Below are 288,358 nucleotides of genomic sequence, written 5' to 3'. Positions count from 1 at the left end.
AGATCTATTTCAAGCTATTTAGCTCTCATCAGCTAGCCATACCCTATGTTGGGAATCGAACCTGTGCTCTATTGCCTCTCAGGCAGATGTGTTAACCATTGAGCTACAAGGCTCGACTCCTTATCATATATATATGATTTTTTTTACAACCCCGGTATGCCCAAATATGGGAGGAAGATCACTACCTCCATTCTCTGTCCTTCGGCTCGTCACAAGAGACAATCCAGGCAGAAACCCAATATTTTTACTGTTGCCTTTTTTTGTTACATTTTGTTGTATTTGTGCTGATAAATAAATAAAGGGAGACTAGTATAGATCTATTTCAAGCTATTTAGCTCTCATCAGCTAGCCATACCCTGGCATCCCAGTAAATAAAGCTTTATTTATTTATCAGCACAAATACATACACACACACACACACACACACACACACACACACACACACACACACACACACACATATATATATATATATATATATATATATATATATATATATATATATTCGTGTTTTATTTGTGCTGATAAATAAATAAAGGGAGACTAGTATAGATCTATTTCAAGCTATTTAGCTCTCATCAGCTAGCCATACCCTTACTGGGATTTGAACCTGTGCTGTATTGCATCTTAGGCAAACGTCTTAGCCATTATGCCACAGGTCTCCTCCTTATCAGCTGAAGCCAGGGAAGAAGGTATATATTTAGTGTCACAACCCCTGGTAAGCCCCAATTATGGGAGGAAGCTAACTGCTTCCATCATCTGTCAATCGGCTCGTCACAAGAGTCCATCACGACAGAAACCCAATTTTTTTTACTGTTGCCTTTGTTATATTTGTGTTTTATTTGTGCTGATAAATAAATAAAGGGAGACTAGTATAGATCTATTTCAAGCTATTTAGCTCTCATCAGCTAGCCGACGTCTTAGCTGATAAGGAGGAGACCTGTGGCATAATGGCTAAGACGTTTGCCTAAGATGCAATACAGCACAGGTTCAAATCCCAGTAAGGGTATGGCTAGCTGATGAGAGCTAAATAGCTTGAAATAAATCTATACTAGTCTCCCTTTATTTATTTATCAGCACAAATAAAACACAAATATAACAAAGGCAACAGTAAAAAAAAATGGGTTTCTGTCGTGATGGACTCTTGTGACGAGCCGATTGACAGATGATGGAAGCAGTTAGCTTCCTCCCATAATTGGGGCTTACCAGGGGTTGTGACACTAAATATATATATATTCATATATATATGAAACAAAAAAGAGAAAAAATTAAAGTGAAGAAATACATGTCTTCCAATCTTTCCAACATAATTACAAACTTATTGTTCCTCCTTCTTAGATATAGCATGTCCCTTTAGCGCTTTATTTAATCCATATCTTAATCTTCAAATATATAAATCATATTTTTTTTCTTTCAGCAAAAGTCCCTATAAGCTTTCCAGTCTTTCAGAAAAGTTTGGTTGTTTTTTCCTCTGACCAAATATCAATTCTGATATTTTTACAATCATTCCACTGTGGAGATTTCATTATTCTTCCATAGTTGTACATTTTAGTATATAATTTGTTTGACATACAGCTTTTGTATATTGTCAACATCTTCACTGAGGTATCCCCTATGACACTTAAGCTATTTTTTCTGATTAATTATAGACAGCAACCTTCCCCATCAGCTTTGTTTAGCTCATTATGCATCACTTTAGACTTTCTTAAACAACCTCATCTGCATTTTTTTAAAAATACCCAGTTTACAGAGATCTTTTTGGAGCCCCTTGACTTTGGTTTTTGAAAAGCAAACAGTTGTATGCAATCTGCAACCATGGCCACCTGCTAACCTTTTGGTTAGGATCATTTATATGTGTTAAAAAGCATTTTGCCTAACACAAATGACAGAATCTGCTTCCTTCCTCTTTCTACTGAAAAAGAAGTCTTTTATTCCTGCTGCCTGTCAACAAATTATCAATCCATTGGAGAAAGGGTCTGAAGATGACAAATATAATAGACCAATTTATCTAGACACTAAAAAAAAATATCAATTCTAGACAGGCCTTGATTTCAGTGCCATGACTCTCCAAGGAGATCATTCTGGGGTGAAGAGGCCAAGATTTTGAAAGTGGCATTTCGCAAATGGTATTCTCAAGCCATTTAAAAGGGAACCTTAGTACTATGTTGTACTGAATTCAGTCTGAACGTAACGGTGGAAAATACCCTTTTAGTGATATGATTTTCATTATAAAGTGTCAAGTTCTAAGTGACAAGTCTCTTAGTCTGAGCAATGACAAGGAATAACCTAAGATCAAAAGAAGACAAATTGAAGCCAGTAGTGGATATCTACCTTAAGCAGCACCTTTTTATGTCTGTTTCCCTCCAGAAATTTTAACCCATCATCTCATAATTTCTTATACGTTTCTCTACTGGCCTACAATATTAAACAAAATATCTGGGCAGAACCTATATTGGAAAAGGTTGACCCAAACAAAGGATAATGAAATCTGTCCTAATAGAATGGCCAAGATGACAAAGTTACAGAACCACACTGTTGACAGATGCAGGAAGACAATGGGGTAGCGTTTGGGTTATGAGAACTGAGTTACTGTACTTTACAAACCATAATTTATGGTTTAGTGCAGTAGGTGAACACAGCCAATTTGGGTTTATTTATTAGACCTTGACTAAGCAAACCTTGAGTTTGTGTGATGTATGAACCAAGTGGTATCTAAGGTAGCAATGAATCAGGTAAGGGTCAGCAGAAGCCAACTGTCCACCTTGCAGCTGACTCCTATTAATGATTTCCCCTCCTTTATTTATACATGAATGCTATTAATTTCCATGCTAGAAACTCTAGGTTGCACAGATTAGAACATATCCCATGTCAAAATGTATTCAAACAAATTAAAATGCCAGGCATCTGGATCAGATGTCTTCAAGCTAATGGCATCCTAAGCCATAAAGCTTTCCATGGCTTTCTAGTAACATAAGCTATTCTTGTCATGAAACCTTGTCTTGAAATTGGAGATCAACAGAGAGAAATTAATCTCTGAATAAGTTGTCCCTTCAGAATAATAACCTAGTTCATTAACATATGTACTGTACACACCCAATAAAATATGCTAGTGTATAGACTAGTTTTTAAAAAGTGCTTTGGTATTTTGATCTTCTGAAATTCTAGTTGGCAGAATATAGAAAAGTTCAGATGTAAGGAACCTCTGTACAAACATCTCCCCCTTTTTAACTACCCTGCAATCCAGAGGTGGGTTGCTGCTGGCGTTACTGATGGTTCGCAACCCACGTGCAATGAGCACATGCGCGCAGTTTGATGTAAAATGTTTTGCATGCATGCAAGAACAATTTACAGTGAACTGTGCATGTGCAGTCACTAAAATAAAAAATGGTGGCTCCCAAGTGGCAGTGAGAGAAATGGTTCGGGGGTTTGACAGGCCTGGGTCACTGCCAGTTCTGCGACCCAGGCCTGAATTCCACTACTGGTTTGGTCGAACCGGGCTGAACCAGCAGCAACCCACCACTGTTAAAATCCCTTAATTTGGGGTAGAATTGGTGTGACTGGATGGAGCTGAGCATTTACTGGATGGATGCCCTTCCTGACGCCAACATGGAGTTTGCAGCAAATATTTTTTTGTTTTCAACCCAGGAGAGAAACACCTGCCACTATCTAGAATTGAAGTCTCAACCTCCTGAGTGGGAAGCGAGTGTTACCATCACATCACTCAAAATCTCCGTAGAAACATCAAAAGGCAGGAAACAGAAACAGGAAGGATGAGAACAGTCATTGCTGATATCAAAGCAATGTTGTTTTATGAAAAGAATCAATATAAAAATGATAAATATTACATTAATTGTGTTGCATGGAATTCTAGCAGGTGACTTGCTTCTAAAAAAGCAATCTAGCTCTTGCAAGCAGCTACTTGTGCAATAAGTAGTTCTTATTGATTTAGCAAAGCATTTTTAAAAGGCAGGCCACTTAATTAACATAACCCCAATGATGGGATTCAGCCTGTTCAGTCTGGTTCGGGTGAACCAGTTGTTAAATTGCTGGCTGGCCCCACCCTTCCTGCCCCACCTCTTTCTGGAGTACCCACACGGCCCATTTTGGCCCCCAGGTAAATGCAGGGAAGCCTACTAGGCCCAAAGTGGGGCATGGGGGGTGGTGCGGCACAGGCCCCTCTCCATCCCATTTTTGCTCCCAGGAGGCTGCAGAGAGGCCTACTAGGCCCAAAATGGGGCACAGTGAGTGCAAGGCAACCTCCCCCCAGCCCATTTTGGCTCCCAGGAGGCTGCTGGGGGCCTACTAGACCTAAAATGGGGTCCAAGGGGTGCAGCACGTGCCCCCCAGCCCATTTCTGCTTCAGGGTGGTGGTGCAAGAGGCCGAATGCTACATGTCACACCTGCCCAGCCAGTCATTAGGGCAGAGAACCGGTTGTTAAATTATTTGAATCCCACCACTGCATAACCCTGACCATGGATATGCATACACATATTGTATGTGTGTGTGCACATTCCAACCCACACACAGGAGTTTAATTACTAAGAAGCTATCATGCATTGGAAATGTGTGCTTCTGGGTCTAGCCTCCAAAAATAGACAAATGGACAAAGGGGGATGAAAAATAAAAGGATAATTTAAGGATGATATCATTCAGGTAGATGTTCTACTACATACATTGCATATCAGACTTCCATCTGGAAGAATCTATAGCTAAATGCAGGTGTCACAGTTTCAACATTCACAAATATTTTTTTCCACTTCTTTTGTTCTTTCTTAAACTATTTTTTCTGACTAAACATTTTGTTTTTAATATTTGATTTGAACTTGGACTCAGCATCTCTTTTGTGATCTTAAGATGTGGCATTACTATAACAAAGTTTTGGAACCAACAAAAACAATCTTCATCATCCATCTGCAGTTAGGGAAAGATATAGAGAGAATATGATAATGGGAGTTTTCTGAATCTTTCAGAAATTAAATAATCTTGATGTCATGACATAACAGGGACCTCTGAAAAAGACCATAAATTATGGAGGAGGAGGATTAGATTAGAAAACCTCCAAAGTCCCTTCCAACTGTTGTTAAAATTGTTCTCACACCTCTGCTCTTGTACTTGGGATGGGATTTTGACTACTGACATTGCCCCAACTCTGGGGAGAAACAATGAGGTCAAACACAAGTTCCAAGTATTAATGTATGAATTCAAGAAAGTTTGAAGACTACTCCTTGTCATGTTTTCATAAATAAAATTTGTAAATGACACCATTTACAAATTTTGCGCAATTTTAATCAGGTATGTTGAGTGTATGGGATTGAATGTGTTAGTATGAAAGACCCACTTTTAGTATTATTATTGCTGTATTTTTTCTGTGTTTTTAACTATATTGTGGGGACTGTTTGTGTGAGTGTCTGAGTATGTCTGATTCGGAGGACCTGGCGGGGCATGCGGGGGTCATTGGGGTGGTTGGGGGAATTACATCCACGGGAGAGAGTCGGAGCATTGCGGTCATAACAGGGAGAGGCAGATACGGCGGGGACTTTAGGGCTGGCCATTACCGGGGAAGGAGGGTTCGCTATATCGCAGAGATCCCTCCTTCCGGCCCTATGAGTCCCACTCCAAGGTCAGATGGCGCGAGCAATCAGGACCCTGGTCTCAGGCTGCTGTCGCTAAATGCCAGGTCTGTTGTTCATAAGGCTCCCCTCGTCCGGGACTTGATTGTAGACGAGGGGGCAGACCTGGCATGTATTACTGAGACATGGCTGGGCACGGAGGGAGGAGTCCCCCTCGTAGAGATGTGCCCAGACGGATTTCAGGTGCTTCATCAGCCGAGAGCCCAGGGAAGGGGTGGCGGTGTGGCTATTGTAGTCCGGGAGTCTTTAGCACCTCGTAGGATCCCTGCTCCGGAGCTTGCCGGGTGTGAGTCCCTACTAGTGAAGTTGGACCTCAAGGGTCAAGTGGGCCTGCTGCTAACGTACCTGCCTCCCAACTGCGTTGCAGCAGCCCTCCCCTCGCTCCTCGAGTCAGTAGCCGAGCTAGCAATTGAGTTCCCTAGGCTAATGGTTCTGGGGGACTTCAATTTGCCTTCGCTCGGTGAACACTCTGATGGAGCGCAGGAGTTCATGGCTTCCATGACAGCCATGGGCTTGACCCAGGTAATCCGAGGCCCTACCCACTCAGCGGGGCACACACTCGACCTCGTATTCCTCTCGGAGCAGTGGAGTTATGATCTTGGTCTGAGGGGAAATGAGACCATTCCCCTGTCGTGGTCAGACCACTACCTACTGAGGCTAGACTTCCGGAGGCCAAACCCCCACCGTAGGGAGGAGGAACCGACCAGGTGGTTCCGCCCCAGGCGACTTATGGACCCTGTTAGGTTCCAGACGGAGCTTGGGGTTATTCCAGATGCTCTCGCCCACAGTTCGGCGGAGACTCTTGCTGCGGCCTGGCACTCGGCAGCATCAGGGTCTCTGGACCGGATTGCGCCACTACGGCCCCTCCGGGTCAGCGGCTCACGGAGGCCTCCTTGGTTCACCGAGGAGCTCCGGGAGATAAAGCGCCGGAGGAGACGCCTAGAGCACCTGTGGAGGTCCGATAGGTCCGAGTCGAACCGAGCACTGTTGACAGCATGCACCAAGGAGTACATTCGGGCGTTAAGAACAGCCAAAAGATCACACATTGCCTCCTTGGTAGCGTCCGCCGAGTCCCGCCCAGCCGCCCTGTTTAGGATAACCCGCTCCCTCCTAAATAGGAGGGAGACGGGGAACCCCCTACAGGGTAAGGCTGAGGAGTATGTTCAGTTCTTGGCGGACAAAGTTGCTCGGTTTCGATCGGACCTGGACTCCACTCTTGCAGATCCAGCCGAGACACAAGGGAATGATTTGGCAGACCATCTCTGGGTTGAGTTTCAGGATGTTGCCTCCGGGGATGTGGACAAGACTATGCGAGCTGTGAGCGCCTCCACCTGTATACTGGACCCGTGTCCCTCCTGGCTGGTTGCCAACAGCAGTGAGGTGACACGAGGCTGGATCCAGGTGGTTGTTACCGCCTCTCTTCGGGAGGGGTACTTCCCCACCGCGCTTAAGGCAGCGGTGGTGAGGCCCCTCCTGAAGAAACCGTCTTTGGATCCAGCAGTTCTTAATAACTACCGTCCAGTCTCCAACCTCCCCTTTGTGGGGAAGGTTGTTGAGAAGGTGGTGGCCTTCCAGCTTCAGCGTACCTTGGAGGAAGCTAACTATCTTGACCCCTTCCAGTCTGGCTTCAGGCCCGGTTACAGCACAGAAACCGCTTTGGTCGCATTGACCGATGATCTCTGGAGAGCCAGAGATGGAGGCCATGCGTCCATCCTGGTTCTCCTTGACCTCTCAGCGGCTTTCAATACCATCGACCATGGTATCCTTCTGCGACGACTGCGGGAGGTGGGGGTGGGCGGCACTGTTCTGCAGTGGTTCTCCTCCTACCTCTCGGACAGGTCGCAGTCGGTGTTGGTGGGGGGGAGAGATCATCCCCGAGGCCCCTAACTTATGGGGTGCCGCAGGGTTCGGTCTTATCCCCCCTGCTATTCAACATATACATGAAACCGCTGGGCGAGATCATTCGGAGGCACGGAATTAAATACCATCAATACGCGGACGATACACAGTTGTATCTGTCCGCCCCGTGCCAACTCAATGAAGCGGTGGACGCGATGAACCGGGGCCTCGAGGCTGTTAAAGACTGGATGAGAGCTAACAAACTGGTACTCAACCCGGAAAAGACCGAGTGGCTGTTGTGTTTTCCTCCCAACAATTTGGCTAATGTTCCATCAATCAGGCTGGGGGGGCAAAATTTATACCCCTCAGACAGGGTCCGCAACTTGGGAGTCCTCCTGGACCCACAGCTGAGTTTCGACCACCACTTGTCAGCTGTGATCAGGGGGGCATTTGCCCAGGTTCGCCTGGTGCGCCAGTTGCGGCCCTACCTGAACCGGGAGGCCCACACAACAGTCACTCGAGCCCTTGTGATCTCTAGGCTGGAATACTGCAATGTGCTCTACATGGGGCTGCCCTTGAAGAGCATCCGGCGACTTCAGCTAGTCCAGAATGCGGCCGCGCGAGTGATCGTGGGCGCACCGCGGTTAGCCCACATAACACCGATCCTCCGTGAGCTGCGCTGGCTACCTGTTGATCGCCGGGTGCACTTCAAGGTCCTACTTACCATCCATAAAGCGCTCCATGGTAGTGGATCTGGCTATTTGAGAGACCGCCTTCTGCCAATTACCTCCCTGCGTCCCATCAGATCGCACAGGGTAGGCCTCCTCCGAATCCCATCCGCCAGTCAGTGCCGACTGGCGACTACCCGGAGGAGAGCCTTCTCAGTTGCAGCTCCGACGCTATGGAACAATCTCCCCGTGGAGATCCGTACCCTCACCACCGTCCAGGCCTTCCGCACGGCCCTCAAGATCTGGCTATCCCGTCAGGCCTGGGGATAGGACTTTACTCTCTCCCCGCCCGAATGCTGAGTGAATGTTGTGCTTTTATGGTTAATTATTTTTTTACTCACGTTTTCTTTTATGTCTCGTCTTGCACCCCCTTCCCTCATTATTGTAAGCCGCCCTGAGTCCCCTCAGGGAAAAGGGCGGCCTATAAGTGTTCAATAAACTAAACTAAACTAAACTAAACCATCACCTAACTGGATGCACCTTGATGCTGCTATATTGGTGGGGGGGGGATGGGGGGGATGAACGGACAGGGGACACCAGTCTGTTTATATTCAGATTCCTCTGGAAAGAGGCAGATTTTTACACAGTCACACCTCAAGTTAGTTAGGGGTGTGTAAATAAAGAGTACCTGGATTAAACCCAGAAATGTTTCCTCAGAGAAAGGGCAATCCTTTTCACTAGACTACAAATTAACTGATTAACAAGGATACTGCCTTGATAGGGCTGAACTCAATTCTCAGTTGGCATCAGGGGTGGGTTTCAACCGGTTCGCGGCGGTCCCTGCGAACCGGTTGGTCGGCGAACCCGGAAGTAAGTAACTTCCGGGAACGGCGACTGGCCCAGCCGCCCGCCCTCCTTACCCGGTTTTGATGAGTTCTGCACTTCCACGCATGCGCAGGACGCATACAGCGCCTGCGCGATCCTCCAGGAGCAGCTGGAGCATCGCACAGATGCTAGTACGCATGTGTGCGCCGCGTGCGTGCACGAGGATGCCGCCGGCCCCGTTCCAACCGAACCGGTTGGAACGGGGCGAGAAACCCACCCCTGGTTGGCATCGAAGTCTTTAGTATAGCCAAGTAATATTCCAAGCTACCAACTATATTGTGACAGATTTGTCTATGGGGATTCTCGATCATGTGGGCCATGGTTGTCCCAAAGGTACTTTTTCAAGAGGCAACTGGACTTTCTGGTGTTTCTTTGAAAGCATTTCACTTCTCATCCAAGAAGCTTCTTCAGCTCTGACTGGATGATGGGGAGTGGAAGGGCTTATACTCTTTGTAGACAGCTGATCATTTGCATTCTTTTATAGAGTCATTGAGGCCGCCTGGAGGTTTATCTGTGTCATCAGGGTCACCTGAGTGGTGCAAATGAGTGTGGAGCCTTCTTGGAACTGTTGAAAGGACTGTGTTGTAGACTGAGGATAGGTGATGTCATATCCCTCCCCCTCTGTTGAGAGAGGGTTGTTCAATTATGAGAGATCCCTAGTTATATTGGCTCCAAACTGTGCAATATAGGTAGGTATGTGATTTCCATACCAAACCTAGCTTTAATCCTTTGGAAGTAAGTGTTATATTCTATTTCTTGATATTCTGTTTTATGTATCTGTTGAAATTCAGGAATATTTCAGGTATATGTGAAGTGAAATGAATCCCAATATTGACAACCCACAGCCTTTCCCTCTCATTTCTCTTTAACTTTAGTGCTTCTGGGCCTTTATAACTGGTCTTCCAATATTTATTAACCTAAGCCTTTACATTCCACAGAATATATCTGAACAGTGTATTCACACATACAAAGTGGCTCATCTGAGCTATACATTTATTGATCAAGGACAGCCCCATCCATTTTTAGAGCTTAAGAATTATATTGATTTTTAAAACTCTCATTGACTATGTTTTTTCCAAATATTAAAACCCAATTTTATGATACAATTCTGAACTCAGTGAGCATATTTTTATGGCTCACTCAAGCAGGAAATCAGAATCTTCAATTTCCATGTTAAGTTGCAGTATGCTTGAACTATAAGCGGTGATGACTCTTTATAACCCTAATTAAAATTAATTTGAGTTTGTTTGGAAAGGTAATACAGCAAACATGCTGAAATGCCAAAAGAGAAAGGTACGGAATCATGCAAATCAGTTATTCCCAGGTTTTAGGAAACGTAGAACATAGAAAAAAATCACTTTGGATGACCTTGAACCAGTCATTCTATCTCAATCCTAGGGAAGCAGGTAATAGCAAAGCCCGTCTGCAATCTAGTCAAGAAAGCTGCAGGGACTTCTCCAAGTAGTTGCCAGAAATCAACACTGATCTGAGATACAGAACATAGAGCATTACAATCTCTCCATCACCGGCCTTCATTCAGTCAGATAGTTCCTCTTGAACCTCTTTTAGGCCTAAATCAAATAACAGCTATCCAGCCAGACTCATAAAATCAATTTCCTGTCCCCAGGTACTGTTTCCCATCAGATAACTCTAGGCAGGATAGCCCCCACCCAACCTATTTAAAGTGAATTTCACCTTCCACAATGGTATTGGATCTGTTTATGTGATTCTGCCAATAGCTGCAGTCAAACGGTAAAGAATAGGGAATCTGTATGCAAAATCTCCAAATATTCCTCACCATCAGTTATGCTGGCTGTGATTTCTGGGAGTTATAGTTCAGCATGAAGGGTTAAGAGTTCCTTAGTTCTGTTCCATGTTTAAAAAAAAACAAAACCTTCTTATAAGCTCTTTAATTTAGGAGCCATTCTAGTGCAATGTGATGACAGCTGCAGTAGCAAGCAGCTCAGCAGACAAGTGTTTATCTATCCTTTTTGGAACTGTCAATAATCCATTAGAATTTGCAGGTAGAATTAAAAGAGGGAAGGATTGGATAAGCATTGCAATATTAATATGACAGGGCCTCCATTTCCACTTCAGTCATATACACATAAGTCAATATCCATATCTTCTCCATATCCCTCTCTTCCCCTAGCCAATTGCACAAGAGATATGGATATGCATTTGTATGAATTGCACACATTTCTCTGTTGGAGATCTTCTTTATTGGACTGGGAGATGGAGGATTTTCAGCACATATCTATTCCCATTGACACCTATTTACTTGCTCCATTCATTTTATACATTTACTTCTGGGGAGCTATAGAAATGGCATCTGCAGTATGTCTCTGGCCAATGGATCAGATTTAGTAATTTGTTTCATCCGCTGGGGGACTCTTAGGAGCAGAACTGTGATAAGAACCATTTTTTCCAGAGCAAGTTAATTTAATTCTTCTTAAGATGTATCTAATTACACACACACTCATGTACAGATGGGAAGAAAGCCCTTCAGTGTTTCTGAAAACCAGTTTCTTCTTTAAATAGAAGTAGAGGAGGAAAATAAATATATGTTTTGCTGAATAACAATACACATTAATAACTTTTAAAAGTAGATAGATTGCCAGAAGGGTGAGGAAAAAAATAAGAAATACTAAGGGACCTGACATCTGATGATAATCATCATTGTCAGACAGACTGTGATTGCAGACTGGAATGATGGAAACAATATCTAAAATGCTTAATATTGATACTAATTTATCATATGCAAGCTGAAGGGTTTGAAAATGAAGCCTCATCATCAGCTCCCGGGGACAATCTTTTACTATTTGCTAACAGCGAGACAGTGCCTGGACTATCTCTTGTCAAAATACATTCACATACAACTGCCAGCTTCCAGAAGATGGCATCTTAGTGCACAACTTGCGTGCCACAGAACCTGCAGGCTGAAATACTTCCTGCTCAAAAAAGAAAAGGCTCTGCCTTCTTAAACTCAACTCTCCTCTTAACAGAGGGGGCGGCAAAGGCTGACGAGATGCAGAGGAAAGGAAGAAGAGGACTTGACAGCATTCTTGCTCCTGCCTTTTATCTTTCTACTGCACAATGCGTGTAGAGCACAAATTGACTGTGATATTTTAGCACTTCATGGAAGATCTATATTTAAAAATCCTGTCTCAAGGCCAGCCCAAATGACTGTGCTGCCTGAGGCAAAGAAACAAGATGGCTTCCCCGCCTGGTCTTTCTGTACAAAAAAGCCAAAGGGTTTGGCAATGTCATACTTCTTCAGCACTGACAGAGAGCTCTCCTCCAGACTCATTTAGAGAGTCCAGAGGCCAGGTGACGCACAACTGTCTTCACTGCTCAGTATTTGTCACCTGAGGCAACCGCCTCATTCTTAGCAGCACTCTTCCATTTCCACAAAGACATTTCTAATAAGCTGGGCTCTAACTTACAAAAACTATTAGAATACAAGTTCAAACCTTTTTTATATAGCTAGTTCTTAATCTTTGATAACAATCCTTTGATGTTTAAATTTATTTCATGCTTTTCTCCTCTATTGGTTGAGTGACATCAGGAACAGAGTATCACAGTGATGTCATTCTGTCTGTATTATTCTGTCTTCTGACATCACTTTGAAGTCCTAAATATGTCAGGTGGGGAGGCAATGTTACAAATCTTATCCTGCATAGTTGGCTTTTCCCTTTTCAGAACAGAATTGACTCCAACTGAAGTGCCACAGGATGCTCTCTTTCCCACATATTTTTTTTCTAATTAAATTATGAGAATTTTTTATCTAATTGCTTTGTACATTTCCCAGGAATAAAGCGCACATTAAGATTTAATAAGACTCTGCTCCACTCACCACAGAGCAGCTATCCAAGATGATTGCCTCTCTTAATGTTCTTGCCTGTTTCCTCAAGAGCCAACCAAAATGATCATTAAGAAATAAAGGCCCTTCCACGGGTATTAAATATACCTTTGTGCACCTGGTTCCTTGCAAATGATCTACAACTGTGCTACACCCAAGGAATAATAATAACAAGGATGCTAATTACCCTGTGGCTGGTCCTGCATCCAGACAAATTGTGCCATCATTTCTTGTGGGAGGAAGATCCAACTGTGTCCTTTGAAAGAAAGGAGCCACTATCAAATGTTGGTGCTGGTGTCAGCAGCTTCCCAATTAACTCGAATGCTTATATTGTCTAGTTCTATTTGAACTGGTTCCCTGTGGCCTCCATTCCTGCTCTGCATCATATGTACATGTCGCAGTCTAATTCTTCCTGTCCTTGCCTGAGCTAAACATGACACATAACTTATAGGGACCTTGGCAGGAACACGTGGGCTTTTAAAGGAGATCTTAGACAAATGTGTTTTGCGCATAAAGAGACATATTGGATCAGGAATCCTGGAGACTAATGTTCCTGGAAAAATCAAGGGATTTGGGAAGTTCTATAAATCCTGGGCACCTAATAATGTAATTGCTGCCCTATTAGCAACCTGTCAGATACACTATAAAAGGAGGCACCTTCTTATAAGCTGCACATTTGTTAGGGATCCAACATGGAAAGCTTTGAGACAAGTCACAAGGGTCCCAGGGGTAGCATTCCTTCCTGTTTAGTAACAGCTGAATCCAAGCTTGACATGATCTCCCAGCACTTAGTTAAAATCTGAGGTGGTATTCAGCAGGTTCTGACCAGTTCTTCAGAACTGGTAGTGGAAATTTTGAGTAGTTTGGAGAAAGGGTAAATGCCACCTTTGACTGACGCCACCCCATCGATTCTCTGCCTCCTAAGTCCCAGCTGATCGGGAGGGAATGGGGATTTTGCAGTAACCTTCCCCTGGAGTGGGGAGATAATGGAATATCCTTTCCCTGCCATGCCCACCAAGCCATGCCCATTGAACTGGTAGTAAAAATGTTTTGAATCCCACCACTGGAAATGGATAAAAGGGAATTTAGCTAACTGCAACTAGGGATGTTATCTGCCTGAATCACACAATAATACTGGTAAAGCAAAATATTAAAACCTAAGAGTAGTCATAATTTCTGAACGGCAGATTCTTTCACTACAGGAATTAGCAACATAGTCATCCCTTGGAAAGTTATTCCAGCCAAAGGTTTAGTTGACCATTTTTCTATCCATTTGCTTATGTTTCTTTGGGCTCCAAATTCAGAACACTTCTCAACGTGTCCCTTGCTGATTTCAGCATTTTTAAATGGGACAAATGCCACATTATGAAAGCTGAAAGATGACACAGTTTCATTTCCTTCCATCCAGCTGATTCATCCTTTGCCATTGAACTCTGCTGAACTGTATGTAGGTGGGGAAGGCAAGTGAGAAACACATGATTGGGTGAGGTGGAACACTGCAAATATTCAGGTTCATCAAGACCGTGATGTGGTTTTCACCTTTTCCCGTTTCCAGACAAGCATGATTGTAGGTGTGGTAATAATTGTTGTTGTTGCTGTTGCTTGTTTGTGTATCAGCTGCACCAATCACAACAACCTTAAAGATGAGAATTGAGACTAAAAAAATATATGTTTATTTTATTTATGTTTCACCCTTTGGAGAGGGAAACTTGAAAGCTAAGAGCACGATGGAGATGAAATAAACGCATTAGTGGAGGTTGGAGGATGGCCTTTGGGCTGCGTGGCTGATGGGCCAGGAACAAGGAGAGAGACCTTGGGATCTCAAAGGCAAACCTGTATCACCCAGACCGCAAAAATACGAATGGCCACTTGATGGCAACAAGGACTTGACTTGTCGCTTCTCACAGGAAGGAGAAAAGGGGGGGGGGGCAGCCTACCGGACAGGAGAGACTGCCAGGGACTGTCCACTTCCAGCCCACGTTGCTGAGGCGAAGCGTCCCGGGCAGCACACCGGTTCTCTTGCCTCGCTCGCTCCGTCGCTCCTCATGACTACTGTCTTGGGGCTGCAAAAAATCTCAGTGATCGCTGGAGCGGGTAGCAAAGAGACACAGAAAACCTCGTCTCTCTGCTGACCTTGAGCGGCTCTCCAAATGTTTGCAGCGGGGAACGGTAGCTTCGCAGCCCCGCGCGACCCGTTGTTTTGAAGCCTTTAGGGGAAAGGGAATGGGCGCTATGAAGATCCCCGGGCGGCCTCCTCCGCTCTATCAATGCCCCTGCAGCGGGCTCTTTTCGTAGGCAGAGCTTGGGATGTGTGTGTGTGTGTGTGTGTTTCGTGGGGGGGGGGGGAAGGGCAGGGAGTGTGTCGGAGCCCGGTCGGGAGAAGCGTTGCAGCGATGATTCACGCGCTTCCCTGGGAAGGGGACGCGCGAGCTTCTGCGGCGAGAAATCGGCTCTCCCGCTCCGCTTCCGCTATTCCCATTCTCCCATTCTCTCTCCCCCTCCCCCGTAATGAACTTATTCCGCCGTTTGCCTTCTGCAGGCAGATAACGGGGGCGGGGACGCTCGGGGAGGCTCGGAAATGGAAGATCGGAGCAAGCATTGATCAGCAGGAAAGGGGATTTGTCTCTTTCTCGCGTTTCCCTCAGCCACCGTGATTTAGTTGCTGGGTATAATGGCCTTTCGCCCTCCTCCGCCCCTCCCCGTTGGTCAGCTGTATTTATTTATTAGTTCAGTCCTGAAGCAATATTACCACCGGCTCCAACCCCTTGGTGCCCATTTCGTTGCTAAGTCTACGGTATGTCGGAGCTTGCCTCCCCTACCTGCGAAAATCTGTGCTGTGCACAGCCAGCAGATTGGAAGAATCCCCAAGTGGCAACAGCCTATCAAAGCAAAAGGATAAGTGAGTTGGTTAAATCTAAGAAGGCATCCTGCTTATTATGGAATTGCACTAATAATAACCCTTGCCTGAAGTCTGTGTGCATTCTTGAAGATACTCCTAGTGAAGGGGAGAACCATGCCCAGGAGGCTGATTAACAAAATGGAATAAGAAGTTGCCTTATTCCGTTTTACAATTGCACGCTGAGGGCTATTGCTCATAGCCAGGCTGAAGTTCTGTCTACCAATCCTTTTTTGTTTCCTGGGTCTTCAGGTCAGTCATGTCTAATTCTCTGAGACTACCTGGACAAAAGTCCCCACTGTTTTCATGGCAAGGTGGTTCCCCCCCCCCCAAGTTGTTTGCCATTGCTTCATTCCCAGGGCCATGAGAAAGTGCCTGGCCCAAGGTCACCCACCTGGCTTTGTGCTTTAGGTGGGACTAGAAATCATGGTTTCCTGGTTTCTAACCTGATGCCTTATCCACCACAGCAGACTGGGTCTCACCAATCTTTTAGCTGGCAAAAAAAAACCACCCCAAACTACACCAATGTTTCTACTCCTATCTTGCTACAGGCTTATGCTGGCTTGTATACTTTATCCCTACTAGTGCTGGTCAGCTACTGTTCAGGACATTAGTCTCTCTTTCAGAACACATGATTCTGGACTTCAGAAATCCAGATGACTATTAGAAGTTAGCAAAGTGTACTGGATCTCTCTGGTGCCATCAAACCCAAATCTGGAGCTAAATTTCATGTTTTGGAGGCCCCCCCCCAAAAAATGTTTTCTTTATAGGAGATCAAGCAATGGTAAAATAAATTGTCTCTTCCCTGAAGTGGTTTCCACTGGGTGTGGTAAAAAAAATGTCAAGAGGTGGCACAATAATGCGATCAAAACTCCACCTGTTTTTTATTGCACCTGTAACACAAATAAAAACCAAACACAGCTTCTGTTTACGCCATCATAGCAACCATCTTGACTTTTCTGTCCATATCCTGTTTTCTGGTTGACTGTCACTCAGAAAAGAAGAGAGGTGTCCAAGAATGGGTACTGCTGCCCACTTCTGATTCAAGCCCCACCACTGTTACTTCTGCCTCACAGTTATGCCTAAGGAAAAACAGCTTCTTGCAGGAAAGAAAAAAAAATCCCTGCCCACTTTTATGGAACCATAATGCTGCAATTGCAACTGAGAATGCTGTACAAAGTTTAGAGAAATGCTGTACAAAGTTTAGAGAGAATGAGCCTGCTGAGAGAGCAACCAAGAAGGGTTAACAGGAATTTCATAGTAGGGTTCAAGGAGGAAGAGATAAGAAAGAAACTAACAGAGAAGTGGTTTGTTTTGAGAGCTGTATGCTCAGCTGGTAGAACTATCACTTGAATAACTTCTGATTGCAAAGGATATGCCCAGAAAGTTTGCTGATTGCTTTTGAAGGGTTAGCACCTCCTACTACAAAAGCTGTGAAGGAATACAATGCAGTTTCCAGGCAGCAAGTTCACTGAGCAAGTGAATAGGGGAAAAAAGGCAGGAGTTTGAAAGGAAAATTCAAGGTGTGTATGCGTGTGTCAGTAACAAATGTTCTTTCCATGGATGCTATGCATTTAGCTAACCCAAATGTCTAAAGGGGAACAGAAAGAAATCAAAGCTTTTTTTCTTGATAGTCCTACATATTAAAAGTGAAGACAAATGATACAACTCTCAGATCATGACTTTCAGTGCTTGTGGCATGTTTGTGTTCCTCTTGAAAACATCTTAGCAAAGTAAAAACAATATTACAATAATAGACTGGGCTCAGTAAAATAAATTACTGAGGCAAGCATGGTGTCTTCTTCTTAAATACCCAGTAGCTATCAGTATAGCCACATTGGTCACCTTGTCCCATAATTATGTTCTGATATATCATTGTAACTGGTGGCAAAATCTGACAACTAAGATAATATTGGAATCTGTGTCAGCTTATAAAGTTACTTATATAAACCTGCTATGTTTGACCAGGCAGTTTTTTAAAAAGCAGCTGCAATAGCCTTTGTGTCAGGTCAGGATAAAATATATAGCATTAACACACACACACACACACAAACACATACACACACACACACACACACACACACAGATTCATTTCACCTGAACTGCATGGGTAAAACCCCTGTCATAATGGAGTTTTGCTTAATTTGCAATCCAAAATAGCTGAGGGAGAAATTAAAATGAGCTCTAGAGAAAGCCCATTGTTAATTACAAGAGGTAAGAAGAGAGATATTGTCTGCTCATCTGCAGGGATGAGTCTTTGAGTTTCTCTCAGTGGTCAGTTGATTTTTAAAGTTTGGCTCAGCTTATTTTAAAGATCAGTACTGCTGATGCAGTGTCTAATTATAATTGGCCTTATCCATCCTGCTCTTAGCAAATACTCAAATGCAAAGCCACAAGTACACAGCTTGTCCACCATTATGATCTGCAATTGTCCTGTGTGATAAATGAAAGCAGTCTCATAAGAGCTTGACCGAGCTTTTGCTAAGTGAATAGAATAGATTGCCGAACACGTAACTCCTGTATACCAGTTATAAGTTTTGGTACTACAGGAATTTACGATGAACTTCCCTGGGAGTACTTGAGACAGGTTCTGAAGCTGGACCCCCTTGCATATCAGATACTCGACAGCTGGCATGCATGTACGATTATTTGCAGCATCTGATGGTCATGTGACTGTGTTTTATGAGAGTTTTGCTGAAAACGTGCCTTTACTTTTGGTTCTCGGAAAAACTGACTCATAGAGGTTCACTTAATGACCTTGGTGGTCAATTAATGACCATGCAAAAAAAGTCATAAAATTGAATCATTACCCATGGGTAACCTGATTTACAATTGTCACAATTTATGGACCGTGATGGGCAGGCTCCATTACAGTTGTAAGTTGAGGATTACCTGAATTATAAAATATCCCTACAATGTTCACTTTTTGTGGATTATTCCTCTTTAGAATATTAAAGCAACACTCCTCAGACTGATTTGTTCAATAGGAGGATCATGTCACTTACATAAAGTAGAATCCATAGACATCCAGCCACAATGTTTTCCTCATTTCTTTTTTCTGAAATGATGCTGGAATAACTTTTAGCAAGTTCTGCACAAACTCTTTGCATTTTTGGGGGATTTGTTATTGCTTCTTCTTGTCAAATTTTATTTTTAACATTTCACTTATTTCATCAACTTAAGTTTTCAATCTGTACCTTTAAGTTCTTGGCACTATGGATACCAAAAAGAGATACCAAACCAGCCCTGGAACAATTAAAGATGAATGACCTCTTCACCTCAGACATTTCAATGGAGAATTTCATCTAGAATTCTGTAATTCTGTAAATTCTGTAAGTTGTTGGAATGTTGTTTTGGAAATTAGATCATATGCCACCTTCTCCAGTTGTCGTTTGAAAAACACTTTGCGGACAACCATAACCTGGATGATTGAGAATCTCCATAAATAACTTCTCCCCTTGCTAACCAAGGTAATGGATTCTTATAGAGTGAAAACTTTCAGGAAAAGACTGCTTCTGATAAGTCTACTTGTTCATTTGGAAAGTAGCATTTGTATTTGTGCCTCCAATGATGTTCCAGCTGATGAGTAAAATTACCTTCTAACAGCAAAACATCCTCTGGATTTTTAACCAAGTATTTCATTTTAACCACTCAGACTGTACTAGCCGTGTTTGATAAGTCAACAATTATTTCTATACAAACTGACAATCTGAAGACATTTGACACCCATATAAGATCCTGCCTAGAGATGCAGAAAGCATATCATCCTCAGAAAGCTCCTTATTACTAACTAATAAGCAACTTGAGATGTGGGGGAAGTTGCAAATAACTATGCTTGAAGAAGAAGAAAAGCGGTGGCTGTCCTACTTCAGTTCATCACAGAAGACAGAGATTGATTAGACCAAACAAAAGAAATGCTACCCCAGAAGATGACAGAGGAAGTAATTCTCCAAGAAAGACAATCAGCAAAAAACCCCAAGTTCAGTGGATGAGAAAGAACAACAGAAACAAGAACTAGTGCTGGAATTCAGTAGTAGCTTTCAGGCCTTTGCAGAAGACAATGATCTTCAGAGCAGAAATAACAAAAGTTTACATTACCCAGAAGATAAGAGGCTAGAGTCTTGAAAAGCAGAGGCCATAGGATTGCACCTACAAGATAATAATTGTAATAGAACCCTGGTGGCACAGAGGTTAGGATGCAGTACTGCAGGCTACATCTGTTGATTGTCGGCTGCCAGCAATCCACCAGTTCGATTCTTACCAGCTTTAAGGTTGACTCAGCCTTCCATCCTTCCAAGGTCGGTAAAATGAGAACCCAGATTGTTGGGTGCAATATGCTGACATTGTAAACTGCTTAGAGAGGGCTGTAAAGCACTGTAAAGTGGTATATAAGTCTAAGTGCTATTGCTATTGCTCTGTATTAATTATAATATGCCTGCTGGGCTTAGAACATGTGGAGTATACTGACTGACAATAGCATGGTCAGGAATATACCAAAGCAGCTATAGAAACCCATAACATTTATTCCCAACACATCTTCATGGAGACAGATGTACCAACAAAAGCAGCTATAACCACTATGCCTGGGACTTCAAAACCCTAGAAAGAAAACTGAAGCATCTGAGGGTTAAAGAGAGACAACTGGAGAAAGAAAGATACTTGAAGTGAATGACGGGCTATAAAAGCTGTGTCAATGGAAGAGGTTTCATTTCTTGGGCCAAAGTCTATTTTATCTGCCTGACGGGCTGCTGGCACTACATGGATACAAAGAATATATGTGGCCAAAGCATACTAAGCTTAATTAGGAGGACTTTATTAGGACTACCAATTCTGAAAAAATCTCAAATGTTCCTTAGATGGCAGCAAAGAGATATAGAAGATTCGTCTAGATTTTTGTAGCCTCTTTTTTCTCTTGTTAAACTGACTCCCATGAATTAAAGACAGAATCCTCCAGCTCTTATAATGATTTTTGTACTTAAAGAAATAAATGCAAGAGCAACCAAACTGATCTTTACTAGACCACTCCACTGAAGAAAAAGAAATCAGGAAATTTGACACATAAGGTTCATAGCATTTGCTGAGATTGCTATTATGCTAAGTGTATGGAAACTTAACCAATTGAGCTGGAACATTTAGTGCAGGAAGTTTAATATGATTGAATCAGAATAACAGACAAGTGGTATATTTCCCATGGTTAGAAAATAGAAGTTCAAGGATACAATTTGTTCAAAGGAAACAAAGAATTTTCTGTGTTTTATAGGGAGTGCTCATCCTCGTTCAAAAGGAAAAGAAACAATAGGAAAGGAAGGATAGTACCACTATTTGCTAAAATTACCCATGCTTGCTAAGAAATCCAAGTGAATGAACATGAAGATAACATCTGGGTTAAATTAAGCAAAGAAAGAAAAGAAAGTACTGATGTTGGAATCCACTGTTGAACGAAAGAAAAGATGTGAACGTTTTCTAAAAGCACATATATAATCTTTCAATGGTACTCAGAACAATAGGAATGGACAAGTTTAATTACTCCAAAATCTCCTGGAAAACGAATAATGTGAAGTACTCTCTCCAGATCCAAGTCCAGGATCTCAAATTTTATATTAAAGAAGAACGTTGTTTGATGGAGAAGAGCATTTCCTATAAAACATAGAAAAGATTTCACTTTGTGATGAAGTAGCTTAACAGATTATGAGAATGTTATGGGCATAATATATCTTGTTTTTATCAAAGCATTTGACAATATCATTCTAATTAACTGGTCAGGTAAACGTAACCCAGGTAGGTTAGAGAAATGGTGGCAGGGTAGAAAAATGGCCTGAAATTAATGGAATACCATTTAAAACTTGTCATTTAGGGGGAAAAGAGTTAAATAAAGAGATTGGCGAAGTTGTGGGTTGTCTCATCTATCTTTGCTGCCTTCCCTCCAAAGGTGGTGAGGAAAATATCCCCTAATCAGAGCTCTGCAACAGGAATGGCACAGATTTGCCTGGATTTTTTTCTGCCCTTTCTTTCAATGGGCAACGATTGCTGACTTGCAGATTCCTTCATGCTCTATTCAGGAGACAGAGTGAGAGTGGGAAATGTTACTCCCCTGATTCCTACTGTTTGGCTCTTTCAATGTTGTATTAAATCTGTAAAGATCATCAAGTTAAACATCTTACAGTCTGGCCAGTGTTATTCCCCAAGTCTGAGTTCCATTGGCAGAGCATTGCTCCAGCTAAGTCTTTAGCAGCCTTTATTTATTTGTTAATTGCATTGATATCCCATCGCAATCATAAATAAACTCTTGGCAGCTCACAAAATGAAACAATGAATGCATAAGTAATTGAAACAACAAAAACATACAACCCCAAACAATATCTGGTGTTGATTTCCAAATGCCCTCCAGAAAAGCTCTGCTTTCAAGGTATCTAATACTGGAGTGTTTGAACTTGAAATACACATGAAGCATATGGTTTTGTAATTGTATATTGAAAATAAAAGGAAGATAAATGGGGAGAATAAAGTCTGCCTTTAAATCCTTGTGCTTTGTCCATGAAAATAATAGTATGTCTCTTTCAAATGAATGGCCTGAGAAGACCTGAATAGGATTGAATTTGATGGATGGCGTGGGGCATAAAAATAGACATTTTAACTGTTCTTGACTGCTGAAATATCCACTCCATTGCTCTCAAAATATGTCAACAACCATTAGAGAATAATGAGAGGAAGAAATAACTAGAAGCTATTTAGAAATTGTGAGGAACTATGGGAGAGGCACAAATGGCATAACAGGCAGAAATGGACAATACATAGCTGTGATTACATGCCGTGTTGGTCAATTTGGCATCCCATGTTGTAGAACGTAGATGATGACAAACCTTAAGTTGGGTGGTTTTGGCTTAGGAATGGAAACATTACTTTAATTGTGGTACAGAAAGGTATGACTTAAACCTGTCACTTGAGGTAGAGATAAGTTAAAAAGGATTGTCACAGGGGCACCATAGAAAGAAAAAGGTTTGCATTTTGGTGAGGTCTTGTGGTTAGGCACAAGTGGGGAAAGGAAGTTGGGAATAGCAAGTGTTGAAGAATACCGTAGCTGAAATTGTACTTGATCAGAACTGAATATCATTCAGCAGTGTAAGATAGCTGATAAAAAGACAAATGCAATTTTTGACTGCACTAATAGAATAAGGTGACCAGATTTTAACATTGGTAAAGAGGGACAACATTGACTGGGGTGGGGGGTGGGGGGTGATTAATTTTTTTTTTAAAAATCGGGACTTTTTAAAAATGCCGCGGGACACGGGACAAAATCGGGACTGTCCCACTAAAAGCGGGATGTCCGGTCACCTTACTTATATTGCTTAATTAATATTAATTTGGTATGTGTTAAACAATAACTCGACATAGTGAACTAAAACTATCTTTCAGTACATAGGAATAGTTTCCAAATGTACATATTCACCACCTGATAATTGCCTCTATCCAGGAATCATAATTCCAATAAATAGAAAAGTTTTATTTTGTTTTTATTTTCAATGTGATTATGGCTAGAATATTTGATATTTGAATAAACACTGATGAGAGATTCTTTACAGGTAGCCCACAGTTAACGCTGGCACTTGGGACTGGCATTTCCGTTACTAAGCAATGCAATCATAAAGCACGACTTCATATAGCAACAGCAGTCCTGATTGCTGTCATTAACTGAATCCCACCCAGTTGTTTGGTGACGACATACTCCAATCCAAGTCATTTGCAGCTTGCTCTGTCCAAGTTCTAAGTGTGAGTAAGGGATAAGGACTGTCCTCTCTTTATCCACCTGCCTTCCTTTCCATCTCTCTTTTGGCCACCCTGCAACTCTCAATTATCTCCACTGTCTTCTTCCTGTAATGCTTCTTCCCACCTTGTCTAAATTGTGAGTGGACTTCCTGACACTTTGAAGTTTCGCAAGAAAGGCTAGGTAAGTGCCTGAATTTTTAATGCATGATCATGAGGGCACTGCAATGGTCATAACTTCCACAACTGGGCCTAACTACCATTCATTCAGTGCCACCATAACTTCTAATGCTCACTGAACATAGTTAACTGAGGACTAGTTATATGATGAACTCATCGTAGCTATGACAAGCTAAATACATTTTCTTAAATCAGGATTCACACAACACACTAACTTAAAATTAAACCATGGTTTAATACAGTATATGAAATTATTATGTTTGCTACAAAAAGTAATGGAAGAAAACATTAGCTGAATGAAAATGTCCCTGCTATACCGGATGTATAAGCTTCCTTGTCTATGTCCCGGAGATAATTACTCGTGATTTACATCAATATTTTAGTTACACCTTTGTGACTCTGTGCATAAATCCCCATGGTCGAAGTATATAGGTAGGAAACTCTTGGCATAAGGTTCTCCCCCCAAAAAAGTAAAAACACCTATTCCAGGGAGCTGGTGCTTGCAAAAATCCTTCCGCATCCTGCCATAGGCCACTTCCCAGATTTAAAGTTAGTAGAAACTCAACCAATGAGGTTTTCTCTCCCCCTCAACAACAAAAAAACAAAAACAAAAAACAAACAAAACCAATGTAGAATTATCCTGTTCCTGTCTAAGGTTACTCGCTCACAGAACTATATATGGCGACTCAAATAGCTTTAGCTTCTGCAAGGGATGAGAACCCAGCCGGTTTTTTTCGCTGCCGGCAAGGAAAAACGGAAGGAGAAAGTGGTGCGTTAGAGTACCAGGAAAGAGGCTCAGCCAATACCTGCACAGAAAATGTTCGCACACGCCTCTGAGGTGCTTCTTGCTGACAATGTAAGCGAAGGGCACCACACGATACAGCAACTCTCCTGGTTTCACTGCTTTCAAGAGGCGCAAGCCGTTGCCTTTGCCCGGGCTTGCAAACTTTTCCATTGCCGCTCCAAAGAGCAGGGAATAAACAAAAAGGCCTGTAGACCAGCTTCCTGCCTCGATTCCTCATGTGACGCTGCTCTGCCCGCCACCGTAATCCTCTTTCCTTCGAGCAAAAAAAAGAAAAAAAAGAGCCTGCTTTTGTTACATTCCCCGGTGTAGCCTTTCCTCACCCCATTATTAAAAACACAGAAAATAGTATTTAAATAGTTGTATATGGAGTGTACAGGATTGCGGATATCAAACTGTTAAGGATGACAGATTTATGTATTAAGTGTTCTATGTCATGCATTCTTTCCAAAAATCGGGACATTTTTAAAATGCTGCGGGACGTGGAACAAATTGGTAAAAAGCGGGACTGTCCTACCAAAAGCGGGACGTCTGGTCACCTTATAATAGAAGTACAATTTACCAAACACAAAAAAGAATAGCTCTGTTGTATTCTACATCTATATGTAGATGTAGTACTATACTATATAAGTAGTATATTCAGTGTTGGATACCCCATTTAAGAAAGATCCAAAGAAACTGGAGAAGTTGTAAAGAACATATTGGGGTGCAAATGAAAGCATTGTACATACCTTTGATAAATAACATAAAGGTACTAGTTAATAGTATCTTTGTACTTCAGAAAAGAATACATCTTTTCAGGTTAACCGTGCTTAACTCCTGGCAAAGGCAAAAAAACCCATCACGATACGTCGCAATACATCACATGATGCGATCGAGTTTGACACCCGTGGCTAAAAATGGGTCCCAAAATGTATTCTCTGTACTTGCTGAAATCATGTGTTACATCCAGAAAAGCTCCAAGGAATACATCATAATTCCATAATTCATACTTTATTCTTGTTGACATCTGATCTGACATGTTGTGGCTTTCTCCAACATTGCACAGGGACCATTTGAGTGAATCAATAGGCAGGCTACTGATAATCATATATTGCTGTGCAGGGTCAATTTTGGGGAAGAGAATTCTTAGGGCTACAGTTTAACACTTCAGTACATTCCTAATCATATAGTGCGATAAAATAATAATTTTAAGGTGAATATCAGCAAATGTCATATATAAAACGTAACATCAATTCCTGACTCCAGTAATTCCAAAACGGAGACTGTGGGTTGTGATGTCATGAGATAAACTTCACCCTTTCACACTTGCTGTGCATTGTTGTATGCAAGGAGTGGGGTTTGTGTTGAAATTGTGCATGCTCTTTTGCTACTTGCTCTTCCAGTGGATGCCGATTGTTTAAAATAAAAGTCTCCCTGGTATTGAGATTAATCCAGTACAGTTATGTTTCAGTTGTTTACTTCTTTTTCTTTTCACAATTTAATTGTCACTTAAGAAAAGGATTTAGTTTCATCTTTTGCAATGTTTGTTCCCATCTCTGAGCACAGGGAATTCTTTTGTGTTTGTGTCCTTGGAAACATTTTTTTTCCATTGAAGTGCAGCAATACCTGAGCTCAACCTCCTGTATCTAAGCTCAAGTGCTAAACATGATACAATCAAGAAGCCCAAAATGAACCCAGTATTGTTTGGCAGGGAAGGAAAAATTGGAAATGCTAGAAAGAGCACTGCAGTCAATATACTTATTAATCCTGAGAAAGAGAGAGAGGGGGGGGGAGGGAGGGAGGGAGGGGGAGGGGGAGGGGTATGCAAAGGAAAATATTACATTTTCTTCAGAGTTATTTTTACTGATCCCTAAGTTCTAAGTTTATCCATCCAAATCTAAAACTAGATTTTTTGGAGCAGGTGATACAGGTAGTCCTCGACCTATGATCACAACCGAGTCCAAAATTTCTGTTGCTAAGTGAGACATTTGTTAAGTGAGTTTTGCCCCATTTTACAACCTTTCTTGCCACAGTTATTAAGTGAAGCACCGCAGTTCTTAAGGTAGAAACATGGTAGCTGTGAATCTGGCTTTCCCATTGACTTTGGTTGTCACAAAAGGTGTCCACATCATTGCGGAATACTGCAACCGTCATAAATATGAGTCAGTTGCCAAGCATCTGAATTTTGATTACATGACAATGGAGATACCACAATGGTCATAAGTGTCAAATACAGTTGGTTGTAAATTGAGGACTACCTGTACTTGGTCAGAGTCATAATACTATCAGAATGGGGGGGGGGGGGGGAGAACCAGAAACATTTAGCTCATTAAAATATTTGTCCACCTGTTTCATTATATTTTTATAATGGATAGATAAATTAGTCTTTGGAGAAACTTTGAAGCAATTCTAGAGAGATCTCTTTCACATCTCTCTAAACCAGGGAGGACCAATCTTGCTAACTTTGAGACTTGAGGACTTCTTCAACTCCCCAAATCCCCCAGCCAGCCAACCATATTGCCTTCATACCCAGCCTGCAGCCAAAAAAAAAAGTGGCTTAAAGTCATCTTTAATTGTTCCAGCTTTAAAATTTTCCCTCTTCTCCTGGCCCCATCATCACTATGGACGTGATGTAACAATTCTTATTGCCTTTCTGTTTGCAAACATACCCTTCCCTTTAGCTGCTGGGATCTGCCCTCTGTTGCCTTTTTAGCTTAGGACACAGATGAGACCAGACTTCTGGCTTTTGGTTTCAGCACAATTCCAAGGTAATGGAAAGAGTGCATAGAAGAGCAACAAAGATGATTAGAAACTGGAGGATAAAACATAATGAACAGTTGCAGAAACTGGGTATGTCTAGTCTAATGAAGAGATGGATGAGGGGGTGACATGATAGCAGTCTTCCAATATTTGTTGGGCTGGTGTCTCTCTCTCTCTCTGTGTGTGTATACTTAGTCTCCAAAGCACCTCAGAGCAAAAGAAGTAACAGATGGAAGCTTAACAAAGAGATCCAGCAAAGAATTAAGCAGAGACTTCTGATCAGTCAGAACAGCTAAATATTGGAACAGCTTGCCTCCAGAGGTTGTGGAAGCTCCATCATTGGGATTTTTAAAAAAGAGACCAGACAGCGATTTGTCCAGAAAGGTAGGATCTCCTGCTTGAGCTGGCAGTTGGACTGGAAGATATCCAAAGTCCCTTCTAACTCTGTTATTCTGTAACATCTATAAACAATCAACTACTTATACAATGCAAACTAACCTTTATTATGACTGCTGACCAGAGGTTGTGGGAAGAAAAGTCCTACTGCCATAAAGTCTTTTCCCACTGTCTGTCAGGGCAAAAGGTTAAACATTACAATCAGGAACTGGAACCAAAAATGAGAAATTACAAGTAGAAAGGGCAAAGATTAAAATGCAGAAGGAGGTCCTGGTCTATCTGGGTCTAAGCTGAGTTTACCTGGATATCTTAAATAAGGAAAGATCCTTTCCTAGAAAGAAAATGACCCTTCCATCCTTAATGCTAAATAAATGGAAACCACAATTCAGCAGAGTGCCTGGCTACAAAGTTCTCCTTGGATAGGCCACCTAAATACACTTTTTAAAAAGAAAAAAAAAATCCCAGAGTGCACACACTTTTGTACAATTTTGAGGAACAAAAGCTAAAGCACTTTCAAGGAGGACTTGGCACAGCAGCCTCTAATAGCTGATTCTATACAATGTGCTTTCAGGAAATAAACCTCACCTTTGGTCCAACCAGTTGCTGTTGTTTTTTTTTATTATTATTATTCTTGGCTCAGAAACAACCCTGGAGAGATTTCTCTCTAAAAAGTATACCCACTTCTATAATTTACAGAGCTTGGGTGATGATGATGTTATCCATTCAACCGTGCTCAGTTCCTGGCAATTCTATGGATCAGGTCTCTCCACAGTTTGGGTGAAGAAACATAAATTTTAAATAAATTGGGATAAATAATCTGAAGCAAGCTCAAGTATCTTATATGTACCAGAAGTAGAATTGTAACATATTTTAATATCCTAAAGCTGAAACACTTAATAACTTGATAAACAAAATGCTGAATACTGAGTTGCAAAGCTACTAAGTGAATGGGATATACTGTATTAGTGCACTGCTTGATAGTAAAATATTGGTTTAATCTACTAAAATATTAAAAGACTTTAGTTATGGCTCCATTAGTCTATTAACCAATCAGTTCATTACACATCAATTACAGGATTTAAATTCCATATAATTAACATAATATACTAAATCCATTCACCCTTATCTCGCTAAATGTTAGCTCCTCCACAGAATAGTAAGATATTCCACATGCTGCTCGACACAGTCTATGCAAATATAAGCTTTTTATTTGCAAGTAAGTATTTTACATAGGTTGTCTCTGGAGCTTTCAAACATTTTTTCCTGGAGGTTCTGGGAATATTTCTATCCAGGCAACAACAACAACAACAACAACAACAACAACAACAACAACAACAACAAAGGACATAGCCCAGTGCTTCTAATTCATCCTTCCCACAAAGGCAGTCTTTTACTGTGTAAAGCATTTTATATTTATCTTCAGAGATTGCCGAATTGAAAGTTGCAGGCACGAGTCCAGGCTGAAGAGGAGAGTTCCTGTCCATTTCACCCTGTGCCTTTTTTCTCATGCTTGGAACCCCACAGCCAAGTTATTTTCAGACTTAGATTTAGTGCTCTTTCAAAAGAGTACTAGGCTTGTATTTTGAGATAACCTGACAAGACAGGCTTGTGCCTTGTCACTCAATCAACTTTAAAAGATCTAAACCAACTTTGACCCACTACATGCCAATGAGAACCGTTGGTAGTAATTTCCCTATCAACAAGTGAAGAAGTGCAGTAGAAGAAGAAACAGGGAATCCACCATTCTCTTTCTTTCCAATTGGTATTGGAGGCTGAAAATCTCTCTCTCTCTCTCTCTCTCTCTCTCTCTCTCTCTCTCTCTCTCTCTCTCTCTCTCTCTCTCCCTCCCTCCCTCCCTCCCTCCCTCCCTCCCTCTCTCCCTCTCCCTCCCTCTCCCCTCTGTGTGTGTGTGGTTGTATGAAAATGAAGGAGGCCTTTCTTGATATAGGAAGAAATATCCATCTGGTTCAGTTCCATGAGAAAGGCATTGGAGACAAAATGGAGCCTGGAGGCTAATTGGAAAGAGGGTCCATTTATTGATGAACAGGACCACATGGGTTGTGGTTCTGGTGCAGCTGACCACATGGAGTTGAGAGTGGGGGCTATTGATACCTTGTCTTGGACTTTGTACTTGAACTTCATATTCTTGTTCAAGCACATGTATTCTATTGGCTGTTGTCAGGCTCCCAGGGGTCCATTTGCAAATCCCAGGAGTTTGTCTGACTAAGTTTGGTTGAAATTTGAACTGCAGTAAGGGGGCGTTGGGCAATTCCTATTGTGGCAGAGGGGTAATCCTACCTTTGTTGGATCTTGGTTGAGAGTATTTGCTTATGAATAGAACTATCTATCTCTTTATCTCTTAAGTGCTGATATCTGCTGTGGGCCATTAAAGAAGGTGGGTCTGCTTTCTCCTTCCAGGGAAATATAATATTTGCTTTTTAAATATTTCCTAAATTTTTCATTCTTCTAGGAGAGGGGTGGGTGTTAACTTTCTACAGTGACATTGAATCTAATTCGAGGGACAATTAGTGAAGCAAATTTTATAATTAACAGAATAGAGATTTATTTACAGGAAATGCATTATAATGATCCACCACTAGCTATTTGCATATTACCAGGAAGATGTGCTCTGGACATATGTACCTAAGAAAAAAAGGCAAATAGCAATATAGCAGTAGACTTATATACCGCTTCATAGGCCTTTCAGGCCTCTCTAAGCGGTTTACAGAGAGTCAGCATATTGCCCCCAACAATCTGGGTCCTCATTTTACCCACCTCGGAAGGATGGAAGGCTGAGTCAACCCTGAGCCGGTGAGATTTGAACCGCTCAACTGCTGATCTAGCAGTAGCCTGCAGTGCTGCATTTAACCACTGCGCCACCTTTACGCTAATTTGTGATCAGCAATCTTGTAGCCAAAGAACAGACAGGTCCATAGCCAATTTTTAACTTTTTGTTTTTACTCCACTTTCCCCCCATAATCAGTTGGTCATGAAGTGCTAAAGGATAAATACCAATGGATCCTCACCTTCAGCCCATTTTTCTGGAATTCAGAAGAAAAGGATCACATAGTAATCGGGTCTCAAGGCAGAGTCCTATCTTTTCCTGGTTGAGGACAACCAGACTTGGCAGGCAAACATTGGATAGGCATTAGGAAAAGGTAAAGGTTCCCCCGCACATGTGTGCTAGTTGTTTTCGGCTCTAGAGTTGGTGCTCATCTCTGTTTCTAAACCAAAGAGTCAGTGCTGCCTGAAGACATCTCCATGGTCACGTGGCTGTCATGACTAAATGCTGAAGGTGCACGGAGCGCTGTTACCTTCCCACCAAAGGTGGTCCCTATTTTTCTACTTGCATTTTTACATGCTTTTGGACTGCTAGGTTGGCAGAAGCTGGGACAAGGAACGGGAGCTCACCCCCTTATGCAGTGCTAGGGATTCGAACCACTGAACTGCCGACCTTCTGATCGACAAGCTCAGCGTCTTAGCCACTGAGCCACCACTTCCCTGGATAGCCACTAGATGGCAGCAAAAAGATATGGAAAACTCTTAACTCTTTACTGCCCCCTAGGTAATGGTCGTGATTTCTGCAGCCAAGATTTGTGATCCGTGCAGCAGGAAAATCACCTCAAATCTTTAAAAGGCAGAGGCCTTTGTTGCTAAAGAGATAAAGACAAACTGGTCTTTTATGAAGGTAAATTGTCATGTGGTGACTTGTGGTGAGGAAAGGTGGTACCGAGTTCTTTGGATTTAAAAATGAGCACGCATACCTCCCATTGGCTATGCCGTGGAAGGCTTTGCAGGGCAAGGTGATCATCGCCTAGGGTGGTCAAATGTCAATGCTGACTTTACTGCGGTGGCCTTGATGGCGGGTTCTCTTTGGCAGTGGGAAGCCCCTTGGCACTGCCAGGCTCTGATGAGTCTTCAAGGAGCTGGCATGTTTGCAGAGCTATTTGCTGCTGACTCATGTGCAGAAATGGACTGTCAGCAGCTGCCAGAAAATTGTTTTCCAGACCAATTTTCTCTCTGCATGTTGCTTATAAAACTTTACCTTTTAAGGATGAGAAAGAAAGCCCCCCCACCTTCTCGCTCTGTTTAAAAGCCTGACAAGCAGGAAAGGACAAGCAAGAAGGAAAGAGTTTTCAAAAACACAATCCACAGCAGCCTAATTGCATTTCCAGCATGAGAACTATAAATATCCAGACTTCAGAGGCAAGCTTCTTTCTATGCAGCCTCCTGACACATGTTGCATGCTTGCATCGATGGACTTTTGCCCGTTGAACCAGTACCTTATTAGGTGGTGGTATCTGGGGTGTGTGAATATAAATGATTATAAGGCGATTTCTGTGTAAATTGCAATCACTGTTGCTCATTCAGATCAAAGCTAATATGGACCTGTTATCTGGGACTTCAAAATTATGATTATTATTTGCTACATTAATACTGAATACATAACATAGCAGAGCTTGGTATATGTATGTATCTCTATACTCCTTGCTCTGGAGTATACATCATTTTCTTTTATTATTTTGATGGCTTGCTTTGGTTTGCTTAACATTTCTAACCTGACTTTGTCATGCTGACTTCCAGGATGATAAAGTAACAATCCACTTTGGTGCCCAACAAGGTCATTTAAGCCCCTAAGCCAATGTTTTGATCCAAAATATGCTAAGGCTAAAACCTGGATCATTTATGTGAGAAAGAAACAGAGCTAGACAATGTTGGGTTCCAACCAGATCTTTTGAACTTATATCTTCCATCAGGCTACAACAGATCGATAAATATAAGAAAGGGGTGAAATCCAGCAGGTTCTGACAGGTTCTGGAGAACCGGTAGTGGAAATTCTGAGTAGTTCAGAGAACCGGCAAATGCCACCTCTGGCTGGTCCCAGAGTAGGGTGGGAATGGCGATCTTGCAGTATCCTTCCCCTGCCACGCCCACCAAGCCACACCATGGCCACCAAGTACGCCTACAGAACGGTAATAAAAGAAAAAAATTGAATTTCACCACTGCTATAAAAGTTCTATAACCTAAATATCTGGACAGCAGCAAATTGCCCACCACCACAAATATATTGGTTCATCTAGATTATCCAGACAAGAAACATCACTTCTTTTTTGTTCTTCTGCCTTGTCTGGATCGAACTCAGACTTTGTAGCTAAGTCCCAAGTCTTTTGCCTTTCCTCTGACACATGAAAGAGAAATAGAAGTAACACACCCAAAGTCTATAATTGTAAACTATATTTTACTCAGTTCATTCAAATGTAGATATAGAACACAGAGTCCGATTTGCTCTGCCTGAAGACTATACTTTTAAAAAGAAGAAAAAAATGAAAGCTCATCCAAGGACACAGGGAGTGTGGCCAAGATGTTCAGTCCACTTTAAGAGATTAAGAAACAAAATGGGTGCCGTAACACTTGCAGAGGTTTAAGATAGCAATTTCATCCCTTAGACTCCTTCTAACATAAAAGGTAGTGAGGAGATTATAGTGAAATTATCTATTTTACTTTAGTATCATTCTTACTCTGAAAGGAAATAAAACTTTCAACAGGGCTATCAAATTTGGGCTGTAAAACATTGAATAAACATTAGATGGCAGCAAAGGATTAGCATTTTCTACATCCTTGCTGCCACCTAATGATTATCTGGATATCTACTGTACAGTTCAGATGTGGTAATATTAATAAGACCACTTCTCTTTTCCAAATAGGCAAACAAACAAACCCAATTCTTGCTTACTTCAGAGGTGCCATAAAAAAAGATATCAGGCATAGAAGAATGTAGGAGTTAAGATACAATCTTTTGGAAACAAGGAGTCAGAATCGAGGTTAAAAAAAGCAAATAGAGGTTTCTACCACATTTAAGTTTATACATTCCTGTGGAACTACAAATAAATAGACAAAATTTCAAATTACATTGCCAATATCAAAATGTGTTATATGACTTTCTGTAACATGGCGGTTATTCAGAAAAAAAATCTGAGTGAAACTAAATAACCTTTATGGAAGACTTATTTGTCTTTGTGGTGGTGATGGAAACAAAGGAAAATATTGTAGCTTTCTTAGAACTGTTTAGAATTGTGGTGTGGTTCTGTCATATTGAATAGTGTGAGAAGGGACGCCCCCCCCCAAAGAATGAAATATTTTGGGGAATATTAAAAGAGGGGGAATATTATATTTTCCCAAAGGAGAAATGGAGAAAAATCTTAACAAAGGCAGAAAGCAGCCACAATCTTCGTGCGATAGGAAAACAGTTTCAAACTAAGAAACTTGATGCGGCTGTCCTTTAGGAATGCACATTTTGTATCTGTTCAGAAGGACCGGACCAATTTACTCATAAACAAAACATCTTCAGCCACAGTCCCAGCTGACGGGATTAAGAATTTACATTCCCCCTCCCAAATTCTAAGATCTTTAGGACATAATAGGATTTACCCACCACAATTAGAATAGCACAGTGGTGGGTTTCAAATTTTTTTAGAACCTCTTTGTAGATGTGTCCTGCTTTGAGGGAATGCGTGGCCGGCCATGTGACTGGGTGGGAGTGGCTTGCTGGCCATGTGACTGGGTGGGTGTGGCTTGCCAGCCATGTGACCGAGTGGGAGTGGCTTGGCAGTCATGTGACTGAGTGGGCCAACTTGTAAAATGTGATGAAACTCACTTAACAGCACTCTTGCTTAGCAACCAAAATGTTGGCTCAGAAAGTCTGGCATTTGAATCACGCAAGTCTTAAAGCTGTCAAGTTACAAGACCCTTGCACCCCTAACCCTACCATATTTTTTGGAGTATGAGATGCACTGGAGTATAAGATGCACCAGAGTATAAGACACACCGGAGTATAAGACGCACCAAGATTTTGAAGAGGCAAATTAAAAAAAACGTTTTTGCACTCTGCAGACCTCCCAAAAATGGCCCGTTTTTTGTTAAAAAGAGGGTATGCATAGCCTTTAGGAGGCTTGTAGAGTGCTCCTGGGGGGGGGCAAAATTGAGCAAAAAATGCTCCGTTTCTCGCTCATTTCCGCCCTCCCCAGCCCCCAGGAGCACTCTGGAAGCCTCCTAAAGACTATGCACGGCCATTTTGGTGAAGGGGCAGGGTTTTGGGAGGCCAAAAATGCTATATTCAGTGTATAAGATGCACCCAGATATTCACCTATTTTTTTTTAAAAGGTGCGCCTTATACTCTGAAAAATACAGTAATTTATTTTTCTTTAGGGAAGCCAGTTTACTGAGCAATCTCTTTGAATGTCATTAATTTAAGTCTACTGTAAACCACATGTGAAAGAGTGCACGCTTACCATTATTTTATAGTAGACATATCTAACAGAAGTTGCTAGGAAGCTTAAGAATTGACATTCTTCTCAATTTTTCATTATAAACTATGAAATGAAATTTTTAAATGTCAAATCCATTTTTCTTTCCCTGAGCTACCCACTATTTTATTGTTTTTAAATGTAGCAGTTTTTAAGTGTAGCAGTGAATTTCTTCAGTCCTTTTAGGCATTTTGATTACCTACATACTTTTGGCACACCATTAAGCTCAAGCTCTTTTTACTGCAAATGTGTGAAGTTTCCTATTCTAAAAGCTAACATTTCTTTCTGGAAGAGTGAAGCAAAATTGCACCTTCAGTTTGAATTCAGAAAAATATTTGTCTCGATTATCAAAAGTATTGCAGAAATTCCCTGTCTGTCACTTAACTTTTTGGGATTTTAACTGACAAACTAAACTAAAGTCTACTAAACTAGAATTTGTTCTCCTCACTTGCCTATCTTTTTTTTGGGGGGGGGGAGGAATTCGTATTGACTCTTGACAACTGACTGGACTAGTTTCTGAAGTTTTCTTACTTTCTTGTCTGCTTCCTAGAGCTGAAAGAGAGTGATTGGCCCAAAATGGCTTAGGGTCTACAGCAGGGTTAGAATTCCAAACCTCTGAGTCTCTAGCCTGGATTGGCTGTTTCACCTATCATAGTTTCACCTATCATAATTCTCCAATACAGGTATTGCCAAATCTGGAGTTTAAGCAGTGACGTGCGGTGAGGTTTATGGCTGGTGAGGCAAGCGGGCAAAAGCCGCCCTATGTTGGACACAGTGATGGGGTGTCCGAAAGCCCCGCCACTGTGTCCGACATAGAGGCGTCCCGCTATGTCCAAAAGCCCGGCCGCTATGTCCAAAGGCCCTGCCGCTATGTCTGACATAAAAAAAGTGCCAGCCCACATGCCATCAGAGGCGGGTAAAATATACACACACACACACACACACACACACACACAAATACTTACAATAATACAATTACTTACAAATTACATTAATTTTGAATTCCTCCCCCTCCCTCCAACCCACATACCTTTTCCAGATGTTTCACAGAGGATTTCAACTCTGCTCTTACCTGCCATCATGAAAATGTAAAAATATAAAAGGAAAAAGGCAAGAGCTGCTGAGGTCAGGCTGGGCTAGCCCAATGGATGACTCTGCTTAACTGTTTAAAAAAGCCTCTAAAAAAAATGCCCTCTACAGGAGGAGGCGAGAGAACCAAGTGCCTCATCTACATAAGGATTTTTTTGGCTTTTAACCCTTGCTTAACTCTGCTCGAGTGATCATAAAGATAGACTAAATGAGGCACATGGTTCTCCCGCTTCCTCCTGTAGAGGGCACCTTTTTAGAGGCTTTTTTAAACAGTTAAGCACTAAGCAGAGTCATCCACTGTGACTCTGGCAGCAACTAGCTCAGCCTTTTTCCTTTTCCTTTTTTTTCTTTTCATGATGACAGTGGTGAGGCCCTGCCTCCCCTTCCTCCCCTGACTGCACGTCACTGAGTTTAAGACAGCATTTCTGAGCCAGAAGCATTACATACATGTTTAGAAACAATTCTCATGGTCTTCTATTTTTTTTAAAAAAATATTTTTATCGACGAATTGTTTACAGAATAAAAGCAGTATAATTTTAAAGAAAAAGGAAAGTGAAAGTAAAAAAGTAAGACAAAAATGACAAGTAAATTAAAAAGAAAACAGAAAACAGAAAAGAATGTCTGTGGAGATTCAGTTAATCAAAGTCATGTTTGTTCCAAAGATGTTCAAAAGGCAACTGGACTTTCTTGGTTTTTTTCCCCTTGAAAACATTTCCCTTGTGGATACTTTGGAGCTTGCTGATGCATGGAGATATAAAAACGATTATTTATGTTTCTAAAAACCATAGAAGTTTTTCAAGAAGAGATAGATCGATAGTATTTGTATTTCCAAGACTTTGGCTATTAATGTAGAGTAAAGTAGAGACATTGTCAAAGGCTTTTCAGGTCACAGCCCAATGACTTTAACTTTAAAGGGATGTGATCCATTTAAATGGATGAGATGTCCCAAAAACCTTTTTGGATGAGAAGTGAAATGTTTTCAAGGGAAAAAAAAACTAAAGAAATCCAGCTGCCTTTTGAACAACACCTTTGGGACAGACAGAAAAAAAGAGAGGAAAGAAAAGCTATAAAGAAGTGGCTTCCATTCTTTTTGCAACAGTTATAAATGCATTTCCTCCCAAGGATAGTCTGGATTTTCCATCTATTAGCCTGGGGGGTGAAAGCTTACACCCTTCAGAGAGGGCCCGCAACTTGGGTGTCCTCCTGGATCCGCAGCTGACTTTAGAACATCATTTGTCGGCTGTGACCAGGGGGGCTTTTGCCCGGGTTCGCCTGGTGCACCAATTGCGACCCTATCTGGACCAGGAGGCACTTTAAATGGTCACTCATGCCCTCGTCACTTCAAGGCTCGATTACTGCAACGCACTCTACATGGGGCTGCCTTTGAAGAGTGTTCGGAGACTGCAGTTGGTCCAGAATGCAGCCGCGCGAGCGATATCAGGTGTACCTCGGTACACACATGTTACACCTATCCTCCGTGAGCTGCACTGGCTCCCCATTAGTCTCCAGACGTGCTACAAAGTGCTGGTGATTACCTTTAAAGCCCTACATGGCATTGGACCTGGATATCTGAGAGACCATCTCCTGCTACACACCTCCCAACGTCCGATAAGAACCCACAGGCTAGGCCTCCTCTGGGTGCCGTCGACCGGACAATGCTGACTGGCGACCACTCGGGGGAGAGCCTTTTCTGTAGCTGCTCCGGCTCTGTGGAATGAGCTACCAGCAGAGATCTGGACCCTTCCCACCCTCGTGGCCTTCCAAAAAGCCACCAAAACCTGGCTGTTCCGACAGGCCTGGGGTTGCTGATTTTCAAATCAGGTTCAACCCCCAGTTAAACCGAATGTATGTTGTGTTTTTTAAATTGTTTGTATTGTTTGTATTCTCCCTCTGTGTGTTATTTTATTTCATTTCGTATTTGTAAGCCGCCCGGAGTCCCCCAGGGTTGGGCGGCATATAAACTCATTAAATTGCGAAAATTGCGAATTTCATTTTATCTTCTTTCTCTAAGGTTACATGGTGGCTGGCTTCTTTCCATATTCTACAGTTTCTAGTCATCAAACTCACAGATGAATCACAGGTTCATTTGTTTCAGAGGCGGGTTTCAAATCCCGGAGCTACCGGTTTGCTTGTGTCCAGGCGGGTGGGTGTAGCCTCCCGCCACCACCATTAATGGTTCGGCTGATGCGGGCCGAACCAGGAGCAACCCACCTCTGATTTGTTTCCATTTTAAAGCAAAAAGTCCATAAAGGGCTACCGATCACTAGCAGATATAGCTATTGTCTTTTTCCTAATCTAACAAGTCAATTTTGCCATCTCTGCAATTTCTGTCATTCCTCCATTGTGGATATTTCATAGTCTCACCTAGATATTTTTATTCTCACTGAATTTTGTGGTATTAATACAAAGATCATTGCTTCAGAATTGGTATGAGACAGCCTAATTATGAATTTTAAATGTTTAATATGGAATATAAATGGAGAAAAAATAATAATGAGAAAATGTTAAAATACGATGTGATTTGCTTACAATGAACACATATTAGAAAAGATATAACATATTTGTGACATAAAAATCTGGGTAAAGAATTTTTTTCAGGAGCAACGGAAAAAAAGAGCTATCTTTATGAATCCTCAACTATATACAAATCTGACATTGTTTGATGATTGTGGCAGATATGTTGATGTGGAGGTTAATCTATAGTGGGCTAAAACTTTGATATTGGGAATTTATGCCACAGATGAATATAAAATAGCATTTTATGTAGGACCTATGGACAAATTATTGGATTTTTAAATATGAAAATTGGTGTCTTCTGGGAAATTGGATAGAAATGGTATTCCCACAAAAAGTCAGAGCTTCTGAAAAAAGTTTTAAATTTACAAGGTAAACTACCAAAGATTTTTTAAAAATGTAATGGATAATTTGGAGCTTGCTGATGCATGGAGATATAAAAATAATTATTCAAAAATATATATTTATATTTCTGAAAATTGTAGATGTTTTTCAAGAATAGCTAGTATTTTTATTTCTAAGACTTCAACTATTAATGTTTATAAAGTGGAGACATTGCCGAAGACTTTTTCAGATCACAATCCAATGACTTTAACTTTAAAAGGAAAAAAAAGTGTTCTTTTAGATGGATATTGAATGAGATGTTGTTGTCAAATGTAATGGTAGTGGAATATTATAAAAATAAGTTAAAGTAATTTTTGAGAATAATCTTAATAAAGACACAAAAATAAGAACGGTTTAGGATGCAAGTAAAGCTTCTGTAACAGGATATCTTACATAACATAACAGCAGACTTAAAAAGACAAGACAAGAGAAAATACAAATATATTTGATTAAAAAAGGAAGAGAAATTTAAAAAAAAAACAGGGATGATCATGACAACTATTACTTACCAAATTAAACTTTTACACAGGCAACTGTCTATGTTAATAGTGAGAGAGTTGGAAATAAAGATGAACTCTGCAAAACAAATAATTTTTGAATTTGCAAATAAACCAGAGAAATGATTGCCACATAAGCTACATAAGAAGAAAAAGTAAAGAAAGTGATATTAAAGTTACAAGACGGAAATATTGTAATAATAGACAATGCAAATATATGAAAAAGGGTTCAATTGGTATTAAATTACTTTACAGAAAGGTCAAGAAATTCCTTGGAAAAAATGGATGAAAATTTATATAAACAGAATTAACTGAAGGTTACAGAGAATCATAGACAAATTTTGAATTGACCTATAACAGTAAGGAAACTGTGTGAAGCTATTAGAAAGACTAAAACAGGAAAGGCACTTGTTCCAAATGGGGTTGCCAGCTCCTTACTATAAATGTTTTAAGAATGAACTTTTACAACCTTTGTAACAAACAATGAATATTATTCTACAAAACGAAAACCTTAGGAAGATTTTCCTAAGTTTCAAGTAAAAACTTTTTCTTTTATATTAATATAATATAAATTCATGTTTGATTCCATCCATTTGTATCAAATGTCAGTAGTTCACATATCCAAAGGTGCTTGTTTCAAGAGGCAACTGGACTTTCTGGTTTTTCTTTGAAGACATTTCGCTTCTCACCCAAGAAGCTTCTTCAGCTCTGAAATGTCTTCATGGACTTCAAAAAGTCCACTTGCCTCTTGAAAAAGCACCTTTGGGACAACCATGACTTGGATGGCTGAGAACCTTCATAGACATTCAGTATTTCACATGATAACTGGTTTGCAACATTCATCTGCCAATTCTATAAAGGAATTCAGAATCACTTTCATTTCCCTTTTTAAAATAATAGCAATTATCTATTTACGGGAGGAACAGTAGAATAGGTCCACTGGTAGGTTTAAGTTATGTTGCTGGTTGACTGTTGCACCCTTCCAAAGTTTATGTTATGCTCAGTATTGGAAAGACACAGAGAGTATCATTAGCACCAAAGACCCTACTGAAGTTGTGTAATGAGTAAGTTAATGTACAATAACAAAGTAATTGTATATAGGCAGTATAAATTATCTGTACACTTCATATATGAGGTCACCACTGAGCAGCTACTGAAGGTCAACATATATATTTATTCTGTGAGATTCTGGTGACTTTTGAGCTGTTTATGCCAATAAATATTCTATTAAATCTTAAAATAGTATGTTGAAGGCTTTTATGCACATTTTTATTTCCCAGCCCATATTCCACCTACTCATGAGAGAGAGAAATCTGAATGCCAACTTTGTATTATAAGCAATCTGTTTTATAAACACCCAGTGTTTTTTTTCTTTTTAAATCATAGTCAGTTCCTTCTTAATCTTCCTTCAAAGCCTCATAATGTCATTGGGTATAGGGTGTAAAACTTAACTCCTATCCCGCTTTTAGTTACCATATTGCTCTAAGGGAATAGCTCCTTCAAGTTTAGGATTTAGCTGTTGCACATGTGAAAACGTAATAACAATTATGCGCCATACATCACATGTAAGTGCGGAGTTTAGCCTTGTATGCCAATGTTAATAGTGAGGAGAAATGAGAACCAAAAGACATGATGTATTTTGCTGTGGAATTGATTATTAAAGAGGTGTGTCATTCTCTCCATCAGTAGAGTATAGAAATTACACTGATATGTTAATCTTCCCTAATATCAATTCTCAGAATTTCACTGTCAACAAGGCCAATGAAAATTCTTGGAGTTGAATCTATACATCTGGTCGTTATCTAGAAAAGACCAATACATGTGCATAGATAGATTGTAATAGGGTGAGAGAGTTAATTAATTCCTTCAGTATGAAATTGATACATTTCCAGTTGTTGCTTGGAACTAAACTTCTCTCTGGAAGAATTTAATTTTGCCTGCCTCTTTACCTGCAGGTGAGACCCTGTGTACCTGCCAAGGCTCTAGCTTCCCTTCCCCTGAAAAGCCAGCCAACGTCTCAAGATTCCCCACCTGGGATTGCAGCTCCCCGAAATTTCTTGGGGAGGGGAAAAAGGATGAAAAGGGAGACTGTCATGCCATCAACTAGGAAAAAAATATATATCGGAGGGGGAGCAGGGCGATTTTCCTCGAGTAAAAACGGCAATCTTTGCCCACTTCACACATAACCCAGCATGAAACCAGCCCTTGGATATTTGCTCTCTTAGAAGTGTAAAAGAAAAAAAGTCATAAGTTATAGATATTTGTTAGTGTGTTTCTCTCCATAAAGCAGGCATTAAAATCCCTTCTAATTATTGGCTATGGGGTTTGGTTTTTTTTGCATCATTTTCATAATTGAAGAGGTTCACCCACTCTTAAGGCTAAACTGAAAGAAAAAAAAAAGTAAAAAGTTACTGTAAACGTTTCTTCACAAAACGTGTCTTCCGTTCTCCAGTTTGGGTTAATTTGTGACATCATGGCTGGTTTAAGAGGATGAGATAACTTCTGTGATCTCTGGTGGGGTGACAGAATACCCCAATTCTCGTGTGGCTGGTGAGGAGATGTTCCTGTCTGGATGGTGTGTCCATTTTGGGTGGGACAGCCACGGGGCGGCTCAGCCACCCCTTCAGGGTACCATTCCAGGTACATTTTATCATATTTAATGTGTTTGTTTATAATTTATTTCTTTGGTTGCTTTTGTTAAGTTTTATATGCTGCCTTAAAAAACAACAACTTGAAGTGGCTTTCGTGGAAATCCCCCTTCATTTTATCTCCCATTTTATCTCTTTGAGATAAGTCAGGTTCAGAAACTTATTGGTCTGAAATCACCTGCTGAGTTTCCATAGTTTGAGGGTAAATCTGAAGCTGGGTCTCCCCAGTTTGAACCCATCATCTTAACCACTGCACTGCATTGCTATGCAATTATTTTCATGAATCTGAATCTCAGTTGAATTACATTTTCCCTCTTACCATCTTATGTCTGGGGTAGCAAATATCTAGACAGATTGGAGATTTTTTTTTCTACACACATTCAGGGACATACATAGAAGTCTTACTCTGGTCACTGATCAAAATTAATCTAATCTAATCTAATCATACAACAGTCCATTTTTAAAGGTCTTCATTTTCTCAAATGTCTCCAAATCAGAAGACCCTTCTGAGCTTATGATATTTATTAAGAGAAGAAATGGACTAATTGGGGATTATTTTGTTACCGCCTTAATAAATGAGTTCTGTAAAGACTTGCCCATGGTTTTGCCAATGTTTTACCAGTCAGATGCCAAAGTTGAGCAGCTTCACAATCTTGGAGATATCTGCATGTTCACTATCTTCTAGACATTTTTCTAAAAAATGGTTGATAGAGTCTTTTGGTTAGTGAAAGTTCTGGAATTACTGGCTCATTTTTCATTAGGACCATGCTCCGTGATTCATGTCGGCAAAACAATCCTTGGATATCTATGGCTGTCTTTGATTTCCTGTCCTCCTGTATTACAAATAATGTATAAAAGAGGCAAGTAAAGTGAAACAAATCACAGCTGGGACCCCACGGTAGCATACTGTAGTCATTCATCCAGATGAAAGCAACGTGCCAATTGAAGTGCTTGTCACAGTACAGTGCAGTTCTCTCCACCTCCACTCCCATGCTGTTTGGTATGAGAAGGGAGGGCTGCCTGTGGATGAGCACATCTCTGAAGAAGATGCACTTTGGTAAAAAGCAAAACATTAAAAAAGGAAGGTAACTCTGCATTTTCAGGTCAAAACAATTCCTCAGCTAACTTATCGATTCTTGAGGGCAGCAGACTGGGCAAGGCTTGAGGCTATAACGAATATTGAATGTCAGTTGATCTTACCTGAACTGCATGTCTCGAGGGTGGTGTGGGAGCAGTCACTGATGGGTATTGTTACGGCCCAATTGCCTGGAGACTGAGATAAATCTGAGGACATTCCCTCTGCTCCTCCTTCTGACTCCCCAGATTAACTGAGGTACGGATGAGAAGAGGAACCTGGAAAGGAAGGGACAGAGACCACCCAACTCCCTCCCAGGTCCCTGCCTGACTATTAGCTATCCTACTCAGGCCCTGGCGCAGAGCGCCTGAAGGGTGGGAAGTGACTACTCCCATGCCACCATCGAGACATGCAGTTCAGGTAAGACTAACTGACAGTCTCCGAGATGGGGCGTGGGAGAAGTCACTGATGGGACATACTAAAGCTAGATGTCCATGGGAGGGATCATAGGGCATGAGTCTCTCAAATGTCCAGGACACCCTGAAGGACCCTCCTCCTGAAGGATGCCTCGGCTGAGGCATAAGTATCTAGCCGATAGTGTCTGATGAAAGGTGAAGGTGAGGACCAGGCGGCAGCCCTGCAGATGTCCTCGATGGGAGCCTGGGTGGCCCAGGCCGCCGAGGTAGCAGCACTCCCAGTGGAATGAGCTGTGATGCCCTGCTGCCCTGGTAGCCCTTGAACCTCGTAGGCCTTGGAGATGGCTAACCTGATCCATCTGCTGATGGTGGTCAAAGAGACCTTAGCTCCCCGAGCTGAGGAATGGAAGGAGACAAAGAGAGCCTCCGAACGTCTGAAGGAGGCTGTGCACTTGAGGTAAATGCGCAGAGCCCTTCTCATGTCCAGGCAGTGCCAGGACCGCTCTCTCTCCATTGCGGGGGAAGGACAGAAAACTGGGAGGATTACCCCCTGGCCCCTATGGAAGGGAGAGTTAACCATGAGCATGAAGGTTGGATCGAGCCTAAGCACAACCCTGCTGCTGTGAAAGGTGCAGAGGTCCGCCCTGGTAGAAAGAGCGTTAAGCTTGGACACCTGCCTGGCGGAGATGATTGCCACGAGGAAGACCACCTTGAGGGTAAGGAATTGAAGGCTAACCTCTCTAAGGGGCTCAAAGGGTGCCTCCAGGAGTGCCTGGAGTACTGTGGGTAGATTCCAGGAGAGGAAACAGTGGATCACCGGCCAAAGGTTAGCCTCCCCTCGGAGGAACCTCTTAATGACCGCGTTCTGTGACAGGGACTGGGAGCTCCCCCCCCCCCCAAGGATAGCGGCTAGAGTGGAGACCTGCCTGCAGAGGATGCTATGGGCCAGCCCCTTCTCCAGACCATCCTGAAGAAATTCCAGTACCTGAGGCTGATGATGGATCTATCTGTGCAGACTGACACCATGCTGCGAAGGAAGCCCAGGTCGCATCATAGATGCGGGTGGTGGATCTCCTTCTAGAGGCCTCTAGATGACTCTAGAGGAGATCTGGGCATCCCTCAGTTGTTCCCACTCAAGCACCATGCAGTCAGATGGAGCCACTCTGGATCTGGATGCTCCAGGCTCCCCTGGCACAGGATCCCCTCCCCCTGTGGAATTCTCCAATGGGGCAGAATTGACAACTCCACCAGGTCCGCGAACCAGGGGCACATGGCCAGTGAGGGGCCACTAGAATGATCTCTGCCCTCTCTACCACTAGTTTCCTCAAGATCCCGGGGATGACGGGGAGGGGAGGAAAGGCATAAAGCAGGCCTGCTGCCCATCTGCAGCATAGGGAGTCGATGTCAATGGCTTCACGCGTTGGGAATCGCGAGATGAATCTCGGAAGCTGGGTGTTCAATGATGAGGCAAAGAGATCTGCAGTTGGACGACCGAACCTTGGCAGATCTGGTTGAAGATGCTGGGGTAAAGTTGCCACTCCCCCTGGTCTACTGTCTCCCTACTGAGCCAGTCTGCCTGCTGGTTCTCCATTCTGGAGATGTGTTCTGCTCGGATCGACAGGAGTTCCGCTCCTCCCAGTATCCTAAACGTCTTGCCTTGTTGCGCAGTACCATGGAGTGGGTGCCTCCCTGCTTATTTACATGGGCCTTGGCTGCCACGTTGTCCGTCAGCACCAGAATGTGGTTCCCGGCGACCATCTGCTTGCTGTCGAAAAGCTAGGTGAATCGCTCTGAGCTCCAGCCTGTTGATGTTGAACAAGTCCATTGGTGTCCACCAGCCCTGGGCCCACTGTGACTGCAGGTCAGCCCTCCCCAACCGAACAGACTTGCATCTGTTGTTAGGACCAGCCTGTCTGGCTTCCTGATTAGGGAACCCCTGGCTAGAGCTGGGGACATCCACCAGAGAAGGGAGAGAAGCACCTGGGGGGGGGGGTCACAAGGACCTTGAAGCTTGCATCGCTTGTCCCGTTGCTCTGGTGGGGAAGGAGGAACCACTGCAACTCTCTGGCATGGAGACAAGCCCAAGGAACGATCCCGATGCAGGAAACGAACTTCCCGATAAGAGAAGAGCTATGGGAACAGATCGAATCCTGTGAATCTCTTGAATCAATTCCACAATACTGTCCCTACGCTCCTGGGTGAGGAAAACCTCGCCCTCCACTGAATCGATAATGGTACGCAAATGCTGAAGTCTGGTGGAAGGGACTAGATGGCTCTTCTCGAGATTAATCAAGAACCCCAGGGCCCGTAGGATGCTAATGGTGGAACTGAGATCCCCTTCTTCCCAAGCAGCCGAGGGGGCTAGTACCAGGATGTCATCAAGGTAACAGTGTAAGCGAATGGGGAAGGAACGAAGGTGGGCCACAGCCACAGCCAGCACCTTGGTAAAGGTCCTGGGGGAGAGGCCTACCCAAAGGGAAGAGCCCTGTATTGGTAGAGTGCACCCCGGTAGGAGAACTTGAGGAACCTGCGGTGCTCAAGGGCAATCATGATGTGGAGATACGCCTCCGTGAGATCGATGGAGGCTAGGAGGTCCCCCTCTTTGATCCCCTCCAGGATTGACTTGAGGGAAGCCATTTTAAATTTACAGTATATAATCCTGGAATTTAACCGTTTGAGATTTAGTGTGGCTCTCCACCTGCTCTTGGGGACCAGGAACAGGTGGGAATAGAACCCTGACTCTTTCTCCCCCTCCAGAACTGGTTCTACCACATTGATTTCTAGAAGATGGCGGATGGCTTTGGCATGAGAGAGCGCTTGACCGGGTTCTTGGAGGAGGGAATGGTACGGAATCTATTCGGGGGTTGAGAATGGAACTCCAGGTGGAGCCCCGACTTGACTGTCTGGAGGACCCAGGCGTCTGTGGTGATGCCCTCCCAGCAGTCCTTGAAGAAGAAAATGTGACCGCTGATGGGGTGATCCGGTCCTGAATCACTTAGCTCTGCAGAAGGGGCGGCCGCCCCCCACCTCGAAAGGGCCACTTGCTGGGCTGCTGGAATCTATACCTGACCCTGGAAAATTGCCTATCCCCCTGTCTGGGATACCTGGGAGCAGGGTACGTCTGCTGTTGGAAGTCCTGTTCAGGAGGATGATAGGATGGTCTTCTGGGATAAGGCGCTACGCAGTGGGCTGAGTATCTGGACGTGGACAGGAAGACTTTCCTCTTGTTCTTGTCCTCGACAAGGATGGGATCCAGGGCAGGCCCCAAAATCCTGTCCCCTGTGTACTCTGCTTCTGCCAGATGCCACTTCACCCATAACTCAGCCTGCCAATGGCATAGCCATAGGAGGTGTCTGGAAGCCACTGAGGATGACAAGACCCTGGAAGACTACTTTACAACATCCAAGGTGGCATCCGCGAGAACTGGGTAGCCGCCATCAACTTCGTAATGTCCTGCAGTAGCCTCACATCTGATGCTGGTGTCCTGTCTCAGATCTGCTACAGCCATAGGAGGGTGGATCTGTTGAAGAAAGAGGCCACCGCCGCTGCCCTGATTGCCCATGAGACAGCTTGGAAGGTCTTACGCATGACCAGCTCCGCTCTCCTGTCCTCTGCCCCCCCGGCAGTTAGATATATCCCCTGTCACCACGGCAGAGGAGGAGGCCAAGGCTGCTACTGGGGCATTCATGGAAGGAACCTGTAAGGCTTGGGTGAAAGAAGAATTCAGGTTTTAAAATCTGCGATCATTGCTCCCTGGAGTGGGGAAGGAACCAGGCTTGGACCACTGGGGCTTGAGAACCTCTAAGAAGAGGTCTGGGGTGGGGATCTCCTCCTTCTCAACCTGGGGCCTGTGAATGGGGCCCTTATTTTCCCCACTATGAGTGGGATTAGTGGGGTTCTGGTTTGGGGTAGAGTCCAAGTCTGCTGTGGCTTTGGCCTTGCGTAGCAAGGAACTAAATAAGGCAGGAGAAAATAGGCCCATGATGGTTGCGGCCTCTGGGGTTGTGGCCTCCTCGTCCTCTGAGAACCCAAGATCCTTCTGCTCCTCCCCCTCTGACTCTGAGCCCTCGCTAACAGTGGAAGGCGAGGAAGCTCTGAAATCCCTGGAGTCGGGCTGGACTGCTTGCTCTCGTGGAGCCCCATGAGTAGACCTATGCCTGGCTCCCTGAAATTGATGTTGCATGCCTGATGCAATGCCATCTGCGATAGCCATGGCTAACACATTTTGGAAGCTTTCAGAGAGTTCTGGGTAGGCAGGAGAGAGGCTTGGGGGTTCCCTGTTACCTCTGGAGCCAGGAGATTGAGGGGCCAAGCACTGCCTGGGGAAACTCGCTGCCCTGTGGCCAAAGGGATCACCCCTTGCCCTAGGGGAGTGGGATGGTGACAAGGAAGGAGACAAGGGGCTGCCCTCCCTGGGATCTCTCTCTGGGCCTGGAGATCCAGGCTCCTCAGCCAAGGGAGAAGGCCCGTGAGGGGAACGTGATCTGGCTGGGGAAGGGCTGATGACATTCCTGGTCCTCCTGCCAGCTGCTCTAGTTAAGAGGGCCTCCTGCCTGGCCCCTCCCTCCTGGAAGACTTGGAGGAGCACTTCCTGGGAAGGGATCTCCCCTCGACTCAGAGTATACCTCCCGAGAGGTTCCCTCGCCCGGGTCTGAGCCTCCTGGGGAGCTTGGAGCAGCCACTTCTCTGCTCCTGGTGGCCTCCACCATCGCAGTTACTCATAGTTCATAGCCTCTCTCTCTACCTCCTCTCCGGTCTCTCTTCTATCACACGGATTTGGCACTCCTTCGAATCTGAGCTCTTCACAGCCACCCACCGATCTGCGGGTCGAAAAGGAGACCGGTGCACCGCTGGTAAGAGGGACCTCCCCGGATTACCGGCGGAGCACAGGCCCAACGAACTCTCCTGGGCAAAGCGGTGTTGAAGCACTGTGGCGGCTACGACCAGCATGCCTCTCAACGCCTCATGCATGCGCTCTTGATTTAAAATGGCAACCACCAACCACACGGTCCGAAAGCCCGATGTGACTCCGATCGAGCCACTCTTCCTGTGCCACGATGCCTCAAGGGATAATCCACACTGTCTTTGCTGGATCGCTGCTTCTGTGAGGTTGGTGGCAGCATGCGAGCTCTGAGCCCCCCTCCCCACTGAGTGCCGGTGGCTCGGGGCCTGCAAAACTGCAGCGAGAGTAGCTCGTGTGCAGGCAGGAAGAGTGCGCAGGAGAGAGAAGTAGGAGGATAGGAAGAAAGGTAGTGAAAGACTTTAGAACTTTAAAGAGATTTAAGGAAATTTAAAGAAATCCGGAGAGTTACGAAATAGCTCCTTTTAGGCTGAAGACTGAGGTTAATTTGGGGAGTCAGAAGGAGGAGCAGAGGGAGTGTCCTCAGATTTACCTCAGTCTCCAGGCAATTGGGCCGTAACAATACCCATGAGTGATTCCTCCCACGCCCCACCTTGGAGACTGACTGAGGTCACTAGCCAGTCCCTAGCACTGGCCATAGGAAGTCTTCTTGTCCCAAAGTACCAAAATAATTACCCTGAGCTTTATAAAAGCTTTCAGCTTAAGATGCCAATTATAGGAAGGGTGTTCGCAGGGGCTCCCAATCCCTTTTGACTTCATGCAGCCCTCGGCCAGAAAGGAAATGGAGCTGATAAAAGAGCGCTGTGGGCTAAGCTACTTTTCCGTGCACCGTATAAATATAGAGACGGAAAAAGCTTTACTGTACCATAAAATCCAGCTAAGCTGGGAGAGAGAGATCCTGATCGACACCTATCCAATTTATTGTTAACTCTTTATATTTGAATTTAAATTTTTCTTCCTGAGGGGTCTCAAAGGGGTTTAGGTTTAGACAGTGAAATGTGGAGCTGAGAACAAATGGCCTTTTGAATATACTATGGCCACATTTTCAAGTAGAGGGACTGGGTGGATAATTTATCCAAAGTCCTTGAGGGAAGGAGAGATTTCGGCACAATTTCTTAGGAGCTAGACTTGCCTGGCCGTTAGCGGTGACAACCCTGATGCTAAACAGCTCATGGGAGGATCCCCCTAGGATTCAGGCCAAGTGTGGGAAGTCAGGAGAGATTACTGCATGATGAAAGATGAGACCTCAACACACATTGTTTACTCACATCATAATTTAATCCATGCCAGTTACTCTACCCTTGAGAAATCCTCCCATATGTTCTTTTTCACTGAAGTAATTTCTAAAGCAAATTTGCAGTTTACTAAATTGATTGACAACTTAGAGAGAGAAAAAACTACCAGTCACTTTCACTGTTTCAACAGTAACTAAAACAGTTATGGCCAATCTATAGAACGTGTGTCAAAAGTGACACGCTCTGACATTTTGCATGACACATCAGCATTCACCAACACGCAACAACTATTCCCAAAAGGATACCCTGTTGATTTTTGGAGGCTGTGGAGGTGTGTGCCAGAGGTGGGTTTCTGCCAGTTTGCCTCGGATTGGGCAAACTGATAGTGACGGCGGCGGGAGACTTCGCCCACCTGCCCAGATGTTTCTGTGCATGCGCAGAAGCGCCACACGAGCAAATTGGTAGTAAAATAAATTGAAACCCACCACTGGGGTGTGCTCTCACACGAGCTCTGGAAATTGTGCAAAGGGCCATGCTCTTTCGCAGCCTCTGGAGCCTCCTAAAATGGGGCATGCATTTGTGTGGTTTTCAGAGGCTGTAGTAGTTGTGGAAGCTGCTTCAAGAACAAATGTTTGGACTATTCATTTTTAAAAAAAATAAATGAGTAGGCAAGTAATTGTTTGTGTTTTGTTTGCAGGGGGGAATGTGGGGAGAGAAAGAGAGACCGGAAGAGTCAAGTTAGGCACTTGAGTCCCCTTCGGGGAAAAGGGCGGCATATAAATGAAATAAATTCAATTCAATTCATATGAATGAAATAAATTCAATTTCTGAATTTTTGACATCCTAAAGTTTGTCAGCACTAAACTAAAACCATTTTTTAAAAAAATCATAAAACTGGATTGTAATTTGAACCATAACAGCTCTTCAGAGCCAGTCCAGGAAAAAATGAAAAATAAATCTATTGAAGACATTCAGTCACTAATTAATTCATTTAATCAGTTAAGAATCGTGGGACATGAAAAATCAGCAAATATGTAAACTTGCTAGTTTTAAGGCATCATAGATAGGGCTTTTGTTGCAACAGACTAATAAGGTTACCACATTGAGAGGATGTTTTCCAAGTGATGCAAACCAGCAAACATTTAGACAGACTGCTATGTATGTGAACATTGACGATTTAGAAGAGGAGGCTTTCAGAACATTAGCTAATTTCTCAAAAGCTAATAAAATAGCTTCCAGCCAATTAATCTCTACTAACCTAAAATGGACCTAAACCTCTCGTCAACCATCGAACTGCTCTCTGGAAATTACAACTCAAAGGGAAATATTGATTTTTCTCTGATTGCTTGTTGCTTTAAACACAACAACCACTACAGATCTGAATATTTGGATTTTTGCTATAATGAAGTCATTCCTAAGTGGAATAGCTTTAAGCTTGTCTTGCTGTTCCCTTCCCCATTCTTTTAAATACTTTTGTTTGACTAATATGGGCTGGCATTTATTGCTCTATTTATAGCTCAGTGTTGATATGCAAAGAGTAGGGATGCTTTTATTCTTTGCTTTGGAACTTGAAGTGCCTCATGTGGTACTGTGATGGTCGGAAAGGGAGTTGTTTAACTCATCTTTAGTCCAACTGAACTGGTTAGGCAGGTGCAACCTGACATCACATGGGATTAATGATGTTTGATATATACTGGAATTGGATAACTTAGCAAGCACCACACCAGTAGATTTGTTTAAGTCTGTGCAGGCAAATGAGTCCTGATAAAGATGGGAAATTTGGAAAAGATTAATCAAAACTATATCAGGGTAAAGAGAAATTAGTTTGATGTTCTTTCTCGATGCATTATCTGTAAAGAAGTCTGATAGCAGACAGGAAAATGCACTATTTCTGTTTGACTCTATTTTCAAAGGAACCTCTCTAGATGTTTCTCTCTTTTGGCTTTGGACTAAATTTTAGTTCAAGTGGACCTGATCGAAGTGAATGATGGCCCAACTCATAGTGGGGGTTACATATTAGAGTTAGTTTTTTCCTCAGGGTGGAGCCAATATGATCTGGTCTTGCGGGAACTGTTCATGGGACCCCTTTTGGAGTATTTGAATGCTTCAGCTGGTCTAAAATGTAGCAGTACATGCAGCATTGGGTGCATCTTGATATGCTTATGCAATACCATTGTTACGTTGTCTGAAGTGGCTCTCAATAGGCTTCCAGTTACAATTCAAGGTGCTGGTTGTCATCTATAAAGTCCTACATCCTGTTAAATCTGGCATAGCAAACATGCTCTAGATTGGCTCAGAGAAGCAGTGTCACCTGAGAGTCCCTGCTTTCTATGTCATGTCACCAGAGTGGTGGAACAGGTCCCTCTGGAGATTCATTTGGGCCCAACTGTGCTGGCCTTCTGTTGAGACTTGGTTTTCACCCAGAAATTGAGGCTGGGGTGATAAATACAGCTTGGTTTGTCCCGATAGGATGCGGAGTTCTTGGTGCTCACTGAGCTTGATTGTTTGCTTGAAGATGTTTCATTGCCCAATTAGATAACATCATAAAATTCTAATGAATGGGATTTGCTGTTTATACAGTAGTTTGCGCTGTCAGGGTTGATGGGATTGTGTTTTTCTCCTTGGTAGTTCCTTGATTAGGGTATTACTTTCTGCTTGATTGTTGGTCTCATATTAATGCCTGCTTATCTGGGTTTTGGCTGATGGAGAGGATGTATTATTATTTGTTTTTAATTTTCTCTTTTGAATGTAAATATGGTTTACTTCTATGTGTCTATTTATGGCTGGTTTGCTGAATGTCAAGCTTCCAGGAATTCCTCAACGTTTTCAGATTTACCTTGGTCTTGGTGCTCAGTTTCCTAGATGAAACTGTGGTTGAGTCTGCCCATGTGTTGTGAGATTAAGGAATTGCTGTGGTGTCTTCTGACTGCTAGCTGATGTTCATGAATACTCTCTGCTAGTTTTCTGCCTATCTGTCCTACAAAGTGACTGTTATAGTCTATAGTGACTTTATAGCAATAGCAATAGCAATAGCAGTTAGACTTATATACCGCTTCATAGGGCTTTCAGCCCTCTCTAAGCGGTTTACAGAGTCAGCATATTGCCCCCATCAACAATCCGGGTCCTCATTTTACCCACCTCGGAAGGATGGAAGGCTGAGTCAACCCTGAGCCGGTGAGATTTGAACAGCCGAACTGCAGAACTGCAGTCAGCTGAAGTAGCCTGCAGTGCTGCATTTAACCACTGCGCCACCTCGGCTCTGTAGTCTCTACATCTGATGTAGATGACTGGTTTTTATTCTTGGGGTACTGGGTCTTAGAATTTACTTAAGATGCTTTGGAAGGCTGTAGTTCATTTGTGTGCTATAGTGATGCCATGTGTTTGTAATACTCTACTGGTCTTGCCTTGCTTGCATCAGCTGTGAAGTGGCGTTGCTACCAAGCTGGTTTTAATGTGTGGTAATGTTACTTGTTGCTTGTGATGTAGTGGGTTGAATGTCACATTCTTTGGATAAAGTTGTGTGGATTTACATTTTGTTGGAAGATGTTGTATAGACAGTCTATTTCTTTTGTCTGATGTTCTGGGTTGCTGTAGCACATTTAGACTCATCTGAATAATGTCATTACAGAGTTTCTCTTGTAGCAAGTTGGATTGTTACTTTGGCAATTGATGTGTGGGAATCGGCAAGATATCTAAATGACCTGAGCTTCCCAAAACAAAGAACAGCTTTCTTCAGAGCCAGATTTAACATTCTTCCTTCAGTACTCCTCCAGGGAAGGTATAAGAGAACACCTATTGCAGAACGGGTTTGTATATGTGGTAAAGAAAAAGTGGAAGATAATTCACATGTTCTATTACACTGTGAGCTATACAGAGCTTGTAGGTCTGCACATATTCTCCCCTTATTAGAGAGATTGCCAGGGAGGGCAGACAATTTTTATCTAGGCTTTCTCCTTCAGGACACTAACCCGGTTACCACGTATGCAGTGGCAAAGTTCTGTGCGGCTGCAATGTCCATAAGAAAAAAATTGGTTACAGAAGTATAGTTGTCATCTGGTACCAATTATCTGGACATATCTCTAGCAATCTTTGGACCATTGTATTTACTCCTCTACTTAACAGCGTTGCACCCAGGTAAACCAGGGAGTGACCCGAACAATCTGAGGACATGTATGTTATTTTCCACTTTTAACGTCAATACGAGGTGGCGCAGTGGTTAGGGTGCAATACTGCAGGCCACTTCAGCTGACTGTTATCTGCAGTTCAGTGGTTCTAATCTCACCGGCTCAAGGTTGACTCAGCTTTCCATCCTTCCGAGGTGGGTGAAATGAGGACCCAGACTGTGGGGGCGATATGCTGACTCTGTAAAACGCTTAGAGAGGGCTGAAAGCCCTATGAAGCGGTATATAAGTCTAACTGCTATTGCTATTGCTACTTTTTAATTATATCTTAATGTCAGTACTTTTTAACATATTGTAAAAACTAAGGTGTATTGCTGGTCTTTGACCGTAATAAAGATTTACTTACTTGGCAATGGAGCACTTAGTTAGTATGTTTTTTTATAGACTTGTATTTCTATTTGTTTCTGCTGCATTTCCTCTACTGATCAAGATACCCTGGAAAGCTAGTGTATTATTAATTTCTTCTTCCCTTGTGAATTTTATTTCGTTGAAGATGTTGGGTTGTTTCATGTATCTTCACTAGTTGCTGTTGTTGTTGATGATGATGATGGCATAATCTACACACCAGATCCATATTTGATTTTATGTGTGGGAGTGCTCTAGTTTTTTTTAGACACTGTATTAGGGTCTCTGCTATGAGTCCTGAGTCTTTTGGTTACTCAGGTATTTTGGATACTCAAAAGTCATTTGGATACTCATGGAGACCATAATGAAATGTGGGATGTATTGTTATGATGTTTCTACAGTGGTCTCAACTTGGTTCTTTTAATTGATTTGATTGTATATTATGTTTTACTTCTTGTTCACTACTTAATGTTCCATTGGTGGATGGCTGGCTATATAAATTTATCTGTATTTGCATGTATCTTCAGTGTGTTGGTTTTTTTTAAAAATAGCATCCGCTTGCTAAATCTTTTCAGACAATTGGATAGCATCAGATTTACATGACAGGCCTGAGCGTCCTTGAGTATTTGTGTCTAAAGAAATGTGACACATATAAAGGGGGAAAAAGAGTGTTAGATGCCTGAGTCAGTTTCAGTGCTTGCAAGGAAGAAGCTTAAAAACATGAGAGAGGCAAAGCAATAAGGAGAAGAGGGAAATGTGGAGCAGAGGTTGAGCGTGTGGTTCCTGGGGCACCAACAGGGAAGGAGTTCAGCCTTGATTCCTGCTGAACAGGACCCCAGTTTTAGACCCTGGATTGGCTTCCCCATGGACACTTTCTTCCCTTTATTTACCATTATTCAGTCCTACTTTTCAAGCCTGCCTTATCTACGTTTTCTTCTAGACTACATTGGGAAATCCTAATTGTGTAACATCCGCTTAGGTTTAGGTTTAGCTCACCATGAATTGGGAGAGCAAACTGGACATCACCGATGGATTCAGAGCCCATGGGTATGGTTAGGAGGGTGCATAGTTTTTGAGCCTGCCTTATCTCCATTTCCTGGGAAAATACAGGGGAAAATCCCATTTGTGAAAAATCCACTAAGGGTTAGGGTTAGGTCTCCCTGAATTCAGAGATGGGAGAGCATGAATTGGGAGAGCAAAATGGACATCGCCAATGAATTTGGAGCCCCTGGGTATGGTTAGGAGGGTGCATAGTTTTTGAGACTACCGTATCTCCATTTCTTGCAGAAATGCACAAGAAAATCCCATTTGCAGAAAATCCACTTAGGTAGGTGAAGAAATTGTGAGCAAATCAATGGACGGTGAGCAAAGAAGGGAGACAGACTGCATAATCTCTGTCCAGCCCAAGCCACCAATTCATTCACTGGCTTTATAGCCTTCTTTTTCTTCCCTCTGAAACTCCAGCAGCTGGGAGGACAGTGTGCTGGAGAGCTCTTAACAAGGGATAATGAATTGTTGCATACATTTGGGTAAGTGCCTCATTTATGGCCTGATGGATTTGCTGAGGGAGGTTTGAAAGCCGTTATCCTGTGTATCTTTTTGGCAGGAGTTGCCACGTTACACACATGTATTGTTTTGTCACTTAACTTGACTGCCTTTCAGGGAAAATTCCATTTTATTGAACCAACAATTTCCCCCTCAAGTATGAAACTGCTAATTGGCCAGTCTGCACAAGCACTCTTTTAACCTCAATCTTTTTGGGTTATTTGTTTCCCTGTTAAATGGCAGCAGCATAACTCACCCTTTCAAAACAATAGCATCTCTGGTTCCCCATTATTTCATCAGTCAAAGGCTTTGTAAAAGGAATAGTGATGCTCTTTTAAAAACAGAACCTGCATCCTTTTTTAAATATGATCTTTTGCTGAATTATCAATACTGGAGTCAATGCAGTTTTTAAAAAAAACATATAAACCTTATTGATACATAGTTATCCTGTACTTGGATAGGATTTTTCTTAATGCTTAACACTTTTCATGTGTTGTATATTGCATTAATAATAATTTTTTCAGTTTGGTACTTGAATATTTTATAGTGTTTTAACATTGAAGCTTCTATTTAGAGGAAATAAATACAGCACAATGTTTCATTTCATTTCTTAGTCTGTGGGTTCACTTTTTGTTAGGCCATATTTCAGAAGATCTCCTCCTGATATTTCCTATGAACCATTTTCAAATACCCCATTTTTGGCTTCTGTGCATCTCATTTTCCACCCCTTCCAGTCGGGATCAGAATGGGTGGAAAATGGGGTGCATGGAGGCCGAAAAAGGGATACACAGAGACAAAAATGGGATGCAGAGTCGAGAATGGGGTGCACAGACATGGCAATAGGCAATGGAAATCCCTGCAGCCAGAAACAGCTGATGTTTGTGAGGCTGATCCAACTATCCGACTATCAGCTGCTTGTGCTAATCAGGCTGTGCTGAAGCAGAAACTGAAACAGGCTGTTGCTGTTTGCTGCAAGGAGGCAAATTGCTGGGAGGCAGAGGCCAAAGGGTGGGGGCTGGCAGGTGGGCAGGGCTACATTCGGTGTCTAAGACACACCCAAATTTTTACCCTCTTTTAGGGGGAGTGCGTCTTATACTCCAAAAAATACAGTACATTTCCTTTTGGATCTCTGGAGGCATGGCATACTGAAAGTACATAGTGAAAACAGAGCGGATGACTGTTGTTCTGATCAAGGATCCAATGGGTAGGCCAGTTTCTTGAACCTCTCTAGATAAGAAGAGGACAGGAAATCATCCGCATGTGCTCCAGATCACTGTGTCAGCTGACACCTCACACCTGCTTGTGTTTCACCACCATGTTGTGACAGTCTTCCATGAACTCTGGGGAAAGGGGATGCTTGTGGGACAGTGAAAGTAACTGCTATATCTCCCCAAGAGACTGCTTCAAGGTCACTTATTGGGGGAAGAACTCAGCTGCATACCAACCTACATTTGAAGTAACTGTTCTGAAAACATCTTGCTTAAACCTGATTGGTCAAGAGGGGGATTAGTGATGGGAGGCCATTAAGGGAGGAAAAAATGAATTTAGGCATTTTGGCACACAATTCACAGTTCTGGTTATGTTCTACTGCAACATATTTGACTTCTATTCAAACTATACCTTGCAAATGGAACCAAAGATTGTTTCTAATTAGAGGTTTAAGTGGTGGCAGGTCTGACAAGCTGCCCCTCATGAGAACAGGACAGCAGTTTTCTGTGTGTTTGAGCCCTGGGAGCTGATGAGATCAGCCATCATGCTTGCAACTTCAGTGGAACTTTTTAAAGGACGTTCAATTCACAAGCTTCACTTTTTAATCACTTTTGGAAATTTCCCACAGGCCAAGAGAATGATTTGAAAAAACTGGTTGAAATTTAAAAATAAAAATATACAAATGATAAACCAAGAGAATGACCCAGAAAATGTTTTCTTATTGGATCTATGCCTACCCAGCTGGTCATTAGGGGCAGAGAACTGGTTTTTAAATTATTTGAGTCCCACCACTGGTTTCCCTCCTTATGGAGCTGTGATTCACCAGCATCCTAGGACAACTGTTATATACCTTCCCTTTCTATCGCTTCAGATTTTGATGAGCTATTCATTTTCTATTGTGTCCCTATCCCCAAACACTGTATAAAAATTGTCCAAGAGTGTCAGCCTTAGTTTTGTGAAACGTATAAGGATAATCAGATTCAGAAGGAAATGTGGCTTTTTGATTTGGCATTCCAATTTCCAGCCTTCAGTGAGCCAAGATTGCAGGATGAAGAAACTGTTATCAAGGAAGACTACAAGGTACTCACCTGCATATACAAGAGACTACCTGATGCATTCATTTTGCCTCTTTATGGATTTTTGTTTTGGTTTTCTACCTTGGAGTCAGTTTTTAAATTCTGGCTACTGCCTGGACAATTTCTTGCAGTTTTCTTGTCAAGACTTCAGAAGTGGTTTGCCATTGCCTGGTTCTTATGACTGAGATAAGTGACTGGGCCAAGGTCACCTAGCTTAATTGTGCTTAAAGTGGGACTAGAACTTACAGTCTCCTTGTTTCTAATCTGTTACCTTATCCATGACATCAAACCAGATCTCATTACAGTTACTTGATAATACATCCATCTTATTTCTCAGTAACCCCATTTTTGCTACAAATCTGAAATCATACTCATCATTCTACTATTGTTTTGGAAACCTTAATTTATAAAATGGGGAGAACCACCTAGCTTCTCTGGCTGAAGTCAATGGCAGTACTACGGCTCCAATTAATTGGCAATATTCCTTGCCTCAGCTCCTTTGTCATGAACGGGAAATTGCACAAAACTTCTCCACAGGGGTACAACTAATTTCACAATAGATTTTTTTGGGTCATCATAAGGTGCCTTAGGTGCCCCTAAGAAGGGCTATGAAATATGTAGGCTTCTGATTCTCTTGCCAAGCCTTAGTGGAGGGCTAGAGGTGAAATGAAGCGTCACTCACCCAAAAAATGGAGGACATGCAGCTCCTTGACACAGGGAGAAATCATCTAGTTGGCCGAATTCGAGCCAGTCACTTTCAGCCCAATCTACCTCAAAGGGTGGTTGCTGTGGGGCAAATAGGAGGAGGAAGGAATATAAAGTATGTTCACCTCCTTGTGTTACTTATAAAGTAAAAAAGGTGGGATAATAATCTAATAAACAAACAAACAAATAAATAAAATTCATGCTACTCTCTGGGCTGATGTTTCCAGCTGTGCCACATTATTAAGCTGCAAACAATCTGTCTTGCATTGCGGTGTCTGACTGAGTCTTTTATTTCATCCTATTTATAATTCCCCTGACTCTGAAAGATCTCTTGAGGGGCTAACAACAAAAATAAAACTGAAAAGCAGAAAATAGAACCAATATAAGGTACGGCTCCTGTGTTCTTTCCCCCAGGCCTAATTCCTTCTCCTCGTCCCTCGCGGGAAGTAAAAACTAATCCCACTTGAGGGCCCTGTACGCGCCTTCCCCCCTCGCTTGCCCGATCTGTCTGGATGAGAAATGCTGGCAGTTGCTTTGTCCAAAGAGCAGCAAAAGGCTGCTGATTTTCATTTCAGGATTAGTACAGTTCCAAACATAGCCATTGGCAGGCTTCCCTAACATATTTCTGCTGCAGATAACCTTTGCCTTTTTTCCCCCCTTCCCTGAAACAAACGAGCAGGGGAATGAAGAAATCCAGCACTGTGGCAACAAATAAGGACGTTCCTCCTGAGGGTTCATTTATTATTTGTTCTCCTCATTCCATTCCCATCCGATGATATCAGCATGCGTTTATTAAAGTGCTCCAAAGTGTGCACTTAGGCTTCTTTCTGAAATGCTACCCTCCACCGATAAACCAGCCGAGACATAGGGATGAGAAGGACTCTGGTCAAACTGGAGCAAGAGAAGACTTGCGTGTTGTCAGAACGCAATTCCTTCCTGTTGGCACCTGGTAGATGTTACCGACTCCACCAGAGATGACATTGTAACACATTTGTATGAGCCAGTCTTCCCGTTCCTGGAAATGTTTCCCTAAATCCTGGGGTGGTAAATAGTAGATTTGTTTTCCAAACATCTCTCCGAAATTGCAGCAGGTGCATATCATTTTAGAGCCCTATATGGACATCCAAGAGAAAGATGCTATTTTAGTGCCCAGCATGGCTGCTCTGAATGGATTAACTGGGGAGGACTAAATTTTAAATACAGACTCATCAAATTAGGCACATTTATGCACAAGTACAGCAGCATCTTTTCCACATTTAGGGATCATGTTGCTATCAAGCAAGCATTTAATCAAGCATGAGATAAAATATTCTTTGCCGCTCCTTGTAGGGTATGGTGAGGGCAAATTAATTAACACTCACATTTAGTAACTTGATGAGACCCAATCATGTTCACCTACTTTAATGTTTATTTTAACATTTCCTTTCCAAAACCAGCTGGTTGGTTTGCTTGTTTTCCTGGAAACTCCTAAGTTAGTAAACCATAACAGCAGAATAACACAAGAGAGTGTCTATACCAAAAGTTCATAGCAGAATCTCCTATTATCAGGCGTGGCAACTCTTCCTCCAATTCCGTGGACTTTTCTAAGTACGAAGAGAAAAATATTGTATAACAGTGTGAATCATACAGGTTGAGAGACTTACTGTTTTTGGCACTAAAATGCTTATTGGTGTTAGAAGCTAGGATTTTTTAAAATTGTATTGTCTTTTTGTGGACCTGTTTGAGGAGAATTATCTACAAGTTTGTAGTAAATTTGTATCAAGTACCAGCTGCTTGTTTCTAGATCAGGGGCTATGTTCCAAATCCCTCATGCCCTACTCACCTCCCAATTGGAATGCTGTAATGTGATTTACATGAAGCAGCCCTTGAAGAGTATCCGGAAGCCTCCATTGGTCCAAAATGCTTCTAGAACAGCAAGTGTCACACCTCTGCTCTGCAGACTGCATTGGCTGCTAGCTTGCTTCTGGGTCCAATTCAAGGTACTGATCTTGACCTTTAAAACCTTTCATGGCATGGGACTGGGTTATCTGAGGAACTGCCTCTCCCCGATCATATCAGCTTACCCCTCAGATCTGGCAGAGAACACATTTTGTTGTAGGTACTTATATTTGATGAGTTCCCAAACAGCAATAGCACTTAGACTTATATACTGCTTCACAGTGTTTTACAGCCCTCTCTAAGCGATTTACAGAGTCAGCATATTGCCTCCAATAATCTGAGTCCTCATTTTACCCGACCTCAGAGGGATGGAAGGCTGATTGAGCCAGTGAGAATCGAACTGCCAAACTGCTGGCAGCCAGCAGTCAGCAGAAGTAACCTACAATATTGCATTCTAATCACTGCACCACCATGGCTCATAAAGATGGGCCTCCTGTGCTGGGGTGTCTACCTTATGAAACATTCACCCCCCACACCTCAAAGTCAGGTTAGCTTCATCTCTGTTAATGTTCCGGAAGTCCCTTAAAACTTATGTCATCAGGTCTGGGGCCCCAGAGCATTAGTGAAAATTGATGTAACTGCATTAGTGTGGTTAACATTTATTTTTGCCTTACTTTTTCACATGTTTAAAATAATGACTGTTTTTATATATTTATTGTTTCTTTAATTAATTGTTCCCTACCCAGAGTAACATTTTGTGAGATGGGCATCCATATTCATTTATCTCCAACTATCATTTCTCCCTCCCTCTCTATATTCTACTATCTGTCTGTCTGTCCGTCCATGTTTCTGTCCATCCGTCCATCCGTCCATCCATCCATCCATCCATCCATCCATCCATCCATCCATCCATCCATCCATCTATCTATCTATCTATCTATCTATCTATCTATCTATCTATCTATGTCAGGGTTCCAAATAGCATCAAAAAGTAAATCAGAGTCCGAGGCAAAAGATTCCTCAAATGTCCAAATTATTAAGAGAGCCATGTTGGCACATCTGGGAAAACCCGAATCTGAAAGCTTCCAGGTTTCCCCACCCAGTTGAAAGTTCAAGATCCTGCCCTCACAATGATAGGTTCATAACATAGTCCAATCTTTCACTGCCACACTGGCAGCTTCCACCCATCCAGTTCCGGCCAGGTGCTGGGACAACAGAAGACCTTGGCTTTCTAGAAAGAATTTTGTTATGGCTACATACCACCCAGTGACGTGCGGTGAGGATTACTGTCGGTGAGGCAAGAGCGCGGCAGCAGTGAGAAGCAACGTCCCTGCCGCTGTGTCCGACAGGTGTCTCGCGTTTATGTCCGCCATAGATGTGAGATGCCTCTGTCGGACACAGCGGCGGGGACGGAGGAGGCGGGGGGGTGATGCGGCCGAGCGCAGTGGTGGCAAGAAGCAACAAGAAGGGAGCAGGTAGGAGACGTGGTCAGCAGCCGCCGATGCCAGAGACACTGCTGTGACTCTGCCAGACGTGGCTGCCACTGTCACCACTCGGTGGCCCTCAGGGACAGTGATAGAAGGGGCTCCGGCTGCCTGCGCCATCTCCCGCCCATCTTCTGGGACTCGCCCAGCCCGGAGCCCGGCGGCTGGCACTTTAAAGTGCATGCTGCCACCCCGGCCATACAGCAGGTCTCGCTGAATGGCCGGGGCGACTGCATGCACTTTAAAGTGCCAGCGCGCCTCCCGGCCATAAAGCAGGATGTGTTTTGCTCTATGGTTGGGGGGCAGCGGCATGCACTTTAAAGTGCCTTCTGGCCATTCAGCAGGTCCTGTTTTATGGCCGGGAGGCGCGCTGGCACTTTAAAGTGCATGCCACCGCCCCCCGCCATAGGCTGAAACACGTTCTGCTTTATGGCCAGGAGGTGCACTGGCACTTTAAAGTGCATACCTCTACCCCAACCATTCAGTGGGACCTGCTGAATGGCCAGAAGGCACGCCGGCACTTTAAAGTGTATGCTGCCGCCCCCCCCCCCGCCATAGAGCAAAACACACCGGCTTCTGGCCATACAGCGGGTCCCATTGTATGGCCGGGGCGGTGGCATGGCTTTAAAAAATAAAAATAAAAAAGTGCCATCCCACGTGCCTGCATAGGCGGGTAAAACACACACACACACACACACACACACACACACACACACACAAATTACTTATAATAAAACAAACTACAATTACTTACAAATAATTTTGAATTCCTCCCCCTTGCCCCCTCCCTCGGACCCACATACCTTTTCCAGCTGTGTCAGAGGATTTCATCTCTCCTCTTCTCCGCCACGATGAAAATGTAAAAAGAAAAAGGCAAGAGCTGCTCTAGCCAGGCTAGGATAGTTGCTGCTAGAGTCACCACGGGGATGACTCTGCTTAACTGTTAAAAAAAAAGCCACTAAACCAAGTGCCCTCTGCAGGAGGAGGCGAGAGAACCACATGCCTCCTTTGCATAAGGAATTTTCCGCTTTTTAACCCTTGCTTAACTCTGCTCAAGTAATCATAAAGCTAGAGTAAAGGAGGCCCATGATTCTCTTGCCTCCCCCTGCAGTTAAACCCTAACCATTGACATCCACTGTGACTCTGGCAGCAACTACCTCTGCCTTTTTCCTTTTAATTTTGTTTTTCTTTTCATCATGACAGTGGTGAGGCCCTGCCTCCCCTGACTGCATGTCCCTGATACCACCTAACTCTTCATAATTCCGCCCCCCCCCATTTTCTCACAAATGAAAATGAATAGTAGAATAGTAGAAAATGTGGCAGGCCTGAAGCCCAAAAAGAAAAGATGGCTTGTAGGTCTGCCATCCATCCATCCATCCATTTATTATCTATCTATCTATCTATCTATCTATCTATCTATCTATCTATCTATCTATCTATCTATCTATCTCTATCTATCTATCTATCTATCTATCTATCTATCTATCTATCTATCTATCTATCGATCTCTATCTATCGATCTATCTATCTATCATCATCATCTATCTCAATCATCTATCATCATATATTCAGTCATCCATCTATCTATCTATCTATCTCTATCTATCTATCTATCTATCTATCTATCTATCTATCTATCTATCATCTATCATCTATCTATCTATCATCTATCATCTATCTATCATCTATCATCATCTATCTATCTCAAAACCTGCGGTAACTGCTGTATTTCCTGCCTACCATGGTAACTTACTTTTCTTGGAATATGGTGCTTAGAAGAGGTTTTCATAATATGTGTTCATTTCTGAAGATTGTTTTTATGTTCATTTTAATTGGTGTAAATAAATGTTATCTGTAAACATTAATAGGCAATAAAACACCATGTGTGTTTGTTTGTACATTTATATGAAAATATATTTTCCAAGGGTTTAGAACAATATCCAAGTGATGATGGATTTTTAAAAGGTAAAAAAAAATAATCTTATTTCTGGGGACTCAGGGAATGAATCATTCAAGCCAAGGAGTTTTAATGGAAGGATTTGTGTGAATTTAGAAAGCCTAACAAGGTTTTAGGCCACAGTCTTTAAAATCTTGCCTCTTCTGCAATATCCCACCCTGAAGCCCACACAAATCCTCAGGAGTTCTGTCCTTGGGAGAGTTTCTGTGGAGATTTTCAGTAGCAATTCTTGACTACATTCTCTTAAAAGAATGTTTACCCAGTTCTTCCAAACGCATAATTCTTTCTTCTAAGAATCTCCTGGGGATCATTTCAAATTCATAAAAACTTTATGGATAGGCTGGGTTCACCAAATGAACTATATAGTGAGCAGGGACTTAAAACCAGGCCTCCCTTATTTTTAGTCCAATATTTTACTACTGTGCTGTTCTGAAGTGGCTTTATATAACTAGACAAAGTATTCCATTTTGTTCGTTTTTCTTTCAGATGTTGGATTTCTTTTTGTCCTTGAATTGTGACAGATGGTGAAAAACTGGATAATTATAGATGTCTAGTTTCCATAGGCTTTTCTGTTAAAATAGTGGCACGGTCATCATAATGCAGCATTTACCGGTAGTCCTCAGGACCATTTGTTGAGCAACCATTTGAACTCAGACTAACTTTATTGTCACTTTGAATGTACACTAATCGGCATACATTAAAATGAAATTTTGTTACATCAGCGCTGAACGAATGGACTTAAGATCTGTGTCCAAAGTTATGGCCATTGGAGTGCTCCCATGGTCAACTGATCATAATTTGGGCATTTGGCAGCCTGCCACATTTCGACTGCAGCGGCACTGCAACTCCCATCACCCAGCTATTTCTGCCCTTGTCCCATTTTTCACAGCGCAAAGCCAGCCATTCAGCCCATTGTGTGGCACAAAGGAGCATTTTGCCATGTTGCAGCTCCTTTAAGTTGCTTTGCGCTTTTTTCTTTTTTTGCCATTCAAAGCCAGCCTCAAAGGTCCAGCAGCCAGTTCGGGCACGCGTTGTTACCATCAGGAGCAGGAAATTGCCAGTAAAGAACAGCAGGGTGAGAGGGGTCTTGGAGGGCAGGGTGAATGGGGCAGGACTGGGGGGGGGGGGACTTCAGCTTTCCATGGCAGGGCAATCAGCTCCAGAGCCAGATGATTATGGTGCTGCTTGACACCCCTCAGTGCAGGGTGCAGGATAGCCAAAAAGCAGCAATGTAGAGGAGATAGGCAGGCACAGTTAGAAGTAATCCCTCTCTTATCTTACTGAGGTTTGGAGCTGGGATGGATGCAATGGTGGGTTTCAAAAATTGTTTGAACCTACTCTGTGGGTGTGGCCTCCTTTGTGGGAGTGGCTTGCTGCCCATGTGACCGGATGGGAGTGGCTTGCCACCCATGTGACTGGATATGAAGATGCCGACGACACTTGTCAGAACCACCTTAAATCACCTCACACACAGCACTGGCATGCATAAGAATATGATGTAAACTTGTTTTTTAAAAGGCATCTTTGGTTTGCGTTAAAACAACTTCAACACACGCAATGTTCTGATTGCACCACAAATGCAGTAGTCATCCTTACCTTTCACAGAGGCACTGAGTTTTATAAATATGAGCATGATAGTGTAGAATAATCATATCCAAGGACCAGTGGTGGGTTTCAAAAATTTTTGGAACCTCTTCTGTAGGTGTGGCCTGCTTTCCGGGTCCACTGGTGGAATCTCTTCTAACCGGTTCGGTAGATTTGACGAACCGGTTCTACCGAATAGGTGTGAACTGGAGGCATGACTCCCGGAATGGCTTGGCTTGGCTTGGGCTGGGCCCTCAGCTAACGACTGGTAAAATGTACTTAATGATAGCGGCATTGCAGTCGCTAAGTGATTGCAGTCATTTAAAACCACATTCTTTAGTGACCAAAATTCCAGCCCCGATTGCAGTCGTAAATTGTGGACTATCTTTATGCAGTTTATCCAATCTTCTTTTCTACAGACAAAGAAGGTAGTCTAGAAAAGCACGTTTCAGATTTTCTCCACAGCAGGAAAATGATATCCCATGAACCATGTTTATCAGCTGGGTGGCGTATTTCCTAAATGCTGAGACAATCAAACCCAGATGACTTGCTTATGATTTGAGGCAACGGTCATGAATCTGGCAGATTCTCATTCACAACTACGGCCCCTTATGAGTGGAAACTATATAACTGCCACTAGGTGGCCATTTATCCCAAAAAAGTAGAATATTCATCTTTAAATGGCATTCATTATAGTCATTATTCCTGGTAAAAATGTCCACTATTTCATCTCCAGAATGAAAGAATGCTATCTGATTATTATTTTCTTTGGCTTCAGACCAACACTGACAACAGTTTGTAGTTTACAGCTATTTACTTTGGATATGAAATCAGCAGAAAGTTCTTTTTTTTTGTTTGTTAGAGGTTTTGTTCCATTTCTTTTGGTATATTGTTTATATTTACGACAGGCGAGTTTCTGCCAGGTTAAGCCACATTATGCAAAGCACAGAAAGGATGTAAAAATAGCAAGCAGAAGAGATGAAAGGTCTGCAATGGAATAAAGGAAGCAAAGTGAGATTTTGTTCGCACCCACACACTTCAATCTGCAGCGCCATAGCTTTTTGACTTTGGTAGTCATCCTTTGTTGTACAATGTTCTCATGCCAATTCATACACAACCATTCCTTCTTGAAACACTTAAGGATCTCAGCTCCATCCAACCATCATGTTTTGACTGACTCATATCTTTGTTTTTGCACTTCAAAACATAATTACATAAATACAGATGTATTATAAATATTGTAATTGTGCACAAAAAAAGCTTTATATAATCAAATCATCTCAACATATTTCTTGTGGACTAGTCATACACATTAAGATTCAATTCACTTTTTTTGCCAGCATGCTTTTATTCTTGACTCTTGTTTCATCGCATACATTTTTCAAGTACCCCATTTCCACTTATTCAAGTTGCTTTTCCTTTCTTTGCAACAGAAGTGCCATCTTTTTTTCTTCTGTTGACAAACATTTACAGCATTTCTCCTAACCAGGGGCATCTCCAAGGGACTCAGAAAAGCCATAATGGCAGGCGTGATTGTGGCATTGAAACCCCTCCTCTTTAATGTAAGTCTCGACATGTGAAAAAGGAAAACGTCTCCTTTTTCCTCTTGCAGGCCACCAATCTGAATCTTTCCAAGCACCTTCCCAAGCTGACAGAAGAAATGAATGAACCTGGAGTTTTTGCATTCACTCTTGTTATGTTTTCCTTTGCAGAGGGAAACAATAATCTAATTCTTCCAATTGTGAGGTAGCAGATATACCATCTTCACCCTGATGTTAAGCAAGCAATGTAGCCATTTATTAGCAAGCCATATTTATGCTTTAATATTTTGCCTTAATATTTTGCCAGTTACATCATTTTCACCTATAGCCTTACTATTTCTGAAAATTTATGAGTTTTTTGTTTCTCAGTTTTTTTCCTGGCAGAAACATGTTTCTTGGCATAATTCCACTTTGTTGCTATTTAAATCTCTAAAATAACGCTTAGAGTGTTCCCTCCTGTAAATTCCATTCCAAATAATTTCCTCAAATTTATTTTTAATTCCAGTCATTCTGCTGGAAATACCTTGTTTATGACTTTACAGCTTTACAGCTATTTCTCAAGCAACTTGTTTACTTTTATGAAAATTGCTGCACATTTTTTCTGCCTTTTAAAAATCTTAGCTGTTCCTTATTCTCTGTAGGTTGCTGCAACTTGTTTTAAAATTAAAGTAAAATTAAAGATCTTTGTAAGGGTCTTTGATCAGATTTTATGGTAAAAAGAAATATAGGTTGACATAACAGTTGGGTATTGTTATTGGGAAAGGGGAAAAAAGGACAATAAAATGGCATATATAAATAAATTGTGCAGTTGTATAACATGGTAAAGATCAGAGGTGGCATTCAGCTGGTTTGCACCAGTTTGCCTGAACCGGTAGCGGAAATCATGGGTGGGCCTGCCCTCTGCCCCAGCTCTATCCCATCCTATTTTTGAGGTTGGGCGCATACATGGAAGGTGTGTGTGTGAGCAAAGCACATGCACGGAAGGCCAGGCGCATGCCTGGAAGGGGCGAGTGTGTGGCAAAGAAAGCGGGCAGCACGCATGAGGCAAATTGGTGGCAACAAAATGTGAAACCCACTGCTGGTGAAGATATTTGGCCACCCACTGTAGGAGTATAGGGTTAGCATCCCTTAAAAATAATAAACATAAAATTTATCAGTGTGGGTCTTGTATCTGGAAATAATTGGGATGATCAGAGTATATCTTGAGACACTATATGAGAATATGAGAAAGAATTTCTATCTCCCTGCAGCAGCAAAAGCAAACTCTCTGCAAATAAGCTTATTAAATTTTCCTCCTAGTAGAATTAATGGGAGGGCATCAAAACAGGTTCTGGAAAAGGGCCGCCCATAATAGTTTAGATTGTGTAGATACCTTGCAGTAGAAGACATATTGTCAGCACTTCTTCATTGGATAATCAGGAAAGAAAACCACAAGACTCCATTGATAGAAATCAAGTGTACTTTTACTAATTATAAATGATCAGAAGCGAAGCAAAGCGAAGTCTGATTATTTAGGCGCGAAAGCGAATAATATATTGTATAATTCATTCCCCTCCCCTTGGCATCCCAATTACAGTCCAATCATAATTCTCCCAAGTGTCAGGTGTGAGATAACTTCAAAAGGCATCACCAGGATGGAATGCCGGTGCCGTTAGCCTTGGCGGGAACCCTCCTCCGCATGCGCAGTAAGTTCAAACTCCAGAATCTTCCTCCAGCACAACAGTTAGTCCACTCCCAAATACCATGCCCCCCCTCCCCGTTTCAATGGCAGCCGAAGCAGCAGCAAAGCAAAGGCTGACACATATGTCTAACATGTGGCAATAGCATTCAGTGGCAGCGGTGATGTCATTTTGACAAAGTCCTCATATTCTCTCTTTTACTATTGATTTGGCTTCTCCAAGGTTAATTGGCCAAATATTCAGGAAGGAGACAAAGACTGCAAAATTCGGCTATACAGATACGATGCCAATAACAGGTTCAGATTATTAAGTCTTGACAGCAGCAGAGGCATGAGGACTGTAAGGTCAAACAGGTTTTTCTGAATTCTGAGATTAAAATCCTAGTCTAGGCCTGAGCCTTAATACTTGTCACAGTGGCTTCAAACCTCAATATTGCATTGGGGATGCATTTTGGGGTACTGAACAAAGTCCTAAGGAACTTTGATTGAACGGCTTCAGAGGCCCCCGTGGTTGTGTATGGGTCCTATTGTATCCCATATAATAGGTTGGCAACTGTTTTAGCCATAAACAATTTAAATGCTGCTGGTATCTAATTTGCCCCCCGTTGCCTATGAACTTTAATTATTGCTTGTGTGCTCTTTTGGCCAATAGAAGGGGCATAATATACCTAGGCTGTTACTTTCCTGGAGCTCTGAAATACATTATGCCCAAGTCTTTAAAACATTTGACCTGCTCTAATTCAGGGGACTCAATTGTCCATTTCTGCTTTTGCCTTTTGTTTGACAAAACTAAAACTTTAGATTTATCATAATTGATTATTACGGTAATTGTTCATTAGAGTAGGATGCCAGGGTTCTTAGTGCCTGCTTGATACCTACAAAAGATGGAGAAAAGAAATATATCATCAGTGCAAAGTAAAATTGGGAGATATCCAGTGGTCGGTTTCAAAAAATTTTAGAACCTCTTCTGTAGGTTGGCCTGCTTTGAGGGAGTGGCTTGCTGGCCATGTGACTGAGTGGGAGTGGCTTGCCAGCCACGTGACTGGGTGGGCGTGGCCAACTTGTAAAATGTGGTGAAACTCACTTAACAACGCTCTTGCTTAGCAACCAAAATGTTGGCTCAGAAACTCTGGCATTTGAAGCACGCAAGTCTTAAAGCTGTCAAGTTACAAGACCCTTGCACCCCTAATCCTTTAAAAAAAAAACCCCAGGGGTGTTCAAACTTGACAGCTTTAAGACTTGTGGACTTCAACTCCCAGAATTCCTCCTCTCGCTCTTCATCTTGATGATGTGCGGACGGGCGGGGGGAGGGAGCTGGAACCGGTTTTAAACAGCACTGTAGATTTGTGGGACCTCTTCTATAGAAGAGATTAGAACTGGCAGGAACCCACTCCTGGAGATATCTATGGGCTAATTTAGACCCATGGATATTTCTGAAGAATTTTGATCAGAGAGAGATATATATGTTAAAAAGCAATGATAGAATGCATCCTTGTTTCTCATTTGTGTTTGATAGATTGAATAAAATCAGAAAGGTCCCCTTTCCAGTTACCTCAGCTCCATTTTAACAGGAGTCTTTATCTGTAGAGGATCGACTTATTCTTGAGATGTTATCAAAAGTTGCCTTGAAATCAATAAATGCTGCATATAAATCCAGGTCAGTGGTTTGTATATTTATCTGCCAGATGTTGAAGCACTAGGCAATGGTGTATGGTAGAACATACTGTTCGAAACCTTGCTTGCTCCGCATCAATTATTCTGTCCTCTTATTATCCAGGTTTGGAGACTGATAAATAAGTATGTGGCATATGCTAATGTTCAATAGACTAATTGGCCTATAATTAGCCAGATCATCCCTATCATCCTTTTTACATAAGGGGTCAATTATAGCTTCCACCCTATCCTCTGGAATTTTGGTTGTGTGGTTAAGATATGAAAATAAATAGGCCAATATAGGGTCCTACAAATTTGTATTAGATTTAATTAACTCAATGGGGATACAGTCATCCTCTGGGGGCTTTACCATGCTTGAGCTGATTAATGAATTTTTGTACTTCCTTGCATTTGATTGGAGGCTACAGTGGCAATGAGGATAAAGTCTCTGGAAATTCCTTTCATCCAAGTCATGGTCCCAAAGGTGTTTTTTTCAGGAGGCAACTGGACTTTCTGCATTTTCTTTGAAGATGTCTCACTTCTCATCCAAGAAGCTTCTTCAATGTTGAGCTGACAGTGAGGATAATGGTATATCCCTACATAGGGGATAGCATGTGGGTCACAATAAGGGCCTTGGAAGTGGTGTACTTGAGGGATACCATAATGGAGTTGTAATAGTGTTGTTATAGTTTGCCAAATTGAGGAGTGATTTTTGGACTGTGTGGCTTCGATTATCTATGACCATTTTTTTCTCTGTGATCTTGAATGGTTTTCTTTCTGATAAGGGTCTTTAGACGTCTATTACAGGGTTGAGAACTATCAGTGCTTGACCAGAATATGGAGATCTGTTGTGGCTCAGCAGGAGCCATTGGAGCTGCACCAGACTCCGACAGCGAGGGGCCCTGAGTTGGCTCTGGAGGATGTGGAGGACCCTGAACAGGGTTCCGACTCCAAGTAGGGCGCAGAGAGGCTGGTTGGACACCAGGAGGTGCCTGAGCCTTGGAGCAGTGGGGAGGAGACAAGGGAGTGTGATCCTGACGTCATGCATTGGAGCAGTGGGGAGGAGACAAGGGAGTTGGTCCTGAATGCCCGGCAACGGAGGGCTAATAGCAGGGGTGGGTTTCAACCGGTTCGCGGCGGTCCCTGCGAACCGATTGGTTGGCAAACCCGGAAGTAACTTCCGGGTTCGCTTCCAACCGATTGGCGAACCCGGAAGTAACTTCCAACCGATTGGTTGGCGAACCCGGAAGTAACTTCCGGGAACGGTGAAGAGCCCACCCACCCGCCCGTGCTCCTTACCCGGTTTTGATGAGTTCTGCGCTTCCACGCATGCACAGGACACATACAGCGCCTGCGCAATCCTCCAGGAGCAGCTGGAGCATCGCACAGACACTAGTACGCATGCGTGCACTGCGCGCGTGCCCAAGGACGCCGCCGGCCCCGTTCCAACCGAACCGGTTGGAACGGGGTGAGAAACCCACCCCTGGCTAATAGGTGTAAAGAACAGTTGCGCAGTTACAGGAGATAATTGAACTCAGCTGGTGGTAATTAGGCTCCTCTCAAGACTATAAAAGGAATAACTTTCCACACGCTTGTGGCAGGAATCAATGTATTTACTGGAGCTGGAGAACTCTCGTGGCTAGCTTGGCAAACTGGATTGCTGCCAAGGCTGGTTTGTGCTGGATTGCTGCCAAGGTCTGGTCTGTGCTGGATTGCTGCCAAGGTCTGGTCTGTGCTGGATTGCTGCCAAGGCCTAGTCTGTGTGTTAATAAATCCTTGAAGTATCTTTGTCTCGGCGTGCTTTGGTGTGTGAAGAGGGGGCGTCAGAACAGAGACCCAGGGAGGAAAAGATTTCTAAGTGGGCTTTCCTTTCCCTCAAACCCACTCCAGGTAGTTTGGTGCAAGGCTTCTACTAATGTCCTAAGCTGTTTTGACTTTATTTACAGCACATTTAGAAATCCCAGTCTGGGAGAGGGAATCTCAATTATTTAAAGTCAGCAGGACCGCCATTCCAAAATATACTATTAATGAAAAGCAAGAACACTTGCAATATTTTTCTAATCTCTTCTGGTTCGTAGGTTCATTGTTCCAGCAGGAAATAATCAGATTCATCATAGGTTTTATTGTAAACTGCCCAGAATCACTTAGATGAGACGGGTGGTGTAGAAATGTGATGAATGAATGAATAAATAAATAAAATTTCCATTTCCAGTACATTTGGTCAGCCAGATCACATAGAGGATAAAGAATGCAGAATTTGGAGGCTAGTATTGCTTACTCATCAGTGATGATCAATGAAATGTAATTCAAAGTACATTGTTTTAGAAGATGCAGCAGCAGCAGCAGCTTCTTATGCCTGGAAAAAAGCTTAAACGGCTTTTAGATTTCTCTGATGTCTTAACTACCTTCTAATCCTTCAAAAATCTAAACAGCTGATAACGTGGTGGGTAGCTGCTACAAATACCTGCTCTATCCTCCCCAATTGCTTAGGTCAGCAAAGATAGCAACAAGTTGGTAAAACTTTCCAAAAATGTTCATTACATTTAAGAAACTTGACAGAAGAAAGTTGTTTAGAGAATAACCTCATTTGTTATATTTAAATTAACTTCAGAATGCAACTAAAATATCTTATTGGTATCTCACTTTGTGTGTCTGATTATAAATGAATTCAGAATTAATTACACTTAGAAACTCAGGACTTGAAAGAACTGTGTTGGATTTTGACCCCTATGTTTTATAACTTGAATTCTAAACACATTTACCTGTCTACTTAAATGAACTTTAGAATGGGACACTTTTTATTTGCCTTTATGCGTTTGACGTATCTGCTGTTATTTGTATAGTCAGTGTTTTGGCATTTGGAGATCCAAGGTCATTTGTCTTTTTCATAGGATGCGTTTACTATCTTATAGAAACTTTTTGGGTGACCATACAAAGTTGTAACAGCACTGGAGGTGTCTTACACTGGATCCTTGTAATTGCAGCCACTGCAGCATCCATGCTGTCATGATTGTCCTACAGGTGCTTGGCAATTATGATGTTGCAGTGTCTTGTGATCAGTATTTGTGACCTTCATTGCTGGCTTCCAACAAGCAAAGTCAATGGGGAAGCCAGCAATGAAGGTCACAAATACTGCCAGAAATTGGAAATGGTGATTACATGACCATGGGATGCTGTAATTGTGCAGGATTCGCCTAACAAGTGGAGCTGCTGGAATGGCTTGTCCCTGTTACCCACTGTTAAGCAAGGAGTATCTGGTATTGTTCACTTATTTAACTTGAAAGCCTGATGACATTAAAAGAAACATATGCAATCAGTTTGGTTCTACAGAACTATGATTTTGCACCTGGTTGTTTAGTGTTAATAACAAAGTTTGTCATATAAAGCTGATCATTTTGTTTTCTCCATCCTCCTCTTCATGAGGTTTCAATATTTAAAGTCTTGCAAGTTAAACATTAAAAACACATAATCCATCCAATTTTATTTCTTGCTCTCTGGGTTGTGTGTAGGAGTATAAGCAGTCACTGGAGTGTTTAGTGAACTAGAAAATAGATGAAAACAAGCACTTTCCTCTGCTTAAAAATCTTGTTTTTGTGCTCACTGTTCTGTCTTTCGAGACATTCGTTTCTGTTCCTAAACTATTGAAAAGTAGCTCATATCAAATTCTGCAGCTTTTTTGTCCTTTAATTGAACTATGGAACACTCACGGCCACACAATTAAGAAACTAACATTGAACAATATCATCCATGCTGATAGAAATAATTCATATTGCATATATTCATCTTAAAGTCTTGTGGACACTTGAGGACATATTAAAGGATGGTTTCCTCTAATACTGAGTTAACCTGGGCTGCTAAATATTTAACATTCAGATCAAGATACACAGAAAACACATCTTTATTGACTGCATTTGCTAACACATTGAAGAATGCAAAGGTATTTCTTTTTCCATAAGCAAATGGGCCATGGTCCCAATGTGTATTAAAGCATACACTAAATCGAAACATGATGAAAATTATGGCAGACAGACCTATTCCAAGGCAACACAAACAGCATGCATAATACAGCTTTCACACAGAACAACCTTGATACATTATATTGCTTTAAGGATTAACTAACATGGAAAATGTACAAAAAGGAGAAATAGGTTTTGCATTAATGAAAAATACATTTTTTTCTCTACAAAGGAATTTCTAATACAAGAAAATAAATATTGCAACATAAGCCAAAAATAATTTAAAATTGCTCTTTTCAATATATTTTCAATATTTCTCTTTTATATTAACAAATGGCACATCACTTTCTTTGAAACAAAGAAAACAGGTGGCTTTTGCCTCCTGTGACATTCATATTGTTTCCTGTAACTGATACAGAGTGGGCCTGTATTATGTCAGTGTGGAATGGACCAAAGTGTGCAAGAGATTCCTTAAAGAACAACCAAATTGCCACACCCATTTAGTAACAGGAAAGTGAGCCTTGTGACAGGTTGCAACAGGCAGGAATGAATTTTACCCTTTCCCCCCACACTTTTTGGGGAGAAATGGCTAAACCTCCACTGTGCTTTGAGGAAAAGCACTGCCAAACCTTTGTTTTTTAATAATGCTGACAAAATAACTATCAACAAAAGATTGAAAATAGACCACAAAATTCCTGTTTCCAAAAACTGAAGGTGAAATTTGAGTGTATTTGAGCATTTCCTAAAACTGGACTCTAAGACATTCCATTTAAATCTAAGGTTTCAAAAACAACGTTTGATCCTTATTAATGAACACAAAAATGAGCTTTACTATAGCCATGTTAATACATAATCATGATGCTAACAGGATTCACCCTTTACAGTGCAAATGTCAATGCCTGAAGTTCACACATTATTGGATTAAAGACCTTTATGTAATAAAATAGACCATTTATGCTCCCCCCGTTCATTTCAAAATACATTTATAATGCATCAAAAATATTTTTCACATACAATTCCTTTTTCCTTTATGCAAATCTCTCTAGCTTCTACAAGAAAAGAGGCAGGTGCTAAGTAGCAAAGGAAGATTGGCATTCTCCTTAAAAGGGTTTTGACGAATATGCACATAGCTGTCAACTGAGCAGGAGCTAACAGATACACTACTGGAAACAACACAAAAGAACAGATTTTAAGTAATTCAGAGCTGGATCTTAACCGTGACAAAACACCCGCCTTGTGCGATGAGCAACTCCCTTCGACAGCTAGCTATATATATCAAGCCTCAAATACTAGAGAAGACTTTGATTTAACCATCTGGAGCATTTCACTGTGTTTATTCCACCACACGGCAACACTATTATTGGGGGCACAAACAAAATGAAAACATAAAATGGGCCCGCTGGCATCCCTTTGAAGGCCTTCAGAGTGGGTAGTTTGCATTTGGAAGCAAACTATGTGCCTTAAAACTTGTACCTGGCTTAAGGCACTCACTCCAACCCTTTGAGCTCCCAGCCTCCCTCTTGACAAATGGGGCCTGGTGCTGCCCACTTTTGGACTGCAACCTTCAGCACGTTCCCCTAAGTGAGGGCAGCCGCTGAACTAACGGAAGTTGTGCCCTCCTCCATATTACATTGCAGCAGCTGGCAGAGGGCTTATTCTTTAATCCTATAGACTGAAATCGAGTCCAAGGCACTTACTGGACTTCACTGTAGCTACCTTGGCAACTTTAAAGAGGCGTGGACTACAACTCCCAGAATAACCTCTTCAAAACTGCCAAAGTTGAGAAACATTTCTATAGGGACACTGTGAACTCTAGTGAGCATTATTTAGTCTGAGCATATTATTTCTTTTTTTAAAAAAAATCCAAATCCATATTCCTCCGCATTTGCAAAAAATACGTACACTTTACGAACCCAGCCTTGTTGAGTTCTATCATTCAGAGAAAGGAAGAACGCACACACTTCCCCATAAGGTTTCAACAATTGAAGTGTGCATGCAGATTTTTACCAATTCATGCTATGTGCCTGAAATGCTTCGTAATGCACAATGTAAGAGGTGGAAAACTGCAAAAGGAATCAGTGAAAACTCTTTTATTTGCTGGCAGAAGCCCCTCTGGAGTCAAACCACTTCTGTGAGGGGAAGGGCAACTAAAGTTATTAGGAAAAAGTGAGTTCCTGTTTCTTTGTGAAATCTTCGGTATCCTTTTTATCACGTAGAGTTTTATTCTCTATGCAACAAAAACCACTGTAGCCTTGTAAACGTTTGCTTTCTACAAAAAACATGATAGCTAAAGCATTATGAGCATATCCTATAGAAAGGCTGTACTCCAACACTCCATTCGACTCTCTGAAGTCCTACATGAATACAGGCTGTCTTGTTCCCTCCAGTTTTAAGGAAGACTGTAAGTCGGCAACATTCAATGATATTTTTGTGATACATTTATCTATCTATCTATATATATATCACTGTTAAGATTGCACTGGAGACTGTGGACCATGGCAAAGTAATAATTATTTTTGCATTTTCTTTTTTTAAAAATGGTTTCATAATAGAATCTTATTCACAGTAAAAACAATGGAGTGTTCCATTCTTCTATACATCATCTAAACAAAGAGAGGTGTTGCTTTAGTTTGGTTGTTCTTTAAAGTTTACCCCTTTTGCTGTCCTGTATTGAGTGAGCAAGCAAGTAATGCAGTAGCTAGCAAATGAAGCTGCATACAGCAAGATTTCTGGATTTTTTTCTCTGTTTTTAAAGCAATAGTTGAACTGAAGCACACGGAAGCAAGATCCATTAAAGGCAGCATATTGATTATTTGTATGACATAACTAGGATATTGTAGCTAAAGTCTAGCAAGCTTGATAAGATAAAACTAAGTCCTATTTACTGTATTTAACATTATCTGAACATACCAAGCCTTGAAGGTGGAACAAAATTTACTTGCCAATCCATATGCTAGGCTACTAACATTGAACTGTTCCATTTTGGTCAATGATTTGAGAAATAGTTTTGCAATCATATATCAGTAAAACACTGTCGTGTATTTGGCAACTGATTTTGGTTGCTTTCCAGAATAGAGATTCTCTAAATTATAGCTCAACTGGAATAGTATTAAGGACTTCAGAAGACTGGTAAAAATAATGTGACTTAAAAAACAAAACAAAATAAAAAAGAATTGCCAGTATATGGCATTAGAGAACCAAAAAAAAAAAAAAATCCACCAAAAACCAACAATATTGCTCTTACTGCAGTGAACAAGTAACATCAGAAATCACAATGGTGGAAGGTGGTTCAAATGATGAAAGCATCATCTTCAGCAAGCGTGCAAAGTGGGTCATGAATACGGATTTAGTCCTTTAGTTACTCAACAGCTTTTGCTCATAGTGAGTTTCTGGTTTCTGGCTGTGCTATTTTACTATATTCTTTGGCATCCATAAAATAATTTCACAGATTCATCAGAATTACAAGATGCTTTTCTCCCCCAGTTTGAAAGTGTCCCAGTGTGCATATGTAAGGATATGTATAAATGTGTGTATACCACATACACACATACACACACCTACACACGTATTCAAAGTTACCTACCATCAGCAAAAATGTTTAGTGAACTTCACTTGTCTTTTTATTTTACTTCCCTGAGCTTACACTGGGGCCATTCCCATCAAGCCTGTAGCAAACTCAAAATCTTGACTCTGTAACCTTTGAAGCCAAAATTGAATCAATAGTGTAACGAAGTGCAAACGTGGAGATCCTTATGACTCATAAGTCACATCAGCTTTTAAACAACGTTTAAGGCTTATTAGAAACATCTGATGTACAGTGTTACTGAAATATTTAGAATGCTGACTTCTGTGAATCACCCTCTTAGGATGTGCTGATGGCTCACTAACAAGTTTCTACTTTGAATGGAAAGGAAATAAAGGGGGAAAGCCATCAATGTAATTAGTGTTTATAAAAACCAATGAGATGGGAAAGGAAATGTTTCAATGATGCTGCCTCTTCAACCAAGTGACTGCTACTGTAGCAGCTCCTAAAGAGATGAGCAGAGATTTATTGAGTTATCATGAAAGCACAGACTGGAGTTCTTTGAAGCGATTTGAATAATTCCCCCTCTGAGTAATTGAAACATCTCTTCTTCTGATCTTTGTTTGGCCCATACTAGGCTACTTTAACCTGAGGAAATTATGGGGGATGGCTCTAACAAGCAAAGGTTTAGATTTTACCAATGAATAGTATAAATAATACCCCAAATTAATCTGGAAAGATACTGACAGGGAACAGAGCAGCTTTACCGTGGATCTGTAATTTCTATCTACTGAGAGCTTTGGATGGGTCTTTGTAGAGCTGCTCAGCTGATAATTTGAGTGAGTGTTAAATCTTGGTTCTTGCTTCCTGGATGGACCCTAATTGAACTAAAGAGGTGAGGGAGAAGAAGGGGGGGGGGAGTTTAGTAGACCATAAATACAATGTTGTATTTCCTCTACCCATTAAGTGCTTTCTTCAAATAAGCCTGTTGTGCTTCTTTAAAAAAAAAAGAATCGCTTATTTTACTTCATACTTGCACACGCAAACATACACACTGGCAAACCCTGCACATGTGTACATTCATGTGCAGGTGCACAGACACACACATACCTATAAACATCTATTTTCACTATTCCACGTCCTGTGGATATAGTTGTATCCATAGTATTCTCCTTCCGAAATCATCTGGCAGATCACGAAATCAATTTACTTAAGTAATGCCCATAAAACTGTCATCCCTGCATGAACAACAGATGCTGGCAATCTCAGATCTCCTCATTAAAATCCTGAGATGTCGTGCTTGCTCCCAGAAAACTGATGACCTTAATAATGTGTATGTTTGCATTCTATGTAACCAAGATATAGATGTGATAAGGGTTAACTACTGTGACTGTATAGAAGTTTAAATTGGTGAAGCCTGGAGCTGTTTCTCAAGCATATAGAGAGAGGAAACAACAGTGCTCTTTTCTGAATTATATATACAAATTAAAAACAAAGTAACAAACCAAAACCCTTTGTTATGATACCAGTTGAAATTGGACATGGCAGTTTTAACTGGATTGAGGCCTCACAAAGCTGTCATGACTGGTCTCAGAGATGCATTAAGATGCCAAAATGCTCATTCTGAAATTATCCTCGTTTCCTGAATCTAACTGGCTGTGGTGCCCTCTGCCACTTCCAGATTCTGTGTCAGAGTCACTCATTTCTGCATCTGAAAAGTAGCCATCAGTCTCATTGTCAAAAGGATGCAAGATAACCTTTGATCTTTCATTTTCTGGAGGTCCGTGAAGCATTTCAGGTGTCTTGTTCTGTGATCGTTGAGTCCCTTTGCCTTCTTTCGGTAATTTGAACCTCACCACTGTTTTCAGACTACCTACTGAATCAGGCACTTGAACCAGAGAGTTAGGATCTGTTGGGGTGTATTTCATGACATCCTCATCATGGTTTAGGTTATTTATGAGGCTGGGGGATGCTTGAGAATCATTTGCTTTTGGAAGAGGAAGTACAGGATGAGAAGAGCCCTTCTTAGATGTCTTTTTCACTTCACATGCCCCTTTGCGCTCTGAGTGTAGTTTGTCCATACTTTTCTCTGCCTTGCCATTTCTTAAATCATGGGATAAAGAGTTTGTGGTGTTATTTGCCAAATAACTGCTGTTAGTCCATTTGTTTGAATCCTCTTCTTGATGTCTTTTAAAGAGGGCATTTAAGCCATTTCTTGCTGTTTTTTTCTTCGTTTGTGTTCGATGTTTACTTTTAGTTTTCTTAGTTGTGTCACTCTGTTTCAATGGGGACTTCAAGGAATGATCCATCATGAAACTTAGTAAGGTCTCTTCATCTTGTAAAAGTTCCTCAGAAAGGCCTGGAGTGGTGTTTTCATGATGTCCGTTGTTCAAGGACCACCCACTCATTGCCATGTTCTCTGTGGTGATCTGTACAGATTGAGCCAACCAGCTGTTGAAGAAGGTCCCAGCAATGGGAAAGGAAGTTGACAAGCCTATTGCAAGAATGGGTAGAAACATAGAATGTGTTAAGATCAGTCATTATTTTTTTTTCCAACTCATTATAAATTCAAACACTGTCTAATAATTAGATTACAAGAAACCATTTCAATAATGCAAGAATATCTGAATCATAGGAAGCAACTACTTTGTGAATAGCCACTGTCCCCATGGTCACTCTATTTTCTGAACATAATTTTCCTTTTGCCTCACTGTTAAATACAGGTTTGTTTAGTAACCATTTGAAGTTACAATGGCACTGAAAAAGGGTAGTTATGACTATTTTGTAGCATCCCCATGGACACATGATCAAAATTCAGATGCGTGGCAACTGACTCATATTTATGACGGCTGCCGTATCAGGGGGTAATGTGACCAACTTTTGCAACTGTCTGACCAGCAAAGTCAACGGGGAAGCCAGATTCACCAAATAACCGTGCCACCATCTTAATAACCGCAGTGATTCAGTTAACAATCGTGGCAAGAAAGGTTGTAAAATGGGGCAAAATTCACTTAACAAATGTCTTGCTTAGCAACAGAAATATTGGGCTCAATTTTGGTTAGGTTTAGGTTAGGTTTATTGGATTTATATGCCGCCCTTCTCCCAAGGACTCAGGGCGGCGTAGAACATTAAAAAAAACCACATATTACAAACGTTAAAAAGAATTAAATAGAATATCCCAAACAAACCCAATTAGAATCAACAATAACATTTTTTTAAAAATTCAATTAAAATTAACAATGATCAACAATTTATTTTGTTTTGTTCAGGCCAGGCTGGCTTGCTGAAAAAGCCAACTTTTTAGGGCGCGTTGGAAGGACCGGAGGTCGGGGATTATATGAAGCTCCGGGGGCAGCTCATTCCAGAGGGAAGGCGCTCCCACAGAGAAGGCTCTCCCCCTGGGGGTCGCTAGTCGACACTGTCTGGCCGACGGCACCCTGAGGAGACCAACTCTGTGGGATCGCACTGGACGGTGGGAGGCTACCGGTGGCAGTAAGTGGTCTTGCAGGTATCCTGGGCCTAAGTCGAGGACTACCCTTTCCAGTGTTATATACTTACCATAATAATATTCAATACACCCTTTTTGATATTGTTTTTTAACCATGAATATATGAGATAAAAATCACCGGCATGACTAGTAATTAAAGGGCTGGAATCCATAAAAGTTTATGCCACAAGAGATTTGCTAGTTTTTAAGTCACAATGAAACTCCAGCAGGCTTCCTGCTGTTGAGAAATGGAAACCCCTGAATAGCAGTTTTGGATGAATCAAATTATACATGAGAATGAAAGGATATTTCAAATAAACAAGCTATTTCACTTAAAGGACAAGGATAGAACAGGCAATTCTGGCAGAAAGTATCCCATAAATTGAACACCCTGCCAGAAAAAGAGCACTTTCCACAAGGGGCGTTTTTTACTTCAGATAGTAATGACACCTGAAGATAGTTTCTAAACAAGATCTTGGTGGCTTTTATGATGCTTTGAAGAACAGATCTCAAACTGTGGAAGGTTTTAAAGATAACCATCAGTAAAACCGAACTAAAAATACATGAGGAGCCACTGTAATAGTTGTGAAACGCTCATGCAGTACCTGGACTCTATTAATAGCCTGGCAGATAGTTTTAATTTGAAGTTTCCAAACTGCTGCCGGTGTTCTGTGCATTCCCACAGACTAATCTGGAGGCTACAGAGTGTGGATCACTATGAACATGCTGTTTCTCTAAATCAGGGCTGCCAAACTCCCGGCCCATGAGTCAGATGAGTCATGCATTGGCCATGCCCACGTCCGGTTTAACAAAGGGGAAAAAAAGTCCCAGTATGTCATGTGATGCCGCCATGACGATGTGTGTTTGACAACCCTGCTCTAAACCATCCACAGCAACAGATCCGGCGTGATGAGGTTCTCAGTCAGTGGTCATCAGAATAGAATTGGGGATCCCCTCTAGCTTACATGTTCAAAGTAAAGCCAACCTTTCCTTCTGTGCAATAGTCTTTTCAAACAGTGGTTTACCTACAGCAAGTTAAGATTTGGACTGAGGTCATAAGACACACACTCCACGCATACATCATTCATTGTATGTAGGGTGAGTTTACATCCCACTGCTTGCTTTGCCGTTCTCCTCTTCTTTTCTAAAACTTTGGGAATATTTTCACCCTTCCCTCACTTCTCCAAGTGTATGGAAGCCAAAGCTTTCTAGAGCTACACTTTCCTATAGCTTTTATCAGTGAGAAAGCGGAAGAGGGAGTGAAATGTAGAAAATGGAATTTCTCTTTTAAGATAGCCTCTGCATTTTGAAGCAGTACCTCCCTGGAGCTAGGCTTGTCTTTTGCCCTTCACAATGGGTAAATGGGGGTCATATGCTCCCAGCAGTGGTGAAATTCAAATGTTTTTACTACCGGTTTTGTGGGCATGGCAGGGGAAGGATACTGCAAAATCTCTATTCCCACCCCACTCCAGGGGAAGGATCAGTGGTGGGTTCCGGATCCCGTAGCAACCAGTAGTACGCTGCAATGGGGCTGGGCACCCACCTTGGACACGCGTACTATGCACGCATGCACACCCGCCACTCTGTGACACTCCAGCTGCTCAGGGGAGGTTGCATGCCATACGCTGCATGCATGTGCACAAATGGCCCAGTTGGCTTAAAAGCAGGTAAGGAACGCAGACGGGCGGGTGGGCCCACCAAAACACCGTTCTGGGATGGTCGCAACTGCTCCGACCACTGGGAAGGATATTGAAAATCTCTATTCCAACCCTACTCCAGGAGAAGGATACTGCAAAATCCCCATTCCCACCCCCTCTGGGGCGAGCCAGAGGTGGCATTTGCCAGTTCTCTGAATTACTCAAAATTTACACTACTGGTTCTCCAGAACCTGCCAGAACCTGCTGAATTTCACCCCTGGCTCCCAGTGATTTGAAGAAATACTCCTTAATACGGATTAGGTTAGCTGATGGGGCTTTGCAAGGGAAACAATGTTCTGGTCCCTCTTACCATCATCTGACACCCTCTCACAACAATCCAAATCCATTTTAAGGAGCAACTGTTTAAAGTCATGTGCAACTGCATCCAGAAATGGAATATTACCCCAGATAGATGAACCATAATCTAATAATCATCTCCACCACTGAACAATCTATTGGTGCCTGTGAAGCCTTTTCTTAATCACCGTTTGATGCTGCTGGTTTAGCCCTTCTAAATATAATACTCTCAAAAATAAAAAGAGAAACAGAGTTGTATTATACCTAAAGAATGGATGATGCCATTAAAGAAATAATGGAAAAAAGGATAAAATTCTATAGCATTTCAGCATACATATCTCCCATGGATTCTAGTGTTAACACTAGTCAGTGAAATCTGGAATCAAGTAACTCTACAGAATGATTCTAATCCTTAAATTGAGGGGCTGTTCAAAACAACGTTTAAGTGCATGGAGAGTTGCTGAGAAGTAAAATCAAAATAATCTTCAATTCCTGGTCCTTCTCTAGCATCAGCCATTCAGTCACCTACCAGGATAAAGGAGCACACTGTGTATATTTTTACCAAATGGATGCTGCTGGAGAGAGGGAACTTGGATATTTATAAAGGGTCCATAACAGTGAATGTGGCCAGTTTTTTGTCCTTTCCATCAATCCCACAAAATCATGCCTTTTCTTCCCATGCCCCATGTTCTTTTCTCTGGATACATGTGTTCCAAAATCAACATAGCTTGATTTTGCGGAAGTAGAAAATAAAATAAAATGCAGAAAATAAAAGCAGAAGTCCACTGATTTTATTTTCTAAGGCTCCATGATGGGCTATGTGGAATCCAGAGACATTGTTTAGAACAGTGTTTCTCAACCTTGGCCACTTGAAGATGTCTGGACGTCAACTCCCAGAATTCCCCAGCCAGCAAATGCTGGCTGGGGAATTCTGGGAGTTGAAGTCCGGACATCTTCAAGTGGCCAAGGTTGAGAAACACTGGTTTAGAAGAAAAGGTAACACGATATAAAAGGTAAGCAAATGAAACAGAAGTTAAGTAGTGCAGAGAGTCTAGCAAGGGCAAGGGACACATCCCCATGCACACCGATGCCTGCATACCATGAAGTCTATCCCAGCGTAGCAGCAACTGTGATAGTTTTTGTGTCATAACCTAAATGACCCAATTAAACAGCTGCATCCAAGAATATCTATAATGGAACAGCCATTATATACTTGAGCACTCTGTCCAGAGGAATGCCTTCTGCAGTTTGCAAAAGACACTATATTGCCAAAAGTATTCACTCACCCATCCAAATAATCAGATTCAGTTGTGAGCGAATACTTTTGGCAATATAGTGTATTATGCCCTATATATTTGATTCATACAAACTAGTATGAATGCAAAACCGAGGAAAGAACGCATCTCCTGTTTTTCAAAAATTTACCCTGTACGGCTAAAATGAATGTGCGCCGAAAGTGAAATGAATATGAAAATATACTTAAACATTTATTTCTCAGAAAATATTTTGAGTATTTATACCCTCATCATCTAAAGCCTTGATAGGTTTCAAATGTATATTTTGAAGCTAAACTTACCCAGCTGTCCCAGTACTAACTCATTCCCTGATTTTCTCTTTTCTTTCTTCTCAGGACTGCTTTTCCTATCATCTTTTCCTTTTCTCTTTGGATCACTTCTCCTTCCTTTTGTTCTCTTTTCAGCTTGCTCTGTTTAAATAAAAAAAAAAGAATGAATCAATAACACAATAAAGGTCCAGGTGCCATCAAGTTGGTGCTGGCTTACTGACCACGCAGATCTTGTCCGTGAATCTGTCCCTAACCTGGTAACACAAGGAACAGCAAAGTAAAATGCATTAAAAAAACAACAGTCATGGGGAGACTTCATAACCTGAGAAGCCACTGCTTATTTTATTAATTTAGAACACTGGCTTCTTTCATGTTTTTCAAAACATCTTATGGTGAATTACAATCTGTAAAATATGCCAGATAAAATAGTAAAATATGTCAACAATTTTAAACATACAGTAATTTATCCAATTAGAGAGCCAGTTTGGTGTAGTGGTTAAGGCATCAGATTGGAAACCAGTAGACTTTAAATTCTAGTCCTGCCTTGAACACAAAGTCAAGATGGGTGACCTCGGGCCAGTCATACGCTCTCAGCCCTAGGAAGAAAACAATGGCAAACCACTTTCAAAAAAACCTTACTAAAAAACCTGCAGGGACTAGTCTAGGTAGTCACAAGGAGTCAACGATGATTCCAAGATAGCAAATGAAAATAAAAATGTGAAATGGCACAGATACAATGAGCTGTAGCTCACAAAAGCTATGCTTTTTAATAAAAGCACTTAGTCTGAAAAGATGCTACCAAAGACCTGATTTTACAAAACTACCCAAGGAAGAAAAAAAATGGAATCAGGCTCAGAATCCCAGAATGCGAAACTATTATAAAAACCAGGTCTTCACCAGGCACTGAGAGGCAGGTAACAAGAGCACCAACTTGGTCATCAAGGGAAGGGCACACTATAGCTAGGGACCACAAAAAAAAGCCTACTCTCATCCTGGGTCACAACACACCCAACTATGGAATCCCTAAGGGGGTCTTCCTTTACAGCTCTTAACCTTCAGGTATGTGCCAAAGTGCTTCCATAAGTATCAATATTCTAAACCTTTAAGTACTTTGAACATCACTAAAAATGTAGAGGTCAGACTAGTGATGTATAGGCATTAATTTTAAGATTGGGATTATGTCTGAAAAAGATATCGATAGCAGCTTTGCTGCCACACTGTGTACCAATGACAGGTTCTGTGTTATCTTTAAGAGCAAATACTAGATACATACTAGATATGTATCTAGTATGATAAAGGAATCCAGAAGGGAGATTGCCAGCATGGAGTATGGACTGTTATCCAGGCCATCCTTGAACAGGATATGTATCCTTAATTGAGTATTACAATCATATTTTTATATGAAGCAGTGCCCTCGTAATCGATCGATTGATCAATCAACCAACCAATCAATCAATCAATCAACCTATTTACTTTTTATGATAACTTTGTTTACTAGATTCTTTGTAGGCGGCATGGCAGAACCTGGGGTGGAGTCAAAAGAGGAATCGGCTTAGAGTCTCTATATAGCCACAAACAGACTAAGCCCAATCCCTTAAATTTTATGGACCCTTATCTAATGCTAAGATAATGCTGACCATTAGTAGAGTAGAATAATATCAGACAGGAAAGATCAGGACCACATGTGAAGTTCCAATTAAGACTGATTTATTACTAATCATGCCTATGCACAAGAATCTATCCCATTAGATAGTCAGGACTATCTTGGTGTTAAGTAAGGGTCAATGGAATTCAAGAAGGATTGGACTTCAGTCCATTTGTGGTTCCTTAGAGACTTTTGGCTGATTCTTCTTTTGACTCCACCCCGTTTTTTCCATTCCTTCTCCTATAGTCTTATTATTTAAATTAATTAATTAATTTAATTTAAATTAATTAGGTGAACTATCTGAATTAAACACAATAATCCTATTTTACATTCTGGTGGTTCCTCTGGGCTGTGATTCTAAGACATTATACAGACTATGTACATTTATATTTGGGTCAATAAAGCAGGGACTTTATTGGGTCAATAAAGCATTATGCAAGAGCATATCATGTAGTTATTATCCCTTCTATAAGGCTATAGTTCCATTTCAATGTTTCCACATTTGCAGTTATACTGTAATTAATCATTTACTGAACAGGAATTTGAGATTATGAAGTTAAAAAAAAAGGATGCAAAGGTAGCAGAATTCCAAAATGCATTATGTGGAATCGTGCCAGATGGGACCATGGTCCAATGATAAAATATAAGCTTCACCCACATACAATAACATATTTAACCTTGGACATCCACTGCTAGCAACTGATGTAAAAGATCTTTGCTGGTAGACTTCTAGCAGTTTTCTAAATTTTCACTAGCTTCGACTCCTTCATGTTGGAGGTCAAATATTTTGTTGGCAATTAAATTTGTAAAACAAGTTTATGAAGATAACATTGGTTAGCCATTTAAACACACATTTTCTGGACCAAAGTTTAGTAAGGGTTGCACACAAGCACATTTATTATTCTTATATCCTGCTACACTGCCTGAACGGGCCCCTTAGGGCATCCTACAATATTAAATTACAAAACAATTAAAATCCAATTTTAAATGGTCACAAAATATCAATAAATGCTTAACAATTAATTTAAAATAGCAGGCTAATAAATCTACAGGGCAACACTAAGCAGCAGAGCAATAAAACCAGTCAGTTTAAAATTAAATCTGTCCTGCTCTTCAACAACCTGCTTCAGTAGAAACATTTGGCTAATTTTTTGGATGGGGATGCAATTGTGACTTCCAGGCTTCCTCAAGGAGGAAATTCCAGAAGTCATGAGAGTCAGGCCAGGCCTACACTTCCATTTTGTCCTTGTCAAAAGTATCTTGGGAGTTCCCACTGGCTTCTCTAACTCCATTGGATGATTGCTTGTCTTCTTGCTGCTCTCTCAAGCCATCTGCCCTTACAGGCAATAGTAATTAGGTCTGCTGTCCCCCACCACCACAGCACAAATGAACACAACAGAGCCCAAGATATCTGTTGCTAAGTTGTCAAGTGAATTTTGTCCCAGTTTATAACCATTTTATAACAGTTATTAAGTGGATCACAGTAGTTGTTAAGTTAGTAACACGGTTCTTAAGTGAATCTGGCTTCCTCACTGACTGCTTGTCAGAACGTTGCAAAAGGCAATCACAGGAACCCAGGATACTTTATGCAACCGTCAGAAAGACTGGTCAGTTGCCAAGCATCTGAATTTTGACCATGTGACTATAAGGATGCTGCAACAGTCATCTGTGCGAAAAAAATGTCACTTTTTTCAGTGCCGTTGTAACTTCAAATGGTCATTAAATAAATTGTTTTAAGTTGAGGGACTACCTGTACTTTTATCTCATTGCTAATTCTTATTAATTGCAAAGGGCGCATAAGAAAGATGCTTAGAAAATAAGAGTGTGAACTTTCGTAAGGAATCTGTATTATGGTCCAAACTGATATTAGAAAAATAAATGTGTCTATCTGATTCTATTCTTGATGGATAGCTTTTTTTTCCTGGATTATAAACCTCTTACTGGGAGTGCAAACATGTTGTGGTTTTGTCTCTCTTATCCCGAGAGGTCTTGCTGTAATGCTAGACAGCAGTTTATAAAGCACCCACTTTTGGAAGTTTCTGCCTAATGCAAGTCAGTTGCCTTTAGTTGCTACTTTGTGGTTAGAGCTACCAAGATGAAAACACAGCAGTCATTTCCACAGTGCACACACCAACAGGTCTTGCCACTATGAACTTATTCCTAAACCTCTAGAATGGGCTGCCATCCCAACCAGAATACTGGATTTAAGTACTATTGGCTTAAAGCAATTAGGCTTTTGTTGCAGCCAGTTAATAAACCACTATTATTCTTTTAATACAGGATTTATATTTGCAGGCTTGCCAATCAAAGATTTTTCTCACAATTACTGAACTGATTTCCAGGAAGAAAAGAAAAGCAGAATTGATGTTTGCTCAGCTCCTGCCAACGTACTGGAGAAGGGCAGACACATTTTTCACTTGACTTAACAAATAAAATATATGGCTTTGTTTAAATGGCGCAGTGCTTCCCAACAACAATATCAATGCTAGACTTTTTGAAAAAGAAGCCTGTCAAAAGGAACAGCTGCATTTCAAAGCCTGACAACCAGAGGGTTGTTTTTCAGTTCACAGAAGATAGATAGGGGAAACGCAGCTTTCAGACGGGCAACCTTTCCAGCTTTAGGAGACATCGCTTGCCTATAGGATTATTCATCAGCCACACAATCGTCCAGCAAATTCAGCTTGTCCATTAATGTGCCAAATACATTATACCAAGAGTTGTACATTAACTAAGATGCATGCAGCAATTAATAAACCTGTACTAGATCAATGATAAAGGAGGAATAGGTCTTCCCTCTGTGCAGGAGAAAAACCGAGAGCAAGGAAACTTGGGTTAATCTGAACAACTGAACTAGGAAAGCAAGCCAAACCATGGAACTACAGGGAGTCCTTGACTTACAACCATTCGCTTAAGTGACCACTTGAAATTACAATAGCACTGAAAAATGTCACTTACAACCAGTCATCACACCAACAACCAATGCAGTAATCAAAATTGGCATGTTATTTACAATGGTTGCAGCCTCCTGGGGTCATCTGATTGCCATTTATGACTGTCCCAGCTAGCTTCTGGCAAGCAAAATCAATAGGGAAAGCTGGATTTGTTTAATGACTGCATGATTCACTTTATGACAGCTATAATGATTTGCTTAACAACTGTGGCAAAAAAGATTATAAAATTGAGCGCTACCCATTTAACAACCACCCGGCGTAACAATGGAAATTCTGATATCAATTGTAGTCATAAGTTGAGAGCTACGTACCTATAAACCAAAAGGAAACTTAAGAATATTGAAAGTAAGGATGTTCAGCTTCAAAGCCTATGAGCATCAATTAGGCTTGAATTTCTTCACAATGCCACTTATAGGGCTATAATTCACATTGTAACTCATTGCAGAGAGGGGAGTGATTCTGCAACTATAATAAAAAGCAAAGCTGGCCCTTCTGTGCTCCCCCAAATACACAGGGGAACAAGAAACAGTGAAGTACTGCAAGTAATGTATGGTATAAAATGTTTATTTATTTAATAATTATTTATCAAATTTATATAGCCTCCCATCTCGCAACAAACAGATGAAAGTCACAGATAAAAAAATTCAGAGATACAGTATATAAAGAACATAAAAATCACATTAACCGAAAAGATTATAAAAAATGGAGATGCCAACTCTTTCAGTCTAGTGAATTCCATTAGAAAAGATGCTTTATCAAAAACTGCTGGCAGTCAAAATGGTTGATACGAAGTCTGTAATTTCTGATCTAGGCTTTAACGAGGGCAAGACCTGGATGTTGTAGTGTATTTCTTTCAAGTAAGGTAGCTGAGAGCTAAAATGGACAAAGAGGACAATGTAATAATGCCTATAACATTGTTAAGGGACATGGAGGCTGATTCAGTGGCACTGGAGGAGGGGGAAATGTTTCTACTCCTTGATCCATTTCCTGAGCATAATTACCCCTTAAATCTGTTATTTGTCCCATTACAGAAATGTATACATGCAGGCTGATTACACCCAAAGTCTCTCTGGAAACAGAGCTGGGAAAACAGTAGCTCTGGAGTGAAGCAATTTTCATTAGGAAAAGGGCATGGGAAAAGGGGTTAATGATCTGGGTTGCTTCTTCTTCCCTGGCCTCCTAAGCTTATTTGCCAGCCCTTAGAAGCAGAACATTCAATAATGGATCTGTGTTTTCTTATCTACTTTGGTTCTGAATCATGTTGGTAATGTAAAAGTAACAAAACAAGAAATATGGGGCAGAGTGCGCTGAAACCAGCCATATTTTCCATCTTTCTCTCTAGGGCAGCCTGGGATTGATGGATGGGTATTTATAAACCCAAACATCTGGAGGGATCCATGATGGAAAAGGCTACTTTCTGGTTTACAGATGACATATCCCCCAGCCTGTAACAAATATGATGAGTGAAATACACCACTCAGAAACTGAGAAGCAAAACAATACATTTTCCAATCACTCTCAGAGGAAAACAACTTTTAATCATCCTGCTAGTCCCAACCTTCTGTGCAGACCACTGAAGAGCCATATGCATGAAGATCAGTCCCGGCTCTATGTGGCATGTCATGCAGTGCATCTGATGTTTTTGAAGGAAAGTGGCAGACTCAGCAACCTACAAGGCTCATGAAGCAATTTTTGCCACAACAAATGGATTGGTACATCAAGCCATATTCCACGAAAAAGTGGACATTTTTTAGGTACCTTTATGAATGTTTCCAACCAGAAAAAAAAGTATTTACTGGAACATTCTGATTAAATAAATATATTAGTTGTGATAGTAACACTCCAGGAAGAGTACGTTTCAGGATTTATTCCAATTTTTAAAGCTTTCTGAGAAGAGGCTTAAAAAATTCTCGTTTTTCAAAACTGATGAAAAACAAACAGGTAAAATGTATGCCCTATGCCTTCCAATCTCTCCGTATCTTTTTCAAGGGAGGAACTTTCTTTTCCTTTTCTTGGAAAATCTCCCTAAACTTGGATGTTGAAACAGAAGGGCCAAATAGGATGGAATCCCAAGACTCCATATTTTTTTCCCAACTGCATAGGCTGCTGATATTTCTGGATTCAGTTCAAATCCTAAAAATCCTTACAGCTCTAAGCAACTTTGGTTCAAAATATCCTAAGACATGTTTGCACTCAAATGAACCAACCTGAACTCCAAGACTACCTGGGAAGCATCTAATTCATAGTTGTTCCCACATTTAAAAATTCCCCGCTTTGGGAAATAAATTATATTTTGTGACTATAAAGTTATACTATTTAGATTTCCATAACTCTGTTTCACAAGCCAAACATTCAAAGAAACCACAAGTGACCATAAAACAAGTTCGTTTTAAACACATTTCCAAGAAAACAATCTGTTTTGGACAAAAAGAACTGTGCTGCATTTCAAAAGAGCAACATTTAAGTTCCATGTATACTTTCAATTTATTTAATAATCCTGTAACCAATGTCAATAGAGTATATGAAAAAATAAAATTGGCCCAATGATATTCTGAACAGAAAATAAGTCTAAAAATAATTGGCATCGATTTCTCTAGCATATAATAAAGCATGAAGACAAGTTTGAATAAAATACTTCTCTGTAATAGAGCAAAAACATTGAATCTGATTTGAACTCTACAATTTATAATTACAAAAACAGTTTTAAAATGCTTCTGTCCGATTATAGAAGGTGAGATCAGCAGGAAGCTTAAATCTTAAATGCCAAGTTTATGGTTCAAAGTCACAGAAGGTGGAAACACATATGGTAGGTGGTCTTGAAAAAGATATTTGGGTTGTAGTTGATTACTACTGGAAGGCGAGACCCCTTGGGAATTCCCAGGCTGCTGCAGAAGGCTCAGCAAGAAGATAATAGCAAAAGTACCACTTGACTTAACAGGAACAACAACAACAAAACATTTCCAGGAGAATGTGTGCTTCTCCCACACCTTTCTTTTGTGGATGTCTATTCCTGAGGCTATCAATCACGCCTCAACTTCAGCTCAGACAGAAAATGAAACTCTGAAAGTCCAGTCAGCTCAGCCTCTCTTTTGGCAAATATGAACCATTGGCTGGCCCCCCCAAACATGACACCTGCACTGCAGAACCTGGTTAATTATATAAACCCAGCATGGAAGCTGCTATGTGAATCACAGGTGTGGCTACAACATTCTTCCTGACTGTTTATTTTGGCAGAAATAACTACTATATCAGTTGGTGGAGAAATTTTTTTCCTCATGCATACTTACAGTAATGCACTTTTAATCTAATTGAGACTTATGCATAATATAGTATGTCTGAAAGCACAGGAGTACTACCGTATCTTACATAACCAATACTTTTATTCACTTCCATACTCCGAATTCTGTGAAACACGCAAACACCGAATCAAATCAGTTGAGGTGGAAGAGTCAGAGATTGTAAATACTACACGCTAAAACATAGTTAACAGGATAGCTATGATTATCCAACATACCAACTACAACTTTCCACATAATGACTTAATGATATACTTTTAAGACATTGTCTCTTTTGTTTGATTCTGGCTTAGCCACATTATGGTATATAAGCACTCGTTCATGGTCTACCATGTCACAGACTGGATAAGGGCTTTCTGACTACTGGATGCTCAGTTATCCAGAGCAGACGAAGTAGAAGAAAAGGTCCTTACGAAATGCCCATATCTCTGAGATGGAGAAAGCTATATATGTAGTTAAATTATCCCTTGTCCCCAGAGGTCCAATTAATGCCAAGGGTAATTACTGTGAATGGGTTCTTTTCATTATGACTGTAGACAGAGTGGATACTTTAAAGATCTTGATTATGTTTCAAGATATCCCCAATACAATCTTGTAGCCTTCTTTTCTCCCTTGTCTGTTGTAAGTACAGTTTATTCTGGATAATTTGAATAGGATTAATATCCAAGTAATAATCCTCGGGCTTTAAACATTTTCTGGCCATTTGAGTTCCCCAATGGCAATGCAAGTTCAATCCTTGCCTCCTATTAGTGTTACTTGCTTATTGAGGGGGGTTGGTATAATCTTGCCTTGTTTGTACCAGTTATGAAGTGGGGTTGCTGCCAAGCTCCAGACCCAACTCTAAGTGAGCTCTAAGCAAGAGGGATGCTGAGCATTACATTGAATTTCTAGCACTCTTTCAAACAGGGTTGTTCTTGCTTGTTATCACTCTTGTCCTGGCAGCTGGATATTTCAATAAGCTTAAAGCAGTAGCAATTGGAGCTACTAAAGCGGGCCGTGTGACACTTCTATTTCTTCTGCTCAAGTCCTCCATTCTCTTCTGTTTACCCACATTTTCCCGTCAGATGGTTGGGTCAAAGTGGATTAAGCTGGCCAATTATGAACACAGAGACATCCTTGATAAGGCAAAGGTGAGGTTAAACTAGCCTTCTATAGGTGCAGGGTTATGTCCTCAGTATGGTCAGCCAGGCATGCCATTGTAGACACAGACAAGTAGAGTCGGGCCAATCAAGCTACAGCTTTCCTAGTATTTCCTGGTTGCATTTTACCAATGTGCAACCGAGAGGGGCCATAAGGCTGGCAGCAGTTCTACCAGTTCTACAGTTTCAGTCCAACGCTTTTAAGTGTGGAGGGGTCAATGAGGTAGCAGCTTTTAGTGGCAAACGGCTTTTTCTTTCTCCCAACTATAAGGATATTTTAGTTGTCTGATAGTTTTCATAACTTTATTTAATTCATAGAACAGAAGATTAAAGTAATAAAAACAAATCAAAGCAAGCAAGCAAGCAAAAAAAAAAAGTTCCATAATCCCCGTCTCCTCAAGGCCTATATAACCGGTTCTTCAATAGTTTCCTGAATAACATAAGGGTGTGTGTTATATGAATCCCTGGGAGAGATCACTCTAGAGGGCAACAGAGTAGGCATGCTTTCTGAGCCCTGCAATATGACATTCTTTAATTGATAAGGCCAGAGTGGTACCCCCCTCCCCCATTGCTGGCTAGGGATACCCACATATACCTGAATTTAAGTGATCTCCAAGACAGCCAGGCCCTACGCCAGGAGTGTCAAACTCAAGTCCCGGGCCAGATCTGACCTGCGGGGTGCTTAGATCTGGCCCGCCGGGCCATCCTAGAAACAGCAAAGGACCGGTCCACGGTGCCTCTGCCAACAAAAATGCAGCTCAGGAGGGCCATGTGCGGCCCTCTCAGGCTCCATTTTCAGCTGTAAAGGCCTCCTGCTACCCTCTGCCAGTGAAAACAGAGCTCTGGAGCTTGTTTTTGCTGGCAGAGTGCTTGGGTCACCAGACACCCCCGACACAAGTGATGTCAAGCTGGCCATGCCCAGCCTGCTCCTGAGGTCAAACACAACACTGATGCGGCCCTCAATGAAATCAAGTTTGACACCCCTGCCCTACGCCATGACAGACCTTGTATGTGATAATCAGACCTTGAAGTCAAGTGGGAAGCAGTGCAGTTTGTGGAACAGCAGGGCAGGGTGCGAATAACACAGTGCCACCTTCATTGCCCACACTGCCCCATTATGGACCTGCAGAAGGGCATACTGAATGACTTTGAGGACCAGAAGGAAGAACTGCTCAGGTAATGATCAGACAGCTTGGCCTTGAGACCATTCCAGGAGTCTAATTTGAGTAAATATCTCAGACAGGTACCTCCCTAATTTGTATGAAGATGAAGTGCAAGGGGGGGGAGCACACTCAGACTTGCAAGATGTACTATAGATGTTGTATAGATGTTCGAATAAAAGTAGTTTTAGATCGATATGGCTTTTTTTTAGCCTGGTCTACCTTATAGAAGTAATAGGACCAACTGTAGTTTTCTAATGGTCTTCAGGGAAAGTCCCAAGTGTAGGTGGTCCTCACTTATGACCATTCACTTATGACAGCCATTCAAAGTTATGGCGGTACTGAAAAAAGTGACTTATGACTGGTCTTCATACTGTAATAATGACCATTATGGCCTCCTGAAGACTTTGAATTCTTGCCCCTCACCCCCTCCATCTAAGTACCTTTGGTCGGTCATTTATTCTCAGCCCTCTCAGATACTAATAAACCACATCCAAAAAATTCAGCCAAGAAAATAGACTTTTCCAAATATTGCCAGAAATCAAGCATGTTTTGAAGGTGGAAGAGGTAAAGCTGAATGAACAGGTCAGCAATTTACTGCAACCAGTCAGAAATTCTGTTCAATTATGGCTTGTTTTTAGCTAATATTCAACAAAATGCTTTCTTCTATTCTCCCATTAGCTGTCATGGCTCACCACTGATGCTGATCTTTTAAACAATTATCATCTCTTTTTGAAAGCCAAGCTGCACTGAAGTCAAGCCTTCATTAAGAAAAGGATAGGATTGAAGTTCATCTGCTGAATTCTTAAACAGATGGCATCATACTAACTTATCAACAGATTGCACTTTTTATTTTAAAAGGTTAAATTGTAAGTTTGTATTATAGATTTGTCTTGAATATTTATATTTACAAAGAGTGTGCATTGGAAAAAGTATTAAATTGAGTATACTGGTGACAATCCACGCATGAATATGATATTTTCATCACTCTCAGTGACAACCCTCCAGTGCTCCCTTGTAAAAGGAAAACAAGAGCAACCATGCAAACAATTGTTTTCCTTCAAAAGTTCTCCAATGCTACTTCACACACAAGAGCAGAAATGAGTCGTCCAATCAGACATTGTTATAAACAGGACTGAACGGATATAAGACAGCATAGAACAACTTATAACATTCACATTAGCTCTGAAGTTTAACAAATTCTGGGTTACAGGTAGTTCTCAGTTACCAATGGTAATTGAGACCGGAAACTGTGCCGCTCACACAACTGTAAGGCGAAACTTCATGTGACTGTGCCAACTTACAACCACAATTCTGGTTGCCATTTTTAGGTGAATCCTGCAAAGACACAGTATCCCACAAATTATCGTCATTTGCACTCTCCGGCCACCTTCTCCATTGACTTTGCTTGTTGGAAGCTGGCAATTAAGGTCGCAAATGGAGATCACACAATGGCGGGACCGTAATGTTACAACTGCCAGCTGCTTGCCAAGTGCACAAATCACAATTATGAGGCTATGGGAAGACTGTGAGGGCTACAATGACAAATAATTGTTGTAAGTCCTTCTTGTTCAGCATCATCGTAACTTCAAAAGGCCAGCAAACGAGGGGACATTAAGCAAGGTCTGTCTGTCTGTCCATCATCTAAGTGAAGAAATATTTACATAACTTACTGTTACGAGCATCTTTTTTAATAAGAAAAGTAAGCACTTTCTGGCAAGTTTTATTAAATGCGCAAGTTTATGATTCTTTTTTGGCAGAAAGATCTACCTATATATCTAGTTCCTGACAACACAGTAAACAGTAAGGCTGTGAAACGCAAGCAGTAAGGCTGTGACATTTCCATGTGTAATCCCCAGCGCTTACAAGATAAGAATAGAATAACCCATTCACAGCTGTAATCACTCTGACAACATTGTCTTTCTAGCTGTACCAGTCTAATTTAACAGTTTTAAGAGGTGTCAGATGTTCTTATCATGGGTACATTTGGGATATAAACAGAAATGTCACAGTGCTATAGTTGTTCTTTCGCATTTCATAATGTTTTGGCCCCAGTGTCTCATTCTCAGCCCATAATTCAGAATTAATTGTATTCCACAGAAGCATATCTTACAAAGATACCATAAGAATAAGTTGCTTTTCCTGTAAGGCTATATATTTATCATCAAAATATCATTTTTTCTGATGTTACAATCTTGAAGATAGTGACTCTGAAGATCTCATTGTTACAAAGTACTGTGCAAATTTCAAATTTGGATAACTATCAATTGATTGAAACCCAGATATTTTTTCAGTGCTCAAACTTCTAAGATCAAATTTCAGCACTGAATGTAATCCAGGCAGTCCTAAAGAACCCCGAACCATGTGATGGCTTCTGAGAAGATTTCAAACCCACAAATATAATTGGATAAATATTCTGCCAAACAGCCAGATGCTTATTCTGGATGTTACACAGCTTAGGTTTTGGATCCTGTATTCTTCTTGAAAACAACATAAAATGTACAAGTTGCAGACTAGCAACTGTGTATTGTATTATCTTTTTTCTAGAATGTGAACTGATTTCATGTTCATTTAAAAACTTGACTTTTGTCCATTTAGACTATTATGTATTGGAAGGCATTCCTCATGTTTAAGTACAATTTCATTTAAAGATAAAGCTAAAAACAAAAAGGAACAAAAAGTGTATCTGCTATAATTTAACCTTTGATCTTTAACAAGATAGAAGATGTCAAAAAGGCAACGCAACAGTTACTAAACTCTGCCAATGAACCAGATGTTACCTCTAAAACTTTAGTATCTATAGCCTTAGGAGCAAGATTAGCATTAAGAATTCAAAGAGATGGAATGGCACATCAAAACTTTGCCCAAGTCTTTAGCTCAGACTAAGTTGAGAAAACAAAAATTAACTATCAGTAAATTTGGTAAGAGTTTCTGCTTAATGTTCTTTTTAGAGATATTATATGGTTTGCTTATACAAGTTCAGTACAACCACATTATCAGGTTCTTGTCCAAATCATGAACTTAAATGAATTGTCATGTCCTAACAGTATATTCAGAAAGAACTGGATTATGGTGAAAAAGAAGTATCTGTATCTACCTATACATGTGATAAACCTCTATTATTATTATTTTTATTATAAGCAGACATAGTTTTTGAAATGTAAGTGGGTAATGAAGAGAAGGCCTTCACTCTGATATTCTCCAATTCTAAGAAGTTTTGCTAAAAGAGATACAAGTGGTACTGATTTTACATATTTTTGCAACAACTTAATTTTCTTTATAGTTTTAGTTTCCAGATTATATATATTCCTCGTCCAAATATTTTTAGAATCCATTTTTTTGCAGGTAGGAATTAAGTATTATGGGAAAGTTTTCCACTGTTTGAAAACATAAGCCACTGTTCTAATTACACACATTGCCCAAAGCAAAATGAATACATCAAAACTTTCAAATGTCAGATAAACCCACTTCTTTCTGTTTTTTAAAAATACTTTTTCTAATCTCTTTAAAAACATAGTAAATAAAGAAAATAAAATGCCATAACAGAATTTATAATGCAGATTTTCTAGGTCTCAGTAGGAAAAGTTACCTGCATAAAGATCTTTCTCAATAAGTTTCATCTGGAGATGGAAAATCTGTTCCTGGAGTTTGCAAATGGAGTGCTTCATTTTCTCTCGCTTTGTTACCATATAACAAAGATTTCTAACCTGCAAAGTAGAGTAAGAATTTTTATTTTAATAATTAATTATTTGAAAAATGATTGGCAGCTCTGTACCTAATTTAACTGCAATCTATATGAATAAGATACATGTCGATAGAGAATCTCAGTCATCTAGGTCATGGTTGTCCCAAAGTTGCTTTTTCAAAAGGAAACTGGACTTTGCTTTTCTTTGAAGATGTTTAGTTTCTCATCCAACTGAAGAAGCTTATTGGATGAGAAGTGAAACGTCTTCAAGGAAAAACAAAGTCCAGTTGCCGTTTGGAGAATCACCTTTGGGACTGAATAAGATAAATTAATGCAAGAAGATTGGATTAAATGAAGTAACTCTAGTTCTCAACTTGCTGGCCAAAGTTCAAAGCTATCCTTGAGCTGATGAAAATTGCCGAGTCATCTATTAAATCTATGCTTGATTTATGAATGTCCCAAAATACAGATATACTTACAGGTTATGATCTGGATACACTAAACAGCAATAATCACATTTTCGTCTTAGTATAAATTCCCAACCCAGTAAGTCTGGGTAAGTGAACCCAGAGCATTAGCCAAAGATTAACACGGCACGTTAACAAAAGCAGAAGTATCTAAAATATACTATAAAGGAGATCTGCAGGTAAATTTTTGGTTCTCTATTAGAAAGTACAAACAGGCTTATAAAATATTTGAAAAAATAGTAAAGAACTAGTTTCCATTTCTAATGTATAAAATAACTATTCCACCTTATTATTTATTCAGGTAAAAAAATAAAAGATTATTACTTAAGAGTTGCACTAATAAAGATTTGTTGGCTTTCTTTTTCCAGGCACTAGAGTACTCCACTGAAGGAAATACTTGTTCTCCAAAGTTAAATAGATTTTCTTGGAGAAGACATTTAAATTGTACTATTGGCAGTAAAATTCAGAAATAAGGTTCTTTTACAGATAAAATTTGAATGAAAATCATGCAAATCATCTCATATATAATTGGGTGTATAGCCATTGCTTGAACATATCCAACTATTGGAGTCTAATATCTTTCTGAGTAGCAGGTTCTGTAATGTCAGATGTATTTACTAAAATATAGTTAGAATCTGCCTTCTTCTAAATTAACTGAAACAAAAGACAATAGGTCCTCATTGTTCAGTGTGATATCTTGCCATTTATTTAAAGTGTGCTATCGTATCTCATTCAGTTTTTTTCTCAAGGGCCAACATATTCAGCAACTTCTTCATAGGCCATCCTACTTCTCTGATTATGTTTATTGTCCTTTTCTGAATCTGCTTAATTTCTCTGAATCCTACTTACAATATGATGCCCAAAACTAGACTCAAGCTGAGGTCTAACAAAATCAGAATATAGCTGAGCAATTACTGTCTCTGAACCGGAATCTTGTTGATGTGCATTTGTCTTCCTTGAAATCACATCGCACTACAGGTTCATATTTACTTTGCAATCAACTACCAATCCAAGATTATCTTCTTATGCACTGTCATCAAACCAGATATTCTCCATAACACATCTACACCTTTGCATTTTCATTTTGTTTCCCACAAGACAAACTATGCACTTATTTCTGTTGACGTTCATTCTGTTACTTGCAACCTACACCTACAATCTATCAAGATAACAGGGATTATTTCAATCCAATTCAATGCTGATTGTCTGGGGACAGATTCCTTGGTTCCTTTGGTTTTTTGAAATTTATATTTACAGCAAACACTAGCCACATAGTCCTATTCCCATGTTATTTCCTTTCCATGACTTTTAACATTTGAGAAGCAGCCTCTCCTCCAAATCCTCCTGAAGAGCTGATCTCCATAAATACCAGATTGTTTTCTGTGGCGAACCTCTGCACATACCTGAACCCTTCCAAGTGAGATGCAAACTCACAGTATTATGAGATGAATGAGGTATAAGCAATTTCATTAAATCATTTCTTTTTCTATTTATTCCATTTTTCTTCATTAAGAAAGTGAGAATACTGTATTTAAGAATTCTGGAACTATATCATGCAGTTATTTTAATTGAATATGGTGGGTACAGTAAGTTCCACCTGAATTTAATTTAAAATTCTAACCACAATGTTGTTTATTTAACATAGCATAATGAAAAATCTGGACTTGTGACCCTTAACTATCCAAAGAATACATTATTCTGACATACTGCTCAGGATAGTCAGCGCACTTGTTTACAAATTATTGGACAAATTATTTTTATTGTTGTCTTTTTGGCTGTGAAGAAGAGGTTATCATTCCTACAACTAAACAATTTCCTTTAATTACATTTATAAAATGAGCTTGCAATCTTACCTTCGCTTATTGGGAATTAAATCACATGGAACATAGCTGGACTAACTTCTGAATAAAGGTCCAGAGCACTGTGCCATAAAATAATTTTTGCCTTTTCATGTCCTATAGCCCACTTGTGATTTGGACCCCCAAATACTGTCCATGGATTTTTGATAAAGACTATTAAATTATTTTAAGCATCCTCTGTTGCATCCCATATTTCCAATTTGGATTTGTCCTAATTTTATTTTGTCCAGACATCTCAGCTTCCTGCTGCTAAGCTATCTTTCAGGGTAATGGCTTGACCTCTTAATATTTGTTTTTCATAGCTGGATTGTTCCAACCAATAAAGGGATCTTTGTTTCGTGCAATTCTTTTCCCTACCAGGCAGGTATACAACCAACAACCACTCTATTGAAATAAACCCCAGTCATCGAAAGGTCACTTCTGCCATGATTCCTTCAGGAGAGCTGTTGTTTTGCCATTGACCAATGACCCAGTTGCAATAAATTTCTCCCAGAGAAAAGCTCCATTCAGCATAAATACTGTATGCAGTGGGAATGTCAAGCAGTAAAAAATTGGCTAGCTATCTTTTATTGACAGCGTAGCCATCCTGGAGAGAGCAAAGCTAGACACAGATCAAGAGACCAACAAGAGCTGTTCAAGTGTCAAATTACTTCCTGACATATTATCATGCGGAGGCCACTACAGGAGCCCGAGAGCATGACCTCTGACCCTCAAAACTCAACATCAGTTCTTCAGTTGAAGAGCTCTTGATTTCTACCATTTGCTTCTTCGAATGCAGTATCAAGAAAGAAAGATTACTATGAATCGAACCTAGCTTCAATGGATGGCTATAAGTCTCCTTTGTCACACGCTGACAGAAAGATGGTGTGAAGGAAAAATAAAGCCTTAGCAGACATCTACATAGGCTCCATTCTCTTTTGATCTCATTGGTTCATTCCTATATAAACAGGCTGAATTTTGCTTCTATTGAGCAATGGAATTCCATCTCCCATGCCACTAGAGTCATAATCTGAAATGATATTGGAAGCAAGGTACTAAAATGAAGTTTTATTCATACAGGTATAAATAACACTCAAAAGTATTTATGCCAATTTAATGCTGCATTCTTTCAAGTACTATAAATACATTTTATGATTGGTTTTATGTTTTTATATGTTGCAAGCTGCATTGGGCAAGCCATTTCAAGGAAGGGAAAAAAGTGGATGTACATTTTATTAGTAAAATAAAAAAATATAGTAAAATACTCTTTGATTTGTTTATTGAACTTTTCTGCCCTTGAGGAAGTTAACAGTTATGCATGTCAACCAGCAAACAAGCATATCACACAAGGGCTTAGTACAACAAGGCTTTATAGGAAGGGAAAGGAGATCCTTTATTTTTATTTTTTCTGTTTCTAATATGGTTGCTTAGTTCAATCCACAGAAAACTCTCACAATTGCTCAGTGACTGCCACATACTCATTTGTTTGCAGAAGACAGGAAGTATGATCAATGTTGCATTATGATAAAACAATCAAGAAATGCAATGTGGTGTCCTCCAAATATGTTAACCTACAATTTCTCCCACTGGTTATAGCAGATGGGAATTATAACTTCAATGTAAATGAAGTATGACAGGCTGAGATTAACAGAGTTAGGAATTGGTAAAAGCCCAATTCCAGATGTTTATGCTGCCTCCTGAACAATTGACACTTTAAAATAATTTTAATAATTTATCTTTATTGTTTTAAAACTCATACTATATTATATTTATATATTTTTAAAATTAAAAATAAGGAATAAAAGAAAGTTTAATTAATATGAGAATAATCATATATATGTACAATGACAATAAAGGTTATTATTATTATTAATTTATATTGACACATTAAGATATTTTCCTACCATTGTCACTGCTCTATGACCTATAATGACAACAGGTTTAGTCACCTTTTTTAAAAAGTAAGACTTTACAAATTCTTTTACTGATGATACATCTATCATCAATATGAATCCCTCTTGCTTCACTGCCAAGTAATAATGGAACTGCTGGTTTCCTAGGCTCTTTTGGAAAGTGCACCAAAAATGATAATAGAAACTTAATATAATACCCAATTATTGTGATTCATCAATCCTGATGAATGAATGTGAATGAAGTTTTACACAGACAGTGAACTTCCAGGACCTTAATTGTAAATAAGCAACTAGGCAAACAACAACAGAATGTTTGTCATTAAGATAGGAGAACCCTGCATTCAATTTTTCTTTCTGGATGGCTTGAGACATTTGAATGGCTAAGTCTGGAAGGTATATTTTTGAAAAATGTAAGCGCTAATAGGATTAAAGAAACAAGACAAAGGATGTAAAATGGTCCTGTTTGTTAACTTGTTTTTGGCTTTGTTTAAGCATACTTCCTTGTAAAACATATTATGCAAATTAATACAAAGGATGTCAGTTTACAAATAAAACCGATCAAAAGGGAATGGAAAATATGACTATAATAGGCTTAATGCATTCTCATTAGCTATCCTGAAACAAATATGGGCAGTTACATTTTAAAGGGAATGAAGTTTCCAAAACTGAATGGTTTGCTTTTGTCAACTACAAGTAAAATGTCCGTTCATGTGTACAAAGATTTTATCAGATTAGGAATATGCATTTTGGGCATTAACTGATCAAAACAAATTGTTTTATTAGGATGTACTTGATGTTTTATTTATAATTTTCTAATCGAAGCAGTTACGGGTATAATTCAGAGCAGCTTTAATTGGATTTTCCTACTGACAAAGTATTTGTCTTGTGTTTAGTACACAAAATAGGAAAACTGAATTCACTTCAATGTTTTGCCAACACATATCTTTTAGGTTGGCTTCCATTGTATAACCATTTCAAGTGATTCAACTCCACATTTCTACTTAAGATGTACTTCAAGTTAGACATAACTTCTGGGAATTGCATTAACAAATCCCTGTAGTTATCTAGGCAACATTTTCAGAAGCAATTTGCCATTGCTTTCTTCCTCAGGCTGATAAAAAACTCATGGTTCAAGGTCGTCCAGCTGGTTTTTGTGCCTAAGGCAGGACTAGAACTTAGATTTGTCTAGTCCTGGATTTTAATCACTAGAACAAAGGGGCTCTTCTACTTGAATTACACTAAATTAAATATAGAGAAAATCTGTGTCTCTGATTGCCAATTATGATAGAAGTGGTCTACTCCTTTGAACAAGCCTTAAATATTAAGCTTATTCAAATAAAAAAAATCCAGGACCTTTAATATTTTCTATCTAATTGGGGAATTATGAGAATAAAAAGATAATTTTGAGCTTCATGCTCTAATGAAGTTACTATTACTTATTATTTTGGGAGACCTTGGGAACTTTTGGGTTGCCTTGAGCCCAGAATGATTTCTGTTATCCTTAAAAGTTAACGCTTGTGATGCCTTCAGTGCTGAAATGCTTCACGGAAACATTTTACTTTACTTGTCAGTACTGTGTCTCTTTGAGCTGCTGAAGATGGCAAGATATTGAGAGCCAAGATTCCAGGAAATATCCTATGTTCGAGGCCAGCAGTGAAGTGGTTAAGGAAATGGACTTGCATTGGGTAGATTCAGCTTCTCGCCCATCTTCAGCCATGGGCATTCACTGGATGCCTTTAAATCAAAGTCATTCATTCTGAGTCCAATCTAATTCACAGGATTGCAGCTGTGAGGGAAAATGGAAGAAAATGCAATCTATCCTGCTTTGAAGTTCTTTTATGAAGGATCGAATAGAAATAAAATAACATGTATCTACGTATATTAAGAGGCAGTTGTGGTGAGTTAACTGGGAATGCAGCAAGGGGATTCTAGCCATCAAATTAAAATGCTAAGATGGTTATGAAGGGAATAATATTGGCAATATTGTCTTTCAGGGCATTTATTGGAAAATCTTAAGCCATATTTATATTTTGCAAGCTTCTGACATTTCTCCCAATTGCAGTTATCTATAATTGCAGTTAGAGACCCAGTATGGTGTAGTGGTTAAGGCATCAGGATAGATACCAGGAAATTGTGAATTCCAGTCCTGCTTTAGACACAAAGCCAGCTGGGTGGCTTTGGGCCATTCAGTTTCTCACAGCCGTAGGATGGAGGTTACGATAAACCACTTCTGAAAAACCCTGCCAAGAAAACTACAGGGATTTATTGAACTGAAGGGGAAAAAATCTATGCAATTATCTATTAGCAGCTTCCAGATTCATCTGGTTACAATACCAGAAAACAACTTCTAAACTGAACAAGGCACCTATCATTGAAACTTGATAATGAAAATACCGTAGAAAGTGAAATGTAAAACAGTGTTAAAAGCAGTTAGAAGAATCCTACATGGCCGATTCTGTGAGACAGCTGATGAGACTCAACAGAGAATAAAGGTACTTGATGGGAAGCTGAGTTAATGTAGTGGGTTTGTTGATTTTTCCTGTTTTTCCTTTTTTGTGTGTATGTCTTGGGTTTTTTTTTTTTTTTTTTTTTTACTATTTCTCTTTTTTTGTTTTTCCTTTATTTTTCATCTTTTAACTTTAAAGTTAGTTGGTTTTAATATACTCCAGTGCTTGATAAAGAATTATGCCGGGTATGGGACCTGGGAAGTCGTAAGGGGGTTAGAGAGGGGGGTATACCGGGGGGAGGGGGGGAGGGGGGAAATACAGTTTCAATCTTCAGAACAATAAGAATGCACTTGTATACTGTTGCTCTCTTTTCTTTTTTTTTCTTTTTCTCTTTTATTTTCTCTTTTTTTTATTTTTCTTAATTTTAGTGCAAAATATAAACTGAATAGATTAATGAATTGTAGAGATACACCAAAGTGAGGAGTAGAGGGAAAGAAGAGGGAGAAGTAAAGAGGGAGTGAGAGGGGAATGTAAGGAGGGTGAGATGGAGGGAAGGGGAGATGTCTGAGGGGGAAGGGAAGTAGAAGAGGGGAATGTTGGAGGGGAGAAATGAAAGTTGGAGGGGGAGAAGAAAGGGTGTATGGGGGATCGAAGTGTTATGTTGGTTTTTCATGGTGGAAGATTTATTGATTTTTTTTTATTATGCACAGTATATAAGTGATTGTATAAAATGAAATGAAAATGAAAATGAAATAAAACAGTTTAAAAAAAAAAGAATAAAGGTACTTTTGGAATCTGGATAGCACTATAGCAGAAAGAGAGGTCAGTGAAGAGAGTTTGCATTAAAAGAAGTATTGCATTTGAGTCTTGGAAGGTTGATTTGCAAAATGTTTATCTAATTTCAGCCCAGAAGTCAGCTGTCATATTATCAATACACTCCAATAAATCACTACAGGGATAATTATTATTCATGGCATTATTTAGTTTTAGATGGTTTTATTTCAATACACAGAAAATGTTATTTTAGGGCCACAATAAAAATCCATCTTCTCCAGTTTGGCTTCCTCCAAACAGTCAAGTTGATTGAAGATGCTGGGAGTGACAGTTCAATTTACCCAGAGAATACTGTATTGAGAAAATCTAAATAGGAAAGTAGAAAGGAACTCTGGCAGAGAAGTCAGATCCTTGGAGTTGCTGGAGGCTGTATCATGTCTGTTAAATGATCTGAGTTTCCTGTGAAGCCTAATGGTGTCAGCTACATATCCATCTTGTAACATTGATTAAATAATACAACAATACAATAGCAGAGTTGGAAGGGACCTTGGAGGTCTTCTAGTCCAACTCCCTGCCTAGGCAGGAAACCCTATACCGTTTCAGACAAATGGCTATCCAACATCTTCTTAAAGACTTGCAGTGTTGGGGCATTCACAACTTCTGGAGGCAAGTGTTCCACTGATTAATTGTTCTGACTGTCAGGAAATTTCTCCTCAGTTCTAAGTTGCTTCTCTCCTTGATTAGTTTCCACCCATTGTTTCTTGTTCTACCCTCAGGTGCCTTGGAGAATAGTTTGACTCCCTCTTCTTTGTGGCAACCCCTGAGATATCAGAACACTGCTATCATATCTCCCCTAGCCCTTCTTTTCATTAAACTAGACATATCCACTTCCTGCAACCATTCTTCATATGTTTTAGCAGATATCGCTGTTATTGCCTGTACACACACACACACACACACATCTAATTTTGGGATTTTAAAAAAATCCAACACACTAAGTATAATATGCAATTTGTATTTTGAGATATTCTTTTACATTTCTTTGCTTCTGAGGTTTAAATAACTTTTCAGAAAAAACAATTGGCAGAATCCTTGGTGCTCTCTGAACTTGAGGGTTTGCTTGCAGGTATCTCATTACCCAATTAGATAGCATCTTCAGTGTGAGTGAATGTGGGGTTAGTTCAGTGGTAGCATTCAAATAATTTAACAACCGATTCTCTGCCCTAATGATTTCTTCCAATAACCAGTTCACCAAATTGCTCAGATGCGAACTGGCTGAATCCCACCACTAGGTTAGATCCCCTACTTAAATACGGTAGCCTGCCCTGTCAATTTCTAATCAAGAAACTACCAAAGATAAATCCACACCAAAGTTTGCTTGCATGTATATAGATCAGGGGTGTCAAACTCACATTATCACATGACGTGTTGGGACTTTTTCCCCCCTTCGCTAAACTGAGCATGGTCACCCGTGAGCTGGGAGTTTGACAGCCCTAATATAGATTCTTCATAGTAATGGAAAGATTATTACTTTCAAATCTAAACTGACCATAATAATCTCTGACTGTAGGAAGGGTTCATTTAACAGGAAAGGAGCAACAGCTGTTGCCAAAGTACTAATAAAACCACAAATTAGAAGAATAGTTGAGACCAGTGCAATTTTAACTCGTTTTCTTGTTTGAAAAAAACTTTTCTTAAACAATATTCTACAGTATACAGCAATTCCCTATTACTTTTCCTACTTTTTGAGGATTATAGAGGCAATGGTTTTTTGTTTTTTTAAAAAAATGAGTCTTGCAAAGTGTCATGTACATTATATGTGGACTCCATGCCCATACAAATATTTGCTGCAGAGCGCTGCTTTCTATAAAAAGACAAGCTGTTCATTACATATAAACAAACTCATAACGTTAAGTAATAGAATAACAATAAATAATGAAAACATTTTTTATTTGTACTCTATTTGTACTGTACTTGGAGCTTATCAACCACAGCTTTGCCCTTCAACTTGGTCCAACTATGAGCAGCCGCACACACCTGAAATATTCACTACCATATTCACTTGTCCTGCATATATTTATTCCCACATTATCATATTCCTCTTGCTTCCCATCTCAGATTTCCTTTTTTAGCTTGTTCGTACTTTGTTTTCAGAGATCTTCCCTTTTTGCTTTTTCAGCTCCTGTGCTGATAACATACTGCCAGTTCTATCCCCATCTCATCAGCTTTGCACAGCTATGTGACTAGTTACACCATTTATTTTTTTAATTTCAGATGTGCATAGCTAATAAAAAAAGCAATTCGTAAGAATTCATAGTATTTATAGCATGGCACTTTAATAAGCAAGATTTAAGAAAACTCCTTGTAGGCATCAACCCTACCACTATATGGCAGGGGAATAACAAGAGGGAGAAAAAAAGAACTATTTCCCCATGGTAATTGGTTACTGTGTGTGTCTTCACTAATATCAACTATCCTTTCAAAAAGACAGTGTTAACATATTTCATGGTCCTATTTATAAACTCATCTCTACTCTGAGAATTAATCACAAATAAGAAAAGCAGCAGAGACTTTACAGTATTTAGAAGAGAGTTCATTCCAGAAATAACTGTGTACTTTAGAAATGTATTACATCAGTGGTTGTCAACCTTTTCTTCACTATGGACCTCCTTTAAATACCTTTTGTGGCCATGGACCACCAAGACTTATCTCAAGGTTTAAATCATAACTTTCTTTAAACCTTCACGGACCCTGTGACAACACTGTGCCCCCCCCCTGTGGTCTACAAACCACAGGTTGAGAACCACTGTATTACATTATAACGTATTGTATCATATTGTGTTGTATTCATATCATATTTTATCACATCGTATCGTATCATATCTCAGTAGGATGATGCATAGTGTTCGAATTTGAAGATGAAAAAGTGGTTTGGAAGAGACGTGGGCATGCATGCCAAAGTGATTAGCGCTGTATTTCTTCTTGGGTTTACAGTACCCAGTGATTGTGTGAACCAAAGAAAGGCTGAAAGGAACTCTGATTTAGGACTGTAGACATTGGTAAAATGTGTAGTCAGGAATTTGCGTTAGGATTTGTTTTCTGCTTCTGTCTTATACCAAGTATAAGCTATGGTATTGTGGGGATACTTTCAGTTATATTTCAGCCTGCATTCAAAGAATATAGTTTTTTCTTGTGATCTGTAATAATAATTTGGAACCTTTCAGGCTCTTTCCAGAGATTTGCAGTGGAAGGCTCTTCAACTATAGCAATGGCCTATCTGGAACACTGCATTTACTTTTCAATCTTTTTTCTTCACAACCTGTAAGCTGCTATAGCAGTGATACCTAACCTTTTTGTTGTTAGGTGGGTGCCAAAAATGCAAGTGCACCTTCACAATAGCGCACGTGCATGCCGGCACCCATAAGGTAAAGTGCCCCCCCCCATGTGCATGCGCACACAACCCTCCCCCCTCCCCCCCCAACGTGCTGCACTGCTTGCCTTTAAGCTGAGCTTAGTATTTCCTCCGGGGAGGGGGAAGACATTTAACTTTTTGCCCTCCCCAGACTCCAGGAAAGCCTCAGGAGCCTGGGGAGGCCAAAAAACGGGCCCAATGGGCCTACTGAAACTTATGGTAGGCCCATTGGGTCCATTTTGCGCCCTCCCCAAGCTCCAGAGGCTTTCCTGAAGTCTCGGGAGGGCGAAAACGGCTTACCCTGGCCCTCTAAAAGGCTGAAAATCAGCTGGCTGGCACACACATGCGCATTGGAGCTGATGGCCCACATGCCAGCAGATACAGCTCCACGTGCCACCTGTGGCACGCGTAACATAGGTTCGCCACCACGGTGCTATTGCTATGTCTTTGGGGGCAACTTTTTGTAATTATGTTATTTTATAATGAATGTATACATATTAAAATTTTTAAAAAATTACATGTTATTATTTTTCGAATGTTTTCCTTTGTTTATCTCCTGTAAGATTGGTTTTTCAAGGGGGGAGAATTGGGGGCTGAATTCTTTACTTCCCACACTTACGTACTACATAGCCAAGAAGTGGAACTATAGAAATTATTTCAATTTTTGCCTTTTGATTTTTAAAAGGCACGGAATATGGCATTTCTGTCTCTTACACATACCGGAGTTAGGGGATAGATGGAAGACAAGTATTGGGGAAAGAAACAACCAAGCTGCTACCTAAAGTAGGAAGTAGATCCAAGAATATGAAGTCCGAAAGATTGGAGGTACCAAACTATATTTTGGTACCTCCAATCTTTCATCTTATGGTTGCAGTCGCTACAGTTATATCTTATCATACAATACAATGAAAGAACCAGAGGATGTAATGGGCAAAAATTTTGTTTTCTAATCAAACCAGTGAACGTGCATCAAAAGATGATCTTAGGCTGCGCTAATAATTAACCTTTTTATCGCACTTGAAAATAAAAGCAAAACTATATATTTAGCCACAGAAAAAAATGAAATAGGGATAGTTGTTTTGCATGCTTCTGAACTATATGGTTGGTTTGCACCGAATAATTAGGGTCACTTTCCCCCTAGCTAGAGAGAAAAGCTGGTGTTCTTATCATTTCCACACTAGATGGTAATGGCATATTCAGCATTAATGTAGCAAACAAAAATATGAAGCACATGGATTATTATGATGAGATTGAATAAATTAAAGTAACGTCTGTCTGTCCACTGTAGGTTTGAATAACTGTAGAGAAAGCTGATTAAACCAAACTTCCTCAAGCCTGGTAATCTACAGATAAATTGGGACATTTGCATTGGAATTTGGGGAGCAGTAATATTTTGTACATTTGGATGGTGCCAGAATGCGGAAAGCAGGATTATACAAACAAGAGTTACCAATCCCAATAATTCTACTCACCCTTTCAAGATCCTGTCTAAGGTGTGTGAAGAGCTTCAAGCGTCGGTACAATACATCCTGCTCTTGCTGAGCCAAATTATCCACTTCATCTGTCTTGGGCATCAGTAGTGGCTTGTTATAATTGGCTTTTCTCTTCATTTTCCAGTACTGATAGACAAAATCAACTAGCCACTCAGTCAAATCAAGGTTCTCAGCCACTTCAGAAGGTTTCACAAGGTCATAGAAGTCCTCTTCCAACTGTTGGAGCTTCTGTTTTCTCAGTGTTATCTTTTCCAGGTCTAGTTTACCTTGATCTGCCTCCATCCGTGTGTCATCTGGTGGCTTGGTGGCACCAGTGCTATGCTCAAGACAGAATGACTTGAACTTTACCTCATCGTTTTCTGCTAACAGTGTCCGCATGTCCAAATTGTGCTCAAAGGCACATGTTACATGGAAGGCTGTGATGCAGGAAGGCATGGAACACTAGAATGGGAAAGGAAAGAGAACAAATGCTTGAATAGCCGCTTGGAACATTGCACATAAAATATTGTCAACTGGTAACATTTTTGCAAGATCTCAATATAAGCCTGAGAGGAATTACCAACAAAAACATGAGGAGGCAGAAAAGAATGGAAAGTACTGTATTCTCATTAGCTTTCACATTGGCATTTTCTTGAGGTGATGAAGAAATACCCCACATGCATTTGCACCAACCGTTTAAGCATTGAGAAATATCTTGTTTATATGCTGCCTTGCTGCTCTCATTATTTTTATATCACATAACTATTTCTCATGGGATCTATTTGATTTGCTGAGACATAATTAAATTATTCAATATAGACAAACCTCTGTCTTGTTTTAACCGATCCACTGTATGTACTTCAGTATGATCAGATTAAGTGTTCATTGTTTGATAGCCTTCTGTGATAACATAACATATGAAATATAATGAAAGATTCATTCAAAAGGAGGAGGATAACCATGCCCTGTGGGGCAAGATGGAACAAATACACTGATACACTGCTCCAGCTTTTAAAATGTGCACTGTGCTGCTAAGGAGAGGCATACTTATTCCCCACTAAGAAGCCAATTATAGAGCCTAAGTATCTATAATTCATTTTCTATGGTATATCATAAAGGTAAAAAATACATACAAGGAAATACAGCCTTCCAAAGTTTGACCAATAATGATAAAGCAATTTTATTTCCTTCCTCACCAGCACCTAGCTCTCAGTATAGCAGTTTTTCAGAGGCTATTTGTTACAGTTTGATTAATTTCATTTATAGAACTTCAACTAATTAGCCCATATACTGGACAAGATGTCAGTCGGGGCACAGTACATGTTAAGGCTGGGTGAAAACACGGTCAACTTTATTGGGATCATAACATAGCAAAAGCAAGAGGTTCTACCTGGATGCCTCCCATTAAAGAATCAAGGGGGAAACTTGGATTGGCTTCTCTGTGCAGTCTTTCCATGCTTTGTGCAGCTACATGGAAGGGACTGATACATCAAAGGCTCAGGCCTAAAATCTCTCTCTCTCTCCCCTCCTTCCCTCTCTCCATCGATTTATCTGGAACAGCATGATTTAGCCCCATGATGGCAAACCTATGGCACACATGCCACAGTTGGTACACAGTGCTCTCTGTGGGCACGCGAGCCGTCACCCCAGTTCAGGTCAGCCGCATATGTGCATGTGCATCCCGCTGGCCAGCTGATGTGGTATTAATGGCAGACGGCTCCATGGTCACGCCAATGTACTTGGCAGTTGGGAAGATGGGCCTTCTGTCATATAGGTAGTCCTCAACATATGACTGCAATGCAGCTGGCAGTAAAGCTGCTTGGCCACATAACTGACCAATTTTGCGAATCTTTTTTGTGCCGGACATTAAGTGAATCCACAGTCATTAAGTAAAGCAACTATTTGCTATGGGTAGCACCGTGATGGCGAACCTATGGCACATATGCCACAAGTGGCATGCAGAGCCATATCTGCCAGCATGTGTACCGTCAGCTCCAGTGCGCATGCCGGCCAGCTGATTTTCGGCCTTCTGGAGGGCTGGAGGAAGCTGTTTTCGCTCTCCCTAGGCTTTAGGAAAGCCTCCAGAACCCGGGGAGGGTGAAAAATGGGATCAAGGGGCCAACCGGAAGTTCGGAAATGATCCGTTTCCAGATTCTGGAGGGTCAGAGGAGGCTGTTTTTCGCCCTCCTCAGGCTCTGGAGGCTTTCCTGAAGCCTGGGGAGGGTGAAAACTCCCCCCAAACACGGGGAGGGTAGTGTGTGCATGTGCAGGGGGGGGGTCATGCATGGATTCGGAGGGGGGGGGGCTTCGCACATGCACGGGGTTACGTGCACATAGGTGCAGGTGGGCTGGGAGCATTGCATTGTGGGTGTGGGGCATGCATGTGGGCGCTATCGCGTGTGCGCACAATTTTGGCACACATTTACAAAAAGGTTCGCCATCATTGGTGTGGGATTTTGTCAAAAACTGAAAGTGCTGGATTTTGGCAAAACTATTGTAAAACACAGTCACGTAACTGCGAAACACTGCTGATGTCCATAACTACAGCCATGTTGTCAAACACTCAAAATCAGGTCATGTGACCGCAGAAGGGGAACTTCAAAACTGATTATAACTTTGAACAGTCACTAAGCACCTAGTTGTACGTCAACACCTACCAATCATTATTTGCTACTATTCCTTTTAATCTTTAAACTACAGTTTCTTGATTATTGCTTTGCAGGGTATAAGTTTATGAAAAAAAATATGAATATTTTCCCCCAGAAACTTATAATATACCTAACTTTTCCCTGTTTCTTCCCTTTGAGATGAGAGATACACACACAACATGCGTACATGTCCTTAATTAACATTAATTTAAAAATGGGAAAAGTGACTTCAATTTCTTCTGGGCCACTATCTTTTAAAATAAATGGATTAAGGCTTACTGCATTGAGAAAAGAGAATTTAAAAAGTCAATATATTTTTGAAACTTAAAGTGGTTTTGTGAAAGTCTTCCGCTAGATTCCCCTTTCCAGGTGACAAAACCTAAGGCACCATTTCCTTTGAACAGAACAGGTATATTATATACTGTAATCCCTCTGCCTCTTCCAAACCTCCTTCTCTTCATCAACTGGTTTTTAATGGCTCAGAGTGTCACGTAATTATTCAAGCCGTAACCCATATGAAATCAGTCTATTCTAGCTGTTAATGCCAGTTAAACTGCAGTAAGCAGCTATTACTGTAGGCAGCACCCTGAATGGCTTACATAACCAGGATCTTATAATTACCAAAATGCTAGCTCTGGCTTTGAGTGATTACATTATCACCCAGGATACTGAGAAGTTAAGTATGAGAGCTGATATTTCAGGGAAAAGGAAGAGTAATTATATGGAAAGTTTTATATATCCGTTCTTGTGGTTTCATTTTTGCTTCAATGATCCTCCAAAGCATTTTTCTGCTTTGCTGAACTCCAAAAATCACCGTAGGAGAATATGAGGCTGGTATGAAGAGTGTTATTTCCCATATTTTTCCTTCATAACTTTTTCTATACAAAGTAGTCCATTGCTTTTGCTTTATGTACTTGGAATCTGACACAATTAAACAAGCCCCGAGTTAACTGTTAAATATTAAAGATTTCAAATTGCCTTTTAGAGCCAAGGTATGAGGAATCCACAGCATGGGAAGGAAGCTCAGGTAAAGATAAAAACAGTGATTTAAAAAAAATTTTTTTTAAAGATTCATAAAGCAAAGTTGCTTGGTTATGATGTGGTTCATTGTAGGAATTCCTATGTGACTCAAAGAATCAAAAATATGTTGAAAAGATGCAATGCCACTTTCCCCCCCTTGTTCTTACTGCATTTTGAGGTTGCAGGAAGTTGCCAACTATAAAACAGCTCCGATTGAGTTTTCTTATCCAGTAGCCAAAGCCGTAATTTTATTGCATATCTGCCAATGGAGGCAATTGTGTTTATATTGGAATATCCAGGGGTACTTTAAATTGGAAAGATCCTTTGTGCTGCTATGTGGACAAGAAACAGGCAAGGTAGTGAGATGAAAGCTGTGCAAGAAAATATTTTGTCTCTACTACAGTTTTCAAGTTACAGCAATAAATGACTCAATCAGTCCCATCCCCCTACTTGCCTTCGCTATTTGCGTCACAAACAGTATTAATATCATTCTTAAATTGTTTATGGCTTTTGCTGGAACAACAGCCTACACAATGCCCTTTTACATAGGAAAGATGATCCATGCTACCTTAGAGATAAAGTAAATAGAATGCCACCCATCCAGGGTTTCGTTTGACAGATGGCAAGTGGTTCTTATCAGGGACTCTGCCCAAAACACACACAGGAAATAATTAGTAAGCCAGGCTAATGGGTCAAAAACAAAGAAATACCTGTTCAACCTTTGGTATCAAAGAATGCTATTAAAGGGAGAGTGAAGACATTATTGATGCATTCTTTTTTGACCCACAACCCAGACTAGCAGAATGAAACTGTACAGCCGGGCAAGGGAGAAAATCCTGAAAGAGAAAACGAACTAAGTTACATGATAATGTGCGCACACACTAACAGGAATAAGATAAACCACAGGGTTAGCTAAGCCTGTGTTAAAACATTCATATTTGAATGTTCTAGTCAAAGAGGACAGCAATGATTGGCTGATAAACCTATATATATTTATTCATATATGCAGTTCAGGATAACAAGCCCTATAGAACTGAAGCTTTTTTGGCTAATCTTATGCTTACAGTATTTTGTTTTCTTAGTTTCAACAGTTTCATGTAATATGCTTAATCAATAGTTAAATAGCAACCAATGCAGAGCCTTCAGTAGCAATGTTTTCTGTCTGTGTTCATGTGTATATAAAAATATTCTACTGAAAGATTCCATAACCAACCTAGTTGGAAGTCTATGAACCACTTACAAGGAAATTCTAGACAAGACTGCTGTACAATCACCCAATGTACAAATAACAGAAACAGAATTTAACTGTTTTGGTAGGATGGCCAGAAACTACTAGGGAAAGGCAGTCCCTAAGATACTCATGTCCTAAGCCACATAGGTCTTTTAACCAGCACATTAAATTGCACTTAGGAATCTATTGGTAACCAATACAATTGCAACAGCTGTGATGTATCATTGAGACTGTCCACTGAGCATGCCTGCTGCCGATTTCTGGAGTACTTGAAGATTCCAGATGGTCTTAAGGGCAGCCCCGGGGTACAATGTGTTACAGTAATTTAGTGATGATAAGGACATCAGTGGCCACTTTTCACTACATTCTGTTCCTAATTTTGTTCAACGTAAGGCCACGACTGGTTCTTCGGGAGTGTAGCTGTGCAACACTCTTCCTGGTGATGATTTCCACTTGCTCTTTGAGCATGAGCCAAGGAGGACATTCTGGGGAAACACAACCCCATCAAGAATTAGGATTGATATAATCAGAGAATCAGACAGCTTCCAAATCAATAGCAACTCCATCTCATTTGGGTTGAATAAGAGCTTTGCTGCCCCTGCCTTCAAAAAGGGGAAAGGAAAATTCAGGGAATTACAAATCTGGTAAAGATTAATGCTGATTTATGGGCAGCTAAAGATCTCAAGGGCATATGGGTATCTTGGAAAAGTAAAGAAAGTGCCTTTCATCTCTTCTCCCTACACTCTTTCTTAAGGCCAAGGGATCATAAAATAAAGAAAAACAAAGCTTCCTCTTCTTTCTTGGCTTGTAATGGATATATCTACACATTTTTCCCCAACAGGATTTATTACTGAACAACACAGCATCTTCTGGTTTGAACATCACTTTATACACAGGGAAAGGAAAGTAAGGGAGTAGTAGTCAGGAAACAAGTAATCTCCAGGCTATCCATCTATCTCACTCCAGACAGAACTGAGATTAACAGTAGAATCTTATGTTCTAGGAACTCCAGCAAAAAGCCTTAGGATATGAAGTGAGTCTCCTATGCCGAAATATCACCACAGTAGAGCATTATGTGATGTTAGTGCAATTCTGGCCACTGGAAATGGATACCCCTGGCATCAACATGAGATTAGTAAGACTCTAATTTATCTCACATCATATTCAAGTCCCTGCAAACCATATAACTTTATCTGGCAAGTCATGAAGCATTTATTTCTACATTGTCTTTATTACATTTATAAGCAATTCAAGGCGGCAAACATAACCACCACACCTTCCTTCTCCTGTGTCCCAAAGGTGCTTTTCAAAAGGCAACTGGATTTTCTTGCCCCCCCCCCTGAAAACAGTTTCTAGCAAGAACTGAAAAAGCTTCTTGAGTGAGAAGTGAAACATTTTTTAAGGGGGAGGGGAAACCCTAATAAAGTTCAGTTGCTTTTGAAAAACACCTTTGAGACAATCATGATTTAGATGATTGAGAATCTCCACAGACTTTATTCTCATATTTTCTCCCACAACAATATCCCTGTGAGCTGGGTTGGGCTGAGAGAGGGTGACTGGCCTAAAATATTCCAGCTGGCTTTCATGGTTAAGATGGGACTTGAACTCATGGTCTCCTGGTTTCTAAACTAGTGCCTTAACCCCTAGACCAATCTGGTTCATATGCAAGTTATGAGTTATTCTGAACTCAAAAAACCAAAATGCATTTTCCCTACTTGCTCCCAAGAACTCTGAGTACAGTGAAGATCTGCAGCCAATTATGAATCATCACATGATGTTAGATGATTCTAGCTGCACTTCTTTAAGGTTGCAGATAATTTAGTTATAGCTTTGCAAGATGTTTGACAAACAGTTACATGTCATTGATGCCTTGGAGCAGTGAGATGATACTTCCTGCTTTGCTTTCAGAGCTTTCATGTGGCATATTATTTCCTTAATATTAATGGACAGTCACTGGGGATGCACAAATTAATATTTTTCCATATCATAATATTTAACTCTCATTTATTATGGGTACTTTGTCTATATATTGGTCAAATGCTATTTTCTTACTTTCAGCCATTGTATATTTGTGCTTTTACTAGCATAACGTCTCCCCAATTTTTATTTAAATATAATTAGCCAGTCCCTTTTGGATAGTTGCTCTTTTAACCACTCATATTGATTTCTTCAGAATTATATCCACTTTGTGCTAAGCTCTGTAGCTTTTCCTAAGCTTCAAAAGTTTTGATAGCTGTCTCAAATAAGGTTTCAGTGACAACAAAGATTATTCCAACTCAAACCCAAAGGAGAAAGTTGCATTTTAAAATTCATCTGGATAAACAAATCCAGAAGAAGGTGCTGTATCACCACAATGCCAGGGAATTTGCAATCCTAATGGAGTGGGAGGGTATGCAGATTGAATTGAATTTATTTCTAAATTCCAGATTAGTGCTTAGTCATTGCTTAAACATTTAAACAAATGAATCATCCACATATTTCTTCTTCTTTGCAATAACGTTCAACTTGTACAAGATTTAGCACTGACCAATAGCCTTGCTGGCAATCTTAATGAAAACTGACGGACTGTGGGTTTCAACAGAAGAATAACAGTTTGTTTTCCATTTCAGATAACTTTTCATGCAAATCCATTCAGTTTCAAAACCAAGATGTGAACCAGAACTAAGAGGATGAAATCTTGGAGAAAACATACTCCTCCCGCCCCCCCCCCCCCGCCAAGTGTAGCTGATTTCTTTGCCCTTCCGTTCTTTGAAAGCAGCTGCCTTGGTGACAAAATATCTCCATCTGGCAGTGTGAATAAGCAGATCCACCAAGAACCGTCAGAAACGGAACTGAATCAACATTGGGGAGATTTAAAGAAATGCATTCAAGTTTTCATTTCAGGATAGAAATAATTTTAATGTTAATGAAACATATTCTAAGAAAGCAAGGCCTGGTATCAAAGATGACATTTCCATGGTACTTACAGAATCTTGCCAAAGACTTGTTCTGGGGTTGCAGTTAAAAAACAAACCTGGTTAATTAATTATCTTATTAGTTTGTCTGCCTGGTAGAAAAAGAGCTATCAGTCAGGCTGAGGCTTGCAAACAAATCTCTCTTACTGTGCTGTTAGTAGAGAACGCTGCCTGCAGAGATGCAGCAGACAGCATAAAGACACCATAACGACTCTTCTAGCACTAATCAAAGAACAACATATCATGTCTGGGAAAAGGTGTTTCAGATCTAGGGACTCAATTAAATGGTCTTTTTGCTGTATTCTAAGTTGAATGATTCTGTTGTTAACAAATCCAAGTGCACTGATTATTAATATGCTAAATAAAGGCAGCAGCACTGCTTAAATATTCTGAAAAGCCAGCAATAACAGACTTTTAAAACTGTTTTACTTATACTGCTGCCCAGTGAATCCAAACCTGCACAATATCTATAAAAACTGCAAGGTGATGTCATCATTTTTTCAAGTGGGCAGAGCACAAAAGAAAATGACCTGATTCTTGGATTTTCTTAGAATCAATTACTTACTTGAATGCAGGTTCCAGTACACTCCTTGCAAAGACTGCACGACAGAGCCCATCTGCTTGCTGGGATATGTGAAATTTTTGTAATTGGTTCCATTTTTTCAGGGCATCCAATGCTAACCTGAGAATAAGACAAAGCATACAATCAGCTTCTATATATTGTCTTGGAGAACAATGAATAGATTCTCCCTTAAGATGAATATCATAAAAGACATATTTGATACAAATCTCTGGGGACACTCATAGCACGATAACAATTATTTGGAATGTCCGAACTGATAACCAGTTATTGCTTAACTATAATAATGCTTCAAATTCTAGATTTGCTTAAATAATTTCATGCAATGGTATGAATGGTTTGTGGAAGATGTATCACACATGATCTAACTGAAGCCGATTTCATCCACACTCCATTCATTCTGTTTAGGCATAAATCACTAGGTCTCGTACTTCAGGAATCCATAAGGCACAGCTAACGTGAACCCATTTTGTTCCACTCCGGGTAGGTTTCAGGGCTCCCCCTCTCTTTGGGCAGAGTAAACACTTTGGCTGAACTCCCAGGGCGCAGGTCCGACAGAGCCAGTTTCCAAGGGGAACTTTTAGGATTCCATAGCAAGCCTAAAAAGAAATATAAGGACCAAGATTAGTTACTTATGTGATGAGCGCATATCAAGATGAATATATCTTATGATAAAGTACTATGATGCACTTTATGAATAAAATAACCTTATTAGTTTACAAATATTAAGTGTATGCGATTCCCTGTTCCCGCCTACCATTAATACTGGTATAATGTAATATTCCTCCCAAAAAATCTGATTAGGCAATTTTCTGAATGAACGAATGAGAATTGAAAGAGAGTGAGAGGAGGGGCAACACATTAACACATTATTCTTGCCCCTAAATTTCCATGACTGCCTGACCTCATTGCCTTAATCTTGAACTTTTGATCTGGACTTTTCAACTGCACAAGAAAAAAATTTATTTACCATCTTAATAGCAATGATATTGTTTGTTACCTTTTTTCCTATCAAATTCAGTACAAAACATTTTTCAAAGCTGTTTTCCATAGTCACAACAGAGACCTATTTTGTTAAGTAAAGGTTATTCAATTTTCTGGTTAAGTTTACAGATCATGATTGATTTTGACTTCATGTTATAATAGCGTGTGCAACAAGTTGTTAAAACAGATAATGGCTTAGTGCAATATATGTACTGAATGATAATAAAGAATCATAAATGAGTAGCTAAAGAGATACCAGATCCAGCAATTTGTGAATTAAAAAAAAGGGGGAGGGGGAAGACATTTAAAAAGAAGGAGAAATAGGGAACCTAGTCTTGTGGTCTTCCATTTCAGGAGCTACTGTGTTTCCAACATAAGAATTCCAGGACATCGTTGGCATCCCTGAATTTAACACACTTATTCCCTTAATATCACAACAAGCAGTGATGTATTAATCATTAAGCAGACTAAGCACGTCCTTAGGGCACCAGGCCCAAAGAGGGCACCACAAAGTTGAGAAAGAAAAAAAACAATGATGATTTGTACAGTATGTACAAATGAGGGGGCACAAGATGTGTCAGTGCTTAGGGCACCAATGAACCTTAATCCGCCACTGATGACAAGCAGTAAACTGGCCATAATTAACAACAAAAATATCATAAATATGCATCCAAAGATACCACTGAATGGTTAAGAAATGTAAAAGGCATCATCATCTGCTGTTGTTGATAAACAACGCAAGTTGAATGTCTCCTATTCTCCCTTTAGGCAACTCCTAAGGTTACCCAGAGCAGAGACTGGCTGTGGCAATCTCCAGAACGCTGCCTCTTCAATGTAGTTGTTGCTAGGATTTTTGCAGATATGGTAGTTCTAGGCACCTGCAAATACCCTAGACTTCCCAGAGATAAAAATGTAGGATAAATTGGTTCAGTCTTGAGAATGCTACGGGACATAGCACCTAGAATCTAAGAATGCTCTTTAAACAACATTGTTCTGGGCCTGGGTCAGTTTTCCTAACGTAAGGTACTCTTCCGATTCTATGAGTCAATGAATTTGAGGGAACTGTCCTTACTATCCAATCAGAGAGAGAACTGCTACTCACCTGATGCACACAGACGTTGCATTTGTCACAGAAAACCATCTCATTTCCATCTTCTCCTTCTGGTGAACGGCACACATCGCATACCACATCCTCATCATACTCTATCCCAAGGCCTTCTTCCGTCTCAATGGCAATGTTCATATTCTCATAGCACACAGTCTCCAGTTCCTCAAGCACTCTTTCCAAGGTGAATTCATCAATTTCTGGCTTTTCTTAAAGAGAAAAGGCAGCAACACTTTATTTACTTTCTATGAAGAGTCTCAAACTCTGTTGTGATAGATATTTGTTGACCATTAGGAGTCAATAGAAGAGAAATCCCGCTATTAGCATCAGTTTTCTAATAAACTGAGCATCAACCGTTTATACTTCTCTTCAATTTTAATTGAAATAAAGATATATGCAACGCAAATAGAGCAAGGAATCTCAGAAAGAAAATCCATGAATGATGATCTGAAGCTTAGCTGCTACAACTGAGGAGCACATACCCCTTACAGGTTCAACACTGTGCCTGAGCCAATATTAAGCACAAACAGGTAAGTAAGAGAACATTATATTCAGGTTTTCCTGGTCTCATAAGAACTATGGTGGCAGCATATTCTCTCCACTGAGCCAAAATATAATTTCTACAGTGGTGTTAAATAAACCCAGTGGCCGTGGTGCATGCTATAAATCAAGGTTTATGGCTTGGCAGATTGTGAAAACCAACCAATGGCCTTTCTTCTGCAAAATATGGTTCACAAACTATGGTTCAGTTTGACATTTGAGCATAATAAAATACGCCCACTAAAATTGGGTATCAGAAGTTCTTAAAAAGAAGCTTTTTCTTCTAAGTTAACTTCAATTTCAGCAGAATGCTCATTTTTTGCCAATCCTATCTTGTGGCTTATTCCCATTAAATCAGACTTATAAGTAACTAAAGCCAGACATTTGATTGCGGAAGTGCCTAATTCACATCGGAAATCATGGGTCTGGTATTATATCAAATCAGCCATCTTTGTAGAAATGACTTATAACTGCCACTTTGATTCCATCTACAATGCGGTATATAATAGTTCTGGTATGTTTAAAAGGTATTTTGTTAAGGATTCTGCATTCTAGTAAAGGGGAAAAGATAGCAAAGAACAAAGGAAAATAATTTTACTAGTAAAATAACTACTACTTTTGTCTAATCCCTGCAGTCTTCTTAGCAAGATTTCAGAAGTGATTTGCCCTTGCCTCCTTCCTAGTACTCAGAGAGGGTGACAAAGTCACCAAGCTGGTTTTGTGTCTAAGGCTGAACTAGACTCATGGTATCCCTGTTTCCAGCCTGATGTAAAATAATTATTAAATAGTTATTTACTGTATGTGGCTATGGTTTGTATTAAAGAAACTGTTAGTAGTTATGATGGGATATTATTTCCTCGGGGAAAAACAAGTTGCAGTCATGTTGTGTTCTCTTCTTGGCCTTTCAGAGTTAAGGCAACAGCACCTGAAAGCCCTTTCAAACACAATTGTCTCAAAAAGTATATGGTGTCTTACCAAACGTGTCTCTCAGCCCGAAAGAATTTGCTTATCTCTACTTTATCATAGTTAGTACTAGCATATCATTCCTCAAGTAGCGGGTCTCAAGGGATATACTGTGAGGGGTTATCCTTGTAATACACTGTATCTTGTTTAGGACATCTTGAAATCTTAACTGATCAATCAAATGATGGATATGCAAACGGAATCAAAATGAAATGACCAAAATTAAATCTAAATAGCACTTAGTACGAACCAAATTTAGTTGGAGGGTTGCATATTACTTCATAATAAGCAAGATCATAAAGGTGATTTTCTTTAGAGTTTACATTTTATATGAAGTGAGGTTTATCTATTACATCCACGATAAAATTAGTGGCTTAAATTGTGGTATTGAGTCAGCCAATCCAAGGCACTTAAAAACACAAGGATTATTTCTTTAGAGGCAGTATAACTGTAGCAAAAATCCTTTTCCTGTTACAGAACACCTTGTATATTTGGAGTCCTGGAGAACTGCTAATCTTTTGCTTCCTGTATGTTCCGAATATTTGTGATTTGTATTTAGAAAGCAAATTGGTGTGCGTGTATATTAATTTTACACGATACTTTTTTAAGACAGCGAACACTGTCCCTAGGAACATGGTGCTGAATTCATTATGAAGTGCTTGTTCATCCTCCCATTGTCAGTTTGCTGTCCAAACCTATTGCCTCCTCATCCTGTGTGTATGAAACAGAGACTTCTATGGATATGTAGCACTTGAGAAAGTATCTTGGCTATGATGAGATCCTACTCTCTGTCCATCAAACTACAAATTGGAGAGACAGCTTATGAAGAAAATTCCCTTCACCCTGCGCCCTTCGCTTTCTGTTTTGGACTCTCAGCTGCTCTCTCTTTATACCTCTCACACAATCCTACCGGATATAGATACTCAAATCAATATTTGCCTGGGGGAGATAATTATAAAACATTTTGTGGAAGAAGCTGAATATAAGCAAAAGGAGGCAGAGCATTTTTCTCCGCTGATTCTGATGAGGGGAGAGCCAAAGCTGCCACTTCAAACATTCTCTTTCAAGAATTCCTGGGGGGGGGGGATAGTGCCTCCAGGAATGTCATTAGACTCCTAAAAAAATACCCCCTGGAGAATGAGCGAGTAGGTAGGTAAATAATAAATAAATAACACAACTCAACCAATTGGTATTAATCTTGAGCAGACTCCATGAAAAACCTAAGGTTTTATTTTGGCCTGCAAAAATCTGGCTTTCAGATTCTGAAATACCCCCAGCAGATGAATATGTGGTGAAGATGACAGAACTAGAAGCAGTGGCTAAATTAACTTGATTAGAGAAAGATCAATAACTACATTTATCAGTGACTTGATATCCTTATGGACTTTTTGCTGAAAAAAAGGCTTTGAAGATTAGAAGAAAAAGTATCTTATGGAAAGAAGGAAATTATGGTGTAAGAGAGGGTAAAATACATCCTCTAAACCACTGATCCTCAAACTTTGGCCCACAGGCTGGATACAGCCCACCAATGCAAAGTATCTGGCCCACGGAGTGGTGGGATTCAGCCCCTCCCCTCACTGTCAGCCTTATCTTCCAGCGAGCATCCACTCCAGCTGCACTTCTGGTTAGTTATTTCACCGGTTGAGCTGCACTTCTGATCACACTGCTGCTGCTGAAGGTAAGGCCGAAGAGTACGGGGGGGAGGGCCAGCTGACTGAGAGGTGATCTCGCCAGTGCAACCATGTGATCCAGGGTTGGGGGGTGAGTAGGGGAGGGGCTGCTGCTGGTTTGAAAAGCAGCTCTGCTGCCAGCTTGTGAAGTAGTGCTTTAAAAATCTTTAAAAATGCTTTTAAAACAGCCTTTCAGGATGTTTTTCACAGCCATATTATCCAGGGCCAGTGGGTGAGTAGGGGAGGCGCAAGTGCAGCAAAGACAAAGGCAAAATGGACTGCTAAATTGGCCACGCCCCCAGTCACACACCCCAGGCAGTCCGGCCCAACAGTCTGAGAGACCATGAATTGGCCCCGTTTATAAAGTTTGAGCACCCCTGCTCTAAAATATATTTGCATTTATAACTTCTATCAAAAGATAAACTGCTTCTTTATAATCTTTTATTTTTTATTTCTTATTTATTCACTATTTCCCCTTATTTTCTGTGTTTCTTTTCTAATAGTTGTTTTTATCTGATAAAAAAAAATATTCGGTAAAATTTATATTTAAAAAAGTCTGGCTTTCCAAGAGGATTACCGGTTCTATGAAAGGGAAGACAATCTTTGAGCACTATATATCCAGCCTGAAAGACCAATTTGCATAAGCAACAGAGGTTTATTGCTAATGGCGCATTCAAATATTTAGTAAACAAACGAAGAAACAAAGACTTTTAAACATGGTAATTTAGCTAACTTGATGGAACTGGGCTTGCATCATAGCTGTTTGGTATTTTATTAAAAAGCAATAGATACATGGTATAAATAAACAATTAAAAGATGTTCAAGCAACTGAAAGGAAGGAAGCATGCTAATTTTTCCTAGGTGAAATAGGGACTACAGTGGTTGGAAGTAGCCTATTCTCTTTGTTCTGTAGCTATTATTCTTATCTACCTCACATGCAATCCCACAAGAATTGGGACCATAGTCTCTACTACTTTTCTTTAATTCATCCTTTATTTTCTGTCTTTATCTTCTTCTTGCAAAGAACATTAACTTTTTGAAAAACTTGAAATTGGAAAGAAAATAAATTTATGAAAGGTAATCCATTTGTTTTTGCAGCTTGTGAAAGAGCTTGGATAACTGTCTGGGAATGGGTGAGTTTTTACAAGAAAGAAGAAGAAGGGAGAGTTAAAATTGCACTGAAAAAAGATAAGCCTAGCTATCAGGGCCTATTCTTATTACAACACCTGGCTGTTCTTGGTGAAGGATTTTTTTTTTAACTAAAAAAAAACAAAAAAAACCCCTCACCATCCACAATATACTTGGACCTTGGGCAAAGGTACAAACTTCTTTATGAAACTTGATCATTTTTTTTAAACGTTTACACAAGGATATAGGGCGGTATGGCATCTTGCCTGTCTCTATTGGTCTGGGATTTAGCCAACACAATTACAAACCAGAATTCTTTAAGACTAGAATGGTTGGATCACAACATGCAGAGAAGCTTGACTGCAGCAGTTTTATTGCTGACAAACCTTTAGGAAACCAAGTTTGGCATTGAATCTTTGTGCAAGGTATCACCTTTTAGAAAATAATTTCACTAATATGATCCCCCCTATTTGCCTATACTGGGTGTAGCAGTACAGCATGCTTTGTCCTTCAACAGGTACACCCTCCTGGCTCAAAATAACATATTGTTCCAGCATCATTCCAAGGAGGGGGAAAGATAAGACTCACTGGCTATTTACGCTTATCTAAACAGAAGTCCTTTGTGCAATGGACAAAGATATAATTTATAATCTTTGTAAACAATCCCTTAAAGCATCATTTAATTTGGCATAGAACTTCAAAGTTCTTCTGAAGGCAGAATCAAAATATGCCCTGATGTGATAGCTTGTTTAATCTCCTAAGAATCATTCTGTGGAATTATCTTAGCCTTCCCTATCCTAAGGGGTGCGATGGCTCAGTGGTTAAAGAGGCTGAGCTTGTCAACTGGAAAGCGGACAGTCCAGGTTCAAGACCTAAGCGCCACACAATGAGGTGAGGTCCCATTCCTTGCCCCTGCCCACCTAGCAGTTCGACAGCATGCAAATGCAAGTAGATTAATAGGTACCACTTCGGTGGGAAGGTAACTGAGTTCCATGCGCCTTTGGCGTATAGCCATGGTGGCCACATGACCATGGAAAATGTCTTCAGACAATGCTGGCTCCCTCAGCCAAGGAACGGAGATCAGCACCGCACCCTAGAGTTGGACACAAATGGACAGGGAAATTTTTATCTGTATTTTTTACCCTATATCCTATTGGTATTTCTGTCTCAGCTTAGCTTTTCATCTTAGGCAAAGGGAAGAGAGAAGTGATACTTGAGAAAGTATAACTTGAAAGTGCTACCAGCACCTTGAAATGACTGCTTCCTGGTGAGAGAGCGAGCAGTACTGGTGGGTTTATGAGGAAGGGGTATTCCCCGAAATTCTTTAGCTGGATGGCAAGGACTGGAAGACTGGACCATACAGTGATATCTTGGTACTAGACTGCTTTAAAACTCAATGAATTTATTACTAGAAACATTCTGACCAGTGGTGGATTCAATTTTCTTTTTACTACCGATTCTGTGGGCATGGCTTGGTGGGTGTGGGAGAAAGATACTGTAAAATCTCCATTCCCTCCCCACTCAGGGGAAGGTTACTGCAAAATCCCCATTCCCTCCCGATCAGCTGGGACTCGGGAGGCAAAGAATAGATGGGGGTGGGGCCAGTCAGAGGTGGTATTTACCTGTTCTCCGAACTACTCCAAGTTTCTGCTACTCGTCAGAACTTGCTGAATACCACCTCTGATTCTGACCTGAAAATTTTACATCACTACTCGCCATTTGTTTTGTACTTGACAAACAAGCTACAACTTGTCAGTATTGGTTGCCTCACGACTAATACATTAATCCTTACGGGGAAAAATGTTTGATACTCATCGAAACCAATTAATGACAAGTACTAAGATACCATTGTATTTACAAGACAAAGGCTTCCCAGCTGTCTTCTATGGTACACTGACTGTACATATAAGTTGGTATCTCAGAGGAAGACTCAATATGACCATTTTCTATAGCTGACAAATTGTTAATGGCAGTGGTGAAATTCACATTTTTTAAACTACCGGTTCTGTGGGCGTGGCTTGGTGGGTGTGGCAGGGGAAGGATACTGCAAAATCTCCATTCCCGCCCCACTCTGGGGACAGCCAGAAGTGGTATTTGCCGGTTCTCCGAACTACTCAAAATTTCCGCTACCGGTTCTCCAGAACCTGTCAGAACCTGCTAAATTTCACCCTTGGTTAATGGTTAACCTCTTTCAGAAGAATACAGGCAGAAGCCTTGAAAAAAATTAGGATTTAGAAGACAATCTATTTACTTGAATGAGTTTAAATCTCTGGAGCCAAATGAACTGCAACCTAAAGTTCCAAAGGAGATAGATTAATGGCTGAGCTTTTATCTTTGAGAAATCCTGAAGAAGAGGAAGTAGGATAAAAACAAATTTTGCTTTACTTTATCTCACTTTTTAGTTGGAAGCTTTAATAGATTGTGAGATTATTACAGACATAATATATCTTGATTTCAGTAAACCATTTGTCAAAACATTTCATGACATGATGTTTAGTAATTTAGTTCAGTGTGAGTTAACAGTAAGAGCAGTCCGAAAGTAGCTACCTAGGAAGGTGGTGGGTTTTTCCAGAGGTATGCTGTACAACTGTCCATCTAAAAAGCTTTAACTTGGATTCTTACTCTGAACAAGGCATTGGACTTGATGGCCAAGTGGCCCTTCTGATTCTCTAAAGAAATAATGGCAGAAAGATTTTGTGAAGGATTTGAAATGGGGCATGTAGAAACAAAGCAATCAAAATGACTAAAATAAACTTACCGTATTTTTCGGAGTAAAAGACGCACTGGATTATAAGGCGCACCAAGGTTTTGAAGAGGCAAATTTAAAAAAAAGTTTTTACACTCTGCAACCTCCCCAAAACGGCCTGTTTTTTGCTAAAACGAGCCCGTTTTTTGTTTTTTTAAAAAGGGCATAAATAGCCTTTAGGAGGTTCCGGGGGGGGGGCAAAAACGAGCAAAAATGGCCCCGTTTTTCATCAAAAAGGGTTATAGAGTGCTCCTGGGGGCTGTGGGGACAAAATTGAGCAAAAAACGGCCCATTTTGTGCTCATTTCTGCCCTCCCCAGCCCCCAGGAGCTCTCTGAAAGCCTCCTAAAAGCTATGCATGGTCATTTTAATGAAGGGGCGGGATTTCAGGAGGCAAAAAATGTTGTATTCAGTGTATAAAACACACCCAGATTTTCAGCCTCTTTTTTGAGGGAAAAAGGTGCGTCTTATACTCTGAAAAATATGGTAAGTGCAATTTACAGTTGAATTTAATAACCTTAATTTTTCTACTGTGTTTCAGGGTCAAAGTGAAAAAAAAATAGAAAGTTATAGAAAAGATTCTCAGAGAAAGGGAAAAAAACTCACCTCTATTTCCTGCAGAGATCACAAAAGACCCAGAAGGATTGGTATTTCATTCTAAGAGGAATTAAACTTTCTTATACCTGCAATTCTATCCTACCATACACCTTCTGTTACAGCTTATTCCCCATAATTTAGGAAACTCATAAATTTTTCATTGTTAGACATACTGCCCAAATGAATCTACATACGAAAGGGATAAATGAAAAATTTCCATCTTCTAATTTCCCTTCATTCTGAAGGTGTTATTATTCAGCAGAAGGCCTGAGTCTCATTAAGTTTTTAAGAACTAAGCAAAAATTACACAAGATGACTTATGGATGGTGTTATCCTCAGCAATTTAGGATTGTGGGTTAAATGGCTATTTTTTCCTCCCTTTTACACATACACTCACCTTCCATTTGTGTGTAATTATACTACTACTGTGATGAGGTACCGGGTTCAATTCAGAAGTACCCCAGAGCCTTTGTAAGCAACAAATACACTGGATAGGAACAAAACAATTAATGGCTTATGGATCACTCAACCACAGGACCTAAGGGTAAAATACTTTTTCTATTTATACTCCATTTATTTTCCTTAGTATCATATAAAGTTATCACTATTCATAAAGGTAGGTAAAAAAAATACACATGAGCAGAATCGCTGCCTTTTAATAACATTTAACAGGGGAGCTTTCTACGGCCTTCAAGTGTTTTGACCTTCATTTTTATGTACGGGAATGTCTTTAAAATAGAAAGCAAGAGCCATTTGTAAAATTGTTAATGCTCAGCAGCTTTTACTTTTGAACAGTAGAGAAAAAGCAATATGTAAATGTAAGTGGCCCTCAGCAAGTCTCCTGAAACAGATCTAGACTCATTTCTGTAGAAGTGAGATCACAATCTGGGACACAGTGACAAAAGAATGTATAATTAGATTAATAGGAAGAAAAGGCATTACCACAGAAACAATAGTCATGACATTCCCTAGGAAAACCTACTGCCTATTATCAACTGCTAGTCAGTCATTTACACCTCTTCTTCTGCAAAATGAGACATAATGGAAATAGTTGCTACTTTTCCCGTCTTCTAATCAGAGGCACGAGGAAACTATTAATCAGTAGAGGTTACAAAACCACTAATTTCTCACTTGATGGCTGGGCATCTTTCCCAAGATCAGACTGTCTCCCAGCCCACTGGTTTCTTAAAAAGCCATTAAAACCTGTCTAGCCTTGGGAATACATTTGTGATGTAGGGGACTTTTCTTCTATGGATCCGGATGCTGCTGCTACTGACTTTACCATTCTTTCCCACTAACCTTTTTATTATTTTGTAAGATGCACAGAGACTTGTTAGGGTTTAGAGTGGCATATATACTGTAGTGAATTGTAATAATCATTCTTTACCACTGACTAGCATTAGAATCCCCAGTTTATTTACACCACAGAAAATGTGCCAACCATTTTCACAGAAATAAGACAATGTAAGGGATCTTAGAGATCATCTAATCCAACCCATTGTCTAAAGCATGAATCTATCAATAGTCAGCTTCTTCTTAAACATGTCCAATTCACTAGTTTCTAGGATAGTCTGTACTGAACAAATGTTACTGTTCCAAGTTTCCACCCCCTGATAATTAACCAAAATTAATTTCCTTATTTATTTATTTATTAGACTTATATACCGCTTCATAGGGCTTTCAGCCCTCTCTAAGCGGTTTTCAATTTATTTATTTTTAGCAGATTGAGTCAGCAACTTGCCCCACAGTCTGGGTCCTCATTTCACCCACCTCGGAAGGATGGAAGGCTGAGTCGACCTTGAGCCGGTGGGATTTGAACCGCTGAACTGCAGATCAGTCAGCTAAAGTGGCCTGCAGTACTGCACCCTAACCACTGCGCCACCTCGGCTTATAATTTAAAACCAGTGCTACCTGTCCCATCTTCTGCATAATGTTACCTTGACTTCTTCATAACATCCTGCAGATGAAAGACTATTAAGACAGCTATCCCATTTCCCAGTGCCTTCTCTTTTTCAGGCTGACATAGCCAAAGGATCTAACTGTTTATTCTAAAACTTTCCTTTTAGGCCCTTTATTATCTTGGTCTCAATTTAGACATGTTCCAATTTGTCAGCATTCTTCCTAAAATGCAGTGCCCCAAACTGAACCTGGCATGTTATGTACTCTCTGGCCATTGTAGAATGGAGAGGAATGCCAGTTTCTTTTGATCTTGATACTATACTAGCAACATGATCTAGCACTGTTTGCACTTACTTTGTTTTTTGCAATGCATCACATTGTGACTCATATTCAGCTTGTGAATGTACACAAAGACACCCAGAAATTACCTCTGATTTGTTTTCCAAGCCAAACATAAAACTTTGCATTTATCTCTGTTAAATTTCAAGTGGGACTTTGCCCAGTATTTCCACTTGTCACGATTGTTTCTGAGAAACACTAAAGAACCTTTTAATATTATTTGCTGGCTGTATGTAAAATGATAGGCTGAGGAAACATACCAAAGCATGCAAGGAATGTAAGCACAACAGATATGAATTCAAGGCTTGCAGTTTGCTTTACAAACTATTTACATTTCAGTGTTTCCAAGGCCAGAAAGTATTCCCTTTTATTTAAAAAAAAATCACAATAAAAACCATTTCACTGCTCATGACTTGAGCCTAACATCAAGCAAGGTATGGTGTTTGTGTATGTGTGTGTACTCATATGTGCATCAAAATCTGCTAAGAGGTAGAAACCCAGTCCTATTCCTTTTATTCATGCATGCAATTTCAATGTGTGTACAAAAGAGATGGGGTTGAAATTGCAATGCCCCACCTGCCATCCTATAGATTTTGACTCTCATCACATTGTATGTCACTGAGTAAAAATAGGGTTTCCACTGAAATTGAAAAATCTCCATTCATCACGTTAACACATTTTCTAGGTCTATATCTATCACTTTTCTGCATCTACAGTACCACCTAGAGAAATGAGATATAGAATCTGCCTTACTCCCCTCGTAAAAAAATCAACACTTTCATTTTAAACACACATTTCTTAATTTCTTAGTGTCCTTATAATGATCCACTTGGTAAGATAGGGAGAAATATTAACATCAGCCATGTTGTACAATCACCGAGTCTTATTTTCAATTGAATTGCACTTCAGCTGAAATCCATTTATTGAAACCTGGACCTTTTTCACTCTGGAGAATATATCAAGGAAAATAAAATAATTCTTAACCAGTAATTTTAAGCTCACTGGCCATCTCATAAGCAGAGACACAACATACAAACCTTATCCTTTCTTCTAGTATATGCGTCTATGTGTCTAAAAATTATTTATTTGATAATGGTTCAGAAATGTCTCTCTGTGTGTATGTATATGTACATAAAAGATATTCTTCTCTAAGTCTTTTATTTTGCTTGTACAAATCACAAAGTATAAGATACAAACATTTTTGGAAGAAAAAAAAAGTGGAATAATAAGACCAAAATATCTCTCTTTCTGTGTGTGTTTGTCTGTGTGTGTGTACACATGCATGAATGTTCTACTTGTAGTATAATAATCATTGCTTACATATATTTAATAGCTTTCTAATTGTTTAATGATCCACTTGGTAAGGCATGGAGATATATTAACACAGTGATTCCTTCTGAACACCCTCCTGCTGTAATAAGGCAATAAGGCAATCTATCAACATTTACATTGTGTTTTCAAAGTTAAAATACTGTTAGATTTAACCTCCATCTTTATCTCTCCAAAACAAAACAAGATGGTTTTGTCTGAATTTTGGGCAGATGTATTTTTGCTATTAAGTATGTTGATTGATTGTAACACAAATGTTTCCACAGAAAATAGAGACACAGTTATACTAAAGAAAATCAAGCTTCTTTGATATATGATTTTGACATTATGAACTTTTGTACAAGCTTACAAGACTGCTTAGTGAACATTTCTGAAGTGTCTCCTAAAAATCACAAATCATGAATCCCGAGTGACAAACATTGCGGTCAATTTTTAGTAAATCCACTCGGTTTGCTTACCATAATACATTGCTGGTTAGCAATTCAACTTCTTCTAAATGTGTGAATAGATACAGATGTGACTTTGAAGAAATGATGTGACAAAAGTTATAAAAACATGGGGTAAAACTCCCTGTCAAACTTAACACCCTGGAATTTAAGAGAAGGAAAGGAAAACACAACCAGGCTTTCAAGAATGATGTCAACCCCTTTGAGATAGAGCAAGTCAGGAAACAAAGTCCCTAAGAATACTGTAACTCTACTAATATGGGCAAGAATTACAAAATCTGAACTTTTCTCTTCCCTCCCTCTTATGCCCCAGGGAGTCAGGGCCGAACCAGTCTGAGTTTCTATTTTTCCCCATTTCCTAGGCTTAGAACATGCTTCTGTAATTCTCACCACATAGTTTCTCCAAGATCATCTATGACAGGGGTGTCAAACTGCTGGCCTATAGGCTGGATAGGTCATGCACAGGCCATGCTCACCCCAGCTCTGCGAATGGGAAAACCATCTTGAAACATCATGTGGTGGCAAAGTCACACAGTGAGTTTGACACCCATGATCTATGGCTTACCATGAAACATGGGTATCCAAACTGATAGTGTTTTTTGCTTTTCTTGGCTAACAGACTTTGCCCATTCATATTTGGGAAATAGGAAGGCTAGTGGCATAAACGTTAAGGACTACATAACAAAAACATGGCAGATCTTTAATCAAATTCACAATTAGTGAAATAAAGCAGTTGTATGTTGGCAATCCCTCTTAATTTCCTTCCCAGTTTTTCTTTACATTAAAGTGAATGATGAAAGTACATACAGTACAGAGATCTTCATATTAAATGTCAAAGTATTTCCCTCTTAAACAGTGAAATTTCCATCCAAACATAATTGAGAGGTAAAAATACATTTTATTAATTACTTATTCTGGAAAAATATCATTGCTTTAAAAACTAGGGCTCTTATTTTTTAAAAATGAGGGCCTTCTAATTTTTTTCCTTACCTTCATATGCATATTAATTTTGCTCTTTTTAGAAGTGAAGGGAAAGGGGAATAACAATGCTTTCATCTTTTTTCTCAGAGTGGTGTTCTGAGATGCTCATAGCAATGAATCCTATCTCCATAAATGAATCAAAACAACTAGCATATGAGCCAAAAATGTGCTGTGAAACTCCCTAGTATTTCATTATGAACCTATCTTGCTAATGCACTTAAGAACCAATTATCCCCCTTTATGTCACTCACAGACATCAGCTATTTCTTAAATTTAAGATAATGGCACATTTTCAGAATATTTTATAATATTCTCTTTTTTGCCTTACATTGTGCTTTACTTTCCCGAAGAATTGCTGTATCATTGGGAATCTGCAAACAGAGTAAACTCAGGTTTATTGTTGGGACACCCGCAAAGTATCCTTGGGGCTCCCCATACTATCTTTCAAGGACAGAGATGAGACTAATAGTGTGAAGGAGTGGCGGAAACAGCAATGGGATGCCATGTCAAAGCTAACACTTTTGCAGCAGGAAGAGTCCATTGTAATCAATAACAGCTTTGCCTTCCCCACCTCATTATTTGGGCTCTTATACATTAGCTATGTTCACCCTCACACTAAATTGCATTATGGTTAAGTGTTTCTTTAGTCTGTTGTGAATCCATATTTAGTGTGAAAGGCAACTACAGCCTATTTGCTTGCTTGCTTGCCTGCCTGCTTATCTATCTATCTATCTATCTATCTATCTATCTATCTATCTATCTATCTATCTATCTATCTATCATCTATCTATCTATCTATCTATCTATCTATCTATCTATCTATCTATCTATCTATCTATCATCTATCTATCATCATCTATCTATCTATCTATCTATCTATCTATCTATCTATCTATCTATCTATCATCTATCTATCTATTGATGGATTTGATTTATCTGGTGGCCAATCATGCACAAATCTGGGAGATTTATAAAAATTGAAAAAAAACCCAATATAAACAATTCAAAGCAAAGACATGGTCCTTCTGAGGGAAAACTATTCTACAAATCACGGTTTGAAAGTCACTGGCTTAGTACCATCTATGAAAAGAAATGAAACAAAGTCGTCTCTGCTCCCTCTGGATCTCTAGTCAGCTACCTGCATTTGCCTGAAGGGGCCGTCTGCAACATTTCTTGTTTCTGTTTCCTCTAATAAGGAGCTCCAAACCCATGCAGTGAAGGAAAGAACCTGTTTAATTCTCCCACAACTTCTCAAGGAAGTACCTGTGTCTTCTATGTCTCGGGTATTGGAAAACATTAAAGTGATGGCTTACTTGCTTCGGCTATGCAGAAGGCAATGGGGCCCACTTAAAAAGATCCTCTTTTGTTATTGTTTGAGATGATTCTCAAATCCAGGGCAACATGTAGTTTGCTATCTGTAACAAAAAATCCACATTTGCAGCCAGGCCTCCTCTAACACTGACCCTATCTAAACAGTTTGAATTTCTCCAATGATTTCTGTAAGTTTGTCCAAACAGTCATATAAAATGGATAGTTTTTTCTGATGTGACTCTGCTTATTTATTTGTCAATTTACAATACAATACAATGGCAGAGTTGGAAGGGACCTTGGAGGTCTTCTAGTCCAACCCACTTGCCTAGGCAGGAAACCCTATACCGTTTCAGACAAATGGCTATCCAACATCTTCTTAAAGACTTCCAGTGTTGGGGCTTTCACAACTTCTGGAGGCAAGCTGTTCCACTGATTAATTGTTGCAACTGTCAGGAAATTTCTCCTCAGTTCTAAGTTGCTTCTCTCCTTGATTAGTTTCCACCCATTGCTTCTTTTTCTACCCTCAGGTGCCTTGGAGAATAGTTTGACTCCCTCTTCTTTGTGTCAGCCCCTGAGATATTGGAACACTGCTCTCATGTCTCCTCTAGTCCTTCTTTTCATTAAACTAGACCATACCCAGTTTGATCAGCAAACATTCCTCTAGTCCTATAGTTATAGTCATATTTGAGCCATATGGAGATAAAATTGTGATTTTCTTTCTCTTTCTCCTATTTTGTATAAACCTCCCCTAATACATTTTTATAAACACTACATCCCCCGCAGCCTTTAGAGACCAATAAATATATGAATAAAGCAAATGCTGCCTCAGCAGCTAAAGGTTACCAACACTGCTCCTCACCTTTGCTCCCGAAAGGCCCTCTGAAGCAGCAAAAAATTGCCTTGTTTGCACGACACCTTGAACTGCATTGGGTCGGAGGTTACATATCATAAATAGTTATGGCCCAGACAGTGTAGTGGGGTGCTCTATCAAGAAATGAAATGTCACCTGAGCCAACTAATCACATGTGTTATTCAAACTCAACTCTTTTCTCCTGTTTTGCTTTCTGCTCCCTTTCCCATTATCCAGAGAATGTGTGAGTAAGGAAAGATGCCATTCCACTCTCCCTCAATGGCACCAACCACTGTAGAGATCCATTTTTTAAAATTTTGCAAGGAAAAAACAATAGGCTGGGAGGTTGCCAACTAGGCTGCTTCCTATGGTTTTTTTTTTTTTACCTGTATGCTAGGGCTAATTGAGTCAGCAACTTCATGTAAATATACCCATTTAATACTACAAATATTATAATCACAAAAATATGCAAACCAACAAAACAAAACAAATGCATTGGCTGTAATATCAGGATTTGAGAACTTCACTGCATTTATACTCTGGGCATCTTTTCTTAGAAGAGACTTCTATACATTGGTTTGATATGGTACTTCCCAGGGTTAGATTTGCGTAAGATTAAAGTCCAAGACAAAGTGGCTGTAGGAAGCATGGTGAAGCATGCAGGGTGGAAGACTAGAGGCTTTCAACTGTCTTGGGTCTTTTGAGTCTTCACTCGCTGGCAATCTTTGTGTCAAGGTTCCGACTGACAAACACAATCAAAGTAAGCACCATTGAGAAGATCCAATCTCCTTATACAAAAATTTATTGACTACATCACTTCCGCATGACTGAAGGCAAAACCAGATCTAAATTTTTTTTGCCCCATAGTTAAAGTTCACATTCTCTCCCCCCCCCCCCCAATTAGCTCAGGTCATATTGTCCAATACACTGTCCGGATATTGCTGTGGGAAAGTCTTTCTGGAGTTTGTAAACACCTGCTGAAGTGTCCTTGGTTCTCATGCAGACATCTTGATGTTTGGGCCATGTTTTATCTCCCACTCCCTCCCCACATAGTTCGTTGGCAAGTTGAGATGCGATAATAATGGCAACAGCAAAATGCCTTTGAAGCTTGACACTCTGATTTGGTATAGCATTTGATGGTGCCTTGCCTAATTCTAGCACTTAACCTTGAAGTGTCTGAGAGAAATGGTTCCCACTCTCTGTGTTAGCTTCTGGTGATTAAAATGAAAAAAAAACAACTCCAAAATCATAATTCCTGTACCATTACCTCCTGACTGTATCGAGAATTGAGAAGCGTGGTTAGAGGCTTCAACCATTCCTGGCAGTGCAGACCAATTTCACTAGAAACCAGTATAACCTGTAATAACTTTTTAATTTAAGGTATTTAAAAGTCAAAATTTTCTGTTAAAGGAAGAAAACAGAACAGTATTCAAATCATGAAAAATCAATAGCTTTAAAAGGAACTTACAAAAAAAACCCACCCCCAAAGTTTACGGTGTTCCAAACAGACCAAAAATATGATACACTATAAATAAAAATATAACTAAAAAAGAACATATTATAAAGAGATTGGAGTGGAATTTCAAATCATTGTTCCAAATCACAAAACTTCAAAACGGAAATTATTTCCTCATTCCCAATCGGAAATATTTACAAAAGGCCGAAGTATACAAAATAATGAACTAGTACAGAGAAATAAAAGAAAGCAGACTTGCATAGCACAGGGAAATAAATATCAATTCTCTAATGCAGATTATTTCCTAGACTTCTTCCTTCTTAACTAGTAGGTATAGTGTATGTTCCTCCAAAAGTCCATTTACTGAACTTCCCTTTTTTTCCTAAAAATTCTAAACTTAGTTTTGGAGCAACAATGTTAATCCCCTTTTCTCAACTTCAGTCCTGTGATGTATGCCCAAACTTTTCCATCTACCAAACCAAGGATATGGATATCTCTCTGTGTATATGATAGAGAGGATATCTCCTTTGGGAACATGTGGATTCTGTGTTTGCACTTATTTGTCATCTCAGCTGGCTGGCTGTGAATGAATGCCATTCTTTCTTCCATTTCATGCTTTCTAGAAATAGCCAGGGGTTCATTCAAAAGCAGCAGGGATAGGCACATCTAGGTCCTTTCCTAGTAACTGAGGACTATTAGGTTCTGGGCAGGAAAGTAAAGGTTCAGATGAATCCTTAGCAAGATGGAATGGCTGCAATCCAGATATATTCTGCCTTTAGCTCTGAACAGAATCATATTCCTTTTACTGAACTATTGGAAACTTAAGGTTATTCTGAACTTTCAACTACTCAAGTCCAAGACCAAAAGGGCCTTACGTGCCCATTGGGGATTATTTCTGGATCAGGTGGTGTAGTACCACCTGTGACTTTGTCAGTTTTTCCTGGATTGCTGCAATTTGTTCTAGATGGGCTGTCCTAGACCAACCAGACTTCAGCGGGTTCATTATTCAGCCACCTGAGCCGTTATGACTGCAAAGCAAATTGTATACTGTACAGGTATAATCTTTGACTTACAATCATTGTTTAGTGGCCATTTGAAGTTACAATGGCACTGACAAAAGTGATGTATGACTGTTTTTCACACTTATGATTGTTGCAGCATTCCCATGGTCACGTGATCAAAATTTAGATGCTTGACATCTGGTTCATATTTATGACAGTTGTAGTGTTGCAGGGATCACCTTCACACACACATCTAAGATGTGTGTGTGTAACCAGATTTGCTTAACAACCACATAATTCACTTAGCAACTGTGGTGAGTCTCTTAATTGTGGCAAAAATGGCTATAAATGGGACAAAACTCACTTAATAACTTACCTAGCAATGTTAATACATACAAATCATAAAATACAATCACTAATGGACTAACAATGATAGATATTCAGATACAACTAAGGACCAAAAATGTGCTAAAATTAATTAGAAGGGGCATGTACATATAGGTTTCACTGTGTGTGTGTGATATCCTAAACTACATTTCAGACAATTAATCTACAAATGGAATGTCTTTCTGTCACTCCTCCCATCTGAATAAAGGAAAACCTAAGATAAATATGCTAATCAAAATGTCTCTAATCATTTTATACCAACAACACAGGCTGATCAGGAATTCACCTGCTCATGAAAAAAAAATCAAGGTTTAATTTTTTCTCCAAGTAATAAATATCCCATAATTAAAGCTGGCTAAAGATTGTGAAAATAAGCATTATTATTTAAACCAACGCATTATCCCATTCCTACCAAAAGACACAGCCAAGGAACTAACTAGAGATATACTAATTTCTCCTTGAAAAGTAATACCTAAATGTAAAAATGGCCTGGTCTGGCCTATCCCAAAATGTCTCTTATTTTGCCTTCAGCAATATAACAGCCTTTTCTTTTGGCCCATATTCCAATATAAAGCATCAAATACAGGCAGGTAGCATTTCTGTATCTTTCTGACTGAGTGTGTGGAAGCCTCTACTGTGAGTACCAAAATATATAGTACTTCGAGAAGGGAACTCACATCTCAAACATCTGAAACATATTGTATAAGCGAACCAGTGACAGTTATTGATATAGCACACTAAATAAACCGGCTAAGTTTGGGGATATTTCAACCACAAATTTTAAAAGAAGATCAGCCAATATAATAGGACTCGTTACAGTGGTGAAAGTGGTGATTCTATTGCAATGCAGCAAAGAAACTGTACAACATGGTTTTAGGTGGAGAATTCAGTTCCTTGAAAATCATTCTTTTCATTTGTAAGGAGAGGTTGTTATTGATCATTATGGCTTTGAATATGATTGGAATTACGTATGAGATGAAATCTGGTCACACTGATTATTTTTAAAAATATCCTAGAAATGCAAGAGTAGGAAAATAACTAATTACTTTCCATAGCCACATTGTAAATGCAGGTTATGCTGCAATATAAATTATGTGGAGTTGTACAATATGTATAATTTATACAAATTACAGAAAGAATTTTTTATCATATCAAAATCAGAATTATATAATCATGGTTTTAAAAGTGGTTGGTACAGAACTTACATTCCATACATATGCAATAATAAATTAAGAAAATGGTTCTCTAGATACAAGATAATCCACACCCTCAAATATCTAAAGCTACTTAGCTATCTTTACCCTCAAGTTATTACTGAGTTATTAATTGTTCTGATGTCATAACAAGTTTTCCAAGGTTTGGACTAGGCAACTGAATATTACTATAGTAGTTGTGAAGGCCTTTGATTCTGTTCCAAGACTGACCCCAAAATTTAGCCAAGTTGATATGTACTTAAACAATGAACTTTCAAGATAATGTCCAATAGTCACAGAGCCTTTTTACATCACTTGATGACTAACTCCTGCGTGTAACTTGTAATGTCTCCATTTCCCTGTATCCTTCTAATTAGGTAAAGGTTCTCCTCATGCATATGTGCTAGTTGTTCCTGACTCTAGGGGTGGTGCTCATTAAAGCCGAAGAGCCAGTGCTGTCCGAAGATGTCTCCGAGGTCATGTTGCTGGCATGACTAAATGCTGAAGGCACATGGAACTCTCTTATCTTCCCACCAAAGGTGGTTCCTATTTTTTCTACTGCTAGGTTGGCAGAAGCTGAAACAAATAACAGGAGCTCCTTCCATTATGCAGCGCTAGGGATTTGAACTGCCGAATTTTCTGATCGACAAGCTCGTCTTAGCTACTGAGCCACCACATCCCTTATCCTTCTAATTACAGGATCATAATTTATCAACTATGAAAGGATACTACCTTAATATATAGCATCATGGTATTGTATAATACAATCCCTTATTAAGTAAAAGTGGATTTTTAAGAGGAAAAAAATCAGGACAGCCTGCTTGTTAAATCCCTGTATTAGAATTGCCAACATACCTGCTATAAATCTTTTGCTGAATCTCTGGCCCAGTTATTTTATTACCATCAAACAAACCTCACAGGACTTAATGGTTTTCCCTTCATCAGCACTACTGTGGTTTATTTTATGTGTATTTAGCTCAAGTTTCTTGAGTCAGTTGTCCGTTTTAAAGAGCCTCCTTTGGAGACTCTGGATTCTAGGGCAAACCACTATTTGTATTTTCAAGCTCTGGCCTCCCTTGAGTTTTCTTGTTGGATGTTTATTACTTTCTTGCTACAAAACTAGATTATACAGGAAAGAAGCAACAGCACACTGACACCATTAATTAATCTATGTTCAGTGGCTTCTTGTGAGCATCCCTCTGGAACTATTTTAAACAGATTTCTTCTCTGGTGACTAATGGCATCGCCAATAACTACTTAGCAAAGCAATCCTACAGAATCCTTTTCCTACAAAAAAGTAAGTCAGTAAGTCCCAGTGAATTTGGACTGGAGCCTAAGACTTTTTGATCTAGTTCACATAACATATGAAGTCATAATGTGATTTATTTGGTCTTGGCCACTGGAGCTTGCAAAATGTTGAATAAAACTCAGTTTGAGTCTTAAAATGGACCGGAACTTGGAAGGACTAAATCGGTTAATATAGCTTATATTAGATCTGTAGTAAGTCTTTCCCAAACCAGTACTTTCCCAAATTTTGACTAGCAGGATTAACAACAACAACAACAACAACAACAACAAAAACAGGCTTAATTATGGAATAAGTAGGGAAAGGACTATCACTATAATATATCCTTTTTGATGTGTGCATTCTTTTTCTTCTTCACACTTAAAGTGAGATCCCATTAAACCTGGGAAATCTGCAAATGATGTATTTTTCTGTCACCATCTACCCCTTTTCTTGTTCAGAAATTCTTTTGTCTTTCTCCTTTATTTCCCTGAGACAACTAGATGAACATTTAAACTTAACAGTAACTTAAAATAGTCTATATGCAGGTTCCCCTCATATTACAACATACCCATTGTCAATACTTGCCTTCCATCAGCACCAAATATATTGGTGACTCTTTCAGACTATAGGTAACTTCTAATATATGATATGTAACAGACAGCACTGTCAAACAACGAAAGCTTTTCTTTTCAAGCCATTCCAAAAATACTATTTATAATGACACACAAATTGGATTACATGAAGATTAGAAGAAATCCAAATTTCAAATACAAATGAAGATTTATAGCCCAGCCTTTGATTATAGCAAAATGGGTGTTGGTTGTTACCTGAGACGCCCATTCTCAGGGAAGTGGAGATAGCATCCAGAAATGGGTTAACTCCGTCCAGCATCCAATCGGACTGAGTCTACAAACTGTGATGTCACACCTCCTGTGCTAGCTCCTCCCAGCTTTCGAAGAAGGTGGTCTGTAGAATGACGTGCAAGTGAACAAACTAAACAATATCTCCTCCAGTACACTATCTAATTTCGGTCCGGACCAAAGGAAAGGGTGGGGCTGTATGCTATATCCACCACCCAGAGAATGGGCGTCTCAGGTAAGAACCAATACCCATTCTCCAAAGTTGGTGGAGATAGCATCCAGGAATGGGATATACCAAAGCCTGTCCTGTCCTTATGGGAGGGTCAATGTCCAGGCTGAGTTTCCGGTACTGTAATACCCTCCTGCCAAAGACATCTTCCGCTGAAGCATACTTATCAAGTCTATAATGGCAGCTAAATGGGGATGGAGATGTCCATCTGGCCACCCTACATATCTCCTCTATAGAGGCCTGCGTGGCCCAGGTGGCTGTGATGGCAGCACTCCTAGTCAAGTGGCTCATAATATATTGAGGAGGAACCAACAAGTGCGTGGTGTAAGCTTTGGTAATGCATGCCCTGATCCAACGACCGACAGATGATGGAGATGCTTTGGAACAGAGTGAGGCTTGTTTTCCTGTGTGTGAGATCTGATGGTGACCACTGGCCCTGTGCCATCTGTGATTGCAGGTGCGCCCCCCCCCCCAATCCTATCAGGCTGGCATCTGTCATAACTGTTAGGAGTTCCAGTTCTTGGAACAGGGATCTCCTGGCTAGAGTTGGGGACAACCAATACCCCAGGGATCTTGTTACCTCCGGTGGAACACAGACCTGAACGGGCGAGCAGCTGATGTTGGCCTTGTGATGTGGGAGAAAAAACCACTGGAGACATCAGCTCTGGAGGTGAGCCCAGGGGACGATCGAAAAATAGAAGACCATCTTCCCCAGTAGATGTGAGAGTTAGAGCAGTTGAACGTATTGATGCCGTTGCACCTGGCAGCCAGTTCCTGAAAGCTGGATTGTCACTCTGGGGAAAGGAAGACCCTGCCTGCATTGTATCTCTGTTGAGCTCCTAGGTGTAACAGGTGAGTGGTGGGTATGAGAGAACTTTTGTCTAGGTTGATGGAAAAGCCCTGGTCGCGAAGGACCTGGATGGTAATCTGGCGGTCCTGTTCTGCCTACCTGACTGATCTGGATTGGAGTAAAATGTCATCCAGATAGCATTGAATCCGCATGGGCCTGCAGCAGAGATGGGCTGCTACCATTGATAGAAGTTTGGTAAAAACTCAAGGGGCCAATGACAGGCCAAAGGGAAGGGCCTTGTATTGGAAAAGTTTTCCTGCATAAAAGAAGCAGAGAAATTGCCCGTGGGTGGGGAGAATGGGCATGCTGAGATATGCCTCCGTGAGGTCCACCGAGGTGAGAAGGCTGTCCTTTTGGATCCTTTCCAGAATGGACTGCAGGGAGTGCATTTTGAACCTCCGATAAACTATATAACAGTTCAGTAATTTTAGGTTGAGAATCGCTCTCCAGTCCCATTCACTGGCACAATGAACAGGCAGGAGTAAGGGTGGCCCTGGCCCTACCTGGTCTTGTGGGACCGATTGGATTGCTGTGATTTGAAGCAGATGGTGGATCACCTGCTCCACCAGGTGTCCTTTGTGTTTGTCCCGGGACACGTGACAAAATACCTCGGGGGGGGGGAGTAGAGAGGAATTCCAGAGAGAGACCTGATCTGATTGTTTTCCTCACCTAGGAATCTGTGATTATATCCTCTCATCAATCTGCAAAGGCTGCCAGGCGGCCACCAAAGGGCTGTCTCCAGACAGTCACTTCTGCCATCTGAAAGGGCAGTTGGACCCCCCTCTGAAGGATTTTCTAGGAGGAAAACATTGGTAGTTCCTGCCTGTCCTCTCCTGCTGCTGGTGACCCTGTCGAAATGGAGCCTGACGTTGGGGATGGGGTGTGTGTGGAGAATCCCCGTCCGATCCTCAAAAGGGTGAACGCCATTCCAACCTCCAGAAGAGGGACAGGAGGACCTTATGCTTGTCTTTGGATTCCATCAAGAGTGGCTCCAAAGGAGTCCCAAAGGGGCAATCCCCAGAGAAGGGAGAAGATGCCAGTCTCCACTTAGCCCTGGCATCCATCTGCCACTGCTTGAGCCAGAGGAGACACCTGGTTGTGATAGACAAGGTGATAGATTTGGAAGCAAAGTGTGCAACATTCAGAGATGCGTCCGCTGAATACTCTATGGCGACCTTCAATTTATTGATGTCCTGGTGGGATTTGGAATCGCTGGAAGGAATTCTGGCCTGCAACTGCTTTAATCAGAACAATGCCGCACTGCTAAAGAAGGACGCTTAAGTGAAAGCCCAGACCGCCCAGGCAGAGGCCTTATGGCCTTTGACAAATGTTTGTTCAAAACACTTGTCCTCTGGGCAGAGGGTTTCCTCTGGAGCACGAGGGTCTGCATTAGGGGAGGAAAGGACTGCCCCAGGGGATTGATAGATGGAACCTAATACCTTAGCTAACTCAGGTCAACATTATAGAGACACTTATCCTGGGAATTGGGAAGAGGACCAGACCCAGGACTCCATCTGGACTACATTTATGAACAGTCTGTGGGAAGGGATCCACAGAAGCCTCCTGAGCTGGTTGTAGAAGTCCTATCCTGGCTACCTTCTTGGCCTTGAATAGAAGGGAGCGAAGGGACCCGGCTTGAACAAACGCACAAAGGTGGGCAGGTCTGAGGCCAAACCTTCATCTTCTGAGAGATCTGACACTCTGGGAACCTCCTCCTCCTCTCTGAATAGTGAAGGTTGAGAAACTGACCCTGATGGGGCAGAGGGTCCAGTATGGTCCCAACTCTTCCATGGACCTGAATCCCTGACCCTTTAGATGATCCTGGGGAGGATCTGTGCTGCAGGCCAGCCGCAATCCCTGGCCTTAATCCCAAATGGCCTCGGATATAATAGCAGCCATATTGGGGGAGTTGGCCAGAGAAGCCTGAAAACCTTGATACCCAGGGATGGAGGAAGCCGGAGCTAAGTCCGGGGTGGGACTCCTGCTGCCCAGAGATCTATCTGTGCTGAGAGGGAGATCAAAGAAACCTGCACCCTCCTCCAGCTGGGTGGGAGGGAGGCCAGAGGAGACAGGTCGTCCTCTCTTTCTGGAGATAATTCAGCAAACTGAGGGCTGTAAATGGGGACAGGAATGGCCTGGAATGGGTGGGGGCTCACCCTATCCTGTGTCTGATCCATGGCTTTCTTGGCACCTGTCCTTGGGCCTTATCAAATTCCTTCTCCAATGGCTTCTGGTGTTGGCCTTCCACTTTCTTTATGGCTTTGAAGGCCTTAGCTGGGTGCCCCTGGGATCTAGCTTTATCAGCCACCCTCTTTCTGAAGGGACGGAGCCCTGACGGACAGGCTACGGGATTGTCAGGTGGAGGAGAAGGCCGGGCAGAGTCTGGAGACAAATCCCCTGTAGTCGATGCCATGCTGGGCTCAATTAGGGAGGCAAATGAGCAGGCAGCCACCTGCAAGGTTAACACTGCTGTTGTGGCCTAGTTACTAATTGTTCGTGAGGTCTGCCGAATCAAAATGGCCACCACCGTGAATTCCCGCCAAAACAAAATGGCCACCAATGAAGGGCACCTTGTCGGAGAGATGCCGGGGAAAGCCTCTGCCGATCAAAGCCTTGCCACACGAGTTAAGGAGGCGATGGGGCGATTAGAGGCAGAGGCCACAGGGTTTCCACCCTTGGGCTTGCTTCCGAATTTTGGCACTGCTGGCAAAGTGCCCGAAAAGGCCCCCTAGAGAAAATACTCCGGAGTGCTGCTTTTCTTTACAGCAAAGAGGCTGCTGTGTCTCACGCCATGAGGAAAAGCCCCGATCAATGTCAGAAATTCACCTGCCCCTCAAGATGTTAAGATAGGGGCAGTGGCAGATGGAGAGGGAGAATTGAAGAAATAACCTATCTAGCTAATAAAGTTGGAGGAGAGAGCAAATGCGTGTCCAGTCCAAGGACAGACTGAGTTTAAAAGCTGGGAGGAGTTAGCACAGGAGGTGTGACATCAGAGTTTGTAGACTCAGTCTACAAGTTTGGATGCTGGATGGAGTTAACCCATTCCTGGATGCTATCTCCACCAACTTTGGAGAAAAGCTTACACTGACTATATGCAAGTAAAATTCAATACTTGATCCAGATTACTTGGGAAACATTTTTGCATTCAGCACCTACCAACAAAACCTTCAAACAAATTAAATGTTCAACTGGCAATTCTTTATACTGACTTTTTCCTCTACACAGAGTTGCTAATTGTCAACATATGTACATGACAAAGTGTTTCCTCTGGATTTCTGAGATTTAAACAAACATATTATTAATAAGGACAAAAAAGCAATAGCAATAGCAGATTTTTTATATACCGCTTCATAGGGCTTTCAGCCCTCTCTAAGCGGTTTAGAGAGTCAGCATATTGCCCCCAACAACAATCCGGGTCCTCATTTTACCCACCTCGGAAGGATGGAAGGCTGAGTCAACCCTGAGCCGGTGAGATTTGAACCGCTGAACTGCTGATCTAGCAGTCAGCCTGCAGTGCTGCATTTTAACCACTGCGCCACCTTGGCTCTTACTACTAAAGGCAGAGATGGGGATGGGATAGGCGGACTGGAGGAGTTGAAGTGAAGATAAATGGGATAGAGCAAGGGAAGTATGAGCTCCTGGCCTAATGTCTGCAACTGGGGCTATTGGAACTGTTGTCACTAAGTGGTGTGGTCACATGATGTTTCACCCAACAATTGCATCACTTAGTGAGAGAAATTCCAATCCAAATTGCTGTTCCAAGTCAAGAACTACCTGTATATATGAATGTTCTTGAAAGCAATCCTTACTGTCTTCAGTAGAATTTACATAGTTCTAAATATGCATACAATCAAAGTGCAGGAAGTAAAAATATATTATACACAAACAGGTTTTATCATACTTTATACGACCTAGTGCGATGTGTGCATAATGGCAACTTCCTCAAGCCACTTTTCCTAAGGAGTATGACTGTGGGATTGGCTTAGTAAGGATGTTAGGGCTTCTTCAAGGCTGAGCGATGAAAATGAGAAACAGCTCTGAAACGGTGATGTGGTATGATTCCCTGCAGATTTTGTTTGATATATTTGGTAAATGGCCGAGGCAGCTTTGCAAGAATTGGCAGCCAGAGCACCGTTCCACTTCAGAGATGTATGCGCAAATACAGACAAGAACAGCTCAGAGGTGAACTCAACAACTTTTCTTTCTCAGTGGAAAAAGAGGCTAAAAGGAAACAAAAAAAAAGGGGGTTTCTGAAGGCAGAATCAGATTTCCAATTTGCATGGCACTGAAATGTCTATCGAATAATAATAATAATAATAAAAACTGTGCTCTGACCTGTGATGTTGCCTTGGTAACATATACGGAAATTTGTATTTTTGGGATTGTGCTGACCTTGCTACTGTAGTCTTGCCCAAAACCAGAAAGAACATAATTCTATTCAATGTTATGCTTCTCAAGCAACAAAATAAAAAAAATAAAAAATGCAGAGATATAAGTTTAAGTTTACAGTTAAAGTCACAGTATTTCTCTTCCCCCTATAGCTTCCACCTTCTTGACTCAACCACATCTGCCTAGCCCTTACAATCCTACCTGGGCTGGAATTTCCTTACCTTAACTTGACCCTATTGGATACTTTTAATATTCCCTGCAACCCAGTGGATATTATTCTATTTTTTAACAGTCCTTTTTTACTATTCTATTCTACATCTACGTTTGTTCAATTTAGTTCAACCTCTTGCCTTGTTTATACTGTTTCCTGGAAAAAATCCCAGGTAGACATGAATACTACATGATATTTATAACATAATAACACAATGTGAGAAATGTGAGACCACTTATTTCCTGAGGGTATCTACCTGCTTCACTAGAATGGATAGGATGAGCATGCCTCAGTTCACTTCCACACAATACTGTCATCTCGCAGACCTGGGAAGTCTGCTTTTTCAGTGGCCTACCTTATGGAAGACACTCTTCCCACAATAACCCGGCAGGACCCCCAAACTCTCACCTTTCAGGAAGGCCACTAAAACCTGGCTCTTTACCCAGACACTATGGAGAGTTGTTGGGACACCTGGAAGGCTGATGGAGGGGCAGGATTATTAGTTTTTTGTTTTAATGCTTTTATGGCTTTTATAGCTTTATTGTTGTGAATTACCCAGAGTTATTTAGAGGGCAGTTATACAAAACTTAAATACAATGCAACACAGTTTAATTTCACCACATAATGGTAAAATGTGAAAAATAAAACTTAACAGCAGTATTTCTAATGATGTCAGTATGTCCAAAGACACCACTCTTTATGCCAGTCTCTCTGTCCCACATGACTTATTTTTTACACTTTCTTAGTAAAAAGTACTGCCCCTCCAGAACTGTCTACCTTTCCCAAAATGCCCTTTCTCAGGTTCTCTTATTTAAACTTGGCAGAGATCTACCAAGGCATGATTAGATAAGAAGCTTGAGTGCATATCAGAATGGAGCCACTTAGTATGGTCCACGTGAGAGAGCAGCCCTTCTGATACCCACTTGTTTAAATCCAGCACTTTCCCCTCACCTCTTCTCAGATACTCTGCTTTGTACTCTCTTCATGGCTGCAACTAAATAGGAGGGATACGGGGGACCCCCTGCAGGGTAAGGCTGAGGATTATGTCCAGTTCTTAGCGGACAAAGTTGCTCGGTTTCGGTCGGACTTGGACTCCACCTTTGCAGATCCAGCCGAGACACAGGGGGATAACTTGGCAGACCATCTCTGGGTTGAGTTTCAGGATGTTGCCTCTGGGGATGTGGACAAGGCCATACGAGCTGTGAGTGCCTCCACCTGTATTCTGGACCCGTGTCCCTCCTGGCTGGTTGCCAACAGCAGTGAGGTGACACGAGGCTGGATCCAGGCGGTCGTTACCGCCTCCCTTCGGGAGGGGCACTTCCCCGCCGCACTTAAAGCGGCGGTGGTGAGACCCCTCCTGAAGAAACCATCCTTGGATCCAGCCGTTTTCAACAATTATCGTGCAGTCTCCAACCTCCCCTTTGTTGGGAAGGTTGTTGAGAAGGTGGTGGCCTTCCAGGTCCAACGGTCCTTGGAGGAAGCTAGTTACCTTGACCCCTTCCAGTCCGGCTTCAGACCTGGTTACAGCACAGAAACCGCTTTGGTCGCATTGACCGATGATCTCTGGAGAGCCAGGGATGGAGGCTATGCGTCCATCCTGGTTCTCCTCGACCTCTCTGCGGCTTTCGATACCATCGACCGTGGTATCTTTCTGCGACGACTGGTGGGGGTGGGAGGCACTGTTTTGCAGTGGTTCTCCTCCTACCTCTCGGACAGGTCGCAGTCGGTGTTGGTAGGGGGGCAGAGATCGTCCCCGAGGCCCCTAACATATGGGGTGCTGCAGGGTTCGGTCTTATCCCCCCTACTATTTAACATATACATGAAACCGCTGGGCGAGATCATTCGGAGGCACGGGATAAAATACCACCAATACGCGGACGACACTCAGTTGTATCTGTCCGCCCCGTGCCAACTCAATGAAGCGGTGGACGTGATGAACCGGGGTCTTGAGGCCGTTAAGAACTGGATGAGAGCTAACAAACTGGTACTCAACCCGGACAAGACCGAGTGGCTGTTGTGTTTCCCTCCCAATAATTTGGCCAGTGTTCCATCGCTCAGGCTGGGGGGGTCAAATTTTACACCCCTCAGATAGGGTTCGCAACTTGGGAGTCCTCCTGGACCCACAGCTGACTCTTGACCATCATTTGTCGGCTGTGACCAGGGGGGCGTTTGCCCAGGTTCACCTGGTGCGCCAGTTGCGGCCCTACCTGAACCGGGAGGCCCTCACAACAGTCACTCGAGCCCTTGTGATCTCTAGGCTGGAATACTGCAATGTGCTCTACATGGGGCTGCCCTTGAAGAGCATCCGGCGACTTCAGCTAGTCCAGAATGCGGCCGCGCGAGTGATTGTGGGCGCACCGCGGTTCGCCCACATAACACCTATCCTCCGCGAGCTGCGCTGGCTACCTGTTGATCTCCGGGTGCGCTTCAAGGTGCTACTTACCATCCATAAATCTCTCCATGGTAGTGGATCTGAGTACTTGAGAGACCGCCTCCTGCCGATTACCTCCCTTCGACCGATCAGATCGCACAGATTAGGCCTCCTCCGAGTTCCATCCGCCAGTCAGTGCCGACTGGCGACTACGCGGAGGAGAGCCTTCTCAGTAGCAGCTCCGACCCTTTGGAACGATCTCCCTGTGTAGATTCGCACCCTCACCACCGTCCAGACCTTCCGCACAGCTCTTAAGAACTGGCTATCCCGTCAGGCCTGGGGATAAGATTCTAATCCGCCCCACCCGAATGCTGAATGAAAGTTGTGTTTTATTGTTTTATTTTTTATTTACGCACTGTCTTATGTTTTATCTTGCACCCCCCTTCCCATGAATTGTAAGCCGCCCTGAGTCCCCTCAGGGAAAAGGGCGGCCTATAAATAACAAATAAATTCTAAAATTCTAAATTCTAAACTGTAGATGGTTGCAGATGGGTAACATAATTGATATTTGTGCTGTGGAAAGCTAGTTAACAGTGGGACTCCCTCGCCCTGTCCCATTCTTTAAAAAATGAAAACTAGGAATGGCAGAAGCTCAGTGTCCACCCTTTCAGAAAGAAACCCAATCCCAATAAGCTTGGATAATAAATAGGGAATCCTGCATGGCCGGCAAACTCAGGGAACAAGAATCATTTTGATTTCTAGCCAATAATCTTTATTGCTAGTACGGTAATGTAAAAAACCTTGACTGCCAGTGAAAGTCATTTTTTCAGCTCAGTTTATACCTAATGTGACTAACGCATAGTTATTCTGAGGCTTTATTATGTGTCTCTCATGTCCTTCATGCCCTCCCCAACTAAGAAATCATTTCTGGAACTGCCCTGCTTCTTCTTTTAACAGTCACAGTCGCTTCTCTGCATTCCCAGGGTCTGTTCGGTATTCTGTCACAAAGGGCAAAGGCTATAGAAGGTTGCATGCCAATAAACTGGTACTTTTGTTATTGGTTACGTTTCAATATGTCAACCATTTTGTGAAAAAGAAAACTGCCTAAGTAGAGTGCCCAGTAAACCACTATCACTCTGACTTCTATCTATTCATCCTTCATCCCCTCAGATATACCCTCATCTTATTTCTTGGATGATGATAGTGAATTAAACTTGTATGCTGCCCAACTTCCAGTTCATTAAAGTTTCTCCTATATATAAAAACTTAGTTATGTCGCATTAAACAAAAAAAAAAGCGATAAAGAGTTTGGCTTAGATAAAAACAGAGCTAAAATCAGAAATTAAAACACACACACACACTCGTTTACGAACACCTACCCATTTCTTTAAGCTCCATGTTGAAAAGTTCCAACCAGCAAGCATCAATTTCATCCAGATCATAGCGACATACTCTCTGGGAATATGTTCTGGAAGCATCTGAACTTTCAGAGCTGGACAAGTTCCTTGGAAAGGTCTGTGATGAAGAATGGTCTAGCAGAGGTATTATCCTATGGAAGGAAACAAACTTTGTTGTAAAGGACAGGTTTAGAAATGAAATAAGTCTGCTAGAAACATGTATGATGTATATTGAAATTATCAATACACATACAAATTATAAATATGCATGTTTAGCAAAAAAAACACCAAACCATTAAATAAAGTAAACATTCAGTTTCCATTATCAAATATGTAAAGCAGCCATTTCAGAGTGGAGAAAATTAGGCATATAATAAATCCTGGGGTGAGATTCAAAATACATGCAAGAATATCAGACTGAGGAAGATGATAAAAAGACCTTTTACAAGTGTTTTCAAAGTTATTCCTCCCATAGTACAACCCTTATATACTACAATGAAGAAAGTATTTAGCACATCACATTGCAAAACCCAAATTACACTCAATATAAAAATGGTGTTTATTATTGACTCTCTGCATCTCTGGAAAACTATCAAGTATTACCACATAAAATTAAGACTCTACCTTGAAACTACTATCAGTGACTTTTTTGTGCAAGCAGGAAATGTCTTCTGAAAGACCTAACATCAGCAGAATAAAAGGTATAATATCCTAACTATTAAATAGTTTAATATTCAGGTATGTTAAGAAAAACTTTAAATGACCCTTTTTGTCTGATTGACAAGAAGAGTCATTTGAATTTGCACTTATTTCACCGATGACCCTATTACAAAAATGGTCTCTGTTTAAGTGATTCAATAGGTAGATAATCTCAAACAAGACCTCACTTATTACAATAAACACAGGTATTATGTGCAAATTAGATGACCTCTGGCTTTTTTAGTCACTCAGAACAAAACTTGCCTGATGCTCAGCAGCTATTATTCAAAGAACAGATAACAAAAAGATTCCTTCATTCAACTTAATCTGATTATACATCACTGTAACTTCATACCAAATATTTTTTTTATTGTATCAAAAAGTACAGCCAGCATTTAACCTGAAATAATTGCAAGATAATCTCAAATTATGGAGTAGCCTATAAGCTTTTAAAGCCAGAAAATCCTGTTGGTTCCCCTATAAGAGTTAGATTGTTAAAAGGAATAAAACTAATGAATTGTCATCTGATACTTGTAATTATACCCCAATAGCTTGCCCCCCCTTTTTTTTAGGAAGACTGTTTAATCATAAGGTTAGTTCAGCAGAACTCCATAGAGGCAGGTTAACAGCAATAGCACTTAAGACTTATATACCACTTCACAGTGCTGTACAGCCCTCTCTAAGCGGTTTACAGAGTCAACATATTGCCCCCAACAATCCTCATTTTACCAACCTTGAAAGGATGGAAGGCCGAGTCAACCTTGAGCCAGTGAGAATCAAATTGCTGGCAGTTGGCAGAATTAGCCTGCAATACTGCATGCTAACCACTGGACCACCATGGCTCTTTAAACCACGGCCCTTTAAACAAGGGTGTGATTATGGATTCTGAAACTACCATAACATATAAATTATTTTGCAAACCCAAGGATTATAAAACTCTCAGGAACACTGTTAGATTAGCCACTGACATTCAGCAACAAATAAACTGGTTTTAGACAGCATCTTTAAAGGTTTTGGCTGTACAAAAACTACTGCAAATTTAAAGTGTATGATGATATCACTGCATTATCTTCTTCCCTGTGGCCCTCAAATCTTATCCTCGCCATTGTCCTGAGGGCTAGAAGAGGGATAAGATACACAAAACAATTGTGCAGACATGAAAGCAAAATCCTCCCCGGTTGCTCGAGACAGAACAACTCAAAATCTAAAGATCTGTCCCCCTCCCACCTCCAAAATACAGGGCGGGGCATAACCTTTTCCTAGGGGGTCACAGCAAGATCGACAGCAGTTTACAACTTCCGCGACACCTCATTTTAAAGCCCATAAAAAACTGAATTGAATGAGCTATTAAATGTTAAATTTGCTTTAAGAATGGCTGGAAAATTCGATTCGGAAGAACAAAGGATCATTGACAGAATAAAATGCATTGCCTTTCGAGAGGCTCGCGATGCTGGAGCGACGTTTATCAATCGAAAATGGATTGCAAACAAATTGAAACGTCATCCGGATTGGGTTACTGATAATTGGAACAAAACAGCCCAAGAATGTTTCACAAAATTTGGAGAAGGGCGTCCTCTGCAACTGTCCCAAGAAAGCAAAGCCATCATTGCAACTGGCAGTCGCAAACAACGAAAAGGAAACCGAAAAGTGGCCCAAGAAATCCTTCAAATTCGTGGAAAACGAGTTGATCAAAGGACAATCGGCCGATATCGAGAACGAGAAGGTTTGAAGCCATTCCACGTCATTTGCAAACCATTGAAAACTCAAACACACGTTCAAGATCGGCTTTGGTTGTGCGATTGGTTGTCTGAATGGACCGAGGAAGATTTTCTTCATTTGGCGCCATCTGACGAATTCTTCGTTTATGCCATTCGAAAACCGAATTTCCAGAACGATCGAATTTGGGCTAAAGACGTCGACGACATCGCCAAACATGAACGATATCGACAAATCGTTCGCAATCCGACTTGCATCGGGATTTTCGTCATTTTCACAGCCAAGAAACTGCATTGGGTTTTGAAGGATAAAGGGGAATCCTGGGATGGCAGTTATTTCCGTGAGAAAATTTTATTGGAGAATGTCATTCCATTTCTCAGTGATCCAGACAATGTCTTGGTGGTTGGTGAGGCTGTCTTTCTTCATGACAAAGCTCCTTGCATGCGTGCAAATGCGACTCAGCAATTGTTAAAGGAAAACAATGTCGAATTTTGGGGCAATGACGTCTGGCCGGGAAATTCGCCAGATCTCAATCCGGCAGAGAACATTGGGGCCATAATTAAGGATGAAGTGGAAGCTCTGATGATTCAGGAGCAAGGTCAAAATCGATATTCGGTTGAAACTTTGAGAATGAATTTGGAAACTGTGTTGAAAAATCTGGAAAATCGAACGGAACTGTTTGAAGATTTGTTGTGTTCTTATCCACCTCGTTTGAATGCTGTTCGAAGGGCTAATGGTGGTCATACTGACTATTAAATCGTGTCAATAAACTCAGTTTTTGATGGGCTTTCGAATGGTGTATGAATTATTTGTGTTGTTATTACAAGTGTTGCTGTGACCCCCTAGGAAAAGGTTATGCCCCGCCCTGTACAATCACACTTTTTTCCTCTGGGACGTAAGGGACTTTCCTTACATTTGAACAGGAAGCTTCATGCCACAGTATTATTGTTATATAAAATACTCAATTTTTATTGGCTTGAGTCATCATTTCTGAGTGGCTGCCCAAATGAGTCTTGAAATAATATTTCAAAAACCCTTGATTTTGCTTTGCTCTCTTTAAGAACATCTTTACTGTATTAGCAAAGGAACCATCTAATCCAGCATTCTTGTCAAGCAGTGATCAGACACAGATGCTTCTGTGAAGTCAACAACAAACAACGCATGAGGGCATTGCTGTAATTCTGCCCCTGTTGTTTTTTTTCCCAGGAGCTGGTACTCAAAGACAGCTTCATTTGTTCTGGTTTATGTTCTTTAATGGGCTTACCCTTCACCAGTGTTAGCAATCTTTATATCTTAGTGTGATAAAGTGAGATAATAATTCCCCCCCAGGCACTTCCTTCACACTGTGCCTTATTTTTTTAAACTCTATAATTCTCAAACCCTTCTTACCTTGCTTTTCTTTTATCTGAACTAGCTTTCCTATTGTCTATAGCATTTATTTATTTAAAGGAGAAACACTATCAAATCTAGTTTAAGTGCAAGGATCTTAGGAAATACATCTATTTTTTTAGCTAAGATATCTAGTTCCTCTACAATTCTTTTATCATAGTCTGTATTGATAGCCCTCTAGTTGGGGTAGAAGGGGAAGGGTGCTATAGCGTTAAAGCAACAGACTATTTTATTTTTATTTTTCCTTTTTCCATGATTCTACTCTTACAAGTTGATGTTCAGTGGCACTAGAAGGATCACAATGGCATAATGACAAATTGAGAAACTTCTTATACCATGTACTCTTGTCTCTTTACTTTCACATGCTTCCTTATGCCTTATCTCTGCCTTGATACTAAAGGCACGTATTACTACACTCAGGTCAGGTAGATTTTGCTAATAGGTTTCTACTTTTATTTTGCAATCTTCATGCCACCTGTTCAGAGAATGTATATATCACAACACCACAGATTCTTTGAAATATAAATACTTTCTGCTGACACCATTAGTAGTTAAAAGTCATCATCCTCTCAATTCTACCCCCATTAAATGCGAGTCTTCTATTTCTTTTCAGCCTTGCAAACATGATTTGCTGGTAGTACCTCCTCCGTTTTTGATTCAGAAGTCAAACAAATGTGACAAAATCTGCCTACATCAATCTTCTCATAATATTAGACACTAGAGACTTTCTTTCCCCTGGAGCTTATAAAGATATCACTCAGATAATCTTATGTATAAACAAACCCTCACTTTGGAAGAGGAGGAAAAAAGAACATTTTGGATGTGTATATATATATGATATGAATGATAAATGAATACAAGCTGCTTTAGCCTCAGCTGAAATACAGAAGGCTAAATTATTGTAACTATGAAAATAATTTGCATTGAAGGCTTGCAGAAGCAGATGATAAACCACAGAATGCTGCTTCCTCTACCTAAACTGTAAAAGTTCTTAAAAACAAAACATAACATCCTGATACATATTCTTTTAAAAATATATTTTCAAAGCCTTCTCCGTTTCTGAAAAAGATGATAAAGCTCAATATTATTTTTCCAGGAAGTTACTGTTATATGCAGATTATTGCAATTATCCCTCCAATCCAGAGATATATCTGAAGTTACAGAAATAGCCAATCTAGTACATATTGCTCCAGTAGTCAAATCTGGTGTGACACCTGGATTTTGAGCAAGATTCATAAAAACTAGGAAAAACACATGTATGTGTATAGTTTTTCCAGCAGAATAGGATGACATTTCATAGAAATCACTGCCAATGTTTTCAAACTAGGGTTTTTAAAAAAAATGTTTTACTTTCAGTACATAAAACATTTTAGCGCATCCGCTGCCTCCTTCATGAATTATGAACACTTCCTCGCAACCTCATTACCATGTCCTTGACTTGGCAGAAAAGTATGTCAATGTAATTTGTGCAGCCTCATGGCTGAACTTCACTATGCCTCAGTGAGAAAAGCAAGGTGGGGATCTCTCCTTACAGATTCAATGCAGGATGGTTTCAGAGCAGTTTCTGATGGGTTTCCAAGCTTCCTTTCCCTTCCCACTCAAGGATTATCAATCAATCCAGTGGTGGGATTCTATTGGCTTCACTACCAGTTTGCAGTTAGGAGAAAATTGAACTTCCACATTGAAAACAAGTAGCAAGAAAAACAATTAAATGCCACTACTTATCAGCTGGGCTTCAGAAGCAGAAATAAAGGTTTGTATAACGCAGGGACAGGCGGGTGGACCCACTTTCACAGAAACAGAGAACCGATTCATTCTCGGCTTGAGGTCAGAGCCATGGGTTTGGGCAAACCGGTCCGAACTGATAGAATACCACCTATGAATCAATCAATCCAACAGATAGCTAATACCCCAATGCCCATTATTTATGGGGATTTTTTCTCCCTAACATCTTCCTCCTCTTCACCTCAAATCAGTTCAACCCAAAATGAACTGAGTCATAGAATATGGATTTGTCAGCCAGCACCATATTTTTAATTTTAATGGGAAAGAAAGATAGTGGCAAAGTAATTTTGAAAGTGGATACGGAATACTAAACATATATGTGTACTCCATACTGCAAGATTTGATGCAGAAAAGCCCTTCCTTCCCAATACTCAATGGGAAGATTTTAATAGTAAAGAAAGGAAGCCAAAACCTGTTCTTATTTAACAACAACAACAACAAAACCCAAAAACCCACCTTGCACCCTTATATAGAATATACCTTAAGTCAGGCTCCATAGACAAACTCAGGTCCCACAGACAATTAGATAGATAGATAGATAGATAGATAGATAGATAGATAGATAGATAGATAGATAGATAGATATAGATATAGATATAGATATAGATATAGATATAGATATAGATATAGATATAGATATAGATATAGATATAGATATTACATTAAATATTTAAGTTGTTTGCCATTTCTTCCTTAACAGAAATGGAAGAAATGCTTGTTGGATGTATGACTTCGGAACAATCCTAGCTACAGTAATGTTTACTCTGGGAAAAAAACATATTAATAAAATTTAAAGTGAATGGCTTATGGCCACTGACTTCTGGTACACCCTGTATATACAAATGAAGTGCTGAAGTTTGGCTCTGGGAGAGTTAGTCCCAGTATTTGCTACAACAGAATTCAGGCTACATAAAAGAAGAGGAAAATGTTCCCTCCTGCCTACTTACTACATGGTTTATTATAATATAATAATAAAAAAATGCTCACATTTGTTCTAAGGAATCTATTTTCCACCAGCTTATACAATAAATTCTTAAAATTCATATTTCAACATTTCAAGTTTTGAAAATAATTAGATTAAATCAGACTCAGTATTTATTCCAAATTAAACTCTCATGATCTCAGTGCGAGTTAAACACATGCCAGTTTGCTGGATTGCAAACTGGCCAGGGAGAGCTGCGGGGGGAGGTGGTATTTGTCCAAAAAGCCAAGAAGATCGCTTCCCTCCCAGCTATCCCATTTAGCAAATAAACTTTAAAGTCTGGGAAGCAAGCAATATTGGAAATTTAACTTTGGTACCAGATTTTTTAGATGTTTATGTTTTTAATAGATTTATGTACTATATTGTTTTATGATTGATATTGTTGATTGGAAACCACCAGGAGTTTGATATAAGATGGGCATCTAGTCAAAACTTTTAAATAAAATAAACAGCGTCACACATAGCAATATATCCCCAGAGGAAAAGTTTCATCTGAGAAACAAACTCTGATGCCAGTTCTGACAGTTCCTGGCTCATTCAAGAGGTGAAGCTTGCCATGGTATTTGCAAAGAACCACATTTCCCCCTTGAAATATCACTCTGTAATACAAGTGCCAATATGCACTGATGCTGACAAAAATGAACAATGATATGTCGTTCAGGAAAAACTTTTGAAGTCTGAGATTTTTGTGATCACTCAATTTACTTTATTCCAACATTTTCGAAAGAACAAACAGTGGACAATTTTGTCACCAAGAAGGGATATGAATCTTATCATAGTTGCCATAGACTGAAAGGAGAAGCCCGACTAGATAATCTAAGGATCCCTATTGTTCAACATGCAGTTTTTAAAAAGTAAGTGTCCCAATTGTTTGGAGATACTCAAAATGAATATAACCTTCTAAGACAGGGGTGTCAAACTCACGGCGTCACATGACGTATCAGGACTTTCCCCCCCTTCACTAAACTGGGTGTGGGCCTGGCCACCACGTGATACAACCTGCCACAAGTTTCACAGTCCTGCTTTATGACTTTCTACTTTTTGCCAGCTTATCTAGGTTTCATACACATTCCATGCCTGAAGTAGTCATTTCACATAGGTACAAGGACTAATAATCATCAGTGGATCTTCAGCATATTGTATACATTTTGCTCATTTGTTCATGCCAGCTTCTGAAATTACATCACTACATCTTAAGATACTGAATGTACATGCACCTTCTCAAATATGATGACCTTCAGGTGTGCTGGAACTGCAACCTACAGAATTACCAGTTTTTATATTTAGGGAGTTTCAGTCAAACATATATGGGACCGTCTGGAGAAGGAGCAGTAAACCAACTGAGCTGAATAGCATTTTCATTTAACTGTTCTGAATCTTCTATCAATTGGGAAGTGAGATTTCGCCTATCATATTTTATTGGCTGAATCCTATTTTCAATATTATGGGGTGGGGGGAATTAATCATTATCTCCATACTAAGAATAAGAATATAAACCTCTATCAACACGTTCCCTGTAAGCTAATTTTCCACTGAAATCCCTAAATGTATTAACCTTTGCTTACAAGTTTTACCTCTGCATTGGTATGAGGAGACAACATGGGCTGTGGTTTCATTTATAAAACTATGTTCCACTGAAATATAGTTCCTATGTGAAGTTGGCAGGCTCTAAATTTGACATATAAATTAAATTAATTAAATTAAATTAATAAATATGTAAAATGACCCCATGGAGTATCAAGTTTATTTAATTACAAGTAGCTTTAAATGAAAATTCTTTGGGGTCACTTTCTAACCAGTACTATGATTGGTTCTAATTACTTGATTTTACCATTCTTACTAAATCCTGTTTAATAGAAATATGAACTATAATTATACTAAGTGTTATTCATATAATGTTTTAAACATGCATTCTAATAAACTGGTGGAAGATACTTTGAGAAAGCTGAACTCTAAAAACATACTGTTAAATACCTTTAAATAAATAAGCAAGTAAGTACATAAATAAATCATTGGTTTGGTTGTGCATCTCAGATTCCTCCCAAGTGCTACAATATCCTATTGACCTGGGGCAATTACAATTGTATACATTATTCTAAGTGCACCTAAACTGGCCTGAATAAATTGCTTTTAAACACAAGCTTAGCTGCTTTGCTACTAGTGTTTGTGCCTATTATAAAAGTTTGAGGTGGATTATTATTACTTCTGCTTTGTGAACATTTTCAATTTGCTTCTAGTTCTAAATCCTGTTGTACTAAAAGAATTCTACCTCATGACTACAAGTTTATCCAGGTTCCTTTGTTATGTGGTTTAGAATACTATTAAATTACTGTTCAGTAACATCACTTTTGCTACCTTTTTTTTACTCAACCAATTGATTAATCTTTCCTTTAAATGGTTACTTGCTTCTGATTTACTTAAACTAACTACATTTCAAATAATCACTCTTAATATTATTATTAGCAACCATTGCTATGTGGAATACTACATACAAGAACAATTTTTTTCAATGTGGAAATTGCATTATCTCTTCCCTGGGAATTGGAAAACACATAGTTAATGACTTATTACATTATTAGAGAGCCCAAGGGTGAAATGGAATTATTTCTTCCTATTTTGAGATGTTTTGGCCAATTTTAAGGATCAAATGAGTAAATATTGCAAATCTGAACCAAACACTTCCATTCACTAAAGGTAAAGTTTCTCCTGTCCAGTTGTGTTTGACTCCATTTCTTAGCCAAGGGAGGCAGTGTCATCCAAAAACACTTCTATGATCAGATGGCCAGTATGACTATATGCCGAGACACACGGAACGCTGTTACTTTCCCATCAAATGGTACCTGTTTATCTACTCACATTTGCTTTCAAACTGCTAGGTGGGCAGGAGCCAAGGCAAGAATTGGGAACTTACCGTGTTGCATGGTTGCTTGGTCTCAAACTTGGGCTGTCAGCTTTCCAGCTGACAAGCTCAACGTTTTTACCCATTGAGTCATTGTGCCCCTCTTCTATCCATTAAAAGGGTACCAAAAGAGTGTTGAGTGATTATATGCAGCCTATAGTTCTTTGCTATAGACTTACCGTTCTCCTATATTTCTTTTTAGTGAGCTTTTACTTTTTCTTATTATTTAGAACAGATTCTATTTTGTAGGAAAATAACTGTTAATTAAGCTGGTGCCTTAGAACCTTAACAATAGTGACGTGCTCTTGGATTTGGTGAAACCTTATTATATTTCAGATATTTAAAAAAAGTTTGTGAATAACTAAGAAGTAACCTCTAATAATACCCTTGACTTTCATATTTTACCATTTTAACAAAGTTTCCTCTTTTGAATTCAGATATGACTTCGTTACATTTATAAATTAAGTTTGGTAGCACTTTTGCCCATCTATTATTAAATAATGCAATTGGCACCAAAATAAATTATTTACAACTAGTTCCCTTGATTTCTTGGAGGAAGAAGCATTTCTACATGTTCATTAAAAACTCTTAGCAAAGTGTAATAAAGAAAGAAAATTTAGTGGTTATACAGTAAAAAGCAACAACAACCTTACATATGTTGCATGGGTTAGAGCAGTGGTCCCCAACCCCCGGTCCGCGGACCGGTGCCAGGCCGTGGAGTATCTGGCACCGGGCCGCGCAGCGGCCGGGGGCCATGATTGCTGCAGCGGCCGGGGGCCGCCACCAAAGGACATTCCCGGAGTTGCTTTTCTGAGCAACGGGGAGACAGAAGGGACAAAGTACCGTCTGTTTTGCCCATGCCACGAGGGCAGCAGGAAGACTAGGACAGGGATCTCCTCTTGGCTCCAGCCAGGGAGAGAAGCAGCAGAGAAAGGTAAACCAGCATTTTATATTTTATTTGCTTTATTTGCTTTGCGCCCGAGTGGGGCGGGGAAAACACCTCGCCAGAGGCTGCTGGAGAACTCTTTCCAAAGAGAGGGTCTGGGAACTGGGCGGGCGAGATTGGAGCGGGGAGCCAGGGAGCGCACTTGCTCCCCTTTCCCATGGCCTGCCTTTCTCCAAGGAGCCTGTGGATGCGGCTGCTGGCTGTGCAGGTGGCCTGGAGGGAACCCCCGAAGCTCCTGGCATGGCCCTGGCATTGGAGATCCGCGTTTCCAAAGCGTAGCATTATTTCACTCCTCTCCTGTTTTTTGTGGGGGGAGCTACGAGAAGCGGGTGGTGGCACTTGGGGAATATTTGTGTCCCTGGGAGATCTGCTCTTCCCCGCCCCTTACCTCCGAAGGGGAGGCCAGGCGTGGGAGAGAGTGCTAATGATAATGACCGATTCCCTCCTGTTTCTGTGGGTTTGGGGGGGTGGGGAGAGAAGGTAGTTGCAGAGCCTGGACTGAAGTTAGGAGGCTGACTCGCTACAATAAGCAGTGACCATTATTTGGAGGAAGAAAAAGCATAGCAGTGCGACGGAGATTCACTCTTTCAGAACCTGCATCATCTTTTTTTCAAATAAAAAAAAAAAAAAGCCTTTTAAACATTCTTATTCCTAAAGGCAAAAAAACCCATGAGGCTTGCTGGAGAACGGAGCGGAGGTGACGTACGAGGGGGAGGCTGGGCGCCATGGTGGGGGAAGCTGTTGCTGAAATAATTCGATCTGTCAGGAACTCGGAGGTGGGGGGGAGGTCAGTGGGAAGCCTTTGCCGGCCCAACGCCAGCCGTAGCTCTGAAGTTGCTTTCCTTTCTACTGAATCCCCTGCTCAGCAAAGCAAGTTGGGGGAAATCCTTTGCGCCGGCTAGAAAAGGTCTTCACTCACTCCCTCTTGCAGCACGCCCCGATGTGAAAAACGCCGAGATCGGCACACTTGGGGCTGCTGCTGCTGTGATGTCCAGGGAGGCTCCGCTGGTCTAGAACCCATCCACGGGGGGAGGGATCGTCTTCCCGAATGGGCTGGTAAGGGGATAGAAAAGGTTTTTCTCCAGTTCCAGGTTTCAGCTTCTTGGCTCCATTATCTCATTATCTCTTTCCAGCTTCTTTTGTTGAGCCTCTAATTAAGGTTCATTTTTATGCCTTAATAAAGATCACCTGGTTAAAAAGAAGGAAGAGGCTCCACTGGTCCGGAGCCCATCTGCAGGTTGGGAAGGAGGGAGAGACAGACAGAAAAACAGACAGACAGAGACACAGAGGGAGATGCACACACAGAGTGAGTGAGTGAGTGAGTGAGTGAGTGAGAAACAGATAGACACACACACATACATATACACACAGAGTGACAGAGAGAGGAAGGGAGGGGAGAGGGATAGAGTGATAAAGAGGGAGGGAGAGACAGACACACACAGTGTGTGATTAAGTGAGTGAGTGAGAGATAGACACACACACACACATACACACAGAGTGACAGAGAGAGAGGAAGGGAGGGGAGAGATAGAGAGAGAGAGCTTTCAATTTGTAGGGATGTAACCTGGCTGTTTTTGCCTGCTCTCAAAAAGATGAGCAGGGTTGAACCTGGCTAATAATTGGAGGGGAACCCACCTGGGAATCTCAGTACTGTATATTTAATAGTAAAATATTAAAAATTGTCCAAAAGCAACAATGACAATTTTCATACTACTGCTAAGAAAATTACGACACATCAATAAAATTATAGGAGCTGAGTTTAACTCAAGAGAAACTTTTCTAAAGGTAGACAGTTATATAACAATTCCACAATTCTGAAAGAACAAGCTTGTTCTATATGAAATTTAATGCTACAGTAGAATGAAGTAACACTGAAGGTAAGTGCAGGTAGTCCTCAATGCACGACCACAATTGAGCCCAAAATGTATGTTGTTAAGTGAGAAATTGATTGAGTTTTGCCCCATTTTACAATTTTTCTTGCCACATTTGTTAAGTGAAACAATTTTTTTAAATCAACCCCCCCCCCCCCCGTCAATGGTGTCCCTTACCTAAAAGTCCACTGGGTAATTTTGGTCATTTGCTCTCAGATGAACCAATCTCACTGTTGTTGCAGGAAAAAATGGCACAATATTTATTTATTAGACTTATATATGCTGCTTTGGGCTTCTGATGTTCGCTGCAGCGCAAAGGCTCCTGGGCCGTGCGCAAAAGCTCCTGGGCCGTGCGCAAAGGCTCCAGGGAAGAGAGGGAACAACGCCCCCCCACCCCTGCGCGCGCTCAGCGGGCCACGGTAAAATTATCAAAGGCTGACTGGTCCGCGGCGATAAAAAGGTTGGGGACCACTGGGTTAGAGTACATATGAACATATGGGGTGGAGGAAGAGAAATAAAGAAAAATAAAATATGAAAATTTATAATTATTAATGTTAAACAAATTAATTTAAAAGGTACTTCTGTGATAAATGTAGAAGTTCAATAAAATGAGAAACATTTACTTTTGGAAGGAAAAAATAGAAAATGGGTCACTGGTCAAATTTAGAGGAACCATAGGAATACCAAATAAAATATCATTAATGAAATAAAATTTCTTTAATATAAATTGTAACAGTAGATATTTATACAGTACCTGTGTGAAAGATCTGAAGGATTTTTTATCCCCTAATTTAAGCACTAGATACTAAAATCTTGAAAGTGCACAATAGAGTTTTAGAAGAACCATTCATACTTACGATTTGAATAAATTGGTCAGTAATGTATTACAATATTTAAGCGTAAGAAAAAGGAGAATAAAGAATTGCTGGGGAATCTTTATGCATTAGAATACTTAAAAGGGTTTAGAAATTCAACAGTCTGGATTCAAAGAACTAAAAGAATTCCAATGATAGGTCAGAGATATGTGCCTTACATCATTACTCAAAAAGCAAAAACAGGGGAGATGCAGATGCAGCCGAAACCGCTTACAATTCTATATTTTGGTTGGGAAGATTAAGGTGTGTTTGTCAGGTGCTCCTTCGTTTAATAATCAAGAAAGAAACCACTCAACTCCATGCTTTAGAATTAAGTGTACTTTTACTAATTACAAACGATGAGTAGCAAAGCAAAGCTGAGTCTGAGTAAAAAGGCGCGAAAGCAATAGATATCATGTATAATTCAATCCCCTCCCCTTGGCACCGCATTTCATAGTCCAATAATAATTCACCTAACCGTCAGGTGAGAGATGTCTTCAAAAAGCATCATCAGGCTGGAATGCTGGACAGTTGGCCTTGGCGGGAAACTCCCTTCTTCCACATGCGCAGATAGATAGGCAGGACAGCTCCTAATAACAATCCTCCAGTACATAATGATTCCCCTCCCAAATATCATGCCCCCCCCCTCCCCGTTTCAATGGCAGCCAAAAAGCAGCAGCAAAGCAGAGGCTGACAGTGTTGCTGGATTGTTACTGGAACTACCCAAAGATAAAGTTTCAGAGATACAGTAACCCTTGTAACTGTAATGTTAGCTTACAAAATTAGAAAAGATATGTAAGAAACTAAAATGAGATCAATGTAGGAATTAAATATAAAAGAGATGTTTAGACGAATGCCCTAGGATAGGGGTTAGGGAAAGGTTAGGGGGCCTGCCCTAGGAGATGCTAAAATTGTTTATGCTACACATTGGGTAGTAAATATAACACCAACTTTGATAGAATGGTTTGTGAGATCACCAAAATGAAACAACTTTGTTTATACTCAGTAAGTTAGATTTGTCAGTCCAAAATGATACAGTACTAAAAGAGGACATTTGGACACATTTCAGCGCAATTTACACTTTTTGTGATAGCTTCCATATTTCCTAATTGAATGGCTGCATCTCATTAAAACCACTAACAAGGCTGCAGTAAACATTTGTTTTTACTATTTAAAAATGATGCTAAAACAGGAACTTTTCATTAGAAATATAATAATGCTCAATTTCATGAGCAATGTTTGTTGTTCTGTTTATTTATTGGAATCATTACCTATTAAAGACATAAATCCAACACTACTCCAAATGATTATTTTAAATTATCAAAATGCAACAAAATCTATATTTACTTCTTGTTTTTTTGTAACTGTATTTTGCAGTTACTGCTTCTCTCTATGTCCTCCCCTGCCCTTCCTCCTGTTTTTGGCAAGAACAAATGTTGTTTTCTTATTGTTTGTGCAAATTTGAAAGTATTTTCTAATTCTTTGTATCTGAAGTATCAATTCCTTATTCTATTTAGGCGATATTTTCCATAAACCATGCATGGTTTAAAGAGAAATACATCTTTAGAATTCTGCCCCAATTTGAATCCAAACATCTGTCAAAGACTTTTTAGAATGTCATTACTGCAGATGTCCATCCTAAACTGTTATTTTCTTGACCTCATGGTATCAGCACAGATGTTAAATCGTGAGCCAATGCTTGAAATAGAAAGTGACTACAAACAAAAACTAAGCCAGACGTAATTGGCACCACTATGTTACCTCCGAACTGACCCAGCTCACACATGATTAGACTTTTAAGTCTCTGTTAATCCTATTTAAGTAACTGGCTTACATAACTGTCAGGTTACACTAGGTAATAGTTTGACATGCAGTCAAACTAATGATCCTCAAAAATATTTTTTTTTTAGCAGAAGATAAAAATGCAAATAACACTCACGTTACACATTCAGGACAGCATTCACATGACTGGCAACAAAACAGTATTGATATTTTGGAACGATTCAAGGACAACTGCTTATTCTCTTTCCCTTCCTTATGATCACCTCTCTATTTTCTCCAGTGAAAAAAGGTGAATGTCATGAATATCCTGGAACCTATTTTCCACAGCAGAGAAAATCATGATGGACTTGGAAACATGCCAAATTAGGTGTCTTTCTGCAGTGATTCTCTAGTGGCTTCACCTGTTTAATCTTCTTTGGTTGGAGTAAGAGACCGTAGAACAGGGGTGTCAAATTGGTGGCTCACAGGCTGGATGCCTCATGTGCAAGCCACACACACCCCAGCTCTGCAAAGGGAAAAAAGCATTGTGAAACATTACTTGGCAGTAGCGTGATGCCGTGAGTTTGACACCTTGCTGTAAAGTCTGGAAAAAGTAATCCATCAAAACTAAAGAGGAGAACTCTAGATCCGTGGTTCTGACCAGGCCATAGTTTCCAATATATATTTCTTTTCAAGCTGTACATCCTTGAAAAGAAGCAGGATGACTAGATGACTAATTCTGACTACTTTTATTCTATCTATCTTTTATTCACATGGACTCCAGGCAGCCGCTCCTTGTAAGCAGACCGCAGGAATCAAGGTTTTTGCTGTTAATCCATGAATGAGGTGGCTGGGAATTGAAGACATTTCATCAAGCATTTAGTGTAGCCTATATGGACAAAAAACTCAGTTGAGCCTCATTTCTTAATAGCTTTTAAATAGCTTTTCAACTATTAAAAACCTTTGAATCAGCAAGTTTTACAACATTCACTGAATGAATCTCTGTCAATCCTTGGAAAAAGAAGTTTAAAGTGTGGCATAAACAGAAAAAGGATAATTAGAATTTTGACTTTAGAAAGTTATAAATGGATAAGGTCCAGAGGGATTTAAAATAATCTTGAAATTAGCTATAAGAAATCTTCCCTAGGAAAATGCAATGGTTTAAAAATGGTAAGATGAGATTTTGAAGGTTGGACGTTAGAGGGAACCAGACAGAACTAAGGATTATAATTAAAGGAGAAAAGCACTTAAATTCAACTCACAAATATAGAATGGAGCAAAATATTCTAACTTTGGAAGAATTCAAAGATATTTGGAGACAATGAACTTAGAAGTTAATCTTAAGAATGTTTGCTATCATGAAAATATTGAATTTAAAAGAGGCTATAGAAGAGGAACAGGTTTTGCTGGATAAAACTGAGACTGAGGTTTATAAGAATGTGGATTTAAAAATGACAAGTTGTAAGAATGATATTAGACTGGGTATATAAACGAAAATGCCATGTCTTAATAATTAAAAGGGATATACAAATAAAAAACAGAAGAATGATTTGGATAATGTTCTTATTTGGGATTTATAAAAGAGACTTCTTAAAAGTTTTGAACAGTTTTCTGAGAAGAGATGAAGAGAAAAATGAAGTCAAGCTATGGAACATTATTTAAAGATTGTTAAAATCAAAAGGAAGGAATGTAAAATTGGTTTATTTACTTAAAATTAAAAAAATGTATTTTGTTGTTTTTGATAATCTTTAAAGGATTTTTACTGACCAAGACCAAATGACAAGACTTTAGATATTTAGAAAAATATTTTATTGTTGTTGTATTGTTAGAGTTATTATGTTACAGTAAAGGGAAGGAATATAAAATTTGAATAAGGTTAAAATATAAACTAAAATATTATAAAATATGCTTTCTGGTAACCATCAATGGACTTTGCTAACTAGGGCTAAAAGATAGGGCTTTGTTTACAGATAAAACATGAGATAAGGGAACAAGAGATCTTTCGTTGTATTCCCAAAGAAGATGATCAGTTACTGTAATTGTTTCTATGACGAAGGGAAATTCTTTTCTTCATATATTTTGCTTTTTTTTAACATGTTCTTATTTTTTAATTTTTTATTTACTTTCTTTTCCACACTTTCTATATCACTTTTCATTCTTTTCTATTTTTCTTACTTGGTATTAGACTTTTGCCTTTGTAATGGAAAAATTGCAATAAAAACATTTTCAGAAACAATCCTGTTTTAAGGCAGACACAGCAGAACTAAACAAACATGAGAACGACAGCTGTTAGCACAAAATGGATTGCAGCAAATGTGAGAGACATGGTTGAAAGGAAAAAAAACTGAATTAAGTGTGGGGGGTACAGTGAACATGCAATCATTTTATGTATGGACTACATCATGGGATGGAGAACCTGATCAGGTTCAATCCTTTTGCTTCTCCTTTGCACTGCTTGGAGAATCCAAGCATGGGTAAACTTCTGCCTGTTTGCCCAGAGACTAAATTAAAAAAAAGTCTTGACCACGCCTCCTCTGCTCGTATAAGTCCAGTGTGTTCAAACAGTCTAGCCTAGAGAGACACAAATTATTTTTCTCATTTAGTCTGAGCAAGAAATTATTCCAGTTTAGATTCTCCATAGAAAAAGTATTTTTTGCTTCAAAGAGAAGCAGGCAGGAGTCCCCGTATCTGCGATCTTTACAGGTGGATCCGACTAAGGGTGAGTGTGTGGTTTCACAGTACACCAATAGGCCAAGGCCACCATTTTTCCGGCCCGAGAAATCTTTCTGACCCGATCACTCGGACTGTTCTCCAGCAACTGTGTGTTATCAGGAGTGCTAGGAAAGTTGGCTTGCAACTCTCACGCTGATTTTAAACCGCTGATATGCATCACAAAGGCCTTCTGCCTGCCACGCAGCCATTATTCTGTGAGCGTGTGGCCCATTTGGCTCATGGGCACGCTTTACGCAGCCCTTCTATTGGCCACATCTATTCCAGAATCACTGCCTGATCACTTGGATTACACTCCGAGGTTGCTTTTTCCTCTGCAATGCCAGCAATCATTAAGAGAGGGGTTTTTTGCATCATTTCTACAAAAGCCACATTTTGGTGACTGCACAGGCCCTCCCACGACTGCCGCATTGCCACCACCTCCAGACAGGACAGGTCTTGGTTCCGCGACAGAGGTAGACAACAACCTCAGACCAGGCAGCCATTTCGAGGGTCCGGTAACAGGCCCTTTTGCAAGTCCAAGTGACTCTCTGGCAATCCTTCCCATTGGGAGTGGATTAAAAACCTTCACAAACCAATGGGAGGTGACCGCCTGGGTGTTGCAGACAGTGAAGCTAGGACTCACACTAGAATTCCTTACCAACCCACTGAGACACTTCATAAGATGCTCCGTTCCCATGTGCCAGGTCAAGAAGGGCCTCATAGATACTGAGATCCAATATCTGTTGGACATCCTCGCTATAGAGCCGGTTCCATGAGAGCAGGAGGGCCAGGATTTTATTCAGTCCTCTTCCTAGTCCCAAAGAGCTTGGGTGGATGGAGAGTCATTTTAGATCTAAAAAAGCTCAACATCCATTTGGCATACAAACACTTCAAGATGCAGTCCCTACAATCCATCCTGGGATGCATCCATCAGGGAGACATGCTGACATCCGTGGATATCAAGGAGGCCTACCTTCATGTACACATTCGTCCATTTCACAAAGGTTCCTGTGATTTTATTTTGCAGGGCGCCACTACCAGTATAGGGCCTTGCCGTTTGGTCTGTCATCGTCCCCCAGGACCTTCACAAAGCTGCTAGCAGCCATAGCAGTTTACCTCAGATCACTACCCGTGACGATCCAATGTTACCTCGACAATATCTTGATCCAGTCGTCATCCCCGCTTCAGGCAAGTCGAGATCTTCATATCACTACCCAGGTCCTCCAACAACACAGATTTTCAGTGAACGTGGATAAGAGCCACCTGCTGACTTCCACTATGCCTTCCCTGGCCGCAGTGATCAATACCGAGACTTGCAAGATCTACATTTCACATGAGTGGCGTTCCAGCATCAGGTTGCTAATCAACTAACTCCGGTCAGTACCTTTGGCAGTCCTTTCCCAACCCTTGGGGAAAATGATTTCGTGCATAGACATAATTCCCTGGGCACAGCTGCAGGCGCGGACCCTGCAATGGTTTCTGCTCCCATACCAATGGACTGGCAGTAGCAGCTCCAACACCAGAGTTCAGGTGCCACCAAGGGTGCTCCTCTAGCTAAAGTGGTGGACATCTCCCGCTCTTCACAACAGGTGCCTCTTCAGGAAACCGGACTGCATCACAGTAACATCTGATGTCAATCTCTTTGGGTGGAGTGCCCATACTCAGACTCCAGTGGCTCAGGGACAATGGAACCTGCAGGAGCTGCTGAACAACATCAACTACTTGGAGCTCTGGGCCGCCCACCTAGTTCTTCAACACTTCCAGGGTCTGATAGAAGGCAGTCACATCCTGATCCTCACCGACAATGTCACCACAAAGGCCCACATCAACCACCAGGGGGGCACCCCCTTCAGGTCCCTCATGCTTGAGGCAGAGAGACTGGACCTATGGGCGGAGAGGCACACCCTTTCGAGCACATCTCCCGAATTGCAAATGTGCAAGCAGATTGGTTAAGCAGGTCCATCGTGGACCGTTCAGAATGTTGCCTTCATCCCGATCTGCTCAAGGACTTGTCCCGGAGATTCGAACAACTGACAGCGGACTTGTTCGCTCATCCAACCAACACTCATCTACTGAGGTTTTTTGCCAGGTTTCCCGTGCCGGGGGCAGAAGAATGAATGAAGGGTTTTTTTAATGAGATGCAGAGAATGATTGTGTGTATATGTGGGGGGTGGGAGGGAGGGAGAGAGAAAAAATGCACACTCAAAAGAATAAGGTATCATGTGCAGAAAGTATTGTTCAGCTTAATCATTTAAAAATGACCACATAGGATAATATTCATCGTTCCTTCCATGGTACTGATATTAAGGAGGGATAGACTCCTGATGGATACAATGCACAGATTAATAACTGCATTGGAGAAAGATATGTTAGGATGAATGTGTGGTTTGTGCATTTGAAGCCCCAATGGAAGATGAAAACATGGTTTGATGGAGATATAAGAAAAGATGACTATGGTGCAAATAATAAGTATGAAGACAGACGTTTTAACTATCACCAACTTCTACTTCCAAGAGATGATTCTTGGAAAAATGCATTAATTTCTTCTTTGCTAAATTTAATATTATTGCATTTAACTAAAGGCATGGATTTTAGCTTTGCTGAATTTATGCAGAGCATATGACTTGAAACAAGTGAACTTGGATACTAGGGCCAGCCTGTTTGTTGCCCGTGCATAACGCACAGTTGTGAGTTTGACCACCATCATAATCTTCCTTACTTTTCCCCCCATAAAGAAGCTTCTGCACATCAAAGTTTCACAACTACAGGGCTTTGCAAAAACAAGAGCAATCATGTGCTCAAAGTGTGTTCAATTAAAGGCGGTTGCTAGTAATAATACTGCCAAAGGACCAAATAATGTACACCAGTGACAGCCTCTGGGATTTAGAAACTCTGATACTGATAGCAATATCAGTTCCCCAGGTGGCAGGAAAAGCCTTGGGATGTTGTCAGTACATCTGATATTTTATTACAATAACCAAAGCACAAAGCACTGGTGATTTGCAGAGAGTTGTGGAAGCACAACTCTTTAATGATTAATAGTGTGTGCATCTCCCTGAAGGTTTTTATCCAAAACTATTACTTTGTAGAATGAAATCTGAAACAAAGCACAATTGAAGCTAGAGGTGAAAGCTTTCCAATGGAGGGAAATAAATCTCTGTCCAGTCTGGTAATCACCTGCCTAAAGCTGATAATGACTACAAGGACCTAAAAACCTGAAAACAGAGAATACCCACACTACACTGAACATGTTGCTCTGGAAGGGGATTAAACATATAATCAGAGAACAGAGGATGCTGACTGCACATTATAGTTCTGGCAGCCCAGTCCTGAAGGGCTCCTTCAGTTGCAGGCAGGGATTCTTGCAACTCCAGTTAAACTAATACCCAGAGCAAAAGGAGTGAAACAGAGCCACGTGGCAATTAGTGCTAAAACATAATTAGTTCTACCAGAGCCAGAGTCTATGTCTAGGGCAAGAAATGCAAAACTGCTCTGAAAAGTCCAGCTGGTCAAGAAAAGGGATTCTTGGTAATTTCACTGGGTCTTGAGTAAGTCTATCTGGAATGCTGAATATGGCTACATCTTAGAGTTGCTTCAAAAATAAATCTCTGTGTGTGCATGTGTGTGTGTGCGTTGTACTAGTTTGGGGACAACCTTATCTATTTGATGAGTAAACAGTTCTGCAGTACCCTGCAGGAGAAAGTCATCAATCGTACTTGTTAGCTTATCAATGAATTACAATCTCTGACATTTCTATATGCAAATTAAAGTGACTATACCTAAAATGAATTAGAGCTTATGAAGTGCTTAACATGCCAATTTAGCAAATTTAGTTCCCCATTCTTTCCATCAGATGTCTAAAGAGATCTGTGACCTGACTGAGTGATTAAGTAAAGACTCAGCATAGCTTCCTTAGCTTTAGGCTTTCACAGGTCGCACTATTGTTTTTCCAGCACTGTAATTGATCATTGAGGCATGAATGGATCATCAAGTGCATCATACATATAGTGTGTGTGTGTGTGTGTGTGTGTTTGTGTGTGTGTGTTTGTGTGTGTGTGTGTGTGCGCGCACATACAGTACAAAGAATAATCAGATCACACCAAAAACCTGTCTGTACATCCTGTCCACATGTACATGTACCTTCTGGAGTGATCACATCTGCTCTTTCAGGCAACCTCCAGATATAATATGTAATTAAATAAAATATGCAGACTAAATCTTTGGTTCCCCTGGGCATCTTCCAAATTCACAGAAGCTTGACAACAAAAAATGAAGTAACGACTAGTTACCAATTTTTAATAAGCATTTGTTAAATTAATTGTTGCCGTAAGTTAGGATGATGCCAGCCCTCAAGATACACAAAATCAAGAAGCAGGCCTGGCAGACATTCAAGGAATGCTCTTTATTGTAGCAGAGTAAAATAGTTTGAGGGGACATGCTGTGACACTGGAGCCGCCATCTTGGGGTCAAGCCCACTGCTATGGAAATCAAAACTAGAACAAGGTGCTCTGGCGAAAATGATCTCCATGATAAAATGGAAAAAGACCTCCTGTGTCCCACAGAGACATGGACATCAACAACCTGTTCCAACTGGCATTCTGAATAATTGTCTTCTCCCATCTGGCCACTGTGGCTATCCCTTTGGCTGGTGGGGAAAATAAAACTCCCCCTCCCACCCCTTTTTTTGATCAGGGAAATATTGAATTCAAGACTTTCCATAAGAGTCCTAGTTCCATCAGAGAAACTGCTGTGAGCAAATCTGAGCAAACTCCAGGAGCTGAAAGAAAAGGAACAGATTTAGCAGAAAAACACTCACAACTGTAGTTAGGAAGTGACACCTAAAAATCCTCCAATTAGAACTGTAATGTGGGCCAGGAAGGAACAGAAATGAGAAAGGGGTGGCAGTGGCCAGTTTTGAAGGATATCAGGGCTTCCACTTTTAATGTCATGATATCTGCCCAGGTCCTCCACCCTTGCTTGCTGGACATCACGGCTGCTGCTAACAACAACAGCAAAGGAGCAACCTGTGTGAGAGCAGAGGCTCTCCTGGACTGGTTCAGGTGGTGCAGTAATAGGTACATGGCCAAGTCAGCAGATCATGCAATGTAATCACGGATCAAAGAAAAGAACATCAATAGAACTATGTAGACCAGTGAAAAAAACACTGATGTAGATCAACCAAGACTTGAAAAATACATTTATCAAAAACCATAATGGCCATCTAGTATTCAAGCACCTGAGAGATGTTTGATTCACATTGCTGCTGCTTTAGTACTAAAAGAAAATTAAAGGGCTAATCAATTGATCTATAAGTTAAAGGGTTAATCAATTGATCTATATAGGTACCCCCCTCCTTGGCACAGGTAATTGTGACATGTATATAAGTATTTGTCAACACTGATAGCCTGCCTAAACCTCTGTTTGTTCTTCAGTGCACAACCTGGTGCTTCTATATTTAAGATTCCACTATCAAAGGATGAACTCAACCCACACAAAGGAACATTATGTGCAAAGTGGCTTCAAATGGGAAAACTCTTAGGGCATCCTGGAGTACCCAATCAGTAATAAATTACTTACCTAGGACACAACACATCAAACATGTTTATTTGTCACACTGCCTATTTTGCTCTGTGTCATGATACAGGGTGGGATGTTACAGCTGGTTATTAATAGTTTAATTAAGACATCAGCTTCTCATCTAGCAGTAATAAATAGTACAGTGTCTAATTTACAAATGTACACAAATCAAACCTCTTGACACCCGCTTAAAATAAATACCATAGCGTCCATTTGATAGCCAGGAACACAAGTAATTGAACAGCTTGTTATAGAAGATGTGGACTAAAAACAGCTCCTCTTGTCAAACTCTCAGAATCGCACCATAGTTGTTTATAATGCAAGCACAGACAGTTTCCAGTGTTGACACAAAGCTGAGCCAGACAATGAAAAAAAGGAAACTTTCATTTCTAAGGAAATCTCCTAAAGTGTGCAGAATTTCACAATGCTCCTGTAATAGATGTAAAGCTGTTTCCTTTAGCTCCAGGGGGAAAAAAAGGAGGGGGGTGGAGAGACTGATAGGAGCTTTGTATCCTGAGAGTAATGAATTAAGGTAAGCGCTCATCTAGTGTCTGCAGATTTGCAGTATAGTTAGCTTCTCCACTGAGACTGCAAAGAAAGCAGGGGCTGAGTGGGATGGGGGTAAGGAGTAGGGACTAAGGTCTCTGCTATTTTTACAAAGGCATTGCAATACAGATTTCAAAAATTTTAAATCGGAAATTTCTCTCAGTCTTTGAAAAAACCAGCTTCCTGAGTGTCAAAGTAGTTTTGCAGAATCTACTATGGTGTCATGCAAAGAGGCAGGTCAGAGGTGGGTTGTTCCCAGTTTGGCCTGGATCAGCGAACCATTAGTAGCGGCAGCGGGAGGATCCACCCACCTGCCTGGACGCTTCTTCACACGTGCAGAAGCATCGTGTGCAAGTGCGCCCGAACCGGTAGTAAAAAAAAATGGCAATCCATCTCTGAGGCAGGTTGATCCTTAAGGTTTCTTCTCATAAAATATCTTTGGGATATTTTACATTCATATCTTTTTTTTTTTGTAGTAAATTTTACTTCGTCTTCAAAAAACGGAATAGCTGTATGGAAATCTTAGCTATTTCATGATGATACTTGAGATTTAATAGGTTGCACTTTAACCACAACTGGTCAACTGATTCTCACAGACCTTGCTGTCCTTGTTTTGATTTGTATTCCGTAATGTCTGCCAGAGAAAAATAATAAGTTACGCATTAAAAAAAGTAAGAAAGGTGGCGCTTGGTGATACGGTGCTTCAAACCTACACTTTGGAAAGGGAGGAATCTCCTGGATAGCAGCTGATTGGCCCAATACATGATCACTTTCAGCACTGTAGTACTAACAACTGGAGTCATAAAGCAAGCAAGCACCAGTAAAAGTAACAGGGTATTCTGATGTTCAAGGGCTTCAGAGAGACCTTTTATAATAATGCTCTTGAGCCAGGAGGACTACAGAATTGAGATCAGCCAATGACAGGGCAGGGCAGGTCAATGTGATAAATTCAATTAATTTACAGATGTCAAACTCGCAACGTCAGGTTGCCGTCACGCGAAGTTTTTTCCCCTTCATGGAGCTGGGGTGGCCATGGCTTGTGCGTTAACACATACGCGCGGGCGGGCTGCCAGTTTATTGAAGAAGGTACCATCCTAGTCTATTCAACCCTGTCATGTGAATGTCTTCAAATCATGCTATTGCCCCCTTAACTGCTCAGTATATTCCCTCAACTCTCTGCAGTCATCACACCCTGCTTGGCAACCCTAGCACACATTGAACTGCAAACCTTGTCAGCTCAGCATATGCCTTCTTTAGGAGCACTTGCTGGGTCTGATGCCAGAGGCTGAACAAATAAATGGAGACGGTTGAATGGCTCCTGAAAAAATTGTTAAGATAGGTTTGCTGTGCGTATTAACCTATTCACACACATGGCACCTTGTGACTCTGACATTTGCTGGTGCAGCCTGCTGCTTCTGCCTTGTCTCACAGTTGACCTATACTCTACACCCCTGATTTTATATCATTTTTATGTCTTATGCTATACACCTATGTACTGTTGTTTCTAGAGTTTGATGGTGAGTTTGTTTTGCACTGAGTGTAATTATTATTTTCTTTGTAATAAAGGCCCTCATTCCACTCTATTAGCCAAGAAATACATTTACATCCACTCCAGAGTGAATAAAAAGGCAGTCTTTGAAATCTATTTGCTTAGAGATCTGTGATGCTTAGGCTATCACAGAAAGAGAATTCCAGAGGACTGAAGAATTATATTCTTAGCTTTATTGCTTTTTTATTTCCAGGGTTGCATTTAAAAGAAAAAGAAAGAAAGGAAATGCCACTTTTTTTTTGCTGCCAACAGCTATTTTTAAAATATAAGTTCTGTACCAGCTGATTATTTTATGCTGTTCGAACTCAGGTGGCAAGCTTGGATATTAGAATGCTTATTCTTCATCTAACAAATCTGGATGCTACAAACTCAGCATACACAACCCTCCTTTGGTTAAGGACCAGAGGCAGGTATTTGTTCTTGTATATACTAGACATGTTTATACAGTATCAGAGTTTTTTCAGAAATGATCCTAGAAAGGAAAAGGGAGAAGAGATGAAAGTCAAAAAATTCATTACAGAAAAAGCTTGTCAGTTTGGCTGGAAATCGAACTGCAGGAAAGCTATCAGGGGAGCACTTAGTGGCAGTTTCAACACTCAGCGCCTATAACGAAGCTTACATTTCACCATGCCAAAAAAAGATGACTATCTATCAACAGCAGGAGGTACAACAGTATTGAATTAAACTTTAATGATGCTATAATTTGAAGCTTTTCCCAATTCAAGAAAGAACACAGAGAAGGAAGAAAATAACTTAATTAACACCAGACCTAAACCTAAAGGACTATGATCACTAATAAGTTGATTTTCTGGCAACTGTCCACTTCTTGGGTTCACAGGATGGGCAGAATTCCTACAGAAATAATACTGTAGACTCAGAACTCCATAAAGTTGTTTGGAAGAAGAAAGGATGCTGGCAGAAGAATAGCAGAGATACACTTCCAAAGGAAGTGATGGAATCTGTCATTTCTTATGAAACCATAGTAAGCACCATTTTATTTAAAAGTTGACCCTGCATTTTAGATAAACTCAACGGAACAAAATGAGGAGATAAGACAGAGAGATGTTTTTTTAAACACAGAAAAAGCAAAAATATGCACACTCAATTTTCCTGGCTATCTGCTCTATCTGAAATCTGCTCTGAAGATTTCTTCACACCCACACCCACCCCTTTTGCATGTATAAATCACACTTCTGTGTGTTACGCACTCCTGGTCGAGTGGGCTGTAATGCATCTATGCAATATTCACACACTCAAAAAGGATTTGAAACAGCAATCAATAACCATACAAAATATGCAGAAGCAATCTAGAACTAAGGAGAAACTTCCTAACAATGAGAACAATTAACCAGTGGAAAGATACTTCATCACTGGAGGCTTTTAAGAAAAGACTGGGCAACCACTGCCTGTATAAGGTTTCCTGTTTGTGCAGGGGGTTGGACTAGAAGACCTCCAAGGTCCCTTTCAACTCTATTATTCTGTATATACAATTTAATCTCTATCTGCCTTGAGCCTCCTATATAGACAAATGTATGCTTCCTGCCTCTTCCCATCAGACATACAGGGCGGGGCATAACCTTTTCCTAGGGGGTCACAGCAACACTTGTAATAACAACACAAATAATTCATACACCATTCGAAAGCCCATCAAAAACTGAGTTTATTGACACGATTTAATAGTCAGTATGACCACCATTAGCCCTTCGAACAGCATTCAAACGAGGTGGATAAGAACACAACAAATCTTCAAACAGTTCCGTTCGATTTTCCAGATTTTTCAACACAGTTTCCAAATTCATTCTCAAAGTTTCAACCGAATATCGATTTTGACCTTGCTCCTGAATCATCAGAGCTTCCACTTCATCCTTAATTATGGCCTCAATGTTCTCTGCCGGATTGAGATCTGGCGAATTGAGATCTGGCTCCAGCATCGCGAGCCTCTCGAAAGGCAATGCATTTTATTCTGTCAATGATCCTTTGTTCTTCCGAATCGAATTTTCCAGCCATTCTTAAAGCAAATTTAACATTTAATAGCTCATTCAATTCAGTTTTTTATGGGCTTTAAAATGAGGTGTCGCGGAAGTTGTAAACTGCTGTCGATCTTGCTGTGACCCCCTAGGAAAAGGTTATGCCCCGCCCTGTATTGTAACCCATCAGAAGTACTGCAACAGAAAGTAACTGGAGAGCCAGTTTGCTTGACAAGTAAATCCTGATTTACAATCGGTTGTTTAGTCATTGTTCAAAATTACAAGAAACCTCCGCATGGCTACTTACAACCTGAATTTGAAGTTGTGACGATTGGCTCTCCTTGGTGACGTAATGGCATTTTAAATGCTCAGCATTTGTGGCCTTTTGCAGTATTCCATAATCATAATAATTTTAACCACTGTTTACAATGTTTTTTGTTGGAAAGTAGCGTTTATTTCAACTTTCTGGTTTTTTTTTAAAAAAAACCTTGTGGTCAATGGACCCACTTAATGAGAGTGGTGTTCACTTTAATGACTGTGGTACAAAAGGTCACAAAATTGGGCATTGTCCTGTGGTGAGTCACTTAATGATCAACATGACTTACAATCACAATTCCAGGTTCAATTATAGTCATAAGTCAAGGACTATCTAGAGTAGTTAATGCATCAGGCTAGAAACTGGGAGAGTGAGTTCTGGTCTCACCTTAGCCAGAAAGCCAGCTAATGACTTTGGGCCACTCACTCTCCTTCCCCTCTGAAATGGAGGCAAAAGCTGAAATTGCTGCCCAAGACTTATTCAGGCAGTTGCTAAGAATGAAGGAAGAGGGAAGGCAAGGATGGAAAGAAGGAAACTACTTTCGCCAGGAAAGTAAAGAAGGAGAAAAGTGGATGAAGAGAGAAGAGCTATCTGAGATGAAAAGGAGATTATGCAGCCATCACAACGCGGGTGTCAAACTCGCTGCGTCACGTTGCCGTCATGTGGTGTTTCGTGATGTTTTCCCATTCGCGGAACTGGGGTGGGCATGGCCTGCGTGTGACACATCTGGCCCACAGGCTGCCACTTTAACACCCCTGCTGTCTCCACCAACTAGGGAGACTTTACTGGGTAAGTAACCCCTTCCAAATGATCTTCAAGCTAATCTCTGCAAGTCTATGTACAGTTAGTTTCTGCTCATTCCTTCATTCTTAACCACTGCTATGCTCTAATCAGGAATGGAAAAAATATCTCTTGATTTTTGGAAGGGGGACAGGTTTTTTAACCAGTAAATAGTCTAGCTCCTACACAGGATGACATGATATCTCTATCTGAAGTTAATGTATATGAAGTACAGTAGCCTAAGGCTGCTTAACCCTTTTGACTGGCTGTTTTGAAATAAGGGTTAAGGACAAACTAGTTATCTTGTAACTCACACAGTCTTGTTTCCCTCTCCTATTTTGTCTTTAGCCAACTGGTATTAAAGCCTTAATACCAGTTGGCTGGTATTAACTGGTATTAAAGCCTCTTTTCTAAATACCGTATTTTTCAGAGTATAAGATACACCTTTTTTCCGCAAAAAAGGGACTGAAAATCTGGGTGTGTCTTATACACTGAAATACAGCATTTTTTGCCTCCCGAAACCCCACCCCCTTCACCAAAATGGCCGTGCATAGCCTTTAGGAGGCTTATAGAATGCTCCAGGGGGCTGGGGAGGGCAGAAATGAGTGCAAAATGAGCCATTTTTTGCTCAATTTTGCCCCCCACCCCCCAGGAGCACTCTATAAGCCTCCTAAAGGCTATTCGTGCCCCCTTTTTTGACAAAAAAACTGGGGCCGTTTTCGTGAAAAATGGGGCATTTTGGGGAGATCTGCAGAGTGCAAAACATTTTTTAAATTTAATTTGTCTCTTCAAAATTTTGGTGCGTCCTATACTTTGAAAAATACGGTAGTCCTCATCTATTATTTCATCCCTGCCCGCCCGTCCCCGATATTGGTTACAGAATAAACAAACATCAGGTCATGTTGGCTCTGATAAATATGTATTTCTCAACTGACATTCCACTAATGCTAGGCAAAAGAATTCAGAGATGGATAAAATGCTTCTAAAATTGGATGTCAGAACATTAGAGTAGATTGAGAGGAAACAAGAAAGCCAGTTTCCAGTCAAATGTGCTGGAGGTAGGAAGCAATTAAGCAACCTTGCAAAACCTTTCTGCTCTTGTATTGTAAACATAGCTGTTGCTTGGTTGAGCTCTATACATTTCCATGGGAACACCTGTCTTCATGCAAGCCAGCCAGCTCCTAACATGTCTTTTTCAGCCCTGATAAAACTCTATTTAAAGAGCATCACATCTTAGACAGGTCACTATCTGTTCCTTGTTCCCAGCAGTGAGAACTGAGTGGGTTGTTTGCTTTTCCAAGCTTTCTCTAAACTTAGGGCTGTACTACCATTTGGGTGATAGAATTCTCTCTAAATGGAATTAATAAACTAAATGCATTTGCTGTGCCTTGGGTAGTTTTAGTCAATGATGTCCATAGCCGGGTGCGGATTTAGATGTAATGCTATGCCTTGCTGACTATGACTACAGAAAAACCATAGTAGATAATTTGGATGCATGTAGCTTGTTGTACATCCTGGAATTCTCAACTGTAATTATGCATCTGGAAAAACAACTTCATGGGACAGCTAAGATCAGGATCACATATGTAAAATTACAGTGCATGCACAAATACTAGCTACAGAATATCCCTATGATGCAACCTAAGCCTCCCATTTGTGTCACAGGTGTTAATAGCATGTTATAGAGAGGCACTTTATGGAGAATAAAATCCTGCCATATAAAGCCTTGACAACATGTTTTTCCATCCTTCAAGATGACATAATGTCTATTTTCACTCTGGGACATCAAGAGGCACTCTGTGTTCCTACTGCCAATGTAGAAGGACCCACTGTGGTTATATTTGATTGGTGGAATTTTGCACTGTCCTGAAATCTGGAGATAAAAATAGGAATCCTCCTGGTTCACAATACAAAAAAGAAGGAATTTAATGAGAAACAACGAGAACAGATAAACCGCCACCCCTCAAAAAAAAAAAAAAAAAAAACCCTGAATGAGCATTCTAAGTTTAAAGGAAAGAACAATAGGAACTGAAAACAAATCTATGTTGTGATAAATCTGCCACCCAAAGAACAAGATAAGACTTTTGAACTTTAAAGGCTCTGCATGATATATTCAGAGAGATAAGAGAACAGAAAGAATTGATCATAACCAGTGGAGGGGTTTGAAAATGTCAGAGGAACTGAGTGACTCATCCCTGTGTACAGGAAATCTTTTCAAAAGGAGAAAAAGAGGAAGGTGGGCAGAGGATAAATATGTGGAAAAGGAAAACATTAAAAGAATAAAGGCATTTTTAACCTTAAACTATCCAAATAAAATACATTAATCTTTTAAAATGGGGTCATTCTGAAGAGTTTATTTAGAGGCCATGTCAAGATATCACACGCGCAATATCCAGGATCAATGTAAATACTTGTTAAGATTTTTATCCCACTTAATAATTTGCAAATTTAGTGGTACTTCTGTTAAAGTACTGCTAAAAGGTCTCACCTCTTTTATAACCATGGAGGAAAGATGGAGTTCTGCAGGTCTTGAAAGATGCATACTTCAAGCTTCTCTATTAACACTATAGAAACAAGACAAGCTCCCTGAAATTACATACAGCAGCACTGAGGTTCCTAATTTTTCAAATAGAAACCTGCAATTGAAATGCATATTCATTCCTATACAGGTTTAATACAACTACACTTATCTGATTGACCCAGACAGAATGCATCAAAGGTATTTGGATAAAGCTAAATTAAACTGTACACTTATTAGGCAGAATATATGTTGCTACAGACATGCCTTGTGAATAGGAAGCAGAGGAGACTACTGTGACCTGCTGCTAGTTTACATATGCATTTGACGTTTATAATATCACACAGTTATTTGACTAAGTGAACACAGACCGACACAAAGCTATTTTGCATGGTTCCAATTTAGAACCCACAGTAAGTTGTCAATCATCCAGAGCGTGTAGCTTGACAAGTGCAGTAAACTTTGCACGTCATATCCAAGGCTGCATACCAAAAGTGGATAGGACTGGGATCTGGTCAGGTTTTGTAGGTTTAATGAGTTTTAAGGAATAAAACTGGTTCCTTTTCAAGCTCGTCCTTCAACAAAGGTTATATTTGGGACCACAGCAACTCTAGGACAGAAGGGCAACATAGATGGTCTGTATGTTGCTTTGAAGCCACATCTTTTGTGCCCTTGACCTAAAGGACATTTAGCAACATTGATATTTCCTTTGAATTATTTGTAATGGAAGACAAGGGAGAGCGAGGAGCTGTCGTCCCTTCCTCCTCAACATCTCAAATACAAATTCCTTCACTGGACTAAAATTCAACAGTCTCTTTTGGTTTGCATTAATCAATGGAACAGAAATCAAGTTATAATCATGAAGATAAGCCTATATAGTAGTCAGTGGAGGAAGCGCTCTCCTGCTCTCCCCATTAGTTCAACAACGGCGAAGAAACAACATTTGCATCTATCCTTCAATAGTTATTTGCCAATGGTGTGCTCCCATCAAAATTTGTTTGTGGTTACTGTTGCCAGAATGCATGTTGATTAATGACATAGTAAATTTACTTACATAACCCACATAACAAAAGTGGCATTGTTTGATATTTTTCTTTGTGTTGAAATGTTGTCATTTGTTATGAAACATATTAGTGACCAAGCTCAATAAAGATGCTAAAAGTCAGGGCTGTAATACTAAGCTACCATATTTTTGGAGTATAAGATGCACCTTTTCCCTCCAAAAAAGAGGCTGAAAATCTGGGTGCATCTTATACACTGAATACAGCATTTTTGGCCTCCTGAAACCCCACCCCCTTCACAAAAATGGACATGCAGAGGGTTTGGGAGGCCTGCAAAGTGCTCCAGGGAGCTGGGGAGGGCAAAAATCAGCGAAAAATAGTCTGTTTTTTGTCCCCCCCCCCAGCCCCCAGAAGCACGCTACAAGCCTCCTAAAGGCTATGCATGCCCTTTTTTGCCGAAAAAGAGTGTTTTGGGCTCATTTGTTCCCCCCCCCCCCCCAGGAGCACTTTGCAGGCCTCTCAAACTCTCTGCATGCCCCATTTTTCACAAAAAATAAGGTGTGCAGAGGGTTTGGGAGGCCTGCAGAGTGCAAAACCTTTTTAAAAAATTTACTTCTTCAAAATCTTGGTGTGTCTTATACTCTGGTGCGTCTTATACTCTGAAAAATACTGTATTCATGAGTTTATAAACAGGTAGCCAGGTGTCAAAGAGAGGGCTCTTACCGAACAGTTGAGCAGAAGTGGAAACATCTCACAAAATGTCTTCTTCCACAGAACTATTAAAAGTTGTGGAGGCATGTCTTCTTGCAACTACCTTCTTTCAATTTGTTAAGTCAAAATTGCCCTGAATTCCTCACAGGAAGGACTTGATAGAAAGTAACAAATAAAATTATTATTGCTCCATCATGGACCAGGGCATATATATCAAAGAAAATAGCTTGTCTAATACAATAAGGACAAAAAGAAACTCAAGGCAAGAGTAGTTAAAAAAAAGCTTCTGGGGAATGACGAGCCTATGAGTCAAGGCATCACCGGAGACCAATTTTAACCATTTTTCATCAACTAATTGGCTGGATTCACATAGTATTATGAATCATAAACTTTACTCCGCAAAGCGAAATGTCTGCACTCACACAACACTCTATGCAAAAGCAATGTAAACCATATCATGGTTTAGCAAAATTTATACGAACCCAGCCTCTTAGTCACCATGGAGATTACAAACTTGCATCCACAGAGATTTGCAATGTTATGATCATTTACTTGGGATGAAATTCAGCTGAAAAAAACAGGACCTACTACTCTCGAAGAATACAAAGGGTTCTGCCCTATTGAAGGCAAGATATATTTGGGGATTAATATTAGTGCCCCGAACAGGCTATTAAAAGTCTATTACATTCATATTTATATTACTCATCTGATATCTTTTGCCAACAATGAAAACAACATTTCTTAATAAGTAACTTCATTTAAGAAGCCTAAATAGGGAGTGATCCCTAGTGAGTTTAAATTTGTATACTCACTCTCCCGTTTTTTTCTTGCTTCCTGCCTTGTCAAGTACATAAAAGTGAACCAAGCACATGATTTATCAGAATACCATGGGGAACTATGGCCCCTTTTACAACCTGTGGACTTCAACTCCCAGAATTTCTGGGCCAGACATAGGTTGTAATGGGGCCATAGTTGCCCACCCCTGCCTTAGATATTGCTTAACTGGGGATACAAGAGAAGCATGCATTATTTATGAATGTCAATAACAGATAGCATTCCTTCTCACTGTTGCTCTCTTTTGGAAATTTATGCCAAGTATCTTTACTTAGTAAAGATACTTAAAGAGGTATAAGGAGAATGTCCTGGAGGGAACAATATTCAATCACAAGATCAATAAAATAAAGGCTTTATCTCTTGATATCATTTTTCTGAATAAAATAGAAAATATTTTATAACACTTGTTTTCTGAATCTGCTCTCTAAAGCTTCTAAACTACACACTTAAAACTAATGGTAATTGAATACGCAGATGTAACCTATGAAATAATATACCATAAAAGTTAGAGGACCATCCAATTAGAAGTAGAGACCATTGTAAATATTCAAAATTTTCTCCGTGCAACTGTTTTAGGAGACATATTTGTGTGGAGAATTAAAATTATGATCCAGGATATCTGCAAAGACTAATGAAGATTCCTGGTGATGATTTACATCTTGAGGCAACACATTTTCAGTTGCTGCAACTCGAATAATTATATCTGATTTGCTGTAACAATTTGTGGACAGCACTGGTTACATATTTCATTAGATCACATAAATAGGATTATGAACGACTGAATTAGCCTTGAGGTTCCAAAATACCACAGACCCATTATATGAATTCAGTTTTTATTGGTGGATGGCTACTTCATCTGTATTTTGGAAGGTTTACATCTCCGATAGGATATTTGTGCAGTTAATGTAAATTATGAATGCGGCAATACATTTTACCAAGCATCCAACATGTATCTGCCAAGAAACTATGAATGGCCTAAATTCCCTTTATTCTCCAGGACAAAAGCCATTCCTAGACTCATCTGGGTTAGATAAATATGGGCTGGTCTCCACCCTGCCATTTTTTAGTAAAATTATTGAGAAGGTGGTTAGCCTCCAACCAGAGAAGGTCTTTAATGAAATGCATTTTGTGGGCCTGAGCACACAACTGAAACTGTATTAGTCATTCTTGTGGAGGACCCACTGCATGGTTTGAGGGAAGTGGTACACCTCTTCTCATCCACTTCAAACTCTGAGCAATGTTCAGTGGTATCCTTTGGAATCTTGTTTGAGAGCTGGGCAATCCCAATCACCATTATTGAGGAAGGAGAGGTTGAAAACTTAGATACTTGAATATGGGTGTCTCAGGGCTCCTCCCCTCCTCACATTTAACATTTACTGGTACATGAAACCAGGGAGACATCATTCGTCACTTTGAGATCTAGTATTATTAATAATGCCAATGAGACCCAGCATTACTTCTTGACCCCAAGCCATACAAGTCCTGTACTGTGATTGAAGGTCTTACCCAATACTTGGGGTATAAGGAATTGATGAGACAAAATAGATTGTAGTTACCTTCCAGTAAAATGGAACTACTGTTGGTACAAAAACACACAATTCCACTGAAGGTCGGTCTACAGTTCTTAACAGAATTATGTATCGCCAGAAATCATGAGGTGTTCGATCTGGGCATTCTTCTGAACTCATGCCTCCTGCTGGAACAATAGGTGGAAAATATTGCCAGGAGAGGTCTTGGTTAGCTTTCGCTAGTTGTGCTCATTTCTGGACCACGAGGAGTTGAAGTCAATATATCTCAGATGTAGTCTTTCTTTCTTTCTTTCTTTCTTTCTTTCTTTCTTTCTTCTCTCTCTCTCTCACTGTCTTTGTTTGCGCCTTTGAGCTATTTTTGACTGCTAGCAACTGTCTGGACAAGTCGCTGCAATTTTCTTGGTAAGATTTCAAAACTGGCTTGCCATTACCTCCTTCCTAGGACCAAGAGAAGCTGCCTGGCCCAGGGTTGCCCAGCTGGCTTTATGCCTAAGGTGTCACTAATACTCACAGTATTCTGGTTTCTATTCTAATGCCGCAGCCACTACACCAAACTGATTTCTAGGTAGCTTAGAAAGTACAAATAATTAAAATTAAAGTAATAACACAAGAAAAAGAAATCAAATGAGTAAAAATAAGATTACCGAGATCCATGTCAGGGAATCAGCACTAGTAAATTGCTCTAAGTAATTACATAGGAAGAGCTTACCCTCCAGGTGGGTTAGCTCCATCCTTTTATTCCTCAGAAGTCATGTGAAAAGCAATCCTGTTCTGCATGGGTTTTGGAGAATTTGAATGTTAATGGAAGTAGTAGTTTTTTAAAAAAACTATTTTAATGATTTTAATATTTCTGGAATTGATGAATGTTTTTAATGGATTATTGTAAGCTGCCTAGAGTTTTTCAAGTAAATGGCATATACAATTTGCTTCATATATTTCCTTTTTAATGTTTTACATAATGTATGTTTTTATCTTGTTTTTAATTTTCTGTTAGGCTCCCAGAGACATGTTTTGAGATAGGCAGTCATATAAATTGAATGAATGAATGAATGAATGGCACATCTGGTCTTTCTTGCTAAATATGAAATAACTAAGAATGGATGAAAGGAATAAACTAAGGCTAACAAGAAAACGATGAAGATGATGAATGGTTAAAACATATTTAAACAAGTCCGGAAACATTACTATATTCTGGATATGTCAGCCAAAACATAGATATTTTTCTTTTTATCCTCCAATCTTCATTGAGAAAGAAAGACATGACGTAGGACCTTTATATAAATCCTAAATTGTATTATTATAACAGAAGTGCTTAGTCATCTTCTCTTTACCTATACTGTCATCTAAAGACTTCTCAGCTAGTACCCATAAATAAATTAGCTCATGAAAGCCAGTGGGAAGTTAATTCTGCCAGCAGCCTTCAATGGATGCTCCTACTGCTATTATGCCACTTCAATTACCTGGAGAATTATTTTGGAAAAATACAGTAACTTATTATTGCCATGTATTAAAATATTTGGGAATTTAGGGCCCTTGTCAAATATTATGAACCTAACATTTCATAGTGTTTATTTATAAGTGATGGCAAATTTATACTGAAACACTGGTTGACATGTAGGACTATTAGGGATATGATTAGAGAGGAAAGAACAGAATCCCCAGAAAAAGCTTCAAGTTCAAATCCTGCCCAGGTTAGGCCAGTATTAGGACACTTTATGAAGTGGCTCTGAATGAAGAGAAAAATGTTTTTGCATCTCCATGCACTAATCTGAAGACAAGACAAAATTGTATGTGCCACCCTGGTATAACATCAACATTGCAATAGGTGATGGTGAAGGGTAGCAGGGTAAAAACAATGCTAACATCACGTAGAGTAAAATGGGATCCTCTACTTGGATACTGCTTTATGTACAAATGGGGCAAATTGAGAGATGTGGTCTTTTTCCTCTCTCCCCTGAAACTGCAGATCAGAAGAACTTATGGGAAAATAGCCGAAGAAGCTTAAGAAGAGAGACTTGGACCAACGCCCTTCAATGAGCTTTATGGCTCAGTAAGCATTTCTATCTTGGTCTCAACCCTTTCCGCCCTAGCACTTTCCCCACCACATTACAGGAATGAAGCTTAAAACCTTACCAGCACATGAGAACCCCAAATTATCTTAGCCACAGTGAACATTGCCTATGGAAATGAGTTAGAAATCAGGTTCCTAGGGAATTTGGCTTTCCCTGCCCTCAATTCTAAACTGTTCTGCTATTTACTATAAATCTGCCCTTGGCTTGCCTGATAATATGCTCTTCAATATGTTAAAACAAAATTAATAAAATAAGTGGACAAAATAAAAAGATATCCAACATTATATTTTAGGAGAGAATCCCTTACAATATATTTAGTAAATATATTGATTATCACTTTATTGACGTCTCCTGCTCCGATGATCTGATCCTCTAAGGACTGATTAAATATTACTTTTAATATTTCTAACAAAACAGCAAAAGTGTTGACTAAATGTCCAGGATAGAAAAGCTAAGAGAATTCTACAGCATTTGTATCCCAATGGTTGTAGACACATTTTAAATTGTTTTTGTGTTTTGCTAGTTTCTTTGAATTATGTTTAGGGAATAGAAGATTGGGAAGCGTGTCTATATAAATAAAATACATGAAGAAACAATTACAAATCTGGTTCTAATCCAACAAAAACAGGAGCAAATTTTTGGACTGTGGTGTGAAAGTTAATTCTCACATGATCAAAGTAAGCAACCTGATACCAGATCACACAATTACCCGACAAAGGACAGATGGAAACTTTACCTCCCATCCAAAAGAGAATCACTGCTAGACCTTTTATGTACTGGAGGGGGGGCGAAGAGGGCAAAAAACCTGAGTAATAGTTGTTATAAATAGAGCTTGTGTTTCATACACAGTATTCACTGGACTACTTTCATAATGGCTTTGTAGTTTTGCTGTTAGATATTTACTGAGAAATAAATATCCGAATCTTCCTGTCCTGAGAAACATCCTTTTTAATCAAGAGAAAATTGACATGTGGGAACTCTTTGATTAGGAAAACTTGCTGCGTTACAAATATTATTAATGCACAATGATGCAAGGCAGACACAACTGCAAATATGTTGTCGGAGATACCAACTAACTAATCAATATACATGCATATTGTTCTGTCAACATACATCTGAGAGTGTAAATAGTAATACACTACCTATACGAAATGCAGGGCCAGGGTAGATATCCATATGTATTCCTCATCAATACAAATATGTACATACAGCTCAGCTAAGGTAGAATCGTGAGTTAAAGAGCAAGAACTTAAAAGTTTCTTGTTCTGTATAATTCTTAGATTATGCAGACCATAAAGTTTATTACCGAAGAAGAATCATAATAAAAGGGAATCAGGAGGGAGAAGAAAAGTGTGGCAGCCACAGAAATTCCCTAAGTGGAAGTAATGAAGGTGGCAGCAGCAAGCAATTGCCTTTGTGCCTTTTTCAGCTACATGACCGGGCTGCCAGAGACCAAGGCAATTGGGACCTGAGGAGCCAAGTAGCAGTTGAACCCAGATGTTCAGAGATAGAAATAGAGCAGCATCCATTGTTGCTGCTTTTCTGAGAAGAGTCCATGCCAAGTGTCCCAACTGCAGTAGCAGAAGGAGACCTGCAGGAAGAAAACAGAAGAAAGTAGCACCTCAGCAGCAACCAGAATGGCAGCAACATCTCAGGCTAGGCCAAGGCATGTCATTTTCTGTATGAGGGACTGATTGCTGCCCAGACATATCTGGAAAGCTAGTCCGAGGAACCCAGGTGCATCTCATCTCAGCCAACTGAGAAAGAATTAATAACTGATCCTCTTGACCCATTTAGATAACACCTCTGGCACAGAAGTAGTTCAAGAGGTAGAAGCAATAACCTGCTCATATTCGATATGGGTATTTGCTTATCAGCAGCAAAAGAATAGAAGCAGAGGGAACCACAACTCTTGGCATTGCAATTTTATTAGGTTGTTCATGATTTCAAAGTCACTGTTGTTTGATTGCCTGAAGGGATGATTTGTTCGGAAAGAATAATAGCACCAGGTAGTCTTGTAGGGCTACTTTTATATATTGCTTCTAATAGTGTCAGCCCCACTATGTAGAGCAGACTGAAAACTCAGCTCCACAGAAAAGCTAAAGCCACTTTTATTGAGGATGAGTATAAAAACAGAATCTTGTGAATCTGATAGTGCTTCACCTTCTCCCTCTTATGTTCCAGTGAATAATTCACTATTCCACTTCCAAATGTGTATTTTATTTAAGTATTTATTCAATGTATAAGCTGCCCAGCTCACATTCATTTTATTTTATTTTATTGTATTTCTATGCCGCCCTATTCCCAGAGGGACTCAGGGCGGCTCACAAACCAAGTAAAGGGGGGGGGGGGAATACAAGCAGGAAAAAAAGAACAACAGACAAACAACACCACAGTTTAAAAACAAACAACAGCCACACAATTCGAGTGGGGACAAGAACTCATCAGCCCCAGGCCTGTCAGAACAGCCAGGTTTTAAGGGCTTTGCGGAAAGCCTGGAGGCTGGTGAGGGTCCGAATCTCCACGGGGAGCTCGTTCCAGAGGGCCGGAGCAGCCACAGAGAAGGCCCTCCTCTGAGTGGTAGCCAATCGGCATTGGCCAGTGGATGGAATTCGGAGGAGGCCTAATCTGTGGGATCTAATCGGTCTGTTGGAGGTAATTGGTAATTGGCAGCAGGCGGTCTCTCAAGTACCCAGGTCCAATACCATGAAGAGCTTTATAAGTGACGACTAGCACCTTGAAGCATATCCGAAGACCAATAGGCAGCCAGTGCAGCTCGCGGAGGATAGGTGTAACGTGGGTGAACCGAGGTGCACCCACGATCGCTCGCTCATGACTTTGGGCAGTTTATCATTGAAACATAAACAAGTACTAAAACATTGAACATATACAAATATTAAAAACAATGCAATAGAATCGCCATGTAGAAAACACTATAGCAATCCATATAGGAGGTGACTAGGGCATGAGTGACTGAACTTAGAACTTCCTGCTGCGGGAATAGGTGCAACTGGTATGAAGGTTCTTCTAGCTACAACTGCCACCTGCTCTTCAAGCAGAAATTGTGAGTTCAGGAAGGTGCCTAGCTTCGTGCTCGCATGACCCGTGCATGCACATATGACCCCCGCTGCGGACACCCTGCCCCACCCCCTGCGCATGCGTGGCAGAGACCTAAAAACCATCTGGCTAGCGGGAGGTGCTCACACATGCGCAGTGGAGCTGAGCTGGAGCGACAGCTCATGTGCCTGCAGAGAGGGCTCTGCATGCCCCCTGTGGCACGCATGCCATAGGTTCGCCATCACAGATATATAAGCTCTTTCACTAGGTTTTTAATTGCTTTTCTTTATCATGCTTGAAGTTGCATATTTTATTTTGTATGCCATTGAGTACGAGTTTCCTTGAGTGCTCAAATTGAATAGAAAGGTGAGATATAACTCAAACAAATAAATAATGTGTTTAGAGATTCATAAGCAGAATAATCTTTTCTATGTTCTATTCTGACAACAAAAAGCACAAAGGGTAGGTTTCTACACTTTAAGCAATTCCTATCTAGAATTGGGGGGGGAGACAGTTTCATAGAGGGAAAGAAGTAGGGAAAGAAAACAGGGTAGCTGAGATAAACATAGAGCAGGGCCCTACAACTTATGATGGATCTTCAGTTTTTTATTGTTTTACAATTAGGCAAGCAGCTAACATATTAACAATTAGCCTGATGTATATATGTCAGCACTTCTGATAGGATTCTGCTTAGCACTGTGGGTCACAGGTTACATTGAACCAGAACCAGAAAAGAATTGCTGAATGACTGGAATTAAATATCTAAGAATCACCAGGCTTTTAAAACCATTGCAGTAATGAAAATATTCATATTCATGTAGAACTACATAGAAAAACAACAGGGACTTTTCGGTACATATTCATGTTCATAAAGTTGATATGTATTCAGGACGGTCAAAAAACTGTAACAATTTACTTATAGTAGCAGGAGTATGATATGGTAAATCTACCAAGAACATCTTAAAATCTGCTTTGGTGGTAGTCTGTGTGGTACTAAAAACATAAATTAAGGGCTGATCTCTCAATTCATTTGTAGTTAGGAGAAGCAGAGACAATCCCTAATTTAATTAGAAGTTAAATAATGAATCCTTCCAAACTCCTTTGCTAATCTTGCATAACAGGTGAAATCCAGTGACATTTGGAAGATAGAACCTGCTGGTTTCTAAGTGTTGACAATTCCATTGGAATGATCTGATTTGCTACAGATTCAGAGAGAAAATGTGGAACTTCTGACAATGCAGGAATTCATCCACCCTATTCCAAATCCTTTCATTCCAAAGGACTGCCTCTGAAATTCACAATAACTACAAAAGCATCTAAAGAACCCAAATATATCAGGCAAAATAGAATTTTTCTTTGTCTTGCTGTGTATATACAGGAAATCCAACAGTCAATTTGGAGGCCACAATGAAACAAAGCTTGATGAGAACAAGACACACTGTACCTTGACCTAACATATTCTCTCTCTTTTTTGATGCAACTACTAAGGAGATCTGAAGTTTTTGCTTTAGCTGGCTTAGCCCTATTTTAATGCTACAGTATTGTCCAGAGCTAGAACATTGTTTGGTTTAAGTGGCTTGCTAAAGCAAGCCAATACCACAATTCTAAATTTTGCTTGTTTCAAACAAGTTATAGTTAAAAGTAAGCAAATTTGCTTAGGGGCTATTAAGTAACAAAGTTGTGCTTATGGAAAATATTTTGATGATTAGACCTCCAAATCGTGTAGTGGAAAGATTTGGTAACATGTACTTACTCCACTCATTTACCAATGCCATAACAGTCTACTTGCTCTTACTTCGTTCCCCATAATGTCCTTCTATGACTCTTAAGATCTTTCCCCGGTGCCTGTATTATATTGCTAAACATTAAAAGAATCTCTTCATTAGAATTTCATACCCTCTCCGTCAATTTTATTTTCAGCTCATTTTCAAATGAAATAGAAATATACCCACCAGATTCTTACATATTCAAAGCAGCGAATTCATGTTTTTGATATATGCTAGAAGGTATCTGATTTGCATCTAAACCTACCTTCCTTATTTTAATGACATTTTACAGAAAGTGGAAAACACCTGGACAAAACATTGGGGGGGGAGTACTAACTGACGGAACAATGCATACATTACTTTTCATTTCCCTCCTTCCTGTTTGCTAACATAAAGACATCCAAGAAGGTCACTATTTACACACCACAGTTCTGATTCTCAATTGCCCTGCACTTACAATAATCTTTTGTGCCAGAATGACTAAGGTAGCTAAAAACATGTTCAAGACTGGAAAAACTAGTAAGCTGCATTGTAACTCATGATTGTTAGATAATTGTTTCTTCTACAAATTTAATACTTATTTTTATACTGAATTGGGAGGTCAACTGCCTTGAAACATTTATATGGGAAAAAAAGTTTATGCAAAAATGTAGGAAATTTAAAACAGGAAATGCGAAGCACTTTGGAGGCACCTGCTGTACCAATTTATTGGTTTAGACCAGTGGTTCTCAACCTGTGGGCCGGGACCCCTTTGGGGGTCGAACGACCCTTTCACAGGGGTCGCCTAAGACCATTGGAGAACACATATTTTCAAAAAAATACAGAAAACATAAAATAATTTTATGGTTGGGGGTCACAACATGAGGAACTGTGTTAAAGGGTCGCCACATTAGGAAGGTTGAGACCCACTGGTTTAGACCATGGTCCACTGTGCAAATGGCTATGAAAGAGTTGTGTGAGAGAGATGGGGAAGAACAAATACAGATGAACAAATTTAGGTCAATGTATCCATCTGGGAACTTGAAAGCAGTCCCTCAATGATAGGTGTCTGGTGTGAATTTGAGGTTATAGCAGAGTAGACCAACTCATTCACTGGGATGTCTTGACAGATTGAGGTAGACAGGCATGCATTTCTGACACCCAACTTTGTTTAACAACTGCTATCTCTCTTCCCCCCAACTAGCTTCATTAAATTAATCTGCTATAGCAAGACAGATGCAGTTTGTATTTCAATAAATTTATTTTCCCAAGGGATAACCTGCTCCTTGTGGATGCAGTGAATATGTTGTTGGTGGAACTCAGATTTCTAGAAATCCAATAATTCAGTTCCTGCAAATCTTATCTTAAATCTGTATCTAGCACAAGAAGACCTTACCACTTCTGCATCTAACAAATGCAAGATTAATTCAGGAAACAGATTTGATAGGCAGATGAGTTAAAAACTTTTTAAAAAACTTTCCAACGGTTTTTTTTTTTGAGCAGCAATAAGATATTAACAATCTCTATAGATGAAATTATTTCTAGATTTTGAAAACAAGAAAATCAGGTGTATTTCATCACCCGAAGTTTTTTCTCCTCTCTAAAGCACTACGTGTGCACTAAATATCTCAATCTGTGTCTAAATGATGCAGCCTTTCCCAAGATGTTTATAATCTTCAACTTTCATAATCATGAGCCAGCAAAACCAATGACTGGATATTATGTTGTCTAGATATTATAGGAAGTGAAATCCACCCCATCTGAGGGCAAGCCAGGACAGACCAATTGCCTAACTCGAGACTATGTCTGAGGGCTATGCTTAATCCAAAGGAGTCTTGAATTCCTTGATTCCAAAAAGAATCTCAAATGTCTACTGCTGTTACTGGAAATAAGCCAGAATATTCAGTAGCCTTTCACTGTGGAGAAAGCGCTGACCACGTTAAACAACTGCATATGCCTGCAAAGTACATTTGCAAAAATGTGAATCTGTTTAGCCTGGCTTTAAATAGGAACCTCCGGCCCAGGCAATGCCAAGATATCCTTTTTCATCTTGACCCAGCACCGGATTCAACCTTCAGCTTTACACAGCAGAACATTCAGGACGGCAAATAGTATGCATGTATCAAAGTGGGTAAAGACAAACATTCTACCAACATGTTAAAATACCAAATAAGTTTAAAATATAATTTGCCTAATTTCCTTTCCAATTTCTGATTAAATTTTTCTAGTTTTTGAAGGTTATATTGCCTTCCCTGCCCCCATACGAATGGAAGGAGATGAAAGCACAGAAGTTTATTTCATAACTTTCCTTCACCAACAGCTGTTGCTGCTATCACTGCTGAGCAAGCATTGCTTCAGGCAATTATTGACTTTACTGAATCCTGTGGGGAAGGAGAGATTTCCTGGATAAAATCTGAAAAACACCTTAAACATGTTTAAAATTCTGTTTCCTGTCAAAGCATTATTTCTGCAGAGTAAGAATGCTATCTAATCAGTCTTCATAGTGACACTTAACATCTTTGAAGTAAAGAACCCTCCCCAAATCTTTTATACATTATCACAGCTGACTTTTACAACAAAAAAAAGAAAGAAAGAAGAAAAAAAGTTGAGACAGAGATACTGTTAAGTCAGTGTACAGCTTCCCACAGCTTCCTTTTCTGTAAACATGGGGGAACAGCAATTGGATATTTACATTATTAAAATGCTCTTTTTATTGGTGATAAATAATATACCTGAGACACCCGTTCTCTTGGCTGTAGATAGCATCCAGGAATCGGCTAACTCCATCCAGCATCCATTCGGACTGAGTCTTCAATTTGTGTTGACATGCCTCTTCTAGTAACTCCTCCCAGCTTTTGATGATGATGGCACTGTAGACAGATGTGTTAATTGACCACGCCTCTCCTCACTAGTCTAGGGCCAGACACCAATCAGGGTGGGGCTGGATGCTATCTCCACCAACAAGAGAACGGGCGTCTCAGGTAATACCAACACCCATTCTCCATAGTTGGTGGAGATATCATCCAGGAATGGGACATACCAAAGCCTGGCTTGTCCTTACTGGTGAGCTGCTGTTCGGGCTGAGACCCCCCTGATCTGTGCGCACCTGTTGAAGAACCCTCCTGCCAAAAGCAGCCTCCGCCGATGCATATTTGACTAATTTGTAATGGTCAATAAATGGGGATGGAGAGGTCCAAGTGGCAGCTTGACAGACTCCTCTATTGAGGCCTGTGTTTCCCATGGTACAATCGTGGCCACAGTCCTGGTGGAATAAGCCGTGATGCACCTTGGTGGTGGTAACGACTGCTCTTTGTAGGACTTTGCAATGCAGGCCCTGATCCAATGAAGAGGCCACCAGGAAAACCACCTTTAGGGAAAGGTAGAGCAGGCAGGTGGACCTCAAGAGTTCAAATGGGGCTCTCTAAGGGTGTCCAATACTCTGGTCAAGCCCTAAGTTGGATACCTATGGATGACTGGGGGCTTGAGACTGGTAGTGCCCCTGAGGAAACTCCGTACTAGAGGATGGTTGGAAGAGATACAGAAGAACCACAATTCAGGACTGAGGATAGGGTCACCACCTGTCTCCGAAGAGAGTTAGGAGACAAACCACTGTAAGTCCCTGTTGGAGATAGTCCAGGATACTACGGATGGAAGTGGCTGTAAGGACGATATTCTTACTTGAGCACCAATAGGTGAAAGCGTCATAGATGCAGTTGTTCAAGGTGGCGTCATAGATGTGGTTGGTCAAGGACCACTGTGAAACCTGAATGGTTCTGAATGAAAGATTGTCCGCATTCAGGACCCTCCCCTCAATTTCCAGGTGGTCAACTGGAGCCACTGAGGGTCCGGGTGGATTAGCGACCCCTGGCTGAGCACAACCTTGGATGGAGAAATCCTCCAGGGAAGGGCCACTGAAAGGTTCATCAAGTTGGAGAACCAAGGTCGTCTGGGCCAGTGTGGAGCCAGAAGCAGTAGCTCCGCCCCCTCCTCCTCCAGCATCTTCCTGATGACCCTCTGGATGAGAGGAAGAGGGAGGAAGGCATACAGCAGCCCCGGTGGCCATGGGCAGCTAAAGGTATCAGCTCCCTCCAAATGCCAGAACCACGTACCTCATGCAATACCTGGGGAGATGACTGTTGTCTGGGGTGGTGAAGAGGTCGAGAACCGGCAGGCCGAATTGGATGGTTGAATCCCTGAACAGGTTCGGGTGCAGACATTACTTTGTGTGATTGACCTGGGAGTGGCTAAGCCACCCTGGAAATGTGCTCTGCACGTATTGACAATAGATGTTTCTCTGCCAAGAGGCCCAGCTGTTCGACCTCCTGCATGAGGGGTTTGGAGCAAGCCCCCTCTTGACGGTTGATATTGGCCTTTGTGGCCATTTTGTCCGTGAGGACCAGTATGTGTCTGTTGACCATGCTGTCCCATTAGTAGATAAGGGCCAGATGGACTGCCTGAAGCTCTAGCCAATTTATGTTGTGACTCAGGTCAGACGGAGACCACTGGCCTTGAGACATCTGAGAGTGTAAATATGACCCCAAGCCAAAAAGCCTGGCATCTGTTGTCAGCACCAGGCAGTCCGGGTCCTTGAACAGGGATCCCCTGGAAATGGCTGGGGCAATCACCATCCTAGAGATCTGGTCCCCTCCGACAGTACCTACATTGTGATTGCTGAGCAGCTCCTGTTGGCCCTCTGGTGTGGAAGCAGAAGCCACTGGAGGCGTTGGCTGTGGAGTCAAGCCCAGGGAACTATTGCAAAGCAGGAAACCATCTTCCCGAGCAGTTGGGAGAAGAGTAGTTGAACCTGCTTCTGACTTCGTATATGTTCTGCCAGTTCCCGGAGGCTGGTCTGGCGCTCTTGGGACAGGTAAACCATGCTCTCCGTGGTGTCTATGATTGCCCACAGATGAATGAAACGCATTGTGGGGTGTAGGTGGCTTTTCTCTAGGTTTATTGAGAACCCGTGGTCTCGCAGGATCTGGATGATGGTGTTCAAGTCTCTTGCTGCTGGGACTGCCAATCTGGACTGAAGGAGGATGTTGTCTAGATAGCACTGAACCCTGACTGGAGAGCGGAGGTGGGCTGCGAATGCTGCTAGCAGCTTGGTGAACACCCTGGGTGTCTGAGGAAAGACCAAAGGGGAGGGCCCTGTATTGGAAATGTTTCCCTGCATAACAGAACTGAAGAAACTGTCTGTGGCCGGGAAGAATGGGCACATGGAGGTATGCCTCTGTTAGATCTATCTATGTGAGAAACCCGTCTCCTCAGACGCCTTCCAGAATGGTCTGGAGCAAATGCATCTTGAACTGCCGGTAGACGATATGGTGGTTCAGGTGTTTGAGATTGAGAATCACTCTCCAGCCCCCTCCCCCTGCCACAGGCCTTTGGGATGATGAACAGGAGGGAGAGTAAAACCACTGTCCTCATTGCTCCTCTAGAACAGGCTGAATCGCTCAGATCTCCAGGAGATGCTGGCTTGTCTGTTTCACGAAAAACCTCTTGTCCTGGTCCCAGGAGATGGGCACTTGAAGAAGAACCTCGGGGGGTTGGATAGAAATTCCAGGGAGAGCCCGAATTTCACCGTCTCCCTGACCCAGGCGGCCATAGTTATCTCCTCTCATTGGTTGGCAAAGAATGCCAATGATGAGAAGATTCTCCAGGCAGTTGCTTTTGCTGCTAAAAGGGACTTCCCCCACTTCTAAAGGATCTCTTGGGTGGGAATCTCTGGGCACTTGTTAGCCCTATCGTGCTTCTGATCCTGTCTGGGGGGAAGTTGACGTTGTGGATGGGGAAGGTTAAAGCCAAAAGGGTAAGCGCTGATAGTAAGGAGAAACACAAGTCTCGGACTGTTGGTAAAGTGATGGCAGAATCTTGCGCTTGTCCCTAGACATGACAAGGAGTGGCTCTAAAGGGGCTCCAAAAAGCTGATTCCCAGTAAAGGGGGAAGACATCAGCCTCCACTTTTGTCTACCGCTTGCCAAGGTTTAAGCCAAAGGTCGCTATCACCGAGGCAATAATTTGGACGCAAACGGAGCTGTGTTCAGGGTTGCGTCCACTGAAAGCTCTATTGCCTCCTTTAATTTATTGAGGTCTGGATGGGTTCTGGTATTGGGCAGGGTGATCTTACCCTGCAACTGCTTTAATCAGAGCAGAGAAACTCTGGTAAAAAAGAACGCCACAGTGAAGGATCTGATCACCCAGGCAGTGGCCTGGTGACACTTGACCAGGGTCTGCTCAGAACTTCTTGTCCTCTGGGCAGAGTGCTTCCTAAGGTGAACTTGTAAGAACCGTTGTCGGTGACAGGGCTACAACAGGCGCATCCACAGTAGGAACCTCAAGAGCCTTAGCTAAGTCAGGGCCAAAGTTGCAGAAGCTCGGAGGAGCTACCAGAGGAGGTATGTCATCACAGATTGTAGACTCAGTCCGATTGGATGCTGGACGGAGTTAACTCATTCCTCGAGGCTATCTCCACCAACAATGGAGAATAACTAAATGGTTTGACATTAAATAAACAAAACAAGTTAAACAAGCAAAGACATGAATAGGTATGAAAAAAGATTTTGCCCTAATGCAAGAGACTTAGATGTAAAGATCTGTCTTTGGTACCTAAAAAATGCAACAATGAGACCACTGAATGCAAGTGGAAAAGAGCATTCCACAGAGCAGGCATCCATCCCCAGAAAGGTCCGCCTGATTAATTGTAAGGTGACAATCTACACTGTGAAACTTGCAATGTGATCTCCTTGGACAAAGTGTTTATGCAGTTTAGAAGCAGAAAGTCAATCTCATAGTCTAAAGTCATCCAGACCTTTATGCATGAATAAGAAAACCTGCCTGTGGCCCAAAAGCAGAATGATACACCATAATATGATGGGGCCATATTGCCTAGCTAGGTGTAGAATGTAACAACCTGACCTCTACATTCTGTGTTCACTGCAGTTTTAATCAAAATATGCAGTTAACCAAAGCTTTGACAGCAGCGGCCCCGCTATTTCTCTTTAGGAAAAGATAATGCCTGCTAATGTCAATATTGACCAAATTGTTCTCCTGATGATTGCATCCACTAGTTTCATATAGATGGTTAAGAATTATTTGGGATATGATTATGCCTTGTGCCATGATTCCAAGGTACTGTCATTCAATGTTATTTTCTAACACTGTCGCTGCAAGTTGGCATGTTTCCAAAACCACCTCTTGGAGTGGATTCAGAAGGATGCCAATGGTTAATAATACAAAAAAGCTGCAGGATCAAGAAAATCACACTATCATTGCTTCTTCGTAGAAGGTCATCCATCAGGTCATCCAAGGCTAATTCAGTCTTAAAATTGTGTCCGAATCCAGGTTGATTGTTCTCCCCCCCCCCAACAAAATGAAAATACTACACAGATGCACAGTATTATTCCTCTCCAGCTCCTTGCTCCCAAAGGAGGTACTCTGATGAAAATAATAAGACTTTACATCCATGTTTTGTCCCTCAGAAGGGGGTAACTACCGCCTCTTTAAGAGCTGGCAACACAAGCTACCACTCAAAAATGTGCTCAACCACTTTACAGATATACTTAGCTCAGCTAGCTCTAACAGCCAAGAGGGGAAGGGGTCAAGAGGTGCAGACTGATCAGCTACAAACATAGTGTCCATATCCCCAGGCCTTCAAAATTGAAAGCACTGAGACATAATTGGACCAAATGATGTACCAAATACTATGTCAGAAGTAGAATATGAGATGACATGAACATGATTTTTATCTTCCAAATGTCTTGCAAATTGATCATAGCAGGCTTTTGGGATTATCAAGGGCAAATAACAAGACCTTAATTATTCTGAAGGGCTCTGCTGGATGTCTATTTGAGGATGAGTGGAGATTACAAAGTAAACTTTTTTGTAGCCTCATCACAAATTAGTAGATATATGCATGCCTGGTTGGACAGACACTTTAACTTTCTATTGGCCTGTTCCATTATTCTCTGTTCCAGAGAATCGGGGACAAATTGCGGTTCTACATGGTCTGAGAAGACATTTGAGACTGACCATAACAGTAGCCCATTTTTTTCATAATTGCATTCTCAAGCAGAGCATTGACAGGATTCTTGCTCTGGTTTTTACAAACTCTCCTGAAGGATTTAGAAATTCATTGGATTCCCTAAGTCTTAAGATGGATCACATTAGTGGGCCCCCAATCCTAGCAGAAGAGCATGCCACCATGGAACCAACACTCACCAGATGGCAATCTGATCAAGACAGCCAAAGAGCTTTTGTCATCCCCACTACCCCATATCCAGTCTACCCAGTGGTGGGTTCTGGATCCCGTCCTTCACATGAATGTGCGCAACGCACATGTGCATGCGTCTTACCATCCAACAACACCTCCACGACGCTCCAACTGCTTGGCGGGGCCTGGCGTCATCCTCATGAACATGTGCAGTGCATGCGCATGTGTCTTACCATCCAGCGACACCTATGCGATGCTCCAGCTGCTCAGCAAAGTGTTGCACAGGCACTGTATATGCCATGCACGTGTGCAGAAGCCCCGAAGAGTTTAAAGACAGGTAAGGCGTGTGGGCGGGCAGGTGGACCCTCCAGAGGACCATACCAGAAAAGTATGCGGTGCTCCGGGCAGGCTCCGGTACGTCCGTACCAGGGCATACTGCCTGCAACCCACCACTGAGTCTACCCCTTCAGAGACTGAAACAAAAACTAAGTTGATAGTAAGCCTGGCCCTACACACTGATTTGATAACAACTGGATAGTCTCATTTTTCCCCACAACAACCCACTGAGGTGGATTGGGCTGAGAGAGTATGATTGGTCCAGTAACCCAGCTGGCTTTCATGCCTAACGTGGGGCTAAAATTCAGTTGCCTGGTTAAAATTAAATTTCACCCAACCATCCAAGCTATGACATGTGTGTTTAAAGAAAACATCCAGCTGTCTCATCTTTCATTAGAACACAACAAATGATATGGAACATCAGTTCTCACCTAAGAGTGTCCAATCCACACATCCTAAATTCATACCCTTACATCAAAGGACTTAGGACTCACATTATTATAAGCCTTAAAAGCTACTCCTACAGAGCAAGTAACTCTTTTAAAGTTGCTTTCCAGCATGTTCAAAATAGACCAGTGCTAGGGAAACAATCTATAGCTGGTTAGGAAATTTATAGCAAATAGTCAAGCACCTCCTAGAAGTTAATAGAGCTAGAACAATTAGCCTCCTAATTGTCTTGAAAGCCAAGAAAAAGAAAAGGCAAGAAAAGGTTTTGTAAGAAGAGCTAGTAGTTCTAATGAGGTGGAATGCCTTTCATCTCCTTCCAACTTCCTTAAACTCTTAGTAAGTTTTCATTTGGTTGATTTCAGCAATTAAGAGTTACAGATCATGTTTCATATTAAGACAATGCATACTTTGAAAATGACTCAGAAGAACAAGCGGACAAGCACAGCATCTTTCTGCTATTCTTTAAGATTCTTTCCCCCCCCAGATTTCAATATAAAGCTAAAATAAGATGCCCCTGCTTTAAAAGTTGCATTAGCAATAGCAATAGCAGTTAGACTTATATACCACTTCATAGGGCTTTCAGCCCTCTCTAAGCGATTTACAGAGTCAGCATATTGCCCCCAACAACAATCCGGGTTCTCATTTTACCCACCTCGGAAGGCTGGAAGGCTGAGTCAACCCTGAGCCGGTGAGATTTGAACAGCCGAACTGCAGAACTGCAGTCAGCTAAAGTAGCCTGTTAACCACTGCGCCACCTCGGCTCTGTTAAAGAGGCACAGTTGTAACAATCTGATTTATTAAAGCAGCAGCATATTTTCAGATTTGCACAGAAGCTTGAAGAAAGGAACAAGCTGTTTAATGAACAGAAGAGAAGCACTGTAATCAAGCAAATTCTAAAACTGTTCTTCCACATGATTTTTGTAGATGAACAATCCCGTTCTATCAACCACTATGACTTTCACTAACAATGCCTTCCAAGACAAAGTAAAAGAAAATTTCAAATGTTCCTCCTTATAGAGTCCTTGTTCCTAAATATTAAATGTTTCCAAAAAAATCATCCATGATAGACACGGCTCCAAAGATTTAATCTTTGGAGTAATGAATTTCTAATCAAATATACAAATATATAGGTAGAACTTTACCTATTGTTTTACTTATTCATTTTAGATACAGAATCCATTGAGAAACATGTTTTGCACTAAACTGCCCTGGCAAACCACTTAGAAGTCCTGCAGCACAGCTGTGCTACTGGATTCCTCTTTTTGAGTAACCTCAAGTATTATACTGCATGGTTTCTTCGCTTTTAATTACCAAAATATTTACTTAATGATTTTGGAAAGCCCTCAGTGAAACACAGGTGTTAAACACTGAAATCAATACAGTGCCACAGAGACAAAACCAAGCCAAACTCAGCCATAAACATGTATTTCACTCAGGAAGGAGAAAAGGGTACCAACTTCACTTACCTTACCACTGGATCTGGGATTGTTTCTGTATTTGCTGGCACCTGAACACCTTTTTCCCACTCTTGCCTCCAGGGATCAGCAAGGATATAATACTCATCCGGGCTCAGCTGGAAAGAATCTGGGATCTTCATTGCTGTTATCAAGTCGGTGCGAAAAACCTGAAGATGACAGATGAAAAGGACAGTAATGAAATCACTGGCAATGAAGATTTTGAAAACAGAGACTTTGCCAAGCTTGGAACAGATGAGGGAGTGGATTGGACAAGCTGAAACAGATATGGCCAATAAAATGGCTCCTTACATACTTGCTAATCTGGCATGTCTAAATTCATCCAATCGGAAAAAAAATCAAGAAAACCTGGGATCAAATAGGCAGCTCTGAAGAATAGGGGAGAACAGCATCATATCATAAAAGGGACTGATGATAAAACTGGGCAATACTGCACTGAATAAAGCTGAAAAGGATTTGATATTCACAATAGTGGGGGAAAAAGTTACTCAAATTTATTTCTGAGCAAGTGAAACACTGAACAAGGAAGCTAAGTTCCATTGGAGGTAGAACTAATACTGAGAACATTTAACATTGGAGAAAAAGGACAAATACATTTTTGTTCAGGCAATGAATGTATGCACCATCACTGCCATGATAATAAATGAAATTAGCAACTATTATTCTGGTTTGCTACTCTTCCTTTGGACATGTACTTTACTTGTATTTCCCATGTGCACAGTATGAATTCTCAAGTATGTGTCATTTTACTATTCATATAAATCAAGAAAACACAAACTTTCTCGAGGAAGGAGGAGCCGAAGTCGCGACGACACAACATGTGATCTCAATGCTCTGAGATCGCAGTCGATACTTTTGCTCCTGGGTGGTCCAAATGGACCTAAACCGTCCCGCAGAGACAGTGAACAGGAAGAATACATCTTGCTGATCACAGGGACATCGCAAAGTCTCTGATTGATCCAAGAGAAGCTCTTCAAGCTGGTGACAAAAAATCCAGCCAAATGGCTGATGAAGTCGGGGTGGCTCCAAAACGGAAGGATATGGAAAGAGAAAGTGTTTTCAGCTGCTAAGGAATTTTTACTGTTTTAAAAGTGACTGCCTATAAAAAAACCCTTAAAATTAATTTAAATTGGAGAACAGAAGAAATAATCGGCAGAATTAAATTTGGACTGGTTTTGAACAGTGGGTCATCCTACCTTTTAAATGCTATCTTTATGGATGGAATTTATGCAAGCCTTTTAATACGAACGGATTAAGTTTCCTTCTTCTATTTTTTTTTTTCTTTGACTATTCTCTGTAATCTATGGACTAAAATTCTCCTCTTTCATTACTGTGGGTGTTTTTCTAACTCTTTTACAAATCAGACCTTTTTAAACTTGAAATACAAAAAGATACAAAAAGAAACAAAGAAATGGTAACATTGTAACACTGCTACTTGGAGGCTAGAAGTTTGTGTATTGGAAATGAAATACTTTTTTCACTGATTATCCTGCCTTGGCACTTCAAGAACTCACAGCTTGTTTATAGAGAGTGATAAAAAGAAGAAAAGCACATAGATGTTCCCACAGAAGTAGATTTTTAACCAGAGAAAGCTGAAATGTTATTGTGATGCTTAATTCTGTTAAAATCTTCTAAGCTAGAGCAGAAGTGTTTGTCAGCTGGAAATCATGGTGCAATTTCAACATCAGAAAGAAGTTTTAAGTCTGCAAAAGATATTCTCAGAAATACAGAAATTATCAAATACAAGTGTGAGGATAGAGAAGAAGTTGGATTACTTAGTGCATCTAACAGCAAAATATGACGGAGAAGTTGAAGATGTTCATCAAATGGAAAAAATGGCGGTTAAAATCCAAAAAATCTAAGAGGAAAATGAATATAAAGAAATTAAAATTGCTGATATTTATGGTGATTGGTTTGCTTCTGAAAATGGAAAGAGTGGAATATTGACAGAGGAATTAAATGGAGGAGAAACCTATCCCAGATGGGAAGATACAGAAGAGGAAAAAATAAAAGAATTTATGGATTTAAAGGGAGAAATCTTATTAGCAATAGTTTTGATAACACCACCGACAATCAAAGATAAGCTGATTAAGGAAACAGAAGAAGGCATAGAAATTACATGAGAGATTTTATAAGCAAAGAGTTGCTAAGAGGAGTCCATACAAAGTTGATTAAGGAGATGATTAGAGGACTGATGCCACAAATGGCAGAAGATATGACACTGTTTTGTTACTGGAAAGATACAGGTTGATATATGGAAGAGTATAATTTAAAACTAGCTAAACTTAGCAAAATTTAATGATAATATAGTTAAATAAATAATTGATAATGATAATGTATACAATGTGTAGTGTTATGATAAGTAATAACTGGATATGAATATTGAATGGTACCCATGAAAGGAAGATTAGAAACCTTTTTGGATTATATATAAAGGTTAATAATAATACTAATAATAATAAAAAGAATTAAGATAGATTCAGCTAAGTCTTGATTACTAGGGGGAAAATGATATGATGCAGGATATAGTCAAATAAAGGAGTGATAATGATAATAACGTATATATATGTATGGGTACAACATAAGGAAATGGGATGTAAATTGTAAACAGTGATTTGGAAAGAAGGATAGAAATATTAAATATTATGGATGTTTAGCTAGAATAGGACATGATTTAGCGTCATTGGAGGATTTTAGAAATAGTAAATGAAATGCCAGTATGTGATTATGTATTAAATCTTGGTATATTTTATGATGGGACGTTTAAACAACTATAGTCAAATGAAAATGGAAGTATGATGATGGTAACATGTATAAATATCTGAGTTAAAATACTTGAGTTAATATGAATTATGCTTGATGACTGTGGAAGAGATGCACGAAAGTCTTTTGTAACCAACTGATTTACTTTCTACAGTATGTAAAAAAAGGAAGTTTTTATGTGTTGTGTTTGTTTTGAAAATTAAAAAAAACTTTAAAAAAAAGAAAACACAAACTTTCTCCTCTTAATTTTTAGAAACTATTCTTTTCAAAGTACAACAGTATTGTTAACTAAAGTACCATTATACTGAAGAGAAAGATCACAAATTATGTCAATATTAGCAAGTAGTCTCCAATTTGTACTTTATAATTAGGGATACTCTATACTTTGAAACCAGTGTATCCTTGGATTTGCTCTCATTTCTCCCAGAAATTATTTTGGAACGACAATTTATAGTGCTGCTTGTAACTTCTGAATTGAATTGGGGAGGGGGAGGATATGTATGCACAGGCTAAGCTAGGGAAAGACTGTTGGCTTACCTGAACGGTCATTCTATGTGCGCTGCAGGATAATCCAAGCATGAATTAACTTTTGTCTGCTTGTCCAGAGACTGAGTTAGAACAAAACCTGACCACGCCTTCTCTACTCGACAGAGCTCAGTTTTTTCAATGAAGGCACGGCCGGTCCAAGAGATGGAGTCTAAGAAGGTAAGTCCTTATGGTGCTCTGACCATAAGTCCTGATACAACCCTAGAACAAATCGGTCACCAGGGCGGGGTTGGATTCTCCTGCAGTGCATGTAGAATGACTGTTCAGGTAAGCCAATGGTCTTTCTCCTCTGCGCTGCTTGGAGAATCATGGTATATGCCCAAGCATAGTGTCCCAAGGGTGCGAAGTAGACCGGTCCAGAATCCTGGAATCTGAATGAACCCTCTGCAACACCTGTCACCCGAAGGACACCTCGGGCAGGGCAAACATGTCCAGTTTAATGCCTGTCAAAGGGCAATGGAGATGACCACGTTGCTGCCCTGCATTATTTCTTCAACTGAAGCCTGTGTTGCCCAAGTGACAGTAGTGGCAGCACTCCTGGTGGTGTGGGCTGTGATATGTTGAGGCAATGCCTGGCCTGAATCTCATAGGCTTTGACTATACAAGCCTTTAACCACCAACCTATGGTGGCAGGAGTCACATTCTGTCCCATAGATGCTGGTTGAAAGGACACGAATAGGGATTCAGTCATGAAGGAAGCCGTTCGTTTGACATACCTACGGAGAGCCCTCTTTACATTGAGATGGTGCCACTTCCTCTCAAGAGGATGTGTAGGTCGTGGATAGAAGTCCGGGAGGATAATCTCCTGGGCCCTATGAAACCATGAATTAACTTTAGTCAGAAAGGAAGGGTCTAAGCATAGGACAACTCTGTCAGGATAGAAAATGCAGAGGTCTCTGCAGACCGAGAAGACCGCTAGTTCCAAGATCCTCCTGGCCGAAGTAATGGCCATGAGGAAAACAACCTTAAGAGTCAGTAATTGAAGGTTTGTGCATAAAGGTTCAAATGGGGTGGAGGTAAGAGCCTGGAGCACGATAGACAAGTCTCAAGTGGGGTAGCAATGCACCATGAGTGGACTGAGGTTTGAAGCCCCTTTCGGGAAACTATGCACCCTCAGGTGATGAGCAAGGGTATAGCCATCTCCGTCTGGAAGAATTGTTGATAAAGCTGCCAGCTGTCGACAGAAAGTGTTGGGGGAAAGATCAGTCTAATCCATCCTGCAAAAACTCCAAAACCTGTGGAATAGAAGCAGTCATGGGAACAATTTCATTTTTTTTTTTCATTTATTGAACATTTATAGGCCGCCCTTTTCCCTGAGGGGACTCAGGGCGGCTTACAATCACAAAGGAAAGGGGGTGAAGGACAGTGCAAAAAGAAATGTGAACAAAAATAAATTAAACAATAAAACTCAACATTCACTCAACATTCGGGAGGGGCGAAAATAGGCTTAGCCCCAGACCTGACGGGCTAGCCAGTTCTTGAGGGCTGTGCGGAAGGCCTGGACAGTGGTGAGGGTACGAATCTCCACGGGGAGATTGTTCCATAGTGTCGGAGCGGCAACAGAGAAGGCTTTCCTCCGGGTAGTCGCCAGTCGGCACTGACTGGCGGATGGAATACGGAGGAGGCCAACTCTATGCGATCTGATGGGACGCAGGGAGGTAATTGGCAGAAGGCGGTCTCTCAAATAGCCAGATCCACTACCATGGAGCGCTTTATAGGTGGTGAGTAGGACCTTGAAGTGCACCCGGAGATCGACAGGTAGCCAGTGCAGCTCACGGAGGATTGGTGTTATGTGGGCGAACCGTGGTGTGCCCACGATCACTCGCGCGGCCGCATTCTGGACTAGCTGAAGTCTCCGGATGCTCTTCAAGGGCAGCCCCATGTAGAGCACATTACAGTATTCCAGCCTGGAGATCACAAGGGCTCGAGTGACTGTTGTGAGGGCCTCCCGATTCAGGTAGGGCCGCAACTGGCGCACCAGGCGAACCTGGGCAAATGCCCCCCTGGTCACAGCTGAGATATGGTGGTCAAAAGTCAGCTGTGGGTCCAGGAGGACTCCCAAGTTGTGGGCCCTTTCTGAGGGGTGTAAGTTTTGTCCCCCCAGCCTGAGTGATGGTATGTTGGTCATATTTTTGGGAGGAAAACACAACAGCCACTCGGTCTTGTCTGGGTTGAGTATCAGCTTGTTTGCTCTCATCCAGTCTTTAACGGCCTCTAGACCCCGGTTCATCACGTCCACCGCTTCATTGAGTTGGCACGGGGCGGACAGATACAACTGTGTATCGTCCGCATATTGGTGGTATTTTATCCCGTGCCTCCGGATGATCTCGCCCAGCGGTTTCATGTAAATGTTAAATAGTAGGGGGGATAGGACCGACCCCTGCGGCACCCCATACGTTAGGGGCCTCAGGGACGATCTCTGCCCCCCCACCAACACCGACTGCGACCTGTCCGAGAGATAGGAGGAGAACCACTGCAAAACAGTGCCGCCCACCCCTATCTCCCGCAGTCGTCGCAGAAGGATACCATGGTCGATGGTATCGAAATACGTCCTATGCAGCACGATCTGCAGAAGGCAATCCAAGTGGCATTGTATATATGTGTTGTGGAAGGTCATCTGGCTGCCTGAATCGTTTGGATGACTCTCCTGGAGAAGTGGTCCCGTGTTAAGATATCCTCCACTGGGGCTCCGGATGGAGTAGGGCCCCCTGGCTGAGGGATATCTTGTCGTCTGGAATCATCCAGGGTCTGGCAATCGAGAGGTTGACCAGGTCGGTGTACCAGGGGTATCAGGACCAGTGGGGAGCAATAAGCAGTATTTCCGCTCTCTCCACAAGCACCTTCCAAATGACTCTTGGGATGAGAGGAAGGGGTAGAAAAACGTACAGAGGAAGGGGTGGAAACTCACCCTGGGGCCAAGGGCTGCGGAGAGCATTGACCCCCTTCCGCCCCCTGAAACAAGGAACCTGGTGAAGCACCTTGGGAGATGAGTGTTGATCGGATGAGTGAACAGGTCCATGATCGGTTGTCCGAATCTGAGGGTCACTCCTGGAACAGATCTGAATGAAGATGCCATTCTGCATGGTTCACCATGGCCCTGCTCAACCAATTCGCTTGCACATTTATGGTCCCAGAAATGTGCTCCGCTCTGAGTAATAGGATGTGTGACTCCTCCCAGAAACTTAGTCTCTTCATCTCTAGCATGAGTGACCTGGAGTGGGACCCTGATGATTGATATGGGCCTTTGTGGCAACACTGTCGGTGAGGATCAGGACATATTGGCCTGCGACTACCTCCCAGAAGCGTCGAAGGGCTACATGGGCAGCCCGGAGCTTCAACCAGTTGATATTGTTCACTAGCTCCTATGGACTCTAGCGCCCCTGAACCACATGAGTCTGGTATGGGCACCCCACCCGAATAGGCTGGCATCAGATGTTACGATGATGCGGTCAGGCTCCCTGAATAGGCACCCTTTCTGCAGAGCAGAACACCTCCACCACTTAGAGATCCGAGCACCCTTGAGGGGCACCTGAACCCTCATGTTGGAGCTGCTGCTGCCCGTCTGTTGATATGGGAGCAGGAAACATTGCAGGTGCCACACGTGTAGTCGTGCCCAGGGAACAATATCTATGCAGGATATCATTTTCCCTAGGAGCTTGGAGAGGACCGCCAAAGGTACTGACCTCTGTATGTGAAGCTGATTCACCAGAGAACATATGCTGGCACACCGCTCCTGGGATAGGTAGACCTCGCATTGTTCCTTGTCTATCTCCGGTCCCAAATGAAGTAGACTGGAGGAGGGCAGAAGGTGACTATTTTCCATATTCACCAAAAACCTGCGTCTTTGCAATGTCAAGATCATGGTGCACAGATCTAGCAATGCCTGCTGCAGGGATGACAATTGTATCAAAATTCATCAAAGTAACATTGGAGTTTTACAGGCAGCGACCTGAGATGGGCCACCATGGTTGCCAGCAGCTTCGTGAAGGTCCTGGGGGCCGATGACAGGCTGAACAGTAGGGCCCTGTATATAGCAGTAGGCTTATATACTGCTTCATAGGCCTTTCAGGCCTCTCTAAGCGGTTTACAGAGAGTCAGCATATTGCCCCCAACAATCTGGGTCCTCATTTTACCCACCTCGGAAGGATGGAAGGCTGAGTCAACCCTGAGCCGGTGAGATTTGAACCACTGAACTGCTGATCTAGCAGTAGCCTGCAGTGCTGCATTTAACCACTGCGCCACCTTGGCTCACCTGTATTGATAGTGGGACCCTGCAAAGTGAAATCTCAAGAACCTTTTGTAAGACAGTAGGCTTCCTTGATGTCCACAGACGTCAGTAGATCTCCCTGACAAATGCAGTCCAGGATGGATTGTAGGGACTGCATCTTGAAGCGTTTGAATGCCGAGTGAATGTTGAGCCTCTTTAGATCTAGGATGGCTCTCCAACTCCCACCCCCACCCCTCCAAGCTCTTGGGAACCAGAAAGAGGATGAAATAAAATATCTGGCCTTCCTGTCCTGATGGAACTGACTCAATGGCGAGAATGTCCAACAGATGCTGGATCTCGGTGTCCATGAGGCCATTCTTGACCTAGCACCATGCAACGGGGCATCTGATAAACCATTTCAAGAGAGTTAGTGAGAAACTCCAGAGGCAGGCCTAGCCTTACCGTCTGTAATACCCATGCATCCATAGATTTATGGTAACTTCTTTTCCCTTCCTAGCTGCCAAAAACAAACAAAGGGGCCATTTTTACAGGGAGGCAGGCAAGCAGGCTGCTACCCTTGTGATAAATACAAAATAAACACTTCAGAAAACAACTTCATTTTATACATAAAGCATTAAAGCATAAAAGTGAAATCAACAAGTTCAAAACTGCCTCTACAGGAAAATGCATTACACATTGCATCAAGCACACTTATACCAAAGTGCATTCACAGATCTAAGAGTGGCATAGCAATCAATACTGTTTTTACAGACTTTTGTGAAAACTCCAACAGTGTCCAGAAACAAAAGTGCGCAACAGAATATACAATGCAAAGATGAATGAACAACCAAGTCAAAAATTTAGAAGAGACTTTTAAATGTAAAAAAGCCATCCGCACAAAACCCTTGGGAACTAGGCATAACTAAATTATGCTGAAGAGGCTTGCTCTATTTGGATGTATGTGTTCCCTCTATACACTTTATCCTGTTGGCTGAGAAGCCTTCAGAATGTTTCTGAAAATTAAGTCATTATTTGACAGCATGCAGCAACTCAGGGTTGTCTGCCACTATGCCTCCATTAAAAATGAGTTAGACAGTGGATGTTGCAATAAGAAACAGCAGCCCTTCCTTTATCCTGCAGTATAATGAATCTCAAGATAATGAAACGTCAATGGCATCAAAACTGGTTTTGTCCAGAAACCTCTTGCTGGCTCAAGAAAGACTAGAAGCAAATGGAATAGGAGTAAAATAAACTTGGACTACTTTAATTATATTCTACTTTCAGAGAGGACTATTGATCCTTAAGACCAAAAAAATATACTAATTCTACCAATTTAGTTGTGGTGGGAAAGCTGGGGGCTTGGTTCTCAACCTGAGCATTAGGTGACCATGTCAGAGAAGATCTCAAATTAGCCTGAGGCACCAGAGATATGGCTGATAGGTTAAGAGAGATCAACAAGTTCTCTTAGGACAGTGGTTCCTCTGCTGGCTGGAGAATTCTGGGAGTTGAAGTCCACAAGTCTTAAAGTTGCCAAGTTTGGGAACCACTGTCTTAGGAGATGAACAGGGAAAGTCCTACATCTTATCAATAGTGAGCAAAATCTGTGATCAAGGATTTTCCACAAATGTAGATCTAACTGATTCAGAATTGGTTCACATATCATAAAAATTCCACCCAGGCTAAAGCAATTGAAGACAGGTGGGTCCTTCAAAAACAGGGCAAAATGCCATGAAAGATGTTGTAGATGACAACCAGCTCCTTGGAATTGCATCCAGAAGCTGGCAGGTAACTAATGCAGCTTATAAAGTCGCAATAACACAGTGACATAATGAGAAGCACTCATCTTGCTTTGCTGTACTTTGAACCAGCTGTAGCTTCTGGTCAGTCCCGCATAGAACACATTGCAAAAGTCTAGTCATGAAGTGACTGGATTATGAGTGACTGTCTGAGTTACCAACTTTATCAGTGAGGAAATCCCTCCTTCTCACTAATTCAAAAAAGACTGTGAGAGAATCAGAAAAACTCCACCCTAATGCACATACTCTGGTTATATTGCTTCTGGATTGAAAGTAGTTTTAATAGAAGAGAAAATAATTTTAATAGAAGGGAATATATGGAAATAGTAGACTTGTTGAAATATCTATATCCATATTATTTGTCTTCAGCTTTTGCTATCAACCTTCTGACAATTGTTCAGTATCAAATAAATGATTTAAAGGCAATTTTATTATTTTAATGCAAGGCAAATTACCTTAGTATAGACTTTGGGGAAAAAAAACCTTTGTAGGCATAGGGATGATTTACCTTAACAGAAACCTAATATTGAAGTTAATTCATTTAATTCTTCAAGCTTCAGCTGATAACCCAATTAAAGCTGAACTACACAAACATAAGTAACCTTTTTCTATAATGTCAATTCCTCTCTTTGTACATCAGCAGCTCTTTCTATCCACTACATTTGTTCAGAGAATACTTCCTACCATAACTAAGCAGAGAAAAACTGAACTATCCGGACATTGTCAGGATACATCTTCCAATAAAAACATAATTAAGAGTCTAGTTTTCATAAGGCCTGAGCTTGGGAAAGGTCAGCTTCCTTGAAGTCTCTATCTGCCAATAGAACATAATAGTTAAAAATGCCGCAGTAGCATTTCATTACCTAGCTGGTGTGGAAGAAAATAAATAAAATGAGATTAAGATAAATGCTAATTAAGCTTGAGACAGTATCTGATGCAAAACATCAGAATCCTTTTTGTATATTTTCTGGTTATCAGAGAAGTCGGCTAATGAAAATGAAAAAGAGAAAGAAGACCTCCACTGCCGTCCAAAGCTAATCTAGTATCTTTTCTAAATATAACAAACATTATTGCTCTTTCCATGTGTTTGCTTTTCTCTGTCACGGTGTCATGCTAGAGGCGGTTTTGAATTATTCAGTATTGCCAAGTAACTATCACCTACAGCGAAAGAGCAAACAAGATAAAGCAAAGCCTTTTACCGTAGCTCTCCAGATGCCTAGTTGACTCAGGGTATCTGAGGTATATCTCGTGTCCATGACAATCTGCTCATTATATTATGGATGTGAGCATTCAATGTCCATTTTAAACCTTGATCTTTTTCTTCTCCATTATTAGCCCATCTTACTAAAGTATAGAGAATTCAGGGAAAATTTCAAGGCTTGTTTAGAGAGAAGGCTGGTATCTCTAAACCAGTGTTTCTCAACCTTGGCAACTTGAAGATGTCCGGACTTCAACTCCCAGAATTCCCCAGCTGGCTGGGGAATTCTGGGAGTTGAAGTCCGGACATCTTCAAGTTGCCAAGGTTGAGAAACACTGCTCTAAACAGAGAATCAGGAGACAGACCTGCTGAGGAAAAAGGAAGTCTGTCTTTGCTATGTCGAACTTCTGGAGGTGATGACAGAGGAACAGCTTAGGAGAGAACATCGAAACGTCTGGAAAACATGCACAGCATCAGAGTTTAACTTTAAAACATTTCTTCACTAACAGTATTTGCTGACCAAGGGACAACTTTTTAAAGTTGCTTGCCTCTTCAGCAATGGGAAGTGATGCAACAGAAGAAGATATTAAAATGTCAGTGTTTTGTCTGGTCAGACACATGTATGTCCAAATCCCATCTAGACTTACGAGAGAGGAAAGAATGAAAACATGAACTTGAAGGTTATTGTCGGCTAAAAGGAAGAAGCAGAAATTATGAGACTTAAAAAGATCTAAAGAAAAGTACAGAGGAACAAATACCAACTGACACACAAATTCCAAGGTGAACGAAGGGCATTTTAAGAGAAAAGATTAGGAGAGGGATTTGCAAATCAAAGGGAAAAAGGAGCCCTAGGGATTATTTTATATAGTACCACTAACTCCACCAGAGGTTCAATGGGATAGCCACTTGATAATCAAACTTGGTGCTATTATGGGATTCAAACAGAAACCAAAGTGAGATCATGTTTGAATTACAAGAAGTCTATAGACTAGCAGACTATATAAACACACAATATATTATGGTTAGGTTGATATTGCTTTCTGGCTCCATACTTACAACATCACAGATAGGAATCTCCTGTGGTGTGAACCACTGAAGCAGTTTAGTAGATTTACAAGGAGATTTAAAAACTAATTGAACTAACCAGCCTGTATTTATTCCTGTATTGCTCTGTCCAACAGTGAACCACTACAAAGAAGATCCCCCCCATCATTAACAATGCCTCTGTAATCTTAGACTGGTGCAGTAAAATGCTTGCCTTCTTTACCTTCTTCACCATCTGCAGATCATCCTGACCACAGAGCATGAATGAAGAGTAACTCAGTTTAATTGACAGTCAGCTACAGAATAGTTTGTTGCTTTCACTTCATCTACCTCCCACCCCTGTATCCCGTCCTCTTCTGTGACAAAGACATATAGGCAATGAGATCAAACATGTTTTTAAAAAATGAATCACCCCCCTAGGATTTTTTTTTACTGCAGCTGCAGATCAACGCATCTTTCTCACACATTCCTTGGTAAGAATAGAATCTTTTTCTTTTGCAAAGGAGCACTGCTTGTCATCATAAAAACAAAATATGTTTGCATGCTTTACTCCCAGCTACTTTCTAGAGATATTTATATAGTTCATTTTAAGTCACCAGGACAGCTTGATGGGGGTCATGGCTTCTCTTTAGATCAGGGGTGTCACATTGGCTGCCCGCAGGCCAGATGTGTCACACGCAGGCTACGCCCACCCCAGCTCTGCAACGGGAAAAGACATCGCAAAATGTCATGTGATAGCAACATGACACCACGAGTTTGATACCCGTCCTTTAGATGAACATGCATCCACCTGCCACAGCTACCAGTGGCATCTTCTTTACTGAAAAGCTTTCACTTTGAGAGATTCTGATTACCAAATGAGCCAAGACAACTCTGCAGGTTGTTTACAAATAGAAAATCTTATATCCACAACATTCAAAAGACTCAAAAGAGCTATGGAATGAAAGGTCAATCTTTAGTACAATTTCTCATCAAGATATCTACATCGATTCCAAGTGTATATCTATGGATATTCTCCATCATCCAAGTCATGGTTGTCCCAATGATTGAAAGAGGAGTCAAAGAGGCCATCTATGTTAAGACTGAACAGCCCACTCTTCCCAGAGGGGGAAGCATATGACACCACCTAGCTCCTGTTTACAAACCAGTCCTTTCAGCAGTTCCAAGAAGGTTCCACACCCATTTACACTATTCAGGTGATCTTAAGGTCACAGATAAAGCTCCAAGTGGTCTCCACTACTCTCAGAAAGAGTGCTAATGACCAGATGACCTCAAGGAATATAAATCCTTCCATTCTCCATCATTCAGTTAGAACTGAAAAAGCTTCTTAGGTGAGAAGCGAAATGTCTTCAAGGAAAAAGAAAGGAAGTCCAGTTGCCTTTAAAAAAACACACACACACATTTGGATTTCAGGTGTATATTCTTTGCATTACATCTTTCCTCACCTTTCAGTCTTACCCACTATTGCTAAGATGCTTTTTTTAACATTTCTGTTCAGAACCAGAGTTAAAAGATTAGTTCTAATTTTGGCCAACTAGCAATGCTTACATCAATTTTCCCCAAAGATGAAAAGTGCTGCAGCCTGGATGTACAATATTATTGCCTTGCTTGTTTAGTTCTCGTTGAAAAGAAAATCCTCCAGATTCAAAGACAAGTAGTATCTGCCAAATACCCTCCATTAAGATGATGCCTTTTCTAATGTCAAACTGGAAATTATGAACTATCAAGAAAGGAGTACTTTAAAAGATTAATCAATAGAATTTTACAAAAGAAACAAGAACACAGTTTATCTGGAAAGCTGCCCACAGCTCATATGCTCAAACTGCAATCTGAGCATTTTCCCCCTTTGGTTTTGAATTATTTGGGATTAGAATTTGGGAAACAACTCAATTATTCTATTCAAGCTCTTCTGAATTATTTATAGAAGCTAAATAAAGAATAAATTGGGCATGATGAACTGAAGACCTGATGGTGGAGGGAAAGTTGCATACTGGAAAACAAGCAATTTTCTCTCAATAGGAGTGTTTATTATTTTCTTCCTTCTGCAGAAATTGACAAATTATCTTTAAAGGTCTGCTGCTTAGCAACACCAGTTCCACTGATCTGCTTGAAAGATGTTAATTGCTTCTCCAAACAATGAGAACTGTTTAAAGGGAAACACCTCTCATTTAATGGCAAGCAAAATTGGTCACAGGGAAAAAAAAGGCTGATAAACCACTGCATATGCTCACCAAGTAATAATCTATCTAAAATGCTCAGGTTTCATTAAAGTGCAAGAAAGCATAATTATCTACATTTATAGAACACAGAAAATGTCGTGGTATGGAACCTGATTTGGTTTGCTTAGATTTTTCTCAACCATTAGGTAAGAGACAAACTACTTGAACCATACCAGTGAGAGGGCATTCTAATAAAGATTTGGAAACAGAGTTTATTCTGCCATCCAACATGATGAAGCAATCTTAAGAAGAAACATAAGGGGAAGGAGAGGTAGAAAGTAGCAAGTTTCTCTGAAAGGAAGATTACAAAGGTGGAAGGAGGGTTTTGCCTCTAGCAGCAAATAGACTTTTGTCACAAAATATTACTTCATCATGTTTAACCTTCCACAGCTATATTTAAGGGTAAGTATGCAAGTGGTAAATCACTTCTAAGTGAGCACCAATATGTGAAATTCTACCAGATACTGAGCCAAAATAAGGTAGAAAGGTGGGGTGGGGGAGATCCTTGATATTAGCAGAAGTGTAATCTCTTGGTAGCAATGAACAAATTAACCCTAAAACAAGTCATAAGAAAAATTAAGCACACTCATTGGTGACAGAATATGGGGTAGCTGCTGGGAAAAAATGGGATAGAACAGAGAAATGTCAAGATGGACAATGCCAAATCCCACTTGTTTCTACTGATTTACAAGAGACCGTAGACGTAACATTTGTTATTTAGATCCAGTGAGAACAAAAAAATGTTATTACAGAAACAGCGTGGGGATGTTGAGATCCCAGCATGCTTGCGCTACAGATGATGACTGCAACAGGATGTCATCCAGGTAGCAGATGAGTCTCACTGGACAAGATCAGAGATGTGCTGCGACTGTGGCCAGACGTTTGGTAAATGTCCTGGGGGTCGATGAGAGGCTGAAGGGAAGAGCTTTGTACTGATAGTGCTGGTTTGCACACTGGAACCTCAGAAACTTGTGATGTGCTGGATGAATGGGGACGTGCAGGTCCGCCTCCTTCAGTTCAATCGACGTCAGGAAGTTGCCCTGCCTGATGCAACCCAATATGGTCTGAAGAGATTGCATTTTGAAGCACTTGTACACTAGATGGATGTTGAGTTTTTTGAGGTCCAATATAGCTCTCACCCCTCCCGAAGACTTTGGAACCAGGAAGTGGATGGAGTAAAATCCTCTCTGCTCCTGGCCCGCGGGAACCTGCTCGATGGCCGCTATGTCCAATAAATGCCTGGTCTCTGCCTGCATCAGTTGACATTTGTAAGCTGATTTCGGAAGTGGACAGCGGACAGTCCATGGGGGGATAGAGAGGAAGTCTAGGGTGAAGCTGTGACAGACTGTGTTCAAGGCCCAGGCATCCGCCGTTGTCTCCTCCCACTGGTTGGCATATGGGAGGGGACCAGTGATGGTCACTTATTTCTACGAAAGGGATGGTTGGGGAAAAAAACTCTCGAAAGGACCTGCAGCCACCCTGTTGTCTGATTTTGTCTCCGAATGATGCCCTATCACGGGAGCGATCCTGCGCTTGGGAATAGGAACGGTTAAATCCTCTAGAGGCAGCTGGAGGCTCTGCATTCCAAAAGGGCTGCCTACATAAAAAGGATGGGCCCTTGCGGTCTGCCTTTCTGGTAATAGCTGGCAAGACCTTGCGTTTATCCTTGGATTCTATTAAGACCGAATACAAGGCCTCTCCAAAGAGCTTTCCCCCTTTGAAGGGAGCGGAAGCGAGCTTACACTTTGCCTTCATGTTCACTACCAGTGTGAAAGCCACAGCAGGCGGCACAATGTCACGTTGGAAGCAAGAGGTCTTGAGGAAAATTTGGTGGCATTAAGGGAAGCATCAGCCGATATTTGACTGCTGCAATGATTTTGTTGACATCCTGGAGCAATCTAGTGTCGTCAGCTGGCAATTTGGATTGGAGCTTATGGAGTCAGAAGAGGGATGCCCTACTGAAAAAGGAAGAGGAGGAAGAGGTCCTCATGGCCCACGCAGTGGCCTGGTGGGTTTTATGGCAGGGATTCTCCACCTTTTTATCCTCTGCTTTAAGTCCTTCCAGCAGATCAGCTGGAAGTACAGAAGCTAGGGCAACTATGGGATCATCTACCAGAGGAAGCTTTAAGAGATCCTCAATATTGCTCTCCATAGAGTAGAGCTTCTTATCCACCCCACTTGGATTAGCCACTGACTCGGGCTGAGCCCACTGATGCTGGATGACATCCAGGAAAAGCTGAGAGGCTGGTACCACTTCCTGGGGTGGAGAGTTTTCCTTGAAGAGGCTGGCACCTGGGTCCTAGGATCCAGTGGCCTCTTTATTGCCCTGCTCTGTGGTTTCCTTATTGGTTCGCTCTGGGAGACCCATCTGGATGGAAGAAGTCCTGACCTTGGTGAGAAAGGCCTTGAACATTGAAGGCTTGAATAGCCCAGAAAATGCGGGAGGATTTGGGATTGGATTTTCATCTTTCGACAAATCCGGAGCCTCCTGACCTCCATCGTCATGTCAAAAAGAAAGTACACCCTCTTTTGAGTTCTATTGTATTGTATTGTATTGAATAGATTTATAGGCCGCCCAATCCCGGAGGACTCCGGGCGGCTATGGTTTTATGTGCCAGGGAAATAATATAAAAATCATCTGATCCTCAGTAGTTCTTAAAAGTAGGTAAATACAACCTCAGAATGAACAATAGCACATGACATATTATACCATGCCATCATTTATTTTACAAAAAGAAAGCCAAAATGGAGAAGGCCAAGAGGGCCTTTTTGCAAATCCATCTTGTGCATCAACTGCACCCATTCTCGGATTGGGAGGCTCTGCTCACAGTCATCCATGCTTTGGCCACCTCTCATTTTGGCTACTGCAGTGCACTCTAAATGGGGCTGTAAGCAGTAAGTGGTCCATAATGCAGAGCTATGAATAATTATGAACATGTCTCGGAAAAATATAATGCCACTACTTTATAAGCTCCATAAGCTTTCAAGATCAATTCAAGTGCTAGTGATCATCTAGAAAGCATTTCATATAGTACAGAACCAGGATATTTTTGGACCATCTATAACCCGTTTATCCAATGAGGACCAGCAGGCAAGCATACTTTGGATCTCTTCTAGGAAAAGATGTCACCTCCAGAGATCCAAGAGGCATACTTTCTCTGTTGTAGTACCTGCTCTGTGTATCATGGCTTCCATGGTTTGGATAACCACAACTCTATTGACCTTCCATAAGGTCCTGAAACATAATTTTTCTTCTGGTCATAGGATCAGAATGTAGGATGAGCCTATCTAGAATGAAAAGTCTTCGATGGAATATATATATATAACTTCATCTCAGTCATTCTATTACTCAGAATGATTTTATTCCAGATATTTATTGTTTTATCTTTTTTAATGGGAGATTAAACACTTTTATAAATGGTAAGTTTCCCAGAGTTGCTTTGCAAATTGGATTATCATATAAAGTAAAACAAATAAAAATCCTAACCAATACATGTACTGTATGGCCTTGGCCAGCACTTCCTTCTGCAAAGAAAGTCAAAATAAATATTTGACAGAGGATGAACACTAAGAAATCAACTGTTTATCTCAAATTACCAACCATGAAAATGTTATCATTCTTGATACATCTGTGAAAAACTAACACGAATAATTTGTGATATTCACAGGCTATCATTCTATTATTATTGATTCAGAACCACGTTATAAATTCATACATTTCTTGCCTTTAGCATTAACTGTAGATAAACAGTACCACTTTCCAGCTTTAATATGTAAATCAACATTCATCTTTCACATTGACATTTGTGCTAAGAAACATCAGGGAAGCCCTTTACTTCAAATATAAGTATTGCTCAAAGATCCATTTGATAAAAACTTTTCATTTCCATTCACTTGATATATGATTAAAAGTAAAGTTGGCCAGAAATCAAAATCTCTTGAGGCTCTATTCTCCCAGCAATTAAGAGATTATAAAAATGATTGTATGTTAGAATGTATCAGTTGATATGGAAAAGGAAATCCTGCCTGTTAAATTCAATGAAAGTTAGTTACCGATTTTGATAATAATAGCAGACTGTCTCAAAGGATTACCAAACTGTGCAAAACTGCTGTGGTGCTTGTTTTTAATTTTGTCCTCAGCTACTTTTAAATTTTCCAATGGAAATTTTTTGAATAGCATTGCCAAATCAACTGCATTCTGCTATTTTGGACAATAGCACCCATCATCTCAGTGAGCATGGACTCTGGCAGTGCTTGCTGTGAATAATGGAGCTACTGCAGAAGATTTCTGGAGATGATCATTTTGGGAAAGGTTGACCTTGGAACAAACTGGGCAATAACTCAAACTTAACTCAACTTGCCTCTTTGTAAAAGGCCAGTATTTCTTTTTACACTTGTCAACTAAACTTTCCAAGTTCATGCTTAGCACTGCTTTAACAGTGGATCAGGCACATTTGCATAAACTTGCTTAATACAAAATAGTTTACCGGATGTTGAACATCCCCATGAAAGAACAATCTGACATTGATGTAGACTTGGTGATGTCCACACTGAGCTCATTAATGCATTGGAACAATGGTTTGTACTTGGTTTATGCTTTTGCAAAAAGTAATAAAATATGTCAGTATTTATCATCCAAACACCTATGCTGAAGCAAGTAAATCACGACTTTTATTTCAGAGTAAGTCCAACTGAAAAGATTCAGTTCTGAATGGACAGAGACAGTTACGTACAGTAAATGTCATTTATAGCTACATCTAAGAAAATTCACATGAACTATCTTGCTTCAGAAAAGAGCACAGGTCTTTCAGAGTATTTCTCAGATAAGCATCTAAGTATGGGTATTCCTTGAATTCTAACAGCAATTAGGATTGGAATTGGGATTGCTATTGTTATGGTCATAAAGTGCAAGCCCAGGATGGTCATGACAGGTCATTGAGTGGGAAGCAGATGGAGTTCCCGATAAGGAATGCCAAGTGCCACAGAAGAGACCATGCACAAACTGGGGAGGGGGGTGCTGCAGAGCAATACAAGTGCAGGAAGGGCAGGGAGGAAGAATGCTGCAGTGCATGTGCGGAAAGGAGGGCATGGTGCATGTGCGTGAGCAAAAGGGCAATACACCATATCCATGTTTGCAAGCAAAGGAGGGAAGAAAAGTGTGAAGCATGTGAGTGTAATAAGGCTGAAGGAAAGTCTCTAGCAACTTCCAACTTCTCCATTGACTTTGCTTATTGGAAGTCAGAAAAGAAGGTTGCACTTGCAAACAGTGGTGAAGTGATGGCAAGATATTGCAACCAGTGTAAGTGTGCGCGGGCTGCCAAATGCTCAGATTTTCATGTGACCATGGAGGTATACAAAAACTGGAACTTCAAGGATGTACTGCAAGTGCCTTCATTCAGCACCATTGTAAAGCCAATCAGTCACTGAACCAAAGATGTTAAGTGAGGACTACCTGTATTTCAAAAAAAAAAATAATCCATGAAGGTGCCAGCATTGATGTTACTTAATTGAGTAATGAAATGTTTTAAATAAACAACCAAGCTCAGAAAATCACCAAGACCTCCACAGTTCAATCCTGAAATTCAGATACTCTCTTCTATTACAGGTTTCAAAATTCTCTGCAGCTTTTCCAAAAGTTGCTTTGGAACTTTTGAGAAGATCATTTGGGGAGGAGGAAGGAAATGGGATTTACAGAAAACTCACCACTCCACTCCCCATCCCCTTCCGGGCCACATGCCATTCCTGGAAAGTCCACAGCAGAAAAAGGAAACTGTCTGGATTCCAGCCAGGGACTTTTACATAGTGTTTAATTTTTCATTTCATGATTCCAGACATCTTACTTAAAAACACTGATGCATTTATGTGACAATGTCAACATGGTTTTTGGTTTTTTAATAAGCTAGTCTTGTTTCATCCTTACTATAATGGTTGTAGTTTATCTTCCTGTTAAGCCATTCACCGTACTTACAATTGGAATCATCAATCCTTGTTTAAAGTAGATTATGATTCTAATTTCTTTGAGAAAAGGTAAAGGAACCTTGTAGATTTAGTGTTATATCTTTTTAAATATTTTAAAATTGTTAACTGGCTTATGTGGACACCAAGGGGAAGCAGTCATTTAAAAACAGCTGTTATATTACAGCTTCTTAAGTTTGCTTTAGGATAACCCACAATTGTCACCAATGCCTTCCATAGGAGACACCAGTGGGTTTATGTGAGGAATTAAAACACAAACATATCCTTGTTGTAATATTCACTATAAATCTTCTACTGAATTCTATCGTTCATCTCTCCCTTTTGCTATTTTCATCCTAAACTCTTTCTCATCTATTCCATGTCTCGGAACAATCTACAGTATCCCCTTCAGCTAAGTCTTTCTCATAGTGCACATATACAGTATTTGTGAAGGTGGAGGAATATAAAGGTAAATGCATCATTATATATTCTTCGCCATTGGGCCCTAGCATTTTGCAGCCCTCTGGAAGGTTAAACCAGTTTATGAGTTTATAGTTTCCAGCAACATCAAAGTACTCTTTAGAATAGATTGTGGAAATCAGAGACTGGAATAACTCAACGATTGTAAACAGATAGTATGTAGAGGCAGAAATTGATAGATGGATATGTACTCTCAAGATTAAAAAAATATGATGAGTTTCAGTACATTAGATATATCTCAGACTGTGAGTTTTAGTCCCGCCTTAGTTGTGAACGCAGGTTGGGTGATTTGGGGTCAATCACTCTTTCTCAGTCGAAGTCATATAACAGAGTTGTTGTGGGGAAAAATAGGAGGAAGAAGGAATATTAAGCATGTGTGCCGCCTTGAGTTACAGAGTGGCATGAACATGTTTGGAACAACACTGGGTTTTAGTTGTGCTTTTGGCATATTGCCTGCTCTCACCCAGTGGATGCCCTTCATCCAACTGAGCAGTACTCAGTTGCAAAGGTGACTTTAGCAGTGTTCCAAGAGGGATTCAAACTATTCTCCAGAGCACCTGAGAACAAGAACAAGAAGCAATAGGTGGAAACGAATCAAGGAGAGAAGCAACTTAGAACTGAGGAGAAATTTCCTGACAGTTAGAACAATTAATCAGTGGAACAGCTTGCCTCCAGAAGTTCTGAATGCTCCAACACTGGATGTTTTAAAGAAGAGACTGGATAACCATTTGTCTGAAATGGTATAGGGTATCCTGCGTAAGCAGGGGGTTGGACTAGAAGACCTCCAAGGTTCTTTCCAACTCTGGTATTGTATTGTATTGTATTGTATTAAAGGTGCTTTTTTAAAGAGGCAACTGGACATTCTGGTTTTTCTGAAGAGCTGAGTAAGTTTCTTGGATGAAAAGTGAAATGTCTTCAAAGAAAAATCAGACCATCCAGTTGCCTCTTAAAAAGCACTTTTGGGACAACCATGACCTGGTTGACTAAGAATCTCCAGAGACATTCAACTGAGCAGTAAAAACCTTATTAACAGGGAATGTTGCATATGGCATAGGTGCAGGTAAAAATGATGAGTATAATTTATACTTTTTCTATATTATTAAACAGCAAATGTGAAAACCTTAACAAAGTAAAGCCATGATGGCAGCAAAGGTTAATGATTGTGGATCCATCTGTGATGTCCACAGCATATGAAAATTGAGGTTTGGAATAAAACAGGAGTAATGGGCATGGATTAATAAATTAAACAAAACAAGAAAAAAACATATATGTTTGTGAAACTAAGATGAAGGGGAGGCATGTAATGTATCTATGCAACAATGTTGTGATCTTGTTGAGTGAAGTTGATGAATATGTGCAGAGAAGCTAAGGCTTAGGATTAATTATGGGTCCTGTATTAAAAGTGTTGCAAGATATGTTTTCATTCAACTGTATGAATGGAAAGATGACATAAATTGTGGAAGCTACATGAAAAAAATGAAAAATATTAGGTTAAAGTAAGTAAAAGGGTATTATAGAAGCTTGTGTAATTATGCTAATAAGAAGTTTGAAAATGGATGCTTCATGGAATAATAAAGTGAAAATAGGTGGTAAGAACAATGCAAAGATGGTTAAAAATTACAAAATAATATTTATTATAAAGACAAGGATAGTTATAACGCATATAGTAAAATATAATAAGAAACAATAGTGATTAAAAAGGCAGTGACTTTTGAGAGAAGTAAAAAAACTGTTTTGAAAATGAGCTTAAGTTGTTAAAGGTTAAAACAAAACCTACATTAAAAATAATAATAATAAAAAAATAAAAGTGATCAAATAATTTGGTATGGAACTAAAGTAAAGAGAATCCCACAATAAATCTGTATTGGAATACTGTGTTTTTGGAGTATAAGACGCACCTTTTTTCCTCAAAAAAAGAGACTGAAAATCTGGGTGCGTCTTATACACATCGAATACAACATTTTTTTGCCTCCCGAAGCCCTGCCCCTTCACTAAAATCGCCATGCAAGCCTTATGGAGGCTTTCAGAGAGCTCCTGGTGGCTGGGGAGGGAAGAAATGAGCAGAAAACAGGCCTTCCCCCCCCCAGCCCCCAGCAGTACTCTATAAGCCTCCATAAGGCTATGCATGCAATTTTTTTGACAAAAAATGGGCCCGTTTTGGTGAAAAACGGGCCATTTTTTGCTCATTTTTGCCCCCCCCCCGGAGCATTCTGCAAGCCCCCCCCCCAGGCTATTCATGCCTTTTTTTTTAAAAAAAGGGTCCATTTTTGTGAAAAGTGGGCCATTTTGGAGAGGTTTGCAGAGTGAAAAAAAACTCCCCCCCCCCCTTTTGGAAAGCTCTTTAACTGATGATTAGAATTACATTGATCAAGTGCTGTGCCAGCAGAAACAAAGTTTTAGGTGCTGCAGATTGTCAGCGATTTCCTTCTCCAGCACATGGATAAATACATCTGGAAACATCTACCTACCTACCTACTCTCTCTCCCTACCTACCTACTATATTTATCTCTCTCGCTCTATCCATCTACCTACCTACCTACCTACCTACTCTCTCTCTCTCTCCCTACCTATCTACTGTATTTCTCTCTCTCTTTCTATTTCTCTCTCTGTCCCTCTACCTACCTACCTACTACACACTCTCTCTCCCTACCTATCTACTGTATTTCTCTCTCTCTCTATCCCTCTCTACCTACCTCCCTATCTACCTCCCTACCTACTCTCTCCCTACCTATCTACTGTATTTCTCTATATATACATCTCTTTCTATTTCTCTCTCTCTATCCCTCTACCTACCTACACTCTCTCTCCCTACCTACCTACTTTATTTCTCTATCTATCTCTTTTTCTCTATATATATCCCTTTATCTACCTACCTACCTAACTACTCTCTCTACCTACCTACCTACTGTATTTCTTTCTCTTTCTCTCCCTCTATCACTCTATCTACCTACCTACTTTTTTTTTAATTTGCCTCTTCAAAATCTTGGTGTGTCATACTCCGGTGCATCTTATACTCTGAAAAATATGGTAATTTGTATCTTCTAGAGTAGAACTGAATCAACTGCTAGCCATAAAAAAATGGTGAAAAGGAAGTGATTAATTGCTGTATCTCTTTTCAGCTGGCATTGTTTATTTTGATTTTAGTGTCTTTGTTCATTGATTTATACATTTCCCATAGTCATACTGATTGAGTTAGATAACCTTATAAATGCTTTAAATTAAACAAACAAACAAAACCAGAATATTTTTGTATTGTGGCAAGAAGCAAAAAGGCCCAAGGCCTCTAAAGAATTGATGACACACCAGAGAAGAATTGGAAATCATCACCAATAATAAATTCTTTCTGTCTAACCTAACATTGATACAATAAAATCAGTGTTTACAAATAAGTTAATATGGTTCTCTCCACCCACTCATTAGGTAAGCATCTAGTTTTTCCAGTTCTACAGCAATGCTTATAATTAATCATTTCTCACAGTCTTTCACAATAAGCAACACCTTTGACATAGGTAGTGATTATGTAACCTTTTAGAACTTAGACTTAGAATAACTTTATTGTCACTTTGAATATACACTGATCGGCATACATTAAAATGAAATTTCATTGCATACAGCTCTCAAAGGGTCACTACCTCCCATATACACTACATAAACATAAAATAAATAAATACAAAATTATGCATATACCCACATGTATATGACACAGAGAAACAACACGGTCTAGTTTGGATGTATACGTGTACATGGTGAGAAAATCTTAAGAGATTACCAGATGATGGCATAGGGAACAACGCTGTTATAGAATCTAGTACTCCTACTATAGGTATTTTGAAACCTCCTCCCAGAGAGGAGCAACAGAAACAGACTGTAAAGTGGGTGTGTGGATCTCTAACAATGATTTGAGCTTTAAGCACATAGTGCTTATAAGGAGTATCCTGAATAACAGGAAACGAGCTTCCTATAATCTTCTCGGCTGTCCTTACTACTCTCTGAATGGACTTTCTATCTGAGGCACTGCTATCACCAAACCAAATAGTGATGCATTTTGTTAAAACGCTCTCAGTCTCGGACAGAAGGAGAAAGATGAGCTCATCCAATGTAGGAATGCATATGCTGGTTTGCACATTCACTAAGGATGACGTGTGGAGAGGCCAGTTCAGATTGTTAGTTATCTGCACCCCCAGATACTAAATACTGTTGATCACCTTTATAGCTGCATCCTTGATACTGAGTGGAGTATGACTATGGCAGCTCCTTGTTTCTTCTTCCCTGTTTATAATGATGGAAGTATCACAAATGGCATCTCAGTTGCAAGATGGAATCAGAACATTCTAGCAAAGCTCATCACCTACTAAGGAAACTACTGCCATATATGATGTTTGAACTTCAGAACTATAGAATACAACTTATAAAAGGGATCAAGGGTCAAGTGGGTTTGCTGCTAACGTACCTGCCTCCCAACTGCGTTGCAGCATCCCTCCCCTCGCTCCTCGAGTCAGTAGCCGAGCTGGCAGTTGAGTTCCCCAGGCTTATAGTTCTGGGGGACTTCAATTTGCCATCGCTCGGTGAACGCTCTGATGGGGCGCAGGAGTTCATGGCTTCCATGACAGCCATGGGCTTGACCCAGGTAATTCGGGGCCCAACCCATGCAGCGGGTCACATGCTCGACCTCGTATTCCTCTCGGAGCAGTGGATGTGTGATCTTGGTCTGAGGGGTAATGAGATCATACCCCTGTCGTGGTCAGACCACTGCCTACTGAGGCTTGACTTCCGGAGGCCAAACCCCCACCGTAGGGAGGAGGAACCGACCAGGTGGTTCCGCCCCAGGCGACTTATGGACCCGTTGAGGTTCCAGACGGAGCTTGGGGTCATTCCTGATACTCTCGCCCACAGTTCGACGGAGACTCTGGTTGCCGCCTGGTATTCGGCGGCGGCGGAGTCTCTTGATCGGATTGCGCCACTACGGCCCCTCCGGGTCAGTAGATCCCGGAGGCCTCCTTGGTTTACTGAGGAGCTCCGGGAGAGGAAACGCCGGAGGAGATGCCTAGAGCACCTGTGGAGGTCCGATAAGTCCGAGGCGAACCGAGCGCTTCTAACTACCTGCACCAAGGACTATGTCCGAGCATTAAGAACTGCCAAAAGATCATACATTTCTGCCTTGGTTGCGTCCGCCGAGTCACGCCCAGCCGCCCTGTTTAGGATAACCCGCTCCCTCCTTAACAGGAGGGATGCGGGAGACCCCTTGCAGGGTAGGGCTGAGGACTATGCTCAATTCTTGGCGGACAAAGTAGCTCGGTTTCGATCGGACTTGGACTCCACCGCAGTAGATCCAGCCGAGACACAGGAGGACCACTTGGCAAATCATCTCTGGGTTGAGTTCCAGGATGTTGCCTCTGGGGATGTGGACAAGGCCATTCGAGCTGTAAGTGCCTCCACCTGTATTCTGGACCCGTGTCCCTCCTGGCTGGTTGCCAACAGCAGGGAGGTGACACATGGCTGGATCCAGGCGGTCGTGACCGCCTCCCTTCGGGAGGGGCACTTCCCCGCCGTACTTAAAACGGCGGTGGTGAGACCCCTCCTGAAGAAACCATCCTTGGATCCAGCCATTTTAAACAACTTTCGTCCTGTCTCCAACCTCCCCTTTTTCGGGAAGGTTGTTGAGAAGGTGGTGGCCTTCCAGCTTCAACGGGCCTTGGAGGAAGCTAGTTATCTTGACCCCTTCCAGTCTGGCTTCAGACCTGGTTACAGCACAGAAACCGCTTTGGTCGCATTGACCGATGATCTCTGGAGGGCCAGAGATGGAGGCTATGCGTCCATCCTGGTTCTCCTTGATCTCTCAGCGGCTTTCGATACCATCGACCATGGTATCCTTCTGCGACGACTGCGGGAGGTGGGAGTGGGAGGCACTGTTTTGCAGTGGTTCTCCTCCTACCTCTCGGACAGGTCGCAGTCGGTGTTAGTCGGGGGGCAGAGATCGTCCCTGAGGCCCCTAACATGTGGGGTGCCGCAGGGTTCGGTCTTATCCCCCCTACTATTTAACATATACATGAAACCGCTGGGCGAGATCATTCGGAGGCACGGGATAAAATACCACCAATATGCGGACGATACGCAACTGTATCTGTCCGCCCCGTGCCAACTCAATGAAGCGGTGGACATGATGAACCAGGGTCTAGAGGCCGTTAAGAACTGGATGAGTGCTAACAAACTGGTACTCAACCCGGACAAGACCGAGTGGCTGTTGTGCTTCCCTCCCAATAATTTGACTAATGTACCAACACTTAGGCTGGGGGGTCAAATTTTATACCCCTCAGATAGGGTCCGCAACTTAGGAGTCCTCCTGGACCCACAGCTGACTTTTGACCACCAGCTGTCAGCTGTGACCAGGGGGGCATTTGCCCAGGTTCGCCTGGTCCGCCAGTTGCGGCCCTACCTAGATCGGGAGGCTCTCACAACAGTCACTCGAGCCCTTGTGATCTCTAGGCTGGAATACTGCAATGGGCTCTACATGGGGTTGCCCTTGAAGTGCATCCGGCGACTACAGTTAGTCCAGAATGCAGCCGCGCGAGTGATAGTGGGCGCACCGCGGTTCGCCCACGTTACACACGTCCTCCGCGAGCTGCACTGGCTACCTGTTGGTCTCCGGGTGCGCTTCAGGGTACTGATGACCACCTTTAAAGCACTCCATGGTAGTGGATCTGGGTACTTGAGAGACCGCCTTCTGCCGATTACCTCCCTTCGACCAATTAGAACGCACAGACTGGGCCTCCTCCGAATCCCATCTGCCAGTCAATGCCGACTGGCGACCACACGGAGGAGAGCCTTTTCTGTTGCAGCTCCGACCCTGTGGAACGATCTCCCCGTTGAGATCCGTACCCTCACTACCATCCAGACCTTCCGCGCAGCCCTCAAGATCTGGCTCTCCCAGCAGGCCTGGGGATAGGTTCCCAATTCACCCGCCCGAGTGTTTGATTGCTGAACGAAAGTTGCGTTTTATTATTTTTCTTTGTCACTTTTTGTTTTGTTTTTTTGATACTGCACCCCCCTCCCTTGTGATTGTAAGCCGCCCTGAGTCCCCTCAGGGAAAAGGGCGGCCTATAAATTTTAATAAATACTAAATACTAAATACTAAATCAAGGTCTACCTAATCTTCATAGCAAGCATTCCAGAATCTATGCTCTTGTTGCCATGCTCTGCATGATTATTATAACTCTTTTAACCCCAGTAGTGAGTGATCCTGGAAACAAATGCAATATGTTTTAATAGAAAATTCTCAATAGGTATTGTCACCTATGTCATAAACCTACTACTTGCTTTAAGGAACTGTCATTCCTCACCCTGATATGTGCAACACTGCATTCCTGCTGCATGTTAGGAAGGAAGCAGAAATCATCACAAGCAGAAGAGGAGTTAGACTACATCTGACCAGCTACAGCCAGCATTTTTAAATTTTCTTCCACATCATACAGAATGCATCATGTTCTTTCAGTTACCTGCCATAGATGCATTACCTCTTCTCTTACAACAAAATACACCTCATCTTAAACTATTAGCAAGATATTTCTGAAAGCAAAGACTGGTGATCTGGAAGCCCTACACTTCAATCATCTCAGTGAAGATTTCTTGAATAGTGTGTATGCTCTTATTCACCAGGAGAGCTTATATAACCTAATCAAAGGATGAGAAGGAAAGCAGATGGCAATATATCACCACAAGAACCTAAATTATCACATAAAAAAATATTTCCCAGACCACAGCAACCAATTACAACCAGGAGACCTTCTACAACATGACAGAACTATAGAATCCAACAATTGGTTCTATCATCTAATCCAGTGGTAGTCAACCTGGTCCCTACCGCCCACTAGTGGGCGTTCCAGCTTTCATGCTGGGCGGTAGGGGTTTGCTGTAACTCTGGTTTATAAATTTTATAAATCACCTTTACTGTGGAACCGGTCGGCGGTTAGAAAATTTTACTACTAACAGAGATACAAAAGTGGGCGGTAGGTATAAAAAGCTTGACTACCCCTGATCTAATCCAAGTGGAGTCATCCAATCACCAATAAGCAGAAAAAGAGGTTGCTTTGTAGGCAACTTCATCTTGAAAGCCATAGAAATGTCTCTCTGTCATCCATCTTTCTTAACATGCTATCTTCTAGGAGCACAAATCTGAGATATGAGGTAAAAAATGATTAGGCATATCACACCCACTGATTATACAAACTTCCTACTATTCCAATGGGCACAAGTTATGTTTCCTTAGAAGGAGGGTAGTGAGGGCTCAGTTGGTGTCAATATTTTATGTTGAAGACAAAAGGCCAGCAAAAGGAAGGAAGGATCGGTGAACTCTTCAATGCAACATTTGTGTAATCAATACAGGTTTCATTTTTTTCAACACTAGTAGAAAAATCAAGAAGAGCGGTTTGCAGAAGTGGAATTAATTTCTAAGGAGAGACAGTATGTATCTGGGTAACAGGTAGCTAACCTGATCAGAATAGCTTTAAACCAGAGTATCTATGAAGATTCTCAATCATCCAGGTCATGGTTGTCGCAAATGTGCTTTTGCACTGGGTCTGGACTTTGTGGGTTTTCTTTGAAGAATTTTTTCCAAGAAACTTCTTCAGCTCTGACTGGATGGCAGGGAATGGAAAGATTTATATTCCTTGCAGACAGCTAGTCATTTGCATTATCATTGAAGAGACCTGGAGGTTTACCTATGTCCTAAGTCACCTGAATAGTGCAAATGGGTGTGTAGCCTTCTTGGAACTGGTAAAAGGACTGTGTTGTTGACCGGAGACAGATGATGATGTATCTCTCCCCCTCTGTTGAGGGAGGACTGTTCAATTTTGATGTTACCTAATTGGGTAATGGGCCATCTATTTCAAAATTGAACAGCCCTCCCTCAACAGAGGGAGAGGGATACAACATACGAAAAACAAGAAAGTTCAGTTGCCTCCTGAAAAAGCACCTTTAAACTAGAATACAAGGAAGTAGGATTTGTAAAACCACTGGTGAATAACTAATTAGCAATTAATGGTTTGAATAGAGCAACAAAGCAAAATATTTTGGAAATTACTAGTTTGAAACAAAGAAAACACAAGCATAAAGGAAAGAGGAGGGCGTTCAACCCATCATTTTAAATATCTTCATTGATACACAAATCAGGAATAATATACTAGATTAGCCGAATGCCATGAGGCAGAAATGAAAGTATAATTTACTAGAGATTAAAGAAACATAGTGGAATGACACTCAGTTATGGAATATTGGACTGGATGGCTCCACTTGTTTCAGAGGAACAGAGGAACAAGAGAGACAATGGCATATTCTATCAAGAATAAACTTACTAGTACAGAGTTTTACTAGATTCATGGTTAACAGAAGTGTTGAAAGAATCTGATAAGATAAAGGCCAAGCTGAGGGAAGAGATATCTTGCTAGGTATCTGCTACAGACCATTAACCCATTAAAGTAGCAGATGAATATTTATTAAAGCAGATAACTGAAGCCTGAAAAAGCCATGAAAGAAGATGAGCTAAGATTAGTGAGAAAGGCAAAATCAGCAAGAATGCTTCTTCAAATATGCCAGGAAAAGAAAGAAAAACAAGACAATGGGATGATATTTAATCCAAAAGGAGACATTTTAACAAGTGACCAAGAGAAAGCAGAGGAACTCAACTCTTACTTTGCCCTATCTTTATTTGCATACAAAGGAAATGATGATTTAAGCAGCACAGACTAGACAAAACTGAAACCGAGAAGAGTGCAGGTCAGCAAAGAAATGATAAAAGATTTGGCTAATCTGAATGCCTTCAAATTCCCAGGTCCCAAAGCTGTTAGACGAACTAACAAGTTCTGTTACATTAGATGTGCTGCATCACAGATGCATAACATCCATACTATTCTCTATTCTTTGTTGTGATCACCTCTGAAGTATTGTGTATGATTCTGGGTACCACATTTCCATAAGAATATGGACAGGTTACAGTAAGTAAAAAAAGATTGTATTAATCAGAGGACAAGTTGAAGGAATGTGGCATGTCCCATCTAGAGAAAGGAAGACTAAAGGGGAAATCTCATATCAGTAGTTGAGGTGAACCATGCAATAGGAAAGATAGTCAAGAAAAATTTTGCATTGTTATTTTGCGATAAGAAATAATGAATATAAGTTGCATTATTTATTTCATTTACATATAAAGAAAACCTTCCTGATGGCATGAACTGTATGACAGTGAAAAGGTCTATCTACAGAAGAAGTGACTCTCCATCTCTGAGCATAGTTCAATTGGTTTGCACAGCAGAGGACTGGAGTAGATGATTCCAATGGTTCCTTCCAACTCCATGGTAATAGGAAGATAAAATAATACTGTTCTTGCTTTATAGTTTTATAAGGGTTTTAAACAAATGGCTTGGATCTTAATTTTCATTCCAGAAACAGAACAAATGTAGCTTAACTAGAATAAAGGATTTGAACCTATGCACATTCATACATGCATATCAAAAATCTCCACCTGAAAATTCAAAATCTCTTGGGAATAATGTCTAACTTGAAGAGAATCATTCCACAAATACTTCCTTTATTAAGTAAACTTGGTGTACATTGGTGTATACTTGGTATACATAATGCAACCTATATGCATGAGCTGTTAAGTTGCAATTGTTTATTAGGTAATTTCATTATTTATTGTTAGGTAATTGGACAATTTCCAAAATTAAAGAAATAAAGATAAATATTATTTCTACTATTTTTGCCAATGTTAAAAAAAGCACTGTGCATGCACTTATAACATGTTCTTGTGTGATCTACAGCAATAAGCCAACCAGAGTCACTTGTTTGAAATGGGTGGCTACAGGAATGAATGAATGAATGAATGAATGAATGAATGAATGAATGAAAGAAAAACAATAAATAAACGCATTTAAAATATTAGGGTTTTTTAGGTTCAGCATGAAGAAGCAGGTCTTTCCATGAACTACAAAATAAATGTCCTCAGACTGCATTATTAAGGAACAGCAATAGTTTTATGTTCTCCTACTCTGCAGTTTCTGGAACATGATTCCAAGAAATTGTATTTCCTAGAGACATGACGACTGACACCTCAGATGACCAGAGGAAACCGCTGCCCAACCCCGAGAAGTAGTTAAAAGAGCCAAACTCCTTCAGCCTGTGATGAGTGATTCATCTCATCCCCCTAGAGGTTTGTGTTGGATGTTTATGTGTCATATGCTTGCTAGAAGCCTGGAAAAATGCATATAACTAACCATCCTCTTAAAACAAGCTGCTCATGACAGGAATAGTGCAGAGCATTACTACTAAGCTTGGATTGAAACATGCAGATTTTCTCACTTTATTTACTGCAGCTGACTTTGATGTGCATACATTATGTCATAAACCATTAACCAAAGTCGGTGCATTCTTTTTCAATATCGACCTATTTCTGAAATGGTCAGAAATATGCAAACTAGGTGTGCATTTAAATAGTGCCTGTAACTGAGCCCACACTTACAGTCATAATTCATAGTTGTCCTTAAGTAGGCCACCACATGTCTGCACCTGATTTTATCATCTGTTTTGCAGACATCTTTAAGTAAACACCACAATTGTTAAAGGAACCTATTTTCTTCAATGGACATTTTTTGTTAGAGTACAGAAGTAAACACTGAAAATTGTATTTATGTGACCATGGAACACTGCAAATGGCCATAAAAGTGACCTGGTTGCCAACCACTCAAAATGTGATCATGTGACTGGTGTGTGCGTGTGGCATCAGAACCTCTGGCCTGGGTCATTAAGTACCTCTGGGGAGGCTTGTCATAACCGTAACCAGTCATTAAGTGACTGGCCGCTAAGCGAGGATTACTTGCAGTCTCAAAGATACTTTTCTTTTTCAAAAAGTTCATAATATGTTGCAGTAACGAGTAAAACTGCCCTTAAACCAATCTTTCCCAGTCTAGGCCTCAAACATGGTTGGAGAGGGGCTGCTTTAGTAGATCAATGATCTCAGAAATACACCATCGCTGAAGCAGCACCTGTCCTTTGGAACAAAGTTCCCCCTGACAGCCAGATATCCCCATTCCAATGCTATTTAAAAGAAGACTTAGATCTTCATCCAAATAGTGTGAAAGGAGAGTGAGACCTCTCGCTTCATCACACTTGCCATCGTTTTATCTTTTTTTATAATTGGTTTGATTGCTGTGAGCCACCTGAAGCCACTAGGAGTTGGATGGAATTGAAATCTAATAAATTATTATTACTGCTGTTATTAGATAAACAGAACCTGAAACATGCTGAAATGGTCAGAATGGGCAGATATTGTCAGAGACATGATACCAAACTCATTTTTAGAAGGTTGAAATAATGTCAGCTACTATTGCTTGAATGATGCAACAATACTTCCAAAAATGCCTCCAATTAGAAAAAATGAGGAGGCGTTTGAGATCTACTTCAGGCAAACAAATATCTTGGGGCCAGCACTACATGTTTGTGCATCTGGAGATCACTTCACAGCTTGTAAGTGGATGGCAACCCACAAACAGCACTTCCCTATAATTTTCCCCACTTCCTATTCCTTATATAGTTTCAGAAGACAGAAGTATATTGTCCAAATTTTCACCTCAAAGTTTAAGCGGAATCTTGAATTGTCATTGTTGCATCCTGCTTTGAGAGCTGTCTGTTTACTTCAGAAAGGCAGCTGGGTAAATTGTAAGATAACAAAATTTTATTCTGTGGGTGTGGCATGGCTTGGTGGGCGTGGCAGGGGAAGGATACTGTAAAATCCCCATTCCCTCCCAATCAGTTAGGACTCGGGAGGCAGAAAATAGATGGGGGCGGGGCCAGTCGGAGATGATATTTACCCGTTCTCCAAACTACTCAAAATTTCTGCTACTGGTTCTCCAGAACTGATCAGAACTTGCTGAATACCACCTCTGGACTAGCCCTTAGTTGGGAAGATCCCAGCATATAGGCTCTTAGCAGTAAATTAGTTTAATTGAACCTTCACATGTGGGTCTTTCTTACCTGACATAAACTAATAAAATACAAGGGAAGTTATTGATGTTACTCAGACACATATATGTTCGTCCATCGTGTTCTAAGAGGACCTTGACGTCTAACAGGTTGTGGGCTGTCCATGATGTGTCCGCAGTTGGCTAGTAAGGCCTATATGGGCATGAAACATTCTACCACATGTCAGGCAGACACGTGTAGGCACCATTGTTGCAGCTCTGGCTTTGCGGAGGCCTCGCTTCTTTTGTTCCATGTTTGTTCTTCTGTCTTCAGATGTCTGATAGCATTGGTGGATCAGTGTGCGCCATATTGATATTTTGCGGTAAAGCACACAATAGCTCTAAACTGGGGTCTGGGAAGAATGCTCATCAAGATACTGTAGTCAAATAGTGAATGGAGCTGAGAGAAGCTGCTGTGAGAGCTTCTTCTAGGATGTCAGTTCTCTCAAATACATTTTAAAGACCTCTACATAAATAGCAATAACATTTAGATTTATATACCACTTCATAGTGGTTTACAGAGTAAACATCTTTAGAAGGATGGAAGATCGAGTCAGTCTTAAGTCGGTCAAGATCAAACTCCTGGCAGTCAGCAGAGTCAGCATGTAATAATGCATTTTAAACTCTGCAATCCTATAAATGATTTCTTTTACACACCCATTTCCTTCATCTAGAAGTCTCCCGATTGCTTATGATCAGTTCAATAAATCAGCGGTCCCCTTTTTGGCATCAAGGACTGGTTTCATGAAAGACAATTTTTCCATGGACCGGGGGGGGGGGGGGAGGGAATGGTTCAGTTTTGCTCACCCACCGCTCACCTCCAGCTGTGCAGCCCATTTCCTAAGAAGTCATGGATCGGTACCGATACATGACCTAGGGTTGGGGACCCATGCAATAGATCATTCCATATACAAAACGTTTTCTTAAAATAATTAAAATACTGGAGCAAATTTTGCATGAATTCTGCAGTTCCTTGTGCCAGATCCAGCTTTCTTTAGTGATTAATTGGAGAGAAAAGGCACTAGCCATCATCTCAGGTTCCTTATGCTAGCTAGGTCTTACAAGAATTGAAGTCTAACACAAGGATAACAAGAAGGGGAGGAAAGTTCAAAGGCAAAACCACAAACTTGAGACTGCAAACCTATTTGTGTAATTTCAGAATGGCTTAAGGGAAAAAATAGGCACATAATGAATCATTTTAATTATACTAAATTTAATCTAAATTAAATCAAATTTATTTTCCTTATTTACTTTCTTTGTTTTGCACTCATGCACTTGTTGAGAGTGCAGTTCATGACTTAACAGTTATAGAGAAATGCCAAGAAGAGGGTCTAAGAATATTTTAAAAATCAACAAACCTCTGAGGGTTTCTTCTCCTTTTGCCTTGACCAGCCAGATTTTGTATTTGGAATTTTGGAGCATCTTGAAGTTGATGTTGTTTGACCTTTGAAGAAAAATAAATTAAGTTACAAGATAAACCAAGCCTTAAATTAAGAACAGCTTAATTGCAAACCAAATGTTGTTTGCAGTACACAAATCTCAAATGCTTTCAGCTTTCAGCATGGAATAGCAACATATGCCAGCAATTTCAATTTGTCAAAATCTGACATTAAGTCTGCATGTTACATATACCATCTTAAGCTTCTGAACAAAAGGGATAAATAAATCAAATCAATAAATGGATTGTGCTGTTAGTATCCTTTGGCATTAAAATATCTGCAGATTATGCAAACTTAAGTTAACACTGCATTTTTAAAAGTTCTATCAGTATTGTCAGTGCGTCTTACCAGAAAATATTATCCTCTTTCTCAACTCTGAATTTCCAAGTAGATAGGAGATTAGGCAAATAACTTTAATTGCAGGGAATCAGGAAATAGTAGATATACAACTGTGTGTGTGTGTGTGTGTGTGTATTATATATAATCAATTGTGCTGATAAATAAATAAATAATAAATTATATATATAAATAGGTATGCCAATCTCAAGGTTAAAAATCCCTAGCTTCCTCCTGCTTCACCAACAGACTTCTGATAGTTCTTCTCAGCATTGAAGCTCTCTGTCATGCATCTCTTGTTTACAAAACAGTTTTCTCAGGCATGAAGCTCAAGGGTCTTTAACTGACCATCTTCAACCCTTTCACGTATTTTTTAATAATTTCCCCATGTCAGCCCTTCCCTTCAGGGTCAGCTCTATTCATGTCCACTAAGGTGATTCTATGGCATGTTTGCTACTTTCATTCCTTTTCCCCAAAGAAATATAAACATTTACTATGGATTAATCTCAAATCTCCTGACCTGCATGGCTTAAAATGGTTCATCTTTCTTCTCATTTTTTTTCTTGGCTAGAGAACTATCAAACTTCTAATCACCATCTTAAGTAAAGAAAACAGAGCAAATTTACTCATCAGTTCCCCAAATCCAATCTGGACTCAGGTATCTCCTTCTAAATGAGGCATTCAAGATGGGCACAGATAATTAATTATTTGTTGTTTCATTGTCTTGCTGCTAGATTCCCCAAAAGAAAACAGAAAGTGTACTAGAGACCAGAAAGTTGATTTGCTTGTATGTTGGAATATGAGTGCTGGGACCTTGGGAGACAATCATTATTTTAATGTTTATTTTCATTTTAAAAGGAATTGAATACAAATCTAGAGGCATGTAACCCATCACCAGGTAAAGGATGAAAAACCCAATATTTGACAATATTTTAAAATTCTTTTTACCCAAATTTTATTTTTTTACTTGGCTATCCCAGAGAAGTAGAAATGACTGTGGTGTATATATTGTTGGTCTCCAGAGTTCTCAAACCCTCACTGTCTGGGGTCATACAACATGCTAAGCTGAAATATTGTTAGCTAATTTATTGGCTCAGTGTATTTGGAAACCTAACCAGAGCAGTTAGGTTATGATCCTGTGTACTTTGGAAAGCCAGCAATTGTACTGATTTACAAAATAAAGCAGTTTAATTAACTGTAAATTAGAATACATCTGTGAACTCAGACATTACTTCCAGTCTCCTTCAATTTGCTTTGCAATTATGAACTTATGGTCATGTGCCTTTTTCATGTAACTGGGTCCTGATAGAGAGTGGAGTAGGAAAATCTGGGTTAAATTAGCATTTTTGTGCAGTTCATATTTCTCAGCCTTGGGTTTTGCACCTGTGAGTTTGAAATTGTTTGCCTCGGTTTGTCTCTTCTATGGAATGAATTAATATTAAGCAGAAAAATGTGGGTTAGGTAGATTTCCTGCATCAACCGCCCCTCTTCTGCACTTACAAATTGTAGCTAGTTGCCCAGGTTTTCCATGTTGTTCTGCATTTCAACAGAAGCTATAAGGAATTAATTTTTTTAGTGTTCCTTCATTTTGTTTCTAGAAATTTTACTTTGTTTTTGGGAGGGCTAATGTATCTCTACTTTGTCTTTTCTTTAAAAAAAAAGACACTTATTTGCAACAGTGCAAATAAGGACTCCCACACCACGGATGGGATTCAAATTTTTTTACTACCGGTTCTGTGGGTGTGGCTTGATGGGTGTGGCAGGGGAAAGATACTGTAAAATCTCCATTCCCTCCCCACTCTAGGGGAAGGTTGCTGCAAAATCCCCATTTCCTCCCAATCAGCTAGGACTCGGGAGTCCGAGAATAGATGGGGGCAGGGCCAGTCAGAGGTGGTATTTACCAGCTCTCCAAACTACTCAAAATTTCCGCTATCAGTTCTCCAGAATGGTGAGAACCTGCTGAATACCACCTTTGCCCCATACCCATAATCCTCAGTGAATATTTTGGAGAATGTGAACATTATTTACTTTCAAAGTAAATTGTCACAAGGAATTAATTGCATTTGCTCCTTTTATTTTCAAACTCCAGTAGATAACATTTTATTGTAGTTGAGAAGGCTACCTCATATATCAATCCCTTCTTGAATCTGAAGCTTACAAGTCATCTTATTGGTAGCATCTTTAATACATAACTTGACCCCAAAAGGATATAAAAGTTGTACTATGAAAAACACGATAAGGTTGTGTGTGTGTGTGTGTGTGTGTGTGTGTGTGTGAGAGAGAGAGAGAGAGAGAGAGGGAGAGGGAGGGAGGGAGAGAGGGGGGAGGAGAGAGGGAGAGAGAGAGAGAGGCTGACTTTAAGTCGGCATTAATTCCTACTGACTGTCCTGAAAGTACCTCCTGACATGATTTCAGAAGTGATTTGCCATTGCCTTCTTTCCGGGACTGAGAGAGAGGGACTGGCCCAAGGTCACCCAGCTGGCTTAGGGCGAGACCAGAACAGTCTCCTGGTTTCTAGCTGGGTGCCCACTATCACAATGACCTGATGGTTTTTACAGCTGTGCACGTTTTCAGTTACATGTTTAATCACCTTTTCACTCATAGAAACCACGCAAAATTAGTACTTTGCTGAAAATTTCTGTAGTCGGATTGAGATGCATAATTTTTATCAATATAACCAAGGTTTTTAAGGATTTGAGTGAGTTTATGTGCTAAAACAAACACAACTTGAATTTTTGAGAATGCTAGGATTGAAAGTAGCCAATCAGCAGTGAACTTTGGTTGGCCAATCAAAATGCACAGAGGCTAAGTCTATGAGCCAATCAATGTTGTCATACCCTCTGACTATAAATAGGCATGAAAAACATTGAGAAATTTAATTTAGCTCTGGCTGCGGGCAAGGATGAAGGCCTTCGCTTTCACCACTACTGAGCAGCGGCAGTGCATCATTGTGCTTCATGAAGAGGGTTACTCCAGTACAGAAATAGCCAAGATAGTGAAATGCCATCGCACCACAGTGAGCAGAGTGGTTGAAAATTACCAAATAACTGGTTCAGTTGGACAGGCTCCACTCTGGAAGACCAGGAAAGTCGACAAAACAGCAAGATCGGGCTCCGTAACGCATTTTGATGGCTGACAGGAAGCTCACTTCACCTCAGATTACAAGAATTTGGGGTGAAACATGTGATGTAAAAGTGTGCACAAGCACAGTATGTGGCAGACTGCTTGCCAGGGGGCTCAAAGGCTGCAGGGCTCGAAGTAAACCTTTGCTCACAGACGCTCACCGCTCTCGTCAACGTGCATAGGCCAAGAAGTATGCCAAGTGGACCAACGAACAGTGAGCCAAGGTCATCTTCAGTGACGAGAACAATTTTTACTTGACTGGGAATCAGTGCAATAAGTATATCATAAGATTGCCAGCTGAAGAATTTAGGCCATACTGCCTGAATCTATCGGTGAAGCATCCATTGCCCGTGATGATCTGGAGCTGTATCGCCGTTTCTCGTATTGGTCGATACAAACCATGCAGGGAATCATGAATTCCAAGCAGTATGTTTAAGTCCTGGAAAAAGACCATGCTTCCTTCAGCTCAGCAACTTGTAGGAAAAGACTTTTACTTCCAGGATGGCAACGCTCCTTGTCATTGAGCCAAGTCCGTCCAGCAGTGGATGAAGAAGTGTTGTGGCCCAGCAGGAGCCGTTGGAGCTGCAAACAGACTCCAACAGCGAGGAGCCTTATGAGTCGGCTCTGGAAGAGGTGGAGGACCCTAGACAGGGTTCCGACTCCGAGCAGGGCGCAGAGAGGCTGGTTGGCCACCAGGAGGCGCCTGAGGCATGGAGCAGCGGTGAGAGCTGAAGGGAGTGTGCTCCTGACGTCAGGCCTTGGAGTAGTGATGAGGAGACAAGGGAGGTGGTCCTGGATGCCCGGCAATGCCGGGCAGATCGACGGAGAAAACAGCTAAGCAGTTACAAAAGATAATTGGACCCAGGTGGTTGTAATTAGGCTTCTCTCAAGATTGTATTTAAGGAGATACTCTGGGAGGAGTCTGGTTTGCAGGATTCAACTTCATTCTTAACACTGGAGAAGCTGTTATCTGTCTCTGTCGAAGTCCGAGTTGCTGCCAAGGTTCTTATCTGTTTGTTATGCTTGGGCTTTCAGCCATTGAGATTTATGTTTCCTGCTAATAAAGGGCTGTAGAATTTCCAGTTAAGCTTGTCACGGCATTCGTTACTGGATGGAGGAGGGGGTCAGAACAAAGAAGCATGATGTTTGACTCCTGGATTGGCTATTTCAGAGCCCAGATTTGAACCCAATTGAGAATTTGTGGCCCAAGATTGGTTACAAAATAAGTAAGAAGCATCTGAAGACCAAGCAGGAGCTGATTGAACCCATTATTGCAGCCTGGCACCACATTGTCACCAAAGATCACGTGCAAAGGCTTATACAGTCTATGCCAAAGTGATGCTGCCTGGTGATAAGCAATAAGGGCTGGCCAATTTCATATTAGTAACCATGTTTGTTTACCTAAAGGGTCCTTTTCAGGGCCACAAACCATAAAAATGTTAACAAAACATTAGCATCAGCCTTAGTAATTGCAACACATATGCCACTGGGTATACATCAGTTAATCTGTTTTCGTAGTCATTGTAAGCATGCATTGTAAGCATGCAAGAAAATTCACAATCCCCATCCAAACAGCACCAAATTGCAAAAGCCTATGCTTTTTACTTAAAAACCACCAGTATTTATTTAAATATAACAATATTTGCATAGCAGTTAGCATAACATATCATAATATCAATGGCCTATCCAAAAAATGTCATAAACCATAAACCGTAAAGCTTGCAGGACTTTATCACACAGCTGTAGGTACAAACCACATTTTAAACCAACGCATTTGCAAAATTTAGCCCAAAGCAAATTTTATTTTAGATGATATTTGATTTATGCTGTGCCTTTCTACTCTAATGAACAAAAGGGTTTTTTTTTTACTAACAAACTATTTATACATATTATTTTTAAAAATTTAGTCAATTTGCAAGCAGTGCCAAGATTGCACAGAGTAATGCTGTCCTATAAACATCAAACATACTCTCTACATAGATCCCTGTAAATCAAATATTAATCTTGATAGGGAAGGATTTCTTTCCACAATGAATCATGCATATTGTTATAATACTTAAAAAAACCCTATCTTCAAATAAATATAGAAATAACACAGAAAGGTAAAAGTTTTTAATCTTTTATCTGAAATTTACACATTTCAAATTTTGATATATACTGCCTCTGCGTGTGTGTGTGAGGGGGAAAGGAGACAGAGACAGAGAGCAAGAGATAGGGGGGGAGGGAGGGAGGGAAAGAGGGAGGAGAAAGAGAGATGGGGGGGTGAGCGGGAGAATGAGAAATTACAGGTAGCAACTAGCATTCTCTCGGCAAAGCTGACTCTTTTCAGTAGTATTATCTTTTCTGAAATTGTGACTCTCAGAGACCTGAGGGAAAGCGGCAATAGGGCTTGCTACATGTGTATATGCACACACATTTATAGAGTTATCCAGCCGAGTATTGTTTCCTCTGCCTGAAACAGCCACAGAACCACCTGAGGACAAAGCAGGTACCCACTGGAAGGACTTCCCCCTCTTCCTGTTTGAGTAATGTTACAACACCCCTGAAATACAGTAGTCCTAATAATATACGGTTTTGCCTGCAGACTTAAACAAACACAACTTCTGTAAAATCAGTCACGCTTTAAACAGTTCTGCCTCATCTCTGCTGGCTTTGCTTTTTATACAGTGGGTCATATTTTAACTAGAGTAAACATAAACCTAACTACAACCTCCCTTTTCCAAGAACAGATAGCAGCTTCACAGTGTCATGTGGCTCTAAATGTCACACCTTGTACCTTGTTTAAAGGTAAGTAAGGGTTCACTGATAAGTTTACATAGTATTTGCAAGCCAAAGTAAGTTCCATGCCTGGTACAAGTCCAAAGCCAGTTCCTTTGGTCAACTGAGATAGCTATTCTGACCTAGGCTTCCTAATACAGTAAAAAGCACACGCTTAGTCCCAAAAACCCTCATTTTATTTCAAAGGCTGTGAATTATGTTCATTCACAGCCCGTAATGAGTCCCAAATAGTTGTAAACAGTCCTACAGTAGGCTGCCAAAGTCTTTCGGGATAAGGCTGATAAGCACCTACCTTTATCTTCCTTGAAGTGCTGCCAAAGATTTAATTGGCAATTAGCTTGGCAAGGCCACATGGAGCAGAGACAAAATGGAGCTTCAGAAGGTAGCTTCTGACCAGCATGAAGAAAGTTGCTTTCCGCAAAGGCTCACAGGCTTTTGCTCCTCCTTTAAGTCCTATGGGAGTGGCCATATCACCTCCAAGCCTTACTCTCGAGTCATCCCTATTGTCTTAACTGTTCTTGCCTTCTGGCAACTCTGCGCATGTGCGCACTGGTAACGGGGAGATGTCCGATTTTGGAAGCTCCGGAGGCAGCATATAACTCCCAGATGGCCCTGGCCCCCTCTCTGCCTCCAACGCAGAGCCCTCGTCCGAGCCTTCCCCAGGCTCCAGGACTTGGCCCATGTTCCTCCCCAACCTCCTTACTATCAAACTCTGCTGCCAGCTCCGCAGGCCGCTGGAGGACCACAACAATAGCTTTGCACAATTCATTTTAGCTAAACTCTGGATTGCTTTAACTGCCCAAACTCAAACATTAGTTCTTAAGCACCAAGGATTCTGCCTAGGGCTTAGGTTTTAACGGGAAGAAACAATAAAAGTAGGGAATCTTCATAATGTCACTTGGATATGACAAAGTAAGAAATGTAGAAGGAAAGAAGTATACTTTTGACTAAACCTTTTGGTTTGGAGAATAATTTTGAAGCATGTTCTACTTTCAATATCCCCTCCTTGCAATTATTGTCTGGCTACCAGACAACTCTACTTGAAGCCCACCTCTGTTTGCAGATAGGCTTACTTCTAGATCAAGGTTTTGCCATTGGCCTATTTTACCCATATTCACAACAGGAAGACAAGTGCACTAGTTATAAGACTTCCATTGACAGGTATGTAAATAGATATTTACTTCTTGTAATAAGTAATCCCTGTATACAATTCATTGTCCAGGGACTACCTGTAACATGTAGTTTTCCTAACTGTCTGCAAGTAATTATTCAAATTATTTCCCTGCTGAAGGTGAATCATTTGGTTATCTTGTTATAAGGCTTGAATAAAAAGTCTTACTGTCAGTGGTGTCTGAGTTATCACTGCTGATTGAGTATTTTCGCCGTTTCTCTTCCATCTGTAAGAAAAGAAATTGAACATTAAGAAACTCATTATGGCACCAAATCATTGTTATTTCAGGAAATCCACACATCGCATTAACCCAGCAGCACCAGTGAATATTTAGCCTAAGGACAGTAAATTACTAAGGGCTTTTTTAAAAAATAAAATTTTTAGATGTAACAATATTTTCTTTTCAAGTCTCTGCCTCTTGGACCCATGAGTGTGTCTTGCTTTTAATTATGCAACTTGTATTTTCAAATTACCCTTACAACTTACCCAAATCTAAGGAATCTCCACTAAGGAATTTACTTGGCAAGTCCATAGAAATAATGCAACTAAAATGCTACCTTACAACTTATTATTCAAGTTCAACAACCCAATGAATTAAGAGTTTGGGAGAATCCATTTCAAAAGCACCTGAGGATAAAATTACAACGGCATGGATCAATGGCATGATACCAAAGTATAAAACAAGGATGGAAACTGTTTTATTTTGAAGCAGTTGTATTCATATATAAATGGGAAGGGAAAATGAGGACTTGGACAAGTAAATAGTATTTTGGTAGTTCGCTTGGAATTTGATTGTTCTACACAGAAAGTCAATGAAATACAACAACCTACTCTGCAGATTTCAAAATTTCTCCAAAAATTAGAAGTTGGTCAAAAATGGTCAGTTTTCTTAGGATATAAAAAGTATCACTCCAAAATGTCAGTTTTTATTATGCTTATGACAAAGTGCTGACTGTTTTCCTTCCACAAGATTGTTGTAAAAAAAATTCCCATAGCTGTTTGCTCCTTGCTAGGTTTTTGGTATGAAACATGTGACTCAACTAGATCCTGTCGCATTACTATAATTATGTACACTGTAATGTGTAGGTGACTGAGTTTAACTTTGTTTTTCTTTAGAAACCTTTAAACCTCTATGTATAATTCTGCCACATTTACTTTACTGTGTATGTTGATGTGTATACAGTTATTTCTAGAGCAGGTTGATTTCTTCTGTGAAATCCACATGGGAAGCGAATTCACTAAATAGAGGGCTAAATAAATAAATACGAAATAAATTTCTTTTTGCAGTCCTGGTTTTAATTACATTTTACCCAGATGAATACTGAGTAAGAAAATCATTTAATGATATTTCAGTAAGTGTAGTCAAACCTGAAGCAATAACTACAGAGGTTGTATTCCACAGGTTGCAATCTGTGCAAGTAGATGTGAAAGAACAGTATGAAAAAATTATGAGAAGATTTTACATGCAATTTAAAATATAGGCATATTATTTGCTTATATAATTACCATTTTATAAACCAACTGACACATGACGGAGTAATATGCCAAATTGCATATCATAGCACCTATAGCAGTATCTCCATGTTACAATAGAGGTGAGCAGGTAAGTATTAGTAAACATCACACATATCTCACCTGGTGTATATCAGATACAAACTATCTAACTGTATACAAAGGACACAAATAGTGGGAAATCATTCCTAGAAGTTAGATAGGGCACTATCTATACCAGGGGTAGTCAACCTTTTTATACCTACCGCCCACTTTTGTATCTCTGTTAGTAGTAAAATTTTCTAACTGCCCACCGGTTCCACAGTAATGGTGATTTATAAAGTAGGGCAGTAACTTTACTTTATAAAATTCATAAAGCAGAATTACAGCAAACCCCTACCGCCGCCCATCATGAAAGCTGGAACGCCCACTAGTGGGCGATAGGGACCAGGTTGACTACCACTGATCTATACAGATAGTTCTTGACTTACAACCCATTTATTTAGTGACTGTTCAAAGTTACAAGAATACTGAAAAAAGTGACTTATGACTGTTTTTCACATTTACGACCATTACAGAATTCCCAGTCACATGATCAAAATTTGGATGTTTGGCAACTAGTTCATATTTATGGTAGCTGCAGCATCTGAGTGCATGTGAACATTTTTTGCGACCTTCTGATAAGCAAAGTCAATGGGAAAGCCAGTTTCATTTAACAGACATGTTATTCATTTAATAACTATAGTGATTCACTTAACAACTGTGGCAAGAAAGGTTGTAAAATGGGGCAAAATTAACAGTGTATTTTTTGGAGTATAAGACACACTTCCCCTCCCCTAAAAGTGGGTGGAAATGTCTGTGCGACTTATACAGCGAATGTCGTCAAGGCCCCGCCCACCCACCGATTCCCACCAACCAGCCATTTTCAGTCTACGCACATCCTGTTTTCAGCCTCTGCACACCCCATTTTAGACCTGTTCCAGGCTGTGGGGATCACAGCACATAGCCATCGATTGCCACTGATTGCCACCGCCGCACGTCACATTTTCAGCCTCCATGCATCATGTTTTCAGCCTCTGCATGTTCCATTTTTGGCCTTCACGCATTGCATTTTCGGCCAATTCTAGGTGGCAGGGATTGCCACTGCTGCCGATCCTCGCTGCCTGGAGCCATCTGGAAACGTGACACACAGAGACCAAAATACAGGCATGCGGAGGCTGAAAACGCGATGCACGGAAGCCAAAAACGCGACCTGCGGAGGCGGCAATATGCTAGGGAGATCCTGGCAGGCTGGAATGGATCTAAAACAGAGCATGCGGAAGTCGAAAATGCAGAGTGCAGAGGCCAAAAACACAATGTGCAGTGGTGGCGATGGGCTGTGGTGATTTCCGCAACCTGGAACAGCTAATTGACAGTATTCTGAGAGGCCGATTCAACCGCCAGTCAGCTGCTCGTGCTGAATCAGGTTGCGATAACATGCTGAAGCTGACCAGGCTGTTTGCGGCAAGGACACTAGCCAGATGAATACAGATGGATGCTGATAGGCAGAGGCAGAATTTTTTTTCTTGCTTTTCTCCCCAAAAACTAATGTGCATCGTATACTCCAAAGCGTCTTATACTCCAAAAAATATGGTTACTGTCGCTCAGTAACAGAAATTTTGGGCTCGATTGTAAGACAAGGACTACCTATAATTAACTAATTTGGAGAATTTTTTTCCTACTCCATGGAATCAGATAAAACAATATCAAGAGTTCTGTGACAGGGCAGAATCCTTAGTCCAAATTATTCACAAAAATATGCAGGTAATCTTCGTTTAATGTCCACTTGTTCAGTGACCAGTTACAACATTAACGAAGGGGACTCACAAGGGGTCCCTGGAGTTTAAAGCCATTGCACTTTCGGTGTGGTCATGTGACTGTAACTCAGGTACTTGGCAACTGACTTGTAAATACAATGCTGCAGTTATGTAATTGCCATTTGTAACCTGTACTGCCAGTTTCTGACAAGGAAAATCAATGGAGAAGTCAGCAGATTATCACAAATGGCATTCATGTGACCATGGGACACCAAGTTCGTAAGATTCATCTAATAACCGCAGCTGGTACTGCTGGAACACTGCCACTGAAGTCAGCAGTCATGTGATGTTGTATCTTATAATCACAACACTTAACAACAGTGTTCCTGGTTCCAATTACCACTTGTTAGTTAGAATTCCTTGTGGTTATATTGGGGTTCATATGAACGTGTATAGATCTAATCATAGCAATATCCTGCGTAAAAAAATGGGGCAATTGCGTTCTCTCATTCCATATTCAGTAACCTAAACTACTGCAGTAGATCTGAAAGATACAGATCTTATTAGAAAAAAACTATCAACATCCAAGGACAAAAGATCCAAGGCAAGTACAGGCAATCTTAAGACTTACAAGAGTGACCATTTCCTTTAGTGACCATTCCAAGTTACAACAGCACTGAAAAAGGGGACTTATGACCATTTTTCACACTTACAACTACTGCGGCATCCCCATGCTCACTTGATCAAAATTCAGATGCTTGGCAAACAGTCATATTTATGTGATCACATTTTGTGACCTTCTGGCAAGCAAACTCAATTGGAAAGCCAGATTCATTTAACAACTGAGTTACTAGCTTAACAACTCCAGAGATTCACTTAACAACTGTGGCAGGGAAGATCAAAATTCACTTAACAAATGTCTCACTTAGCAAGAGAAATTTTGGTCACCATTGCATCCTTTCTAATTACATGCACTATAGCAGAGGTATGAATATAGTTTGGTGGCCATTTTCATAGCTCTAATATATATCAAATGCAAGATTTTAATAGCTAGTTGCCAATTTGCAACCTAGAGACAATATATGCAGCTCCATATCTCCTGCAATAAAGAAAAATGAGGTGGCTGTAATTTCAACTTTTTCCATCATCTCTTCTTGTTTTTCTTCATCCTATTTTTTCCCATTAGCTGTAATAAGACTGGATCATAGTCTTCTTGTCCTTCATCCTCCTGTTTTCCTCCTGTCTCCCCAAGTGAATAGATGCATGTAAATGGGAGAGAAAATATCAGAATCTCTTTAGAAAGAAGCTAAAATTACCTGTTTCCTGATTGCATGAAAAAGTTATCTGCATCATCTTGGGGTCATAATTTGACTACACCTTAAGTATTAAGGGCTCATATATTTCTCTGGCACGAGAAAAATCCTTTGTTGACACACCTGCTTTACAAAAATTGAAGTGATGCAGGTGTATTTAGCATGTAATTACAAAATTATCTCATGAAAGGAAACCACAAAGAATCTTAACACGCTGGTCTGAGGTTCTCTAAGCTATCGCCAAATAGATACTGTTAAACTTTCTCTAAGTCTGAGGGAGGAAAGAACCACCGAAGTATGGAAAATAGTTTTGTTTGTGGTTTAATCACTAGAGCTATTAGAAGAAAATTGCACTTGATGACAAGACCACAGGATGCCATTATCCTTTGGAGGAGATGACAATCTGCAAACGAATTCCCATAAATACTAAATCATAAAACCTTAAGTACTGCTTTCATCTCCAACACATGTGCAGTGTTTTAACATACCACTATGAATGATAATAACAGTGAACTAACATAAACATTTTTACTGACAATGCTGTGATAAAAAATTGCCCTGTCAAAACATGATTAAAATTACTTCTTACAATATGGCTATATCAATACTTCCCTCCAGTAATTCAGAGGGAACAGATGTTATTAAACCAGCCTTGTACTTGACGGCTATTAGATTTCAGGGAGAGAAAAAGGTGCTGAAGATGGATTGAAGACAGTTTATAGAGATGAAATTCCAACTGAACAGAGTATTTATTTTTGCTGACTAGGTCAGTGTAAAAACTCCAAAAGGACAAAGGTAAAAAAAAAAAAGCTATAATAGGGTAATTCCTGTATCTTGAAGCTAAGAACAGAAAAATATTTTAAGTTCTCGTGCTATCCTACATAATTCCCTTAGAATGCAGTGCATGTGAGTTATATTTAATGGCATGTTATCTAGATCTAAAATCAGGGTAAATGAAATATACCTATAAAATTCTACTATCCAATTTTTCATCAACATAAACCAACCATTTTGCTACTTACTACTACTTCTATCCTTTATTTTTTACACCTACACCTATGTGCTCTTTCTTGAAAATAGAATTTATGTTGGAGAAATCCATTAGAATGCAAGAAGCAGCTTCATCTAGTGAACTCTCTAGAATTTGTGTACCAGCACAAGCTCACTAATCTGCACAATAAATGAATAACTTAGCAGAGTTTAGCCGGATTTTTTATGAAGCTGTATAATTTTTCCACTTGTAAAATGATGCTAAAAGTCTGGTGCTCATTTTCCTTTTACGTCAAGTTTCTCTCCTAGATAGGAGCTTGCAACATCTTACCTTGTAATTCTGTCTTCCCTAATCTGGTATTTGTGAAGCTACAATTTCCAAAATTTTCAGACATGTTGGTGGGAATTTTGAGAAATGCGTTTCTAACACACAAGGAAGATACCATTTGGGGGGAAATTGTGATAACATGTGGAATCAAAAAGGGCTATATAGTTCAACTATTTGTTTAATGTACAAACCTAAAGGCCAGATACAATTATAGCAGCCTTTCTCAACCTGATGCTCTCTACACCTATCAGAGTTTTAACCTCAGATGAGCTACACTGAATTGTAGCATCTCTGAGAAATGGCCAGGGTCTGCTTAACTGCATGCAATGTAAAAAATCAAGACAGGTATTCCTCGACTTATAACAAAATTGAGCCCAAAATTTCTGTTGTTAAGTGAGACATTTGATAAGTGAGTTTTGCCCCATTTTATGACATTTCTTGCCACGGTTGTTAAGTGAATCACTGCAGTTGTTAAATTAGTGACACGGTTGTTAAGTGAATCTGACTTAACTCCACTGATTTTGCTTATCAAAAGGTGATCACATGACCTTGGGACACAGCAGCGGTCATAAGAATGAACCAGTTGCCAAGCATCTGAATTTTGATCACATTCTCATAGGGCTGCTACAAAAGTTGTAAGTGTGAAAAGTGGTCATGTCACTTTTTATAGTGCTGTTGTAACTTTGAACGGTCACTAAATGAACTGTTGAAAGTCGAATACTACCTGTAATAAGAATTGTATTCTCGAAATATATTTTTTTCTGAAATAAGATTTACAACCAAGTTTGCCTTTTAGGTGCATTATACATGAGAACTGTTGAGCAATTATCAGAATCTCTTTCATCATAAACCCATTGCATGGCAAATAATGGGGAAGAAACTGTAGTTCAATTATCCATTCATAGAAGAGGAGCCATACAAATAGGAGATGCCCCCATGCTGGCAGCATTTTCCCATGGGACATTACCAGCACACAATGTCTCAAAGCCTGGCAGTTAACTACTGTAAATTGCTACAAGGACTCCACTCTTCCATTACTTATCTCTTGAAGAATGCAATAAAGGAAAATATTTATAGCCCAGGGCTGAAATTATGCCCTTGATGCTCTCTGAGCTTGGTTATTTTGTTATGCATGTTTCATTACCCAAACTAGGTAACATCATCAGTGCTGCGGTCATCACTAAGCACTAGATGATGTTACCTAATTTAGGTAATGAAATAACTGCAAGAAAACGACCGAACTAAGTGAGCACCAAGGACCCCTTCTCTCAAAGAAAGGAAGGGTGTGTGTTTTTTCAGAGAATTGCCTGACAACCAATTGTATTGCTTCCTCTAGTTTCCTCTAAAAGAAATTCTGCCAGGCTTCGACAGTTACTTGTGGTTCTAGAGTCTTGAAATAACAACAATCTGCAGATTAGATTACTAGGTTTCCCCATCCAGCAGGGTAAGTGGCATTCTCTACATTCTTCGCACTGTTTCTCTGCTAGCTGTGTCATTCTCCCATGCAGAGAACCGGCAGGCTTACAAATCTCTCTGGTTTCTGCAGATCTCTCTGTGAATTATATCACACTCCCATGTCCAACTTCTTGAATTTCAATATCAACCATCCAGAGGCTTCTGGAAGCCCATAAGTAAAGTTGATAACTATTTGTGCAATTGAGTCTTCCTGAATCGGGCACCTTTCAGATATGTTAGGAGTATATCTGACCCTGTTGACTGGGCATTCTGGAACTTCCATATTATTATTTTTTTAAATCCAATTATATGCATGCTGCCCAATTAAACTATGCCAAAACAACTTTAAACCCTTTCAAAAATCTGGTTTCCATTAAAATTAACTACCCTCAAAATCCCAAAGAAGATAACATTTTTCACCAACTTCCTAAAAAATAAAAGGGTAATAAGCTATTCTAAAGTGACAAGAATGTCTCTGAGAATGTATTTTTTTTAAAAAACTGCACCATTTAATCTAAGAACGAGGACTAACAGCAAGCAGATTCCGTCTGGATAAGGCAGTCCCAAAGATAGAAAGGATACAAGCCATATAAACTTTTAAAAGCAAACAACCAGAATTTTGAATTATGTCCATTATCCTACTGGAAACCAATGCAACTTTTGGAATATAGAGGCTGAACTAACTAGCACTGGTTAGCAGGTGAGCAGTTGAGTTCTGTGCCAGTTGCTGCTTCCAAGTCATCTTCAAAGACAACCACACCTAGAACAAATTATAATAGTCTGAAAGCTACCCACAAATTACTGTCTTCAGTATCTTCAGGTCCAAGAATAAGTGCAACTGATGGATGTGCTGCTGTAGCTACCAGACAAGGCTCCCGGCTGCAGCTCCTACCTGCAATGCCAGCAGAAGGTCTGAGTCCAGGAGAACTTCCAAATGGCTCATCAGGCCCTTTTGGAAGACTATAACCTCATGAAGAACAATATAGAAAGCTATCAGGAAACCAGACATTTCTTTATATCGTGCTGTAATTTAGTCTTAGTTTATTTCATCCTATTAGACCTTTCACAATCTCCAGCACTAGGACTTCCACCACATTTCCTATTTGGTAATAGGCTCTCAGTGTCCATCAGTGGAGGCGGATTCACACAAAGAATGACTAAGGTCTTGATCTCTCCTGATCTCTCCTGACCTAATAACATTGATTGGGACACTTTGCTCAGGAATCTGAACAAAAAAAGTTACAAAACTGTGCCTCCAATGTCCATAGCCTCACAGAAAGTCCAAAAGGAGACCATAGCTGATGATTCTGAATGCTGCTGAGATATCTAACCAGATGAAGAGTGCAAAATCCTACATCAATCCAATGCATGTTTAGAATCACAATCTTCTTTTTTAAGTAGGTTATCATTTTAGGGGCAAATTGAAAAAGCAGCAAAGTTATTAGTCATCAAATAATTTTCTCTGAAATGCTTTGGCTATTAGCATCTCCACTTGCTTTTTTCCTGTCTCTGGTGACTTATTTTGCGATAAAGAAGGGAAAAGCACATGCTGGGTTGTGCTGAAAAAGAAATAAAACAATTTACCATTTGTTCTTCCTATTTATCTGTTGCTGTTTTTTCTAAAACTTAGCCAGGAAAGAAATAGCAAAGCCCAATGGCATTTTAGAAATCTTTGAATCACTAACTACCCTCTAGCAATCCATTTGGTTCTTATTTTCTCAGCTGAAATTAGATGGACAGTTCAGCACTGCTTAGCCTTTATGTTAATGATGTAGTACTTTCTAAAAAAAAATAAAGCTAATGTTTTCTTAGATAGGTAAAATAGCATTAAATTGTTTTGCTGTGGGGGTGGGGAAGGCTGCTGAGAGATTTGTTGCTTCCACAGGGAGTTCTCCTAAGGGCAGAATTCAAAAGATAATGTATAATTTCCATATTTCCCTTATTAATAGTTGTTTTGGCAAGAAAGCAGTAGTACTGGTAGAAAAAAAAATAGGTTCAGACCCTTCCCACTCACAAATTCTATAATTAGGCTAGACATGTCCAGAACAAGCTTTGTCCTAGACTTTCTTCAGTTATGTCATCAAATGTTTCCTCTACATTTTGGGAATCAAAAGCTAGAGCTCCTGGCTAAATTTGGATTCTGCCTCTAGTCTGCAATTTACAGGTAAAATTTCTTTCTATCTGCAGCATGAAATAATACAGATCAAAGCCACATTTATAACCATGGTGAATATAGTTCTCTTTCACAATTCAAGCAAAAGGACTCGTGAGCCTATAAAAGCCTTGGAATTGATACAACTTTCTTTAAAAGTACTCCACTGGGAAAAATATTTATTAAAGTTATATTTTTAATAAAAGCAAAGAAGACTGCTAATCATGATTACGATAATTCCACTGGCAACCAACCAAATTCAGAATTCCTGGGGCTATCCTGTCTATTAACTAACAACGTATGTATCCTTATAAGTGGCAAAAGGGAAAGATAGGCTAAAGGGCACCAGTGCTTTCTTCATGATCACTAAACTGCACATTCATGAAAGTTGTTCTCAGGAGAACCAGAGTCATCCTGCATAGCAAAGAGAGAAAGGGAAATAATTTGTTCCCACTGCAAATAAAAATCTTTATGGTAGTTTCTTCTTCAAATGACTCAGTGGAAGTCATTCCTTTATAGGATGGTGTAAAACATTTCCTCATATTTTTAAAAAACAAATACAAACATGCCTTCTTCTACTCTACTAGGGATCTTTGCAAATTTCTTCTTGGGGGGGGGGGGGCGGGGGACCTTGTAACCAGGATTCCAGCCTGTTCTTTTCTGTACCACCTACCCTCACTCTACCTGTCAAATAAACAAATAGAATTAGCCATGAAGAACTTGTATCTCAAAGGAAGGTATAATCATATGATAGTTCTAAAGAATAATAAGATTGCTTGAAACTTTCCTTAATCATTTGGATATGGCATTACTTAGTAAACTGAACAGAGGATGATATTCTCAGTGTTGCCCTCCTCCACTATTGACACTACTTATGACTGTTGTGCCCTTTCCTGACAAAACTACTGACGTACCTTGCTGCCACATGATTACACACAGCATATTATTGGTGGAAATTCGCTACTGGTTTATGTATCTATGCCAAATGAAAGAATCAGAATGTGACTGGTTAACACCTGTGCCTTGCATGAAGAAAGGACTAGATTCAATCCATCTTCCAACAGTATTAAGGAAGACATTTGTCCAAAATGTCTGGAGGGCCATCAGTCTGTAGAAACAATCTGAAGGTTTAGGGACTAATGACCTAGTGCATTGATGGCAAACCATTTTTGGCTGCAGTGCCAAAAGCGGGGGGAGCACGCCGGCGTTCCACACCCATAATGCTATGCGCGCACGCCGCCCCCCCCCACCACCATTTATGAGGATCTATACATAGATCTATACATACACGTGATCAGCGATCATCAGCCCCCTGCTTTTGCTGTTTTTTTCACCTTCCCCAGGCTCCAGGGGCTTTCTAGGAAGCCTTCCCTGAAGGCTCCGGAGGTTGAAAATTGGCCCTACAGACAAACCAGAAGTCACCATTGCCAAATTCTGGGTTCCTCATAGGACCGTTTTTCGACTTCCGGAGCCTTCAGGAGGCTTCCCTGAAGGCTCCGGAGGGCCAAAAACAGCCCTATGAGCAAATCGGAAGTGACTTCCAGTTTGTTTGTAGGGCCGTTTTTCGCCTTCCAGAGCCTTCCTGAAGGCGATAAATGGTCCTATGAGCAAACCAGAAGTCTGTTCCCGAACTTCCGGTTTGCCCTAGAGACAAACTGGAAGCTTCCGGGGGGCAAAAAACAGCCTCAAAAGAAGGCCGGTCAGCTGGCCAGCACACGCATGCGTGCTGAGCAGCTGACAGGGCAACGCCTCATGTGCCCTGACAAATGGCTCCGCATGCTACCTATGGCACAGGTGCCATAGGTTCGCCTTCACAGACCTAGTGTATGTTTCTATAATACATAATTATAGTTCTCAATCCATCTTATATATATTTTCAGCCCCAGAAAAATATTGTTTTTCCATTTAACTTTAATCATTAATACGTTTAAGTTTAATCATTAATATGTTTAAGTTTAATCATTAATAAGGTTGGCCTGCATTGTCTCAGTGACTTGAAATTAAAAGTTTCCCAAATGTTTAGAATGGTGAGACCATTCCATGTAATATTCCAACTTCTACTTTATTTATAAGCCAAGTTGTGGAAAATCTATTTTTTAACAAATTGGGGGGACATTTGTCGAATTATCCCTAACAGAACACCAGTTGCCTTTGGAGTGGAGTATTTAAAAACAAGAGCCAGATAATACTTTCTCTGGTAATTAGAAGAGGGTCATCAGAGGGGTAGAGAAAGCAAAGGAAGCAATACCCAAAGTACCCTGCAAAATTGATTGAGTTGTCAGTATAAATTACATTTCAGGTGCCGGGGAAGTCGTAGACTAGCTGCATCTGTAGTTTAGAATTTAAATCCAAAGCATCAGAAGAACAACATAGAAAACTGGAGTGGCTTTATCATAATGGGATCACAACTGTCTGTAGCTGTACAGCCTGAAGTGGGACAATACTCTGGTTGGGGGTAGGAGGTGTTTGATAAATTCAGTGAAACAATGAATAAGATTCCTTCCACAGTCAGTCATAGAAATGCATTATTACAGCACTTTGCTGTTCCTGTCCTCTGAAGGGCCATAACGTAAACCAGGCACCTTGTTTACACAGTAGTTAATCCTTCAAAGAACGGAAAGAACAAGGCATTATAAAAATCTTTCCAGCACTAGGAATCTTATATCTTGTTTCAACACACACGGACACACAGAGACCAATTCAACGCTATATTAACAAAACAGCATTTACTAAAGCTTGTGGACTATTTTTTAAATTAATTCCATCTAACCTTTTCATTGTACACTATTTATTGACCTCTATTTTGAGAATCCCAGGAAACTCCAACACTTCAGAAAGCTGCAGTTTATGCAGTATGGATTATGAAAATGTGTACTGTATATTCAAATTTCCTGAAACCTGAGTAGAAATTGAAAACATAGTATCATTATAAAGTAAAAGATCATTATTGAATATGGATGAAATATTTCTTACAAAATCCATATGGTTCAATAAATGTTTCATGTGATGCTTGGATCTGTTCCTGTATATTATTTCATCAGTTGGTCTTTATTAATATGGTGCTTGTTATGCTTAATCTTGTTTTCACTCTCCTTCACCTCTTGGTTGCTTGCTTTTAACTCCATTTTTCTTTGGGAGAAATTTCAATTTATGCCTGTTTATTTCAGCCTACAGCAGTTTCCAAGCTGAACAGCAGGCCCTCTGCTGGAGAATAACAAAAAGAAGAGAAAGAGACCCAAGTAAAACTATTTTTAAAATCTCTTGCCATACCCAGACTTAGAAACTAACCTTCATTTTCAACAGGAGTTGTAAAAACATTGCAGCAATTAAGTACCTTGGAAATTAGAATTAGAAAGAGGAGGGCCAATAGAACAAGTTGATCAATTAAACTCTACTCCACTGAGAAGACAGAGCCTGTAAACAAAACTTTCCTGCCTTCAGAGATGAATCATTGGGGCAGTCTTTGGCTTTGTCTTCAACTTTTTAATCCAACTTTTGTCAAAAGTGTTGATGAATAATAACAGAAGAATAATGAAGAATGAAATACATTATTTTTTTTTGCCAGAATCACTGGGCGTTTTGTGATCAGTATTCTCTCTCAATGTCCTCATTCAGCAATACTTCCTAAAACATCTGTCTAGAAATTAGATTAACTGGCAGAATGGAGGCCAATTCCTTTACCTTCTCTCTACGGCCAGCACAGAGCCAACAGACTGGACAAGAGAGACCCAGGACAATCCTGAACTTAGTAGCCCCAAACATTTTCAGTTTGAATCGCCATCCCTGATAAAGGGATTTTATTAACAAGCACAAAGCCTAAATGTGCTTAGCCATACTCTTCCCTTGGTTACTTCTGATAACAGGAAGAATTTTGTCTCCCAAAACTCTCATTGCTGAATAAACTGCTAGTAGAAAAACTGTGCAAACTGAGTCACAAAACTAAGAAACCTGGTGCTAAATGTAACAGGGAAGTTCTCTCCTTTGTTTTCTTGATATACTTATTTTTACCAGCTACCCCAGTGGGATTTCCAATACCTTAGAATAGGGAAAACTCAAGTGTTTTTTGAGGAAGCCTCAGAAAATTCTCTTCTCCTCTCCTCCCACATTTCTCAGCTTCAAACATTCTTCATCCAATTAATCTTGCATAGGTTTTACTCAGTAACACAGAGGAAGTAGGTAACTGCTCAGAGGATTTCCCAGGTCTCCTTCCTCTTTCCTACAAGCTCTGAGTAGGATGGGTGAGTGGCCTACACCGAGGAGAAAAGAACACCAACTCAATGTAATGAATCTCTAATGAAAACTGCTTAGAATGTCAGAATTCGGTGTAGAACAGTCATTTTCGAACTCAACCATTTCACTAATGTTGCTGAAATGCAAATTAGTAGGCAGACAGAGACTGGTTTTTAATGCAAAAAAAATCTCATTAATATGCCAGCTTTTAAGATCAGTTACGGAATCCCAAAGGAGTTTGTAAGGCTTGGAAAATCAGCCTAAAAAAGAAGCACAAAGTGAGTTCCATCATAGGAGACATTTACACAGGCCCGAATTCCTGCTCCAGTTGTTATTCAGCTTGAAGCCACAAGATGTGGGCTATTTAGTTCTACTGGAGCAGAATCTAATTCTGCCGAGTGGGCAGATTAAAAGGTATTAGCCTGGTGGAGGTTCCAAGCTTAGTCCTGGCACCTCCTCTCACAATAGCTGGTGGTCATAAATGGCTTCTTCTTTTGCCTTGGGCCCAGGACAGCAGCTGCCAGCCAGGGAAGGCAGTATTGAATTTGCTGACTTTTTGATCCACAAATAATTTAGCCTCAGAATTAGAAGTGATGAACAATCTGGGGAAGGAGCCAGAATGCCAGCAATGTCTTGCTTTCATAAAAGTACCTTAATTAGATTGACCACCCCCATCCCTGAAATAGAAAAAGAAAAAATTGTCTGCTGGAAAACTCAAGTATTAAAGTGTTTCCCGTGGAGAACATACAATAATCTCTTCTACAACAGGAACCACTGAGAAAAAAACCTATTTAGTCAAGAATGGGAGAATCTCCTCTAACTGGGGATCTGCCCCCACCTTCCTTGGGGGTTCTCATTAGAAGAACAACTCCTTCGTTTGCTGGACCCAGTCCTCTTTTTTTAAACCAGGAATGATGGAAGATGCATTATGAGGACAATTGCTGAGTCCCAGCAGCTACATTTTAGAAACAGATAATGTACCTGTTGATTCTGTGAGCAGTCTGCAAATCCCTTCAGAAGATGACTAACACCTGCTCTGGGTTCATACTGCACATAATTTTAAAATAATTAGCTGGGTTTAAATGTCAACTATTAAGGCAGACTAGCCCCAAACCTACTCCTTCAGGCAGAGCAGAAAATTAGTGTTCCCAGTCTATTTAAGGGGAAGCAGGAATCAGGGAAATTATTATGAAAATGATAACATTTTCATTTAACAAGCTGCTGTTAGATATGACAGCCTATTATTAACATTCATGCCTTCCAAACAGCTACAGTATTACCTGTAGCAACAATTCTTTCTACCTAGTGAGATAGCCCTATTTTGTTGGCATATGGATTACCTATCTTTTGTTTTAATAGGGTTTTAGGCCCTAGTCAAGGATCTTCTGAATAAGCTATTTAGATCCCTTAATAACTTATCTATAGCTTCTGCCTGATTTAAAATAAGGTATTTCGAATAAGTATGCCCAAATTAGTTTGTACTTGACAGAAATTTTAGTCCCTGTTCCTCAAGTGGACTACTGCTTAAGTGGACATCACAGTGAACTCTCAAAAGGAAGCAGAGCTTTAAGGAATAGACATCTTCTAATTGTTAAGTCAGGAGTTCCTTCAAATCTTCTACTTTTTTCTCATTTTATTCTAGGCTGTTGATTATTGCTGCAGGTTTCCTTCTCACAGAGACACCACAACTTTCAAGAAAATGGACTTAAACATTTGTCTATTGGGCCTAACTAACTTTTCAAGGAAGAGAAACTCATTCCTATCAGGATCAATATCTACCAATCTTAATACTTCATTGTAACTTAACATTAATATCTAATGATTTATAATATTTCTATGGGGATAATGTCCATTATAAGCTATACATAAAAGGACAGGTATGAAATTTGCTATTATCCTTATTTTCCTTAACACTCAAAGGAAATATCTCACCTCTTCATTTTTAAAAGTGAACATTGGCTATATAAGCAGCTAACATATTTTACCGTGCAGAAGAGGTGCCATCTCTAAAAACAAATGTAACCAATTCACTTTCATTTAATAGATTAACATATTTAACCTTTGTGCATATGCATACACATGCACTGTAAAAAGTTCATTTAGAATCCTGGAAATTGGTTTTTTATTTTTAAGGAAGGAAGTTTTTTCTGATTATTGATAGAGAAAAATCCCGGTCTGCCAAAAAAACGTGATTAAGCAGATTTCAATTTGTTTTTCAATTCATGTGTTTACAATTTTTATCTTCGGTATCACACTTAAGACATTATACAGCTGAAGGTAACAATATAATATATAATGCCATGTCCATCAGCTGTGTGTGCACGTTTCATGGAAATGAAAAGCAAATTACAATCAGCTTGTATAACCAAACTATGCTGATGAACTGCACACAATTCCAAATATATGAGAGAAAGCTTTGGTGTTGGACAAGTTAATCTGTTGTAAAAGGCTTAAATTAATATATACATAATATTTGAATATTATGCCACTCATGTTTTATATCTACCAATAAAATAGATATGAATACATCAGACAGCAGCAACAAATTAAACACTACTTGAATAGTTGGAAAGGTTCCCATAGCGTTGAAACTCTTCAACTTTAGATTCATGTATTGTAATTTTAGATATAACAGCTGGGGTCTGCTAAAGCTGGGGTCTCTAACTCTTGGGCTGCGACTCATTTGGTTGCTGGGCAAGGGGGTGCATGCATGCAACTCCACTTCCGCAAGTGGCATGCACTTGCGCATGAAGCTTCATTTGCACAAGTGGTAGGTGCTCATGCACAAAGCTCCATTCGCCGCTCACACAAATGGAGTTTTATGCCTGTTACTCACACAAAACTATCACATCCCCTCTCCTTGGTCTGTCAAGCCGGAAAGGTTAGGGACCACTGTACTAAAGAACCCAATTCTAAGAGAAAAATATTATACTCAGAGCCAGACCATCTTGCCATTAATATTTTATGCATCCCAATACCACTAATGATAACTAAGTGCTGCACCTTCACTTTTTACACATTGTTTCCAATATCTCTAAGATCTCTAGATTTCAATTTCCATTTAAACCTGATTTTGTCAATAAAATATATTGGGGAGGGAGGTCCAGGAGACAGTAAACCAATGGATTCACCTCAGTGTCACAGATGTGTTTATTGTATTATCATCAACCGTATCATTCTTCTGGACTAAGTGGAAGACACATAGTAATTTCAATCACTTTCACGTGACTTTTTACAATATATGGTCCATCTTTTTCCTGTATTATTTACTTCTAACCTTTGATGACAGGAAGTTCTGTATTTCTTCTTTCCTCCGTTTAGCAAAAGGAATGATGGAGGCAATATTTGAGATCTTGTAACAGCAACAGATAACACAGTATAAGGGCCTAAATACTAAAGCTGAATCCTGGCCAGATTTCCAAAATTTGATTACATATGCAACTCAGAGTGGATATTACATAGCCTCTATATGTTGATGAGCTAGTATAATTCTAAGGAACTCCAGTCTGCATGGTCAGTAGAGAGAACTTAGAGCAACTTTATTGTTACTTTGAATGTACATTAATCGACATACATTAAAATTAAATTTCATTGCATACAGCTCTCAAAGGGTCATCACCTCCAATATACACTACATAAACATAACAAAATAAATAAATAAAAAGTATGCATATACCCACATATAATATATGCATTGGATAGGGAGCTGCTATGGAAATGTTTCCTAATTGTTAGTTCAAATACAGGTGGAAGACTGCAAATTGGGTCACAACGTCTAGATCTCGCAATATGAAGTACATCTTGCCAAGACCTGAACTTCAGGATAGTTTCTGAACGAGTGACAGGGTTGACCTTTTCAGGCACAAATGACACAATGGCTGACTCACATGAGCCTTCTCCAAAGTTAATATTTGCCATCTCAAAACTTTTTTCAAGTGCTCTCTGATGAATATAGATAGGCAGTAACCGGAGGGTCTTCTCTATTGTGGCGTCCTGCATTTGGATTGGTCTTCTCAGGTAGGTTCAGTGTGAGAATTGGCCAGCCTGATTTCAGTATCAGACTAAGACTTTCTAATTGCTTATTTTTCTAGTCTATCAGCTAGTTGGTTTTAATCTAGTAGTTTTTACTACACTCCACGGTTTTTGTAGTTTCATTTTATAGTCTTCTGCTATATTGTGCAATTATATTTATGTTTTTATCATTGTTGCATTTGTTTTATGATTTCCAAAGCTACCCTGAGACTTCAATGCCTGCAAGTAAGCATATAAATCTTTACATAAATAATCATAGGATGAAAATGTCATTCTGAGAGATATTGTTTGACATCATTCAGCAATCTATAATCTCTTTTTAGAGCTTCCCATGTTAATCCCAGAAGCCATGCACCTTCCATCTAAAATCAAGAGTTTTTGCTAACTAAAGAATAGCTGTTAGAGGAATTTGCCCAACCATACTAGGGAAAAGTACAAAGAATTAACATAAGAATGTACAATAAAGCATCTTCCAGAGGTTACAGCCAGACTAGACTCAAATTATTCTACTTCCACACATTATGCAAAGACCAAGATATCAGGAGAAACTCCAAGGCTGGAAAAGGTAGACGGAAAGAAGAGGATGACAAAGTGGATGGACTAAATTACAATGGTGATGAATGAACTATTAGAAGACCTGAAAGACCCGTATATAGGGATGAATTGTCATGGAGAAAATCTATCTATATGGTCACTAAAACTCAACCACAACCTGATGGTACATAATCAATCAAAGATGGTACAACCACTATATCCCGAATTTTCAGTATGTTAAATATGGGTCATGGGAATTAAGGCTGCAGTGAGATCTGGATGATAACATATTGCTCAGTTCAGCTTTAATGGATTCTATCATTATAAGAGCATGCTTTGTTTTTATTGAGGGATTTAATACATATTGATTGCTATTATTTTCATAGTGCTTTAGTAATGTTTGATGTTTTGATTCTATGAAGAACTTTTAATCTAAATTTCCCCAACCTGGAATCCTTCAGATGTGTTGGGATTGTAACTTCCAGAATTTCCAATCAGTATGCCTTTAGAGGGAATTTTCTCACTACAACTAGAGGGCATCAAAACTGGGGAATTCTGTTTTAATCTTTCTGAAATATAAAACAAGCTGTTTTGGTGACTTCAATAGCAAAGATATTTTCTGTATTTAAGATACCCATATTTATGATTCTAATTTCTCTTTTGCATTTTAACCATTATTTTTCTTAATTCTCTGACCAATCAAAAGTGTATTAAGTAAAAATGTAAATAATTAAGATACAGGGAGTCAGAAGCATTACAGACTGTGTTTAAATTAGAATAGCAATGAATAAATATAACTATGACAGCTTAGCTCACTATACAGAAAGTAACCATGTTACTTTGGAAAGTGATTGGTAGCAAAGGAGGATCAAGTTACTTCAAGATATTACATTTATTACCAAGAGTGCAAATTTCCAATTACTTAGTAAAGATTTTCAAAGATGGTGAACTCCACTAATAGCAGTGAGAAAAAAAAATATTTTCTGCTTCTATGGACAACTTTTAGCTGAAGAGGACACTTACTCTTAAAGGTTAACTGAAGCCCAGTATTGCTACTAGTAATTTCCTATTCTCCTCAATATTTATGCATACTTTATAGGTGTCTATGTTGGTATTCATCTTGACTCCGAAATAGGCAACATTGTTGGACCAGTGGACATATATCACAGTCAAATGGCTATGATAGACATGATGTGCAGTATCAATATAGGTCAAATGTTAACTCTCAGTCTTTTTTCAGGATGCTCCTTACCACCTTACCATAATTTATTTTTCTTGGCACATAAGCTGTCTCAAACTAAGTACTGAGTTGCACCCATCCATCATTTTTTTAAAATTTTCTAAGAATATCTAAAGAGCTTGTGAGATGATAAAGTGCACTGTCTTTTAAATAAAAAATATTTGAAACAAAACTGATATGCAGCATACTAAGATGATATCAACCTCTCATTATCAAAACATTCCAATTTCTTTTTCTTTCTTTTTTTATATTATTCTATGTTAACACTAGAAATTTAAGTGATAAATGTGGGTTGCTATCAAGGGAATACCTGTATTCCTATTTCATTCATTTTGACTTGATACCAAACAAAAAAAATAAACAGAAACTAAAGCCAACTTTTAGTTCCAAGAGACATGCCACGTTGACTAATATACTCAAAGACAGTTTCAACAGGTGCAACTTTTCTCATTATTGTATTAATGGTAAAATTCCTTCATGTTCTCTATACCAAAGTATCATAATAAGAGGATTAGTAACTACCTAAAGATACATTCTAATGATAATCTTATGGAACAAAATGAATAAATAAAACTAGGTTGTAAGAAGCAAGTTTTTCTTCTTGGTTTTAACTGATTTGATTATCAAAATTCAAGCTGAACTTTCTTACAGAAGAGCAAAACTAACATCTTTACACACTTTTCCACTAAGTGTCAATTATGCTTCCACTTAAGTACCCAGGAAGTGTTTAAAAGTCAAGAATTCTTAGCACCAATGATAGACTGAGCAAATAGTACTGTATTCAATTAACACCCAAAAGCCTTAACTTTTAAGTTTGATCTTATTTTTGGTAAGTTTGGTGTTATTTTTCAATAGACATTAGGTTTAATGACTCCTGAAGGAGCAACTTTTTTTTGCTAACCAAAGGCTACTGTGCATAAGATTAAGATCATTTATTAATAGAGTACATTCAAAGTTTGACTTTTTAAAAATGTGGCTAAGGACATTCAATCTCCACAAACTTAAACTTCAAATGCAATTTTCATAGACTAATTTCAATATATAGTTGTGTTTGTTTGATAGATCATTAAACTAAGAACTGTCTATTTCACTTAATATATTGATAATTTAATAGAATACGGACATTTTCTGTGTACATTTTTAAATTTTCAAGAGTAAAAAGTAAAGAGATGAATTCATATTCAAGACATAATAACAGTAATAACAAAAGAACTGTGGCAAAAGGAAGCAAAGATAGTACTAGGTGCCTTGCTACAATCTCACATCATTTGGAGCACTTCTTGAACACCATCAGCATTGCCAAAAATCACCATGAGTCAATTGCAAAACAGTTTTACTTGGAACAGCTTACATCCTGTAACAATACCTTTAACAACATCTAATAACATCATCTGCCTATCCCAGATTCTTGAGAAGGACTTTTGACAGGTGGATAATAATTCCAAATGCAATCAAACATCTGGCTGACTCTGACCAACCATAATAACACCATCAAATCATGTAAAGAAACAGTTTCTGGATACTGCTGAGGTTTTTTTCCCCCCCAGGAAAAAGGTTTTATTAATTAAACTCTGAAGTAAGGAAGGAAAGTAAAATACTGAAATGAAAACAATGCTTGAAAAAAGCAGGAATAATAGAGTCTCGTTCTGAGGAATGGGATAATGATACGACAGGGAAAAGATAAGATAACCAAAGAAAGCTAGCTGAGGGACAAACAGACACAGGTAAGAAATTATTTTAGAACTATTTCTGAATAAAAAAACAATACACTAAGCAACATGTTAGATTCCTATTAAAGTATTCATAGTTCCTTGAAAAGAAGGAAAAATATGAGTGGTAAAAGGGTGGAGGGCATTAAGAATATGCAGGGCTGCCCAGTGAGTGCCAGTATGCTGCTCTCAAAGTCCACTGTGCTAGAATAGAAGGTATTATTGGAGCATCAAGGAGGGTTTAAGCTATCACCAGGGATTAGAAATGAGTCCCACTGGGGAAGACAGCACCAAGTGAGAATGTGAGCATTTCCATAAGATTTAAAAACAACACTGAGTGGTGACAAAAAATAAGTGGGTAGAAAAAAGTTTCTGGACAGAAGGTTCAAGAATTCAGAAACAGGACAAAAACTGCAGGTGAAATGAAGTTGACACAAAGTGTTGGGAAGAGGGGACAGGACAGAAGGAAATACTGGAAAGAAGAGACACGGTTACTAAATGATAAACTAGTGAGTTTTGCTAAGAAGAAAGGATAATACTCTTAAAAAGCAGTTCAACCTGGACTAATCTGATTGGGAATTATAAAAGGGGAAAGGTGTATTGGGGGAGGAGCAGATGCATGGGACAATTGGGAGCCACTTCTAGTTTCCAAGTCAGATTCTAACCCTTTACTGTCTTTCCTTTCTGAAATTCCCTGTTGAGAAGACTGAAGGTCCCACCAGCAACACCAGTTCCCCACAACAATCTGTCCAGAAAGCTGCCCATAGTTTGTGAGGGAGATCTAGGTGTCCCCTATGGCAGAAAAGGAGGTGTGAGCGAGGAGAAGGGAGAACAAGCTTCATCCCAAAATAGAAGAGGAAAAGCCTCCAACACACACACACACACACACACGCACATACAAATTTCACTCTCACCATCCTTCAGTTATCTCGCATCAGAAAAATGATGGGCAAGGGGGCGTTCGGGACAGGACCCATGACTAAGGGAGGCAAGTTCCCTTATAAAAAGGGACCATCTCCTCTTTTTGGTAGCAGGGAGCCTAAAGAAAAAGGCTGCCCACCCACCTCCCCAACAAAACGACAGGGAGGGAAGAGGAGGGAAGAGGGATGGCGGCAGGAGAAAACAGCAGAGCAGCAACGACGAGACGCTTTCGGAAGGAATGCCTACCGCAGGCAAAGTGCAAGCCTGTGAGGGAATGCAGGGAAGGGGGCAGGCAAACCGGGTGGAAGAAAACGCCTCCGAGAAGGGAGGAAAGAGCAGCCCGCGTATCCGCGGGCGGGCATAGAGGGGCGGGAGCGATTCGGTAGCAGAGATGCAAAAGATGAGACGCCCCCGAGCAGCCCTTTGGGAACAGAGAGAGTTTGAGAAGGTAAACAACAGCCACGCCCCCTACAGTCCTCAGCTCCACCGCGCAGCTCAATCGCAGCCGCTGCCTGTACATTTCCATTCCCGAATCTCTCTGGATCCCCCAGCGGCGTGACTCTCGTCCTCGCTCCCTCCCTCCCTCCCCCCCCTCCACCACCACGCAGCCCAGCCATCCTTCGCTAGGTTACGGCGCGGCTGCAAAAGCCATCAGCGCCCGAGAGAAGCTGATGCCATTCAAAGCCCCGTGGGGCTCTCCCACCCTGGCCGAAGACTGCGCTGCTTCTTCTGCTTGCCTCCTGGGCGCATTGTTTATGTCTGTTGCAGGAGCTTGGCAGGAACCCCACAACCTCAGCACGTGAGAGGAGCCGATCATGTGGGTGCACCAGCTTCAAGACAGGCAAATGCTCCAAAACGTGCTGCGTCTCAAACAAAAATGAAACTCCCGTCTCCTAACTGCCTCGCGATCCCCTTTTGCACGACTTGACACACACACACCCACGTTATTCCCCACATGCAACGCACATTGGGTTTTTTTTTAACCCTCCAACACCCCCCCCCCCTGTCCTGGGTTCATATTCTGGAACCCTATTTTAATTCTCAGTGTCCTCTCTTTCCCCGCCCTCCCCCCGTTGGTCTTAAACTGGCGAGTCCCTTTTCCCCCTCACCCCCTTAAGACCTTCTGGGGTTACCTCTGCCGCAGTCATTAATCCGAGGAACCGTTTCCCGAGGCTTCCGTTCCTTTAAAAAGTTGTTGTTTACATTCCTACCGCCTCCCTTTTAAAACATGACTGACCAACATGCGCAATCAATCTCTAAAAAACGCTGCACACCCCCCCCCCTTCCTTTGCAGGCAGTACAGTCAGGGAGCAGTAAAACAAATGCAAGGAGGTTAGGGAGAGAATAGAGAGAAGCCGCAAAACCCGGGGGGGGGGATGGAGTAATCCTCCACCCATTTTACCTTGGCTGGGAGAGAGCGTCCTCCCAAGAGTTGAGAATCTCCGTCGGGCTACCAGAGAGGGGTAAGCGAGAGATGCTCCAGAAATGGCAACGCTTACGGAATCTCCCTTTGCAAAGATCAGCCCGGTACCATTGCGGAAGGGGAGAACGACCCCTCCTCGTAGGATCCGAAGATGATACCCTCCTCTTTCAGGAGTAGATACAAAGTAACTCCATAGATGCATTTAAAAAAAAAATCCAAAGAATTGCTTCCAGCTGAGATGGCCGCTCTGTGCAAAATCCAGCAAGCCCTGCGTGCGTGTTTCTGTTTCTTTTTTAAAAAAAAAAAATTCTAGACTTCTTTCCGGATCTTTGTGCAATTGCCCGAACGTCTGCGCCTAGGGTTTTTTTTAATTATTATTATTTAATCCCCTCGCTGGCGAAGAACGGACTTCTCCGAAGGATTGTATAAATGAAGACTGATGCTGGCGAGTTCGCCCCTCGCCCCCCTTCTCTCAATTTCTTCTTTTCTTGCTTGTTGTTTCCCCCTCCTGACGAGCAGCAGGTCCAGGTGCAGCTGCAGACGTGGGTCCCATCCCTGATTGTGCTCGGCATGTGTTGCCTCCCACCCCGGCGCACTCTTCGCCCACCCCCTCCCTCCCCTCTCCTTGTTTTCACCCCCCTCCGGTGCGCCGAGTCCCCATCTCTTGTCTTTCTGGTGCCCTGGGCAGCTGGAAAAGGCTCGGGTTGCACAGGCGGACTCGCTTTTCCCTCGCGCTCTCCCTCCCTCGCCTGCCCGGGTCACTTTCGCAACGATCTTCAGCCTCGCGCGCTCTCACAACAGTGGCGGCGGTGCATGCACAGATCACAAGAGCTGTAACACTTTCTTCGCTTCCTCCGCTTTTCATACGCACACACACACCCCCAACCCGGTCTCCTCTCTCGCGCCCCCCCCCCGCCGCCGCCGCGAGCGCTTTCACCTCCTCGAAGCTATGCAAAGGCGTAGCAGCTAAACCCGCTGCTGCTGCTGCAACCTTACGAAAAATAACCTTATACTTAACAAAATCTTTTGGCGCCATATTAATGACGTACTTCAAATTTGCCATTTCTTCCTGCGTCAAATAGACGCTTCTTACAAATAACAGATGAGGTGCAGAGCGGAGAGGGCGAGCGCAGGAGTGAGGGGGACGGGGTAAAAAAGGAGGGAGAAAGACCCTCGGACCGATTTTTTAAAAAAATAAAAACAAACCCCAAAACCTCTCAGGGGGGGCGGGGCGAGCGATCGCCTCCGAGTAAACGTGCACGAGGAGCGGGCAGGGGGCAAAGTAACCGGGGCGAAATGTAGATGGGAACGACATTTGGTCTCCCGCGGATCCCGAAGTTATTCAGCGGCGAGACGAACGGCGGTTTGTGGAGGGAAACGGTTCTCCGGGATCACCTTGGGCTGAGATTAAGCTGGCTTTAAAGCACTTGCTCCTTTATTTTTTAGGAGAGGTGCCAGGCGGGCGAAAAGATCGGAGCAAGGTCGTTTTTCCTCTCCCCACACCCCCCCACACACTTCGTCCCATGAAGCCGGGTTGCTATGTTCCCGGAAGCCTTTCTCTTCTTCCCTGGGCTCGCTCGCTCTCCAAGGCTCCTGGAAAGCGGCGAGGGAAACGAAGTTTGCGCCGTTTTGCACAGGAAGAAAAAGCCCCAGGGCCGCCCTCCTCTACTTCTCGACTTGACCTTGTCATGCACAAACAATGCACTTCAAGCCGTGTGGCTGGGAGGGTGTTTGTCTGTTTCCCTGTGGCGGCAGCGGCAACGGAGAACTGCTCCGACATCCAGCTGGCCACACCCACCGCTGCTGCTTTAGGCAGGCACCGACTTCCAGAAGAAGGGCGGTTAACTCACCCTAGAGAGGAAAAGAGCGGGACAGGCCGCCTACCTGACCGGCTCCCGCCCGTTCCAGACACCAGTCTTTAGACCTGGATGGCATCCTTTGCAAACCCCCGCAGTCCGGGAACTTTGATAGCCTTTTTTCAGTGGCCCCATTCCTTCAGTCCCTGGGAGAACTTTTTTTTTCCCTTTTCAGAGCTGGTATTGCTTGCTCCGGTTTTGGATTCAAGTGTTATCATTGCTACCAATCGTCACTCGACAGATTGGCATGTTTTCTAGCTGTGGAGGGTCGCACTACATACAGCAAGCGAGCAGCAGGTCTGACTGTAGCCTGTTAGTCCTCCTGTCTCTTGGCCTTTGCTCCTTTTTCCGACTGTAAAATGAGAGGCGTATTGTGAAAACAAAGCAGATAAAGATCCTTACAGTATTGCTATCCAAAATTATATTAGTTACCGTATCCTAGGATTTTTGTTTTAATTGAGGGAAGCTTCCTGTCTTAAACAGCTGATGTGGGCTGGATAATGCTTCTCACAGTATAAATAGCTATCAACAAGAGTATCTGCAGGAAGAGGGTAAAAAAAAAGTCCGCATGGTATCCATTACCTTATGATCAAAGCCCTACCTTTTTTATGTGCATCATGACCTATGTAAAAACAGGTAGGAGCTTTGATTACATGATTATGACCACCATCCTGGCGCTTTTTTTTTTTACCTCCGTACCGTGGACACCCTTTTTCCGCAGATATTGAAACACAATTTCAATACTACACTATATAATGAGGCTTCAAAATGTGTAAAGGAAATCATAAACATATTTGGAGATCACAAGAATAGGGAAAATAATGTAAACCAAATTTGGCTTGCAGTATATTTGGAGTTATGATTTTCCCAGTTGCAATGTATGGCTGTGAAAGTTGGACCATAAGAAAGGCTGAGTGCCAAAGAATTGAGACCTTTGAACCATGGTGTTGGAAAAGACTCCTGCGGAGTCCCTTGGACTGCAAGGTGATCAAACCAGTCAGTCCTAGAGGAGATCAACCCTGACTGCTCTTTAGAAGGCCAAATCCTGAAGATGAAACTCAAGTACTTTGGCCACCTAATGAGAAGGAAGGACTCACTGGAGAAGAGCCTAATGCTGGGAAAGATTGAGGGCAAAAGAAGAAGGGGATGACAGAGAATGAGGTGGCTGGATGGAGTCATCGAAGCAGTAGGTGTGGGCTTAAATGGACTCCAGAGGATGGTAGAGGACAGGAAGGCCTGGAGGAACGTCCATGGGGTTGCAATGGGTCGGACACAACTTCGCAATTAACAACAGATTTGGAGATAACTTTGAACAGACTAGATCCAAATGCTAAAACATAGGTTTCCCTTAAATAGGATATTGAATAAATATCAAGTATAGCAGGCTGTCATGTCTGTTACTCAGTCAATGCACTGTACACACAGATCATCTGTTACTAGGAGTTAAAAATGACTTGATGACACATCATCATCATCATCATCATCATCATCATATGTTTAAGTGTCTCCTGCCATATTTCCTAATAGAGTGGTATTACGTGGATTGTGTGTATATACTTCCTTGTCATGTTCTCATCGTAGGCTAAATAAATAATAAATACAGTGGTCTGCCATCCCCCATCATTCAACCATGTCCTGAGTGAGGACAATGGAAGTTATATCATTGTGACTTCCATTGTTACATCAAGTTACAGGAACATCTTGTGGACAATCACTGAAGGAAGACTATTTTGGTTGCTGCATATATGTTTTGCATACCCCAGGATGTTATTGAGAGAATAAATGTCCATATTTTGCTTTGACTCCTTACTTTGAATTAGCAGGCCCTATTTTTATTAAAAATAAAGAGTTTATCACTCATACAGATTACTTCTGAAATACATCAGCCAATATGGCAAGTGAGATACAAGCATAAAAAGCAATAGTGAAGCATTTTTATTGTATTTTTATCTCATCTTTATTATTTTGTAAGTAACTCAAAATGGCAACATACCAGTGGTGGGATTCAAAAATTTTTACTACCGGTTCTGTAGGCGTGGCTTGGTGGGTGTGGTATGGTTTGGTGGGCTTGGTGTGGCTTGGAGGGTATGGCGGGAAGGATACTGTAAAATCTCCATTCCCACCCCACTCCAGGGGAAGGTTACTGCAAAATCCCCATTCCTTCATGATCAGCTGGGACTTGGGAGGCAAAGAATAGATGGGGGGTAGGGCAGAGGCGGTATTTACCGGTTCCCCGAACTACTCAAAATTTCCACTACTGGTTCTCCATAACTAGTCAGAACCTGTAGAATACCACCTCTGGGACATACATACCTAATATTCCTTCCTCCTATTTCCCCGCAACAACAACCCTGTGAGGTTGGGTTAGCCTAGAAAGAGTGATTGGCCTAACAACACCCACTTGACTTTCATGCCTAAGTTGAGACTAACACTTATGGTTTCTAGCATGGTTCTTTAACACTAGATCAAATTGTGTGTGTGTGTGTGTTGAGTATATTATTAAACCATTAATATAGAACTCCATAATAGATAATATCATTTAGAATTGTGGCTAAAAGCTTCACTCTTAGAAATTGTCAAAATCAAGGAGTTTGACATATACATTTACATATATGAACATTAGTAGTTTACTATCATATATGTCAGGAAAAACAGAGCATGTCTGTTGGGTCTCAAGTAAGAGAACAGAGAATTTTCATTGCAACATTGATAGATAATTTCTTCAAGAAATGTACCTCATTAATTCAAACAAAGATAGCATCTATTTATTATAGGGATGCAGCTGATATCCAGGACATGGACTAAGATTCCCATTCTCAAACCCACTTTTTTAGACTTTGTTACCCAAATCTAGTGTAGCCTTGGATTCAATATCAGCAGACTGTTGGCCACAGATCAAAAGAAATGAATCACTGCTGTAGCAGGCTTACAGATAATATATCTTCACTCCAGTCTAAAGGCCCATAACGGCTTGATGAAGACAACTTGTTAGTTTCTGAATGAGTATCCCTACTGGAAAGTCCCTTGTGCATATTATTTTGAGCCTTACAGTAGGATATGTTTATAATTGACAAATAGGTATTACAGATGCACACAGTTGTGCAGCCACAGTTAACATATGTCTCAGTGTGAGAAGAAAGAGATATCCCATCCTCAAGGTTGAAGACATGGAAGAATAAAAAAAAGAGGGCTGAAACATTCCTTAGGCACTGGGAAAGAGATAAATAGACTCCTCCCTGATTCACTAAAATATAAGTGGGAGGGGAGAGAAAGCTGAATCAGGCTTGCAAGATTTTGTTACAGTAGTCTATCTAGCCTCTAACTAGAGTTTTTCTTGTGGGGTCTGTTTCCTGATCTGGACTATTCCATCAGGGACAAAGGATTCGTCTCCTAAGTGGACTTTCTTTTTTCCATCCTTGTTTTGTTTTATGTTTTTTGCTACTCCTTTTATAGGAGGAGCTGTAACTTCTATTCCTGGGCTGGCAGGACTGTGGACTATTTATTTAGATAGATGGCAAATATGAAATGGGTATAAAGTGGAATAAAAACACAATTCTTAACCCTTTTTCAGATGCCTATAGCAATTCTTATAGTTTCAGGAGAAGGCCGCAAAATGACTTACAAGAATATACGATACTTGTCTCCTCGTAAATTTTGTTCTAATTCATCTATGGAGATTGTCAATCATCAAGATCATGGTTGTCCCAAAGGTGCTTTTCAAAAGGAAACTGGGCTTCCTTGGTGTTTTTTTTCCTTGAAACATTTCGCTTCTCATCCAAGAAGCTTCTTTAGTTCTGACTGAAGTGTTTTCAAGGGGGAAAAAACAAGAAATCCAGTTAGCTTTTGAAAAGCACATTTGAGACTCATTCTAATTCCTTGATTCATCTAATATTTCTAAAAGATGAATTAAGTGAGTAATCTGGGGCAATGCCTTTTACAACCTAACAAACCTTCAATTCTGTTTCAGTTATAGGATTGATATATCATAGTAGGTCAAAAGTTTTAATTTATGGTTTGTAAGCCAGAAAGGCCTATTTCACACAGAAATGCTAAGCCAGTGATAGGTAACCTTTTTGTTGTTGGGTGCCAAAAATGTGAGGGCGTGCGTGCAATAGCATGAGCGTGTAACGGCACCCACAATGCAAAGTGCGGTCCCATATGCAGATGTGCGCACAGTCTCCCCAAGCTCCCCCCCCCCCCCCACGTGCACTGCACTACTCGGCTCCAAGATGAGCTTGGTATTTCCTCCAGGGAGAGAGGCAAGCCGTTTTCACCTTCTCCAGGCTCCAGGAAAGCCTCCGGAGCCTGGGGAGGGGAAAAAATGGGCTCAACGGGCCAACTGGAAGATCGGAAATGATCAGTTTCTGGCTTCTAGGAGGGCCTCTGGCCCAACGTTGGGCCCTTTTTTCACCCTCCCCTGGCTCCGGAGGCTCACCCAGCCGTCTGGAAGACAGAAAATTAGCTGGCTGGCATGCGCGTTTCTTGTCAGCAGATATGGCTCCATGTGCCACCTATGGCACGCGTGCCATAGGTTCGCCATCCCGGTGCTAAGCCATACTAGCTGGGTTCACATGTCACACTAAGTTCAAAACAAAGCAAAATACATCATAGTTTGGTGCAATGTCTGAGGAGGATAGGTGGTTCAAAAATGTGCGAAGCAATCAATCAATAAATAAATATGTGAATCTTTATAGTGTCTCAAAAAGGAAAGCAGTGGTCATTAGCATTCTGGTTACAGGTTGATGATGGACATCAATTTTTTCTCCTGCTTTTCCTGTCTCAGGATCAAAGTCTTGCTTCTCCTTTCTTTACTCTGTATTCACTGAAAAGCAAGGGGACAGAGATTCTTTATAGAACAGTACAAGAAGAACAGGAATATTTTCAGAACAAAGATTGTTCTGAAACTCTCATCATATATTCAGTCTATGTGTATGTGTTCATAAACCCTATAAATCTTCAGAGACATCTTGTCAAAGAAACTGAATCTATGGTAAACACTGATAAGCCTGAAACTTTTGACCCTTTAGAAATGAACTATGCATGCATAACTGTATCATCAAAATACAATTTCTTTGTCTTGTAACCTTTTTTTAATATCCTAAAATTTGGCTATTATCATTTATAAAAAGAATTTCCCTTGAAAATCTAATCTTACAAACAGTAGTTTGAAGAACTATCCCTTTTCCCCCCAAGAATCTTCCCTGGTTTAAATTCCATTTTTCTGGTTTTTTGGCAGGTAAATTTCTATTTTTCTGGAGCTGGGCAAAAGGAAAGGTCATTGGTAGAAGAGATAAGGACTTTCCAGATGAATAGCAGGTATCCAGAGGTTTAATTTGATATATGATAGATTACTATAGTTCTTCCTTTTACATAGTATTCTTTAAAAAATATGAGTCCGCCTGATTGGAATTTCAAGCTCTCTTAATTCTGAGAGCTCTCCATAGGCTCCTGGACTTTGTTCAGACCTAATGTAGGCATTTACCTTATTATTCATATTTTCTCACAAGCACTGATCCCTATATGTTTAAAATATAAGTGCCAACCTTTTACTTATCTGGGAAGGAGTATGAATTAGAATCTCTGGAATAAATAATTGGGTAACAAATTGCCTCCAGAAGTTGTAAACGCCCCAACATTGGAAGTCTTTAAGAAGATGTTGGATAGCCATTTGTCTGAAACGGTATAGGGTTTCCTGCCTAGGCAGGGGGTTGGACTAGAAGACCTCCAAGGTCCCTTCCAACTCTGCTATTGTATTGTATTGTATTGTAAATAAGCAGCTATTGAAGAACTTTTCCTTTAGCCCTTCTAAGTTCATCTACTTCATTAATTGGAAATTGTTCCTGTTATGCCAATAGAAAGCAACAATGGTGTGCAGACTTCACTAGGAATTGTAGAGGATTTCTCTATTTACTAAAGTCAGAAAGGCAAAACAGTTTTGCAGTTGGAAGAAATATAATTTCAGGGGATGAAGCCCACTCTGTTTTTGTTTAATTTGGATTTATTAAGTCCGTGCTCCTTGTTCTGTTTGCTTATTTGCAAGAAATGTAGCCTTTTCATGTTGAAGACACAATTAAAATTACCACATGTTATGGTATAAAGAGTTAATCTTTTATTAGATTTGTATACACTTTAAAATTAATACTGTAACTAGTTAGGTTTCTAAGAATCGCAAATTTTTAAACTCTTCCATAAATATAACTCAGACTGCTGCTGCTGCTGAAGACTTTTACATGTGTCAATCCCAACTTTTGCCTATTTGATGCCTCCATCAAAACATTGCATTATGGCTTAGTATTATAGCAGTAGCAGTTAGACTTATATACCGCTTCATAGGACTTTCAGCCCTCTCTAAGCGGTTTACAGAGTCAGCATATTGCCCCACAGTCTGGGTCCTCATTTCACCCACCTCGGAAGGATGGAAGGCTGAGTCAACCTTGAGCCGGTAAGATTAGAACTGCTGAACTGCAGATAACAGTCAGTTGAAGTGGCCTGCACCCTAATCACTGCGCCACCTCGGCTCATATTGAAATCAGACTATCTAAATAGCATTAAAAATTATTTCAGGATGATTTGTTGGGAGAAATTTTGTTAATTATTAATATTATAAGCAAAGGCATATTGGGAGGCTGAAAAATAAACCATGTCAGTTTTCATATTCTAGGATCAAATGGTCAAATGGCTTACTGGCCTAGAGGTTTTCTGTATTGCATTTACATAGTTGATAGTAATAGCAGAAGCCCAAGAAACAGAATAATATTAATTGAGGAGAAAAGAAGGAAATTACAAAGCAAATAGATGATCGTGTGGGCACCAAAAATGTTATTGCTAAGACATGATTGAGGGGCTGGGAGAAAAGAACATTCTATCTTTGCTTGAGCGCCATGGATGTCCTCAGAAGTCCTGAGTAATTATTACACAATGTGGGAACAAGAAGATCTTACCCACTTACCATGCTGTTCTCCTCCTCCTTGCTCCCCAGATATTTCTTTTATTTATGATTATATTTTTATCCCATCTTTCTTGTAAGAGTTCAAACAAGTACACATGAGGGAGGCTCCCCTTTATTTGGTCATATCTGCAACAGCCCTGGGAGGTAAGTGGGTTGAGGGATAGTAACTGGTTCAAAATCAGGCTAGTAAAGTAGAGGTTGAATAATTCAACACTTCAACTACCACAGATAGTTTGGTGATCCACTTCAAAACTATGCCTAACTTAAGATCACTGCAAGGATCAATTCTGTCAATAGGTTAAGAGCAATAGGAAACAAAAGTCAAAGAAGAGAATTGCCTGCCAGATATAGCCTGCTATGTGCCTTATAAACTAGCTTAGTGTCTGTCCCATCACTAATGTTGGTAAAAAGTCTAGTCAACTTTTGTTCCTGGAACAGGAAAAGGCATAGTCTTGTTTGGGAGTGTTCTTCTGTTTTATAAACAGAGAATTTACCTGCATAATAGGGAAGAATCATCAGGTAAACCTCTTCCTGAAACACACGTGGGCTGTATTAATACATAATACTGAAGATACAGCCTCGCTAAGAGATAACTAGCCCCAGTATGTATGGATGAACCACATGAAGGTGCAACAAAATGATATAAAATATATATATTGTCACAAGCACAAAGAAGTGGAACATTCTTTTAAAGAAACCATCAATTAAAAAAATAAATACAGTAGAAACAAAGGTGATTAAAAGTTTCACCTTAAAGAAAAAGCTGATTTTGTCAACAAGCCTAACAAAAGTTTGTTTTTTTCTGTTATGTTAACCTACTGAATTTGTTGACCTTTTGCAGATCATTTACTTATTAAAAGAGCTTCCTGCTGGCATATAAAATTTTCCTCATTGTCATTCTTTCCATTCACTACCCACAGATTCTTTCAGACTTAGATCCCAAAGATGCTTTTGGAGACAAATGTCTTAGAAGAGTGAGAAAATTACTTAACATTTCTACCACCTAGCCAAGAACATTTAACAAAAACAAACCATACTAAAGTATGCAAATGTTTCAATGACAAATAGTGTGATGATGCTTCTACTTACATCAAAATTAGCAATTTATCTTTCTTTTATTAAAACAAGCCTTTATAACAACACTGAACTTTTTGAATGTATCCAGAAATTCATCTCCTATCATTTCAGAATGGTCCATTGTCCCAATATAATATGCATGGCTTATACTAATGTTTTGTTCCAAGTTAATTGCAGATAATTCTTCCTGGAGATGTGCTAGTATTAACATTGTTAGAGTTTAGATACTGCATGGATTAAGGGAAGGGAAGGCAGGCCAGGGCAGGGAAGGGAGCCTCACAAGGCCATGTTTAGACTTACTCAAAAGCATGATAGAAATATATGAAAGAAATGCTACAGCAGCAGTCCTGGAGAATAAAATTGTGGCATCCTGGGGAATAAAATTTACATCCAGCTTTGCTGAGATGGATTTCAGATTATATAATTCAATCCTAAAATCAACAACCGGAAAAATCGTAAGAAACAACATGTATCCTGCTACTTGTCACAAAAGCAGTACAGTATTGTACCCTTCTTCCAAATGAATAATTTAATACGACATAATGGTTCTGGTAGGCCTAACAAGGCCAAAGGATGCCTCACAGAGGACTGTCATCCATTGTGACATCTTTTTGCCATCCTTCCTTTTAAGCATAGAAGTTATTTATGTATGTTCAGATATTTCATTAGCTATATAGAATATCACATCAAATGGAACCAGAACATCGGTCCATTTAGCTCAGTCAAGTCTACAACAATTGATGGAAGAACCCCAGGTTTTCAACAAGCGTTTTTCCTAGGTGCATTGAAACTGCAGGCATTGAGGCATTTTATTTTTATTTTTTGCTTAACCACTTTGCTACAGTTATTCCTGACATTGCATATTTGTACTGCCACAATAGTACAATATAGGTCACGTCACAGGATATTTACCAGAATAGAAGGAAGATGTATTAGGTACAGCTATAAAATTAATTGTGTTCATCTTAGTTCTGTCCTAAACATGCAGCTTCCTGCAGAAGTTTTTTTTTTTAAAGATAAAGTTACTGGGATTGGGAGAAAGCTGTTGATCATGCAGTTATGTTCTAGGACACATTTTAATATCTGAGCTACCTTCCTAAGGTGTCCTCTAGTTCAGCTCACACAGCAACATGGTTTGTTTGTTGCATTTTTAATGATTCACATCCTTCCTCAAAGACCACAGATCTATACTGTACACTTTGAAACTGTTTTTTCTGTACCTCAATGCGGAACTCTAGCCACTACAGTATGGCAATCCTCTTCTGCATGGCACTGAGGCAGAATCTGTATTAAATCTCTTTCCATATCTAATGCACAGGACTGGCAATATGTCTCCTAAACCCAGTTGCAGCTCAATTGGTACATGGCAAACAGTCTAGTCCAGTGCAAAGTTTTTATAACATGAATATGAAGCCTAAACCTCGGAATTCCAGGAGAAAAGTAGGGGAATCTCCACAGTTGGTTGATTGATTGATTTAACTTATTAGATTTATACTCTATCTTTCCTTCTATTCATCTAGATGATTTTAAAAATAAAGAATAGCAATAGCACTTGGGTTTATATAACATTTCATAGTGCTCTACAGGCCTCTCTAAGCAGTTTACAAAGTCAGCAAATTGCTCCCGACAATCTAGGTCCTCATTTTAATCAAACTCACAAGGAGTCAACTTTGAGCCAGTGAGTATCAAACTGCTGGCAGTCCACAGAATTAGCCTGCAGTAATGCATTCTAACCACTGCACCACCATGACTCTATAAAGAAAATACAAAATATAAAGAAAAAAACTGTAGCAGCATTACTATTAAATCCAGGTAAAAATAAAGAAGCTAACAAGTTTGGTGGAAGTCATGTCCATTTACAACTTCCTAAATATGAGAAGAGTGAGGACCAAATGCAATTCCCTAGGAAGTATGGTATATTTAGTAGCCACACCAGAAAAGGCCCTTCCCGACACAGAATCTCCATGAGCAGGACTATCTTCAGAAGGGCTTTTCCCTGCTGATCGAAGCGTGACTTTGAAATGAACTTGAAACTGCTCTGCAGTTGCAGACATTTTTAACTCTATGTATCTTTCCATATTCACACATTCATTTCCATTTACATTGTTTTAAATCTCTCCCTCTCCCTCTCCCTCCCTCCCTCTATGTCTATCTAATTATCTGTCCTTCCATCCATCCATCCATCCATCATCTCCACCAACCTCATGGATAAAACAATGGTAACAGCAGGAGAGTACAATTCTTCCCTATCAGCTAATATGTGTTTGCTTACTACTTAATCAATTTCACAAACTGCTTTTATCAGTGAACTTGATGACAATTTCTTTTAATTAGTTCCATAAAGTCTACAGAAAATTCCCTATGTCCCTTACCCTATCAGAGTTCTACTAGTAAAGTTGACAGTACCATACTTTCAAAATACATTGTACCAGAGCAGTGCATGGAAACCATCATTCCATACATCAGCAACACAAAAATAGACTTTTGAAGGAAAATAATATTTTAAAAAATAAAATAAGCTGGAGCATAGATTTCCCTCAGTCAAGCAATCATCATATCACTCCAGAACAGCTTATTTTGACTTCTTCTTTGAAATTTTAGAGTACGATGTCAAATAGTATGAAGGGGCATTCCAGAAAATCCTACTACAATAGTGAGATGCCACAAATGCCTACAATTTCATCCAATCTTAAGAGTGCTAAGAACTATTTGTTAGAAAATGTTAATTTATTTAAAAGGCAGAAATCCAACATTTTGTGTAACTTTCCTTTGGCTGCTCGGTATATGAAGCACTTAGATAATTTCCACAGCATCTCTCTTGGATATTGAAGAAAAATACTGTTGGAAAGTCTCTAGAGAAAAACTTACCAAAATGCAAGTGCATAATTTATTGCATGTCAGGATTAGAGCTGGGTGTTTTTTTTAATGTGAGCAACAAATTGCAGAAAGAATCACTTGTTTTCTATGAATGCTGCATTTTAGGAGAATTTAATTTGGCTTAACAGTGTCATTAAAATATATGCATTGTAAATTGCAGTTGTATAAAATGATGTATCTGTCAGATAATGATACTTGAATACTCTCCTGTTGCACTAATAAAAAACATACTAGTAGTTTGCACACTGAAAAAAAAGTTGCCATATTTTCAAATTGCTATTCTGATTTGTGTTGTTGCCATTAAATAAATATTGAACTCTGTAAATATGGAAAGGAGTGGTCTATCAGCCTCAAGATACCGGATTCTGAAGGAATTGCAAAAATTATGTCTTCCGTAATATATATACTAGAAACGTACTAGCTTGAAATAGATCTATACTAGTCTCCCTTTATTTATTTATCAGCACAAATACAATAAAATGTAACAAAAAGGCAAGAGTAAAAATATTGGGTTTCTGCCTGGATGGTCTCTTGTGACGAGCCGAAGGACAGAGAATGGAAGTAGTGATCTTCCTCCCATATTTGGGCATACCGGAGGTTGTAAAAATCATATATATATATATTCATTCATTCATTCATTCATTCATTCATTCATTCATTCATTCATTCATATATATATATATATATATATATATATATATATATATATATGTTTTCTGAGGTTTTCGCGGGTGTTAGTATGTAGGTCTCTAGTTGTTCGGGTTTTTTCCCACGTAGAATTGGAGATGTCTTGGCGACGTTTCGACGAAGTCTCATTCGTCATCTTCAGGCGGCTTCAGACTACTTCACTACTCCTGGAAACACCAAACCTGAAGTAGTCTGAAGCCGCCTGAAGATGACGAATGAGACTTCGTCGAAAGCCAGGGTAGTTGCTACCAGATTCAAAGTCACAGTGGCTTGGTGTCTGCTCTCCGTGTTAACTATGGGAGGAGGCTAGAGAACTTGGAGCCTCTTTTGCCTAAGGAATTGTTCGCCTTTTAAAAGTTAAGGCGGAGTTAACAAGCAAAAACTTTCATATGCAAAAGAGGCACTGATTCTCCCGCCTCCTGATTGGGGAGCAGCGAATCATGCTTTAAGAGCTTACGTTAGCACGCTTACGTTGGGCGGACAAGAGGAGAGTTGAGAGAGTTTCCACAGCTGGAAAAGGTGGATCGGACAGAGGGAGGGGGGGATTCAAATTTATTGTAATTTAATTTGTAATTTTTTTATTGTGAGGTTTGTGTGCGTGTGTTTTTTTTTTCTTTCTTCACAGCGATGGGGTCGGAGGAGGCAGGGGGGGGCGAGGCGGCGGAGCGCGGAGGTGGCAGGGACATTCTCGCCGCTGTGTCCCAACATAAATGTGTCCGCCATAAATGTGAACCATTAGTGGTAATTTGGCCTGGGTTGCATAAGCAGCAGCAAACCAGGCTGGCCATGCCCCTGAACCAGTTCCCGGGTCTCCGCTGCCATTGCCGGAATGTTTATTATTAATTTTTCATGGTCTTTGCTCATGCACAGAACAATTTACAGTGAACGTGAAGCGTGCACGAAGCGAACCGGTATCAACATAGGTAAGAACCCACTCCTGATCTAATGGAATGGGCAAATACCTTCAGGATAAACGGCCCCACAAATAACCATGAGACAAACTTGCTTGCTTCCATCATCATCAATAAGCAATGCCACCTAGTGAGATAGAAAACAATCCTTCTCTGTTGCAATATCTGCCCTTTAGGGTATTGCTTCTCAGTCCCCAAACTTCCTGCCTTCAAGAGAGAGCTAAGAACACAGATCTTCCTTCAAGTTTTGGCTTTGAGGCCCTGATGGGCTCCTCTATGTTGGGGGCATCATAGAGGATTGTTTGTTTTTATCCGTCCCCCCTCAGGGCAATTGTGTTTTTTATATATCGTAGCGTTGTTTTTTATGTTTTTAATTTGTTTAATGTTGTGAAGCTACCCAGAGTACTTTTATTATTACTTTTTGAGATGGGGCAGTTTATAAAGTGGATAAGTAATTTTGCACTTAGGATGGTCTGAGATCCTCTCTTCCTTGGAGAAGAAAAAAAGTGGTCTGATAAATACAGTGAGTTGCAGTGGAAACAAAGCTTGTGAGTGTGATGGGAGCAGAGAACGTTAGCAGGCAATAAAATAGCACTTATTTTTCTTGCTCAGGAAAAGGAAAAAGATATATGGTGTCAATGGAATTCTTAAAACCAGAGCACACGGTAAGCTGATGAGCACTGGCACATGGTTCCCTGCCCTGGTCCCCACCGCACCAGACAAAATGGACTGCAGCAACCTGTGACTCGGAGAGCTGAGATGGCTGCATATGCTGGAGCTCTATGGAGAGCTTTGTCTGTTGGGATGCTTCAGGCAGTAAATGTGCTTTCTATAAGCCATTGCAACATTCCCTGTCTCCTAGTTGAATACTGCAATGAGGCATGTGGGATGCTGTAATAGCAGGGATGAGAGAACAGTTTCCTCACAGGTGATATTGTGTTATTCCTGGTAAAGATGAAGACTTTAAAATATTTCCAATACTCTACTTAGGGTGTTGTGGCCCATTGTGGAACATTAGGGTATTCATACTTTTCTATTCTGGATTTTTTCCTGTCTTAGGAGCTTCCCTCAATGCATGAAGTGTTACCCATCCATCCAGTGGTGGGTTTCAAAAATTGTTCGAACCTACTCTGTGGGTGTGGCCTCCTTTGTGGGAGTGGCTTGCCACCCATGTGACCGGATATGAAGATGCCGACGACACTTGTCAGAACCACCTTAAATTACCTCACACACAGCACTGGCATGCATAAGAATATGATGTAAACTTGTTTTTTAAAAGGCATCTTTGGTTTGCGTTAAAACAACTTCAACTCACGCAATGTTCTGATTGTACCACAAACGCAGTAGTCATCCTTATCTTTCTCAGACGCACTGAGTTTTATAAATATGAGCATGATAGTGTAGAATAATCATATCCAAGGACCAGTGGTCCTTGGATATGATTATTCCAAAATTTTTGGAACCTCTTCTGTAGGTGTGGCCTGCTTTCCCGGTCCACTGGTGGAACCTCTTCTAACCGGTCGGTAAATTTGACGAACTGGTTCTACCGAATAGGTGCAAACTGGTAGGAACCCACCTCTGCATCCATCCTTGAGTTGGCAGAAAGCCATGCTAGTATGAAATTTGGAGCTCCCATTGCCTATCCCTACCCTCTTTCAATTGGCCTTGTGACTTACTATGCTGGTTGGTGTTGTCCTGAATAAATGGCAATTTCTATATTTTTCCTGGCTTTGTTCAGGAGACAGAGTGGAGTTGAGGGAGAGTGGTTCCATCATTCCAGTGTGATATTGTTTTATAACCCTATAGATGGCATGTTAATTTTAATATACAGAGTTGTTGCTTGGAACCCAACATATAAGCAAGTTTTGAAGATCTGGTTCTTATAGCCTCTTCCATAAAAATAGCTATGGAGATCTAAAGAGCTTACCAGTTAAGTTCTATAAATTTGACTGTTGTAAAACAGTTATTGGCTAATCATCAATCTTGGGTTTTGCTTCCTTTGTAGACCAGAAAAAATTATTTTGTTATAATTAAGGTGTTGCAATAAATTATTAGTTGATCCTTGGTTCATGGGTTAACTTTTGGGCCAGTCACCTTCTCTCAATCTAATGTGCCTCACTGATTATAACTGTGGGGGGAAATGGGAGGAGGGAATTCTATATACACTCCTTTAATCTCCTGAATGAAAGTCAGGATAAATATATTATAAACATATAAACATGTTTATATAAACCTATAAGCATATTTCTTTATTATAGAAATTATGATATAAACATAAATATGAAATCATTGTGTTTTAAGTCCAGTGGTATTTCTATTAGAATCGCATTCCTGGGGATCCTGTGATGTATTCTTCTAAGAAATCTCTGACTCTGGTACCATTTTAGAAACATTCAGATTTCTTAAATGTCATATCACATATGTCATTTATTTGTTATACAGTATGCTGCCTTTCCTCCAAGAACTCAAGACATGCATAAACTTTCTGCCTGTGGTTCCTCCCTTCCCCCCCTCCCTCCAGCATTTAAAAGCCCTGTTTAATACTCTGATCAAGGAACATTTGGGAAGTTCAGCACTTAAATTAAACTGAGAAGTAAAAGAAAAAGAAAGAAAGAAAAACCAAAAACCCTTAGAACAATATTTGAAGGGTTGCCACCACAAAGAAGAACCTATTCTGCAAAGCACTTGAAGGCAGGACAAAAGGCAATGGATGGAAACTAACAAAGGAAAGTAGGCACCTAGAACTAAGGAGAAATTTACTGTCAACGAGAACAATTAACAATTAACCAGTGGAACGGTTTGCAAGTACTCCATCACTGGTGGTTTTAAAGAAGAGATTGGAAGGCATTTGTCTGAAATGGTACAGGGACTCCTATTTGAGCATGAAGTTGGACTAGAAGACTTCGGAGGTCCTTTCCAACCCTGTTATTTGTTTGCAATCCTCATACAGAGCTTCAGAGAGATAGTCGTTTCAGAAACACCAGGATCAGCGAGAGAATGTCAAAAAGCAGCATGCCATCCTAGGAATGGCCTTCAGATCTGCATTTGCCCAGATTACCAACTAAAGCCAGGGCATCAAGACATTTTCTTAATTGACAGAAAGGTTCATGTGGGAAGAGGTGCAAAGTATCAAGAAATGGGTGAAAACCCTTGAAAACTAGAATAATTAATAATCAGTTTATCAAGGAGGCTGCCCTTGAAGAGTATTCGGCGACTTCAGCTTGTCCAGAATGCAGCGACGCGAGCGATCGTGGGTGCGCCTCGATTCACCCACGTAACACCTATCTTCCGCGAGCTGCACTGGCTACCTGTTGATCTCCGGGTGCGCTTCAAGGTGCTAGTTGTCACCTACAAAGCCCTTCATGGTATCGGATCTGGGTACTTGAGAGACCGCCTACTGCCAATTACCTCCACTAGACCAATAAGATCCCATAGACTAGGCCTCCTCTGAATTCCATCAGCCGGCCAGTGTCGACTGGCGACTACCCGGAGGAGGGCCTTCTCTGTGGCTGCTCCGACCCTCTGGAACAAACTCCCCGTGGAGATTCGTACCCTCACCACCCTCCAGGCCTTCCACATAGCCCTTAAAACCTGTCTGTTCCGACAGGCCTGGGGCTAAAGACTTGCTGCCCCACTCGAATGGTATGATTGCTGTGCTTTTTAACTGTGTATGGTCTTTATGTTCTGTAATTTTGTCTGTTTTTCCCCTCCCTTGAACTGTGAGCCGCCCTGAGTCCCTTCAGGGAAAAGGGCGGCATACAAATAAAGTAAATTGAAATTGAAAATTGAAAATTGAAGACTGACTATCACATTTTGCACTGTAATTTCATTTCCCCACCACCACCACCA

The 288,358-nt window shown here is 40.6% G+C and overlaps 1 protein-coding gene across 6 annotated transcripts; it reads right to left on the bottom strand.

Moving 5' to 3' along the window:
- Positions 1–74,401: 74,401 nt before the first annotated feature.
- On the bottom strand, positions 74,402–271,042 carry JADE2 (jade family PHD finger 2). 6 transcript variants are annotated; one of them, XM_032211899.1, is made up of 14 exons: positions 270,132–271,042; positions 260,099–260,310; positions 259,037–259,267; positions 246,707–246,764; positions 239,050–239,135; positions 204,471–204,628; positions 152,179–152,348; positions 121,764–121,975; positions 120,109–120,276; positions 119,663–119,779; positions 111,245–111,706; positions 98,826–98,943; positions 85,058–85,186; positions 74,402–80,494 (listed from the first exon to the last, which is right to left on the bottom strand). In XM_032211899.1, the coding sequence occupies exons 3-14, from the start codon at positions 259,064–259,066 to the stop codon at positions 79,602–79,604; spliced, it is 2,601 nt and encodes an 866-aa protein (XP_032067790.1). In that variant the 5' UTR covers positions 259,067–259,267; positions 260,099–260,310; positions 270,132–271,042; the 3' UTR covers positions 74,402–79,601. The 6 variants fall into 6 exon arrangements, with proteins under 6 accessions (XP_032067790.1, XP_032067791.1, XP_032067794.1 ...); XM_032211900.1 differs by lacking the exon at positions 270,132–271,042 and adding an exon at positions 263,571–263,932; XM_032211903.1 differs by lacking the exons at positions 259,037–259,267; positions 260,099–260,310 and having other exon boundaries at positions 270,132–271,041.
- Between the last annotated feature and the right edge of the window lie 17,316 nt (positions 271,043–288,358).

The sequence above is a fragment of the Thamnophis elegans genome, chromosome 2 (genome assembly GCF_009769535.1).
Source record: "Thamnophis elegans isolate rThaEle1 chromosome 2, rThaEle1.pri, whole genome shotgun sequence".
Lineage (NCBI taxonomy): Eukaryota > Metazoa > Chordata > Lepidosauria > Squamata > Colubridae > Thamnophis > Thamnophis elegans.
Note: the sequence above shows the minus strand (reverse complement) of the source record. Positions and strands in the feature narration are given on the sequence as shown.

Excerpts from the sequence above, each read along its gene's own strand:
- JADE2 (XM_032211899.1), bottom strand. The coding sequence starts at position 259,066 with ATGAAACATTTATTGAACCATATGGATTTT. Across the intron at positions 120,277-121,763 it reads GCAACGTCTGTGTGCATCAG|GCTTGCTATGGAATCCTAAA; the intron begins GTGAGTAGCAGT and ends ATTTCTTTTTAG. Across the intron at positions 111,707-119,662 it reads GTACTGGAACCTGCATTCAA|TGTTCCATGCCTTCCTGCAT; the intron begins GTAAGTAATTGA and ends TTCCCATTCTAG.